This window comes from Protopterus annectens, chromosome 7.part0 (genome assembly GCF_019279795.1).
Source record: "Protopterus annectens isolate FY-2018-M chromosome 7.part0, PAN1.0, whole genome shotgun sequence".
Lineage (NCBI taxonomy): Eukaryota > Metazoa > Chordata > Ceratodontiformes > Protopteridae > Protopterus > Protopterus annectens.
Genome location: NC_056739.1, coordinates 1,023,027,461 through 1,023,308,879, shown reverse-complemented (window position 1 = coordinate 1,023,308,879; position 281,419 = coordinate 1,023,027,461). Strand labels below are relative to the sequence as shown.

Below are 281,419 nucleotides of genomic sequence, written 5' to 3'. Positions count from 1 at the left end.
TTAAAAAACCTTATCAGAAGGGGAAAAAAACCCTGAAATCATCCACATTGTAATATGCAATCTTTGCAAGTTGGTGTGTACAAAGAACTCCTTGTATTGGGACACAAGTTCCACCTGCAGAAGGAGAATGCAATGTCTCCCCTGAACAGTTCCATAAGCGTAACCCACTGCTGCCTGAACCTAAAAGACTGCTTTTAAGAATATCATTGTCCCCTCATTATTTATTTTCTGGAGCACCGTGGGGAGTAGGAGGATTGGAGGAAATGCATAATCCATTTGAAGATGAAGGCATCCCTTACCTCAGTATTTTTATAGCTGTGCAACATCTACTCATGTGGATCTGACCTGACCTGCTTAGGTGATCTACCAGTGACCTCAGGATGTGACACTGCCTATAGGATCATCTGGGAGTTCAGCACTGTGCTATTTCCAGCCAGTCATGGAAAGCCTGCACTAGGTATAGGACAGAATTCCTTTCCATTTGTTGGCATATCACATCACTTAAAACTGTCTGCCATCACTTAAATGGCACCTTTCTTCCAGATGGATTTGATGCATCTCTATCAATACCATCACCTCTTTCACATGTTATGAGCTTTTGTTTTGGCTACACACCAACAGCCCTGAACGTTAACGATTTTGAGTACACCCTCAGGCCAGGTCTAAAGCACCTGCTAATCATGGCAGATTGGGCATTTCTTATGTGAACAGTATCCTCACGTTTTATCAGGAAGTTTGGTCTACCACTCCAGTTTTTGGAATATGCAGGGTAGGACAGGAACCATCTCTTCCAGGGAATGAGCAACTTCAAATGATCTTAGCTATTTTTCATGTACTGCTTTGACTAGATTATCCAAGTAGTAGAAACCAGTTATTGCATATGCTTCATCAGGTACAAATACAAGTGGGCACTGGCCTACGGAGGTTCAATTACAGTGGAAAGATGACTTCCTTGGACCTAGATGGCATGAAATAGCCAGGTGGGAACAAATCATACAGATTACTTCATCTACTGTAGAAAGCAACTGCCATCAAAGTAGAAAAAAATTATGTTTCAAACCAAAAAGTTAAGTATGTGTACAAATCCTTCAACATTACCTTTAACAAAAATGGGGAGACCGCTTCTATGCTAATAATCTGTTGCGCTGAAGACCAGAGTGGAGACAGGGATCAGTTTCTTCTATGCTAATAATCTGTTGCACTGAAGACCAGAGTGGAGACAGGGATCAGTTTGAAGCCTTTCACTGGATATATGCAAATCACTGTTGGAATTGCCATAAGGTTCCCATACAGGAAATTATGGAAGCCCTGTGCCCTACAGAACCCTTTCTAGTTTCTTAGGAGCATGGGTGGTTATCTGGCATGTCTGTATCATATCAATGGAGAGGGAGAAATTTAGAAAGGAAACTCAATACTTCCTAACTTAAAGTGTCTCCTACCTACTCAGAATTCAATTTTTTTAACCAGAGAGTGGAATCCATGCACAGAAGGATCAAAGCTGATCAGTTTCAGTAAAGCTTGCAGAAAACTCTAAGCAGGGTGACCCACTGTTGGAGAACAGGTTGGGATAGGGCAAGTATTAATGATGCCTGAGCACTAAGCATCTGTAAGGAACCAGAGGTAGGTACCATCTCTCACTTTATGAGCCCTTTTAGCTAGAACGTCTGCCTTGGAGACCAGAGTTTGTGGACAGGCTTCCCAGACTTCCATCCAGCTAAATTCACCCTTACCACAACAATGAAAGTACAGTTGTGTACACTTACAAAAATGTAGATGTTCAAGTGCATTCACTGTTGCAGACATTACATTTGGGTAATCTGCTGGCAGGTTGCCCTCAGTCGGCCTGAATAATAAAGTCTTGGGTCCTGCGGCAGTTGCTGTCTCCTCCTCCACACGTAATTTAGAACACAAAAAAATCTACCTCCAACGGAAAGCAAATACACCAAAAAGGCTTTTGAGCATAGTAAAAGAAAGAAGAGGTATAATAAAGGAGAAATAGGGGGCTGGCGGATGGGTAACCAAGACTGCAACACAGTGAATACACTAACATCTACATTTATATGTTAAGTGTACACAACTGTACTATGTTCTTCGTGTTTCACTGTTGCATTACATTTCGGTAGAATCCCAAAGCTATGGTAGGGAGGATGGAATTATAGAGCATTAGGAGCAGCTATAAGGCCCTGCAGGACAGCAGTGGCAAAGCCTGCTCTGGATTTAGAAAAGTGAGGTAAATGGTAATGTTTGGTGAATGTATGAACTGAGCTCCAAGTAGCAGCTTCTAGAATGTCTCTGGTAGGAACCCCTCTGAGAAAAGCTGCAGAAGTAGATGCAGCCTTGGTGGAATGGGATCTGATCCTCTTGGGGACAGGTTTACCATGGTGCATGTAGCAGAAATTAATACAATGGCTTATCCATTTTGAAATAGTCTGCTTTGAAATAGCCTTTCCCTCTGCTCCTGCAGCAAATGCCACCAGTAATTGCTCAGATTTTCTTAGAGACTTTGTCCTGTTTAAGTAGAATCTTTGTTGTCTGTGTACATCCAATGAATGCACAATCTGCTCCCCCTTGTTCTGTGGATTTGGGAAAAAAGTTGGCAGATGAATGGTCTGATTAAGGGCCACACTGGATACCAACGTTAAACATAAAGGATGGATTGGTCCTGAGGGCCACCCTGTCCGGATAAAAGATAATGAAAGGCTCCACTGACATGAGAGCCTGTAGTTCTGAAATCTTTCTAGATGAAGTGACTGCTAAAAGAAAAGCGGTCTTCCAAGAGAGAAACTTTATGTCTGCAGTAGCAGCTGGTTCAAAAGGATGAAGGGTGAGTTTTTCCAGCACAAAATTGAGGTCCCATGCAGGAGTTGGTGCTCTCCTGGGAGGTCTCAAATATTTGGCCCCCCCTGAGGTACTGCTTTAGCAAGGGATGAGAAGAGAGGAGGCTCTGTGTTGTAAGGAGCCAAAATGGCAGAGGCATGGATCTTTATGGAAGAAAAAGATAGGCCTTTATGAAGCATCTCCGTTAAATATTGCAGAATCTGAGGAATATTGGGCATTGCTGTGTTTATTCCCTGTGCTTGGTTCCAGGCACAGAATATTTTCCATTTATCAGCATAAGATTTTCTAGTACTAGGCCTTCTAGCCTCCAAAATGACATCCATCACAGGTTTACGGAGATATGTGACTGGTGAAATTATTTGATTAGCCATGCTGCAAGATTCAGAGTTTGGAGCGGAGTGTGTAGAATTTGATAGGTCTGCTGAGACAGTAGATAAGGTGTCTGAGGCAGGTGCCATGGAGGTAGGTGTGACATATTGCATAGGAGAGGGTACCAGTGTTGGCGTGGCCAATCTGGAGCAATCAGAATCATTTTTGGTTTTTCCTGTCTGACTTTTAGCAAAACCTTGGAGAGCAGAGGCAGAGGGGGAAAGGCATAGACTGATAGGGTTTTCGAGCTGAAGGAGAGAGCATCCACTCTCCAAGCTTTTTTGTGATGAATTCTTGCGCAGAATTGGTCTGATAGATCTTTTTGCCTCTCCCCAAAACTATGTCTGGGCAAAAAGATCTATGTCTGGGCTCCCCCATCTTTGTCTCAACATGCTGAAGATTTGTGGATCCAGTTTCCATTCATGTGGGTCCATAAGAATTCTGCTTAGTTCGTCTGCCAGAGTATTTTGCTTTCCTGGCAAGAATTGAGCTTGTAGATTTATTTGGTAAGTCAAGGCTGTGTTCCACAAAGCCATGGATAGACTGCAAAGGGGGTAGGAGTGGGTGACCCCCTGCTTGTTTATGTACCACATAACTGTGGTGTTGTCAGTCTTTATCAGTAGTTGTGGTGCTGTCAGTCTATCAGTAGTTGTCCTGGCTGAAGAAAGTCCTTGAAGGCTGTCAGAGTATTCTGTACAGCTAGCATTTCTTTCTGGTTGATCTGTAGGTGCATTTGAATTGGGCTCCACTCGCCCTGAATGCATCTCCTTGCCAGATGGACCCCTCCAAGCATAATCTGACGTGTCTGTAGTCAGGGTTTGGGTGGCAAGGGGTGGAATGAAAGACAGTCCCTCGTTTTGGTGACAGGCCTCTGCCCACCATAGGAACTCCTGTTGCAGGCAAGGAACGATAAGAATCATGGTTTCCAGGCTGTGAATGTTGACTCCATAAGCTTTTTAGGTACCACTGAAGTTTCCTCATATGCAGTCTTGGACATGGAATTAGTAGAATGCAGGAAGCCATAAAAAGCCTGCAGAATTTGTCTTGCAGATAGCTAGGTCTTTGAGGCCACTTGTTTGAAGTATGTCATCAATTGAATTTGCATGTCTGACATGAGGTAAGCCATTTGGGCAGTTGTATTCAAGCTTGCACCCAGGAATGTAATTATTTGAGAGGATACCAATTGAGATTTCTTTTCATTGATTGTGTACCCTAGGCATATTAGAAGCATTTTTACAAACGCCAGATGTTGCAGAAGAGTGTCCTTGTTTTCTGCCTGAATTAGACAATCATCCAGATAAGGATAAATCTGAATGTTTGTCTGCAGAATGCAATTATTGGTGCCAGGCACTTTGTGAAGACCCTGGGCGCAGTAGATAAGCCAATGGGCAGTGCAGAGAACTGGTAATGCAAATAGCCTGCTTTGAAGCGGAGGTATCTTCTGCAAGATTGCCTGATTGGGATATGCAGGTAAGCCTCTTAAGTCTAGAGTAACCAACCAGGCATCCTTGCCCAGCACAGGCAGTAGCCTGTTGTAGAGTCAGCATCTTGAATTTTGGAATGTCCTGGAAAGTATTTAGAATGGATAAGTCCAGAATTGGACGCCATGATTTGTCTTTTCTGGGTACCAGGAAAAGTCTTGAATAAAAACTTTGTCCTTTTTCCTTTTCTGGTACTGGTTGAATAGCCCCCATACCCATGAGGGACATAACTTGTTTCTGGGCCTCTGCCCATTGATTTGGAGGCAGATCTGGCCATCCATTTGGAATTGACGTGTGGAAATGAAATCTGTATCCCTGGGATACTATATTTAAGACCCACTTGACCTGGGTAATTAGATGCCAATTCTGTGCATGAAGTGCTAGTCCCCCCCCCCCCCAAAGGGGCTGCCAAAAGATAAGTGCTTGGAAATGGCAGAGGAAAGTCATTGAGACCATTTGCTGTAGGGAGGGGCCTTGCTACTTCCAGATTTGGAGGTGGAGGCACCCCATTGTTTTGTTCTGTAAGTTCATTGGGACTGAAACCTGCAGCCTTTGGAATGTCTGGGTTTTGTCCTCAGCGGCTCTGTTGGGTACTGGAAAGGACCAATTCTTAGTAGGCCAGTGCCTACTGAACCCGGGTGGCTGCACTTGTAGGAAATCTTTTACAGTTTGCATAGATTTAGCTTAGTCTTCCATCTCTTTCAAAACAACTTCTGCCTTATTACCAAATAGGAAAAGTCTCAAACACAAACCAAATAAATCCAAACCCACGGCAAGCAGGACTGCAGATTCCAACCAAATATTTAGAATGCACAGCAACCAGTCCAAAGATTCACCAGTACACAAGTTTATTCCACAACAGAAAACAGTACATTAAGCGCTTTCACTCAGTCAGTACCGAGCTTCTGCTTGCCGTGGGTTTGGATTTATTACCAAATAAACTGTGCTATTGTAAAGGAGCATCCAAACATCAGGCAGATTTTGCTCCTTGAGCCAAGCATGCCTTCTTATCACAGATCCAGTTACGGCAGCCCTGCAAGAGGCCTCCAAGGAATCAAAACAACATTGCAAAGTATGTTTTCCAACTTGTTCGGCTGAATGCAATAAATCCTGTAAATCTTATTTTCCACACAGTCAGAAATCAACATCATTTTCTGTTTCAGTAAGCCCATGACATGCTGCTGATATTTAAGCATATGAAATTGACAGTTTAAAGCCCTGATAGCCAAGGTTGCAGATGTGTAAACCTTCTTACCCCATGTGTAAACCTTCTTACCCCATCTATCCAGCATCCTGGAGTCTCTATCAGAAGGGTTAGGATTTTTAGCAGTAGAAGCCTTAACACCCTTGGGACCCAGAGAAATTGTTTCAGGATCAGCAGTAAGGTTTTTAAAAAAAACTGAGTCAGGAACCCTGTAATATCGGTCTGGCTTACTAGGAGCCAGAGGCAGGGAAATCAGGAGCCATGCTGGATTCTGAGAAATCATCATCAACAATGTCAAACAGGAGGTATAGACAAAGGCCTATGCGGAAGAAGGAGGAAATCCCTAAGCCTCTTTTTGGATTCTGAAAAATCCTGACTCTCCCAATGAAAATGTTCCCGTAAAGTTTACCCAAAAGACAAATCCTCAGGAGGAGAAGCAGAAGGAATGGATTCTTCTGCATCAGAATCCTCATAAGGTGGAATAGAAAATTCCTGATCAGAAGAAATGGACACCTGATCTGAAGATTTATAATCAGTGCCTTGCCTAGGCCTCTTAGCAGGAGGGGGATGGGAAACCCTGATCAAGGTAATTAAATCCTCAGCCATTTTGATCATTTGTTCTTTAGGCATAGGGGCCTGAACACGTGGCCCATGTGGCGGTTTTTTGGAAATCAAAGTTGGTTTTGGCCTTGTTTTTGATGATGGTGTCTGTTTAATATACAAATCTTTAGGCTGAAAACACCCTCAGAAGCCGGTGCCTGCTCAGCGGCTCCAGACCCATCCAAGTGAGAGACATCCGTGGGTCCAATACTTGAAGCGTCTCGCGGCATACTGGACTCCAAATGGGTCTCGGTAGAGACCTGCGAATCAAAAATAGCAGGCATCAGGGGCTGCGAAAGCGCCTCACTGAGTACCGGCAACTGGCTTAGAAGCTTAGTCTGTTTTGGACCTCGACGGTCTGTCTCTGTCTTTTTCTTTTCGTGTTTTGTGCATTCCGGTAGCCTGATTGCTAACCGATGACATTTCTGGATAGCTAAGTCTTGAGGAAAAATAACGGGATGCAAAAATATATCGATGCTTAATAGTGCGTTGATTAAATTTAGCACAAAACTGACAGCAAGGCACATTGTGGTGAGGGCCTAGGCAAGGAATACAGTACAAATGAAAGTCCTTATGAGGTATTTGCTTCCCACAAGTAATACAATTATTAACTTTTACTGACATTGGTAAGGAGCAAGAAAAAGTTTCCCCACCGGGGTACTTGGCTTTAAAATTGAAGACTTCGGTTCCGAAACTTAAAATTTCAGGAGTCGGACGACCGGCACTTGCAAAATGCTTCTGCTTTGGGCACCACACAGTAAAAAAGACCGATAAAATGGAGTCGGCTGCATGTTTTATACCCCTGACGACCTAACATCATGGAAGAAGAGACAGCAACCAACGCAGGACCCAAGACTTTGTTATTCAGGCCGACTGAGGGCAACCTGCCAGCAGATTATCCGAATGTAATGACTGCAACAGTGAAACACAAATAAAGTAAAGTTGTGTACCTACCATAAATGTAGATATAAGAGTGTGGGTAAGTGTTTTGTAAAAGTGTGCATTGAACTCCAAGTTGCAGCCTCCAAGATGTCTTTGTTTGGTACTCCTCCGAGGAAGGCTGCTGAAGTGGCTGCTGCTCTGGTAGAATGAGGCCTAATGCCCTTGGGCACTGATTTGCCATGCTGAGAATAGCAGAAACTGATGCAATGGCCTATCCATTTAGAAATAGTCTGTTCTGAGATGGGCTTTCCTTGTGATCCTGCAGCATATGACACTAAAAGTTGCTCAGTCTTTCTGAAAGCATTAGTTCTGTCCAGGTAGAAGCCTAGCTGCCTGTGTATGCCCAAAGAATGCAGAATTTTCTCACCCTTGTTCTGTGGGTTTGGATAAAAGGTAAGCAAGTGAATGGTTTGGTTGAGGGCCACACTAGACACCACCTTAGGCATAAATGTTGGGTTTTGTCCTCAGAGAAACCCTGTCTGGATGAAAAATGCTAAGATTCCACAGCCATGAGTGCTTGTAACTCCGAGACTAGTCTTGCAGAGGTTATTGCTAGGAGCAGAGCCGTTTTCCAGGATAAGAATTTTATATCAGCTGTTGAGGCTGGCTCAAAAGGAGGCAGTGTGAGTTTTTCCAAGACATAATTGAGGTCCCATGCCGGAATTGGTGCTCTCCTTGGGGGCCTGATGTTTTTGGCCTCTCTGAGGTACTGCCTTTTTAAAGGATAAGGAAAGATAGTTGGTTCCGTATTGTAATGGGCTGAAATGGCAGAGGCATGAATCTTAATTGATGAAAAGGAAAGGCCTTTGCCCAGCATCTCAGTTGGATATTGTAAAATCTGTGGGATATTTGGTACATATGTGTCAATGCCTTGTTCCAAGCACAGAATCTCTTCCATTTTCTTCCTCCCGGCCTCCAAGATAACATCCATAACAGCTTTTGAAAAGGAGTGTTCTGAATGGCTACATTATCCGCCATGCTGCCAGATTGAAGATCTGGATTGTTTTGTTGGGTCAGCAAGTGAGAAGTGTGAGGCAATATCCATGCTGGACCTTGAGACAAGCTCTTTAGGATTGGGTACCAGTGCTGGTGTGGCCAGTCTGGTGCAATCGGTATTTTTGGCTTCTCTTGTCTGACCTTTAGGAGTACCCTGGGAAGGAGAGGCAGTGGAGGAAAGGCATATACTGTTTTTGTTTTATACTTGTTTTGTTGGGTCAGCAAGTGAGAAGTGTGAGGCAATATCCATGCTGGACCTTGAGACAAGCTCTTTAGGATTGGGTACCAGTGCTGGTGTGGCCAGTCTGGTGCAATCGGTATCATTTTTGGCTTCTCTTGTCTGACCTTTAGGAGTACCCTGGGAAGGAGAGGCAGTGGAGGAAAGGCATATACTGTTTTTGTTTTATACTGATTTTTCCAGCTGAAGGATAGGGCGTCCACTCTCCATGCTTTTTTGTGATAAATCCTTGTGCAAAATCTCTGTAATTGGCAGTTGTGAGGGGAGGCAAACAGATGTCTGGGCATCCCCATTTCCTTGTTATCATGCTGAAGACTTGTGGATCCAGTTTCCACTTGTGGGGATCCATGAGGTTTCGGCTTAGTTCATCTGCCAGAGTATTTGTTTTTCCTGGCAGGATTTGTGCTTGCAGGTGAACTTGATAAGTCAATGCTGTGTCCCATAAGGTCATTGCTGGTCTGCAGAGGGGGTAGAAATGTGTGCCTCCCTGCTTGTTTATGTACCACATGACAGTAGTATTGTCCATCTTCATCAGCTGTCCTGGATGAAGTAGATCCTTGAAAGCTGTCAGGGCATTCTGAACAGCTAGCATCTCTTTTTGATTGATGTGAAGATGCATCTGGCTTGCAGGCCATGTGCCCTGAATACATTTTCCTGCCATATGGGCCCCCCAGGCATAATCTGATGCATCCGTTGCCAGTGTCTGGCTGTGGGTAAAGTGAATGGCAGACCCTTGTGGTGACAGGCCTGTGCCCACCATCGAAACTCCTGTTGCAGGCAGGGAATGAGGGTAATTACTGTCTCCAGGCTGTGGCAATGCCGAGTCCAAACACTTTTTAGATACCATTGTAGTTTCCTCATATGCAGTCTGAAATACGGAATTAGTAGAATGCAGGATGCCATGAAGCCCAAGGCCTGCAGGATTTTCCTTGCAGATAACTGGGGTCTTTGTTGCCAACTTTTTGAAGTAAGAAGTCCGTTGCCTTTGTCTGGCGTGAGATAAGCCATCTGGTCAGTTGTATTTAAGCTTGCACTCAGGAATATTATCTCTTGAGAGGGTACTAGTTTTGATTTCTTTTCGTTTACGGTGTACCCTAGGTAAATTAGTAATCTTTTTACAAATGCCAGATGCTTTAGAAGAATGTCTTTGTTCTCTGCTTGAATAAGGCAGTCGTTCAAGTAGGGATATATTTGAATTCCTCTTTCTGCAAAATGCAATTACTGGTGCCAGGCATTTTGTGAAGACCCTGGGCGCAGTAGATAAGCCAAAGGGCAGTGCAGAGAATTGGTAGTGCATTGAGCCAGCTACGAATCTGAGGTATCTTCTGGCAAAATTGTCTGATTGGGACATGCAAGTATGCCTCTTTTAGGTCCAAAGTTACGAGCCAAGCCTTCTTGCCCAGCATGGGCAGTAGCTGCTGTAGAGTCAACATCTTGAATTTTGGAACCTCCAGAAACGTGTTTAGTATAGACAGGTCCAGTACTGGTCGCCAGGTTTTGTCCTTTCTGGGCACTAAGAAAAGTCTGGAGTAAAATCCTTGCCCCTGCTCTTGTTGTGGTACTTGTTGAATGGCCCTCATGTCCATGAGGGCTGTAATTTGCTTTTGTGCCTCTGCCCATTGTGTGGCAGGTCTGGCATACCTTTTGCCCTTGGTAGGGTGTGAAAATGGAACCTGTAGCCTTGGGACACTATATTCAATACCCATTTGTCTTGGGTAATCATTTGCCAATTTGGTGAAAAAAGTGCTAGTTTTCCCCCTAAGGGGGCTGCCAAAAGAAAAGTGCTTGGATCTGGCAGAGGAAAGTCAATGGGACTGCTTCCTGTAAGGTTGTGATTTGTCTTCTCCGCTTTTGGAGGTAGGAGCACCCCATTGTTTAGGCCTGTATGAGCCTTGGGGCTGAGATCTGCCTCTTTGTGGCCTGACACTGGAAAGGACCAATTTTTTGAAGGCCAATTCCTGCTAAATCTGGGTGGCTGTACCTGTAAGAAATCAACTGTCTGCATGGATTTCGCTTTATCCTCCATTTTCTTCAACACCTCTTCTGCTTTAGCACCAAAGTATCATGCTGTAATGGAGCATCTAATAATTTTGCTTCAACATGATCAGGCAGATTCTGTTCCTTTAACCAAGCATGCCTTCTAATAACTGAACCTGTAACAGCGGCCCTGCAAGAGGCCTCCAGTGAATCGTAACCACATTGCAAAAGTATGCTTTTCCACTTGTTCAGCTGCATGCAATAAATCCTGCATTTCCTTGTTTTCTGAACATTCAGAACTTGTCAACATTTTCTGTTTAAGCAGTGACATTAAGTATTGCTGATATTTAAGCATATGAAACGGACAATTTAAAGCCCTTACAGCCAAGGTAGCAGAAGTGTAAACTCCCCCCCTCCCCCATCTGTCCAGTGCCCTAGAATCCCTATCAGAGGGGACAGGGATTTTTTTGCAGTGGAAGCTTTGACCACTTTGGGACCCTGAGATATAGTTTCTGGGTCAGCAGTGGGGCTTTTATATAGGAATTTATGAGAAATTTGGGACCCTGTAGTATCTAAGTAGCAATAGCTGAATGAAGTAACCAACAAAAACACCACAGTTGAGCAAAAAAAACTTTATGTAAAAAACAAAGCTTTCACGTTAAACACCCTTTCTCAATGTTACAAACAGGTCTATTTTAAAAACAGTTTATATAAGAGTCCAACACAATCACATGACAAGCAGCCCAAATGTCATATGATCAAAAGCATTCTAAGCAGAATCATATATATGCACACATACAAATAAAATCTCTAAAACATGCTTACTTATATAATAATGTAACCAATTGTAAGAAACTTTTTCAAAAAATGTAACATATTGTTTTAATTTTATACGCTATATCCTAGTCAATATAGGGTTCAAAGAAGCAGCACTCTGAAGATCTGGTGGAACGTCCACTGTTAATCTAATAATCCATTCAAAACTCCCTTATTTCCAAGGTATTACCAATATCTCCACCCCTATCTGATACCTGAATACTATCAATAACCCTAAATTTAAAATTATGATTCGACCCACACACACTTGTATGTTTATATAGGGCATTATTCTCATTAGCCCTTCTTATCATAATTTTAAATATATATAAGATTCTGCTTAGAATGATATGAGACTTTTGGGCTGCTTGTCATGTGATTGTGTTGGACTAACTGTTTTTAAAATAGACCTGTTTGTAACATTGAGAAAGGGTGTTTAACCTGAAAGCTTTGTTTTTTACATAAAGGTTTTTTTGCTCAACTGTGGTGTTTTTGTTGGACCCTTAGTATCTGTCTGGCTTAGCAGGTGCAGGGGGTAAAGAGTCAGGGGACAGGCCAGACTCTGAAAATACATCTACAATGTCTAGAACAGGTGGAATAGCAAGGGGTCTGTGCTGAGGAAGTAGTAGAAAGTCTCTGAGCCTTTTCTTAGATTGTGAGTAATCTTGGCTCTCCTAGTGGAAATGCTCCCTCGTGGTATGCAGGGTTTCCCCAAAAGAATAATCCTCAGGAGGAGAGGCTTAAGGAATGGATTCTTCAGCATCAGAATCCTCATAGGGAAGAATAGAATAATCCTGTTCAGAGGAGGAATCAGAGGAAATAGAAACCTGATCAGAATGATCATATTCTGTCTCGCCTAGGCCTCTTATCAGGATGGGGATGAGAACCCCTGATCAAAGTAATTAGGTCTTCGGCCATTTTAAGCATCTGTTTTTTTAGGCATGGAAGTCTGAGTAGAAGAATGCTGTACTTGTTTCTTTGTCTTTAGAGCTGCTTTAGTCTTTGAAGCTGAAGACGGTTTAACATATAACGGTTTAACGTATAACTGTGTAGGTCTGAAGACACCCTCAGAAGCTGATGCCTGCTCAGAGGCTCCGGTCCCATGAGGGAATGATTTCCAAGTGTCCAATACCTTGAGTATCCAGAGGCCCAGTCGGCTCCCCGTGGGAGTCAGAAGCTGCCTGTGGCTCTGAGGTAGCGGGCGCCAGGGGCTGCGAAAACGCCTCACTGAGAACCGGCGACTGGCCTAACGGAGGCCTCGTCAGTTTTGGACCTCGGATGCCTATCCTTTTCCTTGTCCTTGCGTTTTATGTAAACTCCGTTCGTCGGCTGTTCTGACGGCATTATATAATTAAACCTTCGGCCAAAGTAATGAAATGCAAAGTCGAACCGATGCTTAATAGTGCGTTGGTTAAATCTAGCACAAAACTGGCAGCTAGCAACTTCGCTGTCAGGGCCTAGGCAAGGAATACAGTAAGAGTGAAAATCCTTATGAGGTATTTTCTTCCCACAAGAAATACAATTGTTAGCTTTTTCTGACATCGGTCTGGAGCAAGAAAAAAAGTTTCCCCAACGGGGTACTTCGCTTTAATGAAGACTTCGGTTCTGAAATTCAGATTTGAAAATTTCAGGAGTCGGCCGACCGGCACTTGCGAACTGCTTTTGCTTCGGGCACTGCACGGCAAGACAGACTGGAGAAAATGGCGCCGGCTGCATCTTATACCCCTGGCGCACCGTCAGGGAAGAGGCGACCGCAACAGACGCCAGACCAGGACTTTGGAATTCAGGCGGACTGTGGGTAGCCTGCCAGCAGGATAACCCAAGAGTAATGACTGCAACAGTGAAACATGATGAACATCTGAGACGTACCTCCCTGGACTACATGAAGAGACATGGAAGAGCTCTCTGATCATGTAAGCCCAGGCTGGTATGACCCTGACCCAGAGTAGCATCCTGCCCTCACTAAGAATGATACCTCAGTATAAAGAAAAAATTATCAATTTCAACAATTGGCTAAGCTTCTGGTGTCATTCAAAGGGGATCCAGTGTCTGTCAGCCTGGGACGACATGCTCGACAAGTCGCACTGCTTCACAAGAGATGGCTTGCACCTGTCATCCCTAGGCTTTCAAATACTGGCCAAGGCTCTTGCTGCCCCCATAGTGCCTTATATAGGCAAAGCTCAAAAAAGTCAAACCCACCTCCGTAAACAGCACAATTAACAGAAAACTGAGGGTTATGCTACTCAATGCCAAGAGTTTAAATCTCAAAATGTACGCGCTCAAAGCACTCCTCAGTATGGAGAATGTCGACATCTGTGCAGTAACCGAAACCTGGTTCAAGGCTCCAGAGAGCATCCCAGCACTACCGGGCTTCAACTCGTACCAAAACACAAAAGGAGGGGGTGTACCCATATTCATCAAGGATACCTACACCTCCAGGTTAGTAGTGCAGCATGATACCTCTGAGATCATCCATGTGCAACTAACATCGGGCAAATCTGCAATGCAAATTGTGGCCTGATACAAATCACCCTCCATGACCCAGGACCACCACTCCACCTTTCTGGAGACACTGGAAAACATGAAGGTCCTACCGAACACCCTGATATTAGGTGATTTCAATTACCCTACCATTAACTGGGAAAACTACTAGAGTAGAAACTCCCAGGCTCAGTGCTTCCTGGAATTCATCAACTCAAATGCCCTGGATCAGCTGGTAAACTCCCCTACCAGAGGTGAAAACATATTGGACCTGGTCATTACAAACACAGGCGACAGGTGTTCCACACCAGAGGTCAACCTGGTCACTGGTTAGATCAGACCATAAACTAAACACTTCGGATGTCCACACCCCACCACCACCCCCAACTAAGGAAACCACAGTAAAAAGCTTTTCTAAACTACACTTCACCTTACTTAAGACAGAGGAGGCAAGTTTCACAGCCCCCACGCTAAAAGAGAACTCTGCCCAAGATGCAGAAATCTTTACAAATGCACTCCGAGCACCTACAAGGATGCATGGATCATGCCATCTTGAGCAAAACCAAGACTCACTCCTCTAAGAGAAGAAAACCAGTCTAGTGGACTTCTGCTATAAACAAACCACAAGCCAAAAACACAGCGTCAATGGGGCCAGATGGTGTCCCAGGCTAAGTCTTGCACGAACTACAGAACGAACTAACCCTTCACTTAAACACGCTGTTCAACCTCAGCCTCGCCACAGGCTACGTGCCCATAGAATGGCACAGCAATGGTTATTCCACTCCACAAAGGAGGGGGTCACAACTGACCCTGGTAACTATCGCCCCATAAGCCTGACTAGCCTGGTCTGCAAGGCTACGGAGCACATCATCAGGGAACTCATTAACAAAGACATTGGGAACCTCCACACACTTGACCTGACCCAGTTCGGTTTTAAGGGCAGATCATGCCTACTAAACCTGTTTGACTTCGAGACAGTCACCAATGCCATACACAAGGGAAAGGTTGTTCACACAGCCTACCTTGACATCACCAAGACTTTCGACACCATTCCCAAACTCTGGTATTACAGAAAAACTTACCAGCCTCAACATAAACCCCTACGTCACGAGATGGGTTGCCATTTGGCTTACAGACAGAACTCAAATGGTAGTAAGAATAGCGGGCTCCAGGTTAGACTCTAAACCAGTCACAAGTGGTGTCCCGCAAGACTTGGTCCTGGGACCCCTACTGTTCGGCATATACTTCTCAGAAGTACAGACAAACACAAGAGGACTATGGCTAACCAAGTTCACCGATGACTACAAACTGGGAGCCATAATTGACTCTGGCTGACACGGACATCCTCCCAAAGGGCCTTACTGAGACGGATTACCACATAGGTGGCAGCCCCCTTAAAACAGAAGAGGTAATAAGAGATCTGGGGACCCAGGTAGACAGTAATCTCTCCTTTGACAATTGTATTGCCAAAGTAGTTAGGAAATCCTTCTATGTGGTCCATCTAATTACTAAAGGGTTCACATCTAGAAATAAAGAGGTTATAGTGCCCCTCTACTCGTCACTCATCAGACCCATCATAGAGTACAATGCCCCATTTAGGATGTACCTCACAAGACACTTCCAACAGCTGGAGAGACCACAAAAGCACCTCACCAAGAGGATTACTGGCCTCAAACATATGTCCTATGCAGCCAGACTGAAAAAAATTCCGGCTGTACTCAGTGGCATATCGCTTACTAAGAGGTGATCTCTACCTGACTTACAAAGCCATGTCCAACTCAGAATTGATGGACATGCTCCGCCACGTGCTCTAGTGAGCTAAACCTCGCCACAACAATAGAGAACATGCTGGAGGGATAGATTCCTGTCACAGAGACTCCCCATGCTTTGGAACAAAAATTACAAACTACTTTAGGCAGAGCCCCTCACCAACACTCTTCATGAGAAACCTTGATGAGTGGATGGACAACATAAAATACACCCCTGGGATCACTTCATTGGCTCTGCTTGACAGAGGATCAGTTACTTAATCAATGGGGCAGCGAAAGCCGACACACTCTGGCTAGGCTTATGAATGCCCTCAGGCAGATAGCCTACTACCTGCCTATGAACCTATAAGATGTCCTCAATGGGACAGCCATTTGAAAGCTGAAACATTGTGATCAGCTATGTATGAACTGCCCCATTTCCCTTGGCATACCAACCTCTTAAGGGGATTCCCTTACACCTTGGGAAAGACATGTTCCACAGCTGTACAAGCACCTCACCAAGGCCTACGCATTCTTTAGCCACTATGGGGTGTTTGATGTCAAAGTCACATTACCTGTATCCCTTTCTACCTTCTCAGATCACTTCTTCCTCAAAGTGGACAATTGAGGTTAAGGAAGAACTCATGAATGCCACAAGAGACTGGGTGTAGGCCTCAAGTTTCTTCTGGTCCATGTAGGTTTATATGTAATGTTGACTTCTAAATCAGAGTTTTAGGGACTAATCCCTGAAAAACGAGAATTCTTCGCTAGGTGTTCCTGACCTAAACAAAATACATAATGTATATGAAAGACTGTGTGAAATCTGTCTACCCAAAAAAAATATCTACCTCCCTCAAGCCCAGTCATAGCTTGATTTACAGTCAGAAATTGGAATGAAGGGTAGTGCACTTAAAGTTGGTCCAGATGTCAGGCTTTCCATGGCAATTTGTCTGTAGTTGGGCCTATTGCAACAGTGATGTAAAGGAAGAACCTCCTCAATTACATTTACAGACATGTGACTAAACAAATGCAAAATTGTTTCATTAAGTACTAGGATATCAACCTGTTCACACGCAAATACTAGGCTTGGTGCCCCTTTGAGACATTTAAGCCTAGCCAGTTTCCCTTTTCTGTTCTAATTAACCTATCCCATTCGGTTAGAGATTGGCCTTAGCCATCCCATACTCTATAATTATATACTACCCCTAATGAAAATAACCAGGATTATACTAAATACAATTTTAGGGAATTCATGCATAGGATTAAGCATTGAGAAGCTACCTCTGTCCATTCGTAGTATGGCGGGGGGTTAGTCCTGGTGTAAATTTTGTTTCAGTAAAAAGACATCATTCTATAATTAAATACAACAGATATTACAGCATCAACAAACACAGTTAAGAGATTTACCACACTGATTCTTTGCAAATACGTTCAAAGGAGTAAAAGCGCGTTTCTTTCAAAGTCATCACTCAATTCCTATTGTGCATTAATACTGTAAAGGACACGGGCTAACAAATACAGGAATTCAAAACTCCTCTGTTAAGTAATAATCTCCCTTTATTTCCCTTCTCAGGAGACTAAGATGTAAGAGGGCGGACAGCAGAAAATATGGAAACAGCAGTTGCTTTTTTCTTTTTGGGGGGGGGGGGTAGTTTGCATCCATGTGGAGATTTACATTAAGCAACAGGAAGATGCTTGTACAGTAAGGCATGACAGGAGGGACAGGTGCCTGAAAATTTATAGTCCAATGCACGTCCAGTCACATACACCCCTACAAAATTGCTAGTGTGCAAGAATGTGCATCTATAATCTTTAAGAGATGACCGATTTGAGATGCAGGGTCAATTAAATAGTACAGCAAGAAGCTCATATGACACATTACCTGTAAACACAACAGAACTAATGCAGCACACAAAGCTTGTGCTGTGGTAGGGTGGTTTCAGAAACAGGTTCACAAGAGAAAAAACCGTTATAAGTTTTAATGTGTGTTTTGGATTCACTGGGAAGGCATTAGGCAAATGCTGGAATGCACATCTTAGCAGGTTGGGTGTTGCTCATTTTGTGGGTGCCAACAATTAAAACAGACTACAAGTGCATGAAGAGCTGGCTGTGCCCTGTATGTCGGTTACAGTGAATACTTCACAAAAAAAACTTACATTTGGATAAAGGGTACACACAAGAGTAGCAAGCCATGCATCTGATTATGTACTCAAAGTAGGCTGGAGAAAGTGCTTACAGTATTAAAAGGGTACAAAGCTTGCCATGTTATACATCCCCACAGTGCCCATGTGTACGCAGAAGCTGCATGCTTTAACAATGGAGATTATAAGCAACATGGCCAACAATCACACGGATGCTGGTTGTGCACATCTCTCACAGAGTACAGAGCTAGCAGTACACAACTGCAACATTGCTGATCCACAGACATGTGCATAAACTGACTCAACAAGCAGCTCTTACAAATTTATGGGCAGAAGCATCATCTGTATCTCAAGTGTACCAATTTTTCAGCAGCGGCATCACTATTAACTTGTCAATAACCTGTTGGCCTTTCCAACAAAAGAAACCACCCTCACTTGCTTGCTGGGACAACTAAGAACTGACCACACTCTAGGTAAGATTGGTTTTCATGCTTAGCTGTCTGTAGCTTATATCTGGCCACAAACTACACTACGCTTTATTTTTGCAGTTCTTTACTGGGATTTGTTCTCTAGAGATGCATGATTTTGGTAAATGTCCTGCAAATGGGAACTCAATGCCAGAAAGAGATGCACTGTGCTTGCAAGCGCATATTGCCAGTCTACTAATGGTAGCAATTGTGCTTGCTGTACCATCTTAGGGGATAGCATTACTGTTCCATATTACAAAATGTGAATTGCATAACTAGTGCTGCTCACAAGGTATTGCTTGTCTCATACTTTCTGCACATTTTTAGGCAGGATTTGTGCGTTATAAACACTGCTCAGACCCAGGCTTCGTGTGCTGCTATTTCACCTGAAACTTTTTATGTTTTGTCCATGTCATTTCCAGAGTACTAGCCTTACAAAAGGTGAATCATGTCCATACAGTACTGTTCTTGTGATCATCTCTACACAAGATGGCATGCATCACAAATTCAATGTGTATATCTTTTTCTTTGAAAGAAACCTTTCTGCTGTGCAACATAGGTACAGAATTTTTCGCACCATAAATTAAGAACCTTCTTCACAACTTACAAAGTGGGAAACAGACCTTTCTCATGATTTTCTAATGAAATTTTTATTTTCCTAGTACCTCCCCCTCCCCCCATGGAAAAGGTTTCAATTCAGCCCAAAGCATTCTATACACATCCAAAACATGCTGAATTAACATAATGAATTCCACCTCCACTCTATTTGGGGAAAAAGAGGCAATGAAATTAATATAAAGAAAACTTTACTTTTAGACTACTCTACATTACACACTACTGATTCACTTAATTTCTCTAGCTTAGGTCTCGCCCTTAGTCAGAAGATTTTACTTAAGACATCTATATAACTAAAAATAAAAATGAATCAAACTAAAAAAAACTGAGAAATCTCATGAAGTTCTAGAATTTCTATTCACTAGAAAACCGTTGTGGAATATCAAAAACAATAGTTGGAAGTATCGGTTTACTGACTGTAGGCACCAGCAGCTGTGCTAAAAATAATAAAAGAAAATTACCCAACTACCCACACATCCCATCATAACTTAACTTGTAGAATGTTAGTTTCATCACAAGCCATCAACTTAACACCAGTACATTAAATAAAAAAACTGTTTAACATTTTACTGCACAAGACTAGATTAAGGTTAAATTATCCAAGTAATGGTCACAGATCACATAATATTTAGTCAAACACTGCAGAAGCCCCAGGGAAAAGTTTCCTTTGACCACTATAATGCAAGTATGACAATGCCAGCCCAGCTATCTGGAATTTTGTAAATAATCATAGGTCATTTGTGAATATTGATATAATTTCAACAGAACTGTATGTTATATACAGAGTTTCAAGAAGGTGTCCACAGTATACCCCACTGGAAAACAGAAATGTATACAAACTATACCTGTGCAAATGTATGTTTTAATAACAGAAGTTGGAAGATACAGAGTTAACTTGCAAAACCAAGTGGAAATTGTTTTAAGATTGTGCTCTCTCAGTTTCAGTGAAACAGACAATGTCTAGAGCTACAGGTTTTTCTATTGTCTTGAAACAGAAATAATGACTAGGTTGCAAATGTAAAAGTGTTTTAATTGTTTTACAACTCCAGTTCTGAACAAACATCTGAGAGATATGTACTTATCACACAGAGATAACATTTTGTTATCTGTTAGCCTGGGAACTGAAGGCAGGTGACAAAAAGTGGTGTCATCCAAGTTGACCCAGCAGTAATGTTTGACAGCAATTTAAGAACTCTCGCAGAGAAAGACTGTGAATTTTGTATCTGGTCTTGGACCTGGAATTTTCTCATCAGCACTTGCCTTGCTAATAGCAAGTAACCAGGGTGCAGTAAGCTCTCTTAGATTATAGATAGGAATATAGTAAAGATTAGTTTAGATGTTTTCTGTATTTGAGATTGTCCTGCAAGGTTTTAAAATATTTCCTGCAATTCTGAACTCTGCAGTTACTGTGTTGTTTTTGTCTTGTTCTTTTATTATTATTAAATATATTTACACCTTTTTAATTGTGGCTGGTTTGCTTAGAGATATTTAAGCTCTTAGTGTTCTTGCATATGTATTTGGTGACACTGTATAGGCCCACTCCTAAATAGCCTCAGTCTTGGTCACATTTACCATTTGGATAACAGTAACATTGCACAGTAGGATTGATCACCCTTTGTAAGGACTGCAAGTAGCTGATAGGTAGGCATTGGTGGTAGTAATAACTACCTTATAGTCTGGGCATAAGGGGGGCATAGTTAGCAAACCTGTGCCAGCCTTTCCACCCAGGGCTGGGTGTGTGTGTCAGCTACTTGGGCAGGGACACGAAACACTGGTGGACAGAGGGTGCTGGAGGTCTTGGCTTGATCACTCAGCTGCGATCTTAACCCTATAGCTGAGCCAGTGGGGAGTCTTTACTGGGGAGCTAGAGAAAGAGGGTGAAACCAGCCCCAGACTGACTGATCTGTGTGTGCTCTTAAGGGAAATTGTACTTTACTGCATGTGTACTTGTCATCCTCCCATTGTGTACATCCCTCACTGTTGCCAGTGGTGAGGATTGAGGCTCCCTGATTACTGGGCCAGTGCAGGGGAGTCACAGTAGGAATGATGCTAAGAGTACTTGTAGCTGCACTACCCTTTGTCTCTATAAATCAGTTGCTCCTGAATGTAAAATGCTGCTGCTGTCAAATTTGACATTAGACAGAAGCCCAAGTAGCTCTAATTGCAGGAAGGTCAGAGAAAACAGATTATGGCGGTCAGGCACACATGCAGGAAAGCAGAAAATGACTTAAGAAGATGACATGAGGAAACAAGATCATTCAGCACAGATGCAGAAATGCAGGAGAGAAAATTTGGGGCAGTCATGCATGACTTTTGAAGAGCATTACTGACCCAAGTGAGGTGGCAACAGTTGCAGTAACATTCCAACTCCATGTAGAAAAGAGCAAAGCAGGCTAATGAAACAAAGTGTATTCACTGTTGCAGTCATGACATTTGGGTTATCCTGCCATGGGTAGCCCTCGGCCGGCCCGAATACCAGAGACTTAGTATTTGTCTCGGTTGCAGTCACTCCAGGACGGACGTCAGGTCATCAAGTGGTATAAAATCAGGCAGCCGAGGCCATTACATCAGTTTTTCTTGCCCTGTCAGGAGCCCGCAATAGGGAGTTAGATTATGGTGGAACACCACCAGTAGAAAGTAAATACCAAAATTTCCTTATAAGGAGAGAGCCAGAGCCAGAGAGAGAGAGAGAGAGAGAGAGAGAGAGAGAGAGAGAGAGAGAGAGAGAGAGAGAGAGAGAGAGAGAGAGAGAGAGAGAGAGAGAGAGAGAGAGAGCCAGAGAGAGAGAGAGAGAGAGAGAGAGAGAGAGAGAGAGAGAGCCAGAGAGAGAGAGAGAGAGAGAGAGAGAGAGAGAGAGAGAGAGAGAGAGAGAGAGAGAGCCAGAGAGAGAGAGAGAGAGAGAGCCAGAGAGAGAGAGAGAGAGAGAGAGAGAGAGAGAGAGAGAGAGAGAGAGAGAGAGAGAGAGAGAGAGAGAGAGAGAGAGAGAGAGAGAGAGCCAGAGAGAGAGAGAGAGAGAGAGAGAGAGAGAGAGAGAGAGAGAGAGAGAGAGAGAGAGAGAGAGAGAGAGAGAGAGAGAGAGAGAGAGAGAGAGAGAGAGAGAGAGAGAGAGAGAGAGAGAGAGAGAGAGAGCCCAGAGAGAGAGAGAGAGAGAGAGAGAGAGCCAGAGAGAGAGAGAGAGAGAGAGAGAGAGAGAGAGAGAGAGAGAGAGCCAGAGAGAGAGAGAGAGAGCCAGAGAGAGAGAGAGAGAGAGAGAGAGAGAGAGAGAGAGAGAGAGAGAGAGAGAGAGAGAGAGAGAGAGAGCCAGAGAGAGAGAGAGAGAGAGAGAGAGAGAGAGAGAGAGAGAGAGCCAGAGAGAGAGAGAGAGAGAGAGCCAGAGAGAGAGAGAGAGAGAGAGAGAGAGAGAGAGAGAGAGAGAGAGAGAGAGAGAGAGAGAGAGAGCCAGAGAGAGAGAGAGAGAGAGAGAGAGAGAGAGAGAGAGAGAGAGAGAGAGAGAGGGAGAGAGAGAGAGAGAGAGAGAGAGAGAGAGAGAGAGAGAGAGAGAGAGAGAGAGAGAGAGAGAGAGAGAGAGAGAGAGAGAGAGAGAGAGAGAGAGAGCCAGAGAGAGAGAGAGAGAGAGAGAGAGAGAGAGAGAGAGAGAGAGAGAGAGAGAGAGAGAGAGAGAGAGAGAGAGAGAGAGAGAGAGAGAGAGAGAGAGAGAGAGAGAGAGAGAGAGAGAGAGAGAGAGAGAGAGAGAGAGAGAGAGCGCCAGAGAGAGAGAGAGAGAGCGCCAGAGAGAGAGAGAGAGCGCCAGAGAGAGAGAGAGAGAGAGAGAGAGAGAGAGAGAGAGCGCCAGAGAGAGAGAGAGAGAGAGAGCCAGAGAGAGAGAGAGAGAGAGAGAGAGAGAGAGAGAGAGCACCAGAGAGAGAGAGAGAGAGAGAGAGAGAGAGAGAGAGAGCCAGAGAGCCAGAGACACACACAGACACACATTTATGGTAAGTTTACACAACTGTACTATGTTCTTCGTATTCCACTGTTGCAGTCATCACATTTGGGTTGATTCCAAAAGCTGAAGAAAAAGGATGGAGGCAGTCAAGAAGACTGGGGGCTGGCTAGGATGCCTGCAAGACTGCAGTGGCAAAGCCTGTCCTGGATTTGGAGAATATAGGCAGGTGGTAATGCTTGGTGTAGGTATGAATAGATGTTCAGGCTGCAGCCTCCAGGATGTCTCTGGAGAGGACCCCTCTGAGAAAAGCTGCAGAGGTGGAGGTTGCTCTGGTGGAATGTGTCCTGCCCACCCCACCCTTTGGGAGTGGTTTCCCCGAGCTGGTTGCAGAAGAAATGGATGCAGTGTGCTATCCATTTGGAGATTGTTTGGATATGGTCTTGCCCTCTGCTCCTGCAGCGAAACTGACTAGCAACTGATCAGTTTTTCTGAAAGATTTAGTCCTGTCCAGGTAGAATCTGAGCTGTCTGTGCACATCCAGAGTCCAGAATCCTTCCCCCCTTGTTTTTTGGGTTAGGGAAAAAGGTGGGTAAATGAATGGATTGGTTGAGAGCCACACTGGACATCACTTCAGGCATGAAGGATGGGTTAGTCCTGAGGGACACCTTGTCAGCATGGAAAATGATGAAGGGCTCTACAGCCATAAGTGTTTGTAGCTCTGTTACTCTAGCTGAAGTGATGGGCCAGAAGCAAGGCCATCTTCCAAGAGAGAAATTTCAAATCTGCTGAAGCTGTAGGTTCAAGGGGGGGGGCAGGGTGAGCTTTTCCAGCACAAAGTTAAAGCTCCCAAGCTGGGGTAGGAGCTCTTCTGGGTGGCCTTAAATTGTCAGCCCCACTTAGGAATGGTTTGATGAGAGGGTGTGAGAAAAGAGGTGGCTCTGTGCTGAAATGAGCAGAGATGGCTGAGGCATGAATTTTAATAAAAGAGAAGGATATACTCCTGGTGTAGTAGGTCTGCCAGATAATCCAGGACGAGTGGTAGGGAGGGCTGTGCCATTCAGGCTCCCTTAGCCTGGATCCAAGTACAAAACCTTTTTCACTTGTCAGCATAGGATTTTCTAGTACTGGGGCATCTGGCCTCACTTACAACATCTAGCACTTGTCTGATTAGGCTGACAGCTTGAGGAGAGGTCTGGGAATAAGCCAGGCTAAGGGTCTGCAATTGGGGATGCATGAATTCTTCAATGCTCTGGGTCAGGAGTGTTGGGATCTGAGGTAGGTGCCATGGTGGCAGGGGTGACAGGCTGCACAGCAGTGGGTACCAGTGCTGGTGTGACCAGTCTGGGGCAATCAGGATTGTCCTCGATTTTTCCTCCCTTATTTCAAGAGTACTGCTCAAAATAAGTGGTAGAGGGGGAAATGCATGGACCGACAGGTTTACCCACTGGAAGAATAGAGCATCCACTTTCCAGGCCTTGCTGTGAGGTTCCCTGGTGCAGAATTTGCTGAGCTGATGATTGGAGTGAGAGGCAAAGAGGTCAACCTTCGGGGTGCTACATTTCTGGGTTACAAGGGTGAAGGTTCTGTTGTCTAGCAGGTTTCTGCTTAAGTTGTCTGCCAGAGAGTTTAGAGAGCCTGGCAGGAATTGTACAAACAGGTGTAGTTGCATGGCTGAGGCCGTGTGTGTCAAAAGGTTATGGCGAGCCTGCAGAGAGGATAAGAGCGAGTCCCTACTTGTTGATATACCACATAACTGTGGTGGTCTGTTTTGATCAGTAGAGGCCCCGGGGAGAGTTGGGGTCTGAAAGCTGTCAGGTCATACTTACAGCGAACATCTCTTTTTGGCTGATGTGCAGATGAATTTGCTTTGGGCTCCATTGGCTCTGAATGCACCTGCCATTCAGGTGAGCACCCCACTGATGCCTCTGTGGTGAGGATCTGGGTGGCGTGGGGTTGTGAGAAGGAAAGTCCCTTGTTGTGGTTGCATGCTGCTGCCCACCAAAGAAAATCTTTCCTTAGACAAGGTATCATTGGTATAAGTTTGCAGGTCTTGAGAGTGCTGACACCAAAGGCTTTTTAGGTAACACTAATTTCCTCTTATGCAGTCTGGCATATGGAATGAGTAGAATGCAAGAGGCCATGAACCCTAGAGCTTGCAGGACTTTCCTTGTGGATAACTGGGTTCTGGTGGCTAGTCGAGAGAAGTGGCCTGTCAGGTAGTCTTGTTTTTCTGGGATGCTGTGTCCAGGCTTGCTCCCAGGAATACAATTTTTTTTTGTGTGGGAACTAGTTTTGATTTCTTTTCGTTGATAGTATACCGCAGGGAGGTCAGTAGGTCCTTTACAAAAGGTCAGATGTGGTAGCAGCTTTTCCTGACTGTCCACCTGAATCAGGCAGTAGTCTTAAGTATGGGTAAATTTCAATATTTGTCGGCAAAAAGCAATGGCGGGAGCCAGACATTTTGTGAATACTCTGGGAGCAGTAGATAAGCCAAAGGTAAGTGCAGAGAACTGAAACTGCATACATCCAGCCCTGAAACGTAGGTATTTCCTGCATGATTCCCTGATTGGGATGTGTAGGTAGGCCTCTTTTAGGTCTAGGGTGGCTAACTAAGCATCCTTGGGAAGCATAGGTAGAAGGTGCTGGAGGGTGAGCATTTTGGAATTCTGGTATCACCAGAAAGGTGTTTAGAATGGATAGATCGAGGATGGGGCATCATGTGCCCTCTTTTCTGGGTACCAGGAAGAGTCTGGAGTAGAAACCTTGGCCTATCTGTTCTGCAGGAACATGCTCTATTGCCCTCATGGAGAGCAGGGAAAGGACTTGCTTTTTGACCTCTGCCCACTGGTTTGGAGGACGATCTGGGAACCCTTTTTGGGTTGGCATAGTGTGGAAATGCACTGGGTGCTTCTTTACATAAAAGGGCTGGGTTGTAAAACTGAAACTGTTCTGATGAAGTCCCTCCAGTAGGGAAGAAAGCGCTCAACCGGTGTGTGGTACAATGAAGAATTTTTGGATTTTACCAGTTGCTGTGAATGTTTTTTTCACTGGTTCCCATAGTGTGGAAATGTATCCTTGGGACACTGTTGAGGACCCAGCAGTCATTGGTAATGGTGGCCCAGTTGCTTGCGTGGAAGGAGAGTTTTCCTCCTAGGGGCATGAGCAGGTGGGCAAAGGGAGGGGGTGGAAGTGTAAAGTCATTATAAGTTCTTACCATAAGGGGGTGGCTTGGCACTCCCAACTCCATTGCTTAGATCTCTGCATTCCCTGGGGCTGTTTGGGTGGTCTGCTTCCGGGCTGAGTTGGCCTGGAGGGGGCAGGAAAGGACCAGTGCTTGGAAGGGCAATGCCTACTGAACCCCGGTGGCTGGACCTGTAAGAAGTCTTTAACTGTCTGCATAGATTTAGCTTTTTCTTCCATCTTTAAGACCTCTTCTGCCTTGGTGCCAAATAAGTTGTCTTTGTTCAAGGGTGCATCCAATAATTTGGATTTGACTTGGTCTGGCAAGGTCTGTTCCTTAAGCCAAGCATGCCTTCTTAGGACAGAACAAGTGACTGTTGCCCTGCAAGATGCTTCTAGGGCGTCAAAACCACATTGTAAGCTGTGCTCAGTTACTTGACTTGCAGAATGCATCAACTTAACTATTTTCTGCACAAAAGATTTTTGCTTGAGGAGTTCCATGGTATGTTGCGGATATTTCAGCATGTGGAACTGACAATTTAATACTCTAATAGCAAGTAGCAGGTGTATACTTTTTTACCCCATCTGTAATGCTTGTGAATCCCTATCTGAGAGGGTGGGATTCTTAGCTGAAGATGCTTTGATTCCTTTAGGTCCTTGAGAGATGACCTCGGGGTCAGCAGTAGGAGTTTTGAAAAGAAATTTGTGAGTCCGGGATTCTAATACCAGTCAGGTTTCCTGGGAGCAGGAGGGAGGGTGTCAAGAGTCAGACTGGACTTTATAAAAACATTATCCACAACATCCAAGACCGGAGGAATGGCCAGAGGTCTGTACTGTGGTAGATCTAAGAATTCCCAGAGTCTCTTTTTTGACTGAGGATTGTCCTGACATTCCCATTGGAAATGCTCCCTTAAAGTAGGGCTTCCCCAAAAGAAAAGTCCTCGTGTGGAGAGGCTGAAGGGGTTAATTTCTCTGCATCAAAATCCTCATAAGCAGAGAGGGGTTGGATATCTTCATATTCAGATGCATCAGAGTCAGACTCCTGTTCAGATAAAACTACTGGAGACAAGTCTCTTTCTTTTGGAAGGGGTAGCCTGGCTTCCCCTAATAAGCATTATAAGGTCTTCCACCATTTTAAGCATTTGGGATTGAGGCAAGGAAGCAGGTGCCTTGAGTTTGGGTCGTCGTCTTTTTTTTGTGTGTGGTTTGTACTTTGGGCCTTAGAAACTCGGCTGTTTTTGAAAGAACTGAAGACGCGAAAGTAGTCCATCTGTGTCGAGTATTGGTAGTGTGAAGTACTTCCTTGGATGCCAGTGCCTGCTCAGCAGCTCCGGATCCATCCAAGGTAGAGACATCCTCAGGATCCTTAGTCGAAGAGTCTTATGGCATACCTGACTCCAAAAGGGTCTCGGTAGCGGCCTGCGAATCCACAGAAGCAGGCATCAGGTGCTGCGAAAGCACCTCACTGAGGACCGAAGAACCGACTAGTTTAACAAAAGCGTCTTCAGCAGTTTTGGACCGGTGTGGTCTCTGTCTTTATCCTTACATTTTTTCAGAAGATCGGTAGCCGGGTGGCTTACCAAAGCCATATTGGAATTAGAGGACTGAAAGCAAAAATATCTAGCTACGATAAGGGCCCGGCAATGTATAGCTCTGGTGTTGAACAAAGCACTAAAGCAGGGGATGCCGTGGTCTGGGCCTAAACAGTTGACGCAGTAATAATGGAAGTCTCGGTGTGGTATTTGCTTTCCACAGGTGAGACAATTGTTATCTTTTTCTGACATCGGTTATAGCAAGAAAAAAGATCCCCAATGGGGTACTTAGCTTTAGAAGACTTCAACTTCAGTTCGGAAATGAAAACTCTGGTAGCGGCCGGCTGGCACTCTAGCAAAAGTACAGTTCTGTACCTACCATAAATGTAGATGTCCGATAGGCATGCATCTGCAGTCCTTACAAATGGGTTGTCCTGTCGTCAGGCAGCCCTTCGGTCGGCCGGATTCCAAAGTCTGGGTCTGGCCTCGGCTGGTGTCGCACTTCACCCGACGTCATAGCTGCAGTTCTTCGGGTATAAAGGCATCAGCCGACGCCATTTTCCTCAGTGTTTCTTGCCCCAGATGCCAGGTACCCTCTAGGAATGCTAAATTTGGATAATGCAAATGGTTCCAAATAGTAGACAGGAAACAAAAAATAAGCATGTATGTACATATATACAAACAAATACACCATAAAAGATTCCCCCAGCTAGCTACAAGATGGGCAAATACCCTAGGAGTACCACAGAGGGGAAGGAGGGTGGGTAATCCTGACTGCAGATGCATGCCTATCGGACATCTACATTTATGGTAGGTACAAAACTGTACTATGTCCTTCAAGGATGCATCTGCAGTCCTTACAAATGGGTAGAATACCATAGCCAAACTGGGGGAGGAGGAGAAATAAGATTATGGTAGTTAAGATCCCCTGCAAAACAGCAGTGGCAAAACCTGCTCGGGATCTGGAGTATAAAGGTAAATTATAATGCTTGGCAAATGTATGCACGGAGCTCCAAGTAGCAGCCTCTAAAATGTCTTTGGTAGCCACTCCTCATAGAAAAGCTGTGGTAGTGGCTGTAGCCCTTGTAGAGTGAGGTCTGATGTTTTCTGGAGTTTTCTTCCCATGGTAGGAGTAACAAAATCTAATGCAATTTCCTATCCACTTAGAGATTGTCTGTTTTGAAATTGCTTTTCCTTCCATTCCTGTTGCATATGCTACTAGTAGCTGGTCAGTTTTTCTATTGCCCTTGGTCCTGTCCAGGTAGTAGTGTAGTTGTCTATGTACATCCAAGGTATGCAACAGTCTTTCTCCCCTGTTCTGTGGGTTGGGGAAGAATGTAGGTAGATGGATAGCTTGATTTAAAGATACCCTGGAGACCACCTTTGGCATAAAAGTAGGATTTGTTCTCATGGACACTATCTTGATGGAAGATCAGGAAGGGCTGTACTGCCATTAATGCCTGTAGCTCAGATACCCTTCTTGCTGAAGTGATTGCAAGCAGGAAAGCAGTTTTCCATGATAAGTATTGTAAGTCTGCTGTTGCTGCTGGTTCAAAGGAGGAGTGTCAACTTTTCTAGCACAAAGTTCAAGTCCCATGCTGGCAATGGTGGTTTCCTAGGTGGTTTTACATTTTAATTCCTCTCAGAAACTGCCTGAGCAGAGGATGTGAGAAGACTGAGGATCCAAGTTGTATTCTGCTGAAATAGCTGATGCATGAATCTTAATGGAAGAATAGGACAGGCCTGTGGAAGAGCTCTGCCAAGTATTCCAGGATGTTGGCTATGTTTACCAGTGACACATTTTCTCCCTTTGCAGTACTCCAAATGTGATATCTTTTCCATTTTGCTGAATAATTTTTTCTTGAGGGTCTGCGAGCCTCCAAGATAATGTCTTTAACCCTTTGGGATAAATTTGGGTTATTTGGTCTTATGCAATGTTCCAGGCAGACAGCTGCAGTGTTTTCAGGTTTGGATGCAGGGTGTTGTAGTTGTTCTGTGTTAACAGTAAGGGAACTAGAGGTAGAGTCCATATTTGTTCCAGAGACATGCTCCTCAGTAATGGGTACCAATGTTGCCTTGGCCAGTCTGGAGCTATCAGGATGATCCTTGGACGGTCCTCTTTGATTTTCAATAGCACCTTGTGCATCACAGGAAGTGGTGGGAATGCATATGCTGTCAGGTTTTTCCAACTGAAAGATAGGGAGTCCACTTTCCAAGCAAGTGGGTGGTACGCCCTTGTGCAGAATTTCTTCAGTTGGTGATTGCGTGGGGATGCAAATAAGTCTATTTCTGGTAGTCCCCACTTTCTTGTAATGGTTTTAAAGATGTCCGGATGCAGCATCCATTCGTGGGCATCCGTGGTAGTTCTGCTTAGTATGTCTGCTAGAATGTTTTCTTTTCCTGGCACAAAAATTGCTTGTAACTGAATGTTGAAGCTCAGGGCCACATTCCAGAGGTCCATTGCCATCCGGCATAGAGAGTACGAATGTGTGCCTCCCTGTTTGTTGATGTACCACATAACTGTGGTGTTGTCTGTCCTTATCAACAGTTGACCTTGTCGGAGAAATGGTCTGAATTGCCAGTTTTACTGCCAGCATTTCCATTTGATTTATGTGTAGGTGCAGCTGGTCTCGAGTCCATAAGCCTTGTATGCACTTGTCCAGCATGTGCGCCCCCCAACCGAGGTCTGAGGCGTCCGTTGTGATGGTCTGGCTTGGTTGAGTGCTGTGGAAGGGCAGTCCTTTGTTTGATTGACAGGCCTGAGCCCACCATTGGAATTCTTGTTTCAGGCATGGGATTATTGGAATTTGGGTTTCTAGGCTGTGCTTGTGCTGAGACAGTACAGTTGTATACACCTACCATAAATGTAGATGTTAGAGTGTCTTTACTGTTGCAGTCATAACTGTAGGGTGCTCCTGCCGGCAGGCAGCCCGAGGTCGGCCAGAATCCCAAAGTCTGGGTCCGGCGTCGGCTGTATAGGCTAGTACCCTGACGTCAGTACGCTTTGGTACATAGCCCTCAGCCGACGCCATCTTCTCCAGCCTTTCTTGCCCCAGATGTCAGAAGTCCCCAATAAACCAAAAATTAATCCAACAAGGAAACACAAATACACCACAAAAAAGGAAAAGAGGGGATAGGAGGGAGGGAAACCCCGACTGCAACAGTGAAGACACTCGAACATCTACATTTATGGTAGGTGTACACAACTGTACTATGTTCTTCGTGTTTCACTGTTGCAGTCATAACTGTAGGGTGGAATCCCAAAGCAGTGTAAAAGGAGGAGGCTTTAGATAGAAGAAGGGGAGGCAAGAATACCCTGCAAGACAGCAGAGGCAAAGCCTGCCCTGGACTTAGAAAACAAGGGGAGATTGTAGTGCTTGGAAAAGTATGCACAGAACTCCAAGTGGCAGCTTCCAAGATATCCTTGGTAGGGACTCCTCTGAGGAAAGCTGTAGAAGTGGCAGCTGCTCTAGTAGAGTGACTTCTAATGGTACCAGGAAACTGTTTCCCATGATGAGTGTAACAAAATCTGATTCCATAAGCAATCCATTTGGAAATAGTTTGTTTAGAAATAGGTTTTCCAAGAGAACTGGAGGCAAAGGAAACAAACAATTGGTTAGACTTTCTGAAATCTTTAGTCTTGTCCAGGTAAAATCGTAACTGGCTGTGCACATCTAATGAATGCAAAATCCTTTCCCCTTTGTTTTGAGGATTTGGAAAGAAAGTAGGAAGGTGAATTGTCTGATTTAAAGCCACTTTCGAAATCACTTTAGGCATGAAAGTAGGATTGGTCCTCAAGGATACTCTGTCCTGATGGAAATGGTTCCACAGCCATGAGAGCTTGCAACTCTGAGACCCTTCTGGCAGAGGTCAATGCTAACAAAAGAACAGTCTTCCAGGATAGAAACTTAATATCTGAAGATGCAACAGGCTCAAAAGGAGGCAAAGTAAGTTTTTCTAAAACATAATTAAGATCCCAGGCAGGGACAGGAGGGGTCCTTGGAGGCAGTAATTTTTAGCCCCTCTCAAGAACTGCTTCACCAAGGGATGAGAAAAAACAGGAGGATCAGAACTGAAATGTGCAGAGATAGCAGAAGCATGAATCTTAATGGAAGAAAAGGAAAGTCCTTTAGATAAAAGTTCCGAAAGGTAAAGCAAAATAGAAGAGAGATCAGGTACCCGAGGATCAGAACCTCGGTCCTGCATCCAAATAGAAAACCTCTTCCATTTAGAGGCATAGGATTTCCTAGTGCTAGGCCGTCTAGCTTCCAAAAGAACATCCAAAACTTGTTTGGGAAGACTAGATGGAATCAAACTCCTTTGAAGAGCCAAGCTGCCAGGCAAAGGGTCTTGAGATTGGAATGTAGTAACTGACCCTGATGCTGGGACAGAAGCGAAGGGTTCAGTGGGAGAATCCAAGGAGGTCCCGAGAACAGGAGCTTTAAAGTTGGATACCAAAACTGTCGAGGCCAATCTGGAGCAATCAAGATGAGGAACCTGGGCTTGTCCTGTTTTATTTTCAGTAATACCCGAGGTAGTAGAGGAAGAGGAGGGAAGGCATATGCTGAAAGGCTTCTCCAGCTGAAGGACAGGGCATCCACTCTCCAAGCTGCTTTGTGAAAGGACCTGGTGCAAAAGCGAGACAGCTGATTGAGATGGGATGCAAACAGATCTATCTGGGGACATCCCCAAACTGCAGTAATCCTGTTGAACAAGTTGGTATCTAGCATCCATTCTTGAGGATCTGAAATGTTTCTGCTCAGGCTGTCTGCTAAGAGATTCTGTTTCCCTGGAATGAATTGAGCTTGGAGATGTAGATTCAAATTTAGAGCTGTGTCCCATAAACCCATAGCTAGTCTGCAAAGGGGGTATGAATGAGAGCCCCCCTGCTTGTTGATGTACCACATGACCGTGGTGTTGTCTGTGCGAATTAGCAGAGGGCCTGGTTGTAGAAGATTCTTGAAGGCTAGAAGGGCTTTTGACTGCCAACATTTCCTTCAGATTGATGTGCCAGTGAAGATGGTCCTTTGTCCAGGTTCCCTGCTGGCAATTGTCTAGAAAGTGTGCTCCCAAGCATAATCCGAGGCCCGTGGTTAGGATTTGAGTAGGTTGAGGAAGACTAAAGGTTTTCCTTCGCTTGAAGTGCATGCCCTGGACCACCAGAGGAACTCCTTCTGAAGGCAGGGGATCAGAGGAATCAGAATATCCAGATCGTGGTAATGCTGTGACCATACACTTTTCAGATACCATTGAAGCATTCTCATGTGAAGCCTTGCTTGGAATCAACAGAATACAGGAAGCCATGTAGCCCAGAGCCTGCAGGAATTTCCTTGCAGTGAGCTGAGATAGAGTTGCCAAGGTGTTGAAAGTAGAAGCCAGCTGAATTTGTTTTTCTGGAGTGAGGAAGGCCCTTTGTAAGGTTGTATTTAAGAGGGCTCCCAAGAATACCATTTGTTGAGAAGGGATCAAATGTGACTATGTTCACTGAGAATCCCAGTAGGAGGAGAAGACGCTGAACAAAGTCCAGATGTTGAAGCAGAAGATCTTTGCTGTCTGCCTGAATAAGGCAGTCATCCAAATAGGGGTAAATCTGGATCCCCTGAAGTCTGCAGTAAGCCACTACTGGTGCCAGGCACTTGGTGAAGACTCTGGGCGCAGTAGATAAACCAAAGGGCAGAACAGAGAATTGAAAGTGCCTCGAACCTGCCTTGAACCTGAGGAATTTCCTGCGTTCTTGTCTGATGGGAATATGTAAATAGGCTTCCTTTAAGTCCAATGTCACCATCCAGGCATCTTGAGAGAGCATTGGAATTAGCTGTTGCAGAGTAAGCATCTTGAACTTTGGAATTTCCAAAAAGGTGTTTAACACAGAAAGGTCCAGAATAGGTCTCCAAGAGTTTTGTTTTCTGGGAACCAGAAACAGTCTTGAATAAAACCCTTTTCCCATTTCCGAGAGTGGAACAGGTTCTATGGCTCTCATGGCCAGAAGGGCATCCACTTGAGTTAAGGCCTCTGACCATTGAAGTTTTGGCAGATCTGGCCAACCGTGAGTCCTTGGCAAAGTGTGAAAGTGGAATTTGTAACCTTTTAAAATCACGTCCAATACCCATCTGTCCTGAGTAATACGAGTCCAATTTCTGTAAAAAAGAGACAGTTTTCCTCCGAGAGGGCGCCCAGGTGAAGGGGTCCTGAAGCCCAACCGAGAGAGTCATTGAGTTTGCTTTCTTTGAGATTGGGATCTGTCTTCTCCCCTTCTAGGTGAAGAAGCAGTCCACTGTCTAGATCTGTAAGAGGCCTGGCCTTGACCACGACCTCTGGAGCGCCTATATCTTCCCCTTTGAGGCCTGTCAGACGCGGGAAAGGACCAATTTTTAGAGGGCCAATTCCTGGAAAATCTAGGAGGCTGAACTTGCAAGAAATCTTTTACAGTCTGCATAGACTTTGCCTTTTCCTCCATCTTTTAATAACTTCCTCAGCCTTAGATCCAAAAAGAACATCTTGTTGAACAGGGGCATCTAATAACTTAGCCTTAACCTGTTCAGGCAAACTTTGTTCATGAAGCCAGGCATGTCTCCTAATAACAGTACCAGAGGCAGCAGCCCTGCAAGAAGCATCCAAAGCATCAAAACCACAATGTAAGCTATGCTTGTTAACCTGTTCAGTAGCATGCAAAACATCCTGAAGTTCCTTATCCTCTGCACAAGCAGGAAAGGAAGCAAGCTTTTGCTTTAAAACAGACAAAAGAAATTGCTGATATTTAAACATATGAAACTGGCAATTTAAAGCCCTTACAGACAGGGTAGCAGAAGTATATACCTTTTTTCCCCACATGTCTAAAGCACGAGAATCCTTCTCGGAGGGAATAGGATTTTTAGAAGTAGCAACCTTAGCAGCCTTAGAGCCCTGAGAAATAGTTTCAGGATCCGCAGAAGGGTTTTTAAATAAAAATAAATGAGAGTCAGGAACCCTATAAAATCTATCAGGCTTAGAAGGAGCAGGAGGCATGGAATCAGGATTCAAATTAGCCTCAGAAAAAGCATCATCTACAATGTCCAAAACAGGAGGGATAGCTAAAGGCCTATGCTGAGGAAGAAGAAGAAATTCTCTAAGCCTCTTCTTGGAAGCAGAATATTCCTGTCCTTCCCAATGAAAATGTTCCCTCATCTCATGCAGGGTTTCCCCAAAAGAAAAATCCTCAGGCGGAGAGGCCGAGGGTAAAGAATCCTCAGCATCCGAAACCTCATAAGGGGGAAAGGAATAGTCCTGATCTGAGGAAGAAACAGAAGATGCAGAAGCCTGGTCAGAGGAATCCAGAATAACATCCTGTCGAGGCCTTTTCTCAGGAGGGGGGTGAGAACCCCTAATCATTGTAAGCAAATCTTCAGCCATCCTCAATAATTGCTTTTGTGTCTTGGGAGTTGATTCAGAAGCAGCTTGAGCTGGAGCTTTAGACTTAACAGGAGTCTTTGTCTTTGCCTTTGCAATTGTAATGTGAGTAGGCCTGAAAACCCCCTCAGAAGCCGGTACCTGCACAGCGGTTCCGGACCCATCTGAAGGAGCGACGTCCGAAGGTCCTGCAGCAGTTAAAATAGTGGGCCTTGATGGCTCCCCATGGGAGTCCATATCGGCCATCGGTTCAGAAGTGGCGGACGACAGGGGCTGCAAAAGCGCCTCACTGACGACAGCCGAACCGGACGCTGGCTCCAGCTGCAACGAGTCCTGTTTGGACCTCGGCCTGTCTTTGTCTTTGCGCTTCTTTTGACTCCGGTAGTGTCCGACATTCTGTAATTGAAGGCCTGCCAAAATAATTTAAAGCCCAATCGTACCTGTGCTTGATAGTACGAGAGTTGAACCTGGCACAGAACCGACAAGAAACGTCGTGGTCAGGGCCTAAGCAAGGTAGACAGTAAGAGTGGAAATCTTTATGAGGTATTTGTTTCCACACGCTATACAATTATTAACTTTTTCTGACATCGGAGGAACAAGAAAAAGATTCCCCAACGGGGTACTTAGCTTTGAGAAAAGAAGTAAGAACTTCGGACCGACAACAACCAAATACGCTGTTCGATAATCGCCAACCAACGACTTGCGAGCTGCTTTCCACCGCACGGCAAGAAAGACTGGAGAAGATGGCGTCGGCTGAGGGCTATGTACCAAAGCGTACTGACGTCAGGGTACTAGCCTATACAGCCGATGCCGGACCCAGACTTTGGGATTCTGGCCGACCTCTGGCTGCCTGCCGGCAGGAGCACCCTACAGTTATGACTGCAACAGTGAAACACGAAGAACATCATAAATTCCTTAGGTACCACTGTAACTTTCTCATATGCAGTCTGGCATGTGGAACCAATATTATGCAGGATGCCATGAAACCCAAGGCTTGCAGGACTTTTCTTGCTGTTAGCTGGTTCTGCTTTGTTAATGCCAAGAATTAGAGAGGGAGTTGCTCCTGTTTTTCTACTGTTAGGAATGCCATTTGTTTTGATGTGTCCAGCTCTGCACCCAAAAAGGTTATCCTTTGGGATGGTATCAGCCTTGACTTTTTTATATTGACTGCGTATCCCAGGGCTTGCAGTAGATAAATGACCCTTTTCAAGTCTTCTGTTAGCTTGTTTTTGTTGTCCGCTTGTAACAGGCAGTCGTCCAGGTAAGGGTAGATTTGGATTCCCTGAAGCCTGCAATGAGCAATTACTGATGCCAGGCATTTCGTGAACACTCTGAGCGCAGTAGATAAGCCAAAGGGCAATGCTGAGAATTGATAATGCTCTGATCCTGCAAGAAATCTGAGGTATCTTCTGCAATTTGGTCGTATGGGGACGTGCAGGTATGCCTCCTTGAGATCTAGAGTTACCAGCCAAGACTCCTTGCCCCACATGGGAAGAAGCTGCTGTAGGGTCAGCATTTTGAATTTTGGAACAATGAGGAATGTGTTTAAAGCGGACAGGTCGAGAATAGGTCTCCATTTGTTTTCTTTTCTTGGTACCAGGAAGAGCCTGGAGTAAAATCCCTGTCTTTGCTCCATAGATGGTACCTTTTCTACAGCTCTCATCCTTAGTAAGTGAGTTATTTGTTTTAGAGCTTCTGCCTTTTGATTTGGAGGTAGGTTTGGCATTCCTCTCTTCCTTGGTAGAGTATGGAAGTGAAACCTGTAACCTTGGTCTATTGTCTGCAAAATCCACTTGTCTCCTGTGATGTAATGCCAGTTTACTGAAAATAAGGCTAGCTTCCCGCCTAAGGGTGCTTCTAGTTGTTCCCTGGTAGGCGGTGCCAGAGCCAAGTCACTGTGATTGTCCTGTAGTAGTGGTGGTGGCTGTATCTGTGGCTGTACCTCGCTGGTTGTTAGCCTGCCACAGGCTTCCCCTGTAGGCACCTCTGGATTGACCTCTGCCTCTTGAGCGCCTATTCCTGCCTCTCTGAGCACTGGAAGTGTCTGGAAAGGACCAATTCTTGGAGGGCCAATTCCTGCTAAACCTTGGAGGTTGGACCTGTAAGAAATCTTTCACTGTCTGGACAGATTTTGCCTTCTCTTCCATCTTCTTCAGCACCTGTTGTGCAGGAGAGCCAAACAAATTGATCTTGTCCATGGGAGCATCTAGTAGCTTTGATTTGACATGGTCTGGTAAGGCCTGCTCTTTTAACCATGCATGTCTTCTGATCACTGTGCCAGTCATGGCTGATCTAAAGGAAGCCTCCAGTGCATCACAGCCGCATTTTAAGGAATGATTACTGACCTGCTGAATGTTATGTACCATTTCCTGAACAGATTTTTTGTCTAATGGTTCATCCGAGGACAGCTTTTTAGTTAACTGGTCTAACAAATTCTTGATACTGGATCATGTGGAATTGACAGTTCAAGGCCCTAGCTGAAAGATTAGCAGAAGTGTAAACTTTTTTACCCCATCTCTAAGGACCTGGATTCCCTTTCAGAGGGAGGGGTTTTGGCAGAGGTAGCTGCTACAGCCTTAGGTCCCTGGGAGATAGTTTCGGATCTGCAAAAGGAGCCTTATACAAATGATAATGTGTGTCCGGGACCCTGTAGTACCTATCGGGCTTAGCAGGGGCCGGAGGTGGTGAATCAGGAGCAGTACAAGCATCATTAAATGCATCATCCACAACAGAGAGAACTGGAGGGATGGCTAAAGGCCTATGCTGTGGTAAATGCAGAAAGGTTCTAAGCCTTTTTCTAGAGTCTGAAAAATCCTGGCCCTGCCATTGAAATTGTTCCCTCATAGCATGCAAGGTTTCCCCAAAGGAAAATTTCTCAGGCGGAGAGGCAGAAGGAATGGACTCTTCAGCATCAGAGTCTTCATAAGGGGAGAAAGGGCCCTCTGGAGGGTTTGTATTATCTGAATCATCAGAGGAGTCATCTGTAGAAACTGGCTCAGGGGGCTCTGCTCTAGGCCTCTTCTCTGGAGGTGGGTGAGAGGCCCTGTCTCGGTGAGGTTGGGATCCCTGGATCAAAGAAATGAGATCCTCTGCTAGACTAAGCATTTGTGAACTAGAGCTAGGCCTGTGAGAGGGGGTCTTAGCAGGCACAGATTTAGTAGATTTAGCTGCTTTAGCCCTGGCAAAGGCCTTAATTGACATGGTTGCAGGTGGCCTAGCAGTTCCACGTGCAGGGGTTGAAATATCCAAGGGGATAGTATCAGATAGTTCCTGGGAACCTGCAAGAGCAGGTGGGATTTCAGAAGCCGATTCCACCAGGTTGGATGAGGCCTCGGTAGGAGGTAAGTTTTCGGCTGAAGGAAGAACCGCGAGCTCGGTTTCAGCCGAAACAGAGACACTCGCTGGTTTAACCGCTTTCGCCGAAACCGCGGACCGCGAAAAGTCGGTCCTTTCCTTGCGCTTTTAGATATTTGCGTAGTCGGAGGATCAGACGGCATAATGTAAGCAAAATCGGAGCCGAAAAACTCCTCAGCAAATTCCGACCAACGTCTAAGCGTCAGTCGGTTAAAAGAAGCACAGGCTAGACAAGCTGCTACGTCGTGGTCTGGGCCTAAACAAGGTAAGCAGTAAGAGTGGAAATCTTTATGAGGTATTTGTTTCCTACAAGTTAAACAGTTATTCACTTTTTCTGACATCGGCTGAGGCAAGAAAGAGTCCCCAACGGGGTACTTAGCTTTTTAGAAGTCTTCGGTAGTAGTAGAAGTATTCGGTAGTAGTAATCTCTGGTTCTGACCGACCGGCACTTGCGAACAGCTTCTGCTTCGGGCACCACGTGGCAAGAAAGACGGAGGAAAATGGCGTCGGCTGATGCCTTTATAGCCGAAGAACTGCAGCTATGACGTCGGGTGAAGTGCGACACCAGCCGAGGCCAGACCCAGACTTTGGAATCCGGCCGACCGAAGGGCTGCCTGACGACAGGACAACCCATTTGTAAGGACTGCAGATGCATCCTTGAAGGACATCTGCTTCTGGGCAAGAAAAACTGATGTAATGGCGTCGGCTGCCTGATTTTATACTGACGACCTGACATCAGTCCTGGAGCGACAGCAACCAACCCAGAAATACTAAGCCTCTGGTATTCGGGCAGACTGAGGGCTACCCCTGGCAGGATAACCCAAATGTGATGACTGCAACAGTGAAACAAAGATCATCTGATTTGCCCAACCTGAAGTACCTTACCCTTGCATATATATTTCTAACTAAAGGAATACAGGGGTTAAGTAAAATGCCCTAAGCGGACTGCCTCAAGGCTCTAATCCCTGTAGTCTGTCTCCAACAGGTTTTTGAGGGGAGATCTATGCCTGACATGCAAGGCATTGACAGACCACATACTGATGTATGTCCTGCATATCAGCAAAACAAGCTGCACCAGAGTTACCCATTCTAAAGACTTAAACCTTGGATGTGATATAAATAGGACCTGCTGGAGAGATAGGCAAGTATCCCAGAGATTACCCAGTCTCTGGAACAGGCTCCCATCCATGTAGCGCAGAGTTCCTCCCTAACCAATTCAAGTGCAACCTGGACAACTGGATGGGGAACAGGAAAATGCATCCCTAGTTTGGAAAATTACAGTTGTGTATATTCTTACCATAAATGTAGATGTTCAAATGTATTCACTGTTGCAGTCATTACATATGGGTTATCTGTATGCAGGTAGCCCGCAGTCTGCCTGATTATCAAAGTCTTGGGTCCTGCGTCGGTTGCTGTCTCATCTTCCATGATGTCAGGTAGTCGGTGGTATAAAGCATGCAGACGACACCATTACATCAGTTTTTCTTGATCCAGATGACAGGTGCCCCCATAAATGGGAAGAAATTATATACAAGGTTACATCTCCAACAAAAAGCAAATACACCAGAAAGCTTAAGTATAGTAAACAAAAGAGAGGTATAGTCAATAGAACTCACGGGGCTGGAGGGAGGGTAACCAGGACTGCAACAGTGAATACACGCCAACATCTACATTTATGGCAGGTGTACACAACTGTACTATGTTCTTCGCATTTCACTGTTGCAGTCATTACATTTGGGTAGATTCCCAAAGCTAAAAAAGGAAGGAGGCAATTAGAGAGCATTAGGACCAGCTATTATGCCCTGCAAGACTGCAGTGGCAAAACCAGCTCTGGATTTAGAAAAAAATATCAAGTGGTAATGCTTTGTGAAAGTATGCATAGAACTCCAGGTAGCAGCTTCTAGGATGTCCCTGGTAGGAACACCTCTGAGAAAGGCTGTAGAAGCAGATGCAGCCCTGGTGGAATTGAGTCTTCTCCCCTGCGGGTAGGTCTTCCATGGTGCTTATAGCAGAAATGAATGCAATGGCCTATCCACTTAGAAATGGTTTGCTTTGAAATAGCCTTCCCCTCTGCCCCTGCAGCAAAAGCAACTAGCAGCTGTTCAGATTTCCTGAGAGGCTTAGTCCTGTCCAAGTAAAATCTAAGTTGTCTGTGCACATCTAAGGAGTGCAGTATCCATTCCCCTTTGTTCTGTGGATTAGAAAAGAAGGTTGGCAAATGAATGGACTGATTAAGGGCCACACTGGATACCACCTTGGGCATAAAGGAAGGATTGGTCCTGAGGGACACCCTGTCCGCATGAAAGATGATGAAAGGCTCCATTTCCCAGGAGGGCCTGCAATTCAGACACCCGTCTTACTGAAGTGATGGCTAGAAGAAATGCTGCTTTCCAAGAAAGGAATTTCAGCTCTGCAGTTGCAGCTGGCTCAAAGTAGAGTGAGCTTTTCCAATACAAAGTTAAGGTCCCAGGCTGGAGTAGGGGGGCTCTCCTGCGTGGTCTTAAATTTTTGGCCCCTCTGAGGAATTGTTTCAGCAGGGGGTGAGAGAAGAGGGGTGGCTCAGTATTATAATGTGCTGAAATGGCAGAGGCATGAATTTTAATAGAAGAGAAGGAAAGGCCCCTGTGAAGCATCTTTGTCAAGTATTGAAGAATATGCAGTAAACTGGGCACTAGTGAACTTTGGGAATCTACCCATCCCCTGGGTCTGGCTTCAGGAACAGAATCTTTTCTACTTTTCAGCATAGTATTTTCTAGTACTAGGCCCTCCTTGCCTCCAGGAGGACATCCAGCACTTGCTTACTGATGGATGGTATAGGAGAACTCAAGTAATTAACCAGGCTGCCAGGTTCAGGGTTTGATGCTGGGGGTGCAGAATCTGGCCCTCCTTCTGGAACAGTATGGAAGGGGTCGGAGGCAGGTGCCATGGTTCCAGTAGTGACATACTGCGCAAGAGAGGGTACCAGTGTTGGCGTGGCCAGTCTGGTGCAATGAGTATTGTCCTTGGTTTGTCCTGTTTGATCTTTAGTAGAACTTTCGAGAGGCAAGGCAGAGGGGGAAGGCATAAACTGAGAGGCTTTCCCAGGTGAAGGACAGGGCATCCACTTTCCAAGCTTGTCTGTGGGTAGTCCTTGTACAGAGTTTGTCCAATTGGTAGTTCTGAGGGGAGGTAAACAGGTCTATCTCTGGGCTCCCCCATTTGTTTCTCAAAATGTTGAATATCTTTGGTTCCAGTTTCCACTCATGTGGGCACATGAGATTTCTGCTTAGGTCATCTGCCAGTGTATTTAGCTTGCCTGGCAGGAATTGAGCTTGTTGGTGCACTTGGTAGCTCAAGGCGGTGTTCCACAGAGCCATGGCTAGTCTGCAGAGAGGGTATGAGTGGGTTCCTCCCTGCTTATGTACCACTTAACAGTGGTGTTGTCTGTCTTTACCAATAATTGTCCTGGAAAAATGTGGTCCTTCAAGGCTGTCAGAATTCTGTACAGCTAGCATTTCTTTTTGAATGATATGCAGGTGCATTTGACTCTGATTACATTTGCCCTGAATGCACTGCCGTTCCAAGTGAGCCACCCATGCATAGGCTGATCAGTCTGTTGGGGTTTGAGCGGCAGGGGGTAGAGTGAATGGCAGTCCCTTGTTGTGGTGACAGGCCTCTGCCCACCAAAGGAACTCTTGTCATTATACAAGGAATGATAGGAATCATTGATTCCAGGTCCTGAGAATGTTGACACCATAGGCTTTTTAGATATCATTGTAGTTTCCTCATATGCAGTCTTGCATATGGAATTATTAGAATGCAAGAGGCCATGAACCCCAGGGCTTGCAGTATTTTCCTTGCAGACAGCAGAGTCTTTGTGGCCAGTAGTTTGAAGTAGGCTATCAAATAAATGTGTTTCTCTGGCATGAGGTAGGCCATCTGGGAATTCGTATTCAAGCTTGCTCCCAGAGTCTTTGTAGCCAGTAGTTTGAAGTAGGCTATCAAATAAATGTGTTTCTCTGGCATGAGGTAGGCCATCTGGGAATTTGTATTCAAGCTTGCTCCCAGAAATACAATTAGTTGGCAGGGTATTAGGTGTGATTTCTTTTCGTTTATGGTGTACCCCAGTGAGGTTAACAGTTTCTTTACAAATGCCAGATGATTTAATAGTATGTCCTGGCTTTCTGCCTGAATTAGACAATCGTCCAGGTATGGGTATATCTGAATATTTCTTTGCCTGCAGAATGCAATGACTGGAGCTAGGCACTTTGGCTTATCTGCTGCACCCAGGGTATTCACAAAGGGCAGTGCAGAGAACTGATCGTGCATGCAGCCTGCTCTGAAGCGTAGGTATTTTCTGCAAGATTTCCTTATTGGGATGTGCAGGTAAGCTTCCTTTAAATCCAATGTTGCCAACCAGGCATCTTTGCCTAGCATGGGAAGCAGCTGATGAAGAGTTAGCATTTTGAATTTTGGAATTACCAAAAAGGTGCTTAGGATAGTCGGATCCAGGATAGGACACCAGGAGTCGTCTTTCCTGGGTACTAGGAAAAGTCTTGAGTAAAACCTTTTCCCCATTCCTCTTCTGGGACAGGTTGAATAGCCCTGATACCGAGAGAGAGAGAACCTGTTGTTGAACCTCTGCCCACTGATTTGGGGTTAGGTCTGGCCAACAGTTTGGGGTTGGGTAAGGTGTGGAAATGGAATCTGTATCCTTGGGAAACTGTATTTAAAACCCATTTGGCTTGGGTAATGAGTTCCCAGTTTTTTGCATGCAGGGCGATCTTTCTCCCTAAAGGAGCAGTCAGTTGAGCAGGGTTTGGAAGGTTTAAGGTTAAGTCATTGTGACAGTATACCATTGGGGGGGGGTTTCTTACTACTTCCAGCTTTGGAAGTGGGAGCCCCCCACTGCTTAGGCCTGTGAGTACCTTGACATTGAAGCCTGGGTGGTCTGTTGGTCCTGGGTTTGGACTGAAAAGGCCTGAAGAGACAGGAAAGGACCAATTCTTAGAAGGCCAATGCCTACTAAATCTGGGAAGCTGTACTTGCAGGAAATCTAACAGTTTGCAGAGATTTAGCTTTTTCCTCCATCTTTTTAAGTACTTCTTCCACTTTGTTGCCAAACAGGCAGTCTTGGGTTAAGGGAGCATCCAGTAATTGAGCTTTAACATGATTTGGCAAAGTTTGTTCCTTAAGCCAAGCATGCCTTCTAAGTACAGACCCAGTGACAGCAGCCCTGCAAGGTGCCTCTAAGGAGTCAAAACCACACTGCAAAGTATGTTTACCAATTTGTTCAGCAGAATGCATTAAATCCTATAATTCTTTATTATCAGTACGGTCAGGAATCAACATCATTTTCTGTTTAAGTAATCCAATAATATGCCGATACTTCATATGAAACTGGCAGTTTAAGGCCCTAACTGCCAAAGTAGCAGAAGTGTATACCTTCTTACTCCATCTATCCAGGGCCCTAGAATCTCCATCAGAGGGGGTAGGGTTTTGGCATTAGTAGCCTTAATGCCTTTGGGTCCCTGTGAAATTGTCTCTGGATCTGCAGTAGGATTCTTAATGAACATGAGAGTCAGGTACTCTGTAATACCAGTCAGGTTTCCTGGGAGCCAGAGGTAAAGTTTCTGGGGCCAGGATAGATTCCAAGAAGGCATCATCTACAATGTCCAGTACAGGAGGGATAGATAAAAGCCTTTGTTGAGGTAGGAGTAAGAATTCCCTAAGCCACTTTTTGGAGTCAGAGTAATCCTGGCTTTCCCAGCAGAAATGCTCCCTAAGGGTATGCAACGCTTCACCAAAAGAGAAATCTTCTGGAGGGGAAGCAGAGGGAATGGAGTCTTCTGCATCAGAATCCTCATAGGTAGATAAGGGCAAATCCTGGTCATCAAAAGAAACAAAAAATTTCAGAATCCTGATCAGAAGAATCAGGAGGAAAATCAATTCTAGGTCTCTTAGAGGGAGAAGGCTGGCTTCCCCCGATTAGAGTAACAAGGTCTTCAGTCATTCTTAACATTTTTTTTTTAGGCATAGGGGCCTGACCATGTGGTCTTGGCATCAGTTTTCTAGACGGATAGAGTTTTAGGCCTTGAAGAAGATGGCATCGGTTTTATATGCAAGTCAGTAAGCCTGAATAAACCCTCAGAAGCCGGTGCCTGCACAGTGGCTCCGGACCCATCCAAGGTAGAGACATCCGCAGGTTCCACAGTCGAAGCATCTCGCGGCATACCGGACTCCGAATGGGTCTCAGTAGAGGCCTGCGAATCTAAAGTAGCGGGTATCAGGGGCTGCAAAAGCGCCTGAGTACCGGTGAACTGGCGACTAGCTTAACGGAAGCGTCGTCTGCAGCTTTGGACCTATGCGATCTGTCTCTGTCTTTATCTTTACGTTTTTTTCGCAATGTTGGTAGTCAGATGGCTTACCGAAGCCATTTCTGGATAATTGAACAGAGTACCGAAATAGTTTGATGCGAAAATGAACTGATGACGTATAGTTCGAGGATTGAATAAGGCACAAAACAGACAGCGAGGGATGTTGTGGTCTGGGCCTAAGCAAGGAATGCAGTACAAATGAAAATCTTTGAGGTATTTGCTTTCCACAAGTAATACAATTGTTAACTTTTACTGACATCGGTTTAGAGTAAGAAAAAGGATCCCAAGGGGTACTTAGCTTTTTTGAAGACTTCGGTTCTGAAACTCGAAAATGAAAATTTCAGGAGTCTGCTGACTGGCACTTGTGAATTGCTTCTGCTAAGGGCACCGCATGGCTAGAAAGACTGATGTAATGGTGTCGGCTTCATGCTTTATACCCCTGACTACCTGATGTCCTGGAAGATGAGACAGCAACCGACGCAGGACCCAAGACTTTGATAATCAGGCCGACTGAGGGCTACCTGCAAGCAGATAACCCAAATGTAATGACTGCAACAGTGAAACATTAAGAACATCTAGGTCTCTAATGGACACAGGCAACCCGTAAATGGTTCATCTCCCAGGCCCCTAGCATGTAAAGGTTTCACCTCTCAAGCCCCTGCTTACACTTATCAAGGGTACAATAACTTGTCAGATTTGTGATCCATGACTAGGCTTATAAAAGCCCCTGTGGTCGTTAGCTTAGTAAACACCTATGAACCTATATTTCCCTGTATATTTTTCATCTTTTCATGAGAGTGAACACGAGGATTCTAAGACTGAAAAAAATAATTGGATGACATCACTATCTCAGAGCTGCGTATGCTGTTTGACTTGCGTAATACATAATGTTATGAAATCTTGTGGGCATAATAGTTAGGGCTTGATCAAGAAAATATGATGTTCAGTGTATAACGCACTGTAGTATGGTACGAGAGAGCAAGGTTGCTTTTAGTTCTATAGCAAAATGGCTAAGTGCGCATGGCATTTGTTTTCCACTTATAGCCTTTACTGCTTGAAGTGTGTGCATCAGTCTGATTTTACAGAGGTAGGTGCTGGATTAGACCAGCAGCTGACAAAGTACAACTTTGGAGTGTGTATATGAGAGATTAAGTTGAAAAAGCTGTGCTTTAATGTCAACTAATTATGACAGACTTCCAAATTTCAATGAATTTTAGTAATCCAGCTAAGAAACAAAAATTTTGTCTCAGCTCAACAAAAATCCAGTAAACATCCTAGAAATTCACCTTGCTCCTAACAAACTCTGCCTTGTCAATAAGTGATGGAGTTGAAATGCTATCAAAATAGCAAAGATTTCAAAAAGTGTATTATAATTATAACTTAAATTAAATTTTGTGTTACCATTATCTGAATTTCATCTACTGGATCACTGTTGCTTAACTGAAATGTATAATGAAACTCGAATTGTTCTCATGTTCATTAAGAATCCTACTGCAGATGACATCATCCAAAAAGAAATGTCAGGCTATCAAATAAATGTGTTTCTCTGGCATGAGGTAGGCCATCTGGGAATTTGTATTCAAGCTTGCTCCCAGGAATACAATTAGTCAGATCTTGCACTGGTCTGTCATTTTTATTCTTCTGCCTATAAAAGCCTTACCCATCTTTGCTGCACCCAAATTGCACACAGTGAAGCCATACTATTAATCAAATCAGATAGTAAATGTCATTTGTGCCATCTTTTCATCCACAGATATTACAATTCTGACATGCAGTCTAGTGACCCTGGACAAGCATGGCTCTTTTTTCAAGCACTGAAATCTTGACGAGTGGGTGGGCAATAGAAATTTCACCCTGGGGATCACTTCAGTGGCCTTGCTTGACAGGGGCACTGGGAACTAACTTTGGGCGGCATGATACCAGGTAATCTTCTTGGGCTAGGCTTATATAGGCATATATATGACCCATGTAGTAAATGCTCCTTTCCTATCTAGACTGGTTAACATACAGACTGGTTTAGCCTCCACTATTTTATTTACTGGGGAGATGGACCCTTCTTTTAAAATCACTTGTGGTCTAGGACGATTTCCTCCCCTCTCTTTAGAACCATTATCTCTGTCAAAAAGGTGCAATTATTTTGATTTACATATATAGTCAAGACTCTGGTTTAAGCTAGAGATAAAAATGTTACAGATGAAGCTACAACTACACAGATTGCTGACATCTCAGATAAAAGATGAGCCCTCTTTAAAACTACTTTAGGATTAATACTAATTAATGAGGCTTTGGCCCTAACTCAGGATATCAGGACCAAAATGGAGAAAATTTAAAAACATTAAAAGCAAGTAAGGCTACCAATGCAGAACTTCTACAAAAATTTACAAGCCATCATCATCTCTAATACTGGCAAATTCTGGATCTTTTTTTATATTAAAACATTGCATACAGGAACAAACACACAGAAATGCACAAGGGTCTGTATCAGTTCTTTTTACATACATTACTGACTCTAAACAGCCAAACAATTTGATTACTTTTGATCATAGTCGGATCACCTATTATTGTAACATCACTACTACTTGACGCATTCGGTACTAACATTTCAAAACAAAAAACTGTCCCATCCAGAACATTAAATTTCACCTGTGTTGATACAAGACAGACAGGCATTCCAAACCTGAACTTCACTGTTCTCCTCTGTGTATGCCACAAATGGACAAAAATTTGAATGACAGCTCAAATGGCTGAGTAAATCACATTTGGGTGAAGTTAAGCTTTATATTAGTGCAAGCCTGTAGGATGTGCAAGAAAATGAACTTTAGATTGAAAATGTGGTGCTTGTGAGAGCATGCAAGGTTCTGTTCTATCAAGTACTGCTTGTGTGTGAGTGATGATGGGTTAGCCTTCAGTCATGTAAGAAATATAGATTCAGTGTTATGCATATGCAGTGTCCTTTCGTCTATTAGAGGTATCGTTAGAGAAACGGTTTTTAATAATGTAATATGTAGGGTTAGGGTTAGCACACTAGTAAGTTTGCGCAAGGGGAGTAAACACATTACAATAGACAGGGTTAAGATCTTAGTTTTCTACCAATCGGACATCTCTGTAGTCTATCAGAAAGGAAAAGCCTGTAAGTTGGCAAAAAGTCAGAGGTTAAGGATGCCTAGGTAAAGGCATCATTAGCCAATGTGATCATGTCACTCTGTGGTTTGGAAAGGTAAGAACACAAACATGATGGTGAGGGACTTTGTACTATATAGGGCTTGGAGATGTGTTTGTCTGTGTACGTGCATGCCTCTCTGTAGGGATATAAATGGAGTTGTGCACGCTTGCACCTCTGCCGGAGTGGTCACTGTGGTGAAATTATGTAGCAGGTTGACTGCATGTGTGTCTGTACAAGCCTGATCAAGTGTGTGTCTTTTTCAATGGGTGTGTGTGTGTTTATGCATGGAGTGGAAGGGTGGGTACCTGGGCCAACACGATGCAAGGGTAGCCAAAGGGCACAACTGCCCAAGTGCTTTTAGCAATAACTGGTAAAAATAGAGTGAGTGAGACATTTAATTTAGCGGATGACTTCTTCCACACTGAAGCTAAAGCAGTCTCTGCATTGTGTGTTCTGTAACTGCATAAATTGACACCCTATGGTATACACAGTATGTTCCTGTGGGTATTTTTTTTTCTAAATTTTATGTACATGAAGCTTAAAGAGAGCATTTTAAACTTTCTAAAAATCACACCTTAGACACAGACCACATTGCTCATCTTTATGAATCCCACCTTATAGTTGATGCTGTGATTTATGGCAGTGCCAGGAATTTATCGAGCAAATAAATTTTAGTCATTTTACAATGTTGTTCATATTTCTCCACCTCTGAAGAAAGAAAATCAGGACAAGTCAAAAAAAAATAATGAGGGGATTAAAGCCCACAAATAGGGACACAGTTTAAATATTGCTCTTATAAACTTAGTTTCTAGAACAACATGCTTTGCATTAGCATGTATTTTCTTGAAGGATATGAAGTCTGAAACTCTAATGCCCATTACTTATTTAGTGATCCTAAATCCAATGATTTGCCAGTAATCTACAGACTTTATGAAGAACAGATGAAAAATATGGGGCAAAAATCTGGACAGTGAGAGACATGAGGTTACATTTTCTGCATTTCTAGGCATATGGTCCATGCAACCACTGATGAGTGCAGCCCAACTTTCCCACAGTACTGTAAGTGACTTGCTCAAATCACAGTCAAATCAGGCAGGGGGGAATCGTACCAAACAGCACTTGAAGCAGCTGTTAACAAGCTCAGTGCCTTAATTGTCTACACCAACTGCCAGACTTGTGAAGCTTAATATACAGTTCAGGCACTATTACAGCCATTTGTAGAATTCAATATCAGGTATTATCTGAGAGGTGTAGAATGCCAATTTCTACATTTGAGGCGCTAGTGACAGCATTTTATTTTTCAAGTAGTATTTGGTAAGTGCAACACTGATGTACAAGTTACACACTTAAGTTACTTTGAAGTTTTCTCTAGGTGGAAATGGTTTCACCCGATTGTAATTGGAGATCTTAGATGTTTCTAGATCTTTTGGAAGATTTTTATAATTAGAGGGAATAGAGTAGTACAATACTTTTGGGCGGTGACGGTGGTGCAGCGGTTAGCGTTGCTGCCTCACAGCAAGAGGTTTTCCAGTTTGATCCTCGGCTGGGGTGTGGTTTCACCTGATTGTAATTTGAGATCTTAGATGTTTCTAGATCTTTTGGAAGATTTTTATAATTAGAGGGAATAGAGTAGTACAATACTTTTGGGCGGTGACGGTGGTGCAGCGGTTAGCATTGCTGCCTCACAGCAAGAGGTTTTCCGGTTTGATCCTCGGCTGGGGTGCCTTGTGTGCGGAGTCTGCATGTCCTCCCTGTGGTCATGTGGGTTTCCTCCGGGTGCTCCGGTTTCCTCCCACATCCCAAAGACATGCTGTAGGAGGATTGGACACTCTAAATTGGCCCTAGGTGTGAATGTGTGCGTGTGTGCCTTCTGTGGAAGGTTGGGCACCGGGCTGGCAACACCGTAAAACTCCACTGCCAATCATGAGTGGACAGGTGATCCGCTGTGGTGACCCCTAACCGTGAAAAGCCGGAAGAGTACGATGCTTTTGTTTTAAGCAAACAGTGTTTCATAACCATTACTAGGAAGTTCCGACAGCTTTTCAGTTCAGAATTTATGGTCTATACTATTAACTTTTAAGTGTCAGTAATAACGGCTTTAGTCTTGATTTAGTGGAGCCACTTCAGAATATGCAAAAGTTGCACAGTGATATTTTCTAAAAGCGGGCTGTACAACTGAACAATGAACTGAGATGCCAGAGGACATCTGCTCACTGTATTGTTGAGGTTACAGGAACCAGGCTGCTGTTTAATCAAGATATCAAACATAACCAGGTGCACGGAGGAGAGAGTGGTGAAAAAAACTGTACAGGGCCACATGGAAAAAATGGAAAGTGCAAATGCAAGAAAAGCCAAGGTAGGGTATACTCCTAAAAGACCGAATATACGGATAAGAAATGAGAAGTCAAAATGACTTGCTTAATAGCACCGACAGCCAAAGTGAAATAAAAAGGGACAAATACAATGACATGAAAAGAAACACTACCACCAGGCATCATTTTTATCCAAAGCAATGCATTAACTGTCGGTGGTGGTGACAAAATTAACAGTCACATTGATTAAGAGACTAAGAAAGCAAGTGACTGGACCAGGGAAAGACCTGCCAGGCAGATACTGATGTAAAGGTCCCCAAGAGGTTTAACAAGCCTTTTCATTAAAATGATTGCAATTATTCATCCAACATTTGATGTTAAGTAATTTCAGATGACCCACATAATGACAGTATGAAAAGCACATTTTTTAAATAACTTTTCTTAAATTAATTTTCATTCCAGGTATGAGATTGAGGACTTTGCCACAGAAGCACATTTTGTTATAACATGATGGAAAACTTGGGCACATAAAAATTTACTTCAGAACAAGGCTCCTTTAAAGCACTGCCAGTGATGTACTCATTATTATTAAATTGTTTAAAACACCATAGTAAAGGGTTGCAAGCCATAGTGATATAAACAGAGTAAATTATTGTGAAGCTGTATAAAGGCAATCAAAGCCAGAGTCACAAAGTAAGCCAGGGGGTAAAACAATGCGCCATATGATTGATCCATTACATTTCTCAATAACACTGCTAGGAAAGTTGCCTGGAAGTGAACACTAATGACTGGGATTTAACCACTCTACTCCTATGAGCGACAATGAGTTTGTGACCGGTCCAGAGCACAAAAGCACTAGACCAAGGCTTACACTGCCTTCAGCTGAGAAAATTTCTCTGTAGCTCTCAGAAACATTGCGGCTTTCTAAGGCCGGAATATTTCAAGGACTTCAAACTTGTGTGTCACATGGCGCTAACATGCTTAGCCACAGGAAAATTCCACTGAAACAGCCTGGTTATAGCTGAAGAGTACAGCAACAACTGACAATTCATCAAACATTTACTAAGTACATGGGGCAACATTTGGAGAATGGAAAGCAAGTTGAGAGGGCAACAGAACAAGACTGTGTGTGTGTGTGTGTGTGTGTGTGTGTGTGTGTGTGTGTGTGTGTGTGTGTGTGTGTGTGTGTGTGTGTATATATATATATATATATATATATATATAATATACAATATACATGTGTGTGTGTGTGTGTATACACGTGTAAAGAGTTCTATATCTATATATAAAGTGTAATTAATTTCTGGCTATACTTCTGTACTACATTGACTAACACAACCACAACTAGATCATGATAAACATCGGGGAAGTAGAGCTTTACACAGACTATGTATGAACCAAGTTACACAACTGCTACTCAATAGTTTTCTGATTCAGTTTTATATGTTACAGCTTAAGCTGTGTCATAATATACATATTGTCCAAAGCCCACTTAGGTGTTTATTGCAGGATGACACTGTAAAGACATGCTTTGCTGGTAAGCTACTCCATTACACAGGAGTCTACATGCTCTGGTCTGTCACTTTTATTCTTCTACCTATAAAAGCCATCTTTGCTGCACCCAAATTGCACTCAGTGAACCCATACTATTAATCAAATCGGATAGTAAATGTCATTTGTGCCATCTTTTCATCCACAGATATTACAATTCTGACATGCAGTCTAGTGACCCTGGACAAGCATGACTCTTTTTTCAAACATTGAAATCTTGACGAGTGGGTGGGCAATAGGAATTTCACCCTGGGGATCACTTCAGTGGCCTTGCTTGACAGGGGCACTGGGAACTAACTTTGGGTGGCATGATACCAGGTAATCTTGGGCTAGGCTTATATAGGCTCCAAGGCCGTTAGCCTAGTACACACCTATGAACCTAAACCTAAGAACATTTGATCCATTAGAATGTCTACAAAGAAATTGGGATTCTGATGCTTTTGTACTTCTTAGCCAAACTGTATGGAGCCTAATGTCCAAAGAGCATGTAAATGACCATGTGTGGGATGAGGAGACTTACAGAAACGGCAATATGACAAAACATAATGCAGCCCAAGTGTTCTAACCATTGCGTGCATCTTCTACCTTCCCCGCCCCCCCCCCCAACCCGTAAAACAAAACCTTGGGAAAAGGGACAGATTAAGGAATAACAAAAATGTTGTGGTGCATCAAACATATCAAGTAATCAAAATTATACATAACATTGTCTGTGGACTTAAATTATTTCTGGTTTCCTACCTCACTTAGGGTTTCCCATGAGCTTTGATAAGTGAGACGTGTATATACAAAAACAGGAAGGGAAAATGATTCATGGTGGAGATTAGATACACGCATAGCCTCCTTCACTCGGTAATGCACAAACTTTCGTCCATTCTCAGACGACTTTAACTGCTTGTCGAGGTAGATAGATGGGTAGACAGCTGTACTGTTCTGCCACAGCCAGATTAGTTGATCGTTTCGACTTACTTCTACATCTGGACAGCGACCTGTATAATTTTCCCAGTTCTTTTTGTAGTCATGATTATAACAGTCAGGAAACAGGTAATAGCCCCACAGCTGATTAGGGCGCTGAAACTTTGCACGACGCAGTGTACGTGCCATGAACTCTTTGGCAGCCGTCTCAAATTCAAATAAGGCTTCTTGTTTTACTTTTTCTGAAGACCAGTCTGGATGCTTTAAACTGACCAATGAAATAGACTTTGTCCTGTAAATGTCTTTAGCTTCCCAGTTTCGAATCCACAAGGGACGCCACTCTTCCCAGTCAATTACTGCAAGACCATCCTCCGATTTTGGAGGAGTATATTTCTCAACATCATCCTGAAGTTTGTTAATATGTTCACTAAGGCTGCTGTTCTGAGGAAGCCCTCCATTCATAGAAACATTATTCTCATTGTAGAAAGGGTACAGTCCAAGCCTGTCTTTGTAGAACAGAGTCAGCTTCTGCTTCACAAAGCCCTCAATGGGTGATGCTTCAGCATCAAAGACCTTGAGATTCACGTCTATTTTGTAGCGAGGTTTGCAGTCTTGGGTAGGTGCATTCCATATTACCAAGAATGGTTTGTGAGTGAAAATGGGCTTAAGAGTCTGCTTTACTTGGGCACTGCAGGTATACAAGGACAGCAAGGGCAGGATGAAGGAGGTCACTGCCCAGGTCCACAGAAGCATTTCCAGAAACCAGCAATTTTCTGCACTTTGAGACACTTTTTATTGCCCCAGATCTTGAACCTGTAGGAGAGCAGAGAGACTGTTAGCTGTAAGTATACTGTAAGGGGAAAAAAAAGTTGCTGTGTAACAATCATGTACTTAGTTTCTAGTAACCACTCAACCAAATGTTGGTGTTACAACATGCTACTGTTTAAAGGAAACAGAAAATGTGTGCAGTAATCAAAACAAACAGTATCACCTGTCTGCACAGAAGAATTACAGTGCTTTTAAAGCGACTCTCCTTATGTAATGGACAATATCCCTGTTATAATTAGAAGTCCTGCCCTCAGACCTAATCCACTGCTGTAACATCCACACTGGCTAAACAGATGCCTACAGGAATCAATTTCACCTTTTATTATTTACTGCAGGGTGTTGCAACCCAGTTGTCTTGTGGCTTTTCCCGGTTAGAGGTCGCCACAGCGGAACTCCGGTCCGCTAATGATTGGCAGAATATTTTGATGAATGCAGAGTGTTGCAACCCAGTGCAGTGTGAAATTTTCAAATTCCTGTATTCAGATTACATTCTAAACCCTGTATGGCAATTGATACTTAGTTATTGCTACACACAGTACTGGTACATAGCAAGAATGTCAATATGAAGGGGTGCTGTAAAGTTCTAAGCCCCGATTGCCAACACTGAACTGTGATTAAACTTCACTTTCAAGATGGAGTGCTAATGGCGCACATTCTGGTTGCAATTACTGCACTCAGATGTTACAGTAAATGAAAATCTGGAATTAGTCATTTTTTCAACTAAATAGATACAGAAGTGTTTCTCTCTGCAACCAATACCACAAATCAAAATAGTTATCTCAAGATCACGTCCTTGATTTCAGTCATTGCTTTTTCATTCTTGCCTGTGAGAATCTTCATTTTAGAAAGAAAAATCACAGTTTTGGGGGGGGGGGGGGGGTCGCTCCAAGTTTCCTGGGTGGAGTTCTTAAGATCTATGAAACAGGATATAATAATTTCAAAAACAGGCAGCATTTTGAAATAAAGATGCTGGCATAAAGACTACATCAGGTTGGGGATGGATGGGGTGCATCTGTGCTCTGAATCACACTGCTCATCTCAATCACCTCTTTCCATTATATTCTCAGATGGGTACAGCATTCTGACATACAATGAAAGAATCACGTTCAGACTCCAATGGTGACCCATAAACAGCAAGCTGGATTGCTACTTCGCAGATGTGCTATAACAAATAATGAACATGTCTGGAGCAAGTTAGTTTCATACACAAGAGACTGCAAACAAAACCAAACTGTGTAATCATATTCACCAGGGAGAGCAGAACACCTGAAAATCTGGCAATCCAATATCTTATAAAGCCTAGGGCACAATTTCCATGTAAATTAACCATTTACAACTTATTTGCACAAACAATAAAATAGCCAACAGTTTAGTGTTATTTCTTGCAACAAGGATTGGAAAAAGCCCCTCCTCTGATATCTGCTGTAAACAGCACAGAAACACCTCACAAGTGGCTTGTGGCTTTGCAACTCTAAGGAAGATGACCTTTTACTAGAATGTATGGAAGTGGTTATATAGTCGGTCCCGAAATCACTTCACATTCCTGAATTAAAGTTATGCTCAGCTACATTTTTTTTAAAAACACGTAAAGGCCTGTCCTCATGGTGTACTTAAAGTTGCATTCTACACAAAAGCTGGAAAATTCATTCTCAGTGCAAAAAGGCATCATTTACTGCTGCAAATCTGAAGTTGAACTTGAACTGTGAATAAATGTTTATACATACAAGGGAAACACAAAGATACCCCAGGACAAAAATGTAAAATATGAAGGGTATAAACCTGTCTGGCAGAAGCGTGCAGGGAACGAAAGGGCACTAACTGAAATGAGCAGTTGGACTGCAAGTCAAAGACTGGAGTCTAGCCAGCTGATCCAGTTAAAAACAGCACAGAAACAAATGCTCACCTGATATCTGGCACACAATACACCATCAGACACTGCATATTTGTCCTTTCAGAAACATGGATGCATCGACTCACCCAAAAATGAGTCTGCAGAGCTGGCTGTTGTCCCTCACTAGCAAGAAAAGAGTTGCCAGCCTACTGATGGAGGTGTAGGACATTTACAATACCAACTATAAAAAACAGGCATCAAAAAATGGACAGAGGAAAAGTCATGAGGTTTTCAGCCTGCTTAACTTTCTTGGGAGGGGAGCACACATCCTCATCACTATCTCTGGTGAAGACAAACCTCACAGGGGCATCTGTTGTCAAGGGAGAAGGGGATGCGAGAGACATCCTCTCCACCTTGCAAATCCACACCCCTTGGGCAGTAAAGATTATTTGGCCCATCAATACTAATGAAGACACTTCTCCCACAGACAAACCTGCAGTATGCACAGAACTGGGGCTCTTAACATACAAGGAAAATGGTAGCCACATAAAGCCAGGAAAGAGTTTGCAGAAATATTTAATTTCTACGTATTACGACAAAACATGCAGCTCAGTCTCTATAGACTGTTAAAAAGAATATATATAGTCATATGCGTACAAACACCCACACTACTCTGCCCTACCAGAGCAGTCTCAAACAGGTGCATGGGGAATAGGGATAATGCAAAGACAATACAACAGTTTACATATGTAGGTACTGTAGCTGGCTCAACCAGTATCTTGTGCTGGTTCCACAAACCAGAACCCTAACCACTCAGCTCCTCAACTCAAGAGACAAGTAAAAGGCAGGTGGGCCCCAGCCATTCAGGTTCAGTTTCTGTGCTCTGTCACTGACCCTTCTCCTGCGCATTTTATTGGAAGAAAATGTTTTCTTTTAAACTGCACCAAGCAGCTGTTACAGTTTAGACCACATAAAGCACTACAGTACACAGGTTTGACCACAAATCCAATACCAGCTTTTAAGGCGGTATTGCACAACAAAGATCTGGAATGGCTGAGCACCTCTCTTCCATTGTGCCAGGGGAAGTTGCCCCTCTCAAATCTACCCAAGCTACACTACTGACATGTATGTTTTATTCCCATGAGTGTCAGAGGTTGACAATCATTTTCCCCTTTTCCTACATGGGGTCAGGGTCTCACGTCAACAGTCACCATCTGTCTCTATTCAATGCCACTTTCCTACCTTTTTCGACTTATACCCGACTGTCTCAGGTCCTCTCTCACACAATCCATCCACTTCTTTGCTGGACGCCAATATTTCCACTTGCTTTTTTTGTTTGTCCCAAATCATCACCAGATTATTCTCCGCTTTTCTGCACATGTACCCACACTACCATAATCTGTTCTCTCTGACCTTTTCTGCAATTCAACTACTTAGACTTCTGCTCTTATGTCCTCATTTCTTCTGCTGTCCCACTGTGTTCATCCTACCACCCATATCAAGCACTTCATCTCCATCAGCTCTGCCTTCAACTGCTCTGCCTTCACCATCCAGATTTCTGTACCATATGGTACTGCTGGTTGTACCACTGTTTTGTATACCTTACTTTTCAGCTTTTTTTTTTTTTTGCATTCTTCGGTCATACATTACACACCTGCCACTTTGTGCTAGTTGGCTGCAGCCCCTCCGACTCTGGTTTTGACCTCCTCATACAGACTTCTCAACCACCCCTTCCAGATGCTTGAAGCTGTTAACCTATTCCACTATTTTTTCCTTCCATCTCAATTCTCAGCTTCTTCTGAGGTCCCCCATTTGCTGCCATTACAACACTCATATCTGTACTCAGTTTTATCCCATGACCTTTCAGTTTTGCATTCAATTTCCCAATCCTTTGCTGAAGTTCATGCTCAGAGTCTGCCTGTAGTGGCACACTGGCAAACAGGTCAGAGAGGACAGAAAGTTGCTGTATGCAGCCAATGCAGTGCATCAGTATGAACAGCAGTGGGCCTCAAACCGTTACCTCCATGGCAGTGTAAAAATTAACAAGGGAGAGAAACTCAGCCATACTCCAAAGCAAAGAACGGTCCAAAACTACCTTGCAGCTTTCTCTCACATGCTCAGTTGTTGCACATTTCATTTCCAGTCTCCTTTTTGCCACCTCTAACAGTAACCGTGCATCTTCCAACCATTGCTTTAAAACTTTAGCTTGGGGAAAAAAAAAATGGTGACCAACTCCTTAAACATGCATCCTACACCTCCCATCAAGTATTTTCTTCAGATGCCTTTAGGATCTTAACGCATACACCCTACACCTCCCATCAAGTATTTTCTTCAGATGCCTTTAGGATCTTAACGCATACACCCCTCAGCCTCTGAAAACCTTTTAACTACAACCATACCTAAATCAAAAATGTGGAAGAAAATGCAGTTGTGTACACTTACCATAAATGCAGATTTTCGAGTGTATTCACTGTTGCTGTCATCACATTTGGGTTATCTGCTTGCAGTAGGCATCAGTTTGCCCGATTATCAAACTCTTGGGTCCTGCGTTGGTTGCAGTCTCATCTTCCCTGACGTCAGGTAGTCAGGGGTATAAAGCATGCAGCCGATGCCATTACATCAGTTTTTCTTGCCCCAGATGTCAGGTGCCCCCCTAATGGGAAGCAATTAAATACATATATGCAAGGTTACACCTCCAACAAAAAAGCAAATACACCAAAAAGCTTTTAAGCATAGTAAAGGAGTGTAGAGGTATAGCCAAAAGTCAGGGGGCTGAAGGGAGGGTAACCAGAACTGCAACAGTGAATACACTCGAACATCTACATTTATGGTAAGTGTACACAACTGTACTATGTTCCTTATGTTTCACTGTTGCAGTCATCACATTTGGGTAGATTCCCAAAGCTAAGAATGGGAAGAAGAATTTAGATAGCATTAGGACCAGCTATAAGGCCCTGCAAGACTGCAGTGCCATAGCCAGTTCTGGATTTAGAGAAAATTGGAAAATGGTAATGCTTTGTGAAGGTATATACAGAACTCCAGGTAGCAGCTTCTAGGACATCTCTGGCAGGGACACCCTTGAGAAAGGCTATAGAGGTAGATGCAGCCCTGGTTGAATGGGGTCTAATCCCCTGTGGGATAGGTTTTCCATGGTGCTTATAGCAGAAAAAAATGCAATGGCCTATCCATTTAGAAATAGTTTGCTTTGAAATAGCCCTCCCTTCTGCCCCTGCAGCAAATGCCACCAGCAGTTGTTCAGATTTCCTTTGAGGTTTATTCCTGTCCAAGTAAAATCCAAGTTGTCTGTGCACATCTAAAGAGTGTAGTATCCATTCCCCTTTATTCTGTGGATTAGAAAAGAAGGTTGGCAAATGAATGGATTGATTAAGAACCACACTGGATACCACCTTGGGCATGAAGGAGGGATTGGTCTTGAGGGACACCCTGTCCGCATGAAAGATGATGAAAGGCTCCACTGCCATAAGGGCCTGTAATTCAGATACCCTTCTTGCTGAAGTGATTGCTAAAGGAAAGCTGTTTTCCAAGAAAGGAATTGTAACTCTGCACTTGCAGCTGGCTCAAAAGGAGGTAGAGTGAGTTTTTCTAAAACAAAGTTAAGGTCCCAGGCTGGAGTTTGGGCTCTTCTGGGTGGTCTTAAGTTTTTAGCCCCTCTGAGAAACTACTTGAGCAGTGGGCGAGAAGAGAGGGTGGTTCAGTGTTGTAATGAGCTGAAATGGCAGAGGCATGAATTTTGATGGAGGAAAAGGAATGGCCCTTGTGAAGCATCTCAGTTAAGTATTGAAGAATCTGAGGTAAATTGGGCGCTGCTGTGGCCATCACTTGAGCTTGGTTCCAGGTACAGAACAGTTTCCACTTTTCAGCATAAGATTTTCCAGTACTAGGACTCCTGGCCTCCAAAATGAAATCCAACACTTGTTTACTGAGGGATGGTAACGGGGACATTAGGTAATTACCTAATTACCCAGGCTGCCAGGTTCAAGGTTTGAAGCTGGGGGTGCAGAATCTGGCTCCCCTGCTGTGACAGCTGGGTTGGGGTCTGAGGAAGGTGCCATGGGGCTAGCTGTGACACTGCGCAAGAGGGGGTTACCAGTGCTGGCGTGGCCAGTCTGGTGCAATCAGTATCATCCTTGGTTTGTCCCGTTTGATCTTTAGTAGCACTTTGGAGAGGAGAGGAGGAAAGGCATAAACAGATAAATTTTTCCAGCTGAAGGACAGAGCATCCACTTTCCAAGCTTGTTTGTAAGGAGTCCTTGTTCAGAATTTGTTCAACTGGTAGTGCTGGGGGGAGGCAAAACAGGTCTACATCTGGGCTCCCCCATTTGTTTATCAACATGCTGAAAGTCTTTGGTTCCAGTTTCCACTCGTGTGGGTCCATTAGATTTCTGCTTAGTTCATCTGCCAGTGTATTTAGTTTTCCTGGCAGGAATTGAGCCTGTAGATGCACTTGGTAGCTCAAGGCTGTGTTCCACAGATCCATGGCTAGTCTGCAGAAGGGGTAGGAATGGGTACCCCCCTGCTCGTTTATGTACCACATAACAGTGGTGTTGTCCATCCTTACCACTAACTGTCCTGGAAGAATGTGGTACTTGAAGGCTGTCAGAGCATTCTGTACAGCTAACATTTCTTTTTGATTGATATGCAGGTGCATTTGACTTGGGTTCCATTTGCCCGGAATGTCCCTGCCATGTGAGCCCCCCCATGCATAGTCTGAGGAGTCTGTTAGGGTTTGGGAGGCAGGGGGTAGAGTGAATTGTAGTCCTTTGTTTTGGTGGCAGGCCTCTGCCCACCAAAGGAATTCTAACCGTAGGCAAGGTATGATGGGAATCATTGCTTCTAGATCCTGAGAATGCTAACACCATAGGCTTTTTAGATACCATTGTAGTTTCCTCACATGCAGTCTTGCATATGGAATTAGTAGAATGCACGAGGCCATGAACCCCAAGGCTTGCAGTATTTGCCTTGCGGATAGCAGGGTTTTTGTGGCCACTAGTTTGAAGTACGTTGTCAAATGAATTTGTTTCTCTGGCGTGAGGAAAGCCATCTGGGAAGTTGTGTTCAAGCTTGCTCCCAGGAATATAATTTGTTGACAGGGCACCAGCTGTGATTTTTTTTTGTTTATTGTGTACCCCAGACAAGTTAGCACCTTTTGTACAAATGCCAGATGATTCAACAGTATGTCCTGGCTTTCTGCCCGAATTAGACAACCGTCCAGGTACGGGTAACATTTGAATATTTCTTTGTCTGCAAAATGCAATGACTGGAGCTAGGCACTTTGGCTTATCTACTGTGCCCAGGGTATTCACAAAGGGCAGTACAGAGAACTGACAGTGCATGCAGCCTGCTTTGAAGCATAGGTATCTTCTGCAAGATTCCCTGATTGGGATGTGCAGGTAGGCTTCCTTTAAATCCAGTGTTGCCAACAAGACATCTTTGCCTATCATGGGAAGCAACGGGTGAAGAGTTAGCATCTTAAATTCTGGAATCACCGAAAAGGTGTTTAGGATAGAAAAGTCCAGGATAGGGTGCCATGAGTGGTCTTTTCTGGTTACCAGGAAAAGTTGAGTAGAAACCTTATCCTTTTTCCTCTTATGGTACAGTCTGAATAGCCTCTAATCGTAAGAGAGAGAGTACTTGCTTTTCAGCCTCTGTCCACTGATTTGGGGGTAGATCTGGCCAACCATTTGGGGTTGGTAACGGTGTGGAAGTGAAATCTATATCCTTGGGAAACTGTTTAAAACCCATTTGTCCTGGGTAATGAGTTCCCGGTTTTTTGCTTGCAGAGCAATCTTTCCCCCTAAAGGAGCAGTCAGTTGAGAAGTGCTTGGAAGTTTTAAAGTTAAGTCATTCAGACAGCTTACCATAGGGAGGGGGGGTCTTACTACTCCCTGATTTGGAAGTGGGAGCCCCCCCACTGCTTAGTCCCGTGCATACCCTAGGACTGAAGCCTGGTTGTTCTGCTGGTTCTGGGTTTGAACTGAGAAGGCCTGGAAAAGGCAGGAAAGGACCAAATATTTGAGGGCCAATGCCTACTAAATCTTGGAGGCTGCACTTGTAAGAAATCTTTAACAGTTTGCATAGATTTAGCTTTTTCGTCCATCTTTTTAAGAACTTCTTCTGCTTTGTTGACAAACAGGCGGTCCTGATTTAAGGGAGCATCCAGCAATTTAGTTTTAACATGATCTGGCAAAGATTGTTCCTTAAGCCAAGCATGCCTTCTAAGTACAGACCCGGTGACAGCAGCCCTGCAAGATGCCTCTAGTGAAGCAAAACCACATTGCAAAGTATGTTCTCCAACCTGTTCAGCAGAATGCATTAAATCCTGCAAATCCTTATTTTCAGCACAATCAGGAATAAACATTATTTTCTGTTTAAGCAATCTAATAATATGCTGCTGATACTTTAACATATGAAACTGGCAATTTAAGGCCCTGATGGCCAAGGTTGCACAGGTGTATACCTTCTTATCCCATCTATCCAGGGCCCTGGAATCTCTATCAGAGGGGGTAGGATTTTTGGCAGTAGTAACCTTAATGCCCTTGGGTCTCTGAAATGGTCTCAGGATCCTCAGTAGGATTTTTAAAAAGAAACTTGCGAGAATCAGGAACCCTGTAATATCTACCAGGTTTTCTAGAAGCAGGAGGTAGAGAGTCGGGGGCCAAGCTAGATTCCGAAAGGGCATAATCAACAATGTCCAGAACAGGATGGATAGCTAAAGGCCAAATCTCTAAGCATCTTTTTAGAATCCGAATATTCCTGACTTTCCCAGTAAAAATGCTCCCTAAGAGTATGCAAAGTTTCACCAAAAGAAAAATCCTCTGGGGGAGAAGCAGAGGGAATAGAGTCCTCTGTATCAGAATCCTCATAGGTGGATAAGGGTAAATCCTGGTCAGAGGAGACACAAATTTCAGAACCCTGGTCAGAAGTATCATAAGCAAATTCAGTCCTAGGTCTCAGAGGGGGAAGGTTGGCTTCCCCTGATTAAAGTAATAAGATCTTCAGCCATTCTTATTGGTTTTTTTAGGCATACAGGCCTGACCATGCGGTCGGGTGGTTTCCTAGGCATGGTTCGAGTTTTAGGCCTTGAAGAAGATGGCGCCTGTTTAATATGCAAATCAGTAGGCCTGAATACACCCTCAGAAGCCAGTGCCTGCACAGCGGCTCCAGACCCATCCAAGGTAGAGACAACCGCAGGTTCCACAGTTGAAGCATCTCGCGGCATACCGGACTCCGAATGAGTCTCAGTACAGGCCTGCGAATCTGAAGTAGCGGGTATCAGGGGCTGTGAAAGCACCCAAGTACCGAACTGGTGACTAGGTTAGGAGAAGCGTTGTCAGCAGCTTTGGACCTAGGTGGCCTGTCTCTGTCTTTATCTTTGCGTTTTTTCGGGATGTCAGTAGTAGAGTGGCTTACTGAAGACATATCTGGATAATTGAACAGAGTACCAAAATATTTAGAAGCAAAAATATACAGACAACGAATAGTTCGTGGTTTAAACAAGGCCCAAAACCAACACAGAGGTACGTCGTGGTCAGGGCCTAGGCAATGAATACAGTATGAATGAAAATCTTTATGAGGTATTTGCTTTCCACAAGAAATACAATTATTGACTTTTACTGACATCGGTTTAGAGCAAGAAAAAAAAAAAAAAAAAAGTAAAAAGTTTCTAACGGGTACTTCGCTTTAGTTGAAGACTTTGGTTCTGAAACTCGAAAACAAAAATTACAGGAGTCTGCTAACCAGCACTTGTGAACTGTTTCCGCTTCAGGCACTGCACAGCAAGAAAGACGGATGTAATGGCATCAGCTGCATGCTTTATATCCCCTGACTACCTGACGTCACGGAAGATGAGACAGCAACCGACGCAGGACCCATGACTTTGATAATCAGGCCGACTGAGGGCTACTGCAAGCAGATAACCCAAATGTGATGACTGCAAGAGTGAAACATGAAGAACATCCATGCTGTACTTTAAATATTTAAGTGGCGGGGGGGGGGGGGGGGGGGGCTGACAGAGATTTTTCAGCCAAGTCCCAGGCAAAATACTGTAAACAACTGAAGAGAAGAAAAAGAAAAAAATGAAATTGTAAACAATGCAGACATTGACAACACAAGCCTTAAAAAAAAAAAAAAAATAATATACATCATTGGGTATCCGAATACAAGGTGAATACAAGGGGGTGTAACATACAACAGAATTGCAATATACATAGTAAGGCTAGGTATATATTAAAAAGCTTTAAAATATATATTATACAAGAGAGAGAGAGAGAAAGAGAAAGAGAATTAATGTAGGAGCATGAAGTGTTTTTACCAGCTTTGAAAGCCAGTGAAGCACATGGAACCATCATTCAGACAGCAGCACACCTCTCAACTTTTTAGTTTAATTCTTGACAAACCTAAATATAATTTGGGGGGTAACAACAACAAAAAAAAAATTCAAGGCTAGGGATAGCCTTCAAACATTGCTAACGGATTTAAAACATTAATAGAAAAAAATTATGCATCAATGTACATCTTCTGACCACATATGGAACTGCAATGTGGACTGTAACAGTCAATGGATTTGCCAAATTAAATTAAATTTACAAGGGACAGAGCAAGACTAAGAAGCTGCGAGGCAGCTGATAAGCATAGATGGTGGGCAAAAAGAAATGTGTTTTTCCTTTTGCCACTGTTATTTGCCTGCTGGAACTGTCCTTGGCATGTCCTACTGCAAAACACAATAGTAACAGTGCTTAGGATGTGCGGAACAGTTGCCAAATGCCCAGAGCCCTGTTATGAACAGGTTTTCAAGACCTATGCAGTACACCCAATGATGTACCTACAAGACCTATGATGTACAGACTAGTAAATGTAAACTAGCCATTTCTGGCTCACAGCTTAAAACACGTAAAAAGTCGACCTTTCCTTACTCCAAAATCCTTCTGCCACATTTCAACTCGGGCTCTAAGTCCCTCAAGTTACAATAAATTTCAGGCCCAAAGACATGACAAAACTTCACCTTGAAATTATCATCTGTGGGTACTTAAAAATCCTCTCCTGAAGCACAAAGCAAATAGACCTGCTTACCCCAACCCTCAAAGATTCTAAGGATCAGATTGCCCAGGATAATTTTTTTTAGAGGATTATACAATTGGTTATCATTACTATTACTGTATTTACCTACCCGTTCAGATAACTGTACAATCGTACTTCTGACACTATACACGGATACTTAATGGTTACCACTTGCACTATTTTCAGTATATTCCAATGCATCTACTGTTGTGAACTAGAGAGTCAGAAATTAATCCACCATAATCACTCAACAAACGTAGTTCACAAAAATATATATTAAGTTATGCATTGCTGTCACAGTGGCAATGATTTCATGTCCACAGACTAAAACGTTTTCTTCAACAGAGCCATTACTTAAAGGTAGTTTCTGGTTCAGAGTAAGGTATCAGCAAGCATAAAGACATCCAATGCCCAATTTCCTGGCAGGCAGTAAACTTGAAAGACCAAGCTGGGGGAAGGGCAGCCATACAGACTAGTCAAATGTTTGCTTGGAAACATTAATGGACCATCTTTTTTTTCCTGTAGGGGCGGTCAGCCAGAGCAGAATATACTAAAACAAGACCTGTTTTTACAAGGCATTACCTCCTGGAAAGCTAACAGTACCACAGACAGTGCTTCACTGAGGGAAAGGAGGAAAGCCATTAATGGTATGCCTTCCACCGTAGACCCACTACAAGACATACCTCCAAACATCAGATACAGTGACCCTCTCCCTGGAGACTGAACTGGCAGTCATCTTTTCCTGCTCCGAGTGTTGCACAGGATTTTGCTGGGTGTGGACAGCTTACTATTCTGCACCAATGAGTTTATTTCCGCATTTGTCAGCCCAGTAAGTGCTGAAAATTCATTTAATGAAGGCAGGGCCCATTAACTCTTCCAGTTACATAAACCTCATAAGCTTTTCCTAACTATCAAAAGAAACCAGATATCTGCTCAAATTGTTATGTTTTCGGATGAACCTGTGCAATTTATCTGCATATTAAACATTTTTCAACATTCTCCGGTGTCTTCATGAAGTATTATGCATTCATTTTTTAAACGATTGTGGCAGAGTTACTCAGTTATTTATTAACTGTTAAAAAAAAAAAAAAAAAAAACTTCGTTTTTATTACAATTTGTGTTTCTAGTTATTTGGCTTATTTCACAATTGACCTTGCCCCAGAAGAGAGCTATAGTAATGGGAAACGCTTTCCAGGAAATGCGAGTAGTTATGTGTACATTTGTGAGGATGTATTAGTTCAGTGAAAAAGTATAGTTACCGAAAGGCACTAAACAATGGCACTGAATTCAAAGGGAACTGGGAAAGTCATCTGGGAAGCTAGGCCCAAAATCCTAATTGGTGGGTGTTCAGCGATTAAGCTTATTCTTGGTGTGAATTGTTTAGGCCAATAGCCTAGGAGAACACTGCATATTTCCTGAATGGTGTTGATGCAAAGTGTCACTCAGCAAGTTGTTTACCGATTCTAGTGTGCCAGCAACTCGAGCACGGTGAAGGGATCTGTGATGGTGCATTCGGAGAAGGGAGAAGCGAACGCTGACCGAAGGGATGCACGAGAGGGAGCGAAAGCTGACCACTGACCGAAGGGATGCACGAGAGGGAGCGAAAGCTGACCAACGAAGTACACAAGAGGGAGTAAAAGAAAAGAGTTACCAGCAATGGATGTATTTCTTTCTCGGAAGATGTTTTACTTGAAGTAGAAGATAGACATTCTTTTCCGTTTCCAATAAGGCAAGTCGAATGACGAGCTTGGTCACCATCAAACAATGTGAAGAAACGGAAGACCTTAGAAGACACATACGAGTTTGAGAAAAGTTTTACGTCCAACACAGAAGGACTAACCATTAACATTTCCAGGTATGCATTGACTGAAAATGAGAAAGCGTTATTAGATAAAGGTTTATCTTTCATACCTTCAAGACATGCCGATGTCACTGATATTATAATTGACAAAGATGTTTGTAAGGAATTTGGGTTTAAAGTTAATGTTTGAGAATGATGAAAGAACTGTAGAAAATGTTTTTAGAAAACCTTCCACTTTTGTACCACAAACAAATTCAATATTAGAAGCATTTGAGAAAGCATGTGAAAGGGACCTATTAGAATATTATATGAAAGCAAATGAAAAACCTGAATTTTATAATTGAGTCATAGTGAAAATGAAGCCCTAAAAAAGTTACAGGTTAACAAGGAGATAGTTATTAGACAAGCAGACAAGGGAAGTTCTGTGGTAATATTAGATAGATGTATGTATGTGGATGAAATGAACAGTTTGCTAGGGGAAGCTGATACATATCAAGCTTTGAACAATGTGTCATTAGATAAAATAATTAAAAGGTATACATGAGATGTTATATGATTTACTTCTTTGTAATGTAATAGATAATGATTTGTATGTATATTTTTTGGTTGAAGAACCAGTAACCCCAAGTTTCAGGGGGTTACCAAAAATACACAAAAGTTTAATTAATCCCCCCTTGAGACCCATAGTCTCTGGAAAGGGATGGGCCACGGAACCATTATCTATTTATTTAGAAAACAATTTAGACCAGTAGTCAATGAAATTAAATCTATAATAAAAGATACAAAAGATTTTCTATATAGTTATGCGGATTATATTCATTCCATGAACAAGGAAGATGATATTTTGGTAACCTTAGATGTAGCTTCTCTTTTCACATGCATACCCAATCAGGTAGGTATGGAATATGTTAGGCTCCTACTAATAGAAAAGAATGTCCCCAGAGATCTCACCATGAGATACATGATGTTATTAGAGATGGTTTTGGAGAACAATGCCTTTACATATAACAAATATTTTCTACAGAAGAAAGGTGTAGCAATGGGGACACCATGTGCAAACTCCTATGCGAACTTAGTTGTGGCATACTGGGAGGGCACATATGTGTTAAGAGATGCTCCTTTTAAGGAGAACATAAAACTATACAGACGTTTTGTGGATGATGTTTTCCTTGTATGGAATGGCACAGTGGAACAACTGAATGATTTTATTTTATACATAAATGGCACGACAGATTTCTTAAGGTTTGAACATACCTTTTCATCTATTTTCATCTAACCAGAGAGAGTTTTTAGATGTACATATTAAAAAAAGAGGGTAAAGAAATAGGTACAGATCTATATAGAAAGTCTTGTTGGAGAAATAATTTATTACATCATAATAATATGCATCCAAGACACATTTACCCCAACATAGTGAAAAAGTCAATCCCCTGAGGATATCTAGGCTACTGACTGATGACAATAGATATGAACAACAAAATATGTTGAGGAATAGTTTTTTTTAGAGAGGGGCTATGATAGGATGTAAACACCATTATTTCAGAAAATATTAGATACAGGAAGGACAAAGGGAAACCCTTTTTATTCAGATATAACAGAAGTGAACAAATAAGTAAGAAAAAATCTGATAAAATAAGTAGGTTAGTCATACCATATACGAACAAAAACAGTAGAATTAAAGAAATTATAAATAATAATTGGAGAATGTTAATGGTAGATGATAGAATTAGAGAATTGGCAGGAGCTAGACCAAATGTTACCTATAAAAATATGAAGTCTCTAAAAAGACTACTTTGCTATGAAGACAATAAGAGAGTCACTACATTCACAAAGGAAGGGTACTTTTGCATGTAGACACTGCAATCAATGTAGCTATATGCTTAATGGGAATGAGTTTGTACACCCTGATAATGGAAGAAAGTTTACATTTGACAAATATTCTGACTGTAGATCTAGAGATTTGATCTACCTAGCTCAATGTCAATTGTGTGCATCATTTTATGTGGGAAAGACAAATAGGACCCTAAGAGAAAGGGTCAGAGAACATGTTTATGCCCTAAACAAAGAAAGTGAAAACAATGCTTTGGCCAAACATGTTATTACAGTAGGATCTAGACATAGTTTTAAATTCATGGCATTGGAAGTGATTTTAAAAACAGAGAGACTGGGTAACATTAGAAATTACACGGAAGAAAGAGAGAATAAATGGATAATTAGATTACAAGCCAATAGAGGACATGGCTTGAATGAGAAAAGCTCACTCAAGCCATTTTTATTAGCCAAACAATATAAATATTGAATTATCTCTAGGTTGTCATTCATGGAACATAATTTAATTATTTGTATCGCATATGCATTTTTTGACAGTTACAGATGTCTATAAGAGTTATATATATATATATATATATATATATATATATATATATATATATATATATATATATATATATATATATATATATATATATATATATATACACACACATTTTTATATGTCTATTTTAAATGAGATATCACACACACGTATATATATATATATATATATATATATATATATATATATATAGATATATATATATATATATATATATATATATATATATTTTTTTTTTTTTAGGAATTTTAAGATTTAAAGGAATATTTTTTGTATACATTCATATGATATAAATATGAATGTGTATATATGTTAAAAATGTAGTTTTATACTGTATTATAGATAGCGATATTCTATTGTAAGCATTTTTATTTATAAAATTCATAGAATGTGTATTTTATGCATTTTTATATATATTTATATTTACATCTTTATATTAGTAGAATTAATTTATTTTATTATTTGCCATTTATAAAATTGACACTATATATATATATATATATATATATATATATATATATATATATATATATATATATTTAACATAATATAAACAAATATATATATTTATATAATATTGATAATATCTTTAGAATTTTGAAACATTTGTTCACATAATATATAGACAGAAGTCTTTGTTGTATAAGGCTATAAGAGTTTCCCTTAGATGTTTAATGGTTTGCCTTTACTGGCTGGTTAGTAAGTGTATAGATGGGTATTTAAATACAGTCAGGATATGTGTTTTTTGAAGTCTGAAGAAACGTTCTTCGTAACGTGAAAGCGCTTACTGTTTTTCATTCTACAATAAAGAGTTGCCGTTAAGCCGTGGAGTGCTTTTGTTTTCTAATTCGATTCTAGTGTGTGTACATTTATTTTGCTATACTTGCAGCCAGTTGCACTGACTTAAGCCCATCTGTTTTAGTGTAGGTGATGGGGTGAGCCCCTTCCCACAAAACACAAACCATACACATCTGCATTTTTCCTTCGCTCTTTAAAGCCCATGTTTAGCAGTCTCCAATCAACACACAAACACAAGTATACATCTTAACCATGCACACAAAACACACAAAACTCACAAAAAGTGTGAGCATGCACATTCAAGCACCTGCAAAAAAACATGCTGCTGCAGCATGGTGTTTATGGCAGTTGCACAAAGGCTCCCATGCCATACTACATACACTAGCAGCTGGAATCTGCTGAATGTCTGTGTGTGATTTACTTGGCAACTGTTCTTTGGCAACTGTTCTTTGGCCCCCCTTCCAATGACTGCATGATTCTGAACCTTAAACTATAGAAATGTCAAACTCCTGAAGTCATATACCACAACTCTATACACAAATTCCACCACTAAAGAGTGCGGAAAAGAAGAATCTTCCTTCTCACTGCTACCTGCTCTCTCTGCAATATATTGCACTGTGTAATCAATGACAACACTGTGCTCTTTTTGCTATCAAATGCTGCAACCATCACGCAATTGACTGTGCTGCTGAATTGCAACATGCCACATGTGCAGTCCAAACCAGAACCTCACTACTTCACATACATTGCGGACCACAAGTACAAATCCGCTTGCTTAATCAGTATGTTAATATGGAGCAGCTGGTGTTCCCAAGACTCTCAGGACTTTGTCAGCTTGCTTCAGACTTCCATAAGCAGCAAATCACATTACCATCCAGCTTTCCTGCAAGTTAATCTCACAAGCAATGGAGACAGCAGTCTGAACAGAAATGGCCACACACATAATGGTGAAGTCCAAGCTAAAGTATTACTTGTGGAAGCCATTCATCTTTTATGGTTTTGATAACCCTGCGTTTAAAAATGCACTGGAATAATCAATGGTTCAGGGTACTGCCTTGGAATAAGACCAATATTCCAGTCTCTTTCTGAACACACCTCTGACAATTTATTTAGTCAAAACAACACCGATCTTCTACATACAGCTACAATCAGCTGTCCCAATATGTGCAGTCCACACTCCTACATGATTAAAAAGCCTGTAGGACAAACATTACAACAGGTGAATAATGCCTTCACCTGTACCCCAGTAGTGAAGCAAAAATTCAGAAAGCAAAGGTGATGCCTACCCTATTTTCATCTGCAATAATATCTTAATGACATTCTGCATGTCAATACTCATTCACATGAAGGACCGCCTCTTAAACAGTTCTGCTGCTGTACTGAGCAGCATTTCGTATTCTGCATACTTGCAGTAGGCTGCACAGTACAAAGGAATAGAGCCATAACTGGAGGGTGAGTCACTTCACTTTGACTAAGAGGCTCCTTCTGGCAGCAACCAGCCTGCGGATTACATGAGAGATCACCGCCACACTGATAGGGACTTCAGGCAGGGGTCCGGAGAAATATTCCAAGAATTAAGGGGACCCAAACCAGTATTGTACAGCAGTAAACAGAACAGACACCTACTGAAGAACACAAACCTGATGCCCATACAAAGAGACACAGTTTACAAGGGACAGCTATATTAGGCGTGCAGAAGAGACAAACCACCATAAATAATGACTAACTGGCAACAAACGCTCCTCTCTCCTTATGGGAAGAAGTTGTTCTCTCACAGGGTTATCCAATGATGTATAACTGACAGAATGAATCTTTTTTTAGCCCCAAAAGTATATGCAGACCTTTTACAGTAGGGGACAAAAATATTTTATGTCTACTAAAAATGAAGTGCACTGTTTCCAAAAGCCATAATTATCTCAATCATTACTTTAACATACCATCGTGAAGACGTGCAATTCCAACTTCAAACTGAGCATGCCTTTCTCCAGTGACACTTGTAGCCCACACACACACACACACACACACACACACACACACACACACACACACACCTTCCTGGGGTAAGCAACTTTGTACCATTCTCAGTTCTTAGATCTAAACAAATATGCATGCAAACACAAACCTACCCCTCAAGTGGGCATGAATACCTTGCTTTACTTCCCTGGCCACATCTCATCCAATGAAATAAACCTATACGGAAGTTAAAATTTCAGCTGAAATGGTGGTATATTGCTTAGCATAAATGTCTACAGCACAGCTGCATGGGAAACAAACCAGATTTCTTTGTTATGCCACAGCAGAGACCTCCAAGGCAGAAAAGCACTCTACCACAACAACACAACACTAATCACACAACTCGCCTAAACAGTGTGCCACTCAAAGCCCCCAAGGCAAAACAGCATGCCCAACACACTAGTCATAAGTGACTCGATAGCGAGACACACTGATGCCCCACTCACTAGGTTGAATAAGGAGAAAGTAACAGTTAGCTGCCTGTCAGGTGCCAAGATCCGCCAAAATGCACGCACTCAGGTGCCTCAACAGGTACAAATATGACTGTCATTGTACATATGAGTGTGAATGGCCCAAGACATACCTCCCAAGACTACATGAAGAGAGACATGGAGGAGCTCTGGGATTATGTAGCCCAAACGGGTATGACCCTAGTCCTGAGCAGCATCCTATCATCACCCAGAAAGATACCACAGTACAAGCAGAAAATGACCAATTTCAATAACTGGCTAAGTTTCTGGTGTCATTCAAAGGGGATCCAGTATCGGTCTGCCTGGGATGACATGACTGAGACCTTGATGCTTTGCCAGAGATGGCCTTCCGGATACTGGCCAAGGCTCTTGCCACCCCTAGTAGTGCCTTTTTTATGCGGTGTTCCAAAGACCAAATTACCACCGTAACAGCTACAAACAAATGCAATCAGAGGGTCAGGCTGCTCAACGCTAGAAGTTTAAATCTCAAAATGCACTCGCTCGAAGCACTCCTTAAAATAGAGAACAGACATTTGTGCTGTAACAGAGACCTGGTTCAAGGCAGCAGAAAGCATCCCTGCACTACCAGGCTATTACTCATTCCACACCCTTCCGCCTCAGAACTTGGACCTAAGCTCCAAAGGTGGTGGTGTTTCCATATTCATAAAGGATGTGCACACCTCCAGACTGGTAGTCCAACATAATGCCTCTGAGATACTTCAGGTGCAGATAACATTGGGTAAGACAGCGATTCAAGTCGTAGCCTGCTATAGGTCCCCAACCATGTCCCAAGACTCACGTTACATGTTCCCAAGCACCCTGGAGAATATTAGGGTCCAACCTAGTACTCTCATACTGGGCAACTTCAAACTACCCCTCCATTAACTGGGAAAACTACTCATGTACCAATACACCTGCCCAACACTTTCTGGAATTCATTAATTCCAATGCCTGGACCAGCTCGTTCTTACCCCCACTAGAGGTAGCAACATCTTTGACCTGGTTATTACCAACATGGGCAACCATTGCTCTACACCAATAGTCAACTCCTCCTTGGTTATATCAGACCGCAAACTACTTGCGTTGGAAATCTACATCCTTCCCCCCACCCCCACAAAGGTAACCACCATGAAAAACTTCTCCAAAGCAAACTCTGAACTCCTAAAAACAGAGGTGACCAACTTCACGGCACCCATGCAAACGCAGAATAGTTGCACGACTGCCGAATCATACACCAATGCACTGCATGAACACGTACACAAATGCATGGATCTCGCCATACCTAACAGAACCAAAACACTCTCCTCAAAAAAAAGGAAGCCAATCTGGTGGTCCCCTGCCAGAAACTCCAACTGGAGGAGGAAACTGATGCGAAATAAGGTGAAGACCCAAGACTGGAAAAACTCTGATATAGGGGTCAACAAAAGGTTGAGATCCCTCATTAAATCCTCTAAAGCTAGCTATGAAAAAAGAATTGCAGCAGATAGTAATAAAACAACCACAAGGCCTTCTACAGTTATGTAAATAATCTCCACGGCAGTACCCAGATTTGCTCTCAGCAACTACACAATGGTACCTCCTATACCGGGCCAACAGATATTGCCAATATACTGGCAGACAGATCCAGTGCCAACTTTACCCCCCCCTCCCCAAATGGACCAATCACAATACGAGTAGATTGCCAGGCACCCAGTATTACTGCTGCACAGGTTAAAACAGCACTGTCCAAGGCCTAGAATACAGTTTCTATGGGACCTGACAATATTCCCAGCTGTGTTCTACATGAACTACAGAGTGAACCGGCACCTCACCTGTGTGCCCTGTTCAATCACAACATCACCTCAGGCTTTGTCCCTACCGAATGGCGCACTGCTACAGTCATCCATCTCCACAAGGGAGGAGCAATTGCAGACCCCATGAACTATCGCCCCATTAGCCGGACGAGTCTGATACACAAAGCTATGGAATGCATTATCACTGACCTAACAAACAAGGATATAAGGAATCGCCAAACTCTGGATCCTACATAGTTTGGTTTTGTGAAGGGTAGATCATGCCTGCTCAACCTGGTCGACTTCTTTGAGTCAGTCACCAAAGCTGTGGATGAAGGCAAGGTGGTTCATACAGCCTACCTTGATCTGGCCAAGGCCTTTAATACCATTCCCCACTCAGGAATCATAGAAAAACTCACTAAACTAGGCATCAACCCCGATAATCACTAGGTGGGTTGCAAATTGGCTCACAGATAGAACCCACAGTGTGAAAGGAGCCAAATCCAAGTCAGACTGTCGACCAGTCATGAGTGGAGTCCCACAGGGTTCAGTCCTGGGTCCTCTCCTGTTTGGTATCTACTTCTCTGAAGTCCAGGCCAACATGAAAGAACTCTGGCTGACAAAGTTCGCCAACGATTGCAAGTTGAGAGCTATTATTAGCTCCCCAAGTGATGCTGACATCCTACAGTAAGGCCTCAATGAGACCAACGACTGGTGCCAGAACCATGGCCTTAAGCTTAGTGCCGAAAATGTGTAGTCATCCCCCGAAGGAAAAACCCAGTTCCCTTGAATTACCACATTGATGGTAGTACTGAACACAGAAGTTGTAATAAGAGATCTAGGAACACAGGTTGACAGCAACCTCTCTTTTGTGCACCACACTGCCACTGTGGTCAGAAAGTCCTTCTATGTTTTACATCTCATTACTAAGGGTTTTTGTATCTAGGAAGAAAGAGGTCATAGTCTTCCTCTACTCTTCTCACATTAGGCAGAGTACAATGCCCATACCTCACTAGACACCTGCAACAACTGGAGAGGCCGCAAAAGTACCTCACAAAGAGGATCCCAGGCCTTAAACACTTGTCCTACATGGACAAACTATTCTCGGTCTCATATTGCCTACTTGGAGACTATCTCTGGTAGACTTACAAAGCCATGTCGGACCCAGCTCTGTTAGAAATTCCAATCCCTTCCACACCACATGCTCCAAAGACCTCAAACCTCATTACCACAATCAACAGAACGTGCTGGAGGAACAGGTTCATAACCAACAGACTGTCCATGCTATGAACAGCCTTCCCATACATGTCAAGCAGAACACCTCACTGGCCCTCCAAGAGAAATCTTGATGAGTGGATGGGAAATAGAAAATTCACCCCGGGGATCACTCCAGTGGCTCTACTCGACAGAGGCACTAGGAACCAAGATCGGGTGGCACGATGCCAGGGTAATCCTATCAGCTAGGCTTGTAAATGCTCCAGGGCCATTAGCCTAGTACACAGCTATGAACCTATGTGCTGAATTTGCATACGGTCCGATTTTTCCCTAGTACTTAAGACTTCATCATCCGAAAGCATGGTATTTAACTGGCTGCTCTAAAATGTCCATGTACATTGTATTCATGTCTTTCCTCAAGAAAGACACGGCTAAGAGAGAGGTCCAGAATGACTTTCACAGTTGCACCCAAGTACCACAAAAGAGAAAATGGGGAAATATGTGGCAACAGTTGTGTCATATGTCGATTGCTACTTTGAAAATCTAAACAGGAGACTGGTATAAAGAGGGCAACCTGAAATTGCCAAATTACACAGGAATCCTGATAAACCCGCTTAACCAAGTCTTACAGGTTATACCATTAGTTCTGCCTGGTCTGAGAAAGGGAAAGTGAGGAAATCAAGCTATGCTGAAGGTGAAACCTGCTCATGGAATGTACTTCCACCTTTCCTCGAGCAGGCGGTATCACAGCTTGCACTGCAAAACATCTAGACTGAACAGAAGCTTCTATTCATAAGGCTGCTGAACTTGAATGCCAGGCATGACAGCGAATAATCAGATCAATATGCCACTTGCTGTACAGTATCATCTACAGTAATCATTCTGGCAAATTGCTTCAGTAACTCGTACAGTTCGCTTGATTTCTTACACAATTACTTCCTGAATGTGCAATAGTTAGGAGCGAGTCACCACGCCATACATGTGCAATATGAACATCAGAATATATCGCAATCCAGCTGAAGTGCAATATTCTAAGCAATCACAATAGGATGTCATAGTCTTTGCAATACCTACTAGTATAATATGGTCTAATGTCTTCATGTCCAATTATAGTAATTTGTTTTAATATTTTAATTACTTTATGTGCATTAGTTTTACTGTTGCTCAAACTAGGTGTTTCATTGTTATGTCTTGCGCAGGGACTAAAGCAACGTAATTTTGTTCAGTCTGCACTGCTGTGTATATCTGAACAACAATAAAGTTTACTTTGACTTTGTTTGGGATTTCATCACTATCTGTGGAAAATACTACAAAAAATAAAAACATATGACAGCAGGTGCAAATTATATGGAAATAAAAAACACATTTGCTTCAATTTTCTTCTCATAGCTCCCAATTCTATAGACTATGAAGTGCCATGTCACATTTACCTAGAAGTTTATAATCCAGCTCTTGGAAAACAATTCAGCAACTCAAATTTAGGAACAACCCTAACAGCATAGCTTCACATGATGATTCTGATCTCAGACAAATTCTTCCTTTCCCAGGACTGCACAAATGGCTATGGTCAGGCATTACCACAACATTTAAACCACATGCTAAGGTTTTGCATAGCTGAGCTGATTTCATGAAAACATGAAGCCAACAGTTGTCATAAATGTGTTGATAAGCGCTCAGTGATATATGGATAACTATTCTTACCACCGAATTCTGGAAGCCATCCCACTTCCACATAGCTTCACAAATAACCTCTAAGTACATACATGAAGCCACATTCAGCACATCAGGGAAGGGTCACCAATCACAGCTGCCCTGGAACCAAACAGCGTTTTGCAGACAAGTTTTAGCACAACTGGCACTATGCCCCCAAACATACTGAAGCTGCAATCCAATCAGTACAGCTTTTAAGATTATTATTACCCACAGACCCACCAGAAATGCAAACTATCTGTTGCACTTCTGAAAAAATTATGCTTTGGTATCTTAGTTAAACTGTTTAATGCTCACTATGACATATCCCAGATGCTGTAGACGCTCTTCCTTTTCTTCAGCCAGAATCAGGCAGTCGTCCAAGTAAGGATAGATTTGAATTCCTTGAACCCTGCAGTCCGCTACCCCTGGAGCCAGAACCTTTGTGAATACTCTGGGCAGTAGATAAGCCAAAGGGCAATGCAGAGAACTGATAATGAGAATTTCCAGCTCAAACCGCAGATACTTCCTGCAACTTAGCCTTATAGGCACATGAAGGTAAGCTTCCTTGAGATCTAAAGTTACCATCCAGTGATCTTTGCCCAGCAGAGGTAAAAGCTGCTGTAACGTCAACATCTTGAACTTGGGAATGTCCAAAAACGTGTTGAGGAGAGATAAATCCAAAATTGGTCTCCACGTGTTCCCTTCTTTGGTACTAGGAACAGGCTAGAATAAAATCCTAGGCCCCTTTCTGATACAGGGACTGGCTGAATGGCCCCATCTGGAGTAACTGAGAAACTTGCTTGTGAGCCTCTTTTCTTTGTGGAGGAGGAACGTCTGGCATGCCTTTGAAAGGGGGCATTGTATGGAAATAAAATCTGTAACCGTGGTGAATGATATCCAACACCCATTTGTCGTGAGTAATTAAATCCCAATTTTCTTTGAAAAGAGACAGTCTTCCTCCCAAAGGAGCTGCCAGGCGAGAATCTACTGGCAGCTGAAAAGACAGGTCATTGGGTCTGTTTACGAAAGGACTGACCCTGCCCTCACCAGAAGTCTGAGCAGGTGAACTCCCTGTTCTAGGCCTAAAGAACCCTGAGCCCTGCCCCTACCACGTCTAGACCTACCCCTAGACTGGGAATCATAAGCAGGATATGTCCACCCCTTAGCAGGCCAATTTCTACTAAACTTCGTGGCTGCACCTGCAAAAATCTTTAACAGTTTGCATAGACTTAGCTTTGTCCTCCATTTTCTTTAAAACTGCTTCCACAGGCGATCCAAACAACACATCAGACTGTAAAGGAGCATCCAAAATCCTTGTCTTAACATGCTCAGCTAAATTCTGATCCTTCAACCAGGCATGCCTGAAGAACAGAACTAGTAGCAGCCCCCTCGAGGAGGCCTGTACAGCATCAAAACCACATTGCAAAGAATGCTTACCCACTTGTTCAGACACATGAACCAAATCCAGCAATTCTTTACACTCAATACCTTCCGCCAAAGCATCCACCTTAGATTTTAATTGTGAAAGGAGATAATTCTGATATTTTAGCATGTGAAACTGACAATTCAATGCTCTCATGGCTAGAGTGGAAGAAGTATACACTTTCTTTCCCCACCTATCCAAAGCCCTTGCCTCTTTATCAGTGGGAACAGGATTTTTAATCACAGAAGCTTTAACACCTTTAGGCCCTTGAGAAATAGTTTCTGGGTCCGCCCTAGGACTCTTAAACAAATACTTATGAGCTTCGGGCACCCTATAATACCTATCAGGCTTAACAGGAGCAGGAGGCAAAGAGTCTGGGTTTAGGAAGCCTCTGCAAAAACATCTTCCACCACATTCAACACAGGAGGAATAGCTAAGGGCCTATGCTGGGGTAAAACAAGAATTCCCTAAGCCTTTTCCTGGAATCAGAGTAATCCTGGCCTTCCCATTTAAAGTGCTCCTCATGGAATGCAGAGTCTCTGAAAATGAGAAATCCTCAGGAGGAGAAGCTGTAGGAGTGGAATCATCCACATCAGAATCAGAATAAGTAGGATACTCCTGCAAGTCTTCCGCAGAAGACTCTGAAGCCTCTGAACACTGTTCAAAACTATCAAACTCAGGTTCCACCCTAGGCCTCTTATCAGGCGGGGCATAGAACCTCTAATCATAGTAATCAAATCTTCTGCCATTTTAAGCATATGTTTCTTAGGTACAGAACCCGAAATGCTAGGAGAAGCCCCACTGAAGCTGAACTAGGCCTACCTCTCAAAGAAGTTTTGGCAACAGAAGGAGAGGCTCTAACTACCTTGGGAAGAGAGGGAAGAACAGTTACCTGAGAAGCCCCTCAGCCTGGCCTACCTCCTGAGAAGGCACATCCTGTAACAGTAAAGTTTCTGCCTGAGACTCCATGGAAACTCCTGGCAAAACCTCTGGCTCCACTGAGCCTTCTAAAGAACCGGCGTCCGGGACTGCCGGTTCATCAACCCTAGGCTTCGCTGTTTTGTCCTTGCGCTTCTTGACGAAGCGGCCGGAGCATCCGACGGCATTTTATAATTGCAACGCTTCCCAAACACTAACCTGGCACAGTCTAACCTCCTCTTAATAGTGCGTTTGTTAAACCTAGCACAAGAGCGGCAACCAACAACGTCGTGCTCAGGCCCTAAACAAGGTATACACAAGGTATGGTAATCCCTATGAGGTATCTGTTTCCCACAAGAAATACAGTTATTCACTTTTTCTGACATCCGGTTAAATACTGAGGCAAGAAAAAACCAAAATGTTCCCCAACGGGGTACTTAGCCAACTCTGTTTCGGTCTGAAACTCCGGTCTCGGAAATATTTCAGAACGCCAACCTGCACTCGCAAAATTGCTTCTGCATCGGACCATGCGGCAAAAAAGACTGAGGATATGACGTCGGTCATGCGCATTAGTACCCTGACGTACTGACGTCAGTCTAATGCGCCCTGACCGACGTCAGCCTTATACTCTGGTATTCGGGCCGACTGGATGCGGACTATACCCAATAGTAAGGACTGCAGCAATGGGGAACGAAGAACATCAACCACAAGGCCTTCTACAGTTATGTAAATAATCTCCACGGCAGTACCCAGATTTGCTCTCAGCAACTACACAATGGTACCTCCTATACCGGGCCAACAGATATTGCCAATATACTGGCAGACAGATCCAGTGCCAACTTTACCCCCCCCTCCCCAAATGGACCAATCACAATACGAGTAGATTGCCAGGCACCCAGTATTACTGCTGCACAGGTTAAAACAGCACTGTCCAAGGCCTAGAATACAGTTTCTATGGGACCTGACAATATTCCCAGCTGTGTTCTACATGAACTACAGAGTGAACCGGCACCTCACCTGTGTGCCCTGTTCAATCACAACATCACCTCAGGCTTTGTCCCTACCGAATGGCGCACTGCTACAGTCATCCATCTCCACAAGGGAGGAGCAATTGCAGACCCCATGAACTATCGCCCTATTAGCCGGACGAGTCTGATACACAAAGCTATGGAATGCATGATCACTGACCTAACAAACAAGGATATAAGGAATCGCCAAACTCTGGATCCTACATAGTTTGGTTTTGTGAAGGGTAGATCATGCCTGCTCAACCTGGTCGACTTCTTTGAGTCAGTCACCAAAGCTGTGGATGAAGGCAAGGTGGTTCATACAGCCTACCTTGATCTGGCCAAGGCCTTTAATACCATTCCCCACTCAGGAATCATAGAAAAACTCACTAAACTAGGCATCAACCCCGATAATCACTAGGTGGGTTGCAAATTGGCTCACAGATAGAACCCACAGTGTGAAAGGAGCCAAATCCAAGTCAGACTGTCGACCAGTCATGAGTGGAGTCCCACAGGGTTCAGTCCTGGGTCCTCTCCTGTTTGGTATCTACTTCTCTGAAGTCCAGGCCAACATGAAAGAACTCTGGCTGACAAAGTTCGCCAACGATTGCAAGTTGAGAGCTATTATTAGCTCCCCAAGTGATGCTGACATCCTACAGTAAGGCCTCAATGAGACCAACGACTGGTGCCAGAACCATGGCCTTAAGCTTAGTGCCAAAAATGTGTAGTCATCCCCCGAAGGAAAAACCCAGTTCCTTGAATTACCACATTGATGGTAGTACTGAACACAGAAGTTGTAATAAGAGATCTAGGAACACAGGTTGACAGCAACCTCTCTTTTGTGCACCACACTGCCACTGTGGTCAGAAAGTCCTTCTATGTTTTACATCTCATTACTAAGGGTTTTTGTATCTAGGAAGAAAGAGGTCATAGTCTTCCTCTACTCTTCTCACATTAGGCAGAGTACAATGCCCATACCTCACTAGACACCTGCAACAACTGGAGGCATAAAAGTACCTCACAAAGAGGATCCCAGGCCTTAAACACTTGTCCTACATGGACAAACTATTCTCGGTCTCATATTGCCTACTTGGAGACTATCTCTGGTAGACTTACAAAGCCATGTCGGACCCAGCTCTGTTAGAAATTCCAATCCCTTCCACACCACATGCTCCAAAGACCTCAAACCTCATTACCACAATCAACAGAACGTGCTGGAGGAACAGGTTCATAACCAACAGACTGTCCATGCTATGAACAGCCTTCCCATACATGTCAAGCAGAACACCTCACTGGCCCTCCAAGAGAAATCTTGATGAGTGGATGGGAAATAGAAAATTCACCCCGGGGATCACTCCAGTGGCTCTACTCGACAGAGGCACTAGGAACCAAGGTCGGGTGGCACGATGCCAGGGTAATCCTATCAGCTAGGCTTGTAAATGCTCCAGGGCCATTAGCCTAGTACACAGCTATGAACCTATGTGCTGAATTTGCATACGGTCCGATTTTTCCCTAGTACTTAAGACTTCATCATCCGAAAGCATGGTATTTAACTGGCTGCTCTAAAATGTCCATGTACATTGTATTCATGTCTTTCCTCAAGAAAGACACGGCTAAGAGAGAGGTCCAGAATGACTTTCACAGTTGCACCCAAGTACCACAAAAGAGAAAATGGGGAAATATGTGGCAACAGTTGTGTCATATGTCGATTGCTACTTTGAAAATCTAAACAGGAGACTGGTATAAAGAGGGCAACCTGAAATTGCCAAATTACACAGGAATCCTGATAAACCCGCTTAACCAAGTCTTACAGGTTATACCATTAGTTCTGCCTGGTCTGAGAAAGGGAAAGTGAGGAAATCAAGCTATGCTGAAGGTGAAACCTGCTCATGGAATGTACTTCCACCTTTCCTCGAGCAGGCGGTATCACAGCTTGCACTGCAAAACATCTAGACTGAACAGAAGCTTCTATTCATAAGGCTGCTGAACTTGAATGCCAGGCATGACAGCGAATAATCAGATCAATATGCCACTTGCTGTACAGTATCATCTACAGTAATCATTCTGGCAAATTGCTTCAGTAACTCGTACAGTTCGCTTGATTTCTTACACAATTACTTCCTGAATGTGCAATAGTTAGGAGCGAGTCACCACGCCATACATGTGCAATATGAACATCAGAATATATCGCAATCCAGCTGAAGTGCAATATTCTAAGCAATCACAATAGGATGTCATAGTCTTTGCAATACCTACTAGTATAATATGGTCTAATGTCTTCATGTCCAATTAAAGTAATTAAAATATTAAAACAAATTACTATATGTGCATTAGTTTTACTGTTGCTCAAACTAGGTGTTTCATTGTTATGTCTTGCGCAGGGACTAAAGCAATGTAATTTTGTTCAGTCTGCACTGCTGTGTATATCTGAACAACAATAAAGTTTACTTTGACTTTGTTTGGGATTTCATCACTATCTGTGGAAAATACTACAAAAAATAAAAACATATGACAGCAGGTGCAAATTATATGGAAATAAAAAACACATTTGCTTCAATTTTCTTCTCATAGCTCCCAATTCTATAGACTATGAAGTGCCATGTCACATTTACCTAGAAGTTTATAATCCAGCTCTTGGAAAACAATTCAGCAACTCAAATTTAGGAACAACCCTAACAGCATAGCTTCACATGATGATTCTGATCTCAGACAAATTCTTCCTTTCCCAGGACTGCACAAATGGCTATGGTCAGGCATTACCACAACATTTAAACCACATGCTAAGGTTTTGCATAGCTGAGCTGATTTCATGAAAACATGAAGCCAACAGTTGTCATAAATGTGTTGATAAGCGCTCAGTGATATATGGATAACTATTCTTACCACCGAATTCTGGAAGCCATCCCACTTCCACATAGCTTCACAAATAACCTCTAAGTACATACATGAAGCCACATTCAGCACATCAGTGAAGGGTCACCAATCACAGCTGCCCTGGAACCAAATAGCGTTTTGCAGACAAGTTTTAGCACAACTGGCACTATGCCCCCAAACATACTGAAGCTGCAATCCAATCAGTACAGCTTTTAAGATTATTATTACCCACAGACCCACCAGAAATGCAAACTATCTGTTGCACTTCTGAAAAAAATTATGCTTTGGTATCTTAGCTCACTAAAAATACAATACTGTAATTTAGAATGTTTTTCTTTCGGCTTTTCCCGGTTAGGGGTCGCCATAGTGGAACTCCAGTCTGATAATGATTGGCAGTTGATTTTTATGGTGCCGAGGTGCCAGCCTGACACCCAACCTTCAACGAAGGCACGCCCATTCACGCAGGTCTTTCAAACACCACTCGGCCACGGGGAGGACATGCAGACTCCACACAGAAGGCGCTTCAACAGAGCATCGATCGGGAGAACCTCTTACTGTGAGGCGACAACACTACCGCTGCACCACCGCGGTTCTAATACTGTAATTTAGAATATACCTCTCAAACATAAAGTGGATCCAATCCAATAGTAAACCCACTGCATTCCTCTACAAAAACAAGACCGGTCTAGAAAATTTGCCCTATAAACAAACACTATCCATAAAACAGAGTTGGTCATTACATGGGCCAAATAAATACAAAGCTATGCCTCCTTAAATATAAGTTGTCGCCCCATGAGACTCAAATTCAAAGTCTGTCCCTCATGGTACCCTTTAACACAGACCTCATCTTACCAGAGTTCAGAGATGAAACACATCCTAAAGACCTCAAAGGAAAACCCACTCTGACATCAAATACATTTATTAAGAGATGCTTCAGACTGTGTTCATAAACTGATACAATACCTCATTCTACCATTAAATTAATTGTTTGGGGGCACTGGTTAAAGTTTTGGAATCCACTTGGGAAAAAAGTAGACTACTACTACTTCTGGCTTTGTCGGGCCCGGTTAGGGGTCGCCACAGTGGATCACTTTTCCTTTCATGATGGGCAGTGGAGTTTTTATGGTGTCGAGTTGCCAGCCCAGCGCCCAACCTTCCACAGAAGGCACACACGCACACCTAGGTGATGTTTTTAATTTAGCAAAGTTTTAATTTAGCAAAGTTATAAACTGTTAATAGGATTGCTGTTGAGTTATGTTTTAGACTCAGCTGAAGCTTTCTTACTAGAAACATTTTTTGTTATTGTATGCATGTATTACATACACCTGTATATCTTCTTTATGTAAACAGCATGTAGTGCATCTGCAATGCTTCTTTGTGCCACTGGGTTTAGTTATGGCTGCAAAGGTGTTCTAACAGCCTAATTTTTACTTATTTATTTATATTTGTTGACTGGGATACTGCGGTGGTGGTGCTGTGGTAGCATTGTCGCCTCACAGTAAGACGTCCTGTTCGATTCTCAGCTAAAGAGTCTTCTGTGTGGAGACATGCGTGAATGGGCATACCTTCGTTGAGGGTTGTGCATCAAGGCTGGCAACTCTACATAAAAATCTACTGCCAATCATTAGCAGACTGGAGTTCCGCTGTGGCGACCTCTAACCGAAAAGTTACAACATTCGTTGACTGGGAGAGTCCGACTGGACATAGGTCCGTTTTCAGTGGAGGCCCGGGGAGAAAAGCACCCCACTTTGTTACAGACATAATTACAGTTGGAGAATATAGCAGCTAAAGATTTAAAACATAGTTACAGATGTAAAACATAATACATCAGTATACAACTAGAATCTTTGCCATTTGCGAGGTACATGACAGACATTAACAATTGTTACATTAAGAAGTTCCTACTGTTTAATAAGCAGCTAGGCTTATGAGTATCCAAGCTTACTGTAATCAAGGTAGTTAGTGGGGTGGAGAGAGAGGTAGTGGGTGCTATTAGAGGAGGAGTTGCAAGGGCATAAGCCAGCATGCCAGCATGTTTTTAGGTGCGCTTTTAGTAAAGATTTGGAGTGAGTGCAAGATGGTACAGAGGTAATTGTGGGTGGGAGGGAGTTCCATAATTATGGCTATAGCACAGGAGAATAGTGCTTCTCCAGCAGAGTTATTGGCTCTAGTAACCTGTAAGTGTTTTTTGTTTTTAACTGGTTAGCAAACAAAACTTAGAAAAGAACAGGTCCTATTCCAAAGGACGTGTACATATTTAATGATGAAATTTGTCAAACATCTGCTTAACGTATATAATTAAGCAAAAGTACAATATGACCAATCATTTAACATCCGTGCTACATGTTATCAGACACATGAAATTAAATCTCATTGGGGAGGGTTAAACTCCTTCCACACTACCCTTTACTATAATTTATACCTTGTTCCACATTTTTCTGTTAAGTGTGGTTAGTCGCCAACTGCTTTGGCTGACATGCACTAGCATTTTTAGTGAGATAGTGTTGATAAATGCAGTTTTGAAAACAATTTTCAAAAACTCCAACCAAACACTGCACAAGAAGATTAGCGGTCTTTCCTTAAGACGAATGCTTACTCCACAAGATTCACTACATTACATAATGTTAAAATGCATCTGGGCAAGGGAAATAACAGACCTATAGGAATCTGGGTATTTATTGCAATGTTTTATAATAAATATTTAGACACCATAACTTCCTGCTGACAGCAGCATTTGTTTTGAAAAGCACTGCAGTACTGTTAATTTGGAGGTTGCACTGAGATTTACTTAAATGTGATGGTGTGTGCTAGGAATTAGCAAAGGGGGCCAGCCCCATTAATTTTCACACTTGTGGAGTTTTGAAATGGGTTGCTAAGGCGCACCAGCCCATTTACGGATGGCGCAATATACTCCATACATTGCAATTCGTTGAGATGAGCTTCCAAGTTAGGAAAAAATGTTCTTCCTTTGCTCACCTGCCTGCCATGAACTAAAAGCAGAGAGCTAACAAGCAGTTCTAACTTGTGCCCATCAGGTATTTACTGGATGTAGGCAATGCTGGAGCTAGTCACTGGTGACATTTTGCATGAACTTCAATTACCCAGTGCATGCCAAAATAAAAGTACCACCTTTTCTCAGGGGTGACCCAGGAGCACTGTGTGGTCAAGTAACTTGCTAAGTCATACAGAAGGTAAGTGGAGACTGAAGAAATCAAACCAAGTACTACAACAGAGACTCCCTACCAGCTCACAGCCAAAGATTTAAAGCAAATGTATTACAGTCTCAGCATTTAAGGAATGTAAAGGTTAAAGCTGAAATGGGAATCACTCTGTTTATGCAGGAATCTCATACCCATGAACTGTAGGTTTGGGAGCCTTTCTAAAGCCTTCAGCTCACACTCAGATTCTACCAATGGAGAGCCCATACAAATCACCAGCGTCAAACACAGGATGCAGAAAAACATGATCTAATGTGCAAGCTCTAAGCCTGCAGGTAAACCTATACATCATGTTCTTATAACAGACCGTGCCTCTCATGGAAAAGAAATGGTCAGAGTTCAAATCTTACTAAGACACACACTCATAGCAAAAGCCATGCAGGATTCTGTGAAATCAAACTATTTAGTTAACATTGCGTCTGTACATTAAAAGTTCTGCTAGAACGTAGGCATTACACCAAACACTAAAATTACAAAAATTGGCAAGAAATACAACAAAAACAGGATTCAACACAGCCAAATCATATAAAATTTTAGTGGATAGTTAAGTAACAGTGCATGTAATAAACTGCTCCCAGTGATGAATGAGGCATACTACGAACCTGTAAAGGAACACATTCAGAACAGATAAAAAAAGCAGGTATCCTTGCACAAAAATGCACCATCCTTTAGAATGAATAAATCAATGGAAACGCTAAAAAAATTAATATGATTAATGAGACACAAAGAACAGCCCTGACAATTATTGGGGATAGACAAAGAAAAAAATCTACAAATACTGAACATGCAAAGAGTCAGCGTGTGCAGCAATACAAACTGGGATCGTAAATATCTATCTAAACCATTCCTGCATGCATATATCTCAAGTAAACTTATTGTCAATTATAGTGAACCACTTTTCTAACCTTTATATATAAATGCATTCACATAATGAACACTAGAAATACTTCCACCATTTGACTCAAAAAGGGTCATTAACAGCACTTCTGAACAGGCAGGCATTTCCACCTCTCATTCGGAACATGGAATGAAACCCAAACAATGAAAATGAGTTGCTGTAGTGAGAATGGTAACACCTGCCCTGGTGTAGTGACATACTCAACTGTCCAGACTTGCCTCACATTTTTGGTCTGTTCCTCATAAAATTTGAGGCTTCCTGGCAAATCACCGAGGATTGAAGTCACTAAATAATGGCATACATTCGAGGTTCAAACTTCACATCCTTTGGAAAATGCATGCCAATACAAATCCTATTAGGCTAATAGGTTTCTAAATTTATAAGAGCAATATTTAAAAACCTGTCCCTATTTCTGGAAGTTTGTCCCCCCATTATTTTAGGCAATGCCCAGATTTTTTGTGCCAAGACGTTGAGAGGTATGTGTAGAGGTATATGGCAGAGCCAGAATTGATCACCAGAGTTTAATACTGGCTTCCTGATATGATCTTAACAGTTAGAATGTCAACCCTCCATCTTCCTTCTTGTTGTATCCACCCTACAAATATGTATTCTCCTTAGACTGACTATAAAAACACATCGTCCTAACCATACTTAGGTTTGTATGATTATGCTTTTCTCTGGAGGTCTTATTTGTACACTTAAGGAGTCTTTAGCTCTTTTGGGTACTTGCTAGACCAACAAAACAATTTTGAGGAAGGAAGGCAGACATGCACCATAGATTTAGGAAAGAAAACAAAAAATGTAAACCACTTGTACTCCACTAGCTAGGCGCCCTCCACTTGTACTCCACTAGCTAGGCGCCCTCCACTTGTACTCCACTAGCTAGGCGCCCTCCACTTGTACTCCACTAGCTAGGCGCCCTCCACTTGTACTCCACTAGCTAGGCGCCCTCCACTTGTACTCCACTAGCTAGGCCCTCCACTTGTACTCCACTAGCTAGGCGCCCACTTGTACTCCACTAGCTAGACGCCCTCCACTTGTACTCCACTAGCTAGACGCCCTCCACTTGTACTCCACTAGCTAGACGCCCTCCACTTGTACTCCACTAGCTAGACGCCCTCCACTTGTACTCCACTAGCTAGACGCCTCCACTTGTACTCCACTAGACGCCCTCCACTTGTACTCCACTAGCTAGACGCCCTCCACTTGTACTCCACTAGCTAGACGCCCTCCACTTGTACTCCACTAGCTAGACGCCCTCCACTTGTACTCCACTAGCTAGACGCCCTCCACTTGTACTCCACTAGCTAGACGCCCTCCACTTGTACTCCACTAGCTAGACGCCTCCACTTGTACTCCACTAGCTAGACGCCCTCCACTTGTACTCCACTAGCTAGACGCCTCCACTTGTACTCCACTAGCTAGACGCCCTCCACTTGTACTCCACTAGCTAGACGCCTCCACTTGTACTCCACTAGCTAGACGCCCTCCACTTGTACTCCACTAGCTAGACGCCCTCCACTTGTACTCCACTAGCTAGACGCCTCCACTTGTACTCCACTAGCTAGACGCCCACTTGTACTCCACTAGCTAGACGCCCTCCACTTGTACTCCACTAGCTAGACGCCCTCCACTTGTACTCCACTAGCTAGACGCCCTCCACTTGTACTCCCACTAGCTAGACGCCTCCACTTGTACTCCACTAGCTAGACGCCTCCACTTGTACTCCACTAGCTAGGCCTCCACTTGTACTCCACTAGCTAGACGCCCTCCACTTGTACTCCACTAGCTAGACGCCTCCACTTGTACTCCACTAGCTAGACGCCTCCACTTGTACTCCACTAGCTAGACGCCCTCCACTTGTACTCCACTAGCTAGACGCCTCCACTTGTACTCCACTAGCTAGACGCCCTCCACTTGTACTCCACTAGCTAGACGCCCTCCACTTGTACTCCACTAGCTAGACGCCCTCCACTTGTACTCCACTAGCTAGACGCCCTCCACTTGTACTCCACTAGACAGACGCCCTCCACTTGTACTCCACTAGACAGACGCCCTCTGACCACAGAATGTATTAACCAAGAGGCTTTTACATCTGCATCGTATTTTTTTTCTGGGGGGGGGGGGGGGTCCACAAAATCCAGAAGACTTGTCACAAAAGTAATTGAAATGATTGCAAGAACAGAATACAATTAAATCTGGAATACAGGTGCGGAAAAATGGCAATGGAAAAATATGTGCACACTATGATGCAGTATTTAAGAACCTGCCCAGAAGTGGCTGACTTGTGTCTCAAACAGAACAAGCAGCTTCATCTGGTGTACCTACAACTAGTGTTTGCCAAGAGGGTTAAAATGACTGAAAATTGGTAAAATGAATCAAATGTCCTATTAAATATTAACATCAGACATGTCTAGAAAGTGAACATGGTAAAATACTCCTACACATAATGCATCTCCAGAAAGGCAGGGTCGACTTTTGGTTAACTGGTGCCTTAGGCAAAAGGGCTACACAGCACCCAGCACCGCCCCCCCCCCCCCATACACACACCATCCAATGCCCCTATCATGGTCTACCTACACCATCCAGATTGCTTTCTTCTTACTTTTTCCTCAGTTTGCCTTGCTCTTCAGTTTTTCCTGTATTCATTCAATATGTATTTTTTTATAGTAAAGAGATGGTTCCTTTAAAAAAACAAGTAAATACTGGAAAAGCACCCCTGCTACAGAGGCACCCTAGGTGGCCACCTAGTTGGCCTTTGCCTAAGGCCGGCTATGCAGAGAGGATGAATGCAATATTATGGCAGAAAATGGGAAAATTGCAAGTTATTTTTTAGCAATAAAGCTACAGTAAACATGTCAAAAATAAATGGAATAACTCAGGGAGGTAAACTTAAGTCTTACGAATTTTAAGACCATGCATAAACTGCCAAATTATGTACAAGAAAGGCAAGATTAAGGAAGTTGTGGAGGTCTTATGATACACCAACAGGAAGAGCACCATTCTGGATCCGTCACTCAAGACAGACCTATGATTCTCCTCAAGCAAGACATTACAGAAACTGAAAAGCAAGCTGTGTAATGGAAAAGGAGGGCAGATTTTTTTTCTTTTTTTGTAAGACTCATTTACTAATGAATGAATGTTTACATGAACTTCTTTGAAAACAGATTAACGGGAAGGCTAAACCACGAAAAAGCCATGAGGCTCTCACCTGCCAATCACAGCTGTTCAAACAATAGCTTGACATGTGAAACCTGGATAGTTTTGCAAAGGCTCTGCACAGATCTGTCCCGCAAGCGTCATCACTTAAGTCAAAAATACGTTAGTTGAATGGCATTCTCAAACAATGCAGTGGACCACATCCCCCCAGAATCTTCACTAAAACTCTGAGTTGCCCTACCTCTGAATAACTTGCATTAGACTGAGTGGGGGAGCATCATACACTATTTGAAAGGCCTGATGTCCTTAAGGGGTCATTTGCATACATCCCATTTTACCTTTTAAAGGATACTGCGGTGGTGGTGCTGCGGTAGCGTTGTCGCCTCACAGTAAGACGTTGTCCTGTTCGATTCTCAGTTAAAGCGTCTTCTGTGTGGATACATGCATGAATGGGCGTACTTCATTGAAGGTTGTGCGTCAGGCCTGACAAGTCTGTATGTATAAAATCTACTGCCAATCATTAGCAGACCGGAGTTCCGCTGTGGCAACCCCTAACCGGGAAAAAAAGCCAAAAGATACAACAGGTTTTAAAGGAATCAGAGTGGAAAATCTAGCTTGGCTGGATTTTTCTTTTAGTTTTTACTGATTGTTTTATCATTTTTCCTAGGAAATATCAAGCACAGTTTTTCCTAGGAAATAAGCACAGTACTGTCTTCATTGAGACAGCTGGTTATAAAACTTCCTGTCACCTAACAAGGTGTTTCATAACACCAGTAAATAAATGCAAGACTTTTCAACCAAGCGTTAAAATACTGTACACTGATGCCTCAGTCCTTGCTTAGAAATGCACACAAGATTCTTCTCTTACTCAAGAGACTGAAAAAGTGGCTTCTGAACTCCAAAGAGAGTAGATACTTACCCCTACCAAATCATTCTTTTGACAAAAAGCTAGAGTTAATAAGGAAATGCAAGGCCTTGGAAATATGGTTTACAGCAAAAGCAAATCTTCATTATGCTGAACAGCAGCAGCAACATGTGCCCTTTAGTCTAAGGAAATATTCAAAGTAACAGCAGATGAGTAATACTTGTGTTACTTGGAAAATGACATGCGTTTTAAAATACATTTCCTGTACTTGTCATTAAAATTACACTCAACGACTCTGCTCAACTGAGAAGAAAGCCTATCAAAAAAGTAAGTATCACCCCCCCCCACCCCACCCCATGTTGGTCCCAGTGACATTCCAAGCGAAATGCACCGAACATCATTCTTTGACAATGTTTTAATGAGGTCTGCTTTTCCCAGTCTATGCATTCATTAAATTATGCAGAAATCGTCTTTATATAACAATGTTCTATGTCATGGTGTTCATGTGGTGATCCGGGTTTAGGCTTGTCCGACTGGAGACAGGAACTGCCCTGTACCCGTTCAAATGTCAGACGTAGCACATGGACAGAGTTGGTCCCAATTTTAACATTCTATCTGTTTACAGACACCTCTGACCAGATTATTATGTTGGCACTACATAATATAGGGTGGGGGGTGGTTCCACTACATAATACAGGGTGAGGGGGTTCCACTGTTTTTTCCCCTTTAAGGGTTGGGAGGGTGGCCTAATGGTTAAGGTGTTTGCCTTACAAACGCAAGGTGCAGGGTTTGAGTCTCACAAAGGATAATTGGCTAGGCTTAAAATGGCTCGCAAGAGCAGTTAGCTTAGTACAAACCTATGAACCTAAAACTTAAGATGATACCCATTTACATATTTTCACATGAAGATGCTCCAGAGATGAGACATCAATCGATCGGATTCGGTCAAGACAGCGGACATTACAATGTTCCTAACAACCTGGAATCCCATCTACTGCTCACTCCTGTTATGTTGCTTCTGAACATTCTCAAAATGACCTATTAGGTGGGATCTCAATACTCAATGGAAGCCAAACTCTTGGACTCTGAGCAAAGGCTCCAAGTAGCAATGGCAAATAAAAGAGGTTTTGGTGTCAGTAATGGATTGCAAATCCAAGTGGCTGTTGTAAGCATTGAACCTAGAACCTTTTGATTTTCAATCATCAAAAGGAGTGTGCAAACGGCTAACCCATGAACACTAGCAGTTGTACAGAAATAATCTTTACTTCACAAAAAGACAGTTAAGGGCCTTGGCACCCATTAGTAGCAATAACTTGGGTGTGGTGTGTGCCAAATCACATGGCCAAGTGTCTGGGAGATGAACTGGAGATGGTACCAAAACAAACTGCACTTCAAGAATTGCACTTTTTTTCTTTACTTTACAAAAATCACACTGATGTGCCCCCATCTGTACATTTATTTTATTTAACATTTGTTAACCGGGAAAGACAGACTTAGAACTAAGCCAATTTTCAGCAGAGGCCCGGGGTGAAAATGATCCAGATGCATGTCCTAATATGGGAGGGAACTGTAGCACCCAGAGGAAACCCACACCAACACAAGCAGGACATGCAGACTCCACACAGAAGGCAGCCCAGCAGAGAATCGAACCAATGAACCTCTTGTTGTGAGGCGACCATGCTACTGCTGCACCACTGCGCTGTTCAATAAAATGTACAGTAGAGAGAATGCAACTGCAAACACCATGGTGGTGGAGGGGGGCAGGCGAACAGCAATGGAAAAATGGGAAAGGTTAAAAAGATGACCACACTTAAGGGCTGTTCATAAATTCTTAACGAAATTTGAACTAAACTGACATTTCCAAATTTGTGGAAATGTGACAAAGCAATGTGAAACTATTTTACAAAACATTCCAGAAGTTAAACAGCTAGCCTACTTCCAAATCCCCAAAGCATAAGCTTTACTTACAAGTACTACTCTACCAAGGAGCCATTCAATAAGTAGACTGTTTATACTACAACAGTAGTCCTATGTTTAATAAAATTAGCACTTCATTGTAAATGTGCTGAAATCCATGGAGATGGCTGTACAGCATGGATTAAAATGGTGCTCTTTTTTCCTTAGTGCTGTGATCCTAAACTTAGCACTTTTAAGGTTTCTGAGGTGATAAGATGCATGGAGTTTGCACCCCTGCAAAAGCTATGGCTGGAATCCAGAAATGATTACCACAAGCAGTACACCTTGCCATCAACAGCTTTCCCATCATGGGACCCCTTTCCAGTTCAGAGACTACCCTACTGCTGCGATTTCCCACTAGCAAGAGCAATGGTGCAGTGGAAGTCCTCCTGCATGCTAATGCCAATTAGTGATGTACTCTCCCCCAGAAATGCCTGTGGTCAAAAATTTATACTGCCAAGTGATTTTTCAGATAAGTAAATTACCACAGATCAGTGGAAAAATTGAACACGGTTGAAAAGAGTGCAGTCACCCACCGATTACAATTCAAGTCGTCATGGTGCAGTAAGTTATACGGTGGTGCAGTGTGCGCATGTGTACATAGCCTAGGTGGTCAACAGTAGGGGCGTTGGGTAGGGAATCAAAAATGTGAATTTGGGTGCGAGCATGCTGACATGCATGTGGGTGAATGTGCGACTGCGAGTGCATATGAATGAACACTTGGTGTGTGCAGACATTACTGTACTACCTGTACCAACATTGCTCACTGCACTCAAAGCAGTCTTTGAATTGCATTCCTCATGGATCACAAATTGACAGGAAGGGGTTTTTCTGGATCTCAGGGTATGTGTTTTTCAGGAGGTAGTCTACTTTGCAAGATGAAGACCGTGCCAACTACCCATTTCCAGTCCAAAGTTTAGCGCCTACGCTTAAAATATTTTGTATGCGGACAAAATGGAAGCAAGGCAAACTGCAGGAAAAAGCTTTAGAAATGATGCAGAAAGTGCTTATGTATGCCCAGCAGTGACCCAAAAATTAACATTTGCTTTCCAAATGTGGCAGAAGTACTGAACTTTTAGAGGACACAGATTTTTTTTCTGACAAGATTCAAAAGTATGGCAGCAGACCAGAATGGGAGTTTTCACTTAGCTGTGGTCATGACTGCCTCCGCAGGTTGCTCTGACAGACTTCATTTATTTCAAATGGTGTAATTTGTTAAGCAGTTCTTGAAGCTTAACAATTCCTGTCACTGCTAACATATTACATACAACAGATATCTGCATAACAGCTTTGCATAACATGAGGCCATGGTGAATGGTAATGAAGCAATACACCGACCTTAATTAAGATAAATACCCACAAGAAAAATCAGCTCCAGCATGAAACAAAGCCAATCCAATAAAACGTACTGGAACAGGATACTGGACGGAAATAATTTTAATGAAAAAAGTATTGAGCGCCATCTCCACAAAAGCAAGACTTCATCAGAATATTCTGATGAAATAAACACATTCTGTAACTGAATAAATGGTGTTAAGCCCAGCATAACCGAATAAAAAGTACAGTTTTGTACCTACCATAAATGTAGATGTCTGAACTGGATAGCATCTGCAGTCATAACAAATGGGTTGTCCTGTCGTCATGCAGCCCTTCGGTCGGCCAGATTCCAAAGTCTGGGTCCGGCTTCGGCTGATGTCGCACTTCACCCGACATCATCTCTGCTGGTCTTCGGGTATAAAGGCATCAGCCGACACCATTTTCCTCAGTGTTTCTTGCCCCAGATGCCAGTTGCCCTCTTGGAAGGCTAAATTTTGGATAAATGCCAATGTTTCCAAAAAAGTAGAAGGCAAACACAAAAATAAGCATGTATGTACATATATACAAACAAATACACCATAAGAGACTCCCCAGCTAGCTATTAGGAGGGTAAATACCCTAGGAGTACCACAGAGGGGAAGGAGGGTGGGTAATCCTGACTGCAGATGCTATCCAGTTCGGACATCTACATTTATGGTAGGTACAAAACTGTACTATGTCCTTCATGGATGCATCTGCAGTCATAACAAATGGGTAGAATACCATAGCCAAACTAGGGGTGGAGGAAGAAAAATTATGGTGTAGTTAGGATCCCTTGCAGTACAGCAGTGGCAAACCCTGCTCGGGATCTAGAGTATAGAGGTAAATTATAATGCTTGGCAAATGTATGCACGGAGGTCCAAGTAGCCGCCTCAATAATGTCCTTGGTTGCCACTCCTCGTAAGAAAGCTGTGGTAGTGGCTGTAGCCCTTGTAGAATGAGGTCTTATGTTCTGTGGAATTGGTTTTCCATGGTAGGAGTAACAGAATCTTATGCAATTTCCTATCCATTTGGAGATTGTCTGTTTGGAAATTGCTTTTCCTTCCCTTCCTGTTGCATAGGCTACTAAAAGCTGGTCAGTTTTTCTGTTACTTTTGGTTCTGTCCAGGTAGTAGCGTAACTGTCTATGTACATCCAAGGTATGCAGCATTCTTTCCCCCCTGTTTTGTGGATTGGGAAATAAGGTAGGTAGGTGGATTGCCTGGTTTAAAGACACTCTGGATACCACCTTAGGCATAAATGTAGGATTAGTTCTCATGGACACCCTATCTTGATGGAAGATTAGGAAGGGTTGCACTGCCATTAAAGCCTGTAGTTCCGAAACCCTCCTTGCTGAGGTAATTGCCAGTCGGAAAGCAGTTTTCCATGACAGGTGTTGCAGATCTGCTGTTGCTGCTGGTTCAAACGGAGGGAGTGTCAACTTTTCTAGCACAAAGTTCAAGTCCCATGCTGGTAATGGTGGTTTCCTAGGAGGTTTTACATTCTTGATCCCTCTGAGGAACTGCCTGAGTAGAGGATGCGAAAAGACAGGTGGATCGAAGCTGTATTCTGCTGAAATAGCTGATGCATGTATCTTGATGGAGGAATAGGACAGGCCTGTATGTAGAAGCTCTGCCAAGTACTCCAGAATGTTAGCAATATCTATGTTCGACACATCTTTTCCTCTTTCAGTACTCCAAATGACAAACCTTTTCCATTTTCCTGCATAGTTCCTTCTTGTTGAAGGTCTGCGGGCTTCAAGGATAATGTCTTTAACCCTTTGGGAAAGGTCTGGGTTAGTTGCTGCTATGTGATGTTCCAGGCAGTCAGTTGCAAGGTTTTTAGGTTTGGATGCATGATGTTGTAGTTGTTCTGAGTTAACATCAAAGGCATCAGGGGTATTGACCACATTCTCTCCCGAGACATGCTCCTCAGCAATGGGTACCAGTGTTGTCTTGGCCAATTCGGAGCCATCAGGATTATCCTTGGGCGTTCCTCTTTGATTTTCAGTAGTACCTTGTGCATCAAGGGAAGAGGTGGAAATGCATATGCTGTCAGGCCTTTCCAGCTGAAGGATAGAGAGTCCACCTTCCATGCAAGTGGGTGGAATGTCCTTGTGCAGAATTTTTTGAGCTGGTGATTGAGTGGGGAAGCGAATAGATCTATTTGTGGCATTTCTTTGTGATGGCCTTGAAGATGTCCGGGTGTAGCATCCATTCGTGAGCATCCGAGGTGGTTCTGCTTAACATGTCTGCTAGGGTGTTCTCTTTTCCCGGCACAAATATTGCCTGTAACTGGATGTTGTAGCTGAGAGCCAGATTCCAAAGGTCCAAAGTCATTCTGCATAGGGGGTATGAATGAGTGCCTCCCTGTTTGTTGATGTACCACATGACTGTGGTGTTGTCTGTCCTTATCATCAAATGGCCTTCTTTGAGGAATGGTCTGAATTTTTGGATTGCCAGTTTTACTGCCAGCATTTCTTTTTGGTTTATGTGCAGGTGCAGCTGGTCTTGAGTCCACAATCCTTGTATGCATTTGTCCAGCATGTGCGCCCCCCATCCTAGGTCTGAGGTGTCCGTCCGTTGTGATGGTTTGGCTTGCTCGAAAGTTGTGGAAGGGTAAGCCTGGGTTTGACCGGCATGCTTGAGCCCACCATAGGAACTCCTGTTTTAGGCATGGGATTAGTGGGATTTCTGTTTCTAAGCTGTGCCTGTGCTGAGACCATAAATTCTTTAGGTACCACTGTAGCATTCTCATATGCAGTCTGGCATGTGGGACCAAGATTATGCATGATGCCATGAAGCCCAAGGCCTGCAGAACTTTTCTTGCTGTTAGTTTGTTCTGCTTTGTTAATGCCAAGAAGTAAAGAGGGAGCTCTTTTTGTTTTTCTGCAGTTAGGAATGCCATTTGTTTTACTGTGTCCAATTCCGCCCAAGAATGTTCTTGTTTGGGATGGTATCAGCCTTGACTTTTGTAAATTGACTGTGTATCCCAGGGCTTGTAGCAAGTAAATGACCCTTTGTAAATCTGTTGTCAGCTTGCTTTTGTTGTCCGCTTGTAACAGGCAGTCGTCCAGGTATGGATAAATTTGGATTCCCTGTAGTCTGCAGTGAGCGATTACTGATGCCAGGCATTTTGTGAATACTCTGGGCAGTAGATAAGCCAAAGGGCAATGCTGAGAATTGATAATGCTCTGATCCTGCAAGAAATCTGAGGTATCTTCTGCAATTTGGTCGAATGGGGACGTGCAGGTATGCCTCCTTGAGATCTAGAGTTACCAGCCAACACTCCTTGCCCAGCATGGCAAGAAGTTGCTGTAGGGTCAGCATTTTGAATTTTGGGACAATGATGTATGTGTTTAAGATGGACAGGTCGAGAATAGGTCTCCAACTTTTCTCTTTTCTTGGTACTAGGAAGAGTCTGGAGTAGAATCCTTTGCCCTGTTCTGTTATTGGTACTCTTTCCACAGCTCTCATCTTTGTTAATTCCGCTATCTGCTGTAGAGCTTCTATTTTTTGATTTGGAGGTAAGTTTGGCATTCCTCTTTTTACTGGTAAGGTGTGGAAGTGGAACCGGCAGCCTTGGTCTATGGTTTGCAAAATCCACTTGTCTTTTGTGATATAGCGCCAATTTTTCAAAAATAAGGCTAACTTTCCGCCTAATGGTGCTGCTATTTGCTCCCTGGTAGGCGGTGTCAGAGCCAAGTCACTGTGATTGTCCTGTTGCAGTGGCAGTGGTTGTGTCTGTGCCTCGGTTATTGCCTTGCCACTGTCGTCCTCTGTAGGCACCTCCTCTGGATTGATTTCTGCCTCTAGAGCGTCTATTCCTGCCCCTTTGGGATCTTGTGGAGTCAGGAAAGGACCAATTTTTAGCAGGCCAGTTCCTGCTAAACCTTGGGGGCTGAACCTGTAAGAAATCTTTAACTGTTTGTACAGATTTTGCCTTTTCTTCCATTTTCTTCATTACCTGCTGGGCAGGTGTACCAAATAGACTGGCCTTATCCATAGGAGCATCTAATAGCTTTGCTTTAACATGATCCGGTAAGACCTGTTCTTTCAACCATGCATGCCTTCTTATCACTGTGCCAGTCATGGCTGATCTAAATGAAGCCTCCAGTGCATCATAGCCACATTTTAAGGAATGGTTACTAACCTGTTGGATGTTATTCACCATTTCTAATACATATTTCTTATCTAAGGATTCATCAGAGGACAGTTTTTAGTTAACTGATCAAGCATAAACTCTTGGTATTGGATCATATGAAACTGACAGTTTAAAGCTCTAGCTGAGAGAGTAGCAGAGGTGTAAACTTTTTTCCCCCATCTCTCTAAGGACCTGGATTCCCTTTCAGAAGGAATAGGGTTTTTGCTGTGGTCGAGGCTACTGCCTTAGGCCCCTGGGATATAGTTTCGGGTCTGCAAGTGGGGCCTTGTATAGGTGGTGATGAGTGTCTGGCACCCTGTAAAATCTATCTGGTTTGGCAGGGGCTGGAGGTAAAGAATCAGGAGCAGTGCAGACATCATTAAATGCATCATCCACAACAGGCAGTACAGGAGGTATAGCTAAGGGCCTATGTTGTGGTAAGTGCAGAAAAGTCCTAAGCCTTTTTCTTGAATCTGAGAAATCTTGTCCCTGCCATTGGAATTGTTCTCTCATGGCATGTAAGGTTTCCCCAAAGGAAAATTCCTCTGGTGGAGAGGCAGCTGGAATGGATTCTTCAGCATCGGAATCTTCATAAGTAGAAAAAGGAGCCTCTGGCTGGTCTGTAATGTCTGAGTCATCCGCAGAATCATCAGAGGACACTGGCTCGGGGCTCTGCTCTAGGTCTCTTTCTGGGGCTGAGAGGCCCTGTCTGGGTGAGATTGGGATCCCCTAATTAAGGATATTAAATCTTCTGCCAGAGTAAGCATTTGTGAACTTGAAGTGGGCCTGTGTGAGGGGGGCTTAACAGGCACTGATTTAGCAGATTTGGCTGCTTTAGCCCTGGCAAAGGCCTTAATAGACATGGCTGCAGGAGGCCTAGCAGCACCACGTGCTGGGGTAAAGACATCCAAAGGGATGGTGTCTGATAAATCACTAGGAACCACAGTTGTAGGCAAAAATTCTGAGGCCGATTCAACTAAGATAGCAGGAGCCTCAGTAGTAGTCATGGATTCGGCTGAAGATTGACCAGTTTTCTGGGTTTCGGCCGAAACCGAGACACTCACGGCTTGCTTAACCGTGGTTTTGGCCGAAACCGCAGACCGCGAGTGTCGGTCTTTTTCTTTGCGTTTTTTAACAATTTGGGTAGTCGGAGGATCCGACGGCATAATGTACGCAAAATCTGAGCCGAAAAACTGTTCAGCAAACTCCGACAGACGCCTAAGCGTCGGTTGAAGGAAGCACAGGCCGAACAGGCTGCTACGTCGTGGTCTGGGCCTAAGCAAGGCAGACAGTAAGAGTGGAAATCTTTATGAGGTATTTGTTTCCCACAAGTTAAACAGTTATTGACTTTTTCTGACATCGGCTGAGGCAAGAAAGAGTCCCCAACGGGGTACTTAGCTTTTTAGAAGTCTTCGAAGTAGTATTTGGTAGTAGTAATCTCTGGATCTGACCGACCGGCACTTGCGAACAGCTTCTGCTTGGCCACGCCGCAAGAAAGACTGAGGAAAATGGCGTCGGCTGATGCCTTTATACCCGAAGACCAGCAGAGATGACGCCGGGTGAAGTGCGACATCAGCCGAAGCCGGACCCAGACTTTGGAATCCGGCCGACCGAAGGGCTGCCTGACGACAGGACAACCCATTTGTTATGACTGCAGATGCATCTATGAAGGACATCCACTTAAGTACAAAATAAAAGCAGCAGCACCACATTTTTAAAACAGTTTTCAAAATATTTATTACTACAGGTTTCTGCTCGTTTATATGGGAACCTCTTTGCATTATAAAAATAAACCCTTAATATGTAGATGAGTAACAATGGAAGGGTCTATAGAATCCTTCAGTTTACCCTTCTACTGTAACTTGCTTCTGTGCAATCACCATTATTTCACTGCTGTAGCATATTGCTGTAACATATTACTGCCCTTCTAATATTAGCTTGCAATTACTACAGTTTTTTTTCCCATTCCATGCCTTAGCAGGGTTTTGTTCTGCATTATACAATGACTAGCCATTAACACTCAAAAATGAGTATGCTGATTTGTCAGCCCAACCAGCATGGCCCATTGTAAATTGAGCATATGCAAATGGGAAAAAAAAAAAAAAGTAACTTTGCTTATTTTTTGGTAAAAAAAAAAAAATTACAAAAAAAAGGAGAGAGACTTCAAAAGAATGAGAGAGATGGGACAGAGAAACACAAGGATAAATCGGGTACATTATGCAAACCTAGAGAAACTTATCGGATTATCCTTGCACTCTGTCTCGTATATCCTGTACATCTGAAGACTCCACGTTACTTTTTTTTTTTTTTTAAATTAACAAAAAAAAACAAAAGCAATAGAGATCTTCCTTTCTCCGTTGATTGCTTTACATACCCCTTAAGAGTTGCGCCAGTAGTTAAAGACTTGGGGAGACACAGACAGTAATCTAGCCTTTGACCATCACATGTCTACAGCAGCGAGGAAATCATTGTATGTTGCACAACTTATAAACAAAGGCATGGCATCTAAGTCCAAGTCATTGTTCCACTGTACTCAGCATTCAGACCCATCATTGAAATACAATGCCCTCTATGCACCTAACCAGGCATATTCAACAAATGGAAGATACACAGAGGTCCCTCACTAAAAGACTTACAGGGGATAAGTAAAATGTCCTATGCAGACCACCTCAAGGCCCTATCCCTGTATTCTGTCTCCTACATGCTTTTGAGGGGTGATTTACACCTGACATACAGGGCTCTGTCAGACACCACTCTGATGGTTCGCCTGCATATTCATAAAACAAAGAGCACCAGAATTACCCATTCTAAAGAAACTGTGATATAAATAGGACCTGATGGAGAGACAGGTGTACATCACAGTAGCTACCCAGTCTTCAGAACAGGCTCCCCATCCATGTCAATCAGATTTCCTCCCTACACCAATTCAAGTGAAAAATGGATGGCAAACAGGAAATTCATTCCCGGTTTGGCACCTATGTCTCAGAGAGAGGCAACCTACAAAAGTGCAGTTTTGTACCTACCATAAATGTAGATGTCCTATAGATATGCAACTGCAGTCATAACATATGGGTTGTCCTGCCTCAGGCAGCCCTCGGTCGGCCGAATTCCAAAGTCTGGGTCCGGCGTCAGCTGGTGTCGCCTCCTCTCCGACGTCACAACGGCTGGAGTATAAAGGCATCGGCCGACGCCATTTTCTTCAGTGTTTCTTGCCCCAGATGTCAGGTGCCCACTTAGGAAGGCTAAATTTTGTAATGGATAAGAAATAATCCCAAGCATGCACAACAGTAATAAACAGATACACCATAGGAGATACCCCCAGCTTAAGGGAAGAGGGGTAGTGACCCAAAAGGAAGGATACAGAGGGGTAGGAGGGTGGGAAAATCCGACTGCAGTTGCATATCTATCGGACATCTACATTTATGGTAGGTACAAAACTGCACTATGTCCTTCAAGAATGCAACTGCAGTCATAACATATGGGTTGAATACCATAGCCAAGCTGGGGGTGGAAGGAACTTATGATAAGGATGGTGTAGCTATAATCCCCTGCAGGACTGCCGAAGCAAAGCCTGCAAAGCCTGCTCGGGATCTGCAGTATAATGTCAGGTGGCAGTGCTTGGTAAATGTATGCACGGAGCTCCATGTAGCAGCCTCTAAAATGTCATTTGTTGCCACTCCTCTTAGGAAAGCTGTGGAAGTGGCTATAGCTCTGGTGGAGTGTGGCCTAATATTGGCTGGCACACCTTTTCCATGAAAAGAATAGCAAAATCTGATGCAATGTCCAATCCATTTTGAAATTGTTTGTTTGGAGATTGCCTTTCCCTGTACTCCAGCAGCATAAGCTACAAACAGCTGGTCAGACTTTCTGGTGGCCTTAGTTCTGTCCAAGTAGTAACGTAGTTGTCTGTATGTCCAAAGTATGCAGTAGTTTTTTCCCCCTATTTTGAGGATTGGGGAAGAATGTAGGCAGATGAATAGCTTGATTTAGAGACACCCTGGAAATAACTTTTGGCATGAATGTAGGGTTTGTTCTTAGGGAGAGAGACTGTCTTAGGGAGAGAGACTGTCTTGATGAAAAATGAGGAAGGGGGGCACTGCCATGAGTGCCTGTATCTCCAAAACTCTTCTTGCAGAAGTGACTGCCAATAAGAAGGCCGTCTTCCATGAAAGAAATTGCATTTCTGAGGATGCTGCTGGCTCAAAGAGAGGAAGAGTTAGTTTTTCCAACACGTAGTTGAGGTCCCATGCAGGTACTGGCCGTTTTCTGGAGGTTTGATATTCTTTATTCCTCTTAAAAACTGTCTTAGCAGAGGATGCGAAAACACTGGAGGGTCACAGTTGTATTTTGCTGAGATTGCTGAGGCATGAATCTTTATTGAGGAGTATGATAGCCCAGTATGAAACAGTTCTGCCACGTATTCCAGTATCTGAGGAATACTCAGTAGTTATGTGTCCTGACCCTTTTTGGCATTCCAGATGCCGAATCTTTTCCACTTGGCTGAATAGGTTTTTCTGGTGGAAGGTCTGTGTGCTTCCAGCAAGATCTCTTGAACAGATTTGGAGAGAGAGAGTTTGGTGTTGAAGTCATGGAAGTCTCCAGGCTGTCAGATGCAAAGTTTTCAGGTCTTGATGTGCAATCCTGTAATTGTGTTGCATTAGGAGCAGGGGCCATAGGGTCAGAGGCCATGGTTTGGTCAGAGTTATGGTCAATAGCAGTGGGTACCAATGTTGCCTTGGCCAGTCTGGCACTATCAAGATGCCTGTTGGTTCTGCCTTTATTTTTAGTATCACCTTGGTCAGCAGAGGCAGAGGTGGGAATGCATACATTTTTTAGAGAATTCCAGCTGAAGGAGAGAGCATCCGTTTTCCAAGCTAGAGGGTGATGAGTCCTTGTGCAGAATTTTTCCAGGTGATTATTTAGGTGGGAAGCAAAAAGATCCATGTCCGGTATTCCCCATGTCCTTGTCAGTTGAGAGAAAATGTGAGGGTGCAACATCCATTCTTGTGGATCCATGAAGTTTCTGCTCAGATTGTCCGCCAGTACATTGTCCTTGCCTGCTACAAACTGGGATTGCAAGTGTATCTTCAGGCTCAGGGATTTCTCCCAGAGAAGCATTGTTAGTCTGCAGAGGGGATAAGAATGAGTGCCTCCCTGCTTGTTTATGTACCACATGACAGTGGTGCTGTCTGTCCTTATTAGCAAATGTCCTTCTTGTAGTGATTTTTCGAAAGTCTCGATGGCATGCATCACTGCCAACATCTCCTTTTGGTTTATGTGCAGATGCCTTTCCTTTGGTGTCCATAGACCTTGGATGCATCTGCCCTCCATGTGCGCCCCCCATCCATGGTCTGAGGCGTCTGTTGTGATCATTTGGCCTGCTTGAGGTCTGTTGAAAGACATGCCCTTGTTTAGTTGACTGGCTTGAGCCCACCATAGAAATTCCTTCTGCAGGCATGGAATAAGTGGGATTATGTCCTCTAGGCTGTTGCTGTGTTGAGACCATAAGTATAAGTTTTTTAAATACCATTGCAGCTTTATCATATGAAGTCTTGCCAAAGGTATCAGAAGAATGCAAGATGCCATGAAGCCCAGGGCCTGCAGGATTTTCCTTGCAGTCAGCTGGGTAAGCCTTGCTAGGCCTTCGAAGTACTCTGGTAAATGTTGCTGTTTTTCCTCTGTGAGGTAGGCCATTTGTGTTTCCGTGTCCAGTTTGGCTCCTAGGAATGTAATCTGTTGGGATGGTAGTAATTTTGACTTTTGAATGTTGACTGTGTATCCCAAGGCCTGCAGTAGATGCATGACATAGTCCAAATTTCCTTTTAAGGTTTGTTTGTTGTCTGCTTGTATGAGGCAGTCGTCCAAGTAGGGGGTATATTTGAATCCCCTGCTGTCTGCAGTGTGCCACTACTGATGCCAGGCATTTTGTGAACACTCTGGGCGCAGTAGACAAGCCAAACAGCAATGCTGAGAATTGATAATGCTCTGTTCCTGCAAGAAATATGAGGTATCTTCTGCAGCTTTGTCTGATTGGGACATGCAGGTATGCCTCCTTGAGGTCCAGAGTGACCAGCCAAGACCCCTTGCCCAGCATGGGAAGAAGCTGCTGCAACGTCAGCATTTTGAACTTTGGCACAATGAGGAAAGTGTTTAGATTTGACAAGTCCAGTATGGGCCTCCATTTGTTTTCTTTTCTTGGAACAAGGAACAGTCTTGAATAAAATCCCTGGCCTTGCTCCCGAGGAGGAACTCTTTCTATTGCTTTTATACTCAATAACTTGGAAATTTGAGAGAGTGCCTCTGCCCTTTGATGATGTGGCAGGTTTGGCATGCCTTGTCTTATTGGCAATGTGTGGAAGTGGAATCTGTAGCCTTTGTTTATCAAATCCAGAATCCAATTGTCTTTGGTTAAGATATGCCAGTTTTGTGAGAATAAAGCTAATTTTCCGCCCAAAGGTGCTTCTCTTTGAGCCTTTGTAGGCGGTACGAAAGTGAAGTCATTGCGATTGTCCCTGTGGTGCAGCTGAACTGTCTGCGCCACTTCTTTGATTTGGAGGTTGCCATTGGTGGCCCCTGTAAGATCCTCGGTGTTGCCCTCTACCCCTGGCTCGTCTGCTTTTTCCCCTTTGAAACTTGTCAGAGCCGGGGAAGGACCAATTCTTTGAGGGCCAGTTTCTGCTGAATCTGGGTGGCTGAACCTGAAGGAAATCCTTTACCGTCTGTACTGACTTAGCTTTTTCCTCTATGGATTTCAATACATCTTGTGCAGTCGCACCAAAAAGCTTTTGTTTCTCCAAAGGTGCATCCAGTAGCTTTACTTTAACATGGTCAGGCAAAGATTGATCCTTCAACCAAGCATGTCTACATATTACAGCCCCAGTCATAGCTGCCCTACATGAAGCTTCCAGTGCATCATAACCACACTGCAGAAAATGGTTGTTAACCTGCTGAGTACTATGTATATGATCCTTCAATGCCTTTTTATCAATAGGCTCAGAAGAGGCTACCTTTTTCTGTAAATCGTCCAGGAGAAAATCTTGGTACTGAAACATGTGAAAAAAGCAGTTAAGAGACCTCATGGCTAAGGTAGTAGAGGTGTACACTTTTACCCCATCTCTCCAGGGACCTTGCTTCTCTGTCAGCTGGCAGTGGGTTTTTGGCAGAGGAGGGAGCAACTCCCTTGGGGCCCTGTGAAATAGTTTCTAGATCCACAGAGTGGGCCTTAAAAAGGTGCTTGTGAGTGTCAGGGACCCTATAATATCTGTCTGGCTTGACAGGAGCAGGAGGAAGAGAGTTCGGGTTGGCACTGGAGTCAGAGAAAACATCATCCAAAACATCCATAACTGGAGGGATAGCCAGAGGTCTGTGCTGGGGGAGCTTGAGGAAAGTACGAAGCCTTTTCCTGGAGTCAGAGAATTCCTGACCCTGCCATTGAAAATGTTCCCTCATGGAATGCAGAACTTCCCCAAATGAGAAATCCTCTGGAGGGGAGGCAGAGGGAATAGATTCCTCAGCATCGGAGTCCTCGTAGACCTGGAAGGTTTCTTCTTGAGTATCAGAGTGCTCAGAATCCCCAGAGGCTTCATCCGAGGAGAGGTCATCCACCTGCTCAATTCTAGGCCTTTTCTCTGCAGGTGGCTGAGAACCCCTGTCCGGATGAGGCTGAGACCCCCTGATAAGGGAAATAAGATCTGCAGCCAGAGACATGATCTGCTTATCAGAGGAAGGAGCCTGGGCAGGCTTAGGATGGGCCTTGGCCTGACTTGCGGCCTTAGCACGTGCAAAGGCCTTGATGGACATGGAAACAGGAGGCCTAGCAGCCCCACGTGCAGGCGTTACCTTGTCCACCGGAATGGTGTCGGGTAGATCCAGAACTTCGGTTTCCGGAGGAAAATCAACAACTGGCACCGGAGAGGTATCCGGGACCGAAGGTCATGTTAGCGCTGTGTCGTCGGCCTGGAGCGGTAGATTTACCACTTCGGAAGGAGCCGGAGTGCTAGTAGAGGGTTTAGGAGAAACATCGGAAGTGGACACGGGCCGAGGATGTCGGTCCCGGTCCTTGCGTTTTTTAGCAGATGGGGTTGTCGGTTGTTCCGACGGCATGATATACGCAAAAGATTCACCAAAGAAGTCCTTGGCGAATTCTGCCCGGCGCCTGAGAGTGCGCTTATTAAAGCAGGCACAGGCCAAGACGTCATGGTCTGGGCCCAGGCAGGGAAGGCAGAGAGAATGAAAGTCCTTATGAGGCATTTGTTTACCACAAGACAAACAATTAACTTTTTCAATTTGTTCTGACATCGGCTGAGGCAAGAATAAATGTTCCCCAACGGGGTACTTGGCTTTTAGATGACTTCGGTACTGAAAACACAGGAGCTGACCGACCGGCACTTGCGAACTGCTTCTGCTTCGGGCACCGTGCGGCAAGAAAGACTGAAGAAAATGGCATCGGCCAATGCCTTTATACTCCAGCCGTTGTGACGTCGGAGAGGAGGCGACACCAGCCGACGCCGGACCCAGACTTTGGAATTCGGCCGACCGAGGGCTGCCCGAGGCAGGACAACCCATATGTTATGACTGCAGTTGCATTCTTGAAGGACATCTGTTCACCTCACATACACCTGCTTACACTTAATCAAGGGTATCAGAACTGAGATCTGGGATGCATGGCTGGGCTTAAAAAGGCCCTTGTGGTTGTCAGCCTAGTAAAACACCTAGTAAAACACCTCTGAACTTATGATACATTCCCCCACTTATTCAGTGCAAGTACCATAGGCATGAGCAGTAGATCAAGAAAGTCCCACAGTACCAGGGAAAAATGCTGAAGACCATCAAGGACATTACTTAAGAAAAAATGAACTAACTTGTCTTAATGTCACTGTATAATGGAATAACCTATGGCTGGGTGTCAGTAATGCTGACTTAACCATGGTTATTTTGTTTGGTCAATTAAAACCAAACATACCTGATTTTCCTTGTATTTTTCCCTGTCTTTCATACCTCTAAACTGTCAACAAACAAATAAACAAAACAAAAAAAGAAGTCCTTGTGATCAAACCACACCATCTGTGGGTAAATCCTGCATAACCCACACCCAGCCGAGGGTTATTGCAATATTGTACAATGTAGTGCAATTTAGTAGACCAATGCATCTTTACAAAAATATTCAAATCACATGCATCATTATTAGTACAGAAAGATGCTAAAAAAACAGGGGTAGAACAAATGTACAGTTTGCTGTTTTTATACTTTTGCACTGCAACGATCTGTACTTTGCTAACTGCATTCAGGGCAACTTTGCTCAACTATAAAAATCTGCTAAACTGCAGTTTTGGTCCTAAGTCACAACAATAAAGTAATCTGAGCAGCTTTTCAACAGTTCTAGGAGACCGCGTTTTCATAGCACCTCATTTTCTTGGCTACCAAGTCAGCCAGATATGTAACTTCACATTAAATGCATCACTTACATCTGTTACTGATTAACGTTTCAAATGGTCTTCCCTTTTCTCTGCAGGGTTTCTGATACTACTTGATTTCTGAAAAGGCAATTGGTTTGCAAAACAAACAAGTCCACAGAGAGTAGCTTGTTCTTTCTGTCAAGTGCAACTTTTGGTATGGGGCCAGCATCAGTCAGTAATTATGCCCTTTTTATGACCTCTTTAAAGGAAAAAGAATTGACAAATGCAGAGGTGATTACGAAGAGAGCTATAAAAAAACAAAACAAAAAAATAAAAAACAAAGTACTTCAAGAGAGATAACTACAGACAACAAAAATATTGAGTTTTTTCCATTTGCTAGAGTGATGTTAAACCCAAGTACACCAGGAAAAAAAAATGCAAGACCAGACCACAATAAGCCACGTGCAAAAAGTAGCCTCACTGGAGCATCTACGTACAGAAAAAGAAAGCAATGGTGGAAAAAAAGTGAAATTTGTAGGTAATGCAGATCAGAGTGGCAATGACAGTACAGCGTTTTGAAGCAATAAAGTGCTATAGTTTAATTCTTTAGTTGTGGGTTTGACTCCTACCATCTTTACCCGCATATACTTCTCCAGGTCAAGATATGTAATGTAACCAGACAGCACAGACAGGCTAACTGAACCTTGAAAAAGGGCAGTTAATGGGTCACAGCTTTCAGGTAAATAAAACAAATCAAAATTAACAGAAAAAAAAATTAGAAGTGTACTGGGTATTACTCTCTCTCAATTGATGAAATGTGCTCTCTGACACACAGGACAGAACGAAAATGCTAGTTTTAGCAACCCCAATGTTAATGCCTTTGTTAGATATTCTATTCTTCCCTATGAATGAGGTTAAGGGAAGCTTCAGATGTTTTATCTGCTCCCAACTCGTATAGAGAGGAATGTGCACATGCACACAATTGTTGCTGTCTTAGTGCCAAAATGCCGAAGCATCCATGAAGGTTTAGCCCTAGGTGGTGCTGTCAGCTGCAGCAAACTCCTCAGTCCCCCACCCACTGCAGCACTTCAATGCCCTTCTCTGAGCTCTGACCTCCGTTGGAGTTCCATGACAGACTCTACCAAGCACATTCCTAAACAGGATAGGCAAAGTACAGCTATGAACACTTACCATAAATGTAGATGTTCGAGTATATTCACTGCTGACATCATGGAAGAGGAGAGAGCAACCGACGCAGGACCCAAGACTTTGTTATTCAGGCAGGACCCAAGACTTTGTTATTCAGGCCAACTGAGGGCAACCTGCTAGCACATTACCCAAATGCAATGACTGAAACAGTGAAACACGAAGAAAGTACAGTTTTGTACCTACCATAAATGTAGATGTCCGAACTGGATAGCATCTGCAGTCATAACAAATGGGTTGTCCTGTCGTCAGGCAGCCCTTCGGTCGGCCGGATTCCAAAGTCTGGGTCCGGCTTCGGCTGATGTCGCACTTCACCCGACGTCATCTCTGCTGGTCTTCGGGTATAAAGGCATCAGCCGACGCCATTTTCCTCAGTGTTTCTTGCCCCAGATGCCAGTTGCCCTCTTGGAAGGCTAGATTTTGGATAAATGCCAATGTTTCCAAAAAAAGTAGAAGGCAAACACAAAAAATAAGCATGTATGTACATATATACAAACAAATACACCATAAGAGACTCCCCAGCTAGCTATTAGGAGGGTAAATACCCTAGGAGTACCACAGAGGGGAAGGAGGGTGGGTAATCTGACTGCAGATGCTATCCAGTTCGGACATCTACATTTATGGTAGGTACAAAACTGTACTATGTCCTTCATGGATGCATCTGCAGTCATAACAAATGGGTAGAATACCATAGCCAAACTAGGGGTGGAGGAAGAAAAATTATGGTGTAGTTAGGATCCCTTGCAGTACAGCAGTGGCAAACCCTGCTCGGGATCTAGAGTATAGAGGTAAATTATAATGCTTGGCAAATGTATGCACGGAGGTCCAAGTAGCCGCCTCAATAATGTCCTTGGTTGCCACTCCTTGTAAGAAAGCTGTGGTAGTGGCTGTAGCCCTTGTAGAATGAGGTCTTATGTTCTGTGGAATTGGTTTTCCATGGTAGGAGTAACAGAATCTTATGCAATTTCCTATCCATTTGGAGATTGTCTGTTTGTAAATTGCTTTTCCTTCCCTTCCTGTTGCATAGGCTACTAAAAGCTGGTCAGTTTTTCTGTTACTTTTGGTTCTGTCCAGGTAGTAGCGTAACTGTCTATGTACATCCAAGGTATGCAGCATTCTTTCCCCCCTGTTTTGTGGATTGGGAAAGAAGGTAGGTAGGTGGATTGCCTGGTTTAAAGACACTCTGGATACCACCTTAGGCATAAATGTAGGATTAGTTCTCATGGACACCCTATCTTGATGGAAGATTAGGAAGGGTTGCACTGCCATTAAAGCCTGTAGTTCAAACCCTCCTTGCTGAGGTAATTGCCAGTAGGAAAGCAGTTTTCCATGACAGGTGTTGCAGATCTGCTGTTGCTGCTGGTTCAAACGGAGGGAGTGTCAACTTTTCTAGCACAAAGTTCAAGTCCCATGCTGGTAATGGTGGTTTCCTAGGAGGTTTTACATTCTTGATCCCTCTGAGGAACTGCCTGAGTAGAGGATGCGAAAAGACAGGTGGATCGAAGCTGTATTCTGCTGAAATAGCTGATGCATGTATCTTGATGGAGGAATAAGACAGGCCTGTATGTAGAAGCTCTGCCAAGTACTCCAGAATGTTAGCAATATCTATGTTCGACACATCTTTTCCTCTTTCAGTACTCCAAATGACAAACCTTTTCCATTTTCCTGCATAGTTCCTTCTTGTTGAAGGTCTGCGGGCTTCAAGGATAATGTCTTTAACCCTTTGGGAAAGGTCTGGGTTAGTTGCTGCTATGTGATGTTCCAGGCAGTCAGTTGCAAGGCTTTTAGGTTTGGATGCATGATGTTGTAGTTGTTCTGAGTTAACATCAAAGGCATCTGGCGTATTCACCACATTCTCTCCCGAGACATGCTCCTCAGCAATGGGTACCAGTGTTGTCTTGGCCAATTCGGAGCTATCAGGATTATCCTTGGGCATTCCTCTTTGATTTTCAGTAGTACCTTGTGCATCAAGGGAAGAGGTGGAAATGCATATGCTGTCAGGCCTTTCCAGCTGAAGGATAGAGAGTCCACCTTCCATGTAAGTGGGTGGAATGTCCTTGTGCAGAATTTTTTGAGCTGGTGATTGAGTGGGGAAGCGAATAGATCTATTTGTGGCATTCCCCATTTCTTTGTGATGGCCTTGAAGAGTGTAGCATCCATTCGTGAGCATCCGAGGTGGTTCTGCTTAACATGTCTGCTAGGGTGTTCTCTTTTCCCGGCACAAATATTGCCTGTAACTGGATGTTGTAGCTGAGAGCCAGATTCCAAAGGTCCAAAGTCATTCTGCATAGGGGGTATGAATGAGTGCCTCCCTGTTTGTTGATGTACCACATGACTGTGGTGTTGTCTGTCCTTATCATCAAATGGCCTTCTTTGAGGAATGGTCTGAATTTTTGGATTGCCAGCTTTACTGCCAGCATTTCTTTTTGGTGCAGCTGGTCTTGAGTCCACAATCCTTGTATGCATTTGTCCAGCATGTGCACCCCCCATCCTAGGTCTGAGGCGTCCGTTGTGATGGTTTGGCTTGCTCGAAAGTTGTGGAAGGGTAAGCCTGGGTTTGACTGGCATGCTTGAGCCCACCATAGGAACTCCTGTTTTAGGCATGGGATTAGTGGGATTTCTGTTTCTAAACTGTGCCTGTGCGGAGACCATAAATTCTTTAGGTACCACTGTAGCGTTCTCATATGCAGTCTGGCATGTGGGACCAAGATTATGCATGATGCCATGAAGCCCAAGGCCTGCAGAACTTTTCTTGCTGTTAGTTTGTTCTGCTTTGTTAATGCCAAGAAGTAAAGAGGGAGCTCTTTTTGTTTTTCTGCAGTTAGGAATGCCATTTGTTTTACTGTGTCCAATTCCGCGCCCAAGAATGTTCTTGTTTGGGATGGTATCAGCCTTGACTTTTGTAAATTGACTGTGTATCCCAGGGCTTGTAGCAAGTAAATGACCCTTTGTAAATCTGTTGTCAGCTTGCTTTTGTTGTCCGCTTGTAACAGGCAGTCGTCCAGGTATGGATAAATTTGGATTCCCTGTAGTCTGCAGTGAGCGATTACTGATGCCAGGCATTTTGTGAATACTCTGGGCGCAGTAGATAAGCCAAAGGGCAATGCTGAGAATTGATAATGCTCTGATCCTGCAAGAAATCTGAGGTATCTTCTGCAATTTGGTCGAATGGGGATGTGCAGGTATGCCTCCTTGAGATCTAGAGTTACCAGCCAACACTCCTTGCCCAGCATGGGAAGAAGTTGCTGTAGGGTCAGCATTTTGAATTTTGGGACAATGATGTATGTGTTTAAGATGGACAGGTCGAGAATAGGTCTCCAACTTTTCTCTTTTCTTGGTACTAGGAAGAGTCTTGAGTAGAATCCTTTGCCCTGTTCTGTTATTGGTACTCTTTCCACAGCTCTCATCTTTGTTAATTCCGCTATCTGCTGTAGAGCTTCTACTTTTTTATTTGGAGGTAGGTTTGGCATTCCTCTTTTTACTGGTAAGGTGTGGAAGTGGAACCGGTAGCCTTGGTCTATGGTTTGCAAAATCCACTTGTCTTTTGTGATATAGTGCCAATTTTTCGAAAATAAGGCTAACTTTCCGCCTAATGGTGCTATTTGCTCCCTGGTAGGCGGTGTCAGAGCCAAGTCACTGTGATTGTCCTGTTGCAGTGGCAGTGGTTGTGTCTGTGCCTCGGTTATTGCCTTGCCACTGTCGTCCTCTGTAGGCACCTCCTCTGGATTGATTTCTGCCTCTAGAGCGTCTATTCCTGCCCCTTTGGGATCTTGTGGAGTCAGGAAAGGACCAATTTTTAGCAGGCCAGTTCCTGCTAAATCTTGGGGGCTGAACCTGTAAGAAATCTTTAACTGTTTGTACAGATTTTGCCTTTTCTTCCATTTTCTTCATTACCTGCTGGGCAGGTATACCAAATAGACTGGCCTTATCCATAGGAGCATCTAATAGCTTTGCTTTAACATGATCCGGTAAGACCTGTTTTCAACCATGCATGACTTCTTATCACTGTGCCAGTCATGGCTGATCTAAATGAAGCCTCCAGTGCATCATAGCCACATTTTAAGGAATGGTTACTAACCTGTTGGATGTTATTCACCATTTCTAATACATATTTCTTATCTAAGGATTCATCAGAGGACAGTTTTTTAGTTAACTGATCAAGCATAAACTCTTGGTATTGGATCATATGAAACTGACAGTTTAAAGCTCTAGCTGAGAGAGTAGCAGAGGTGTAAACTTTTTTCCCCCATCTCTCTAAGGACCTGGATTCCCTTTCAGAAGGAATAGGGTTTTTGCTGTGGTCGAGGCTACTGCCTTAGGCCCCTGGGATATAGTTTCGGGTCTGCAAGTGGGGCCTTGTATAGGTGGTGATGAGTGTCTGGCACCCTGTAAAATCTATCTGGTTTGGCAGGGGCTGGAGGTAAAGAATCAGGAGCAGTGCAGACATCATTAAATGCATCATCCACAACAGGCAGTACAGGAGGTATAGCTAAGGGCCTATGTTGTGGTAAGTGCAGAAAAGTCCTAAGCCTTTTTCTTGAATCTGAGAAATCTTGTCCCTGCCATTGGAATTGTTCTCTCATGGCATGTAAGGTTTCCCCAAAGGAAAATTCCTCTGGTGGAGAGGCAGCTGGAATGGATTCTTCAGCATCGGAATCTTCATAAGTAGAAAAAGGAGCCTCTGGCTGGTCTGTAATGTCTGAGTCATCCGCAGAATCATCAGAGGACACTGGCTCGGGGCTCTGCTCTAGGTCTCTTTTCTGGGGGCTGAGAGGCCCTGTCTGGGTGAGATTGGGATCCCCTAATTAAGGATATTAAATCTTCTGCCAGAGTAAGCATTTGTGAACTTGAAGTGGGCCTGTGTGAGGGGGGCTTAACAGGCACTGATTTAGCAGATTTGGCTGCTTTAGCCCTGGCAAAGGCCTTAATAGACATGGCTGCAGGAGGCCTAGCAGCACCACGTGCTGGGGTAAAGACATCCAAAGGGATGGTGTCTGATAAATCACTAGGAACCACAGTTGTAGGCAAAAATTCTGAGGCCGATTCAACTAAGATAGCAGGAGCCTCAGTAGTAGTCATGGATTCGGCTGAAGATTGACCAGTTTTCTCGGTTTCGGCCGAAACAGAGACACTCGCGGCTTGCTTAACCGTGGTTTCGGCCGAAACCGCAGACCGCGAGTGTCGGTCTTTTTCTTTGCGTTTAACAATTTGGGTAGTCTGAGGATCCGACGGCATAATGTACGCAAAATCTGAGCCGAAAAACTGTTCAGCAAACTCCGACCGACGCCTAAGCGTTAGTCGGTTGAAGGAAGCACAGGCCGAACAGGCTGCTACGTCGTGGTCTGGGCCTAAGCAAGGCAGACAGTAAGAGTGGAAATCTTTATGAGGTATTTGTTTCCCACAAGTTAAACAGTTATTGACTTTTTCTGACATCGGCTGAGGCAAGAAAGAGTCCCCAACGGGGTACTTAGCTTTTTAGAAGTCTTCGAAGTAGTATTCGGTAGTAGTAATCTCTGGATCTGACCGACCGGCACTTGTGAACAGCTTCTGCTTCGGGCGCCACGCGGCAAGAAAGACTGAGGAAAATGGCGTCGGCTGATGCCTTTATACCCGAAGACCAGCAGAGATGACGTCGGGTGAAGTGCGACATCAGCCGAAGCCGGACCCAGACTTTGGAATCCGGCCGACCGAAGGGCTGCCTGACGACAGGACAACCCATTTGTTATGACTGCAGATGCATCCATGAAGGACATCATCCCCCATCCTCTCCCATCACAACGCTTCAAGCTCTCCAACCAGCTAATCAAATTCAAGTCACCTGGCCATAAGTGGGGCTTAATTCATCTACATTAAACAGTGTGGTTGGTTTCCCAGCCTACAGACCCATTAGAGTACAATGCATTTTTCGGCATGCACCTCACAAAGCACATGCAGCAGCTGGAGAAATCCCAAGAGGTTCCTCACCAGGAGAATCCAGGGCCTCAGAACATCTACCCTACACTCAAATCGCCTACAGACTCCTCCAAGGTGACCTCTGTCTGGTATACAAAGCAATCTCACACCCCACCTTGATGGGACTGCTGCATATCTGCACGAGTAACCCAAACTTGTAACCTCAACCTGGTCTGTGACACCAACAGAAATTGTTAGTGGGACAGATATGTGCCCCAGAGACTCCCTCTTTTGTGGAACAGACTCCCTCTCCACGTCAAGCAGAGTACCTCAGTAACCCTTTTTAAGTATAACCTTGATAACTAGATAGGGAACAGAAAATACACCACTGGTATTCCACCAGTGTCCTTGATGGACAGTGGCATAGGGTGCTGACTTGTTGGAACACGGGCTAAATTCTCGGTTAGGCTTGTAAGCTCCTCGGGGAAAACAGCCTAGTAACTTCCTATGAACTTCATTGGAATATAAGGAATTGCTGTGGCAATTAAAGTTAAATGCTGCAAAACCCCCTGGGTTAAATGACAATATTAGTATCCACAGTGTATTGAAGATTAGAAGGGCCAGGTTATAGCATAGGATTCTTTATATATGTTTTTTTGTAGTTATATAATATTACTGTTTGGCGTACTCATTGTACAAAGAATATATAAATATTTATTAACTTCATTCATTAACTATGTATAAATTTGAAATTTTATATTTTGTTGCAGTTGCATTTAAAGGTTTATATGTACAGCAATTTGTATTTTAGAATTTTAGAAGTTTTAGAAGTTTACATACATATTTTTTTAGAATATTTATTTAGTATTTATAATATTATTTGTATAAATATAATGCAGCAATTGAATTTCAATGGTTTTCAAGTATAGTTTGTTTTTAAGATTGCATACATATTCATATACTAATCTTTTTTGTTATACCTTTAAAAATGCATCATATTTAATTGTATTTAAATTAATTTAAATTACTTTGATTTACTTTAATTAATTAATTATGTGCAGGTCAGATGACCATTTAGTACTATAAATGGGTTAGGGTTCCTCACACATGCATCGTGATAAAGCCTGGTATCAGCAAGGCGAAAGCGCTTGTTTCAATTTTGTCTGTCAGTTTTTTCGCTACTGTCACGTCTATTAAAGACTCTGTGTTGAAGAAATTTCGTGGTTGGCTGTCTCTGCTGTGGTTTACACTATTCCTATGAACTTCACACAAGATTATCCAAAAAAGTCACACCAATTCTCTGCTCCAAACAGAAAGGTTTTGCATGTAGTATTCCATAGCCACCTTCCCGAACAACTCTGTACAACACTTTAATGTACTGAAAAAATAAACATGCTCCAGTCTCCTTTTCTATTTTTGTGTATCCTTGCCTTTAACCGTAGCTTTTCTAACATAAACAAGCTTCCCAAACATTTTACTGGAGGAAATTTAACCAGACAATAGAACCAATTGGTTCCCAATTAAGGACTACAACTTCCTCCAGGTTACTCACTGCTGGCAAGTGGCCTTCACATGGTCTACAACCTGTAAGTCATCAAATGGCTCTTAACTCTGTGCTCCAAGAAAGTCTCTCCAGTCCTTACTAGAAGATCTGATATCATGTTAAAGTAATTACAAAATGCAGACTTCACCTTCTTCCCTACCCACAATATCTTTAATGCATAACTTTATAAGTCACCAGTCTAACTACTGCATATATGTCATGGAAGCATGTGATCTTTGATAAGTATTCGTTTGTTATGCATGTTATGCAGGACACAAACAATTTTAATACATTGCAGGTTATGTGGTTTAATTTATACGTCAAGATTTATAGTGATATTTGTACAGCCCATATGACTGATTCACAATCTGAGATTTTGTCAGTGTCATATGTACCTTGAATGATTTTCTGTACCCGTATTTTGTCTTCCACGTGAGTAGAGTCTGAAAAGGGTCCTTCTAGGATCAGGCCACCATCCTGGTTATGAAACTGAAAAAATATATCACAAATAGTATAATTATGCAACATACACCAGTACAAAATGTTCTTCTCTTGTGCATTTTAGCCCAAATTAAAGCACTTCAATACTTCAGCTTGCACATGCACAAAGCAAATTTCTCAAGATAAGCTTTACCTCTCAAGACATGCATTTAAATACATATCCAGTTACCTTCTTTCTCAACATTTTACTTAATGCAACATATATAAATTCTGGCACCATTACCTGAATTTAACTCCAAGCTAGTACCACTGTAAAACCATATCTATGTATGTGATGCGAAGCAACCATTTCTCCAAGCAATTACATTTTTTCACAAAAGTTTTGCTAAACATCACAATGTGGTTCACATAACACTTGGGAGGCTTAAACAATAGTGACAGTCTCAAACACCCTTTTAGATTGTTCTTTAGTAACTAGGTCCATTGAGTCTTAAATGTAACTTGAAGTTAAAGCTTTCTTGTTTAAAGTTTCAACTCTACAAGTGTGTCAAATAAACTGTTCTTAAAAGATAGCACAAATTTAAAACCCAGGTGTTAACCCTGGTAGGTAAAAACCTTACTACAGTGCATAACAAAAATGCCTTCACTGTACTGTGAAGTTTTTTTTATACAAGTGATTTTTGAACCAAGACTGGCGTTACTGGCATTATTTATGAAGTTTCTAAGATACCAAGTGTTAGTAAACCCAAGACTTCCTTACGAGTCTGCACAATTTTTGAAGTCACCAGCTGACCTAGTTACTAAAGAACATTCTACAAGTGCATTTGAGACTGTCATTACTATTTAAGCCACCCAAGTGTTACTATGTGACCCTCATCGTGTTATTTGGTGTTTTTTGGCTGCACTGTTGCACACTGGTTCCTTGTTATTTTAAGCTTTGCTAAACAGGTCAGATATGATGCCTGTATGTAAATAGAAGTTCAGAAAAATGTGCATTCCCTCAAGTTAGGAATGTGATTTAGTAACTACACCACAAACATCTGAAACAAACTACATGAAGTTCAGTATAGAAGAGACCAGTACTGATGCTAGAAATTTGGGGAGGAAGGACCGAGAGATAACCAATTAGGAAACAGGCAAATCAATCATAAAAGCAGCCCGTGGAAAAGTAACTAGTTAGAAGTTGCGATGCACATGCCTACACGTGTGCAACCACTGTTCAGCTGGCTGCACCTTTTACAGTAGCTGAAGTAAAGCTGCACTCGCTTTGAAAGTGGAATTACTGTTGCACTCCAAGGATGACAAACATGAGGCAGCAAGGCACCCCCACCACAAGGGTGCAATAGGAAATTTTAGACACTGTTGGGGGGGGGGGGGGACATAGCAGGCAAGATCTCCAGAAGGCCCCAAGACAGAAGTAGCAGCACATACTCCATTAGACTGGCATGTCATTACAGAAAAAGTTTTAATAGCAAAACCAATGTGATCAGCACTGAAAAGTTAAAGTGCTATTTATTTTTGATGACTTATTTTGAACATGCAGTACATCACATTGTAAAAGTTCTAACTTATGAAAGTATATGTCAGAATGGCATACACAAGGCATATATGCACAGATATATACTGCATACAAATAGATGAAAGGAAATTCAATCTTATTAACCTCTTAATGGGAAAAGTTAATGAATGGCATACAGAAGCAGTAAAGAGCAACTTTTTGCATACCCACAGTTTAATATGCACTGCCAGCAATTCTTGATAATAAAGAAGCCAGTTACCAATTTAATTCTGCCATGAAAAAGGACTTCTCATATACAGATGATACAAAATAATGAGACTCTGGTTTGAATTAGAGTTAATATGAGTGCGTGGTTTGTACTTGGACTACAGAAGCAACTCAAAGAAAATCAAACATTCAACATTACTATGCATTAAACACCTCAGCAACAATGAAAACTGCCAGCTATGTGCCCAAGTATGCAGTCAAGTTGTAGTCTGCTCTCTGTAGCATGCAGCAGGTATTTTATTAACTAAAACTTTATTCAAGCCCAGTAACTACCAGCTTAATGAAGGGAAAAACAAAACAAAAAAACAGTGACACTCATTAGAAAGGTCAAAATGTGTGCATAGAAGGAAATGTGACAGAAAGGGATTCACAGGGCACAGAAAAATGCCCAAGCTCAGCATGGTATAAAGTAGCTAATGCAAACAGCTATACTGATTCTGGGAAAAAGCAGAACAAAGTTGTTCACAAAGATGACTTGGTTAGGGAATGCTAACTGAAGACGACTAGTCATCAAATGGGTCAATGCACAGTTAAAAGGGGATGAATGCTCATATTTTTAAGTGGTACATCAGTAAATCTGAAAAACTGGCTATAGAAATTTTAAACAAACTGGCAAAGCATTACATATTTCATCATAAAATGGTAATAAAGTCATAGCTGATTAACACTTTTTTCATGTCAGCAACCTTCACAAAATATATGGATAGTCCAAATGTTCTAGATAGCATAAAATCCAAAACAGAGCTGTAACGAAAAAAAAAAAAAAAAATATATATATATATATATATATATATATATATATATATATATATATATATATATATATATATATATATGCCGGTGTGTCTTGTTCTCATCTACTAACCATGATTCAGCGCGTCTCTGGTTTTGTGCTTATCTATAGTTGTGCAGTCATGGATTAGCATAAGTAATGGGACTGAAGCCAGGCTACTCATTCTGCAAAACCATTTTAAGAGCCTGGACTGACCATCTAAAGTTATTAATTTTGGCCAAGTTAAATGACATTAGGGAAAACAGATGAAGCATTATATTCACTTAAACCAAACAGAGGCATTTCTAGAGAGAGAAGAAAAAGTCCTAAATGTCCCACAGAAGAGACAGCATTGATAACCAGCTGAGGTGCGGGAAGAGGCTTGGTAGGGGAATGGTTGGACTGAACAGTGGATACCAGCTTGTCCAAACTAGACAGGGGAAGGGAAGATGTTCATTGTTCTGGTCCAAATGTTATCAGGCAAGCAAAGAAGCTTGCCTGGTGTTCAACAAGGATAGACAAGGGATGTGCACTAACCAGAAATGGCGGCACACACTTTGTGCGTATGAACAAACGTGCAAGGCTAGGACACTGCAGAACCGTGAAGCAGGTGCACAGGTCAGCCATAAGCAAGTGGTACCGGGGCCTCAGTCAGAAACAAAAAAACCCTAAGGAATGCCTGAATGACAGACCACTGGCATGCTGGAGTGATTAAACTCAATATTATTCTCATTCTGCAGGGAATGAATGGGTTGAGCGTATGACAGCTGATGGTTAGCAGTAAGCAGGAAGAAAGTGTGTCGGCTGCACAAGACTTGCAGCAGTTTACCACAGGGCATTTTTACAGCATTTAAAAGCGGCAAGCGCTTCACTAAAAATTAACCTAACAAGCACTTGCCTACAAACTTAAAATTAGACTTCTACAAGCAATTTTTGACTATTAACATAAAAAGATGACTTGCAGGTACAGCTATTTAACTGGCATCTCTCCCAATTATGCAGAAAATCAAAATACTAAGCTTGCCAAACAATGCCCAAGATGCAGCGTTCTTATACTGACACTGCAGTGACACAATATTGCTTAATGATAAAACTGCAACAGATAGGGATGCAGATCACTTAAGTTGTTAGCCATTCCACTCATCTCTTAAGATGACAAATCTTATGTGGACATAGTTTCAGATGTTAATGTGGGTGGTATGCTAGTACCTTTGAAGGACAGGCCAGAATACATAATTAAGAATGTTCCTGAAATACAAAACCAAGGAGTAACCAGCTCAAAGAGCATATGGCTTCTGTGCTACATGGTCTAACTTTATGCAAGAATGAGAACTATTATTTATACTCTTCCTGAAATACTGCTCCAGGAGGGCCATCAGACTAACTGCCAAGTAATGCCTGAAACATGGGAAATCAATGCAGCCACCAGCAACTCTAGGGCACGTACATACTTCATTTAAGCTCCCAAAATGTGCATGTATCAAGCCAATCAAGACAGGAGCAACCCTGGTCAATGCCGGTCTTTTTGTTTTGTCAACTCTGACTCTTCATCAGTGGACTTTAACATGGTCACCTGTTACAGGTCTGTCCAGCTTAGGTTTTGCAGTTCCTTCTCTTAAATTTTGCACCTCCCAGCATCAGTACGTTCTTGAGTGAATTATAGCTTTGCTTTACATGACAAAAGCTATAGTTTTACTGTCAAGATTTCCTGTAAGCAGTCTAGATTTCCTTAAGTATCGGCTGATTCAATCTTCTTACAATCCACAGAATTTTATGGCACATGGCCTTACTTATAGCTCACCTCCCAACACTGAATGTTACCACTGGAAAAGCCACAGCTTTGACTAAATGTACCTTTGTTGACTATGTGATCTTTGCCCTCATCTTATCCAGATTTTCCATAAAACTTTCCTTCCAAAAGCAAGCATCTTAATTTCATGGCTGTAGTCACAGTTTGTATATAATTTTGGAACCCAAAAAAATGAAATCTGCCATGGTCCCCTTCTCCATCCATTTGTAATAAAATTAGGACCAAGGGACAGTTTGATATTGAACTAGACAATTTTTGTACTTTCACCTTTCTCAAAAAGCTCTTCAACACTTCACTTTCAGCCATTAGACTGGTATCTGCATAGCTGAGAAAGTCAATTTCTCAGCAAGTTTGGTTACAGCATTTGACTTGTCTAGTCCATCATTTAACACAATATTTATTCAATTTGTGCTCTGAACATAGGATGACACTACAGAATCCCATACTCCTTTGCAAGAATTGAACCAGTTATGCCACAAGCATATTTAACTGTTGCTTTTTGTTCTGCATACAGACTCCTCATCAGGTAAACAAAGTGATATGGACTCCACATACTCAACTTGACAGTTTATAGTGATCCACATGAACACTTCACAGTAGGCAATAAAGTAGAAATAAATATTCTTCTAGGATTACCCTTCTTTTTTCAGTAATCCAGTTAATATTGGCAATTTAATCTCTGGTGCCTCTGCCCTTTCTAAAACAAGTTTGTATAACTGGCAATTCAAGGTCTACATATTGCTCAAGTCTAACTTACAGAATATTTAGTATTATCCTGAATACGGGCAAGGGGCAAGTATTCACTAACCTGTGCTCTCTTAAGCACTGCCCTTCTTTTGGGAACAAAAATATAAAGCTGACCATCTCCAGTGCAAGGGCCACTATGCTGTGCCTTTCGGTGAGAAAGGACATGCAGGTGGTTGATGCGAGATCAAGATGTAGAGGACAGGAAGAAATGGAAACCTTATCCACAGTGGCGACCCCCAACGGAAACAGCTGCAAGAAGATTGTTTTTCTCCATTATTCCCCACCAATTCCATTCTTTGTTGCCCAACATTATAATGGGGCAATTTTGAGGGACCACAGTGGCATAAGCTAAGGGAGGACCACCAGTAAGTTCATTGAAACTTAGGTGTTTGAGAAGCACATGTTGTGGAAATGACAGCTTTAGAGACAATAAACTGACCCATCCAGGAAACAATAATGTCTTCATCTTGTTTCCTAGATGAATACAATTGTACAGCAGCTTGTATAAAGCACTGATGTAACTCAACATGGCTGTCTGTTCCATCAGTGAAGCTGAAGCTATTTATTCCATCATGTAAGTGGCTGTAACTGGCCTTGGAGAAGTTCATTTTTTTAAATCTAGTTGTTGCTGGGGGGGGGGGAAATCTTGTGTTATAGTTACTTCTAGAGAGAGACTGATTTGTGGTCGATCTCACCAGGGATGTCCACATATGGGGGGGGGGGTGCAGCAGTCCCTCATGTTGGTGAGCACAAGGTCCAGGATGTTTGAGCCCATTGTGGGTGTCAACCAGCTGGTCCAGGGCACTGGAGTTAACGAAGTCCAGGAACCTTTGAACAAGGGAGTTAGAACACAATTTACCCAGTCTATGGATAGGTAATTAAAGTTACTCAAAACCAGGGTGTTGGCTGTATCTTGATCCACTTGGCCTATTTGGAAGTACTTGAGTCAATGTCCTGATTCATGAAGGGGGTCCTATAGCTGTCAATGATCTGAAGAGGGGTCTTGGCTACAGTCAATTGCACTTGACACAGTTCAATGGAATTGTGCTGTACCATCTGGAGATGTATTTATCTTTAATGAATATTGATACACCACCTCCATTAGTTCTCACGCCTTCAGTATGTGGTCTTAACATGTGGAAAGAAATGTAACCTGGTACAGCTGGGTTGTTCTCCACATCCTTAAACCAGGTCTCAGTGACTGCACAAAAGTCAGCATCTTGAGGGTGAGGACTGCTTCCAGTAAGTGCAGTTTCTGGTTTAGACTCCTAGGGTTTAGCAGTATAACCTTGAGGTTGTTTTTAGAGGATATTTTTACATCAGGATTTTTATTCTTATGACATTGCCTAAAAAAATGGCACTATGGGGGTAGAAAAGCCTTAGCCAGTGACCAAAATTCCAGGGGTGACAGATGAAGACCATCTCTGGCAAAGCATCAAGGTCTGTCGATCATATCATCCCAGGCTGACAGATACTGGATCCCCTTTGAAGGACACCAGAAACCAAGCCAATTGTTGAAGTTAATAATTTGGTTGTACCAAGATAAAATGCTGCTTAAACATAGGGACATGCCTGCCTTAGACACAGAGCACAGTCATGTCTCTCGTCATACAGTCCAGTGAGGTAGGTCTCAAGTCGTTCACATAAACATGGACTAAGAGTCATAACAGCACCTGTTGTTCAGAGACAGGAGTGCACGCGTGATGTGGTGGATCCTGGCACCTGACAGACAGCTGAACGTGACCTCTTCCTTATCCAACCTGGTGAGAGGGACAGCTGTCTCTCTCACAAATGAGTCACCTATGACCAAGATGTTTGTTTTTGTATTACACCTTGGGGGCTTGACTATTGAGATACTGGTGTGTGGTGTATTATGTTCTCAGAGGATGTATTACGTGACACGTACTTGTGTTTGGGAGGTCTCTGATTTTTTAGGTAGGCTTCCTGCAAGTACCTCTGCATATGTAGGTTTATGTGTTGTTTGTTTGGTAGGTGCAGGCGGCGAGGTGTGCATGCCAGCAACCTGCTTAGTATCAGATGTACTGACTGGTGAGCGAGAGCACCTGGATTTTAGGTTCTTTATATAGATGCATCTCTCACATAACCCACTTCTAGTCCACACACATTCATTATCAGTGTACATGAGGCAATTTCTACATTGCTTCAGGATGCCCATATTGACCAGGCTGGCTGGAGAAACTGTGGGAAATTGTCTGTCCATAATACTAGGCAAGATGATGTGGTTAGAAAAGAGGGAGGGGACAGGAAGGACCAGGTAAAGCAAATTATAGTAGTGGACAAAAAATACAAAGGGCTAAGGTGTAGGATCTGTGTTGGTACCTCAACAGCTTCACTGAATGTATCAACTGTCAGTGAGGGACAATCATGAGAACTCACCGATGGAGCACCAACAGAGTACAAAGGAAAAATTTGCAGGCAAAAATCTTTGCATCTATAACCATCAATGGTGCCCACCGCTGTGTGGCAGTGCGAGATGTGCAAAGGTGTTGCTATGTAGCAAATGAGCACAAACTGATCTAAACAAAAATAAAAAAGCACAATACCGAGCCCTGTTCCAGCAACCTTAAAATCAGAAGAGTTCCAACTGCACACTCCTGCCACTAGGGTGCAGGGGAACCCTCTCCAACAAAAGATAGCCTTGTTTAGTGCTAAAGTTATAGAAACAGAACTATATTCAGCAGGTCTGAATCTAGTCTACGCTACAGCAAACAAAGTGCAACAATTTCAGAAAAAAACCCAGTTGAAATAATTAGCGATATAGTAAAAAATGTAGTTCAAAAGTGCAATATACAGTGAAAAATTCTACTTGCGTTTTGCAGAGATTAGCAGATGGCTTGGACCACAAAGGTTCCTTAAAGAAAATTCAGGGTCTTCAAGATCGGTCTTCTGGGACAGACAGAAATCACTGTCACTTTACTCTGTTGTACGTACTGCTCAGAGGAGACCTGTGCCTTGAATACAGAGCAATCTCTAACCCAGCTTTAATGGAAATGCTGCACATCTGCAAGTCAAATGCCACATGGGTCACTCGCTCAGAGGACCTTAACCTGGTATGTGACATCAACAGAACTTGCAGGAGACACAGATTTATCTCACAGAGGTTGTCCCACCTTTGGAACAATCTTCCTATTCATGTTAGACAAAGCCCCCTCGCTGCCCCCATACAAGCGTAATTTGGACGACTGGATGGGTAACTGGAAATCTGCCCCAGGGGTTCCACCTGTGTCCCTCGGACAGGGGCAATAGGTGCAGCTTTTAGTGTCTGTTTGAACCAGACACCCTTGGTAACATATGGGTTGAACTCTGCTAGGCATGTTAAGGGCCCTGGGCCGTTAGCCTAGTAACCTCCTATGATCAGTAAAAGACCACACAACAGTTATCTGTACTCAGAGCACACTAGCCCGAAGGCAAGTACAGCAAGAGTAGGAATGTCGCACTAAGAAATTATTGGCTGCTCTGCAAGAAGCTTCACTAGAATTTCAGAAAGCAGAAGAATTTGATAGAATTTAACAGCCTGTTGGCAATAGCCTTTTTTATATACAAGCAGAAACAGGGACAATCATCTTCCAGACTGCAGTTACAATGGCACAAAGTTACATGCCGAGAGTAGAGAAGTGTGTAACAGCTGCAGAAAACTGAACAGAATTCATGCAGTGGTGTAGTTATTAACATTGTCATGTCACAGCACTTGTTTCTTCAGACAGATTCCCAAATGGTGCATCATCTATATAGAACTTGCATGCCTCCATGTGTTTTTGTGGTCCAATGACAGGGTCTCCAGTTTCCAACCAATGCATGGGTTAAAGGACAATGTGGAAACCTGCCCCTATGGTTTAGATTTGTACAAGCTCACTTGTCCTGCGACAGACTGGCTAACCATAAAGGACTACATCTTGCATAATGCCGACTGCTTGCCAACAACTATGTTATCTTCGGATTCTGAATTAGATAAAGCAGCCATTGAAAATGGAGTGATGGGCTGTATTAGTAAGTAGTAGAGACTTCTTTCAATATGCCATTTGCAGACACACATATTTTGGCCAAGAAGCATTTAAGAGGTAAAGGCCTGCTAGACAAAAACAAAGTACAGGAAATAATGCCATGCAGGAATTGTTTTATTACCAGGAATCATTCAGCTTGATCACAAAAAAAAAAAAAAAAAAATGGTTACCGGGGCTGCAAATCAAAATAAGGAGTTTAAGCAAACTCCTTAAGATCTCAACTTAGTATCCAGGAAGAAGATGCATTACAATGAATGCTAATTTACCTGTAAGTTAAGTTGGAGAAAGTACAGTTTTGTACCTACCATAAATGTAGATGTCCGATAGATATGCAACTGCAGTCCTGACATATGGGTTGTCCTGCCTCAGGCAGCCCCTCGGTCGGCCGGATTCCAAAGTCTGCGTCCGGCGTCGGCGGATGTCGCCTCCTTCCCGACGTCAGAACGGCTGGAGTATAAAGGCATCTGCCGATGCCATCTTCAGTGTTTCTTGCCCCAGATGCCAGGTGCCCTCCAAGGAAGGCTAAATTTTGTGAATGGATATGGAAAAAATTCCAGACATGCACAACAGTAATAAACAGATACACCATAACAGATATCCCCAGCAAAAAAGGAGAGGGGGAATGGACCCAAGGAAAAAGCAGAGGGGTAGGAGGGAGGGAAAACCTGACTGCAGTTGCATATCTATCGGACATCTACATTTATGGTAGGTACAAAACTGTACTATGTCCTTCAAGAATGCAACTGCAGTCCTGACATATGGGTTGAATACCATAGCCAAGCTGGGGTGGTAGGATCTAAGCAAGGGATGGTGTAGCTAGAAGACCCTGCAGGACTGCAGAAGCAAAGCCTGCTTGGGATCTGGAGTATAAAGGCAGGTTGTAGTGTTTGGTAAATGTATGCACGGAGCTCCATGTAGCAGCCTCTAGAATGTCCTTTGTAGCCACTCCTCTTAGAAAGGCTGTGGATGTGGCTATAGCTCTGGTTGAGTGTGGCCTGATATTGGCTGGCACACCCTTTCCATGGAAGGAATAACAGAATCTGATGCAGTGTCCAATCCATTTTGAAATTGTTTGGAGACTGCCTTTCCTTGCACTCCGGCAGCATAGGCTACAAATAGTTGGTCAGACTTCCTGGTGGTCTTTGTTCTGTTCAAGTAGTAGCGTAATTGTCTGTGTATGTCTAAAGTATGCAGCAGCTTTTCCCCTTTATTTTGAAGCTTGGGAAAGAAAGTAGGCAGGTGAATTGCTTGATTTAGACACCCCCCTGGATATCACTTTTGGCATGAATGAAGGATTGGTCCTTAGAGAAACTCTGTCCTGATGAAAAATGAGAAAGGGAGGAACTGCCATGAGGGCCTGTATCTCCGAGACTCTTCTTGCTGAGGTAACTGCCAACAGGAAGACCGTTTTCCAGGAGAGAAATTGCATTTCTGAACATGCTGCTGGTTCAAAAGGAGGAAGAGTTAATTTTTCCAAGACGTAGTTGAGGTCCCATGCAGGAACTGGTGGTTTTTCTGGGAGGTTTGATATTCTTTATCCCTCTTAGAAACTGTTTTAGCAAGGGATGCGAAAACACAGGTGGGTCACAGTTGTAATTTGCTGAGATTGCTGAAGCGTGAATTTTAATGGAAGAATATATGAGAGGCCACTATGAAACATTTCTGCCAAGTATTCCAATATCTGAGGTATGCTCATCACTGATGCATCCTGGCCCTTTTTTGCCTTCCAGATGATGAATCTCTTCCACTTGGCCGAATAGGTTTTTCTGGTGAAAGGTCTGCGTGCTTCCAGCAAGATTTCTTGAACCTTTTCGGAGAGGGGGACATGGGTCAAAGTCATGGAACCCTCCAGGCTGTCAAATGTAATGTTTGCAGGTTTTGATGAACAGTCCTGTAATTGTGTTGTCAGGAGCAGAGGCCATTGGGGCAAGGGCCATGGTTTGCTGCGAGTTATGCTCAGTAGCAAGGGATACCAATGCTGCTTCGGCCAGTCTGGAGCTATTAATATTCCTTTTGGTTGCTCTGCTTTGATCTTCAGTAACACCTTGGTGAGTAATGGTAGAGGCGGGAATGCATAGATTTTTAGGGTATTCCAGCTGAAGGAGAGAGCATCCGTTCTCCAGGATGGAGGATGGTGTGTCCTTGAGCAGAACCTGTCCAGGTGGTGATTGAGATGAGAAGCAAAGAGATCCATGTCCGGTCTTCCCCATGCAGTTATTTGTGAGAAAATGTGTGGATGTAGCATCCATTCATGTGGATCCATGAAATTTCTGCTCAACCTGTCCACCAGAACATTGTCCTTGCCTGGAACAAACTGGGATTGCAAATGGATGTTCAGTTTCAGGGACTTTTCCCAAAGAGCCATTGTTAGTCTGCAGAGGGGATACGAGCGAGTGCCTCCTGGTTTGTTTATGTACCACATGACAGTGGTGTTGTCTGTCCTTATTAGCAGATGGCCTTGTTGAAGAGATTTTCCAAAGGCTTCTATTGCATGTATCACTGCCAACATCTCTTTTTGATTTATGTGCAGAGGCATTTCTGTGGGAGTCCATTTACCTTGAATGCATCTGCCCTCCATGTGTGCCCCCCATCCATGATCTGAGGTGTCCGTTGTAATGGTTTGACTTGCTTGAACTTTGTTGAAAGGCATGCCTTGGTTTAAATGGCTTGCTTGAGCCCACCACAAAAATTCCCTTTGCAGGCATGGAATGAGTGGTATTACGTCCTCTAGGTTGTGGCTGTGTTGAGACCATAAGCTTTTTAGGTACCATTGTAGCTTTCTCATGTGTAGTCTTGCCAGAGGAATCAGAAGAATGCAAGATGCCACGAAACCCAGGGCCTGCAGGATCTTCCTTGCGGTCAGCTGGGTAAGTTTTGCTAGGCTTTTGAAGTAATCTGGTAAATGCTGTTGTTTCTCCTCTGTGAGGAAAGCCATTTGTGATTGTGTGTCCAGTTTTGCTCCTAGAAAAATAATCTTTTGGGATGGCAATAGTCTTGATTTTTGAATGTTGACTGTGTATCCCAAAGCCTGTAGCAACTGAATGACATAGTCCAAGTTTTTTATCAAGGTTTGTTTGCTGTCTGCTTGTATAAGGCAGTCGTCCAGGTAAGGGTATATTTGAATCCCCTGGAGTCTGCAATGTGCAACTACTGATGCCAGGCATTTCGTGAATACTCTGGGCAGTAGATAAGCCAAACGGCAATGCTGAGAATTGATAATGCTCTGTTCCTGCAAGAAATCTGAGGTATCTTCTGCAACTGTGTCTGATTGGGACATGCAGGTATGCCTCCTTGAGGTCCAGAGTAACCAGCCAAGACCCCTTGCCTAGCATGGGAAGGAGTTGCTGTAACGTCAGCATTTTGAATTTTGGCACAATGAGAAAGGTGTTTAGAACGGACAAATCCAGTATAGGCCTCCATTGCTTTTCTTTTCTTGGAACAAGGAAGTCTTGAATAGAATCCCTGGCCTTGTTCCTGAGGAGGAACCTTTTCTATAGCTTTTATTTGTAACAGCTTTGAAATTTGTAAGAGAGCCTCTGCCCTTTGATTTTGTGGCAGGTTTGGCATGCCTTGTCTCGTTGGTAAGGTGTGGAAGTGGAACCTGTAACCTCTGTCTATTATGTCCAGAATCCATTTGTCCTTGGTTAAAATGTGCCAGTTCTTTGAGAATAAGGATAACTTTCCGCCTAGAGATGCTTCGCTTTGAGCCCTGGTAGGCGGAGTGAAAGTCAAGTCATTGTGTTTGTCCCTGTGGTGCGGGTGAACTCCCTGCGCCACTTCTCTGATTTGGTGGTTGCCATTGGCGGCCCCTGTAGGAGCCTCGGTATTGCCCTCTACCTCGAGCATGCCTGTTTTTTCCCCTTTGAAATTTGTCTGAGTCTGGAAAGGACCAGTTTTTTGAAGGCCAATTCCTGCTGAATCTGGGAGGCTGAACCTGGAGGAAATCCTTGACAGTCTGTACTGATTTTGCCTTTTCCTCAATAGACTTCAATACATCCTGTGCATTAGTACCGAAAAGCTTCGTTTTTTCCAGAGGTGCATCCAGGAGCTTGACTTTAACATGGTCTGGTAGTGGCTGTTCTTTCAACCAAGCATGTCTACGTATAACGGCCCCTGTCATGGCTGCCCTAAATGAAGCTTCCAATGCATCATAACCACACTGAAGAAAATGATTGCTAACCTGCTGAGTGTTATGAACCAAATCCTGCAATGCCTTTCTATCTATAGGCTCAGGAGAGACCAACTTTTTCTGCAAATCATCCATTAAGTAATCCTGATACTGAAACATATGAAAAAGGCAGTTGAGTGACCTCATGGCAAGGGTGGAAGAGGTATAAACTTTTTTGCCCCATCTCTCTAGGGACCTAGCTTCCCTGTCAGCGGGCAGAGGGTTTTTGGCCGAGGAAGTAGCCACTCCTTTGGGGCCCTGTGAAATAGTTTCTAGATCCACAGAGTGGGCCTTAAAGAGATGCTTATGGGTTTCAGGGACCCTGTAATATCTGTCAGGCTTGATAGGAGCAGGGGGGAGAGAATCAGGCGAAGCACTGGAGTCTGAGAATACATCATCAAGGACATCCAACACTGGAGGGATAGCTAAAGGTCTGTGTTGGGGTAGCTTAAGGAAGGTACGTAGCCTTTTCCTGGAGTCAGAAAATTCCTGACCCTGCCACTGAAAATGTTCTCTCATGGGGTGGAGAACTTCGCCAAAAGAAATGTCCTCTGGAGGGGAGGCAGAGGGAATTGAATCCTCAGCATCAGAGTCCTCATAGGCCTGGAATGATTCTTCCTGGGTATCTGAGTGCTCTGAATCCCCAGAGGCTTCATCTGAAGAGAGGGTGTCTGTCTGCTCAGTTCTAGGCCTTTTATCTGCAGGCGGCTGAGAACCCCTGATAAGAGAAATTAGATCTGCAGCAAGAGTCATGATCTGTCTATCAGAAGACGGGCCCTGAGAAGTAGATTTAGGATGGGCCTTAGCCTGGCTGGCAGCCTTGGCACGTGCAAAGGCCTTGATGGACATTGATACCGGAGGCCTAGCTGCCCCACGTGCAGGGGTAACCTTGTCCACAGGAATGGTGTCGGGTAAATCTAGAGCTTCGGTTTCCGGAGGAAAAACAACCACCGGCACTGGTGAAATCTCCGGGACCGAAGAACGTGTTAAAACGGTGTCGCCGGCCTGTGGCGGTTGAATTACCGCTTCCGAAGGAACCGATGCACTCACGGAGGGCTTAGGCGTGGTATCGGTGGATGACGCGGGCCAAGGATGTCGGTCCTGGTCATTGCGTTTTTTGGTAGATTGTGCTGTCGGTTGTTCCGACGGCATGATATAAGCGAAAGATTCGCCAAAAAAGTCTTCGGCAAATTCCACCCGGCGCCTGAGTGTGCGCTTATTAAAGCAAGTACACGTCGTGGTCTGAGCCCAGGCAAGGGAGGCAGTAGGAATGGAAGTCCTTATGAGGTATTTGTTTACCACAGGACAAACAATTATTAACCTTTTCACTTTTTTCTGACATCGGCTGAGGCAAGAAAAAATGTTCCCCAACGGGGTACTTAGCTTTTAGATGACTTTGGTATTTTGAAAACACAGGAGCTGACCGACCGGCACTTGCAAACTGCTTCTGCTTCGGGCACTGCGCGGCAAGAAAGACTGAAGAAGATGGCGTCGGCGGATGCCTTTATACTCCAGCCGTTCTGACGTCGGGGAGGAGGCGACATCAGCCGACGCCGGACCCAGACTTTGGAATCCGGCCGACCGAGGGGCTGCCTGAGGCAGGACAACCCATATGTCAGGACTGCAGTTGCATTCTTGAAGGACATCTAATTTAACAAGTGTATGAGAAGACAAAAGAGAAAGCTTCCATGGGAAGAACAGAAGATGTTGGAACCCAGTACTCAAAAGTGCAACTCAAAGGACAAAGTTATGAAAAAGTTGCAGCTGTTGCAGTTTTGAAGTGAGAGGAGGTGAAACATCCCAAAATGAAATATTACCTGAAACTGGTGCACTGCAGAATTTGCAGTTTACTGCAAAAACGCCTGCACAGGGAAACAGTATGTGCATGTTCACATAGCTGCATATAGAGATGCACTGAGGGTAGTCATTTGTGCACTTTTTATACTTAAAAGAACTGCAGCAAAATTTCCTTAGGACTACAGTGAAGATAGAACTACAAAACAGTTAAATCCTAACACAACATTTTGATATTATTCAGAGTATTACATGACACATTGGGGGAAACTTCAGTAGCTAACTAGGCTGTGCTGGAATCCATAAAAAACATCTAAAAACATTCTATTAAGAAAATCCACATTTCCATTTACCCCTGCCAGTCTTACGGAAATCAAGTGCAACTGGCACTGAACAGTATCATCAGTCATCTTCTCCTAATACTTTGGAAACCACATGGTGCATTACTTCCAAAAATAGAATTATTCCACTCAAAAAAAAAAAAGGAGAAAATTAAGAAAAATGATGTGTTGGCGTTCTTGTTAATTTCAGCTACTATTCAAACATTACATAATCAGCAGGTTATACAACTATATTTACAGAAGTTTCTAATTTCAAAGAGGGGATTCATTACTATTTCAGGTCCAAGCCCCCCTCTTACACTATGTATAGCACTTCTAATGGAATACATAAGGTTAGCTATCTAGAAAAACACAAAGTGCAGTTGTTTGCACTCCTCTGTACTCTAATGTTGGATGCTTAAACAAGTCTAACCCAGGTTTAAATCAAGATGAAACCTTTCATGACGAGTTTAGTCAAAACCAGTTTCCAGGACAAAAATGGCCCTTTCTTTAATGATCACTCTAGAACCTTATCAAATTTTGCAATGGCAAAGAATGGGTGTTGAGTAGCTAACTGTCCTACAGAACTCCAAAGCAACGGTATTCCAGAACTGAAAGTTTTTCTTGCCTACAAATTTGTAATCTAATGTCACTCTCAAAATTGAAAACAAATGTATTTCTGTCCTCACCTACTGAAAAATAGAGTAAATGACAAAGATTTGATGCAACACCTTCCCCATTGAAAACTTCCTTACACTGTTACCATGTCCATACTGAGATAAGTCTGCACTTGCATCTGAACACACTTTTTTTTGGGGGGGGGGCAATACAGAAAAGACAGCAGGGACAAATACTACCTGAAAGTCCAAGGGTTTTGGGCAGAATTCAACATTTTACACCACATGAAAGTGCTTGCTTCTGCTGTAGCCTGTGGTCACTACATCTATTCCTGACTCCGATACTGCAAGAGCTCTGCCACAAGGCCCAACCAATTAAGGGTTTCACCAAGAATACTGTCACTGGGTGACATAAGCATGTTTAACAAAGTCAAATACGTTCTTGCCCTGTGCTGGAAAGCGAATGTGACATCCCCCCACACAAAGCAGTAGTCCTTGCATGCTAAGGACCATTTACTAAGTTGTCCACTGCCCCTTCTTTTGACCAAGATTACGCCATATATGCCACTCGCTTCCTGGTTTCTACATTCAGTAAATGAAAGAAAACCTGTTCTACTGTATGCCTCCTTGCTTAGTACCAGCTATAAATTACAGCAAGACGTCAAATTCCTTATTAGACTGGATCCCGCTATCAAATACTAGTAAATTCACCACCCACAGGTACAATGGCAAACTGTCTCAGTGACCATCTCCTAATCTATTCAACCTCTCACACATCCACTTAAACAGCACATGTATAAAATAACACTGTCCAAGTTTAACACTGAAATATTAATTACTACCCCATCAACTATTAAATGGTACACCCCCCCCCAAAGATGATGCTGTAAATGAATTCAATGCATTTCTAAACATCCTATACAGTCGTGTAACCCCTTGAAGGAGAGACAAACAGTGCAACTTGGCAATCCAAAAGGAGTAAAATGCTAATGCAGGAGAGAGAAAAAAAAGTGGAAAGAATGGCAAAAATATAGACCACATCATCTCAAAAAATTCAGAGTGCTGTACAACCATACTGAACTGAGAGGAAAAACAAACTACTATCTGAATGTTATAGTACAAATAACCCTCAAGAAAAGTTCATTAAAGAAATCTTATACACTGGCCAAAAATTTAATCCTAACCCCTTCTCCTAGTAATGCCATCCATCCACACCCCCCCCCCATTTCTGCACACAGGGTCGGAGTGTCACTTGGAACAGTAATAATCATTTAGAGCCTAGGTCTAGACCGCCAGGTGGCTCGCCCTGCCACAGTAAATTATTTTACAGCGCATACACACCTCTATGGCCAATTCTGCAGGTCTTTGGAATGTGGGAGGAAACCAAAGCAGAAACCCACAGGGATACTGGGAGAATATACAGCCACCCTAGCACAGAATCAAAGCAGAGAACTTCCTGCTGTGAGGAGACAATGCTATCCATTGCACCAATAACTCACCACTTGAAACTGCAATAGAATTAAACTATAATTTAAAGGTAATATAACTTTCCTGGCCAAGGCCCCCACCCCCCCCTCAAACATCTGATCTCAACCCTGCCCAACAGCCAAGTCACATCCACTTTCACATTCAAAACTGGGCCGAAATCCTATATAAAACTACTCAAACTTAAACCATGCTCTTCAGCAGATTACCTTCTAAGCCAGTACCTAAAAATAGCAGCCAATAGCATTGGCTACCCTGTGTCAATCCGGGAATCCCACATTCCCTCTCTCTGTGGGGGAGAAAAAAAAAAATCACACGTCATCTCCTACACAAAAAAGGAAATTCAGACATCACTAATTTTAGACCTATTTCTATCTTATACCCATTTCCAAAATACTTGAAAAATGATGTATTCAAAAAAAAATGAAACCATCTCCACAAGACTACCTCCTGCCCCCCTCACAATAGCTTTCATCCCTCGCACAGTATTAACTGTGCATTTCTAACCTATATAGATTCAGTCAATAAAACTAGAGTTAAACGGCACATTAGTCTCCTCTTTATTTCTAGACTTAAAGCCTTTGATACACAAGTTTGTCACAGCACACTTCTACTTCAAATGTCCTCACTAGGTCCATCTCAGCTCACGTTTCTATTGTTTAAAAGCTACTTGTCATCCAATAGGTATCCGTCAGTAAAATGGCACACAACTTTCTCTCTATACCATCCACACCACAAGGCTCCATCTTTGGTCCCCTTCTTGTCAACATTCACACCAGCACCCTCTCCATGTCCACACAACAGGCCTGCCCAATACAATATGCAGAGAACTCCACATTTACATGATCAGACAACGTGGCACATCTGCAGAAATTCAGCAATCTTGAACAGCCACTGAAACACTTCTTTATAATTCACAGCTCGTTCTTAACCCCAAAATAAAACTCAAACCCCTCTCTTAAGAAGCAAAATTTAACATTCTCTCTCAATACAACCACTGAAGTTACTTCCCATAGCAAGTTAAGGATGATCTTAAATTCAACCTGCTTACACTAAACTGCATATATAAATACTCACCAAAAACAAGGTTGACCTATATATACAAAACTACATAAATCAAAAACACTCACCAAAAACTAGGCATGCTTTACACAGCCAAAAACTCTCTCAACCAAAACTGAAACCACCACTTGCTACTACATGCCTCATCCCCTCACTGCTTTACAGACCTCCAGTCCTTACAAACCTCCAGGTGTCGGACACAACACAAAAAACATACAACACAAAAAAACACAAAGTGAATACTACAATGAAAAGGCTCTAGAACTGCCCCATCAGCCAAGATATATACAGCTTAACACCTATAAATGTATCCAGCAGTAACCTGCTTGTCCACCAGTAAATACCATTATATACAACTATGTTCCCACTTGGTCATTACAATCCAAAGACCAAAAACTCCCTGTACACAAACCTTTTAAATATGCTGTGCATTATCTATACTCATACCACATTGCCAAGGCCTGGAACATCTTACCTGTACCCATCAGGTCAATACTCTCCACTTCTGTACTTTAAAACCATTCTAAAAGAATTCCTAGCCAAAATGTGGCTCTGTACTTGCTCAACCCAAAGATAAATTATTCCCCTAAATATGAAGTACCTATGTAAAGATTATACCGCTTTACTCCCAATTCTTCATTCACTTTTCTTTCAAATCACTTTCTCTTCCCTACCTGAATATGTTATAACCCTGTTTTTTTTTTCTCCCACTTTATAACTGCAATTCTTGTTTGTCTGATACAAGTTATATTTCTCTTAACAGGCTACAATTCTCTAAATATTAAATCATTGTCCTATAAGCTATATCTATCTTTAACCAATCTTTTCACATTATGTTTAATCATTTAAACTAAAAATGCTTTTGTATTTTTTTTTTTTTTTTTTGAGTATTGTGTATTTATTTCTCTGGAGGTTTTCATAATACTTTGGCGCTTCCCACCCAGGCCACTGCTGAAAATGTGCACTTACCCTGTCAGACTTCCCTGGTAATAGAATGTTAGTAAAATTACAGAATACAGTTTGTCCAAGTAGGCAGCAGGCATGCTCTCAACCGCTCATGTTTACAAAAGGTACAAAGATGATGACAAGATGCTTTTTCAAAGTACTGGCATGAAAATTTTAGCCAGGCAAAAAAGTTTTTGCAGCCAACACTGACAGTTTAGTTCTCTACCAAGTATTTTATAAAAGAGGAATTACTACCTCCAAGTAATTACAGATTCAGCTAGCTTACGTGGAAGGAAACAATATAAAATTATCTAAACGTGCATTTTTTTGAAAATGACAAGGCATTAAACTAGAATGTCTGCCATTACTGTTTGTAATAAATGTTTCATCATACAAATATGGAAAAATGTAGATACCCTGAAGCCTGCAATGAGTTATAACTGGAGCTAGACATCTTGTGAACATTGTTAGTGCAGCAGATAGTAAGGCAGAGAACTGATGATGTGATCCAGATACAAACAATCTTAAGAAACTTATGCAGTCTAGATGAATAGGGTTGTGATTAGCATGTTTTAAGTCTGCGTTACCATGAAACTTGGAAGAGGTGACAGGTTATAAAGTAATCAGTTTGAATTTGGATACCATCACAACAGGTTTACGAAAGATCCAGAACTGGTCTCGGCATTATCTTTGACACTAGGAACATCCCTGAATAAAAACCCTAGGGACAGCAAGTGATGAAAAACCAATGGAAATGAGTCACTGATCTGGAAGATTAGGAATGACCCTGTGGAAAGGAGGAATTTCCTCCCATTTCCTCCCACTGTCACCTGTAACTGTGAGGAGTGATGTTCAGAACCCATTGATCTGAAACAATTTATAGTGCCAAAGAGAAAAATGCAGATAAAGACATTCTGGAAGAAAAAAGGGGGGTCACAAGATCTCGAACATTCATTTAGAAGTGGACTGTCCTTGGTTTTCAGAGGTTTGTACCTTGTTTTGAACCCTCTTGCTGTTTCCCAAGCATCTGTTTACACGTATTTTGTGGAGACTACTTATTCCGCTTTTCTCCAAAGCGGAATGAAGAGTTACAAAATCCCTTGGAAAATCTGGAAAAGGAGGGCTGAGACATTTGAGATTCCCTGAATCAGCTTGCCCTTTTCATCACCTCTGCAGTAGAAGGACCAATCTCTATCCAAAGGTGAGATTAAGATCTCATTTCATCCGGGAGGTTGTGAGAATTCAGCCATACAAACTTCCTCAAAACAGTTCTACTGGCCATAGCCCTGGAAGTAGTATTAGAGAGTCACATGCAGACTGTAAACAATGAGCAATGACCAGTGCAATATAAAACATTTAAAAGCAAATTTTTCCTCACAAGAAGAAACAGTAGATAAAACATTCCTCATACCGTCACAATTAGTTCGAACTTAACATAGGAGCCCGACAAGGATTGGATTAACCAAGTGCTCAGCAGCAGTGGGATCAACTAAAGCTACATCTGCTGGGTCAGGTTTGGGCAGTGTGTAAGACTGACAACTTTTACATCTTGTATGCCTTTTTTTTTTAAGGGCAGCTGGCAGACTCTCAGATAAACAGCAGGCAGTGACACATGCATTCTGTACAGCAGACTGAACAGGAGAAATAACTTTTTCTGAGGGACCAAAAACCCTCAATGTTGTCCCAGAGTGCACAAGCATCTTCTAGCAGTAGTCTTGGGAGAAAAATCCCCCCCCCCCCCACACACACACACACAAGGGATTTATCAGAAACAGAGCAAAGTTTAGTCTGAAATCAGATATCTGGAGAAAAAAATGCTTATGTCCCTTCATCTTCCTGTTCAGATTCAGAATCTTTTAATCTTTTTTTTTTCATGAAAAGGATAAACTTTTACCAGAACCTACTTTAAAAGAAGGATAAATAACCTGACAAACCCTGACCCGCACCCAATAAACTACTCCTGCCCAAAGAAATTTAAGGAGGAGAGATACAGGCTTAGTTTTTGATTTCGTTTTGACAGGAAAATGGAGCCAATTTTGCTACTAATGGTAGCAGCAGCAGCAGCATTTCCAAGGAAAGGGCACAGCATTCTAACACAACAGGAGGCTTTCCTTGTTCCCTCCCCTAAGACTGACCTATTGCCTATTGAGGGGGACCCCAACAGCCTCATAGGACGTGGCTAACCACCGGTCCATAGCAGCTGTAGGTGCTACACCAGAGGGATCCAGAGTAAAAGATGAGTGGTCACAGGTACAGCAAATGGGCACCACAGTCACCCATCTGTGACGGAGGCAAACTGCTAGCCTTAGGTGGTGGCAAAGGCTGTTTGCTTAACCTTTTCTTTTTTCTGGCTGGAAGAAGGACCAATCATGGGACTGGTAGCTTGTTCCATGGTCAAGCTGAAATTTGTCCTTCCTGGGAAAGAGTCGAGTGTCCCTTTTTTGACAGTAAAGCACAGTAAAAAAGCACTTTATTTTACTTGTCACTGTAAAGTGTTTGAAGCACAATTTCTCCATAGATGAAATATTTTCAGTTACTTGTCACCACTTTTTAGACAGACAGGCTTAAAAGTAGGATACCATCTTGCGACAATGTGTTAAACAACGTTCTTACTTTTAAAATAACTTCCCTGAAGGGGAACATGATTAAATGGCAAAGAGATCTTACCTGTTCAGCACAGGAACAGCACAAGCAGTCAGTCCATCCCCAAAAGTCTCAGGAGCATATTCTTCTGTGGCAATAAACATTTAGAGTGCTTCATACCCAAACTAGTCTTTAATCAGCTCAGCTTGAGCTGCTTGACAGTTTGGGTGTGTGGAAGGTCTCCTGAAGTTTTAGAAGCTAGCTGGCTGTTATACACCCTTGACAGGACATAACCCACACAGTCAAGACGACTGCAGCAGTGATAAATATGATGCACATCTTGGGTTACAGGTGTACAGGTTTTGCCGACAGTTTTTGCCAGAAGCTTTGTATGCATTTTTTGCCATTACTCCTGAAGTTTGGCAGGTATATATATATATATTAAGGGAGACAGATTGGTCTGGAATGTGGGATTTTCTGACCTGGACTTGTTTAAACAGGGAGAATCCTTTTACACAGCAATGCTTCTAAATAATAGCATCATTAAAACTACTATTAAAATGCTGCATCAACCAAGTTATCACTGCAAACGGTTTAGTGTATTTTGCAAAAAAGAATGTATTCAAAATTAACTGGGGTAAAGCACTAATCACAAAAATGACCAATTTTAATCTCACCCCCATTAAAGCTGGATAATTACAGAGATGCACTGCAAGAGGTGAAGCATGCAGAATTGTACAATTGCTGAGAATTTTCTGCATGTAATCAAATGGAATGCTTAGAGATACCATGCTAAAAGTTTACAAGGCCTAAACAGCATGTCCTACATGAAATGACACAAAGCTGTCACTACACACTGTATACTACAGACTGCCAACAGCTGATCTGTGCCTGGCATACAAGCCATCCTCGACCCACTACTGATGGATATACTGCACATAAACAAAATAAAATGGCATCAGAAATACTCTCTCTAGGGTATAAACCTTTTCTGCAATAACAGAATGGTTTGGAGGGACAGATTCATCTTGCTGAGACCACCACTGCTGTGGAACTCATTCCCCATCCACATAAAACAATGTTCATCCCTGTCCATATTAAAGCACAACTTAGATCTACGGAGGAGAAAACAAATTTACCCCAGGACTGCCCCCCGTACTATTAATAGGCAGAGGTAGCCCCGAAAACCTTTACCCCATGCATGGGTCCCCTCAAGTTATCTATGGTATGATCTCAGTTAATCTCATTAGCAATAATATACAAATTAACCACAGGATGGGTAAGGCAGGCCTATAGCCAAATGAGATAAGTTATTTCGAGCGCAAAAAGGAAAATTAAATAGGCTTAAAAAAGGCTCACAAGTGCAGCAGGCCTAGTACTTATTAATTAATTGTAACATTTGTTTACTAGGAAAGTCTGTCCAACTGGGAAGAACCCATTGTCAGAGGCCCGGGGGGGGGGGGGGGTCCAGATGCAGGTCTTTGGAATGTGGGAGGAAACCCTTGCAAATGCAGGGAGGACATGCAGACACCGCATAGAAGGCACCTCAGCAGAGAACGAACCTAAGAACATCTTGCTGTGAGGAGATACCAACTACTGTACCATATACCTATAAATTCATAGATAACACAAACAAATGTACATACATGTACAGAGACAGGGTAGTAGGTTTACAAAAAGTACAGTTGTGTACACTTACCATAAATGTAGATGTTAGTGTTGTTCACTGTTGCAGTCATCACATTTGGGTTATCTGCTTGCAGTAGCTCTCAGTCGGCCCGATTATCAAAGTCTTGGATCCTGCTTCGGTTGCTGTCTCACCTTCCATGACAGGTAGTCAGCAGTATAAAACATGCAGCCGACACCATTTTATCCGTTTTTCTTGTCCCCAGATGTCAGGTGCCCCCATAATGGAAAGCAACTGTATACAAGGTTACACCTCCAACAAAAAGCAAATACACCAGAAAGCTTTAAGCATAGTAAACAAGAATAGAGATAGACAACAGACATCAGGGGGCTGGAGGGAGGGTAACCAGGACTGCAACACTGAATACACTCGAACAGCTACATTTACAGTAAGTGTACACAACTGTACTATGTTCTTAGTGTTTCACTATTGTAGTCATCACATTTGGATAGGTTCCCAAATCTAAGGATGGTAGGAGGAAATTAGATAGCATTAGGACCAGCTATAAGGCCCTGTAAGACTGCAGTGGCAAAGCCAACTCTGGATTTAGAAAAAATTGGCAATTGGTAATGCTTGGTGAAAGTATGTACAGAACTCCAGGTAGCAGCTTCTAGGATGTCCCTGGTAGGGACACCTCTAAGAAAGGCTGTAGAGGTAGATGCAGCCCTGGTTGAATGTGGTCTTATCCCCTGTGGGATAGGTTTCCCATGGTGCTTATAGCAAAAATGAATGCAATGGCCTATCCATTTAGAAATTGTTTGATTTGAAATGGCCTTCCCCTCTGCCCCTGCAGCAAATGCCACCAGCAACTGTTCAGCTTTCCTGAGAGGTTTAGCCCTGTCCAAGTAAAATCTAACTTGTCTGTGCACATCTAAGGAGTGCAGTATACGTTCCCACTTAGTTCTGTGGATTACCAAAGAAGGTGGGCAAATGAATTAAGAGCCACACTGGATACTACCTTGGGCATGAAAGAGGGATTGGTCCTGAAGGAAACCCTGTCCGCATGAAAGATGATAAAAGGCTCCATTGCCATAAGGGCCTGTAATTCAGACACCCTTCTGGCTGAAGTGATGGCTAAAAGGAAGGCTGTTTTCCAAGAAAGGAATTTCAACTCTGCACTTGCAGCTGGCTCAAAAGGAGGTAGAGCGAGTTTTTTTTTTCAATACAAAGTTAAGGCCCCAGGCTGGGGTTGGGCTCTACTGGGTAGTCTTAAGTTTCTGGCTCCTCTGAGGAACTGCTTGAGCAGTGGATGAGAGAAGAGGGGTGGTTTTGTGTTGTAATGAGCTGAAATGGCTGAGGCATGAATTTTGATGAACGAAAATGAAAGGCCCTTGTGAAGCATCAGTTAAGTATTGAAGAAATCGGAGGTAAACTGGGCCTTGCTGTGCCCATCCCCTGAGTTTGGTTCCAGGAACAGAATCTTTCCCATTTTCAGCATAAGATTTTCTAGTACTAGGCCTCCTTGCCTCCAAAACAACATCAGACACTTGTTTACTGAAGGATGATAAACAGAGAAATTAGGTAATTAGCCAGGCTGCCAGGTTCAGGGTTTGAAGCTGAGGGTGCAGAATCTGACCCTCCTGCTGGGACAGCAGGGTAGGAGACTGAGGCAGGTGCCATGGTGCCAGCAGTGACACACTGCGCAAGAGGGAGTACCAGTGTTGGCGTGGCCAGTCTGGTGCAACCAGTATGCTCCTTGGTTTGTCCTGTTTGATCTTTAGTAGTACCTTGGAGAGGAGAGGCAGAGGAGGAAAGGCATAAACTGATAGGTTTTTCCAGGTGAAGGAGAGGGCATCCATTTTCCAAGCTTGTTTGCGAGGAGTCTTTGTGCAGAATTTGTCCAATTGGTAGTTCTGGGGTGGAGGCAAACAGGTCTATATCTGGGCTCCCCCATTTGTTTATCAGCATGTTGAATGTCTTTGGTTCCAGTTTCCACTCGTGTGGGTCCATGAGATTTTTGCTTAGTTCGTCTGCCAGTGTATTTAGCTTTCCTGGCAGGAATTAAGCCTGTAGGTATACTTGGTAGCTTATGGCTGTGTTCCACTCAGCCATGGCTAGTCTGCAGAGAGGGTATGAGTGGGTTCCCCCCTGCTTTTTATGTACCACATAACAGTGGTGTTGTCAGTCTTCACCATTAATTGTCCTGGAAGAATGTGGTCCTTGAAGGCTGTCACAGCATTCTGTACAGCTAACATTTCTTTTTGACTGATATGCAGGTGCGTTTGACTTGGGTTCCATTTGCCCTGAATGCACATCCCTGCCAAGTGAGCCTCCCATGCATAGTCTGATGTGTCTGTTAGGAACTGTATGCAAGGTATACTAGGAATCATTGCTTCTAGATCCTGAGAATGTTGACACCATAGGCTTTTTCGATACCACTGTAGTTTCCTCATATGCAATCTTGCATACGGAATTAGGAGAATGCAGGAGGCCATAAACCCAAAGGCTTGCAGTATTAGTCTTGCAGATAGCAGGGTCTTTAGTTTGAAGTAAGCTGTCAAATGAACTTGTTTCTCTGGCGTGAGGAAATCCATCTGGGAAGTTGTGTTCAAGCTTGCTACCAGGAATACAATTTGTCGGCAGGGTACCAGATGTGACTTCATTTATGGTGTACCCCAGAGAAGTTAGCAACTTCTGTACAAATGCCAGATGATTCAAAAGTATGTCCTGGCTTTCTGTCTGAATTAGACAATCATCCAGGTAGGGGTATATATGAATATTTCTTTGCCTGCAAAATGCAATCACTGGAGCTAGACACTTTGTGAATACCATGGGCGCATTAGATAAGCCAAAAGGCAGTGCAGAGAACTGATAGTGCAGAGAACTGATAGTGCCTGCTTTGAAGTGTAGGTGAAGTGTAGGCATCTTCTGCAAGATTCCCTGACTGGGATGTGCAGGTAGGCTTCCTTTAAATCCAGTGTTGCCAACCTGGCATCCTTGGCTAGCCTAGGAAGAAACTGGTGAAGAGCTAGCATCTTGAATTTTGGGATCACCAAAAAAGTGTTTAAGAGAGATCCGGGATAGGACGCCAGGAGTTGCCTTTCCTGGGCACCAGGAAAAGTCTCTAGTAGAAACCTTGTCCCCTTTCCTCTTCTGGACAGTTTGAACAGCCCTTATACTTGAGAGAGAGAGAACTTACTTTTGAGCCTCTGCCCATTGATTTGGGGGTAGATCTGGCCAACTGTTTGGGGTTGGTAAAGTGTGGAAGTGGAATCTGAGAAACTATATTTAAAACCCATTTGTCCTGGGTAATGAGTTTCCAGTTTTTTGCCTGCAGAGCAATCTTTCCCCCTAAAGGAGCAGTCCGTTGAGAAGGCTTGGAAGTTTTAAAATTAAGTCATTGAGACAGTTTACCACAGGGTGGAGTCTTACTACTCCCCGCTTTGGAAGTAGGGGCCCCCCACTGCTTAGCCCTGTTTGTACCTTGGGATTGAAGCCAGGGCACTCTGCTGGTTCTGGATTTGGACTGAAGGCCTGGAAGAGGCAGGAAAGGACCAATTCTTAGAGGGCCAATGCCTACTGAATCTTGGAGGCTGTACTTGCAGGAAATCTTTAACAGTTTGCATAGATTTAGCTTTTTCCTCCATCTTTTAAAGCACTTCTGCTTTGTTGCCAAACAGGTGGTCCTGGTTTAAAGGGAGCATCCAGCAATTTAGCTTTAACATGATCTGGCAACGACTGCTCCTTAAGCCAAGCATGCCTTTTAAGTACAGACCCAGTAACAGCAGCCCTGCAAGATGCCTCTAGTGAATCAAAACCACATTGCAAAGTATCTTTTCCAATTTGTTCAGCAGAATGCATTAAATCCTGTAAATCTTTATTTTCAGCTTAATCAGGAATCATTTTCTGTTTAAGCAATCCAATAATACGCTGCTGATACTTTAACATATGAAACTTGCAGCCTTGGCCATTAGGGCCTTAAACTGCCAAAGTGTATACTTTCTTACCCCATCTAACCGGTGCCCTGAATCTCTATCAGAGGGGTTAGGATTATTGGCAGTAGTAGCCTTAATGCCCTTGGGTCCCTGTGAAATCATCTCAGGATCCGTAGTAGGATTTTTAAAGAGGAACTTGTGAGTCAGGAACCCTGTAATATCTATCTGGTTTTCTGGGAGCAGGAGAGGAGTCAGGGGCCAAGCTAGATTCCGAAAAGGCATCATCAACAATGTTCAGTATAGGGGGGATAGCTAAAGGCCTGTGCTGGGGCAGGAGTAAGAAATCCCTAAGCCTCTTTTTAGAATCAGAGTAATCCTGGCTTTCCCAGCAGAAATGCTCCTAACAGTATGCAAGGTTTCACCAAAAGAGAAACCCTCTGGAGGGGAAGCAGGAGGAATACAGTCCTCTGCATCAGAATCCTCATAGGTAGATAAGGGTAAATCCTGGTCATCAGAGGAAACAGAAATTCCAGAATCCTGATCACAAGAATCATAAGCAAATTCAGTCCTAGGTCTCTTTAGAAGGTTTGCTTCCCCTGATTAAAATAATAAAGGTCTTCAGCCATTCTTATCATTTTTAGGCATACAGGCCTGACCATGCGGTCTGGGCGTTGATTTTCTAGGCATGGATCGAGTTTTAGGCCTTAAAGAAGAAAGATGACATCTGTTTAATATGCAAGTCAGTAGACCTGAATACACCCTCAGAAGCCGGTGCCTGCACAGTGGCTCCGGAAGCATCCAACGTACAGACATCCGCAGGTTCCACAGTTGAAGCATCTCGTGGCATACTGGAATCTGAATGCGTCTCAGTAGAGGTGTACGAATCTGAAGTAGCGGGTATCGGGGGCTGCGAAAGTGCCTCACTGAGTACTGGCAAAATGGTGACTAGCTTAGGAGAAGCGTCGTCGGCAGCTTTGGACCTAGGCGGCCTTGTCTTTATCTTTGCGTTTTTTTCAGAATGTCAGTAGTCGAGTGGCTTACCGAAGCCATATAGTACAGTTGTGTACACTTACCATAAATGTAGATGTTTGAGTGTATTAACTGTTGCAGTCATTACATTTGGGTAGAATCCCAAAGCTATGGATGGGAGGATGGAACTAAATAGCATTATGAGCGGCTATAAGGCCCTGCAGAACTGCAGTTGCCATTAGGAGCAGCTAAAAGGCCCTGCAGAACTGCAGTGGCAAAGCCTGCCCTGGATTTGGAGAAGAGAAGCAAATGATAACACTTTGTGAAGGTGTGAACAGAACTCCAAGTGGCAGCCTCTAGAAGGTCTTTGGTTGGAACCCCTCTGAGAAATGCTGCTGAGGTAGAGGTAGCCCTGGTGGAATATGACCCAAGCCACTTGGGCACAGGTTTACCATGGTGCAAGTAGTAGAAACGAATGCAGTGGCTTATCCACTTAGAAATAGTCTGCTTTAAAATAGCCATCCCCTCTGACCCTGCAGCAAATGCGACCAGTAGTTGCTCAGACTTTGAGATTTGGTCCGGTTTAAGTAGAATCTTAGTTGTCTGTGTAAGTCCAATGAATGCAGAATCTGCTCCCCCTTGTTCTGCGGATTTGGGTAAAATGTTGGCAGGTGAATTGTTTGATTAAGAGCCACACTGGATACCACCTTAGGCATAAAAGGATTGGTAATGAGGGACACCCTGTCCGGGTAAAATGTAACAAGCTCCACTGCCATCAGAGCCTGTAGACCTGAAACCCTTCTTGCTGAAGTGACTGCCAAGAGAAAAGCTGTTTTCCAAGACAGAAATTTTATATCTGCAGTAGCTGCTGGTTCAAAAGGAGGCAGGGTGAGTTTTGCCAGCACAAAATTGAGGTCCAATGCAGGAGTTGGTGATCTTCTGGGAGGCCTTAAATTTTTAGCCCCCCTAAGATACTGTTTAAGCAGAGGATGAGAAAAGAGGGGAGGCTCTGTGTTGTAATGAGCTGAGATGGCAGAGGCATGGATTTTTACTGAAGAAAAAGATAGGCCCTTGTCAAGCATCTCAGTCAAATATTGTAAAATCTGAGGAATATTGGGCTTTGCAGTGTCTGTTCCTTGTGCGTGGTTCCAAGCACAGAAACTTCCATTTATCAGCATAACATTTTCTAGTACTGGGCCTTCTGGCTTCCAAAATAACACCCATCACAGATTTACTGAGAGGTGGTGTTTGAATAATTAAATGATCAGCCATGCTGCAAGATTCAAAGTTTGGAGCAGAGTGTGCAGAATTTGATTGTTCTGCCGAGACAGTAGAGGAGGTATTTGAGGCAAGTACCAAGGAGGAAGTGGAGACGTATTCCTTAGAATTGGGTGCCAGTGCTGGCGAGGCCTGTCCGGAGCAACTATGATCATTTTTGGTTTTTCCTGTCTGACTTTTAGTAAGACCTTGGAGAGAAGAGGCAGAGGGGAAAAAGCATAGACATAGATTTTTCCAACTGAAGGATAGGACATCCACTTTCCATGCTTTGTGGATCCAGGTTCCATTCGTGCGGGTCCATAAGATTTCTGCTTAGTCCGTCAGAGTATTTTGCTTTCCTGGCAGGAATTGAGCTTGAATGTATTTTAATGTATTTGGCAAGTCAAAGCGGTGTTCCACAATGTCATGGCTAGTCTGCAAAGGGGGTAGGAATGTGTACATAAGTACCACATAACCGTGGTGTTGTCCGTCTTTATATTAGTAGTTGTCCTGGATGAAGCAAGTCATTGAAGGCTGTCGAGCATTCTGAACAGTTGGAATCTCTTTCTTGTTGATATGCAGATGCATTTGTTTTGGGCTCCATTTGCCCTGAATGCATCTCCCCGCCAGATGGGTCCCCCCAAGCATAATCTGATGCATCTGTAGTTAGGGTTTGGGTGGCAGGGGATAGAGTGAATGACAGCCCTTTGTTTTGATGACATGTCTCTGCCCAAAGAAACTCCTGTTGTTGACAGAGAATGACAGTAATCATTGTTTCCAGACTGTGACAATGTTGACTCCATAAACTTTTTAGGTACCACTGAAGTTTCCTCATTTGCAGTCTCGCATATGGAATTAGTAGAATGCAGGATGCCATGAACCCCAAAGCCTGCAGAATTTGTCTTGCAGATAACTGGGTTTTTGTTGCCATTTGTTTTGAAGTATGTTGTCAGTTGCCTTTGTCTGCGTTAAGGTAAGCCATCTGGGCAGTTGTATTCAAGCTTGCACCAAGGAATGTAATTATTTGAGAGGGTACCAGTTGGGATTTCTTTTTGTTTATTGTGTACCCTAGGCATTTTAGAAGCCTTTTTACAAATGCCAGATGAAGAGTGTCCTTGTCCTCTGCTTGAATTAGACAGTCGCCCAGATAAGGATAAATGTGTATGCTTCTTTGTTTGCAGAATGCAATTACTGGTGCCAGGCACTTTGTAAAGACCCTGGGCGCAGTAGACAAGCCAAAGGGCAGTACAGAGAATTGGTAATGCAAAAAACCTGCCTTGAAGTGGAGGTATCTTCTGCACGATTCCCTTATCGGGATATGCAGGTATGCCTCTTAAAGTCTAGAGTCACTAACCAAACATTCCTGCCCAGCATAGGCAGTAGCTGTTGAATTTTGGAATGTCGAAGAACGTGCTCAAAATTGATAAGTCCAGTATTGGACGCCAGGCATTGTGTTTTCTACATACCAGAAAAGTATTGAATAAAAACCTTGTCCTTTTTCCTTTTCTTGTACTGGTTGAATAGCCCCCATATCCACGAGGGACATAACTTGCCTCTGCCCACTGATTTTGTGGCATATCTAGCCATCCGTTTGGAATTGGCAAAGTACGGAAATTAAATATGTACCCCTGGGATACTATGTTTTAATACCCACTTGTCCTAGGTAATTAACTGTCAATTTTGTGCATGAAGTGCTAGTTTTCCCCACAAGGGGGCTGCCAAAAGGTAAGTGCTTGGTGAAGGTAAAGGAAAGTCATGGAGACCGCTTACTGTAGGGCTGCGCTTCGTTTCCTCCAGATTTGGAGGTGGAGGCACCCCATTACTTTGACCTGTAAGAACCCTGTGATTGGTATCTGGAACTTTTTGAGCATCTGGATTTGCCTTGAGTGGCTCTGCAGGATACAGGAAAGGACCAATTTTTAGTAGGTCAGTGCCTAATGAATCTGGGTGACTGCACTTGCAAGAAATCTTTTACAGTTTGCATAGATTTAGCTTTGTTTTCCATTTTCTTTAAAAACCTCATCTGCCTTATTACCAGAGTATCATGCTGCAAAGGGGAATCCAACAATTTAGCTTTAACATTATCAGGCAGATTTTGCTCCTTGAGCCAGGCATGCCTTCTAATCACAGATCCAGTAACTGCGGCCCTGCAAGAGGCCTCCAAGGAATCAAAACCACATTGCAAAGTATGCTTTCCAACTTGTTCTGCTGAATGCAATAATTCCTCTAACTATCTTCCACACAATCAGAAATAATAATTTTCTGTTTCAGTTAAGCCCATAACATGATGTTGATATTTAAGCATATGAAACTGGCAGTTAAGGCCCTGATTGCCAAGGGTGCAGATGTATAAACCTTCTTTCCCCATCTATCCAGTGCCCTGGAATCTCTATCAGAGAGGGTAGGATTTTTGGCTGTAGAGGCCTTTACACCCTTGTGAAATAGTCTCAGGATCAGCAGCAGGATTTTTGAATAGAAATGTGTGGGAGTCAAGAACCCTGTAATACCTGTCTGGCTTACTAGGAGCCAGAGGTAGGGAATCAGGAGCCATGCTTGATTCCAAAAACATATAGTCTAATACAGGAGGTATTGTCAAAGGCCTATGCTGAGCAAGAAGGAAATCCCTAAGCCTCTTTTTTGATTCGGAGAAGTCCTGACTCTCCCAATGAAAATGTTCCCTAAAAGTATGCAAAGTCTCTCCAAAAGAGTAATCCTCAGGAGGAGATGCAGATGGGATAGATTCCTCTGCATCAGAATCCTCATAGGGTGGAATACAAAATTTCTGATCAGAAGAAATGGAAACCTGATCTGAAGATTCATAATCAGTGCCTTGCCTAGGCCTCTTAGCAAGGGGGGGGGGGGTTGGGAACCCCTGATCAAGGTAATCAAGTCCTCAGCCATTTTGATAACCTGTTTTTTAGGCACAGGGGCCTGAGCACGTGGCTCATGGGTTTTTTTTTTTTTTTTTTTTTTTTTTTTAGACACAGAAGATGTTTTTGAGGCTGGTGTCAGTTTAATGTAGAAATGTTGAGGCCTGAAAACACCCTGCCTGCTCAGCGGCTCCAGACCCATTCAAGGGAGAGACATCCGCGGGTTCAATACTCTTGAGAATCTCACGGCATACCAGACTCCGAATGGATCTCGGTAGAGGCCTGTGACTCAAAAGTAGCAGGTATCAGGGGCTGCGAAAGCGCCTCACTGAGGTCTGTCTTTTTCTTTGCGTTTATTGTGAATTCCGGTAGTCTGATTGCTAACCATTTCAGGATAATTAAATCTTGATCCAAAATATTTAGATGCAAAAATATACAGACACTTAGTGCGTTGGTTAAATCTAGCACAAAAACCAACAAGCAAGGCAAAGAATACAGTACAAATGAAAATCCTTATGAGGTATTTGTTTCCCACAAGTAATGCAATTATTAACTTTTACTGACATCGGTAAGGAGCAAGAAAAAGATTTTCTAACGGGGTACTTGGCTTTAGTTTGAAGACTTCGGATCTGAAACTAGAATGCGAAAATTTCAGGAGTCAGCCGACAGGCATTTACGAACTGCTTCTGCTTTGGGCACCGAAAGACTGAATAAAATGGCATCGGCTGCATGTTTTATACCAGACAACCTGACGTCATGGAAGAGGAGACAGCAACAGACGCAGGACCCAAGACATTGTTATTCAGGCCGACTAAGGGCAACCTGCCAGCAGATTACCCAAATGTAATGACTGCAAAAGTGAAACACGAAGATCATCAGGGTAATTGAACAGAGTACCAAAATATTTAGAAGCATAAATATACAGACGACTAATAGTTCATTGTTTAAATAAGGCACAAAACTGACAGCGAGGTACTTAGTGGTCAGGGCCTAGGGAAGGACTACAGTAGGAATGAAAATCTTTGAGCTATTTGCTTTCCAAAAGAAATACAATTATTAACTTTACTGACATCGGTTTAGAGCAAGAAAATGTTTCTCCAATGGGGTACTTAGTTTTAGTTTAAGACTTCGGTTCTGAAACTCGAAAACGAAAATTTCAGGAGTCTGCCGACCAGCACTTGAACTGCTTCAGGCACTGCACAAGAAGAAAGACTGGTAAAATGGCATCTGCTGCATGTTTTATACCCCTGACGTCATGGAAGATGAGAAAGCAACCGATGCAGGACCCAAGACTAAAATCAGGCCGGGACTACTGCAAGCAGATAATTCAAATGTGGAACACTAAGAGCATCTTGCTGTAATACACAAATTAATACATCTGTTAACTTACTATACAGACCTAGAGTCTGAAGTACTTTAGCAGTGCTTTACTATGCCAAGCGTTTTAAGTATGGAGGGGGTTAAACAAAGGGAATAGCCATATTAGCAAGTGGGCGTTTATGGCTTGATTAGGTTATGTGATTTGACATTACACTGGCACTGAGCTGCATTTTCAGCTCAGAATGGAATTTTGAGCAGGATAGGTCTAAGTGGTATGCACTCCAAGATTTTGGGATCAAAAACTAAGAAGCAATAATTTGTTCATTGGAGTTAAGCTCGACAAGTCTATTGAAGGTACAAAATGTCCAAGATTTCTACGGTGGTATGTTGGGTAGTCTTGTGTTAGCATGAAAGCGAAGAGACAGCAAATTTGGTTTCGTAATAAACTGAATAACTGATGCTATATATTTGACAGGAAGCCATTTTTGTACTGTTTTGCAAAGATGCTACTTAAAATGTGTGTGATGAGTCTGCATATTTTATTAGATAGTTTGTCATATGCTAAAGGCTGCATTTTCCTTGGAACAGTAAATTATCCTTTACTAGCAATTTTGGAAGATTTTGGGAGAAAGGGGAGCTTTATTATAACCCGCAAAAAAGTAGTAGGTTTAACATTTAACATTTCTTTCTTGTATTGTCTACGGTTAGGAAGAATCTGAATAAAGGTTCTTTCCAGAGTCCCCTGTATTTAAATTAGTGTTTCTGATCGAGGCATTTGGTCCGTGAGGTAGCTTTACATAGTTTTATTTGCCCAAAAGAGCAGGTCTTTTTTTATTTCAATTTTTCTTTAAATACAGTGAACAGTCCAGTACAAGATTAAAATAAACATATCAATGTAGTTACAATGAATTGAAAAACAAAATGCAGAAAAGCTACAAGGTATATGAGATGACTGACTTTCATAATATAGAAAGGCACATTAAAAAAAATAAATAAGACATTCTTTTAATTGCAATAGGCATTAACGAGAGGAGAGCATGCCTTATAACATTGAATATGGCTTAGATATCAGACATATTATCTAACAACTGGTCATTAATAATGATAATATAACATTAAACATGGTTACTTTGACAAGAGAGAAAGTGTAATCATATACCAGAGCCCAGGTAACTATTTACATTATTTAAACTGGGTTGTCACTCATGCAGGTTGTCATGGAAAAGTTTATAAGTTGATAATTTTACATGTGGTAGTAGTAGGTACTAATGCTTAAATACTAGAGGACACCGATAAACCAAATGGATATAGCATAATCCTCTTGCAAAGAGATTGATAGTAGCCTTTATATGGAGCTGTGTAGGAAAATCACTATTTAATGGGGAATAGGAAAGAAACATAAAAGTGCACTAGTTAGTGAGAATCTAGCTAAGAACCTCCAAGTCTTTTCCAGTATTTCTGGAAATAGGTTAACTTCTTGTGGCTTTGGCTTACTGTTCTTAGTTTATTTGCTAGAACTTATTTGATAGCTATAGATTTACTCTGCCCAAGAAGTCTTGGATCTGTCAAGCCAGTTGAGGGCAATATAGGATTTCAGTGTTTCACACAGTGTTACAATAATATGTTTAGATTCAAATGTATATGAGCTGGGGAAAATGTTTAATACTGCCATTTCCCATCAGAGGGTGGATGGATTTCATATAATCTGTTTTCTCTAGTTTTGCTCATAAAGAGCACCATAATTTGTATATGGTTTGTACAAGACCAGAATATGTGAAGAGTGTCTGCTACTGAGTTAGAGCAAGTAGGACAGAAAGGTGATGTACTGGGATTTATTTTGCTCAGAAAGAGTGGTGTGTGATGGGTGTTGTTAATCATAAATTGAGTACAGATTAATTTTTAAAAGGAGTTAGTTTTTTTTTCAATAGTTAATTATTGACTCTCCCAATAGTTGGAATGTAGGATTACTTCTTTGAATTTAAAGTACTTTATCTATAGGCTTTTGATAACATTAGGCTTTTGATAACATTTTACTCCTCATTAAAAGAGAAGTGATTTGTTGATACGGATAGAAGTCTTGTGAAGTTACATTAATTTCTGATGTCAAGTTACTAGAGATAATATGTTTAATAATTGTACCTTTTTTTTTTACTTGCTGCTACGGAGTCTACAATAGAACTCAATGGCAGATCTTTGATTTGATAAAAATCCCAGACTGAACACTTCTATTAAGTCTGATAATGGGGTTCATATGGATTGGTTGAGCCATAATTAAAGAGGTCAAGTATAAGGAGGTTATGAGCTTTTGGAAACAAACCATATTATTGATTAAAACAGGATGCATTTTGAAGTCTTAGAGTTTTGTTATTGAGAAAAGGTATAGCCTTTGGGTTTATATTGAAGAGCTGAGGTGATGGTAATAGATTTTGAGCCAAAGTGGGTGCCATGATGTATCAGAAACTTCATAGTTAGCTAATTGTATAATATGACTGGCATTAATAACAAGTTAATATGTCAAAGTTAGGAAGGCTCAGACCACCTTTCTCCTTGGGCAGAGTTACTCTGTGCCAGATAAATTTGCCCAATGTTGTCATCCTAGAAAAAAAAAAAAACACTATTTGGAATGTTTTGATTGATGGCATAAAAATGATACAGAATTTTAGGGAGGATATTCATTTTTATGACTGCAGTCTTGGAGAGAAGGGAAAGGTTTAGGTTTTTCCATCCTTCTAGATCTTCTGTAACGTTTGACCATACTTTATAAAGATTTTTTTTTATTATTTCCTGATGGGTAAAGGCGACACCCAGGTATTTAAGTGAATAATCTTATTTTTTGTTTCTGGAATGAAAAACTCCTAGTGTCCTAGAAGGTTTAATGGAAATAATTTTGATTTACTTGGATTTATGGCATAGTTTGATATTGCAAAATATATGTCAACGGAGCTTAATATCTTTTCCAAGTCTGTGGAGGGAAATTCAAAGTAGATGTTCTGCAAACGCTGTGTACTTAATTTGGACTTTGGAAATGTACACAGAGTGGTGGAATTTTTTTTGGCTTAATTTCAGGAGGGCGGCCTCTAAATAAAGGTTAAACAGATAAGGAGAAAGCAGACATCCCTGTCTTGTGCCATTAACTATTGTAATAGGGTTTGATGTTTTTCTTGTTTATGTATAATGTAGTAGCAGCCTTGTTATATAGAACTCTGGTCATAGCAATAAATTCTTCAGGAAGAACAAATGGTTTCAAAATCTTGAAAAGGATATTTAGGTCGACTCTGCCAAAGGCCTTTTGTGCATCAGAAAGTGCGTATTTGGGGGATTTGTCTGTCATGCTTGTTATTGCTTCTATTGTTAATGTATTGTCCCAAACTTGCCTATTACTCGTGAATCCTACCTGTTCAGGAGCTATAATATAAGGGAGCATTTTATTAAGTCTGTGTGCCAGTACTGACAGAATTTTTATATCAAGGTTAATTAGTGCAATTGGGCGATAATCATTGGGGTTATTTTCATTCACATTAGGCTTTGGTATAAGTATAGTCTTAGAATTATTTATATACAAATCAGTAATGCCGAATTTTATTATATGATTATATACAGAGTAAGAGTGGAGCCAATTGTTTCTTGAAGGATTTGTAGAATTCCACTGAATATCCATCGGGGCCTGGAGCTTTCCTCGATTTCAATTTATTGACAGCTAGTAATATTTTGTCAACAGTTATTGATGCCTTAAGTGTATTTATCAATGTTATTTATAATGGCAATTGTAATTCATCTAAGAAGTTATCAGTGGATGCTTCCTCAGCATGTTTTTGGGGGCCATAGACCTCCTGATATATTTCTTTAAAAACTTGAATGGATTTCCCTGTCAGAGATGAAGGACCTATTGTTATGATTAATTTGTTTTATTCTAGAGGGTGAAGGTTTAATGTTGATTAATCTGGTCAGATTTTTAGAAGGGGTTTGGGCCCGTTCAGCATACCTATAGAGAAGTCAGAGTTTAAGAGAAAATTGGTTTAATTGGATTTCACACAGTTGGTTTTGTACATCTGTACTGTTGTCGACAGACTAGACCAGACAGGAGTCCCCAAGGACTATGATGTTTGCAGGTGACATTGCGATCTGTAGTGAGAGTAGGGAACAGGTGGAGGAGACCCTGAAGAGATGGAGATGTGCTCTAGAGAGAAGAGGGATGAAAGTCAGCAGGACTAAGACAGAATATATGTGTGTGAATTAGAGTGAGGATAGAGGAATGGTGAGGATGCAGGGAGTACAGGAGGTGAAGGTGGATGAGTTTAAGTACTTGGGATCAACAGTTGAGAGTAATGGTGAGTGTGGAAGAGAGGTGGAGAGAATACAAGCAGGATGGAGTGGGTGGAGAAGAGTGTCAGGAGTGATTTGTGACAGACTAATACCAGTAAGAGTTGACAGACTAATACCAGTATGAGTGAAAGGGAAGGTCTACAAGAGGGTAACGAGACCAGCTAGGTTATATGGGTGGAGACCGTGACATTGAAAAAAAGGCAGGAGTCAGAGCTTGACGTGGCAGAGTTGAAGATGTTAAGATTTGCACTTGGTGTGACAAGGATGGACAGGATTAGGAATAAGTATATTAGAGGGTCAGCCCAAGTTGGAAGGTTTGGAGACAAAGCCAGAGAGGCAAAATTACATTGGTTTGGACATGTGCTGAGGAGAGATGCAGAGTATATCGAGAAAAAGATGCTAAGGATGAAGCTGCCAAGGAAGAGAGGAAGGCCTAAGATAAGGTTTATGAAAGTGGTGAGAGGACATGCAGGTGGTTGGTGTGACAGAGCAAGATGCAGAGGACAGGAAAAAATGGAAACAGTTGATCTGCTGTGGTAACCCCTAGCAGGAGGGGCCAGAAGAAGAAGATGCAGTTGTAAGGATAACATCTGTTTTGCTAAAACTGGGTTGTATTTGGTTTGTAGATCTAGCGCAAGGCTTTTTAGTTTGAATTCTAAAGTAGCTAATTGTGACTTGGCTTGTTTGAGTAAGGATGCTTTTTGAATTAATATTCCTCTAAGTGTTGCCTTGGACACGGCCCATTAGATGTTAAAGGGAATGTTTGATTTTTCCAAGTTGTTGTTAGTCTAAAATTCCTATAAGTCTTGGTAGAGTTGTTTTTAAGAAGGTTCGGATTCAGAGTGCAGTTTGATGCAAATTGGTCTCTTATGTTTGACTTTACCTCACTTATTTTTAGATTAATTTTGGCATGGTCAGAAAGGGTTCTCGGGTCGTAATAGTTTATTGCATATTTTGAGAAACTTGAAGAAAAAAAGTCTATCCTAGACCACGATTTATGTGATGCTGAGAAAAATGTAAACTTACTGATTGCAGAGTCATTTCTATATAGCTCAAAGGGATCACATATATCAAAATCATCCATTAATTCAGTTATAAGCTTAGAAAGGCCAATAGATGGTTTACCTTGTTCGCTCTATCTAGTTCAGGTCTGATAGTCATATTCCAATCCCCACCTAATAAGTATAGATTTGGGAATTTTTCTAAAATTTTGTAAATTTCGTATATGAAAAAAAAAAAAAAAAAAGTCTGGTACAAGCACGGACCGTATACATTTAAGACTAAAATTTCTTTACTGAAACATGTTAGGTAATGCCACCTACCATTAGGATCACAGTCACTTGACATTATGGTGCCTTTGAAAGAATTTTTGACAATTACTGCTACCCCTTTAGAGACAGTAGAATAACCTGCGGCTATTAGTTTTATCCATTTCTTTTTTAAATCCTTCTCCCATTGAACTTTATTCATATGGGTCTCTTGGATAAGTGTCATATTGGCCTTTGATTTGTAAATTAAATGTAGAATTAGGTTCTTATTATTTTGCAGTCCATTAAAATTCCAAGATTCCAATGATATCATTACTCTAACCATTTTTGAAACCGTAGAAATTTGGTTCCTCAAACTATGCTTAATTTTGAACCCCCCAAAAAACAAATTATTACTCTTCTCACCAACCCGAAAATCCTCTCCACTGAATTTCTGTCTCACATCAAATAATGGCACAAACATATCACTCGATCCAACTACCAAACTCCTCGGAGTTGAAACAAACAAACAATCTGACCTTTGACGCACATCAGCAATACTATAAAAATTAGTTAACAGAAAACTAGGCTCCCTCTAGAGAATTAAACCATTCCTTACTCCACTTGCCAGAACCTCCATTGCTCAGACCCATCTTATCTCCACTCTCCTGTATGCCTCTCCCATCTACACTTCAGTGTCCAAAGCTAACCTCAGCAAACTGTCTGCTGCCTACAACAATATTGCCAGATTTGCCACTAACTCTACTTTTAGAACACATCACTGCCAAAACTTAAGGCAACTACGATGGCTCCAACTACAAAACCAAATTCTAATTCACCAGCTCTCCTTAGCCCACAAAGTACTTTACAAACCCACAAACACTCCCATTCTCACTTCACTTCTCACTCCTTACTGCAATCTTAAAAGCCTTCGTTCCTCTGATAAACTACTTATATCGACTAGTAAAAACCCAATAACTCGGCTGGCAAAACCTTGTTCTCAAACAGTAGGAAAAACCTGGAACACTCTTCCTCGCTTCAAATCCCAACTCAGAAACACACCTCAAAGCCCACTGGCTCTGCCCCTGTAGCAACCCTGACTAGTCTACCTTTGATATCTAGGTACTCTCAACTTTTCTGCTGTAAATAACTAGCTTTCCTTGTGCATCTAGGTACTCACAAATTTTCTTCTTTTTTTAGCTTTAAGAAACTCTTAAAATACACTTTCTCAACTTCTGCTTTTTACTTAAAATCTAACTATTTTTGACATATATATTATAACCATGTTTAATGTTTTACCTGTTATTACAGATGCTTGCATGTGGAGCTTTTCTCCCCGGGCCTCTGCTGAAAATGGACATATATCCAGTTGGACTAGCCCGGTCAACAAATGTAAAATAAATAAATAGTTGACATAACGAGTGAAGGGGAAATTGGACATTGTAGAGGATTGTAAATGGCATTCTGGTATATGTTGTGACAATTCTTAATGGACGATAGTTGACATAACGAGTGAAGGGGAAATTGGACATTGTAGAGGATTGTAAATGGCATTCTGGTATATGTTGTGACAATTCTTAATGGACGATAGATGTGGCAGTAAGATGCAAGTGACAACCCCCCCCCCCGTGCATATCCACACATCTGAAAGAGGTGTAGGAATCAGATTTACAAACCTATTATATAAAATTCTACTAATATTCTAAGATGCATCAGATACTCAGCACAAAAATAAACTTCATATCCTGCATTAACGTTTTATGGATATGTCCTAAATTATGTTTTTTTTTTTTTTTTTAAACTAATGATTAATTAAGACACTTTTTGTTATGACCAAATACTGCTAGGTGGGGTTCCAACCTAAATTCACTATAAGAAGAGTATTATTTTTTCCGTTAAAAAGAGATTTGTAATTATAAGTACTTGCCTTTACCTCTTGGATTGGATATTAGAGTATACAGTAATTACTAATTAGTGTGAGCTTTGGGAACCAAAAGGATTTTGATAAAAATACTTTGCTAATGTTGGGGTTATTTGAAATTCGTACGTCTCTGTGAAGTTTTGTATATAGGAGGAGAACCATATACTCAAGAGATGAAGCAACAGAATAAGTGCATTACAAGTGAGCTAAATGCCAGATCACATATATACAACTCTTAAATTACAGTTACAACATATCACTACACACAAATCCTTAAATCAGAACATATACCATATGGAGGTAAGTTGTCCTAGTGACATCCAGGTAACCCCAGATAATGGAATCAAATTAGATTACACTGAAAAAAAGAACTGTGCAAACTGGATGCAAACAAAGCGCAGGGAGGAGACGGAATAAGTAACAATGATTTGAGAACACTTGAGCAAGAACTTACACTGCCATTACATTTATTATTCACTAGGTCATATAAATATGGGAAGATTCCTCAAGACTTAAGACATGCATTTATTAAACCTGTCTTTAAGGGAAAGGGAAGTAGGACAAACACGGAATCATACCCTCAAGTCTACTTTCATGTTGTGGAAACAATGGCAAAGGTAATACTAGATAAGTTATTGTCAAAAGTGGATAGGTTGGGACTTGAAACCATATATCAGCATGCATCTGTTGAAAATAGATCTATTACCACTTGTAACATTATGTTCTATAACAATATAACAACAGCTATGAATGACAAATTGTGCTGTGATTTATATAGGATTTAACTTCAGCATTTGACAGGGTCATGGGACAAAACACTGGTCAATAAATTAGTACAACTAGGTATTGATGTACTGTTGATAAGATGGATAGCTGCATGGCTTACAAATAGGACATGGCAAGTATCACACACCAACTGGACAGGTGAAATCCTGTTACAGTCATGGTGTCCCACAGGGCTCTGTACTAGGCCCTTACTTGTTTAGATTGCATCTTTCAGACCTTACTTTTTCATCTGAGGTGTTCTACAGTCTATATGCGGCCGACCTGAAATTGGGTAAACTGATTACAAGCATTACGGATAAGGCATGTCTGCAAAATAATTGGACTAAATTGACCATTTGGGCACAGGAGAATAATAAGTTAAATACATCAAAAACTAAGCGTATGAGATTTGGGAGACAAACTGAAAGGTGAATATTTAATACAGCACACCGTGATTGAAACTGTAGACTCATTTAAGGATCTGGGTATATGGGTAGATTTAGCTATGAGTTTTTCTAATCATATCAACCAATTGACTAATGATAGTTGTATAAAAAGATTTATAGTGTCTAGGAAATCAAACATAATGAAGTCATTGTGTGTTACATTAGACCCAAACTCTATTATGGAATAACAATATGGAAACCCTACAGGAAAACAAGCACGAATAAACTGGAAAAAGTACAGCGGAAATATAAAAAGGGCATCCATAGATGTGACAATCTAAGTTATTATGAAAGACTAAAATATCTGAACTTGTACAGTGTCTTACAGATATTTAAGAGATCTTATTCAGGTATACAAGCCATTTAGGGACAACTACCTCTAGTTTGAGGTTATCAAAAAGTACTAGAGAATCATCAGATAACCTATGTAGAAGATTCTATAGGAATGAGAAGTGCACTAATTGGTTCTCTGACAGAGTAGCTGATGCTTGGAACAGACTACCCAATTACATTAAAGCAAGTATTAGTTTAGATATTTTTAAGAACAGCCTGGACATTTACTATGGGAACAAGTGTTTTGGCATAATGGCAAGCTAGAAGGGCTTTAATGCCCGTGCGAAACATTTATGTACATCAATGTTCTTAGGTGCATAAATACCAATACAATCCAGTAGTTTAACTGCGTGGCCATCTTATTATAAAATATAAATTCTTGCCCAACATATCTTGTCAAATTATCTGGAGTTAAAGCATTTATAAACTCCTGACAGCAATTTTACTGTATCTTGGTTTCATAGAGAAATGCTTTTAATATTTGGTTAAACATGACATTTGTTTTAGGAGTGTATGTATTACTGTTCTAATGGCTTGGACCCAAAATAGAACTACTATTATAATGCTTTACATCAGTTGCGCAACAACCAGGCACAACAACTAAATTTAATCTAGTAATGGAAACACATCTGCATGCCTCTTGTATCTGGTTGCTTTGATGTTTCATAATGTATCCCCTCTCACTCACTCTTTCACTCTTTCACTACTATACTCTGCCGAATAGGTGCAGAACTCTCGTCGCAAATTATTTTGTAAAACAGCGATTTAAGCGTTTCAGGTCCCTCCATAAATCTTTACACGCTAACTGGCTACAGTTTATATCGGATTTAGATACATTTTTCCTTTTTCCCCCTCTTTCTCTTCCCTTCTCATTCCTCTTTTTTCATTTTAAGATCACACTGTGCTTCTGGGCAGAACGCATTTCCATCAAACATCTCCTGAAACTAAATAGGTGTTGTTAATAAGTTATGATTAGTGAGGATAGAGAAAACCTTTACACCAAAGGTGGGACAGACAATTACATCACAAAGTGGGTGGTGATCTGCAAAGAGAACTTTGGTCTGAGGCAAGAAGGTTAAATTATAACGATGAAAACTTCCTGTGCGTTCTATTAACTTCCTAAGCATAGACGTTGGCCATGGGTATGCAAGTTAGCTCATTATCAGTGCAACCTCGAAGTATCGATACCTGTTACAGACAACTTCAGTAAACATGCCTCATGGGGTAAACTGCAGTGGTTATTTGAAAGAATTGAAAGTTTAAAACACTTAATATCAAGAGATGTCCAGGTGGCTCTGACTATCATACACATTATCATATTTTTGATTGGAGTGAGTGGGAACCTCATTACCATCACAGTCACACAGGTGCTACAAAAGAATGGCTACCTTCAGAAAGTGGTAATGGACCATATGATCAGCCTGGCTTGCTCAGATTTATCAGTCCTTTTGGTGGGAATGCCTGCACAATTGTATAGTTCAGCATGGAAGCCTTTCACATCAGGCACCTTAAACAGTGCCTGCAAAATTTACTCATTCCTTTTTGAAGCATGTAGCTATGCAACAATTTTTAATGTCATGTTAAGCTTTGAGAGCTACACAGCAATCGGTCATCCTTTTCATTACAAGTCACTTACCAGGACTTGAACCATCGTATTAAATTTGTTTAGTATGGTTTGCCTCCTTGTTCATGGGCCTTCCTCAGATTTTTGCTAGTGGGATTGTTCATCCACTGGAAGGCAGAATCCAACCAGTTGTCTCAGATGTTTGACTGAAAACATTACAATCTGCACTAATTTGGCAGACCAAGTGGTTTACCAGGCTAGTATCTATGGGGCTTTTATCATTAAACTCTTCATTCTGGTGTCTGTGGTGTTCATGTGTCAGAAAATGAGAACTTTGGCTGCTATGCAAAGAGGGACTGTACCGGTCACAAGGGGGATAGAGAAAGGGAAAAATGTCCAATTCCTCTCCAAAAGGGAGAAAGCAACAGCCAATGATTCATGGAAGCAAACCATTATAGTTTTAGTTAAGGAGACGTGCTAATTTTTCTGACTTACTCTGAAGTGGTTGGAGTAGTTGGGAGGTGTATGCATTTCCTCTTCTCATTCATTGTTCAGTGTAAAGAAAGTCCTGTAATTTCATTGGTGGAAGGGGCTCACTGGACATATGCAGTCTAAAACACACCTGAGTTAGTTGTAAGCATTAACTTTTTTGTTTACATCTCCTATTTCATGAGCAATATTGCCGTTTAGGAAATTGGGCAGTATGCATGAAAATGCCATGCATTAATGCAGCACTTCAACGGAAAGTGTAAATAATGTCAGTTCTCCATCTATACAAGTACAGCAGAGTGACATTACTCCCAGATCACCCTAAAAACACCCATGTGTGCCTAGTGGGAGCCACAGACATACCTCTCAGCCCAAGAATACTGGATAATGACCAAAATAATGGGGGATAAAGGCCCAAAAACATTTAAATATTGCTCCTGTAAACTTAGAAAGTTGTTAGAATAACAGGTTTAGAGTTATGTATTTTTTGAAGGAAATGGGAGTCTGAAATTCAAATGTATATGATTTAGTTACAGTGTTCCTCAGGGACTTGTAAAAGAAAGACCACTTTTAGTTCCAAAAATTAAAATACAAGTCTTTTGCTGGTTCCGGCTGTATGTTGTTATATAAAGAGCTGATCAGTTTGGATGGATGAAATAATGAAACAATGCTAGTTTGTTACATTTTTGAAATCTTTGTAGAACTCATATTTACATACCGAATAATTGAAGTTAGTTACATACAATCTGGATGTTGTAGGATCTGCGTGTATATGTTGGGACTCAAGTGCTTGTTGCATCAGCTAACTTTGCCCTTATGTTTTTAGCCCGGAAGTTACTTGTAAGGTCAGAAGGCATTTGTTGACTGCATGTTGCGCTTCCTCATTATGGAAAATGGAATTCTGAGACAGCAATAATAAAAACCCAAAGAACAAGGTAGATAAGCTGGATTATTGGCTTTAGATCTCCATTGTTTCAGGATCTGTGTGCACTTTTTGTATAGAGCAAACATCGTTGGGCTCTTTGTACATTAACTCATGCAAGAATCGTCCGGTAACTCTGAATGCTTTAGGAAAGGCCGATTTAGCTGCTTGGATGGTTTTTACTGAGTAGTTGATACTGTTATGTTGGAAGCATAGAGTCGCCGGGTACTTCATTTGGAATTTAATGTCAGATTAGAAGGTAGTTGCAAAAGGGAGAGAGGACATGTCTTGACTGTTTTATTGGTAGTGTAAGTCTTGAGCGACTATTTTGTTTCCATTCCAAATGATGATTTTCTTTATTTGCAAACAGACTGGGCATGTGAGGCATTCAGGACTCTGGAGTATGCTGGTCTAGGAGTGTTGGATATTTAAGACTTCCTTAGCACCCTGTGGATTCTCTCTATTGCAACTGACTGATAAGACAAGATCAAAAATTTATCTTGTAATACTGGTGAGTTGTGATTGATCGTACTTTTCTGGAATGCGTCCGATTAAGATAGTTACGTTTCATTCTCGCTTCAAGGTCTATTTTCTGTTGCAAGTCCTTGATGAAGTGTCATTTAAAGAAACAGCTTTTTGCAACTCCTGTATTTTTTATTTCATTATTTTTGCCTCATTTTACTCCATTCTAGTCATGATTTGATCAAAGTTATTTCCGAATTATGTTAATTTTGTGGAGAAAGCTTGAATGTCCGACTGAAGAGGAAGTAGAGCGGCTTTGAACTCTTCCATAGTAAATGGCTGGTCAGACTTGGTTTTTTGGATTTGCTTATGAGCTTCAGATTGTGATTTAGTGCTATGTCTCTTTGTAGAGATCTCCTTTTCCGGAGAGTTGATTAGCGATAACCTGGTCTTACTGGATTGTGATTCCATTTGTTCCATATAGCTTTTGACTGTTTGCTTGTCTGGGTTGTTTTCTTAAGGCTGGTAGGCCCAAGCACATGTATCCAGAGTCACCACTGCTACAGAAGAGAGTGTTCTGGCTTAATCTTGCTTCGAGACCATAAAATAAGCCACAAGTAGGTGAAAGTATATTTTCCCTTATATTATATTTGTTTGTTGTAAGATTTGATGCAGTGGTATTGAGTGATTTGGTTAGATTAGAAATTATTTTTGAGAGCAGGTTGAAGAAGGGCTTCCTATTTGGCGGCCATCTTAGACAAAAAACAGAAGAGAAGGGCTTTAATATCTTGCAATTTTAGTAGTGACAACCCAATGTTTACTCATTCATTAAATTGCTTAATGAGTTGTTTCAAATGGAGCCTTTTTAAATAGAGATCAAGTTAGATAAAAAGTTAGAACACAAGAGAAAATGACTTGCACTGAAGCACACACACATTGCAAAAATCAAATCCAATAGCTTTGGATAGTTCCAGAATGCCAATGCTAACAGGCATGGCAAATAACTGAAGGGTAAAGCTAACTGAAGCAAGCAAATTGGGTTAACTCAAAATTCTTTGGTGAAGGTTCAAGCAGTGCTCCACTATGATGTGGAATTTCATTCCTGGGTTAAAACGTCTAAACATTACAACCAGATGACAGTTGCGTGTGTGTGGTGCAATACAGCCAATTTTGGTAGCAGGAAAGGACAGTAGTGTATTACAGCAAAGTAATAAACATGGACAGTACTAAGCAAGACAAAATGTACATTAGATCAATAATGGAAAAGAAAGTCAGCTGAAGGCATTTTTCATAGCTTCATGCATATTATATGGACCAAGTGAATGACTTTAGTCAGAGTCGCTAGCGGCATACATGGAGACGGCACACTTGACACTTTTGGCCATGACAGTGAATGGGGGAGGGGTAACAGCAACAAAAGGATACAAGCTTATTTAAAAAAAAGCTTTCAATATGGTCACGGTTTTAGATTTTAAAATCTCCACAAATACTCGGAAAGAATTACAAAGTGATTTTTACTTTTTTGGTTGAGGAAAGTTGCAAAATGTGGAAAGGAAAGTTTAAAAAAAAAAAAAGTATGGTTGCCCCACTTTGCCAATTTAGGGAAAGAGCAAATCAGAAAACATCAGATTAATGAGAGCATCAGGACAGGATCCAAAAAAATACTTCCTTACAACAGTTGCCCTTTAAAAGGAGATGCAGTAATGCTCAGTGCAAGGAGAAAAGTAAAAAAAAATATTGGGAATTTATTACTGAAGCGTCTGAAGCTTAGCGAATTAGAAGAGAAAAGAAAATTGAGAAAGGCTGAACAAAGGCTGAACAAAGGCAGCTCAAACTTCAAGTGATAAAAGTCTAGCGATACTGCTGACAGCTTTGACGTTAAGGGGAGATTAGTTTCATTCTGGTTTGAGAAGGTGGAAGCAAGCAAAATATCCACATGTTTTAAGTATAGCAAAGCGTGACTGTTGAGATTTGTTTGAAGTTGATATCAGTCTAAAGGTAGACTGCTTACTGAAAAAAACCACCACCACCAGAAGAAAACTAGTTAAAATCTTTGTGACCTAGGCAAACTTACTTCTTCTTCTTTCGGCTTTTCGCAGTTAGGGGTTGCCACAGTGGATCACCTGTCCGCTCATGATTGGCAGTGAAGTTTTATGGTGTTGAGTTGCCAGCCCGGCACCCAACCTTCCACAGAAGGCACACACACGCACACATGCCTAGGGCCAATTTAGTGTGTCCAATCCACCTACAGCATGTCTTTGGGATGTGGGAGGAAACCGGAGCACCTCAAGGAAATCCACGCGACCACAGGGAGGACATACAGACACCGAACAGATGGCACCCCAGCTGAGGATCGAACCAGAGAACCTCTTGCTGTGAGGCGCCAATGCTAACCACTGAACCACCGCAGCTGACATAGGCAAACCTTACACTTGTATAAAATAATCAAACCAAATTAACGTACACATTTACAGCCATTATTCATCACATAATATCCTACAATCTAAACATTACATAAAATTAAAATTACTCAATAGCTGCCTGCTCTTAAATCAGATTCCTCTTCCATTTTTTTTAAAACACGTCTTCGCCCCTTTTGCCACAGTTTTGCCAGATCAACTCTTTCTGCTGGTAGGTTTGAATCTTTACTCATAAGGATCTTTGTGTGTACGCTCCAAATATGGCCATGAGAAAGCATCAGTGTGCCCTTTCAATTTACAATGCCGGATGTAGAATACTAGTCCAGTTGCTTATTTGTGCCCCCATAAAATTCAGATGGTTCCTTTTAAAAATTTCTCTGGTACAGCAGAAAATCTCAATTCTAACATTTTTTGAAACATATCTTCTGGAGCAGGCTCATATTCAGACAGCCTTTTCTTAATTCAGACCTCCGATTTTTGCAGTTATTAGCTAAACTGAACATCTTTTTAAATCTTCTTTTATTTTTTTCCAGCCTTTTATTGGAGTTGATATACACCTTCAGTGTTGAGTTTAACTAGCTCTGAGCACATTTGATTTTTTCCTCTAGATTACTGGAAGCCAAGTCTTGCACCAAAATATGGAGTTTGAAGTTCTTCTTGCGCAACAGCTGCAGGATTCTTCCCAGACAGTGTGCTCTTCACCTTTCTAGCTGTATTTTCCTTAAGGATCCGTTTCTTCTTTGAAGGCATCCAGGCAGTCCACGTACTAGTCAGTAACTGAATTTTACTCAAGCTGACATTTCAGGCTGCTGTTTCTTAGTTTCGGCTTTTGCACTAGGAGAGCTGAAGTTAAGCTGCTGATCAGGGTGTAAGCCATCTTGACAGTCTCTCGTTCCTTCTTATGTCAAGAGAAAAGCCTGCTTATCTGCAGAGCAGCCTATCTTTATAAAACAGTAAATACCTTTGCTGTCATTGAGAACACACTTTTCCCCCAGCTGTTCCCCCAGCTGCTAATGTAGACTATCCAGTCAACAATACAAAGCACGTGTCACACACTAAATGGCTGATGTTAAAACACTGTCACAGGCTACTTGGTCTACTAAGGTCAGTAAAATTTCCCAACCTAGAGACTCTAACAAGTTAATTTTTCTCCAAGCCCTGAAAAAGCACTGCCTTGGTCTGCTTCACACTTTCAGGAAGTGTTAGTATTGATTGCGTTCAATTCTTCAAAGAAAGGCAAACATGGGGAAGGGAAAAAAAAGAGGCTCAAGATATCACATCAGAACCAGGATAGGTGCCTTTTGCATGCTTCATTGTTTTTACCTAGTGCTCTGGCTTCTGTCCACATCCCCAAAAGCTTGCAACAAGTGAAATGGTGAACTTCCAAGCTGCCTGTATGCGCATGAACAGTATACGAATACAAGTGGGTGTGGGAGTGTCTTACAATGAAACAGCACCTCATTTAGGCTTTGCTTCTCAGGAGCCTAGCACCAACTACAGTACTGAAACAGACCTCTGGTTTCCCTGTAATCTTGAACTGGATAAAGCAAGTACTGGAGATCAATAAATGCACCCACTATACACCAAATAAAACTTGCATTTCAAACATGAGTAAAGGCACAGGTCTAAAGGCACAGGTCACACTGTTTTATTGAAAAAGTATTGCAACTTCTGAGGTCCAAGACGCTGGTTTGATATAAACTACTTCATTTGATTTGTATCCTTACTCACTTGTTCTTCGTTCTTTAAGTAATGTTTGCATATCAGCTGCAAAGTTGTACATGCATCACATGAAGTGTGTTAACCATCCACTACCATTTTAGTAATGCGCCATTTCCCCAAACCTTTATCTTCGAATGACATACTCGCACTCAAACTGGACACAAATATTTCTCTCACCCTTCAATATTACACGTATTAAAATATGCTCAGCAATTCTTATATACAGTGGTACCATTTCTGCTGCCCTCTCCTGACACACTCCAACCTTGTAAGGAATGCCATTTCCTCCTGGATAAAAACTGCTTCTGCACACTGCCAAAGATCACACCACCATTTTAACACTATTTTTGGTTACACATCTACTGCAACATGCCATCTTTCTGCACTCTGATGAAATTGCCTCTCTCCTCCCATTCTTTCCTCCACAAGGACTCCCTTCACGTCCTCTAACCCATCTATTATGGCTTCTGGTGTGGGTTTTCACCACCGTTTGCCCTTCTATTAAATGCAGTCATACTACTGCCCGATGGCAATAGTCTCGGGTGGTGTATTGGTGGTTAGACTCTCCTTTGAGGCCTCATCCCTTTTTGTGGGATGGTCCATAACTTCCCATCTTTTTACTGTTTGTGCCTCATGTACATTTTTTTTTTTTTTTTACTTTTAGACCATCCAATACCACCTACTTTTAATTTTTTAAAGCTTATTCAAGTTTTTGCATCCAGGCAAGGAGCCAAACACTTTTTTTTTTTTTGCTTTGCAGAGAATCTGGACTGAAGAATGTTGTTGTGACCTTCTGCTTTTCCCAGTTAGGGGTCGCCACAGCAGAACTCTGGTCCGCTAATAACTGGCAGTTGATTTTTACGTACCGAGTTGACAGCCCGGATGCACAACCTTCCAACGAAGGTACGCCCATTCATGCATGTCTCCACACAGAAGACGCTCAGAGTCGACCCAGACAGCGTCTTACTGTGAGGCGACAACGCTACCGCAGCACCACCACTGCGGATAGAATCTGGACTGAAGAATAATGTTGGTAATTCAGAGACCAGAAAGGCATCAGACTATCCTCTCAACTAAAATTAAAATGACATCTTTGAAGTTACCCTGCTCTCTCTCTCTTCCCTCACTCAACTACAGGAATACTGCTATTGACTCTACCCTGGGACTTTTAACTTCTCGCCATCCTTTGACTGAAAAAAGGTCAGTTAGATGTACTATCAGTTCCAGGTTATGAACAACCCCCAAGATGGATGCAACTTGGAAGTGAACAAAGCAGTAGAGATAATGGTGTGGACTTCTGTAGAAGGGCTTTACATTCTATAACTTTTTTTTTCCTTTTTAAGATTGCACTTTGTAGACGCCCAATCTGCAGTCAGTTCTGCTTTAACTTGTATAGTTCTCCAAACATCTTACTCTGCATTTCTTTATTACTTCCCAGAATGTTGTGGTTCTCCATTTCAACTGGCACTTTGGTTTCACATGACAAGTTGTTTCAGCGTTCAATCTCTTTATGCCTATCTCAGTACCCCAGCTTCATAGCCATACTTTGCCATTCGACACACCTTGAAGGCAATTGTGCCAAGACGTCAAAGAATACACTTTTTTTTTATATCTATTGCCTTCTGTGGTCACTGGCATTGTGGTTGAGATACTTTGCCATTTTGTTGGATTCAGCCACTGGCACCCCTCACTTTCATTTGGCTCTACTTTACAATGTTTACTTTGATGTATGCCGCTTGCTGGATGGTTTAGATCACACCTATTTCACAGCACTCAAAACTGATAAATTATGCTGCCACTGATTGGCTTCTTTGCAGCAGCAGAATATTAAGAACATTTGCACAGTTATGGAACGGACATATTAACAGCATCAATGGCTTAAATGTTGCAGGTTGAGGAAAAGCAGAAAACAGCCAGTATCGCCATCCCTTTCCCTTGTTCCTTATGGTCTTTCGTTAGTACCTACATCAAATCACAAGTCTTGCTTTCAGTACATGTTTTACTTGTACAGAATGCAGAGAGCCATCAATTGCTGTAAGTGTAACACTGCAGTCCTGCCAGCAGCTTTCTGGGGGTATCCTCCAGGACCCCCGCTATTAAATCATACTCGCTCACTATACAATCCCAGCTGCTGCTCCAAGCATCCAGTGACAACATAAGAATGTTCCACCACTATGTCCTCTGGGAATGTGTAACAGAAGTGTAACAGGGGGTTGGATGACACTTTAAAGCATCAGCAGTTTTTTCACCTCTTGCAGCATATGATTGTTTCACATTTCCAACAGTTCAGTGCACAAATTACAAGTAAATGTTGGTTCTACATCCAGCAGCGAAAGAATCAAGCATAGTTACAGTGGGTTAAAAAAAGTGTACACACCCCTGTTAAAATGCCAGGTTTTTGAGATAAAAGGAGAGACCACAATAAATCATTTCAAAACTTTTACCACCTTTAAATGTGACCTATAACCTGTACAATTCAATTGAAAATTGAATCTGTTAGGGGAAAAATATAAAAAGATAAAAAACATACAATAAGCTGGCTGCATAAGTATGCACACGCTTAAACTAATACTTTGTCAAAGCAGCTTTTGATTTAATTACAGCATTCAGTCTTCTTGGGTAGGAGTCTATCAGCATGGCACATTAAATTGGCAATATTTGCCCACTCTTCCTTGCAAAAGTGCTCCAAATCTGTCAGATTATGAGGGCATCTCTTGTGCACAACCCTCTTCAGGCCACCCCAAAGATTTTCTATTGGATTTAGGTCTGGGCTCTGGCTGGGCCATTCTAAAACCTTAATTTTCTTCTGGTGAAGCCATTCTTTTGTTGATTTGGATGTATGCTTGGGGTCACTGTAGTGTTGAAAAGGTGAAATTTTTCTTTTCAACAGATGCCTGAAGGTTTTGGGCCAAAAGCGACTGGTATTTGGAACTGCTCATAAAATTCCCTCCACCTTGACTGAAGCCCCAGTTCCAGAAGAAAAGCAACCCCAAAGCATGATACAACCAACCCCCATGCTTCACCCTGGAGATGGTGTTCTTTTGGCGATGCAAAGTATTTTTGCGCCACACATACCTTTTGGAATTCTGGCCAAAAAGTTTAACCTTGATCTCAGACCATAACACATTTTCGCACATGCTTTTGGGAGACTTCATGTATTGTTTTGCAAATTTTAGCCGGGTCTGAAGTTTTTCCTCTGTAAAAAAGGCTTCCGTGTTGCAACCCTACCCCTACAGTCCAGACATATGCAGAATACAAGAGATTGTAGTCGCATGTAGTACACATCTACTACTTGCCAGAAATTCCTGCAGCTCCCTCAGTGTTGCTGTAGGTCTCTTGGCAGCCTCCCTGACCAGTTTTAGTCTCATCTTTTCATCAATTTTGAAGGGACGTCCAGTTCTTTGCAATGTCACTGTTGTCCCATATTTTCTCACTTTCTGATGCCTATCTTCAATGTGTTCCATGGTATATCCAATGCTGTGCAAATTTCTTTTGTACCCTTCTCCTGATGGATACCCTTCAACAATGAGATCCCTTTGATCCTTTGTAAGCTCTCTGCGAACAATGGCTTTTGCTGTAATAGGCAACTGAGTAAATGTCAGGAAAATCTTACTAGGACAGCTGAACTTTAGAGTTAAGAGTCTCTTATTGATGGCAGGTGTGTACCCAAGAAGACTGAATGCTGTAATTAAATCAAAAGGTGCTTTGACAAAGTATTCGTTTAAGGGTGTGCACACTTATGCAACTAGCGTATTGTACTTTTTTTTTTTTTTATATATTTTTTCCCCCAACAGATTAAGATGTAAAATTCAATTGGAAAAACAAACTATTCACATTAAAGGTGGGAAACGTTTTGAAATGACTGTTGTCTCTTTTATATCACAAAAACCTGGCATTTTAAACAAGGGTGTGTACACTTATATCCACTGTATCTCCATGGAAAACATAGTTCTCCCTCTCTCAGATACAGATTTGGTTGTCTTGATGAAAATATATTATCCGGGTCTATTTCAGTAATTTGCTAGCACTATATTTATCAGGCGTACCCCACAGTGTTCCACTAGTATTGCACCCCATTTTCAGAGAAGTAAGGTAGTATTTTTTTTTTTTTTTTTTTTTTTACACAAGGAAATTTGGTCTAGGAAATGGGAATAATTCTTTGCTCTTGTATTTATCGAGGAAAAAAAAAAGTGAGTGACGACATCTCATTAATTTAAGACATTTAGAAAGAATTTAGTGTTCCATATAACAATTCAGACACAAGAATGAGAAAGTGACCGAGAAATATTAACAGCTCTACTTCTGTAGACTAAATGGCTTACGTCTTCTATATGTAAATGAATTTTGCACATTTATACTGATTGAAGTGTTTGTGTGCTTGTGACACTGAATAAGCTTTTGATTTTTGCACTGCCAAAAAATGTAAAGGCTCATCTTTCCAAGAAGTGCTATGGAATCTAACGACCATCTGTGCTATCGCCAGATTAGGAAGATGGGACAGTAATTTAGCAACCTAGTCGAGGGAGGGCACCTCAGGAGTGCAGTAATGCACAGTAATTCTAGGTAACTGGTGTTCGTGTGCACTGGCAGTCTAACCTTTCATGCATTAAATGACAAAGTGCAACCTCTAAGCTACTGCCACATTATCCCCATTTGCCTCTTACTTTGTGAAGAAAAATACTAAGTCCATCTTTACCATGAGCTCACAGAGGAATACCCCTCCTACTACAAAAAAGCGACAGAAAGATTAAAATCAAGCTACTCACATGACTACGACAGACATGGGTTATAATGATAAAGTTACACAAAGTGAGAAGTATGCAGGGTCATGCAAGGATAGCTATGTATCCACCAAAACCATAATGTGCTACGGCTATATAACACTTGTGTATCCCCAACCAGAAAGTGCTAGAGGTATTAATACAGACTTCTACAGCCTTATTCAGCAGAGTACGAAAGCACAACTTTTATAATATGTGCAGAAGTGCCAGGCAGACAAAGTGGAGGGAAAAAGTGTGAGATGCTTAGTTATGCATATACATTCTAAATAAACTCAGTTAATTACAGTCAATAAATATGTCCGCAAGAAATCCTGTCAGAAGAAAAAAAAATTAAAATACATCAATATACTTACTTTTCTCGGTCCCAGGTGTAGTGCTAAACAAAATGTCCTTGAAGGCTACCCTTTGGCACTGGTACCAGAGGTGGCCGTCCCTGTTCTTTCTACATCCGCACTGTAATGTCCAGTGCTGAGCTCTTCACTGACCAACACTCCGTAGCAACTTGTACATTAGAGCTGCAGTGAACTACAACCAACACAAAGGAGGACATTCAGGAAAGGACAGGGACATGTAATGTCCAGTGCCTGTATGAATGCTGCAATTCAGGAATCAAATAAGAAATTCAGGTCTCAAGTTCAGTTTTTCTTTTCGTCAGAGCTGCTTGAAACTAACAGCCTTGCTATGCAGGAATCCAAACGTCTATTAAAAAGTGATTTACGATTAAGGAGTTATACTGCCAGGAGCCATTAAGTGCTAGCACTGGGTGATTAAGGTACACAAAGATAATTGCCCTTACCATAATGAAGAATACATCACTGCAGTGTTACTCTTATGGTTTGTCCTGCCGAACAGCATTATAATGTTAGCACAATGTGTCTACTGTAGACCATTTCAGATTACAAATCTAATTTCTTCTGAAATGTTAACTGGACTTAAACAGCCAGATGCCCAGATATCTGCGAGGGGGGGGGACACTAGGGAAGAGTGGACAATACAGATGCCATAGTAAAGTCAGAAGAATAGTAAAACAAAGTAAGCCCTTCATGACAGATGGGCACAACTCAAAAGATTATAGCAGTCTCTACCCCAGTATGACTCAAGTTACAGCAGGCAGTTGTGAAGCATGACAGAGAGGATAACTTACCAGGAGATGCCACACACAGTGCATCACTCAAGAACTCCACATATCACTGTTTATTCAGTAAGAGCAGGAAGTAACAGAACACTCCCCCGACCCTTCCCTGACACACAAACAGTGCAGGAAATAAGAAAAAAAGAACAAAAAGCAAATCAAATGCTGCAGAATGTTTGGAAACTGGCATGAAAGAACATCCTCAGGAAACTCATTCCCCTTGCGTCACTCAGTGCTCTGCCAAGATGAGCAGTAAATTACAATTAAAGTTAAATAAATACATGTAACTGTAGTTCAGCTGACAGGACCTATTAACTCACTGAAAGAGTAACGGCACAAAAAAAGTCAAATTCCACTTGAAAGACCCGCATGTCTAGTCTCCAATCTGTGCCACTGTGCCAGTCATTAGACACAGCATTCAGCTCACAACTTTTATAATGCTACAGCATCGCTTCTTAATGTCAACTTTAGGTAAACTTCCATCAGTGCACAGCTTTAGCATAAAGAGATACCAATCTGTAGGGACTTTCCAAGAAGCTTCTGTAACAAAACTAAGACATGCAAAATTTCAACTTACCAGAAGCGGAGAAGCGGACAGATTCAACTTTAACATCTGAAACATATGGTGTGCTGTTCTAATAAATTATTAGAAACCTCCAATACTACATAGTCAGATGCCAGGTGTCACCATCAAAAATAATAACCCTCAGGATCAAAGAGGTGCAAGAAGGGCTGGGGCCAGAACAAAAAAAGCAGCAGGAAACCACTAGAACGTATTGCTTCTGGAGGCATCTACTATAAAGAAGGTCAAATACAAATTATCAGCATAAGATCAACATAGTCAACAGCAAACTTAAGCAATTAAACTGGATACGTGTGTGTATTTTTTCCTACACAACATTTACTTTTGCAGAGATCTTAGTAACACAACACTGTATTTTCGAGTCTCAGGTGGTTTTCATAGTGACTAAAGGTAATTTGGCTAGTGCACCAAACAAATGTTAATGTTTCTGTTTTGAACTAAAGCACCTCAGAAGTCCCCCCCCCAATATCAGGTACAATGGGAACCGTCTACATCTACCACTGCTACATCAACTTAAGGAGGACCTAGACTTGGTATCTTAAAAGTGTGGTGCCTCCATAATGCAGGACCACCACTATACATACAAACATCTCAAGCACAGGCATTAATGCCCTTCTAGCTTGCAAATATACCAAAACACTTGTCCCCATAAGTATCTAGGCTGTTCTTCAAAATATCTAAACTAGTACTTGCATTAAAGTAATTTGGTAGTCTGTTCCATGCATCAGCTATTCTGTCAGAGAACCAGTCAGTACACTTCTCATTCCTATAAATTCTACATGGGTTGTCTGATTATTCTCTACTACGTTTTGTTAACACCAAACATTCCTGGAGGTTAGTGGTCACTAAATGCCCTACATACTTGAATAAAATCTCCTTCTAGATATCTGTAAGAGAGAGTTTGTACAAGTTCAGATATTTTAGTCTTTCATAATAATTTCAATCTTCACATCCATGGATACCCTTGGTATATTTCCGTTGTACTCTTTCCAGTTTACTCCTGCTTGCTTTCTTATTGTTATTCCATACTCAAGTTTGGGTCCAATGTAACTAAACAATGACTTCACAATTTTTGATTTCCTAGACTTTATAAATCTTTTCATACAACTTATAGTTCTATTATTAACCAAATGGTTGATAGGACTAGAAAGACTCCTAGCTGAACCTACCCATATACCCAGGTCCTTAAAGAGTCTACAGTTTCAATCACTGTATGCTGTATTAAATATTCACCTTTCAAATTTAGGTCTACCAAATCGCATATGCTTATTTTTTGATGCACTTATCAGCATATTCTTCTGTGTCCAAATGGTCAATTTAGTCAAGTTATTTTGCAGACATGCCTTATCTGCAACACATGTAATCGGTTTACCCAATTTTAGGTCGCATGCACATAGACTACAAAACACCTCAGATGAAAAAGTTAGGTCTGAACGATACAATTTAAGCAAATAAGGGCCTAGGACCGAGCCCTGTGGGACACCCTGACTATAACCAAGGATTTCACTTATCCAGTTGCTGTATACTTGCCATGCCCTATTTGTAAGCCATGCCCTATTTGTAAGCCATGCAGCTAACCATCTTATCAAGAGTACATCAATATCTAATTGCACTTATTTATTGATCAGTGTTGTGTATGAACCTGCCAAATGCTGAAGTCTGTATAAATTACACCACAGCACATTTTTTCATTCATAGCTACTATATTGTTACAGAACATCATGTTACACCACTGTGCTGCACTATGTCAGTATTAGAGAATTAATCTAAATTATCACTTTGTGGGGGATAGAACCTGGGCCTTCAGATCTCTGCATCAAAAGGTTAGGGTGTCATACACATGTGCATGTATTTCAAGGGTATCATGTATTCAATCCATCAAGCTAATACACAATTTACATATAGCGGTTGGCATTGTCGCTTCACAGCAAGGGGTTCTCCCGTTCGATTCTTGGCTGGAGTGCCTTCCGTGTGGAGTCTGCACATCCTCCCCATGGTCAAGGGACGTATAAAGACATGCAGGTAGGTGTGTGCGTGAATGTTGTGTGCCTTCCTTAAGGTTGGGCGTCAGGCTGGCAACTCGGCACCGTAAAATCCACTGCCAATCATTAGCAGACCAGAGCTCTGCTGTGGTGACCCCTAACCGGGAAAAGCCAAAAGACATTTATTTCTATACAGAATATTATCAGATGCACAAATGATATTCTTTATATATTGTTACAGAAGCACACTAGCATCGTTACAGAAGCACACGAGCATAGATAAGTGCACATCATAAGAATCGTTGCTCCAGGATTGATACTTCCCCTCCAAAGGAATAAGCCATAGGCAGACACCTCTAAAATCAAATCATAGGGAAGCCGTTTGTAAGCAAATTGTGCATTTCTCACAGTCACCTTTAACATTTACCGGAGTCTGTCACCAACTTTGACCTAGTCACTCAACAACCTACCCAAGAAGATCCTGTTCAAATTAAGGAAATTTTTTCTAGTCAAAAAGTGCAAGTGACACATTCTTTTTGAAAAATACTGTTAAAAAAAAAAAAAAAAAAAAATTCTCATCCCTTAAAAATCAGGGATTTGAAACTCCCCAAAACAGGTAATTATAAAACAGGCGGCCATTACTATTCACGTTGACTACTTGTGATTAAACCACACCAACTATGGGTACATCCTGGGATACCCACACCCAGTCGCAGTTTAATCATAATGCCTATATTCACTCATTTAATGAATTTAGGAACTGTGTTACCCACTCCCAAAACCCCAAATTATATACAATTATAAAGCAGAATAGCAACAGGGTATTTGATAAATCTGGGTAAAAGACTCATGCTGCAGGCATTCCGAGTGTCATAGCTATTAACACAACCACATGGCACAGTACCCTCTGATCGGTTAAACTCATGAATTCACACTAGTTAGTTTCAGATGCACCTGCTAGAATCGGTCTAGCTTAAACACAAACAGCTGGCAAGCTAAACTGCCATGTTTATACACAGTAATATAAAGCTCTAACCAGCGAATGGCTGCTTTTGATCTGCTGCCTCTGTTTCCAAATAAAGGTACACATGCTGTGAAGCACATGGATACAAATACCGGAACTTTGGAATACCTCCACAACAAGACATTTTTGAACCCCCCTTAAAAAATGTTAAAACTACAAAAAAAACTATGCAGAACAAAAACTATGCAGAACATTAAAAAATTTATTTTTCTCAAAAAGGCAACAACCTTTCCCAAAAAAACACGTTTTACAATAAACCAAGCTGGCAGCAGCTTAGAAATGAGTAGTAATTTCAAAGAAATCATTAATGTTTGAGAAGACAGCAGCGAGTAGATGCTTTACAGCAAGAAAGCTCAACTGCCTACTTTCCCTTTCCATTCTCCCTGCAGTGAAAACAGGGGGCATAATGTCATAACCTCTGGGACTTTGCCAGTCTAAGACTTTAGAGGTGCACTCCAGTGGGGGTTAGGTCACAGCTTACCAATATTTCAGAAGCACTTGAGAGTTCAACAGTGAGAAAAAAATAATAATTCTGGATAGATGAGCAAAAGAACTGGTTCCAGAACAAAAAAAAAAAAAAAAAAAAAAAAAAAAAGTCACTTTAAACATTCTTCCCAGTCCCAAAAGTGTCAATGCAGACTCATTCCAAACAAGTTCAAGATGCCGATTCTGCAGAAATTCACACTTTCTCCTACAGTCAAGCAGAATAAACTGCATTCTCCTTCCCACAGGACATGTTACAAATATTTTTGTTTCTCAGTCGTGCAATGAAAACTTAACACCAAAGAATTCCTGAGCATACTAAAGTCTCATGTTCTCTTCCATCCTAATGGCTTCTTTTGGAAGGCCCCACATAATCTAGTAGTATGCAAGGAGTTCGACCGTTGCCTTTGTTCTTGAATGACTAGGAGTTAAAACAGACCCCGCAGCAATTAACACACAAGACAAACATTTCCATCATCCTGCCAAGCCAGAAAATTAAACCAAGGTTCCACAAATTATATTTCAGGAGCCTAGTTTCAAGAGCTATGACAGCAATGGACTTTGTCACCATCCCAGGGGAAGTAGCACCTAAATTAAGAGATGCCATCTGTGTCTGGTCCTGAAATCTACCTATACAGTTCTTCAGCAAGAGCCTCTGCAAATAGCAATAGACAATGTTACAGTGATATGGCACATAACGAGCTAAGAGGCACTCAAATTGTGCAGGCTCACAATGATTGCAATCTCTTAATTGAGGAATGGGCAGTTGAGTCAAATGCAGTCCTGCAAGGAAATTACATACTACACAAGCCAGTGAAGAGCAGCAAAATTAATATTAATATCTCATGAATGGTTGGACACATCTGTGTTCCTTGACAAAGTATAGTAGTAAGGCTTTATGGACATCTGTCTGCACACAGACAGCTCTCAGTGCTTTCCATCATATTGGCTTAAATCAGTAGTGATAATACCTCACTTTTGGTTGAGGGGTCTTCTACATGTATTCATTCCAAAATTTTTTTTTTTTTTTTTTGTCTTTTTAAGTATCAATTCTAATTGCTCTCCTCCAGCAAAGACAACCATGGCTCATTCTTCTAACTTAATTTCAATAAAAGAGCCCCCTCTCCTAGACACAGACTTGGATTTACATTTCATTTTAGAGAGGAAACCTAGTTTCTTTCTGACTAACCTATTATGTATTCATTCCAAAATTTTTTTTTTCTTTTTGTCTTTTTAAGTATCAATTCTAATTGCTCTCCTCCAGCAGACAACCATGGTTCATTCTTCTAACTTAATTTCAATAAAAGAGCCCCCTCTCCTAGACACAGACTTGGATTTACATTTCATTTTAGAGAGGAAACCTAGTTTCTTTCTGACTAACCTATTATGTATTCATTCCAAAATTTTTTTTTTTTTTTTTTGTCTTTTTAAGTATCAATTCTAATTGCTCTCCTCCAGCAGACAACCATGGTTCATTCTTCTAACTTAATTTCAATAAAAGAGCCCCCTCTCCTAGACACAGACTTGGATTTACATTTCATTTTAGAGAGGAAACCTAGTTTCTTTCTGACTAACCTATTCAAGTGATTCAAAAGGGAAAACTTTTGAATTGTACAGATGTATACAAGAGTTTCAAAGTACAGTTATACATAGGACAAACTTCATTTGGACTATACAACTTCAGATTTCTTTATTTAACATTTGTTTACCTGGAAAGTCCAACTGGGTCAGGAACCCATTTTCAGCAGAGGCCCCAGGAGAAAAGCTCAACAATACACAAAAGTTAAGACAATTTAGATGAACACGATAAAAAACAAAGTATTAAAGTACATATTAATAACTGAATATGAAATAAGTACAGAGAGGCAAGTGCAATAATAAATACAAAATAAGTACAAAGAGATAGATAAATAATAATAAAACATGTACTAAACTAAAGTGAAGTACAGCAGTAGATTGCAAACATACATACATACACAGGTAGGAGTAAGGTAAAGAATGAGGATCAGAACATTAGATGCAATTAGATGTTTAGAAGCATGGGAACGTTAAGGGTGTAGAGGAAAGTCCATTAGTCCAATATGCTAGGGGTTAGTAGATGAAATTCCTGTTTTAGGGATAGAAAGGAAAGTACATACAAAAATAAATTTTATGTGCAGAAGGCAGCTGTGCTAAGCTTAGGTGTTGTGCAAGTTTGAGCCAATTTAGTTCTTTCAAAGCTAGGCAGTGGAGGGAATGGTATGGGGCTAACCTGTGGTGAATTTGGCGATTTTCTGCTAGCAGGATTGGAAATTTGGCGATTTTATGGTAGCAGAATTGGTGCTCGTTTTTAAGAGAAGACTGTAAATTGGTGTACAAGGGAACTGTATATGAGGGAGGGAAGCAAAAAGGTGTTGGTGAGGGTTTTTTGATGGAGCTAGTTTGTCTGTAGAGTGTTCCTAGTTTGATTTTTTTTTTTTTTTTAAATGCTATTGCAGATGTGATGTTTTGAAAGTTAATTTGTTGTCTATGGTTGCACCTAGAAGCTTAGATGTGGAAACTGTTTCAATTTTTGTGTTGCCGTGAGAATATTTTAATGTCAGATGAGATCTGCTTTGAAAAGCAGGAGTTTTTTTAAGATTTAAAAAACTAGTTGGTCTTCTCTCAACCATGTCTCTATTGGGGTGAAGGTGGCTTGGTTGAGTTGCTGGAGTTTTATGTTACTGTAGGAGAAAATTATGGTAGTGTCATGTGAGTATTGGATAATGGAGCTATGGTGTGTTGAGTTATGAAGGCTGTTGGTGAAAACATTGAAAAGTAAGGGTCCAGGTACCCCAGTTAGTTTTGTTTGATATTGGGATAATTTATTTTGCCATTTGATGCACTGCTGGTGGTTGGATAAGTAGCTTGCAAACCACTGGAGGGATGGTGGGGTGCAGCCTATAATGGCTAGTTGATGAAGTTTGTTGTGGGACACAAATGCCTTTGATAGGTCTAGCAGTACGATAGGTCTAGCAGTAAGAAAGAAGTGATAGAGTCAATGGATTTGGAGACAGTGTTCATGAAAGAGATTATGGCAGTGGTGGTGCTGTGCGATTGGCAAAAACCATGTTGGATAGGGGTAATTAGTTTGTTTTGGATGAGTTGGTAAAACAATTGCTTACATATGCATTTTTCCAGGAGTTTGGTAGATAGTTCAACGGAATTGCCCCCCTTTATGTAAAGGGGTGATGAGACTTTTTCCAGAGGTTGGGGGGACAATGGACTCTGCTACAGCAATTTATAAGGATACTGACAGGATATGCTATGGCTTCTGCAGCAAGTTTTACATATTCAGGGGGGAGGTTGTCAGAGGAGAGGGAGCATGGATTTAGTTTTTGAGAGAGAGGTAGGGACAGGTTTAAGATAAAAAGGGGATAGAAGATGTAGTACTGGTTTGTTGGGAATGCAAAGGTTTTTTTTTGTTTCTGCAGGAGTCATGATAAGGGTAGAGGGGGATCAGAGATGGGGCTTGAGGTAATTGTGGATGTGGGATTTGTTAACAGTTTGCTGATGTTTATAAAAAAAGTGAGAGTTTAACAGGTCGGCTATCTGAGGGAGTTTTAGAGATGCGTTTCCAAAATTGTTGTTTTTGTGGTTTGCCAATTGATTGAAAAGTGTTTTTTTTTTTTTTTTATACAAGTTCACTAGTTTTTTTTGCTTCATTTCGTAGCGGTTTGATTAAGTTGGCATCAAATTTGTTATTGTGCCATTCATTCCATTCTCACTATCTTGTAGAAGTAGTTTGGTATTTTTGCTAGCCAGGGAGCATGGATAGTCTTTATTCTTTTGGTGCAGAGGGGGGCTAGGCTGTCAAGGGTTTTTAGAAATATACTGAAGTGATGGGGCGTGGCCAAGGATGAACACAGGATAGCAGCAGATTTCTACAGCTCCACCAATTTCATTACACTGACAGGAATTACTTAAAAAATTAATTTTTGAAGTAATTTTCTTTCTAAATATGTTTGTTTTATATAGTTCTTGAACTATATCTAAAAAAGAAAGGAAATCTTAACAATATTCCTGTCGGAAATCACTTTGGAAATTTTCCTGTCAGTTTATCAGTCTGAAATGAGTTCCAGTAAGACAAATTCTCAAGACTCCAGCATCAAGAAAGAACTTCAGTCTCTGATAATTATAATCCAGCAACTTACTGCTAAGATGGATAAAATGGATACTAAAATAGACACCTTCATAGAAAAACTACAAAACAAATAGACTTGTTACATATAGACCTGCAACAACAGAAGATCCAGATGACAGGCATAGAAGAAGCTGTGAATGACATGGAAAATAGAATACAAGAAGAGGAAATCAACATTGAGTTTCTGCTGAAACAAAATACACATTTACAAACAAAGCTGGATGACCTGGAAAATAGATCTAGGCGCAATATCATTAGGATTTTTGGACTGCCAGAAAATATTGAAGGTAACAATATTACTTCTTTTTTAACAACATGGCTCCCTAAAACTTTAGACTTACCAGAAGCATTCTCTTTTGGTATCAAAGAGCACATAGATCTATACCTAATACTAACTAACAAAAACTATCCTAGATCAGTTATAGTTAGATTTTTATCATCTTTTGATAAAGAGATGGTTCTTAAATCTGCTTGGGCTAAAGCTCCTGTTAAGATTAATGAGACAACTGTGTGTTTTGACAATGACTATTCTTCCATGGTAATAGCTAAAAGAAAAGTTTTTCTGCCACTAATAAGGGAGCTTAAAAAAGCACAGTTTAAAACATACCTTCTGTTTCCTGCCAAGCTTAAAATCTTCCTTCCTGATGGTCCTAAAATTTTCGATGACTTAGACTCTGCTTTACTGTTTATCAAAAAATAAGATTTTGGATAAAATAGAAGAAATGGAATGGGCTAGTCCTTCATTAAAGAGACTGGCAACTGAAACTTCGTGGAAGACTTAAGAGAAGAAGAAGAGACTAAAAAACAAATGATTTGTTCTAGGGTTTTTTTTCTCTCATCATTTTATTTCATTATTAATCTTTTTAAATATAGTTCCTGCATTTCCAAGAAGCAACAAATATTTTGAAAAAAGATTTAATCAAAGTTATTCTCTGTGTGCAAAGAAATGTTTTGTTTCATAACTAGTCAAAATATCTGGAGATTTAATGGCAAGTTGTGATTCAACTTGTTTCTCTTTCTGAAAAGGAGAAGTAAGGTTAGTAATTGGATACATTTTTTTTCTTTATCTTTTTATTTTTTCTTCTCCTTTTCTTCTTTTCTTTGTTTAAACAATGACATTCTATTTAGATTATGTAGTGGGTGAAGGGTGGGGGAAGGCAGGGAGAGAAGAGTAATGAAAATATGATTAATAGAATAATAACATATTTATTCCTTGTAAAAAGTTATATGTTCTTCAAATGCTATTCCTAATTATATTTTCTTGTTTACACTGCTTATGCTTGTTTGTAAATAATCTGTCATGCTTTAATAATAATTAGAACTAAATAGTAAATGTTTTATTTTTAACTCTATTAATATAAACAGTAAGTAATATTTCATTGTATATACTTCTTATAGCTTTCTCTTACATTTTTTTTTATTTCTGCCTTACACCCTTTTACTTTCTACTCTCTTTCTTTTCTTTATTAATATATAGAAATGCTTTTGATCATACAGACACAGTAAATAATAAGATTTGCATAAAAATTGAGTTGGGACAAAAATATTGAGTTTTATTACTTATTAATAATTTTGGGCTTAATTTCACTTGCATAGAGGCTGTAATAACCTGTAAAATACATTGTGAAGGTTTTGTCATGTTTAGATGCATTTACACTGCTAAATGAATGTTTGTAAAATGTTAAGAGAGACAATCTGGGATGTGGGCTGTCTCATGCACAGTGTCCATGAGCTACTTCAAAAGCTTCAACTCTCAGAATTCTCACAGAGAAGCTGAAAGCAGCTAGTCTCACCTTTGACCTAGATATCACACCGACATCACAGATTCAGCAATGACACTCTAGGAAATAGAAATGATACAAATACGACTATGTGAAGGAAAATGAACTCTTTAACATCTAAATGTGAGTTACTTTATATAATTACTTAAATATCTATGTTATAATTCATAAAATATGTCAGTTATAATGAGTTTAAATGATACAGTTTCTTGTAGTAAGTAAATGTCTTATTTTAGAAGGCATAGAAAATGAAACATCTATTCAAGTGTTTTTGAAAATCTACTTAACAGCAGCTTAATAATCTGCGTTAAAAAAGTACAGTTTTGTACCTACCATAAATGTAGATGTTCGAGGATCCACATTGCTGCAGTCATAACCTGTGGGTAGTCCGTTGTCCTCGGTCGGCCCGAATACCAAAGGGTTAGGCTGGCGTCGGTCATGAAGGCCCGGAGCTGACGTCAGTACGTAGGAGTACTTAAGCGCATGACCGACGCCATATTTTCAGTCTTTCTTGCCCCAGATGTCAGAAGGCCTTAAAAAGAAAAGGCCAGAGCCATAAAGGAGAGAAATAACAATTATCCCCAAGTAATAACAACAACCACAACCCCAAACCAAAGCGGGGAAGGAGGGAGGGAAAATAGGACTGCAGCAATGTGGATCCTCGAACATCTACATTTATGGTAGGTACAAAACTGTACTATGTTCTTCATCTCACATTGCTGCAGTCATAACCTGTGGGTAGAATCCCAAAGCAAAGGAAAAGGGAGGCTGGCAAACTAAAAGGCATTAGGGGCTGCTAACATGCCCTGTAAGACTGCAGTGGCAAACCCAGCCCTGGACTTGGTGAAAAGAGGGAGATGATAATGCTTAGTAAAAGTATGAACTGAACTCCAAGTAGCTGCTTCCAAAATGTCCTTAGTAGCTACACCTCAAAAAGCAGTAGAAGTGGCCGTAGCCCTAGTGGAATGAGGTCTAATCCCAGCAGGAACATTCTTCCCATGATGAGAATAACAAAAAGCAATGCAATTACCAATCCACTTTGAAATAGTCTGCTTTGAAACAGCTTTCCCTTGTGAACCCAAAGCAAAAGTAACAAATAACTGTTGAGTGTCTGAACTCCTTAGTTCTGCTCAAATAATAACGTAACTGCCTGTGTATCCAAAGAATGCAAGATTTTTTCCCCCTTACTTTGGGGATCAGCATAAAAGGTAGGCAAATGGATAGACTGGTTCAAGGCCACATTAGAAATCACTTTTGGCATGAAAGTAGGGTTAGTACGCAAAAAAACTCTATCCTTATGGAATATTAGAAAGGGTTCAACTGCCATGAGAGCCTGCAATTCAGATACCCTTCTGGCAGAAGTAATGGCCAACAAAAAAAGCAGTCTTCCAAGAAAAAACTTCAATTCAGACGTAGCTGCAGGTTCAAAAGGAGGCAAAGTAAGCTTCTCCAACACAAAATTGAGATCCCAGGAAGGAGTAGGAGCTCTACGTGGGGGTCTTATATTTTTTGCCCCTCTAAGAAATTGCTTAAACAAACAAAGGGTGAGAAAATAAAGGAGGGTCACAATCATAGTGAGCAGAAATGGCTGCAGCATGCACCTTCACAGAGGAGAACGACAAACCCTTGTCCAGTAATTCAGTAAGGTACTGCAGTGTACAACTCAAATTAGGTACAGAGACATCAAAATCCTTTGTTGTGCTCCAAAGAAAAAATCTCTCATTTATCACCATAAACTTTTCTAGTGCTAGGCCGCCTAGCTTCCAAAATGACATACAAAACCTGCTGGGGAAGCTGAGAACCCACAGGCTCTAAAACAGAATACGCCAGGCCGTTAGATGCAGGGACTGCACCCTGACATTGAGCAAATGACTGCTTGACTGGGACAACAAATGAGGAAGCTGTGGTAAAGGCCAAGGAGGCTCCTGAATTAAACTCCTCAGCAGAGGATACCAGTGCTGACGTGGCCAATCTGGTGCTATTAAAATCATGCAAGGCTTGTCCCTCCTGACTTTCAAGAGTACCTTGGTAAGGAGAGGCAGAGGAGGAAAAGTATAGACGTGAAGGTTGTTCCAACTGAAAGATAGAGCGTCCACTTTCCAAGCTTTTGGGTGAAACATCCTTGTGCAAAATTTTGGTAGTTGGAAATTTAGAGGAGAAGCGAACAGATCTAGGTCTGGAGTTCCCCAAGCCACTGTCAACTGTTGAAATACCTGAGGATCCAATTTCCACTCGTGGAGATCCACAATTTGTCTGCTCAATACATCTGCTAGGGAGTTCTGTGCTCCTGGCAGAAACCGTGCTTGAAGAGTGATGTGCAACCCCAGAGCAGTCTCCCACAATATCATAGCTTGTCTGCAAAGAGGGTAAGAATGGGTCCCCCCCTGTTTGTTGATGTACCACATGACTGTAGTGTTGTCTGTTTGAATCAACACCTGTCCTGGTTGAAGTAGGCCCTTGAAAGCCATCAGGGCAAACTGGACTGCTAACATCTCCTTCATGTTGATATGCAAATGCTGTAATTTGGGAGGCCACGTGTCTTGAATCCATTTCCCATTGAAGTGTGCTCCCCAAGCCAGGTCTGAGGCATCCGTCGTTAAGATCTGACTCGCCTCTGGTCGGGTCACAGAGAGTCCCTTGTTTAGGTGACATTCCTGTGCCCACCACAAGAATTCCTTCTGGATGCATGGTATCGGAATGACAGTGTCCAAATCGTGGCAGTGTTGAGTCCATACCATTGTAGCTTCCTCATATGCAGTTTGGCATTGGGAAGTACCAGAATGCAAGATGCCATGAACCCCAAGGCTTGAAGGACTGTCCTTGCAGTCAGCCTGGACTGTACTGATAATTGCTGAAAGTAGAGATGAAGAGTTCTTTGTTTGTCCGGGGTCAGAAAAGCCATCTGAGAGGCTGTATTCAGTCTCACACCCAGAAAGCACATGTCCTGAGAGGGTACTAGACTGGACTTTGTTTCGTTCACAGAATACCCTAGGCACCTTAAAACTGCCATCACATACTGTAGCTGTTGAAGTAACTTGTTTTTGTCATGAGCAAGAATCAAGCAGTCATCCAGATAAGGATAAATTTGTATTCCCCTCAGTCTTAAGTAAGCTATTACAGGAGCCAGAACCTTTGGTTTATCTACTGCGCCCAGGGTGTTCACAAAGGGCAATGCAGAGAACTGATAATGAGAAGTACCAGCCCGAAAACGCAGGAATCTCCTGCAGCTGGGCCTGATAGGAATAGGCTTCTTTGAGATCCAGAGTTACCATCCAGTGCTCTTTTCCTAGCAGAGGCAGAAGTTGTTGTAAAGTTAACATCTTGAACTTTGGAATGTCTAGGTATGTATTGAGAATGGACAAATCCAGAATTGGCCTCCAAGTGTTTCCTTTCTTTGGCACAAGGAATAGACGAGAATAAAACCGTAGGCCTTCTTCTGACGAAGGTACCACCTGGATTGCCCCCATCCGTAAAAGCAAAGAAATTTGATCCTGAGCCTCCATCCTTTGCTGAGGAGGTACATCTGGCATGCCTTTGAAAAGGGGAAAAGTGTGAAAATAAAACTTGTAGCCTTGATTTATTATGTCCAACACCCATTTGTCCTGGGTGACCAAATGCCAATTTTGATTGAAAAGTGCCAACTTTCCTCCTAGAGGAGCTGCCAGAAGAGAAGGGTCCGGCAGCTGAAGATACAGGTCATTGGGTCTGTTTACGAAAAGGCTGACCCCTGCTCTCACCAGAAGATTGTGCAGGAGAACTCCAAGTCCTAGGTCTGAAAGAACCCTGAGCGTGAGTCCTGCCCCTACCACGTCGAGACCTGCCCTTAGACTGAAAATCCGAAGAAGGGTAAGACCATTCTCTTGCAGGCCAATTCCTGCTAAACTTAGGGGGCTGCACTTGCAAAAATTCCTTAACTGTCTGCATAGACTTAGCTTTGTCTTCCATCTTTTTCAAAACTGACTCCAAAACTGACTCCACAGGGAAACCAAAAAGAACTTCAGATTGAAGGGGAGCATCCAAAATCCGAGCTTTAACATGCTCTGACAAATTTTGATCCTTAAGCCAGGCATGTCTACGAATAACTGAACCAGTAGCAGCCACCCTAGAAGAAGCCTGAAGGGCATCGAAGCCACACTGCAAGGAATGTTTACCAACTTGATCTGAAGCATGAACCAAGTCCTGCAATTCCTTACACTCTATACCCTCAGCTAAAGCATCTACCTTAGCTTTCAATTGAATTGACCTAACAGAAAGTTCTGATACTTCAGCATATGGAATTGGCAATTTAAAACCCTCATAGCTAACGTAGAAGAGGTGTACACTTTTTTACCCCACCTATCCAACGCTCTAGAATCTTTATCCAAAGGTACTGGATTCTTAACCACAGAAGCCCCGACACCCTTAGGCCCTTGAATAATAGTTTCCGGATCAGCTCTAGGACTCTTGTACAAATATTTATGTGCCTCTGGAACTCTAATACCAGTCTGGCTTGACAGGAGCAGGGGGTAAAGAATCAGGATTAAGGGAAGCTTCAGAAAAAACATCCTGAACAACATCTAAAACAGGGGGAATAGCCAAAGGTCTATGCTGTGGCAAAAACAAAAATTCTCTAAGCCTCTTACGAGAATCTGAAAAATCCTGACCTTCCCACTTGAAATGCTCCCTCATGGAATGCAAGGTTTCAGAAAATGAAAAATCCTCTGGAGGTGAAGCAGAAGGACAGGAATCCTCTGCATCCGAATCAGAATAGGGAGGAAAATCCTGAATATCTTCAGCTGAAGACTCAGAGTAATCTGAGGAATGCTCCATTCCCTCTAAATCTGCCTCCACCCTAGGCCTCTTCACTGGAGGGGGCATAGAACCCCTGATCAAAGTAATCAAATCCTCTGCCATTTTCAACATATGTTTTTTAGGAACAGAACCCGAAGAACCAGAGCTGTGTCCCGTACCAGAAACACCCGGTCTAGCCCTAGCAGGGCCTTTAGTGACTGAAGTAGAAGGCCTAATAACCTTTTGTAAGGATGGAACCACAGAAACTTGAGAGGCACCCTCGGCCTGACCTAACTCCTGAGAGGCCAACTCCTGTAAAAGTAAGTGTTCCCCCTGGGATTCAGCCGAGACCTCGGCTGGATCCACAGATTCAACCGTAGATTCCATAGAACCGGCGTCCGTAACGGACAACTCATCCGGTTTAGACCTTAAAGATTTATCTTTTCGCTTTTTAGCGGTAGTCGGAGGATCTGACGGCATGTTGTAGTTACACCGCTTACCGAAAACAAGCCTAGCACAGTCTAATCTGCGTTTAATGGTGCGCTTATTAAATCTAGCGCAAAAGCGACACCCGACTACGTCGTGCTCAGGCCCTAAGCAAGGAATACAGAGAGAATGATAGTCCCTATGAGGTATCAGTTTCCCACAAGAAATACAATTATTAACTTTTTCTGACATCCGGATTAACCGAGGCAAGAAAAGACAAAAATTTTCCCCAACGGGGTACTTAGCCCAACTTGGTCTTCGGTCTGAAACTCGAAAACTGAAAATTTCAGAACGCCGAACGGCACTTGCAAACGCTGCTTCTGACCACGCGGCAAGAAAAACTGAGAATATGGCGTCGGTCATGCGCTTAACTACTCCTACGTAGTTACGTCAGCTCCGGGCACCCATGACGGACGCCAGCCTAACCCTTTGGTATTCGGGTCGACCGAGGACAGCGGACTACCCACAGGTTATGACTGCAGCAATGTGAGACGAAGAACATCTTATGTTCCCAAACATATGCATTACTATAACTCATTTAATTCATCTGATTGACAAGCATAAATAATTTTATAACTCTATACTAGAAGAAATTGTCATGTGTATATATATATATATATATATATATATATATATATATATATATATATATATATGTATGTATAAGTGTTTCTGAGAATCTGCATAACTATGCAGTATGATTTATAACAATTTCTATGAATATAATACTTTATTCTATTGACAATAATGAGTTTGATCAAATGCTCATATACAAGCAATTAAAGGTTTTTTTTGGAAGCTGTTAATTGCATTTACATGACAGAAAATAGATGCATCTTAATGTATGTAATGTCTGAATCATATTAGCCAAAGTTTTTGATTTAAATGAATGTTAGAAACTATTTTTCTCTCCTCTTGATTTCTAACATCAAGATTATTTGAATGCTATTTGAATACAAGTGTTTTATATTACATGGATGTATATAGTAGTATGAACAGTTTTTTTTTTTTTTTTAAAAAGGTTTATTTTAGTTTATATGATGCTGTTTTACCAAATGTGTAGTCTTGTCTTGCTAAACTGAAAACTGTTAACCTCAGTTAAATATAACTAGTATTAAATTGATAAGGTGGTAGCTGAGGTACTGCTGCTTAGGGTAGGGGGTTAACTTGAGTGGTAAATACTACTCTAAGTTGGAGTTTATAACTCCAGGCTGGATGCAAGGTTTAATCCTTACATTATTTTCACTTGTTCATTGTTATTTGTATATAGTTTTGACATCCACAATATATTTTGTACATTCATTGTCACTACAAACAAAATTGAATCCTATACGAAATCCCATAAGAGATTCAATAAATACAGCTATATTTAAAGGGACACCTAAAGGAGGAGATATAACATTACTTATCTTGTTATTTGTTATTTTGATCATAAGATTCTTAAGTTTTAAAAATGCCAAATGACATCTTTAAAAGGAATTTCTTTAAACATTAATGGATTGAATAATCCATGTAAAAGGGCAAGCCTAATAAGATACATTAATTTACATAAGGCCAACTTAGTCTTCCTGCAAGAAACCCATCTCTTGAAAAAAGATATGGATAAACTAGCCACAAACAAATATACAGTATTGGTTAGTTCAGAGCACACTCAGAAAAAAAAGAGGAGTGGCTATTTTATGGAATAAAAATATGCCCATTCCTAAAACCATTAAGTCTTACCAGGACGACAAAGGAATGTTTTGTATGGTTACAATACAAATTAATGGGAAGACTTGCACTTTAATTAATGTATATTGGATACCTGGAATTGGTATTAATACAGTGAAACATCATCTTGATAAGATCATATCATTCTCTATAGGAGACATTATTTTAGCTGGTGACTTTAATTGTATACTACATGAAAGTGATACTACCACTATAGGGAAAAGAAGAATTACATCTAATGCAAAACATTTAAATGATTTTGCTAATTCTTATCATTTGAATGATATTAATAATCAGATAGATTCAAAGTCATTACCATACACCTTTTTTCTAATAGATACAAAACTTATTCAAAAAAATAGATAGGGTCTTTATTTCTAACCAGATGGTAACAGATTTAATTAATTCCAAAATCATTTCATGTCCTATATCTGATCATAATTCAATTGTTTTTGAATTCACGATAAAAAATACTCATAATGTTCAGATCAAAAGGATACCAGCATACTTAACTCAACTAAAAGACTATAAAGAATATATACTTTCAGAAGTAAAACATTTTTTAGACAAATAATACTCCTGAAGTCTCCATTGTTTATGTTTGGGATGCCTTAAAATCATATCTATATGGACAAAGTATCAGATGGTATAATAATAAAAGGAAATCTTGGGATAAGGAATTGTTAGATATTCAAAGTAAATTAGACTCTTATAAACATAATAATAAAGAAAATATTATGGACAAGAAAGTTATTGAAGAAATAAACAAACTAAATGAGAAATACAAAGAAATTTTAACTCAAAGTTAAAATAACTTTAGAGAAATACAAGTTTTTGTCTTAGTCAATAAGCCCCAAATACTTACATAGACTTAAAAATAAAACAAAAAGGTTGAATAAACAAAACCATATCATAGAAATATTTTCTCTAAGGAAAAAGAAGAATGTTTCTAGTATACCAGAAATACTAGATGAATTTAGAAATCACTTTCACAAAATTAATCATAATAACATTAACATGGAACCCAAAGATAAAATAAAGGAGTTTATAACCACAAACATGAATAAAAAGCTTAATAAACAACAGATTAAACTATTGGACAAGAGTATTTCATATACAGGAGTTATTACACAAATAAATAAGCTTAAATCAAACAAAGCACTGGGTAATGATGGTATTATACCAGAGATATATAAAATCCTTTCTAAAAGTACATATTCATTAATAGATAAGGTTTTTATTTTGGCCCAATCTGAGTTAATAACCCCCCCCCCCATCTTGGCAATATACATTTATTTTGCCAATTTTGAAACCTAATAAAGATCCAACTAGATGTTCTTCATATCGGCCCATCTCATTACTTAATGTTGATTATAAAATGTTTATGAGTATCTTTGCTGATAGATTGAAGACAATCATTCCCGGCATTATAGATATAGATCAGACAGGCTTCATTGTAAATAGAAATACTTTTGATAATATAAGAACTTGAACATTAATAGATTTTGCAAATAGGAAAAAGAAAGATTTAACACTTATTAGTCTTGATATAAGTTCAGCATTTGATTCAGTAAGTTGGGACTATCTGTTTACCTTAATGAAGTGCACAAACTTCTCAGATGCATTTGTAAATTTAATTGAGCATTTATACAAAGGAACGTTGGCTTATATTAAGGTAGGAACATACGTTTCACAGAAAATACCCATTCTTAAAGGTACAAAACAAGGATGTCCACTTTCTCCACTATTATTCACTTTAGTAATGGAGCCTTGGGCTAATTTGATCAGAAACAGTACTGACAGAGGGTTTTGAAATAGATGAAAATACAACATCCAAAATTCAACTTTTTGCAGATGATGTTCTAATTACATCAGCAGGATCTAATTCTTCTATGCAGTCTCTATTTGATAAAATGATGAATTTTAATATTCAATGAAGAAAAAAACTAAAATACTACCTATATATACACGAAAAAATATTCTCATTAGTGATTTTACTAAATATGTACCCAATTCAGGTCAGATTACTTATTTAGGTATAATACTATCTAAAGATATTAAATCTATTATATATAATAATTATAATACCCGTTTTCTTAATATACAAAATCTTTTTAATACCTGGAATAATATGTTTTTTACTATGGAAGAGAGACTTACAATTATTAAAATGATAATATTCCCCAAGATTTTATACTTAATACAATCAATAATACTTCCACCTACAAAAATAATTATCAAGAAACTGAATACACTAATGTTAAAATTTCCTATGGGCACCTAATAGACCTAGGATTGCATTAAAGAAACATACTAATAGCTGGTCTCAAGGGGGTATTTCTTTTCCACACTTTAAATTTATATACTATCTCTTCTATTGTAAAAGTTATTACTTTATTAATAGATCAGTCATATGTCACAAAATGGAAAGATTATTGGGAGCCAATTAGTATGCACTTCATGAAAATCTCCTTAACACAAAAATATGATTGTAAATAACTCCATGTTATGGTTACTAAAGGAATTTTGTACTTCACCTATTACACCTAAACATATGGTTTGTTACCCATTAAATATTATTATTAGTTATCGTAACTTTATATTCATGCACCCTAAGTATAGGGAATGGAATTTTATTGTATTCCCTATAATGTATACTCAGGGTATGCTTTTGTCATCTACTTCTGAAGGAACGCATTTTAACTATAGATAATGATCTAAAGTACTGGTATCAGTTGATATCTGATAATACAGTTAAAAATCTAGATTTCTTAAAACAAGAATTTGATCTAAGAGAAACTTGCTGGTTAGAGGTTCAGACCTTTAGACAACATCTCATTAATAAAATAGATCTAATGTCTATAACAGTTAAAGAATCTATTCCAGCACTGATTGATTACTTGATATTAAATTTACAACATAAAGTTTCTGATGAAGGTAAACTTTCATACATACATAAAATTATCAGACAAGAAACTTTTTACAGTGTAGATTCATACTGGAATTATTTCACTTCTATTAATGGGGACCCACCAAATCAACAAGATAAACAATATATATTGGAATCTGCTTATAGAACTACGTCTTCCATTGTCTGGAGACTTTATACATGGAATTTTTTACATAGCTCTTTTTATACACCTTTGATGAATAAAATAAATAATAAAGATAATTTATGTAAGAGATGTAATGTAGAAATTAATGCTGACTGGGCTCATATGTTTTATGACTGTATAAAATTGAAAGAATACTGGAAGTCAATTAATGAATTTTTGCAGGCTCTTTTTACAGATAATTTCATTATTTCTAAATCTCTTATATTATTCAACACACCTGTACCTCAAAGTGTTAAAAAGGTTAAGCTTCCCTTGTTATGGTCTATTCTAGCAGTGGCTAGGAAAATAACAACTAGAAATTGGATTTCAGATACACCTCCTTCGTTCAATGAATTTAAAAATGTTATGAATATTGTGTGCCATATGGAAATAAACACGATTAGGACAAGAACAAATATAAAAACATATTATATTGTATGGGATAATTTACAAAATTTGTTAAAAAAATTTTAATTTCAATAACATGGTATTTTAGTTTAATTAATTGATCTGATTGTAGTGGATGTCTTTGTAAATACTTTAGTTTTGTTGAATATTATAATAATACCTATTTTTAATTACTTGTATAAAATTGTTATGATATTTCTCTTATATGTTAAAACAATAAACCTGTTTTGAAAAAAAAAAAAAAAAAAAAAAAGAGAAATATACTGAAGTATTCAAGGGTGTCTTCTAGTGGTGGTGAAATGGGTTCCAGTTAATGTCTTTTAGGATTTTGTTAAACTTTTGGTAGTCAATGTTTCCAATATTTCTGGAAGTTTTGTATGTGTGGGTTCTTGTAGTTTGTGGTGTGGATCTATATACGAATATGGGTAGATGGTCACTAAGAGCACTGGGTAGAGAGTGTGGAGAGTAGAGTATTGTCTGGATTAGAAACAAGTATTCAGTCCAGAGTTGCACCTAGGGTATTGGTGGCACTGGTAATGAGCTGGGTATAACCAGAGATTTATGCCATTAGTAGGGGAGTCAATCAGATCTTGTCAGTTGATATCTCTCAGAGCTATATAGTCTCATTACTGATGTCTTCAGATATCCAAGATTGGAAATCTTCCATAGTTTGGTTGTTTTGCCCAGGAGGTATATATATATATATATATATATATATATATATATATATATATATATATATATATATATATATATATGACAAATAATGCATAGTTTTGCTAATTTGTAGGGTTCTGAACAGAATTTCAGCATTGCTAAAAGTTGGTACTACTTCAGGGAAAGGTGAGAGATTGTGATGAAGTTGGGACAGATTAAAGCAACTCCACCACCTTTTCTGTTGGTTCTGTCTTTTCTGAGTATATTATAGCCTGGAGGCGTTATATCACAGATACTGGGTTTTTAGCCAGGTTTTGGCTATTACTAGGATATCTGGGGTTTATTGGCTTAACCAAGCATGAAATTCTATGGTTTTGTTAAAGATACTACATGTGTTTAGTGTTGCTAGAAAAATATTTTGTATTTAGGCTTTTAGCAGAGGAACCTGTAGTTGGGGGCCCTGGGTTAGGGTGATGTCCCCACACAGATGCAAAGCGCATTGCTTGGAGAGATGATGTTTGAGGTATTGGGTATATTTATTGTTGCGGACTACTATGTACAAGGTAGGTTTACTAGTGATTGTATCTGGAAGTTTTGAGAGATACAAAAGGAGACATTGAATTAGACTGGCTGATATGTTACTAAAGCTTTTTGTGGCGTTGTCATTATGTACAGGAAGAGTAGAGTGTAATTGTTGCAGGGAATGGTTTGGGGAGGTGACACAGATTAGGAGACTTGTATATTAAACTAGAAGCGGGTTAGGGAGACGGTAGCACAATTTTAGAGAGAGACATGATGTATTTTTGAGTTCTAGAAGGCAGGGGTAGTGGAATGGGCGGAGTGCAGATTGTGAAGCTTTAAGGTGGAGCTTGTGTAGTAATGTTTGGGGTTGTGGTGTTGATTTGGATGTTTTTTAGGCAGGAGTGTTTATAACTGGTCAACAGGCTATAGGGGGGTGGAGTAATTGTGGGTTTTAATCTAGGGGAAAGCAGGAGTGGTTGGAAATGGGAGCAAAGTAAGCCTGAGCGAAGCAAGTTGAGCAGGGCCCAGAGGTAAGCACAGTCCTGAAACTCTGTAAAAACAGAAAAAGGCTTTGTACAGTTAAAAGTAAGAGAGAGTAAGGAGAGAGCAGAGCTGTATGTTGAGCGATTTTTGTTGCAACCAATTAAATCAGGGTGTAGGGCTTTAAATAGTACGCTGGCAGTATGGATAGGAAAAGACGAAGCTTGCCCGATAGTGGAGGAGAGAAAAAAAAATTGTTAGCAATTATGTTTAGCACATGAAAGAGATGGAGGTATTTTAGAAAGGACAGAAAAAAAAAAACAAACTGTTGATTTCCAAATTAACATTCATTCTAGCACAGCAGTACAAATATAATGCTATAAAACTTAAGATTTAAAATTTTGCTAAAGGTTAACAAATATACTTAGAAATAAAAAAACAGTTAATAGAGATGGGCAAACAGGGTGAAATCTAACATTCCTCTGAACATACAGCCACAGCTAGATAGCCAGCTGTTGCAGTGAGCATTATTTACTAAATGAAAGCATAACTGAAATCTATGACAAGAAAAAAAGAAGTCACTAAGAGTAGGTAAAAACAGTAAGCAAACAATTGCATTAACCAATGGATAAAGCACACAGCAAGATAGCTTACTTTACTCCATAGTAACAGCTAAATCTACTGTAGTTGAAACGGGTATTAAGTGTACAGTGCAGCATTTACATTTAATGAGAGAGATAGCTGATCGCAAACAGCTTAGAAGAAAGTCTACCTACACTATTTTCTGCTACAGTGACTAGAGCAGAACATTAATCTTGGCAAGTTAGGGCTCACTATCGGATTGTCATCTGCCACTACAACCTTCAGTAGTTTATTTGCAATGCTATTACATGGTCATCTTATCCAGACTTTTTGAAAGTATTAGAAACTGACAGCCTAATCCACACAAACCAGATACTTAAAGTACTCACTAGGCTACTGATCCAGGAGGATCTTTAGAAACTTAGCCACACATTCCCATGAAGTTTTTAGCCCTCAGAATAAGTGCAAATAACTCAAATGAGTAGAACACTTGCACTTCTTAAAGAATGTGACAACCACTCATCAAAAGCCTGCAAGAAAACTGCATTTTATTACTTCAAAAGCATGTACATAATCCTGCATCTGATTTCAGTAATGGTTACAGTATACTTGTGCAATAACTCACCATAGCAGTAAGATGTACAAATTTTTATTTTATTTAAATTTGTTGACCGGGAGTGTCCGACTGGACGTAGGTCCATTTTCAGCAGAGGCCCGGGGAGAAAAGCTCAACAGGTAAAATACAGTAGTTACATAGCGATTAACAATTTAACATAGCAATTACTTACAACATATTTACAGATGAAGAACATAGTACATCACAGATTCTAGTTGTCTACTGAAGTACATAACAGACATTAACAAATGTTACAATGAGAAGTTCCTGCTGTATAATAAGTACTAGGCTTATGAGCATCTCAGCTTGCTATAATCAAGGTAGTTAATGGAGTGGAAAGAAAGGTAGTGGTTGGAGGAGGTGGATGATATTAGAGTGGGAGTTGCAAGGACATAACCAGCATGTTTTTAGGTGCGCTTTTAGTAAAGTTTTGAAGTGGGTGCATGATGGTATGGAGGTAATTGTGGGTGGGAGTGAGTTCCATAATTTGGCTATGGCGCAAGAGAATAGTGCTTCACCAGCAGAGTTATTGGCTTTAGTGATCTGCAAGTGATTTTTGTTGCTGGATCTTAGTGGTCTGGTGGTGCAATAGGGCTGGAGTAGATTCTGGAGGGATGGGACATTTAGTGGATGGTTTACTAGTTTGTGGGTTGAGTGAGAGTTGATACCACTGAAGGAGGTGAGGGAGTTCAAGCCAGCCCAGTTCAGCAAGTGTGAGACAGTGGTGACTACGGTAGGATGCCCCTGTGGCGAATTTGGCGATTTTGTTGTAGCAGGTCTCTAGCTTGTTTAGATCACATTGCCTTAGGTTGGTATAATATTGGAGAGGCATAAAGTAGGGTGGTAATAAGGTGGGAATTTGCTATTGAAATCTTTGCTGCTTTGGTGAGAAATTGCTTATTTCTGTATAACGCTCCTAGTTTTTTGTGGACTATTTTTATGGTCATGGATATGTAAATGTCAAATTTTAGTTTATTGTTTATTTCCACTCCTAGCAATTTGGTGTGTTCAGTTGGGTATATAGTGGTGTTCTTTTGCTGTGATGTTGAAGTGGGTATATAGTGGTGTTCTTTTGCTGTGATGTTGAAGTGAGTTGTTTTGAGTACGTTTGGTGGGTTGGAAGAGGAGTAGTTTTGTTTGGGTTGAGTATTAATTGGGCATCGGATAACCATATTTCAACAGAGGAAAAGGCTTCCTGTGCCCAGTTTTGGTTGGGACTGGGCTGAGTAGATGATGGTAGAGTCATCTGCGTATTGTAAGAGTGCGCCATGTTTGGTGGCAGAGGCTAGATTATTGGTGTAAACAGAGAAGAGTAAGGGGTCCAAGGATGGATCCTTGGGGGAACCCCTATGGAGACAGGTAGTTGGGGAGATATGTCATTTTGCCATACAACGGATTGTTGGCGGTCAGACAGGTAACTCTGAAACCGGTTGGTGACCGATTGTGAGAAGGATAGGTTATGGAGGACAGAGATAAGTTGCGTGTGTGGGACCATGTCAAATGCTTTAGATAGGTCTAGGAAAGTAGCAGAGGAGAGATAGCCATTGTTTTTTTGCTGAAGGATAGTGTTAGTAAAGAAGAGTAAGGCAGTGGTGGTGCTATTGTTTTGTCGGAAACCATGCCGAGTACTGGAAAGGAGGTTGTTAGTAGGGAAGTAGTCTTGAGACCTGAGAGAGAGTGTATGCATCTCTCTAGTATTTTGGAGAGTGGTGGAGAATAGCTATGGGGCAGTAATTGGTTAGTTCTGCAGAGGGTCCGCCTTTGTGGAGGTGAATTATATGCGATACTTTCCACAGTGTGGGAACGTAACTTTGACAGAGATCAGTTAATCAAGATGGATATTGGGTAGGCCAGAGCATCAGCTGCAATTTGTAGGTATTCACTTGGGAGGTTGTCTGCTGCTAATTTGGTGGGTTTAAGTTTAGTTAAGAGTTTTATGTTGGAGGTAGGTACAGGAGAAAAAGAGAAGGCAGTGGGGAGATTACTAGTTGAATGTGTGGGTTGGACAGGAGGGGGGTTGTGATAGTATGGTTTGGGTGAAGTGTGTGTTGAATGGAGGTAGCAATATTTTCAGAGGAGTGATGGATGTTAGGAGGAGGGGTACTGACTTTACCTGGGTGGAGGATGGAGTTTATGGAGGACCAGAATTGTTTGGGGCTGTGTTGTGAGGAGTCTAGGGCAGACTGGTAGTATTGGAATTTGTCCTGTTTTATTAGCTTTTTGACTATTGCCTAGGTTCTAGGAATTTCTGTCTAGCTGAGGGAGTTTTAGTTTTGCGCCAGTGCTCCCAGTCTTTATCCCCGTTTTTCCATGGTTTTCTGTAGCCATGGGGTGGGTTGTGCTTTGGTTCTGGAAAATCTTATGGGGGCATGGTAATTAAGGATGTTCAGGAAGGTAGTATTAAAACTGCGTCATCTAGACCGAGGTACTTTAGAGGATGCCAGTTACATTCTTGGAGGGATGAGATGAATGTGAGTGGGTTCAAAATCAAATCATTGGGAAGCCGTTTTGTAAGCAAATTGTGCATTTCTCAGTCACCTTTAACATTTACTGGAGTCTGTCAACTTTTTTGACCTAGTCAACCTACCCAAGAAGATCCTGTTCAAAATTAAAGACATTAAGTCAAAAAGTTCAAGTGACACATTCTTTGAAAACTACTGTTCTTGTAGCAAAAAAAAAAAAAAAAAGAAATCTCATCCCTTAAAAATCAGGGATTTGAAAAACTCCCCAAAACAGGTAATTATAAAATAGGCGGCCATTACTATTCACGCTGACTACTAGTTGGTGTGGTTTAATCACAACACAATGGGTACATCCTGGGATACCCACACCCAGTCGCAGTTTAATCATAATGCCTATACTCACTCATTTAGTTTTTTACGCATTTGACGGTAGATGACCGGTTTAGCTTGGTATAGGTATTTTTTTTGAGTAGGAATGTTGGGGAGTGATCACTGAGGCTGATAAGCAGCCTGTTGTATATGACTGGGGGCTCTTACTGACTAGTATCCAATCCAGGGTAGTGTGCTTGCTGGAGTTTTTATTTATCCTGATTGGTGAATGGACTAGTTGGGTGAAGCCATGAAGATGTACATGATGGGTTGGATTGTTGCCAGAACAGAACAGGATTGCCAGTCAATATTGAAATTACCCAAGATGATAGTTTCTTGTGGGAGATGGTGGATAAACCAGCTGAGGAGGTTTTCTAGTGGAGGGATGTTTTGGTCAGGTGGGAAGTAGCATCCAATTATGTTGATTGTTTTGTTTAATTTTCAGGTTGGTATATATTATTTATTCATTGCCTATTTGTGGAGCTGATGATTTTAAGATCTGGATGTTTAGATGCTGTTTAAATATTATAGCTACACCACCTCCTTTTTTGTTTAGCCGGTCTACTCTTAGTATGCCGTAACCTGTAGGGAGTATTTGCTCACTGGTAATGGTGAGGTTTTAGCCAGGTTTCTGTCAGGATGACTATATCTGGGGAGTACAAGTCTATGGTGGCATGGAGTTCATGGACTTTGTTGGATATACTTCTAATATTTAGGCTTAGTAGAAGGAAGTCACTTTGCTTTCTATTGGCTGTAATATGGGAGAAGTTGTGGTTTTTAGTCTGATTATGAGGATTGGGGTTAGAGATGGTAGGGCCAGGGTTGGGGTGTACGTTTCCACTTAGGGCTAGTTTTGATATGCATGAGATTATTAGTTCTCAGTTTTTGAATGGGTTTGTTTATAAGGGAAACTTTATGATTGTGCTCTGTGGGTAATGGGTATGGTGGGAGGGTTACTATGTTAAGCTGTAGGGATGCTTTATGTCTGGAGTAATAGTTGGTAGAATATGTGTGGGGGTGCATAGGGATGGTTTTTGAGCTGGTGGGAGGGGAGCAGAGTGTGGGTGAGACATGAGTGGCGGTGTGAGTAGTAGTTGAGTGGGGGAATGATGGAGCTTTGGTAGGATGTAAGATATGCAAGGTAGGATGTAAGATATGAAAGGAGAGTGCATACAGTGAGCATAGGAAAGGTATGCTTGTACATATTAGTTGAGGAGGTGTGATAGTGGGAAGATGGAGGCGGTAGTGTTGGGTTAGTGCTGTAGTTGGCTATTGGAAAGATGGGAGGGGTTTGAGTGCAATAAAGGTGGGACCACTGGGGGCAGGAGAGAATAGGGGGCAGGGTGGGGAGCGAAGCGGGTAGAGACCCTGTTAGTTGCTCGTATGAGGGGGCTGGAAACAAACTCACAAAGCAAAGACAAGTATGTGTTAAGAAACTATCACAATTGACCAAGGACTGCTCTGAAACTAAGTCATTTCTTAAATTTCTCAGGTGGAAAAACAGGATAACCTTTATCAGTAGGCTACTGTTGTCATAGTTTAAAATTAAACCACAGTATTTATCAGTTATGGATACTATTTGCTAACAGAAGGGAATAAGAGAAAGTGGAAGGTGTGTGTGTGGTGGGGGGCTGCTTACAAGCCAAAGCAGAGTGCTCTCCAGGGGAAAAATGAATATTGGCTCTAACAGGTAGACACATACTCAAAGTTAACTGTAGCTGTTTGCAGACAGTTCAGACCTGGACTGCGCTTTTCTTACAAGAATGTTAAAGGTGGTACCGCAGTTGAATACTTAAGCGTGGTGTTAGGTTGGAGAGACACTGAGCCTTCATGGGGCCTGTAGCAGAGTGGATTGTAGATTGTAGTTTTAAATAGGATTACTATTGTAAAAGTCCTTCCCATTCAGTCCCCTCATTCTTGGTCAGTACTGGATCTGGCAAGCTTTACAAACTTCTGCATTTTGGCTACACTGGGACTACTACCTTTTGTAAATAGTGATAATCATAACAAAAATGGCATCTCTAATCTACTGAAAATCAACTTACTGACGTGAGAATATGCAAGGAAGTACATATTTTTGCTCACGTAGTGTTTTCTGCTTTTAATGCAATCACATATGGGTCATTTTGCACAAGAAAACTTTGCAGTACACCTTAACAATGATCTTTTAGCACATCACCCATCAAGTAGTATCTGCTGGTACAGTCAATTTTTCCCTGACAGCAGTGTGTAAAAGGCTAAAATATGTACTAGGAGACAACATAATGCTAAAATGTTTCCACAGCATAGAAGAATCAGCATAAGGATGGGAAGTGAATGTTTAATACTGGCTCATGCATAACTAAAGGAGGGGCCTGACCCATGGTCCTAATGATTCTTAACAGAGGATAGGTAGACATTACATGCATAAGGCACCCTATGGTCAGAGCAGCACAGCACATATACATGAAGGATCGACCAGGACAACGGACTGCTGAAGAGATTAGACTGCATTAAAAAAAAAAAAAAAAAAAAAAAAGCTTAAAACCTGTAGAAGTTCAGCTCCAGACTCCTTGAGGGACATGCATGACTTAAGACAGACAAAAGCTCCATTTACAGCTCTCTCCAGAAAAGATTTCAAAAATGTTTTTAAATGTTGTTTGCAACTATTGAACCCACCTCCAAACACAAGGGAGTACTCAGCTTGCACAGCACATGAAATACCACTAGCGTTCTGGGTACCAAAGGGTTCACATGGGTGTTACAATTACTGAAAGCACGCTAGGTAATAGTTAGATGTTGTTAATATAAAAGTTATGGGCAACAAAGGTGATGAGGACAACTATTACAAGATTCTTAACAGTACAGGGCTAGTGTGCTCATGCAGACATGTGGGGATGGTCACATGCTCCCAACCAAATATTCACACTAAACGTACCTTGAAGTGTGAACTAAGCAATGCAACACATCTGACGTTTTCCGAGAAAGCAGTAGTTTTTTTTTTTGAAAGAGACAAACAAATGACAGGAAGATCTGCATCATTTGAAGATGAAGTGAAGGAATAAAAGGTTCCCCATTCACAACGTTAGAAGTACAATGTTCACTAAAACAGTCAGAGGTACCATAAAACATATTTTGTTAGTATTCAGCACATTAGTCCTTCGTGTGAATAGGACCATCAGAATGTAATCCCTTAAATTCAAATCCTTCAAAACATTCAGTAAAAAACACACCACACATGACCCTAAACCACCAATACCCTTAATTAAATGGGCTTGCGTTCACAATTCCACACAACTGGCTCCAATGAAGGCTGTCCCTTCCACAAAATCCTCTCTTCAGAGGATTAATTACGTAAATACTTCAACCAGGCCTTAGTAGATATCCAAAAATAAATATAAAGTTTATTAGCTCACATGAACAAACACGATAAAATAAAAAAAACATAGCAAGATTAAGCGCCCTCATCTCCCATTCGGGAGACTTCATCAGAATCACTTAGTAAGGGGTTCATGTTCTTTTATACACAGTTTGTAAAAGTACCACACTTTTATTGGCCAACACCATAATTACCAACATAATTAACTATTTAAAATGCTGGCGTTTCCTATGACATCCATTCTATGTAGTATCAAATTAATATGTAGCATTCAATTAACTAATATGCATAAATGCAACCCTCGCTATATATGATTATGTGCATGAGATACAAAATCCAAATATAGGGTAGAAATGTAATAAAATGTAATATATTAATAAAATGTAGTGCCCTGTACCAAAACGTCAGTAACAATATTTATACATAAATGTATGCAATCACATATAAAGAAAATATATAAAAAGTTTCTAAATTTATAGCATAATATACAAATACATGTGTAAAAATAAAAATATATAAATATTAGTATTAAATAAATATATAAAAATATATTTATATAATCCTTGGGTATAGTAAAAAAAAAAAAATAGTTGATATACAACAAATAATGAATTTGTATAACCCTGTGTGTATTGTCCACACTACCATCTCAAGTATTTTTCCTTTTGGGATTGGATGCTATTATTTTTGAGAGCAGGGGTGATAGAAATATGGTAATTCAACCCAGGACTGTTACAGTCTCGGTTGCCAGATAATTTCCCTAAATTCTAAACGGGTCTCCCAATCACCCCCCTCTCTCATCATGTTTGACTTCCTCCAATACCCAAAAAGAATAATCCGCCATCTTGCATGTTAGGGAATGCCTATACAGGGCATTTTTCTCATTTCTCCTGTTGATTATCATACAAATGTTCATATATCCATAGCCTCAAATTCCACTCTGTCTTTCCTATATGGTATGCCCAGCACACTGTACAATATGCTAGGTACACCACCCCTTTGGTGTAGCAGCTGGTGTACTTTTTACTATAAATCTTGAAAGAAATACTAGGAATATCTAAATTCTTCATACCAGCTATAAAAGGGCATTGGGAGCATCTACCACACTTGAAAGTGCCAAGTTTTTGACATGCCCCTTCCAATTTGTTTCCCTTTTTCTTTTCAAGTATATTCTTCAAATTGTTATTTCTCTTAAAACTGTAGCTCACTGGTTTCTGGAAACATTCCACCTTGGTAGGCATCCTGCTAAACATATTCCAAGTGTTGTTAATGCATTTCTTTATCCAACCTATATCAGCATGGTGTGTTAGTGTCAAGTATGGTAATGGTGGAATAATTTATGTCATGTCCCAATTAAGGTTTTTTACCACAGTGTATATCCCCACTGGTCAACAGGGGTAAGTATGGTAATGGTGGAATAATTTATGTCATGTCCCAATTAAGGTTTTTTACCACAGTGTATAGCCCCACTAGTCAACAGGGGCAAGTACTTACTTTCCCATCCTTTTATAATATTATTTTTGATGAGGTTAATGAGATAGTCTATGTACATATTCAATTTTTTTTTATGAGGTCTGTTTTATCGGAGGTCACTCTCGCAACCCTAACCATTTGCCCTTTAACAATATTGCATTTAAATGTGTAGGGATGGTCACTATCATTGTTTTTCTAACTCGTACCTACACTATCTTTTCTATATATACACTCGACCTAAATCCTCTATTAGAGTAGTCTTTAAAAACATCCAGGTAGTGGGTTTCATCAATACCAACCTCATGTGTAAACCAGAAAAACCCAGTTGTTTGGTTTAGATACTCCACAAACTGTGGAATAAGTTCTTGGGCTCCCTGCCATAAAATAACTATATCTTCCAAAAATCTATAATAACCAATGATGTACTTGTAAAAGGAAGAATGAAGTAAGTGTTGTTTTTCCCAGTGTAACATTATAATATTTTCATAGATGGGGGCACAGGACCACATGGCAACCCCATGCAATTGGTGATAAAACACACCCTGAAAATAAATATAATTGTACTTCAATACCATTTCCATATTTTCTAGGACTAACCTAAACTCATCCGTGGTCAAGAACCCAAATTCCACCAACATCTCTTCAAACCACCTCAACCCCGTAGAGTGGGACATCACTGAAAATAAGCCTTTTACATCTATAGTTAAAAGGCGATAGTCTTGGTATTAACTAGTTCCCATTTTATTGAGGAAATCCCATGAATCAATGAGAATATGGGGATATAGGGAATAAAACCTTTTTGAGTTTAGTGTCCACATAAATAGCAAGTGGTTGCGTATTAGAATCCTGTGACATAACTATGGGTCTTAGGGGTAGGGTTTCATTCCCCTTATGTATTTTGGGGATCCCAAAAATAGCCAGAATAACCGGTTTAGGTACCCTGAGAAACTGACATAACTATCAAACCTTGTAACCAATTGTCTTCTAGGGTGATAGCAATCTTCCTGTAAGAAATACTGAGTTCATTTCTGGATACCACCACGTACAGGTTATCCAAGTTCAATATATACATTTTAGCCGTGTAATTCCATTGTTCCATTAAAACCACCCCACTCCCTTTGTCTGGTTTCATAACTCGTATTTTCTCTTTAACACTCGGGTCCTTAAGTAGTTTCCTTTCTTAAACAGTTGAATTGGAACAACCATCTTCATTTTTTTCCATAACCACTCCTAATCAAACTTGTAATACACATTTCAAAGTTTTGCAAATCTTTTTCTAGGGGCGGATTAAACGTACTGTCAGAGTATCTCTAATTTGGTTTACCCTACCCTTAAATATAAAATCCAAATTTAGTTTCCTAATAAAAAAAGTTTCATATCCAAAATAATATCCTCTTTTCTTGGTTCTTTTACCGGAAGAAAAGTAAAACCTTTTGAAAAAAGGAAAAACTTTCATTGATAAATCTGTGTATATTAACATTCTTTTGTCTATAAAATTATGGTCCTCCCTGGGTTGTTCTCCCTAAATCGAACCAACATTGCCATTGGTATAAAAAATTTCAAAAACTCATCCCTAGTGTTATTAGTACTACTATAGTCATAAATCGCCATCCTGTAGGATAGAAAACCCTATGGTGTCCATTACGTTCTGTAGCTGGGATTCACAATGGTGTGGATGGTGGTTTCCAGACACTTCCGCATAGGAGGGTTGTTGTATTAAGTTCTTTATTCTCTCGGACCTCCTGGGCCTAAAGGGCTACCCATCCTATTTTTCTGTTCCATCATACTCCTGACAGTGAATTGCATTCTCAGTGGATTTCCCCTCCCCACCATGCGTTCCTCAACCCAAGGTCCATGATTAAAACTCCCATTATTTCTAAACATAAAATCTCTTATTCCCCCCACCCCCATTAAAATTAGTACGACTATCACAAACGTAGGCTTTACCCTGCAGGTCTCTTTCCAGCTTATGAACCTTCCTTTTGTGATTCTTGTACATTAAATTGTCCACACCTTGCAGTACCCTATAATAATCTTTTTTGAATTCAAGTTCACCATCAGGAATATGAGTGAACAAAAAATAGGGTGGGTAGCCCTTTTAGGGGTGGAAGGGCCTAGGAGGTCAGAAAGAATAAAGAACTTAATACAACAACCCTCATATGCGAAGTGACCAGGAACCACCATCCACACCATTATGTGAATCCCAGGTACAAAACATAATGGACACCATAGGGTTTCCTATCCTACAAGATGGCGATTATGACAATAGTAGTACTAACAACACTAGGGATTAGTCTGAAAGGTTTTTTTTTTTTATACCAATGGCAATGTTGGTTCGATTAGGGAGAACAACCCAGGGAGGACCATAATAATATACAAAAGAATTTTAATATATACGATTACACTGATTTATCAATGAAAGTTATTTTTCCCTTTTTTCAAAAGGTTTTACTTTTCTTCTGGTAAAAGAACCAAGAATAGAGGACATTATTTTGTATATGAAACTTATTATAGGTTATTAGGAAACTAAATTTGGATTTTATATTTAAGGGTAGGGTAAACCAAATTAGAGATACTCTTGACAAAAGTACATTTAATCTGCCCCTACAACAAGATTTGCAAGACTTTGAAATGTGTATTACAAGTTTGATTAGGAGTGGTTATGGAAAAAAATGAAGATGGTTGTTCCAATTTAACTGTTGAAGGAAACTACTTAAGGACCAGAGTGTTAGAGAAAATACGAGTTATGAAACAAAGGGAGTGGGGTGGTTTTAATGGAACAATGGGATTACACAGCTAAAATGTATATATAGAACTTGGATAACATGTACGTGGTGGTATCCAGAACTGAACTCAGTATTTCTTATAGGAAGATTGGTATCACACTAGAAGACCATTACAAGGTTTGATAGAGTTGCATCAATTTCTCAGGGTACCCAAATCTGTTATTCTGGCTATTTTTGGGATCCCCAAAAATACATATGGATAAACCTACCCCCAAGACCCATAGTTATGTCACAGGATTCTAAGACGCAACCACTTGCTATTTATGTGGACACTAAACACAAAAAGGTTTTATTCCTTATATCACCATATTCTCATTGATTCATGGGATTTCCTCAATAAAATGGGAACTAGTGAATACCAAGACAATATCACCTTTTTAACTATTGTTTTCAGTGATATCCCACTCTACGGGGTTGAGGTGGTTTGAAGAGATGTTGGTGGAATTTGGGTTCTTGACCACGGATAAGTTTAGATTAGTCCTAGAAAAATATGGAAACTGTATTGAAGTACAATTATATTTATTTTCAGGGTGAGTTTTATCACCAATTGCATGGGGTTGCAATGGGGTCCTGTGCCCCCATCTATGTAAATATTATAATGTTACACTGGAAAAACAACATTCTTCCTTTTACAAGTACATCCTTGGTTATTACAGATTTTTGGATGATATATTTACTTTATGGCAGGGAGCCCAAGAACTTATTCCACAATTTGTGGAGTATCTGAACCAAACGACTGGGTTTTTACGGTTTACACATAAGGTTGGTATTGATGAAACCCACTACCTGGATGTTAAGCTAAATACTACTCTAATAAGAGGATTTAGGTCAAGTATATATAGAAAAACAATGATAGTGACCATCCTTACACATTTAAATGAGATATTGTTAAAGGGCAAATGGTTAGTGTTGCGAGAATGACCGCACATAAATAAAGACCTCATAAAAGAGATTGAATATGTATATATAGTTTATTTAGTGAAAGGGGGTATCCGGACTATCTCATTAACCTCATCAAAATAATAATATAAAAGGATGGGTAAGTAAGTACTTACCCCTGTTGACTAGTGGGGATATACACAATGGTAAAAAAACCTTGATTGGGACAGAACAAATTATTCCACCATTACCATACTTGACTAACACACCATACTCATATAAGTTGGATAAAGAAATGTTTTAACACTTTGAATATGTTTAGTAGGATGCCTACCAAGGTGGAAGGTTTCCAGAAACCACCGAGATACACAAGAAGTAACAATTTGAAGAATATACTAGAAGAAAAAAAAAAAAAAAGAACCAAATTGGAAGGGGCATGTCAAAAACTTGGCACTTTCAAGTGTGGTAGATGTAATGTCCTTTTATAGCTGGTATGATGGATTTAGATATTCCTAGTATATCTTTCAAGATGTATAGTAAAAAGTGCACCAGCTGCTACACCAAAGGGGTGGTGTACCTAGCATATGGTAAAGCATATCGGGCATACTATGTAGGAAAAACAGAGTGGAATTGAGGCTATGGATATATGAACATTTGTATGATATAAACAGGAGAAATGAGGAAAAATGCCCCGTATAGGCATTCCCTAACGTGCAAGATGGCAGATTATAAATTTTGGGTATTGGAGGAAGTCCAACATGATGCGAGAGGGGGGGATTGCAATACCAGTTTAGAATTTAGGGAAATGATCTGGCAACGGAGACTAGATGCGTGTAACAATCCTGGGTTGAATGACCATACTTCTCTCACCCCTGCTCTCAAAATAATAGCATCCAATCCCACAAGGAAAAATACTCGAGATGGTAGTGTGGACAACACACACATACAGGGTAATACTAATTCATTATCTGTTGTATATCGCCTATTTTTTTTTTTTTTACCAAACCCAAGGATTCCATACATTTATTTAATACTAATATTTATTTTTACACATACATTTGTATATTATACTATTCGGCTTTTCCCGATTAGGGGTCGCCACAGTGGATCTACTGTCCGCTCAAGATTGGCAGTAAAGTTTTACTGTGTCGAGTTGCCAGCCTGGCACCCAACCTTCCGCAGAAGGTACACACACAGGGCCAATTTATAGCGTTCTATCCACCTACAGCATGTCTTTGGAAGGAAACTGGAGCACCCGGAGGAAACCCACGTGACCACAGGGAGGACATGCAGACTCAGCACTGAAGGCACCCCAGCAGAGAATTGAACCAGAGAACCTCTTGCTGTGAGGCGGCAATGCTAACCACTGCAGCCGCCCACATTTGTATATTATACTATAAATTAAAAAAAAAAAAATTATATACAAAGTTATACATTTTTTGTGTGTGTGACTGCATACATTTATGTACAAATATTGGTATAAAATATTGTTACTGACCTTTTGGTACAGGGCACTACATTATTACATTTTATCATTACATTTCTACCCAATAATGTTGCATTTATGCATTAGTTAATTGAATGCTACATATTAATTTGATACTACATAGAATGGATGTCATAGGAAACACCAGCATTTTAATAGTTAAATGTTAGTAATTACGGTGTTGGCCAATGAAATTGTGGTACTTTTTACAATGTATTAAAGAACATGAAACCCTTACTGTGTGATTCTGACGGAAGTCTCCTGAATGGGAGATGAAAGCGCTTAATCTTGCTATGCTTTTTTTATTTTTTATCGTGTTTATGTTAGTGTGAGCTAATAAACTTTATTTTTGGGATATCTACTAAGGCCAGAGTTATTTACGTAATTAATCCTCTGAAGAGAGGATTTTGTGGAAGGGACAGCCTTCATTGGAAGCAGTTGTGTGGATTTGTGTTTTTGACCGTTTGGTGCTTTGCTTTTTGGGATTACTTGTGTTCACAATGCCTTAAAGCACCACATACCACCTAACCTTGAGTAATATGCATACATACTCAATCCCCCATAATGTTAAGCTAAAAACATTATAAAATTGTATGTTCACAGTGTGAATACTGTACTTCTCAAAATAACAAATGAACTAACAAAGGAGGAAACAGATTATCCCGTTTGATTTGTATCAGACAACACACAAAATTATTCCATTTCAGTCGTCACATCAAAAAGCTGCAAGTACACGAATTTGGATAAATCCCTTCTTTAGCCCTGCTGGACAGTGTCACGTGGGACTGAGATTCTAGCAAACAGTACGGACATCAATGTTCCACTATACATATTACTGCTAAAAGGCAGGTTGGGTTGCTGTCTCTCACAAAATGACAGACAACTGCTTTAGGTTTACTAACATTTGCTGGACTGCTTCTTAAGCGACAATTTCACTGAACAAATTAATTTACCCTTTTATCTAATGAACGTGTGTACTACATGTTGGCAATTTTAATCGATTTTTTTTAAGCGGTTTCAGGACAATCTTACTGTGGTGTGCATACGACAATGAATGTAAACTGCACGATGCAATATGACATTAGAGAATGGGCCATATTTCAACACATTTAAGGAATGAGATTTGCAGGTTTCCTCTCCATAATGCAAGGCATCTATGGGTTAACCAGTAACTTAATTGTTCAACTCATTAGGTTGCTATGCATATTATGATTTTCTTATTTTTTTTTTTAAAGCTGATGCCCAACTTGGCAACAGACATTTTCAGAAGAAAAACACCCAAATAAAGGTTGCATATGTATATAAAAGGTGTCGAGTCTGTAGTTAAGAGACATACATTAGGGCATTACAGTTAACTTTCAGCAAGTACATTTTTTCCCAAAGGAATGCATAAGCATATACTTCAGTAGTTCTAATAAAAAATCAAGATAATGCAAATAGTCTGCGACTGCGTCAAAGAATGTACAACACGCCGACAGTTAAATATTCAAAAGGTGCTCAGAAAGGACCAATGTACTGGAGTGAATGAATTCAGAAAACATATGTACACTGCATAAAAATAAAGAAACAAGGCACAGTAACAGCCCATTGTCCATTCATGTAGTTATACTTGTATCCTAGCTTACCTTTATTGGATCATTACATTTTTAAGTGTTAAAATACAGTAGTGTATACCAGTCTGACAAGTGTTTTCACCTGGCATTCCTGATCATTAAGGCTGATGACATTTTCCATTCAACAGCTTTTAATCAGCGTCAATAACAATAAGGAGAGTAACAAAAAAGTTAAAGAAAGCAACAAGTTTTGTACAGGAACAAAATAACGTCTCTAGCATTATTTAATGACAGGTCATAATGCCCTGAGACATAAGCCCTGGTAAGATAATTTAGTAATTAAAATATAGGTTCCCGTCGTGCTGATGGCTAAATAAAGACTTCCTTACATGTGGTATACAAAAGCCAAAACAGGACTTCTCCAGACCTATGCTTGGCTTTCAGGATCTGCAGCTGACATGAGCAAGATTAAAGTTCCAAACATAGGGTAACCACTGACATTCATGGAAAGCCTTATAGATTTAGGAAATGTCTGCATATGGAAAAAAAAGAAACTTATCCATGTAGACTGAAACCATGCAAGTCTCCTCTGGTTTTCATTTAGTGAAGCACACACACCTAAAACTGCCCAGGTGTTTGCTTCATATTTTTGATCTCTCATACAAACTGTGGTTTTCTGACAAATTACTTGAGGATAGACCAAGAATGAAAAACTTGTTTCAAACTTGAAATCTTTCAGAAAATGCAAAGGAAAACCTATTCTACCAGCTATCCAAGTTTATCAGAACAATAATCTGCCCCATTTTTTTTTCCATTTTGTCCTAGTCTTCAAGAATGTGTGCTTTGTCCAGAAGTCTTGTGCTAAGAGGCAGAGAGGTCTGACTGTACTTCGAGGAATTCTTACATTTCTGTAAATTACTAAGTCAATACTACAAAAATCATTTATTTAATATACGCTAATTTCATGGCCACACAACAGTGTGGTGGGGAGAAACATGCTGCAGCAACACACAGTGATCTGCCACAGACTACGATACCACTGTGCTCAACTAAACTCAAATTCACATTCATTAAAACGTGACCAAAACATTAAAATAAAATGGTGAACTGCACATCAGTGTCACCAGAACCAATGACATTACCCTTCAGTTTAAAAATAAGTTCACTCGATGCCCCACAATTTAGTGTGTTCTATAAACAAGGAGAAATATCAAAAACACAGTAACAAAGATGCCTTGAGTAATTAGAGAATACTCCACATGAAAAAAATGTTAGGAACAAAACCAGTTAGTTAAATGACTACAAGCATTTACAAATTGGCCCAAAATGAGACATTAGAATACATTTTTCTGCCAAAGTACTGGGTGCTCTGGGTTCTGCTTGCATGGCTTAGTAGTTATTGTCACTCTGAAATCACTAGCTGTGGTCATTGCTATGACCAAGGCTAACTTTGGCCTTCTTTAGGTCCATAGGTGTGTACTAGGCCAATTGCCCTGGAGCCTTTACAAGCCTAGCCCAGAGGATTACCCTGGCATGGTGCCACCTGACCTTGGTTCCTGTTTGACATGTATGGGAAGTCTATTCCACAGCATGGGCAGTCTCTGTGTTACGAGTCTGTCCCTCCAGCACGTTCTGTTGATTGTAGTAATGAGGTTGAGGTCTCTGGAGTATGTGGTGCGGAGGGATTGGGATTTCTTTAGATGTAACATTTCTAACAGACCTGGGTCAGACATGGCTTTGTAAGTCAAGCAGAGATCACTTTCTTCAATTACAGTGCATGGCTTTTCACACTTTCTTCAACTAATGATGATCATGTGTGCTTAACTTATAAATTTCAGTAATTCTTTGTGATGTCTAATGATTTTCATCTACTTGCATACCGCATTACCGCTCAACCTCACAGGGCAGGAAATCTGGACAATGAATGCCACAAATGGTCGGGAGGAAGGCCCAAAAACAGGGAAACACTAAAAAAAAAAAAAATCTGCTCTTACAAACTTAGAAAGTTGATAGGACAGGTTTTGCATTAGCATGAATATTCTGAAGGATATTAAGTCTGAAAATCAAATGTCTGCCATCACTTCCGACCTCAGTACCCACTGTTCTGCCAGAAAATTAGTTTTATGAGAAAATGGACCAAAAATGGAGTAAAACATCTGGACATTGAGAAAATCCTGGAGATCTGAGGAGCTATGGCATACTATAATATTTACAGTTTCCAAGCAGTAACCCTTGCCGCATCATGCATTTCAGTAAGCAGGCCCCCAACAGCCATCAATTGATATTAAACTCTTTCTAGCTCTATTCCGATGAACTTAAAGGTGACATATACACAATTAAATATTTTGTGAGGCATTTCGCAAGTGCTCCACTCAAATTGAATTTATAAACCTTTCATTTTAAAATTAACATTTTTAACCATTCCTGCATCAACTTTCATCCCCACGTGAAAGTTCCAGAAGTTCCGTTTTCTGAGAAGACACCATGTTAACGGCAATTATGGATTTGGGATACTACTCTCTGATGTTCTATCAACTTTTTAATGTTACTTTATCCACCTAAGGATACTGCATGAGCCATAACACTGCAAACACATGTGAAGTTAATCTTTCTCCCTTCTATTACCTCCAAGATTTTTGTAGTTTTATTGTTATGGTCAGCACTTGAAAACTACCCACCCTGTGACTTATCTCAGACTAATATAACATTTTCTCAATTAGGCAGCACTTAAAAAAAAAAAAAAACCTTCCTTTGTTTTCGTAATGATTAATGAACTGATCGATTTGTTCTGAGACATAGCCACTGAGTCCACAGGGGCTTGCCGCCTCATTCTAGGGAAAGTGTAATAAGCCCACACCCCTGACAGGGTGAGAGTATTAGGACTTAAAACTCCTTGGGTAAGGAATGAATTATCAGGGCCGAGACTGGGCCCAATCCTTACTAGGAGTACAGCTCTACAGCCCACTCACTCCCTGGTACTGACATCAGCCCATCCATCCACTATGGTCTAGTAAGCTGGTAGGCAGAGTCTCAGTCTGCTATTATACCCCATTGCAGTTCTCTGGAGCCCTACCACATGGTTCCTACCATGGTAAAGCATGCACACTTCTACATGAACAGTGCATGCTCAGCACCCCTCTCCACACCAGTTACAACTCTTGGTGCTCCTTCCAAGTGTCACCAAAAGGGTTAAACTAGAACCACTTCCCTCCATCCAAGACAGGTGAGCTGCCGTAACTGCTGACTGCCATCATGCACAGGCTGCTCCTCCACTGCCAAAAATTTGTGGCCAAAGCAAAGGCTTCACCCTCTGCACCATAACAGCAGGCATATTTAGGTACCAGATTCTTAACTTTACAGCACCTACCAAACGGCAGGGAAAGAGCAAGTTAAATTTGCGGCAAAGTACATGCCTTTTCTTTCATTACTGGTAAAGTGCTGGATAGCCCTGGTACTTCCACTAAAACATCTAGGATTAGATGTTCTTGGAACTCAAAAGTGGCATTAAAATGACAATACTACTGCTCATACTACAAGAAGACTGCATCGTGGACTTGGATAAAACTCTGCATTTATCTGTGTTCTCTAAATGTAAAAAGTAAATGCATGCATTTTCTGAATCTTTACCTCCTGGAAGCAACTGCTGTTTCTAGTGGTATAGAATTTTTTTTGCCAACATGCTGACTGAAACCAGATCTGCAAAGGTCCCAGTCGTCTAATATGGGACACAAGCAAAGTGAAAGCCAAGAAAGAACAAACAAGGATAAGATACTGTTGTGTCCATCTTGCTGTTGGGCTCTAGTTAAATCGACCCACATATTTCCCAATCTTCTGGAAAATACTGAAATTCCTCTTCTTAAATCTCTACTTCGCCATCCGCTGCAAGAGCGCATGCTAGGAATCCACCAACCTCTCAATAAAGGGAATTTTCCCTAAGCTAGTCTTGAACCCCCCCCCCCCAACCACCACCACCACAATTCTTCTGTTGAAGGAGGAGACAGCACACAGAGTTAGGAGATTATTCATACACAGTACACTGCCTGTTTAACATGTATAAAATGAACACCTCTATCTACATGCTCTTTTCAAAACCTATGGAAATTAGGCAATTTCTTTACCTCAACTGAAATCCCTAATTCTTCCCCAGTTGATAAATACAGGTTTAAATCCAGCCTTCACTGTGTCCAAAGTACTTGACAAGGCTATGCTCATTCACATCAGAAAAATAGGCTACTTTGCCCAAAGTAATAGTTTTCAAAAAAGGGAAGAGAACCAACTACTGCTTATCCTGCTTTCTCTGAACATTTACTTCAACATGAACAAGTCTGAAAATAAAGTTTACTTTCCAAGGTCCACAATAAAGACAGCAAAATCCATTGAAGTCTCAGGGGGAAAACAAAACAAAAGACAATAGTAGACTTGATCCTGAATCTAGAAAATGAAGCAGTCCTAAGACAGAGGAGCAGAAGGAACAGGACTGTAGGAAGTATAACAAAACACTTCAAACAGCTGTGGTCAAAACCCTGTAACCTAAACATTTAAAGCAATTCAAGTTGAGATGCAGAAGTACAGAACATGTACGCCTTGAAATAACAGCAGAGTCTTGCCAAAGAATTAGGTTCCCACTACAACTTACACAGCACCATGGTTGAAAATCAAAATGAAAAGTTACTCAAGCTCACATGACCTATGTATATCAAGTGCTCAACAGAACAGATACTCCTGAAATGATGACAGCAAGACATGAAGGCACTAGAGACCAGATCTCTACAACAGGTTGTCAGTTAAAGATGACAGATTTCATCTCTCAAACTCCAATCTGTGACCCTTATTCACAACAGGATGTGGAAGACCTTAGAATGGCATAAAAGGCCAATCTTTGGCTGACTAAGTACAGGATACTGACCAAATATCTAAATAGGCTTGGCAAACTCTAGGAACAACTAACTTCAAAAGGAGTACAGTCAGCATAGCTAAACCTGAACAGGGCTTGATATATTTGTTAACAGCGTAAGAAATTACAACTGTTGCTGGCATATTGTATGCATTATATCTGACATTTAACAGTATTGCCAATGTTTTGATGGATTATGATATTGGATCAAATTACATATTGGCTGCCGCTTATGAAGTTACAGACAAGTGACAAGAACACTTTGTGGGACCCCACAATTAAGATATGTCAGAGGAGAATACAAAAGACTACCCCTTCATTGTAGCCTCAGACTCAAGAAATGTACCAGACACTCCCCAAGTAGGTCTTCAGGTGCTCCAAAATTAGAGGACAATCAAATCAACAGCAGCAGAGACATCAAGCAGGACAAATGTACTCTGATCTCAAATTATTCAGGTTTATAAACTAGTCCCAAATCACTCTACAAAACTATGGTAACCTCGGAATCCATGAATCTTGAGAATGGAGCAACCTACTTAATGTGCCATTTACTCAATATTCCCAATCAAACAGAAAATTAGAGGTCCATCTCTCTCCAGGACATCTGGATCCACAAAATTCTAGAGGATCAGTTTGATCAAAGTCTTTACTAGGATAAAAAGATCACTCCAGACAATACATTAGCTTAGCTGGTACTGGGACATCCCAAAAATTGGGGATTGCAAACTTGGAAGCAACTACACGAACCAAACAAAAATCAAATTCATCTAAAGTTCAGTCTGGTGGATTATAGTCGTGGACAAAATCATATCCATCCTATGTTGCCAGGTTAGCTTGCCACTCACTGGAATCCACCTCATCTGCAAAGAATAAACTAACCAGCTTACAGCTGTGCATTTAAAAACCTGCCAGCTTTCACAAGTGGTCACTAGGCATGAGATTCAGTAGACTACAGAGGTGCTTAACCAAATTTCCTAGATGTACCAGAACAATGTCTGGTTAAGGGAACTGCTCAAAGTAGGCAAAGATACGCTGAGGGACTCAAATAAAATTAACTACAAGAAGCAACTCATAGCCTTAATCCCCTGCATCAACTGCCAGATGGGCTGGACTGCAAAGTATCAACCCTTCGAAAAGACACAGCTTAAAGTATGACAATTTGTGAGCTGCTATTCTACAGTAGTGCATCAATGTCCTTTCCTAAGGAAAGTCAAAATGGTACCTGTACACCTCCAAAAGCAAATACACTGACTCCAATCCTTATAAACGTATCTGTGTCGAACACTAGCTAATAGCAGCTACAATACAGCCAAAATTTATTACAGATAAACATCTCCATTTACATCTCTTGCATCTTCAGCAAAATGTTTCAGTTTACCCCTCCTCAATATCTCTTGTGCACATCCCATGTCTTTTCAATCAGGGAACCCAAATGTTATAACCATTTATTTCCCTTGCAACATTAGAAAGCCTTTAGCCTTGCTACATGCTTACCCCCTAACTCTAGATTTAAATGTACCCTAAAACATACACACCGTGCAAAAATATAATCATGTACTACAGAAGCACTATTTTCAGTAAAGGTAAACCATAGCATTTCTCACATTTTAATTTGTTAAAAATTGACTGAATACGACACACACACATACATGGTGTAAGCTGCACTTAAGGTAAGAGATAAACTTTTTCATCAACTAGGAAGCAAGACCATAGCTGAAAGTATACCCTTCATGGTTCAATTCACCTATCTGACAGGCATATTCCAACCAAGGGCCATTAGAAATAAAGGTGGGTTCAAACCGCTACATTAAGTGCGACTTCAGTGGGGGTTTCGGTTTCATCCCGTTGATAACATGCTTTCTGCTACTGCTGTAGCCATTCCAGGGGTAGCCCATAGTATGGTTTGTAATAACATAATAACATGACACACACAGCAACGGCATCCTTTAAAAGCCCAGTGCAGGTGCAACAAGCTACAAGAGATGAATTATTCTAGGGAGAGGGTCTACCTATGACAGTCAATTATGTTTAATAAACCACTTCTGTCTCAAGACAAATAGGACCCCTGGACTCCCCTCAACAGGGCAAAACAATGATAAACAGTTATCTTGCTACAGGACAATAAAATATGCTTATTTGTTAAAAAGGCATCCTGAAACATATATAATGTCTAACTGCTGCTACTTAAGAAGGAAAAAAAAACTTAGGGAAGACAAGTTAATTTTCCAACAGTCTCCCAATGATTCTCTGTAGAACATTACTATCTAAGAAAATGACATTTTATTCATTGAAATTTCCTTACCAAGAAGGTCTAATTGTGCAATAAAAGACTGATCTGAAGTAGTTAACTTCATTTGATCAGCAACCTGTGGGTATCGGATCCGATCTGGACCAGCAGCTTTTTCCAAGCTAGAGATCCGAGCTCCAAGCTCCTCTCTTACCCATAATACCCCACTACTTCCCCTCAGTCCTCAGATCTCGTTTGCCACGGCTTCTAGAAGCACGTGTGACAAGCTCCTGGCGATTTTTATAGTTTTTGAAGAGGATTTTTCTCTGTGCGTGTGTTAATCGACTCTAGCTAAATTAGTTTAATTGGGTTTAAGTAGTCGGTTAGACTTAGCATTTTCCCTTCCCCTTACGTGCGTGTGTGAGGGTGTGCGTTTTTGAGTTTAGTCATGGCCGAAAGACTCAAGGCCATTTTTTCCAAATGCTCCGAGTGTGGCCATAAGCAGTCCCCAGACGATGGCCACACTCAGTGCATTCTTTGCCTGGGGGTTGAGCATCTATCAGGCTGCCAGATTTGGGCCACCTTTAACCCCCGAGCTTTGAGGGACAGAAGGACCAAGTTAATTTTAGTGGGCCTTTTGCCCACAGATTCTACTACTTCTGCCTCTCTCAGTGGCGCCAGCTGCGGCTGTTCAGCCAACAGTTCCTACTCCCCTGGCCAGGACTCAAACTCCCACTGTGTCCCAGGGAGAGAGGTACCCTAGAAAGAAAGAAGGGGGAGAGAGAGGCATAGGAGCCATAAGCGGTGGGCTGATTCTGCCCTTTCGGCCCTGCCGGCTAAGCAGCTCTGTTCTCCATTTAAGGTCTCCAGTTCTTCCCCCTCTTCCCCCTCTCGGCTCCATTCCCCATGTTTCTCTCCGGAGCCACAGGAGGAGCCCCAGCCACCTTCAAGGTAGTCAAGGCGGCCTTTCCGGCCAGCCTCGGCTGCTTCTAGATAAACAAAAAGCTTTTCTGCCGCAGACATGGACCGGATGATGCGTCGCTTCCTCCAGGCCCAGATGCAGACAGGAGTGCTCCTGCCCCCCCCCCTCTGGGGGGGGCTCAGCCCCCTTCTTTGTCCCCATTGCTCCTTTTCCGATCTGCTATCAGGTTTCGGAGCAGTCAGATCCGGGTAGCTTTGGAGCCGGGGAGTCGGCGCCGATAGTAATCGCTTCAACGCCAGCCTTACCCTTGTATCGGGTCCATTTTCGGATCCAAGCTCCCGGGACCATGAGCAGAGCTTCGGATCCGGAGGGGTGAGTGGGTCTTCGGCTCCGATGTGTTCGGAGCACACTTTTCGGGTCCGATCACTTCAGCGCCAATCCACAGGTCGGAGCCGAGGGGGCTGCTCTCAGATCCCAGGGAGAGCAGTTCGCCTTAGACGTGGTGGAGAGGGTCCTCTCGAGGGATTAGAGGCCCCAGGCTCGTGCTACAGATCCACCCACCATTCCCTTGCAGATGGGCCTGTCTTCCATCATCCGGCCCCAGCGACAGCCTGCGTTTACATCCCAGACGATTCCTGTAGAGGAACAAGACCCGGTTGGTGAGCCCTCCTCTGACAGCCCCCTCGAGAAGGTTCCCCACAAACGAAAGTGTAAAAGGAGGCACTTGGGACTCCCGAGTCCATCACGAACACACTGACTTGGAGGAAGGGGAGGGTTCCCCCAGGTCACCCCCAGACATTATGGAGATGCTATGCATTAGAGGGGTTGGTCAGCCCAAAAACTTTCCTTGGATGAGTGTTTCTGGAGGCGTTTGACACAGGCCAGTCTACCTCTTGGGTGTCCCCTCCGGCCGACCCCTTGTCTTCCATAAGGACAGAGAGTATCCCTCAGGACTAATCCCTCCTTTTTACCTAAAGTGGCTGCCGAGGCTAACATCAACCAATCCATTAATCTGCCCGTTTTCTTCCCCAACTACCAGAACAAAGGTGAGTACAGACTCCATTCATTAGATGTGCATAGACAATTGCTCTTTTACTTGCACAGAACAACTGCCTCTCGCAAGTCAGAGCGGCTCTGTTTCCTTTGCCGAGCCATCATTGGGTAAGCCAGTAACGAAGGTGACTGGCTAGGTGGATATCTCACTGCATTTTGCTTGTGTACAAAATTTCTGGTCGGCCTGAGCCCGTGGGGGTTCGTGTTCACTCTACCTGTTCTATGGCTACCTCTGATGCCTTTTGGTCATGGGTTCCCTTGGATGACATTTGTTCTGCGACTACTTGGGCTTCATCTCATAACTATTTCCCATTATAAAATTAGATCAGATGTCCAGAAAGAGGGCAGCCTTTGGTTCTGCAGTGCTCCGGAATATTCTTTTTTGAGGGCCTCCCAAGTGTTTGGTAGCTGGGGACTCTGTCCCACAGGTTGCTGATCAAATGAAGTTAACTACTTCAGATAAAGAAGTTATGTACTCACCATAACATTCCGTCTGAGTAGGTAATTTGTCAGCAACTGACCCCCCTCCTTCCCCCTAACCTAGAGTTAGTTACCTAAATGATCGAATGATTCACCCTTGGTATGCATCAGGTTAGGATGTGCAGGTTTTTGTTTATCTTGCTGTTGTCTACTATTTGGGAAAACTCGATCCGAGGACTGGATGGAGGTAGCGGGGTATTATGGGTAAGGGGGAGGAGCTTGGAGCTCAGATCTCTAGCTTGGAAAAAGCTGCCAGCTCGGATCAGATACCCACAGGTTGCTGACAAATGAAGTTACCTAGTCAGATGGAACATTATGGCGAGTACTTCTTTTTTTAGTGAAGACCTGGGAAAAAAAGCTGTACAAACCTATCCAGTGAAAGAAACTTAGGTTATAACAGACAGCGAGAACAAATATTTGTGAAGTATGGCAATTACACATTCAACATGGGATGGAGGGAAATATAAAACGTAATTAACAGTTGCAACAGTAAACAAAATTAAAACTAAAAATAAAATGCATTCATGAAAAATAGGGTGGCAATGCAATAACATAAGGAGGTAATGTGGAAAAAAAAAAAAAAAAAGCTGCAGCAATGTTATCAAAGCAATATAAAGCGATAAAAGTATATCCAGTATAAACAGATTATCTTAAGTGGTCACATAAGAAGTTAGATAAAGCAATACCAGCATATATACTTGGTGGGATGGAATGAAAGTGTACATAAGTGTAATGAGAAATCCACTACAATAAGGGCAGCAAACAATAAGGCATAAGGAAAAGAAGGGATTAAACAGTTGTAACAATACAAATATGACAAAATCTAGAAGCGATACAATATTGGCTAGATGTGTACACAAGTAGTAGTTATCAAAAGAAGAGGGTATCTGAGCAGTTAGGGTTAACAGACTGTGGCAGAGTGGGAATAAATAAAGAGATTGAGATTTAATGCTGACAGAGATCCAAAGTTTTTGAAAGGTGTTAAGATCCAGAGGACTGTGTGTAAATGAAGGTCAGAGGGGACTGAATTGTTAATCTACATGTTCAAAGTTACAGAAAAAGAGGTACAGGATTCACATTAAACAGTCAAGGAAAAAGCATAATTCTAGAATTACTGAAGAATGGAGAAACTGTAGTTTGAATGAAGAAGTGGTAATATCACTAAACACAACAATGGTTCTCAACCAACCATCCAGAAGTTAGGGTCAAGACAAAAATTAAGGGTCCAAAATAAGAGACATCTTTTCTTAAAATTTTATAACTGACATAAAAAAAGGCCGTCAGAAAGAGAACTGATCAGAATGTACTTTTTGAAATAAGAAACACTGATTGATTACTGTAATCAAACACTTTTTTGGCAAATGGTTGGATTTTAGAAGGGATCAAAGCAAACTGAGCAGCACAAAAAAAAAAATAAAGTGACAGCTGAAACATATGGCACAGATGGCCAAGAAATGTCCCAGTTAAGTGACTAGCTTAGGATCTCATGATATGCAAGTATTGCATAACAGAAACGAAAGATTACAAAATGAAGCTTATTACCATCTCATTCTTAATTTTCTCTAACAAAAAAGACAAAATGGTCAAACAGATTTTAACAAGTCACAGTGCAATACACTCAAAAACATTGAAGGTTCAAAAGTCTGAAACAAATATCGAACCTCTGAACCTTGAAAAGAAAAAGATTCAGAGGGACAAGCCCCCCCCCACACCCCCCCCCCCCCAAAAAAAAAAATATATAATACACACTTCCACTTCAAGAATGCACAGCCTTGGGGGGAAAAAAGTCAAACTCCTGATCTTCCAAAAAATGAAAGCCAGCAAAATGCCCCGTTTCCATGTTATGAATGTTTGACAATTGAACATTAGATGTTTTTTTCCTTCAACCAAATTAATAATATCCATCACAGTATACCTCGCTGCATACATTTTTAGTGAGGACAGCATTCTGAAATTAGAAGTAGTTCATTTGTCAGTTCAGTAAGGCTATCAATTGATGACAAGCATCACTATCTTATCCTAGGTTAAATTCCATGAGTTACTATTTGTCTTCTGCAGGAGTTTTTAACTATGCAGTGCTCCCAGGTTGCACCTGAAAAAAACAACATGTTCATCCTTTCATTTCTACTGCCACTATGGTGAAGCTTTGTCTTTCAACTGAAATGAAATTTAAAACCATCTCTGGCATTACAAAGAGCACAAGACACCAATGCAGTAAGAATCATCCCAAGAGGGTAACAAATGTACAACTAAACAGCATCACGATTAAATTTGTCAACTGGCCAAATCCTCCCAACTGGCAAAAATTAGGCAGGCAGCTGGTTACACAGATCAAACAAGGCAGTCCATTTTTTTTTAATTTTTTAACTTATTAGTCTATTACAAACCAATAGAATTAAGCAAAGCAATATTCCAGTAAATGATGCAGTGCGTTACAAGGTGCATATGCAAGCATCTTAGGTTTTCAGTTTAACGCAGTAGTATAACCGCTACACTCACATGATTGACGTTTTCTGTAGCTACAGATGTCAGAATTTTAGCCTCAATCCAAAGCAGCACTGGGACAGTAATGGGCAGTAGCAGTGAGACTGACTTATTAAAAGGTCAAATTGGCACCTTTTCTTCCTGGGCAAATAAACGAATTAAGTTTCAGCCTCCAAGTTAAAGCAAAGCTTGTTACAAACTTCACTGTCTGGACTGGTAGTAAGTAAACAAATACATTAGCACAATGAAATGCTTTTAATCACACATTACACCAGACAATTTCTCTGTAATTAATGATATTTGGTGCTGCATATCAAAGATTTACAGTAATTAATTCCCAAAGTCTCCCAGTTGGAAACTGAAGCAGTGTGTTAAATCACAAGATGACAATAATTAAATGCCAATACAAAAAAGCACAGAAATTGCTGCATAGCATAAAGGTTTTAAATGCATAGTTATAAACCAACAATTTACAACTTAAATGCAATAAATTCTGGGCATCTACAACAGTGGCAATTCCTCCAAATATTTTCCCAATATCTACAAAAGAAGCAGCCCCCCCCCCACCGAGTGTCAGTACAAGCTCCATGCATCCCATAATCTGCAATGTAATAGCTATAAATCACCATCATTACCAATCACAAACCGATGCACTAACAGCTCCCCAAAATGTTTGCAGCAGCAGGAGTCACAATTATCCTTAGAGGTGAGAACACATATACCTCATCCACTCCAAACATCAACCCCACCTGTCCTAAAATGTCTGCACTAATGGCAATACAATTTGACATGTGACCTACAGGGAGAGCCTCAACATTCCCAAACATATCTAGTGAGAGCCTCAACATTCCCAGATATCTCTAGTGAGAGCCTCAACATTCCCAAATATCTCTAGTGAGAACCTCAACATTCCCAAATATCTCTAGTGGCAGCAACATACACATCACTTAGCTCTCCATTATAAAACATCTGCAGTAGTAGCTACAATCCCCAACAGCCAACCTCTGCTCAGACATCGGTACCATTTCAAAAATCTACAAACCTAGCAGTCACCACCTATTCCAAACATTTTAGCTACCAGAAAATCAATTATACAAAACATCTGCACTAGTACCATTCAATACATTGTGTATTCATCTCACAAGACATACATTAGAAGCCGTCCCCAACCGCCGAAACACCTGCGCCACCAATAGTACCCCACCTACCACAAATTAGCAGCAACCTATACCAGTCTCAAAGAGACATTTTGGGACGTTCTAACATATGAGCGTGTGTTAAACTAATAAAATTCCCCTGTAATTTTTCTCAATGTGTACTGATGACCATCACTGTGGAACCTTAACTATAGGCTGTAGCTGAAAATGGGCCATCCACAGTGGACTATTTTGGTTATAACATCATTATCAGAAATACTTACTAGTAAAATTCTACATACCATTGTAAACATCATAACCAGTAGCAGTCATTAACCATTTCAAATATTGGCAGTTGCAGCATCTGCCATTCAAACCAAACATCTAAGCTAACAGCAGTCATCATTCCACATCACTTGTATTAAAAGTACTGTCCACTTAGGTGTATTAAACTTCCAGTCTGTATTTGCACCCTGTACCCTCCCAACATCTGGTGTAAAAGCACCCCCCCCTTCCAACATCTAGGTTAGTTAGATTTTTGATTTTTTTTTTTTTAAAGATCTCAGCAAGACAGGAAGAAACAAGATTAAGTAAGTACTTCCAACCAACAAACTGTATGACAAAAGACTACTAAAGGCAGGAGAATGGCAAAAGGTTGCAAAATATCCCAACACTCTGTAGGGGAACAAATCATGATGGTGATCAGGGTTAATTAAATATGCGCCCCCCCACCACCACCACCACCACCACCACCACCACCACCACCACACAATTCTCTTCATGAAAAGTGTTTCGAGCAAAACTCTTGTCAAGTGGAGGGCATAGCTCTGAACAGCTTACCTCCAGAATCAGTGACAACTCTACGGGCAAATCTACAAATAATTTTTGTGTTCCTGATTGGTGAGAAATTGACAGAATAATAAACTCGCACCTCGCACCTTCATGGGTGTATACCTAACTACTGTCATTATCCAGTAAGCGTAGCCCACCACCTTTACTCCTAAAGTTATAGTTTTAACAGGGTTATTACTTTTCATGAAAAGCATTTTTTTTCAGAAATCAGGGACAGTTGAGAGGCACAGCTATAGATCAGTTTCAAAGCTTTATCCTACAAGAACTGAATGACAAGGATACTGAAAAAATAGCAAATTAACATGAACAACATGCAGGAAGTTGTCTACAGCTTAAGGCAGGTACAAAGCTGAAGGAAACAAAGACAAACGAAATGCGAGAGAGGAAATTGAGCAATATCTAGTCAATTCATCTAGAGTTACCACCTGTCCCACTTTGCGAGAACAGTCCCTCTTTGGGCAGTTGTATCCTGCAAACAATTTGTAAAAATAGCAAGTGTCCTGAGATTTTAGGACAAGATTATTTTCTATATTTTATGTAATAGTTGCAAAAAAGTTATTATGTATATGAACCACTTAAATGTTATAAGAAACAGAATAAGCAACTAAAATGCTACAAGAACAATCTTTTATTTAGGCATCAACGTGAAGTTCTGTCCTTTGTACTGGCCGTGGGTAAGTTTCAGCCTACAAAATCTGACGTTTGTACCAAAAAAAATGTCCCACTTTGGACATTTGAAAAGGTGGGAACCCTAAATTCATCTGTTCACACAATCAGCGTTTAACGGTGAAGTTTAATATCAGCCCGTTGAAAACAGGGAGAAAGTATATAATAAAGAAGTGCAGCTTCTTAGCAACACAAAGATATGCTTTTTTTTCAGGACCTAAAACTTCACACATCAAAGCTTCTTTCCTTTACCGGCTCCAACGATATGGTCAGAATTTCAGACACTAACTTGTTTTAAGAGGGATACTTTGCTTCCAATACAGTAAAACAAAACACGGAACGTAACCAAAACATAAATAACTCTAAAACTCACCATACAGTTTCCAATGTGCTTTAAGCAATCCGTCATGCCTAGAAGACTTCACTGAAACAAACTTACTCCACTCTTAGTATCTCTTCACACCCTCCTCCCTACTCACTGAGGGTGGTACACGCAGTCCTTCCAAATCCATGCACGCTAAGTAAATCGGGGAGAGTGGGATCAGAATTAGATACTTTATACCTGAAGTACTCAGGAGCTGCCCAACCTGTACAGAACTAATTTATTTTAATATTGGTGTTCACTCTCAAAACGACTTTACTACTTATGAGATGCATGCGTTTTGTTTGGATGGCAGTAAATAGCAAGTAGTTTCCCCCTATTTTTTATACAGCAGTTGGTATGAACTACAACATCACCATTGCATCAATCTGTGCCTTTTATTGGCAAGCTGAAATTTCGGAAAGGAGGAGGAGATTGTTAGGATTTGCAGCCGAGCTGAAAAAGTAGATAAATAACACGCAAAACTCCAGCATTCGTAGACAGATTTTTTTTGTCATAAAGTATACAGTTTGTGTACTTCTTTCTCCCAAAAAGGACAACCCTAACAGCTTTATTGCATAGTAGGATACGGTTTGCAAATATTTTTATTTCATCTTTTATCGCGCTGCAAAGGACCATGGTATTCAGAAAGCGGTAGTAGCTCATAGAGGAGCCATGGTACACCAGGTTTGCTCTCGAGGCTGAACTACGTCTGCAGTATTGGGACAAGTGTAAGTTCTCGTAGTCGCTTAACAGAATAGATCAAAAGTAGAAAGCTAATTACGACACCTTGGTCTACCTATCGCAAAAATAACAGAACATGGCAAAGGAATGGATGAGCGGGGGTGGGCAACCATTATTTTTCTAGTCTACCCGGCAATTGAGTTATGTAGACAGACGCAAAATACGAACTTTATAAACAAAATGGTACTAAATAAATCGCACACAAAATTACGTAATCATTAAATTAAAAACCTACAAAAACGAAATGATTTGCAGTTGTCATGAAAAAGAGGAAAGGAGCGATAGAGTAAAAAGGCTTTGCGAGGGAGGAAAGAAAGCGGAGTGGAGAAGTCAGCGTTGTTAAGAAAGGAAAGACGGGAAAAAATAAAATGTAATATCTGGAGAGAAATACGATGCATGGTATGACCTAGGTTATAACTATCGAACAATAATAAGTATAGTAGTATTTTGTTACGTATTTGTTCTGACCCTGGTCAAAAGCTGGAAAATGGTGAGTGTCTTATTGGTAGGCAGGGATTTTCAAAAGCTTGGTTTCTGGGCGAAGGTTTGATAAGAGCACTGCAGTTTATTAGGAGGACAAAGAAGGGTCACAGTGGAAGAAAGAAGACATCCAGGGCAGTAGTTATGTTCTGACTAGGAGTCAACCTGCTAGGATGGAGAAGAATTCTTGCTTTTGCAGTTTGATCAGAGCCAAAATAGTAGTAGTGCAGTTTTACAGGCACCCATTTTGCCTTTCCAACAGCACACTACTATTCTCATTTAGGGGAAGAGGATTATAACTATTTGGTTGCGAATGGTTGACTGCATTTTCTTGGAAGCAGCAGAAATTAATAGTAGCTTAGGCCATATTCTACATGGACTTGTAGAAAGCTCTTTATGATGCTGTTTTCCTTTTGCAGAGTAGTAGTCAGAAAATGTTTTGCTCAGAGAACTCCGGATCCCACCCAGTTTGGGTTTGTGAAAGGCAGATCATGCCTCCTGAACCTGATCGACTTCTTTGAGGCAGTCACCAAAGCTGTAGATGAGGGTAAGGCGGTTCACGCAGCCTATCTTGACCTCGCCAAGGCTTTCAACACCATCCCCCATTCTGGAATTATAGCTAAACTCACTAAACTAGGTATAAATCCCTATGTCACAAGATGGGTTGCCAACTGGCTCACTGATAGAACCCACACTGTAAAAGTTGCAGACTACAAATCTGACCTCAAAGCAGTAACAAGTGGAGTACCACTGGGTTCCGTCCTGGGACCTCTCCTGTTTGGTAGGCCTCTGACTAACAAAGTTCGCAGATAACTGCAAACTAGGAGCCATAGTCAAGTCCCAAAATGATGTGGACATCCTACAGAAGGGCCTTGCTGAGACAGATGCCTGGTGTCAGAGCCATGGCCTCAAGCTCAATGCCAAAAAGTGTAGTGTCATCCCCTTTAGTAAAAACTCTGTACCCATGAACTACCACATAGGCAGCAATCTACTTAACACCGAATGTGTGATAAGAGACCTTGGGACCCAGGTGGACAGTAGTCTCTCCTTTGATAGTCACATCGCCACAGTAGTCAGGAAGTCCTTCTACGTGGCACACCTCATCATAAAAGGGTTCTCATCCAGGAAAAAAAAGAGGTAATTGTTCCCCTCTACTTGACACTCATTAGACCCATTATAGAGTACAACACCCCTTTTGGAATGTACGTCACAAGACATCTGCAGCAGCTGGAAAGGCCACAGAAGTACCTCACAAAGAGGATTACTGGCTTCAAACAAATGCTGTACACTGACCACCTCAAAAAACCCCAGCTTTACTCCGTAGCATATCACCTACTCCGAGGTGAGCTCTGCATAACATATAAAGCTATGTCAAACCCAGAGTTGTTGGACATGTTACACCTAAAGAAATCCCAATCCCTCCAAGCTACATGCTCTAGGGACCTAAACCTTGTCCCCACAATAAACAGGACATGCTGGAGGGATAGATTCCTGTCCCAGAGATTTCTCATACTCTGGAACAGGCTACCCATCTATGTCAAGCAAAGTTCTTCATTAGCACTCTTCAAGAAAAATCTTGATGAGTGGATGGGAAATAGGAAATACACCCTAGGGATCACTTCTGTGTCTCTGCTCGACAGTGACACAGGAAAATAACTTTCTGGGATGGCGTAAGCCAGAGAACCTTGCTGGCTAGGCTTACGTAGGCCCTTGGGCCAATAGCCTAGTACCTACCTATGAACCTAAGTATCAGTTTGACTTTGGTTATGTTATTGTGATGCTAAATGTATATCTGGGGGTCATGTCAAATGACATGTTAAGGGAAGTGATCAGGTCAAGTGGGGTTAAAATTATGAAGAAGTTGTCAGTTTGGGGCAAGAGATTTTATTTGGTGGCAAAAATCATGTTTTTTTTTTCAGGATGAGAAGGTGGTGGTACATTCAGAGCCAGCATTTGGTCAACTGGTGCCCTAGGCAGAATATCTCCACAGTGCCCTTCCCCCAGCACCACCAGGTGCCCCCATCCTGGTCTACTTACACCATCCAGATTACTGGAAAAGCACCCCTACTAGAGTGGCGCCCTAGGCAGCCGCCTAGTTGGCCTATGCCTAAGGCCAGCTATGGGTAGATTTCCTGAAGCTGAATGGAGAAAGAGGGCTGAGATAACTTTGTAATTACTTCTTCATAGTGGAGGAAGAAGATCAGCTCTGAAAATTGCCTTGTCATTAGCATATGTGATCTGGGGATGGTCACACAGAAGTTTGTTTATAAGAAAAGAGTAAGGGAGATGTAATACAGTCACCTACTCCTCGTATAGGATGGCAGTAGGAGTGGTGCTTGGTTGTATTTTGATTTTGAAAGTTCTGTGATAAAGGAAGATTCAAATCACCCAAAGGCATTGGTATTAATTTGTCTAGCATTTAAAAAAGTTTAAGAGGATACTGGGGTCTAGCATTTAAAAAAGTTTAAGTGGATACTGGGGTCTGCAAGGTCAAAGACTTCTTTGTTAGAGGTATAAAAGTAGCACCTGCTAGTTTTCCTTTGTCTATGAACATCACCTGTGAGGCTGTGATCATATTGTTGCAACTAGAACAAAAGCCATGCTGCGTAACGGATACGTATTTTTGATAAAGCTGGTCAATTGCAAGCAAGCTGATTTTTTAAGAAGCTTATAAGCATGGGAAGTATAAAGATAGACCAGAAATGTAGTGATACCAAAGGCTGGTGAATATTTGGAAATGGGAAAAGTTTGCTTGTTTCTAGGCCCAAGAAATAATGTTTTTACATAGAATAAAAATGCCAAGCAGTAACAGGACCCGGAACTTTAAATGAAAACATAAACATTGGTAGTGTCCTGAAATTAAGAATGGCCTGCCTTTAACACCAAACTAGTTAGGATTATTACATGTTAAGGGGTTTGGATTTACAACATGAACTGGATTACTGTTATATGTTATTTATTTATTTTTACTTGACTAAAAGTGTCTTGGTGGAATTTTATGTATGCATTAATTTTAGAAAAGGAGTATTCTAATAATGGTTACGACAATATTAATAAGGTAGAGATTTTCAATTTTGTAAGATTTAATCTGTAATATTATGTTTTCAGATAAATGTATTGTAGTAGGTTTAAGTTTTTTTTATTTTTTAATGACACTGGGTGGTTTAGCTTAATTAGAATGAGTCATGAGGGTCAGGTGACCGTTCGATTCATTATTTAATCCTTGTTAATTTAACACAAAATAATTTTGACTGTGAAGAAGCTCGGTAGTGACAGAGTGAAAGCACTTTTTTATTAACTGCTTATTGGTTTTAGTCAATTAAAGGCTGTTTTATCAACAACTGTTTTTGTCAGTTCCGGGTCCTGTTACTGCTTGCCATTTTTATTCTTTGTATTTGTTCATCTTCTATTTTTTGGGTTCGGTACGTCCATGGCAGAAGGAACGGAACAGACTGATTTTTTTTGGAGACACCCATGCTTCTCAGAGATTACTCTGAGGATGCCCCTGTAACTCGGGGCAAGTTTAAACAAATGATGATACTTTTAACTCAACTTACTAACACTATCAAAGAGCGTAATGTGGAGACTACTTCGGGGTTGCCTGGTAACCAACTACAGTTTCCAAATCAAAGAAGGAAGCATGTCATTTCCTCCATGTTGAACGTAACCAGCAATACGCAGAACGAACTTCCTGGTTACATGTTACAGAGTAATGGCGTACTTCAAGCACTGCCGCCAAAAACGAGTGTTGTACAGAGAAATAAAGCGGACAACAGCAATAGTGATTTCAATTTTGGTGCTTGGGCTGGACAGCAATTTTATTTTAAACAAGGTACTGTAAATCCAAGCTTTAATGAAAACATTGAGAGCAATTTTAATAGTCTAAGAGACAAGTAGTATGCACTTAAAAGTAATCAACTTGAGACAGATTATCTCAAGAAATGCGTGCAAGTGAAGCGTGTACCTAAAAGTCTCCGGCTTTACAAGTTTCCCAACAACGCTCAACCAGGGACTGCATTTTATGATAAACTATGTGACATTTTTGATAAAGCTGGTTTAGATATGTTAAAATTGATGATTGCTGAGTATGAGACAAAAGCCGAAATTTTATTGAAAGAACTTAATGTTTTAAATGAAAATGTTAATAATGATAATAATTTTGCCAGTGTTAAGTTAAACTATGACAATGTTTTCCACGAAGTGGATCAATATTGCAACAAAATTTTGATTAGAAAAGTTAAGAAATTAGAAAGGGACCTTAATGAATACAGGGAGGGGGACAGCTTACCCGATCCCCAGGAGGGGGGGATGGAAGAACAATGTGAATACAGCATCCGCATGTAGAATAGATGAAACCTATAATAATGGTAATTACCCTAGATTGGGACATGAACCTCTCAGAAGAAGTGAGAGAATTACAGAGAAAGAAAGAAAACACTCCCTTCAGGATTTTCAGCACCCCCCCCCCCGTCAAAGGGGGGAGGGGATTGAGATACCAGCAGCAGGGTTGGAACAATTTCCAGAAATAGACCCTATGTTAACTCCAATTTTCAATACAGAGTTACATAAAGCTTCTAACAAACAAATTGTATTCAGAAAGGGTAATTTTACCATTTTTAACTTTACAGAGATAACACCTACTCAGGAATATTTTGATTTATTCACTAGGGGATTTCATTATGTCCCCTCCCGCCCTTTTAATTCCACCAACACACTGATAGATTTAAAATTATTTATTAGACAGCTGAATCTTTATTTTTTAAAGGACAAACCCACATGTTAACTAGGGCTAGCACATTTAACCCACCCACTCACCCCTCCCTTAAGGTTTTTGAGGAACTGGTGGAAAAGGACATTAGAAATATTGAGTATGACAAGCTCAGCAAGTACCCCACCAACTTGGATTTGAGAGAGATACAACTAATCGATTACTTGCAACAGGAAGGGTGTAGGGTCATGAAACCAGGCAAAGGAGGGGGAGTAGTGTTGATGTACAAGGTGGACTACGATTCCTATTTGCATAACATGTTGCAGGACACAGACCAGTATGAATTCGTTTCCAGAAATGAAATTAATATTGCACATTCTAAACTTAGTTTTCTCCTGCATGACCATTTACTGCAAGGGGTGATTAATGAACGTTTATATATTTTTTTGTACGTTGATAAACCAAGAATCCCGGTTATTTTTGGTATCCCCAAGACCCACAAAGGCCTTGATCCTATTAGATTTAGGCCAATTGTTTCAGGAGCAGGAAGCATCACTGAACCTCTTGCAAAATTTGTTGATTTCAGTTTGAAAAAATACCTAACTTCCATTGTCCATATTTGTAAAGACTCCTGGGACTTTTTAAGAGGGATAGATCAACAGATGTTCAACCCCAATCTTCTTATGGTCACAATAGATATTGTTGAGCTTTTTCCAAGTATCCCTCACCAAACAGGGCTGGAATGGTTTAGAGAAATTTTGGTAGAAGAATCTGCTCTTGATAAGATTATCAATCTGGTTATGGAATTTATGGAAATTGTTCTTGAAAACAATTTCATTCATTTTAATGGTGAATTTTATCGCCAAAGGAAAGGGGTAGCAATGGGGGACCCGTGTGCTTTACTATATGCTAACATTGTGTTGCACCACTGGGAGAAGAATAATATTTTGACAAGTCAATGGTCTGAACACATAGTACACTAGAGGAGATTCTGCCTGTTGTGGAAGGATACTGAGGAAAATTTAAATGAATTTTTAAATTTCATCAATACCAGTACAGACTTTTTGAGCTTCACTCACAAAACTGACCAGAATGAGCTACATTATTTAGATGTGACCTAAAACTACAGTAATCAAAGTTTTCAATCTAAATTATTTAAGAAGGCCACATTTTTTAACTCCTACCTCCACTATGATAGTGGGCACCCCTTTTATTAGAAAAAGGGTATAGTTAAAGGGCAGTTTATTCGAGTTTCTAGAATGTCCAGCACCCTTGAAAACTTTATGAATGACGTGCACACCCTTAAGGCACTATTTTCAGAAAAGGGTTCTCCTACATCTTTGATTGAAAGTATGAGCCAGGAGGTATTGAAAAATAGGGAAACAAAATATTTCCCCTTATTAGGAGTTTCACCCATTACCCTGGACCATGATGTACGAGCACAACAGATAGATGTGAAAAGTAATTGTATTCATACTTTTTCAGCTAATTCCTATAAGGTGGAGCATATTATATCTACATACTGGCCTATACTTACTTTAAACCATGAAATAAAACAGTTTGTCTTTGAATACCCTCATTTCGTAAGGAAAAGAGATGCTAACTTGAAAGAATTGTTTGAGAGGAAATGAGAGTTTGGACTTACAGTAGGTAAAGCAAGATCAAGTACCCATAAATGTGGTAGTTGCAAACAGTGTAGTGCTAATGATCAACCAGGATACAATTTACATCCCCTCCAGGAAATTTAAATTTAACTCCAATAAATATTTTAACTCTGGAGCAAAGGGAGTAGTTTATTTAGGGCTATGCACGCACTGTTGCAGTTTCTATGTGGGGAAAACGGAAAGACCTTTGAGAAGAAGGGTTTATGAACATCTTTATGATGTTTTTAAAGGCAACAAAAACAACGCCTTTTTTAAACATTCACAAGTTTGTAGCAAGATGGAGTTAAAATTCATTGTTTTAGAGCAAGTTACACCTGATATAAGGGGAGGTAACTGGGAGGCTAGATTACAATATCGCGAACTATACTGGCAGCTCAAGTTAGATGCAGGTAAACCACCCGGTTTAAATGAAAACATAAACATTGGTAGTGTCCTGAAATTAAGAATGGCCCGCCTTTAACACCAAACTAGTTAGGATTATTACATGTTAAGGGGTTTGGATTTACAACACGAACTGGATTACTGTTATATGTTATATTTTATTTATTTTTAATTGACTAAAAGTGTCTTGGTGGAATTTTATGTATGCATTAATTTTAGAAAAGGAGTATTCTAATGATTACGGCAATATTAATAAGGTAGAGATTTTCAATTTTGTAAGATTTAATCTGTAATATTATGTTTTCAGATAAATGTATTGTAGTAGGCTTAAGTTTTTTTTTTTATTTTTTAATGACAAGGGGTGGTTTAGTTTAATTAGAATGAGTCATGAGGGTCAGGTGACCGTTCGATTCATTATTTAATCCTTGATAATTTAACACAAAATAATTTTGACTGTGAAGAAGCTCGATAGTGACCGAGTGAAAGTGCTTGTTTTATTAACTGTTTATTGGTTTTAGTCAATTAAAGGCTGTTTTATCAACAACTGTTTTTGTCAGTAGGTTCTGGGTCCTGTTACTGCTTGGCATTTTTATTCTTGGTATTTGTTCATCTTCTATTTAAAGTTTTTACATAGTCAGAGATAATAGATTTAGTATGAAGGACTGGATAACAATCCCATTACAGAATGAGGACCCAAGGTAGGAGCCAGTTTATGCAATAATCAGGAAATGAATCGGAAGCTTTCAGCAGCACTCCTTTTTTTGTTGTTGTGATGAAGTAAAAGGGAGTGTTATTATTTACTAGAATCCAGAGTTGCTTTAGCACTTGAAGAGAGAGTTTCTTGGTTTTATAGTCAGATTTTTTTTTTGTTAAATTACAATCGTCAAGAACTTGTCTTTGGTTCCAGGGTAGGGATCTCTTCCATTTTATCCAGACTGAGTCCCTGGTTTTAAACAGAACTTTGATTTCTTTAGTTATCTGGACTTTGGTGTTAGATTCATAGAGTCGTGAGATGATTAAGAACATTTTCCTCTTAAAGGCAATGTATTGCAGTTTACCTGTGAGAGGGAATACGGTTAGTATTTTATAGGCTAGCAGACTGGTCATTTTGTTCTGCCAAGTTCTAGCTCGAGTGAGAAAAAGTTTTGGTGATTTGGTTCAAAAGGCAGTGTGTATAGGTGGAATCCTTACAAGAAATTAAAAAGGAACCACAGGTGATCATTTAGTGAATTATTAAGTAGAATTTTAATGAGGGAAAATGTTTTGATTAAGCTAGTAGAAATTAAATCAAGAATGCAGTAGTAATTTGTTCAAAATCAGGTCTGGTAGAATTTATATTTTTTGAATAAGATCGTGAATTAAGAGAAAAACAATGAACATTTATTTGAAATGGAACTAGATGGTTATTCTTAAAGTCACCAAGAATAAGTTGCTATAAGGTTGGAAGACTTGAAGTAGTTCCAGATTAGATGTTTAAGGGATGTTGGGGGGGAGTAAAGCAGATGTTAAGCTACTACAACATGGACAGAAGGGGTGTTATTTTAAGAAATGCATACTAGAAACTAGTTAGGGTCATGATCTCCAAGAGTTTTGGAAAAGGTAAAGAGTATTTCGGTAGGAACGAATATAGTAAATAATCAAACCAGTCGGAACTGAGTAATGCAGCTATTAAATAAGATTAAACAGTATTATATTTGCATGAACAGATGAACTTAAAAAAGACTTGTATATAGTAATGTGCAGGGAAATAATTATTTTGAGAGGAATCTTTAAAAAAAATGCAGCAGGAATAAAAAACAAGTTTTAAAGAGTTCAAAGTTTATTTATTTATTGGGAGAGGAGTTTTGGCTGAGTGGAAAATGGTGGGTGGAAATGCATGTGATTTATATAGTTCAAAGAGCACCAAATTAAAAACTGGTAAAATGTAAAGGAAACCCAGAAGCAGAATAAACCAAACTCTCACTTTATTTATGTACAATAATTAAGAGCTGTTGTCCTGGTAAATGGACTTCATCTGAATGAAGCAAATCAAAGACAATTGTGCTTTTATAACAAGAGAATCCCTCTTATGAAAGAAATCTATTATTGGTTTCAAAACGCAACTTCAAAAAAAAAAAAAAAAAACAGTTAAAACATCTTTAAAAAGACCTATATAAAAGACCGGTAGGATTACAAAAAAGCTTGCATCTGGTAGCTAGTAAACACTGTAGCAAAAACTATGAGTAAAGACATTTTGCTAATATGACATATTAAAAAATAAATAAATAAAAGGAAAGGCGTTGCTAGGATGCCAAGCAGCTACCAGCACAAAACTTTTGCTCTGCCTCTTTTTACTTTTTCTGACATTAATTTTTTTGTTTTAGTGTCAATAATTATGAGTATAATTATATCTTTTTACTTCTACAACAGTCCAGTACTAATTTTAAGAAAAAATACAGAGTTTCTGGGATTATTTTTAATTTTATTCCTGTCAGAAGTTCTTCAGGTAGAAACAGTCATGAGTCACTCTAAAGCTTATCTTCGGGACAATGCAAAGAAGAAAGAATTACAAACAATTATCACAAGTATTCAAGACCTTTCTCTTAAAATGGACAGTTTGGAAAATAAAATAGACAACATGAAGCAAGATAGTAAGAAACAACTGGATTTACTCAATGAAATCAATTCAAAACTTTCAGATGAAATCTCAGCAAAAAATAAGTTAATGACTGATGAAAGACTGACTGAAAATGAAAGTCAAATTGAATTTCTATTAAAACACACTACTTCTGAAAAAAGTGGAGCATTTAGAAAGTTGAAGGTCATGCAGCGTAAAACTACGAGCCTTAACCTGAAAATGGACTCACTGGAGGTCCTCCTTGCGCTGGAAAATGCTGATGTCTGTGCGGTCACAGAAACTTGGTTCAGGGCTGTGAGAACACCCCTGCCTTTCCAGGCTATACCTCATTTCACACATTCCAACCCCAAAATGAGGTTGAGAAGACTAAGGGAGGTGGTGTCTCTATCTTCATTAAGGACAGGCACACCTCCAGACTGGTTTGCCAGCATGACGCACTTGAACTACTTAAGGTACAACTGACAGTTGGCAAGACACCCATCCAGGTATAGCAAGCTATAGACCCCCCCTCCATGACTCGGGACACCCACTCCTCTTACCTGGATCTACTTGACTCCATCAAGGTACCCCCTAATACCCTGATCATTGGTGACTTCAACTACCCCACCATAGACTGGGTGAACTATTCTTGGACTAATGCACTCTCTCAATGGTTACTCGACTTCATCAGTTCTAACACATTAGATCAGCTCATCTCATCACCCACAAGGGGAGATAACATTCTGGACTTGGTGAGATCAGATCATTGGACTGTTTCATTCTAAGTACCCCCCCCCAACCATAATCAAGCTAAAAAAACTACTCAGAAGCTGACAACAGCCTCCTAAGGGAGGGTATCTGTGGCTTCACACCACCACCCACCCTCAGGGGATGCAGACAACTATGCTGAACAGTACGCCAATACAGTATATAAGCATCTGTACAACTGCATGGACTCAGCCATACCCAACAGAACTAAAACCTGCTCCTCAAGGAAGCACAAACCTGTTTGGTGGACATACTCTATCAATAGGCTTTACAACAAAAGGAAAAAACTGTTGTCCAAGGGTAAAAGGGAACAAATTCCAAATTGGAAAAACTTCCATGGGACTTGATGGTATCCCAGGATATATTCTGCACCATCTCCAGCAAGAACTGGCTTCGCCATTGAGCACCCTGTTCAACAACAGCCTAAGTACTGGCTTCATTCCAGCAGAATGGAGAACTGCCATTGTCATCCCCTTGCACAAAGGTGGCGGCACTACTGACCATGGAAACTATCGCCTCATTAGCTTGACAAGTCTGACCTGTCACTAGTGGAGTTCCCAGGGATCTGTCCTGGGACCCCTACTGTTTTGCATCTGTTTCTCAGATGTCCAGATAAAGACTAAAGGCCTGTGGCTGACCAAGTTTGTGGACGAGTTTAAGTTGGGTGCTGTCATTGATTCTCCAAATGATGTTAACATACTGCAAGTGGGTCTCACAGAAACTAATGACTGGTGCCAAAGTCATGGCCTGAAGCTAAATGCAAAAAAAATGTATCCTCATACCTGTGACACCCCTGCACTGGCCCAGTAATCAAGGAGCCTCAATCCTCACCACTAGCACCAGTGAGGGACGTACACATTGGAAGGATGACAAGTGCACACACAGTAAAGTACAATTTTCATTAAGAGAACACAGAGATCACAGTCAGTCTGAGGCTGGTTTCTCCCTCTTTCTCCAGATCCCCAATAAGACTCCCCACTGGCACAGCTATAGGGTTAAGATCTCATCTGAGTGGTCAAGCCAAAACCTCCAGCACCCTGTCTGTCCAACCAGTGCTTCATATCCCTGCCTAAGTAGCTGAGACACACTTTGAGATTTGATTTATATACAAACACACACACACTCCTGTGAAAGTCTAGCACAGGTTTACTAGCAATGCTCCCTTCTTCCCAGACTAAAAGGTAGTTATCACTGCCACCAACCAGTTCTTTATCAGCTACTATAAAGCCCTTACAAAGGGTGACCAATTCTACTGTGTAATGTTACTATTATCCAAATGGTAAGTGTGTCCAAGACTTTTAAGGCTATTGGAGTGGCCTGTACAGTGTCATCAAATACAGATGCAAATACTCTAAGAGCTTAAATATCTCTAAACAAACCAGCCACAATTAAAATGCTTAAATATATTTAATAATAAATAATAAAAGCACAAGACAATACTCAACTCAATGACAACAGAGTTCAGAATCACAGGAAATATTTTAAAACAGCATTGCAGGACAGGCTCACATAAATACAGAAAACATCTAAACTAATCTTCACTATATTCCTAACTATCGCTAAAAGAAACCATGTTCTAAATAACTTACTTACAGAGCAAGGCAAATACAGATAAGAAGTGCTGAATGGATGTTTTCAAGTCCAAAGACAAGATACAAAATGCACAGTCTCTGAGTGGGTTTCCAAATTAATATCAAAACAGCTGGATGGCATAACTCTGTCACCTCTGCCTTCAGTTCCCAGGCTAACAGATGCCAACAGGAGTTAACATTTCTCTCTGAAAAATACTTCTCTCAGAATTTTGCCTAGAACTGGAAGTTGTAAAACAATTAAACACATTTACATTTGAAACCTGTAATTATTTCTGTTTCCAGACAATGGAAGGAACTTCTAGCTGTAGACATCATGTCTTCTTGTTGTATTAACTAATTTTATAACACATCGTGAAACTCTTCACTTATTTTTTCAGAGTTTGCAAGTTAACTGTTCTTTTCCAGTAGGACACACTGTGGTTACATTCTTGAAGCTCAGTACATAACATACAGTTCAACACACACTTCTGCACCAATAGTTTAATAGCTATATAACATATACCCCCAGATTTACGAAAGCTTGTACAGAGTGCAAAAAGAGTGTAGGAGCTCACTCCGGCAATATGTCTGCCGTGCAATCCAGGAACAGCCTGCAGGGGCATGCACGAGAGCTGCTAAAGCTACTCTTGCACAGACAGTGTCATGGTATGCAAATTACCTCATTTGCTGGTGAAAGCCATGCAAATGAGGTAAATTTGCGATCCAGGAAACACTAACCTGTCCATGGAAGATTAGTGTTGGCTGCAGAAATGTACTCCGATGGTAACGGACTACATTTCTGCAAATAGCTAAACGGAGCTATGACAGCTCCAAATAAAGGATGCATACAGTTGAGGAAGCATGCCAAAAGCCAAATATAAGGCCATTGGCATTTTAAAATGTTTAAAAATATAACAATTTAACTTTTTTTTTCCCCGATCTCCGATGATTAAGCATAGAGCAGCACCGCACAAACGTGTGGCGCTTATAAAAAGAAGAAAATAATTTAAAAATAGGCATTTTCACTAAAAAGCTTATACTGCCATGCAGGTGAATGGCAGGCTGAAGACAACATGGCCACTGACTAGTGGTTGCTAAGGTGGGGAAGCTCAGTGTGAGAGATGTAACCATGCATTACTAGGCAATCCTATGCAAATGATAAGGATAGTGAATCCCAATTTTCCCCAGCATATGAGGCATGTCCCAAGAGTGTAAGAGTAGGAGTAGGTGAGTAGAAGAGTAGAATATAGGTGACATCATGATGGGGTGTGTCAGACAGGCTGTAAGCTAATTGGAGCACAGTGGCTTCTGTTTGCCCTGAGTTGCTCAGGATTGCAAGAGGCGTGCCTACAGTTGTCCTATTTGAAAACCTCAAACCCAAGGTGCACACTGTTAAAAGATAGGAAACTCATCGCAAACATGCACACAGCGTGTGTGCGCATTTGCGCTTGGCTGTGCGGTGCTTCCCCCGGGCAGAAACAGGCAAAAGGAAGGAAAAGTAGTAGTAGGAAGTTAACCAAGGAGAACTAGCAGAGCTCCAGGTGAAATATATCAGAATCAGCCAATTACACAGGCAGCAGACTAGCCCAGCCCAGCCCAGCACTTTAAACTCTGCAAACACCATTCCCCTCCTGTTTTTTCTCAAGAACTCTGCAACACTGCCGTATACAAAGAGGGAAAGCTTAAAAAGCTTAAGTCAGACAAAATGTTAGGAGCTGCTCTTGCTATCATAAATCAACATGTACAAGGTGCTGAGGGTGGTGATTTGAATGCTGCTGAGCAACCCACAGTGAGGAGACGGAGAAGAGTGTACAGACCCAGGGTAACCTACCAGGGGCTGCATGAGCTGGAGACAGTGGAGCGCTATAGGGTGGACAGAGACCTCCTACAGCAAATTGTTGAGCTGTGCTGGCCACGCCTCACACACAGAACCAACAGAGGGGAACCCATCCCAGTGGATACCAAGGTATGTGTTGGCCTAAGAATACTAGCTACAGGTACCTTCCAAAGACCAACTGGTGATATGGGGATTTCACAGGCATCAGCATCCAGGGTACTTTACCAGTTCCTGGATGCCATGTCAGCACATGTCGGTGACCATGTATATTACCCCAATTCCCATTAGGCATTGGCCAGCAATATGCGTCTTTTCCACCAAATAGCAGAATACCCTGAGGTAGTGGGTGCAATAGACTGCATGCACATATGCATCAAAGCACCACATGGTGAGTGGGGTAGGGTCTACATCAACTGCCAGGTTGTGTGCGATGCCCAGGGCATAATAATGAATGTGTGTACTGGCTGCCCTGGAAGCTATCACGATTCCCACATCTGGCATCTGATGCAGCTGTACCAGAGATTTGCCAATGGGGACATCCCTGATGGTCACCTATTGGGGGATGCTGGATACGCACTAGAGCCATGGCTGATGACACCCACCAGAAATGCACACACACCTGAACAAGAACTCCATAATGAGGCACACGCCCAAACAAGAAACATAATTGAGCGTGTGTTTGGGATGCTCAAGTCACGGTTCCAGTGCCTGGACACATCTGGTGGAGCCTTGCAGTGCTCACCAACTACATGTACCCAAGTTGTTATGGTATGTGCCATGCTACACAATATGATCCTGCAGAAACAGTTGCAGCAGGAAAAGCATGGGGCAGGGCCAAATAGCCCCCCACCATTGCCAAAGCCTGCACAGGCACAGCGTGACTCTGAGGAGGAACAACCTGAGCCTGCCCCAGTAGGCAGAAGGAGGCGTGCCCAGTATGCTCTGGCCTTGGCAAAGAAGCAACACATAGCACATACACTGACTCAGTAGGAACCCTGGAAATAACACCTCTCTGACTCGCACATACAGTAAAAGGGATGCCTAACTTGACACTACCTGTTTTCAAACATGTATAAGGAGTGTATTATGTGCATCCGACATAGGCAGCCCTGCAGCATCACCTGAGGCATGAGTGCTCTATTTTAAGCAATATAAAACACTGCTAAGCACATTTTACCAGTATTGAGCATATTTAAATATAATTGTGCATAGCTGTGCATGGCGCTAACCAGCGTAACGTCGGGCAGCATTGGGCAAACTCGGGCAAAGTTGAGCAAAGTTGGGTAAACACGCTCATACCTGTTCCCTAACTAGTCAGGTCTGCCCAGCAGGAAAATAAAAAGCAGTGGCAGGGCTCGATCTCAGGATACTGTGCACTATAGTCACAGTACTGAACCACTAAGCCATGACAGCATTTCACTGGCACAGACACAATTTAAGTCACTTACACATACCAGTTGGGGGGGGGTCACATACCTAATAATCACAGCCAGCAGGACAAATGTAGACAAACACAAACAAATGCTGTATCATGCCCTCTGAAGAGGCATATGGGTAACCACCCCCCAGGTGTATGCAGACAGATAACAGCAGGCCAGGCAATGTGATGTGGGTTGGGTAGGCTGTGAAGTCACCAACTAATATATGTGTAATTGGAAGCTAAGGTCTGTAGTACAGTGGTATGCCTCAAGCCAGTATGATAGGCAACAGTACAGACTGAAATGGAGTACCTGACATAGCAGTGCAGGCTTAGCAAATGTGTATGTGTCAGGTGTACCCCTCATCCTATGTACACCCACAGTAACAATCAGGTGTCCCCCCAGGTAGAAATGTACAAATAATAGCTGTCCCCCGTATGTAGAAATGTTGATAAGTCTATGCAAATTGACTCATGGAAGCCCTGCAGGCACAGCGTGCTTCCTGTCGATGTACAACACAAAGGTGAGCCCTGAAGTAAAACCCAACTTGATTTTTCACACACATATAGTATATATGCCCATAGTGGGCATGCTCACACACACAAATTTTGCAAATGTCAGTCAACAACATACTGAAAGGTCATACTGGGCATGCTCACACACTTAAGCCATGTCTGAGTACAGCAGTGGGCCACACATATCTGGCAGTTGCAGTTCTTACTCCAGACACATGTCACTATTCAATCCTGCCTTGCGGGCACAGTGATATGAAAACATACCCATATAATATATTGGACCCCTGTCATAATCAAACTATGTAATACAAGTCCTTAAGTTGTTCAAAGAAAGTTAAAATACAAAGAAGATCAATAAATCTCCGATTAATATCATCATGAAACAATGAGCACTCCTAACATTATCCAAGCCAAGCTCTGCCAAAAATATTGCCAAAGATTCCATAGAGAACCATGAAGCTTTCTTTAGCTATGTCATAAATATCAATGTAAACTCGTATATGTTCTGAGTTAGTGCAAAGTGTAGGCGAATACATGTACACGACTAACATTGCCAACATCTTGTCAGACAGGATCATACATATTTACCCCCTCTCACTGACAAAAGGGCCCATTACCATACCTGGAGATTGCGAAAACCCAGAAATCACATATACAATGGTTAAACAGCTCTATCCAAACCTAAAAACATGGCCTCTATGGGATGACTTAGTGTCCATGGCTGTGTCATATGTGAACTCCAAAACAAACAGACCCTGCACCTGAACAGTCTGTTGAGACTCACCCTCTGTACAGGATATGAAACTGTTGAATGGGTTACAGCAATCTTTGGCACACTCCACAAGTGTTGGTGCACAACAGACCATGGGAACTATTGTCTTATAAGCCTGATCTACAAGGCCATGGAGTCCATCATTATGGAACTCCTAAACAGAGCTATTGGGAGCCTACAAACACCCAACCCTACCCATTTTTGTTTGGTCAGAGGCAGATCATGGTCCCTAAACCTGCTAAACAGTTTGCAAGGCAGTTACCCAGGACATACATAAATGAAATGAGCTCCACACAGCCTACATAGACCTTGAAAAGACCTTTTCCAACATCCCACACACATGTCATATCCACAAAATCAACAACCTGTGCATAAACACGTATGTCATCTGATGGATTGCCAACTGGGCACAGATAGATCCCACAAGGTAAAAATTGTGGTTTCCCTGTTGGACTGTAAGCTGGTAACCACTGCTGTCCCCCATGGCTCAGTCCTGGGACTCCTCCTGTCTGGTGTATACTATTCAGAAATACAGTCAAATACACAAGGGCTATGGTTATCAAAGTTTGTGGATGACTGCAAAAAGGTTGTCATAATCGATGTTTGGGACAACAGAGACATCCTTAAAAAGGGTCTCAATCAGACAGATGTGGTGTCAAATTAATGGCCTTGAGCTAGAGTCATACAAATACCACATAGGTGCCAACACCCTAAATATGGAAGTAATAATAAGGGATCTATGGACACATGGATAGTCGTCTCTGCTTTCAGAAACACATTCACAAAGTGGTTAGAAAATCATGCTATGTATTCCCACAAATTGCCAAAGTCTTTGCATGTAGGTCAAAGGAAGTTCCATCTACTCATCAGTCATCAGACCCATCAGAGAGTACCACAACACACTTGCAATGAATCTGACGAGGCACCTTCAGCAGCTGGAAAGACCACTGAAGTACCTCAACAAGAGGATTACTGGCCTCAAACATTTGCCCCATGCAACAAGACTGAAGTAACTCAATGTGTACTCTGTTGCATACCGTCTACTCAGGCAATCCCTACCCAACAGACAGGTCCATGTCCAATGCATAACTGATGTACATGCTCTATCTGAAGTAAACCCAAGCTGACTGTGCCACATGCTCTAGGGATATAATCATCACAACAATAAAAAGAACATGTTGGAGGGATGCATTACTAACTCACAAACTTCCCTTGCTTTGGAACAGGCTCCCAACCTACATTAAGCTGAGTCCCTTACTGACACTCTTCCAGAGGAGCCTTGATGAGTGTATGTGAAACTGAACTGTCACACCATGGGTCACTTCATCAGCTCTACTTCACAGAAGCATAAGGAACTAACCCCAGGTGTGGTGATAGCTGCACACTCTGGCCATATTAATATATGCCTTCAGGCAGATAGCCTATTACATACCTATGTACCTATATATGTAGGGCGAACGCAGTATAATAAGACAAAGATGGATGGGCAGAGATGTGTGTAAGAGGGTGACCATGACAGGGAGCCATCCAGGACTGTCCCACCCAGCACACATCCCAGTGGCACAAAAAACATCAGGTGCACATCTCACCCACTGTACATAATAGCCACCAGTATCTGTAAGCATTACAGTGTATGTAGTGCATGTGCCTGCTGTACAACATGACTGTACAATGAAGTACACATCTACTATCTGTAGACATGTACCAGTCACATAGGTTCATAGGTATGTAGTAGACTATCTTCATAAAGGCATATATTAGCCTAGGCAAGTTGTGCAGCTTTCACCACCCCATTGGTTAGTCTCCTAAGCCCTAGTTCTATTAGTTAGTACCCTAAGCCCCTTTCTAGTGGGGCTGCAGATGTGATCCCTGGCATGAATTGTCTGTTTCCCATCCACTCATCAAGGTTCCTATTGAAGAGTGTCAGTGAGGGGCTCTGTCTGATATACATTGGGAATCTGTTCCACAGTAAGGCAAGTCTGTGGGATGGTACTCTATCCCACCAGCATGTTGTATTCATTGTTGTGATGACGTTCATATCCCTGGAGTGTGTAGTGCGACTCAGTTTTGTTTTCCTTAGGTGGAGCATGTTCAACAGTTATGTTAGACAGAGTTTTCCTCTGTGTAGGCGGTACGCAACAGAGAACAGATTTAGTTTTTCCAGTTGTGTTGCATAGCACAACTGTTTGAGGCCAGTAATCCTCTTGGTGAGGTACCTCTGTGGTCTCTCCAGCTGCTGGTTATGCCTATTCGAGTACATCCAAAATGGTGCATTGTACTCTATGATGGGTCTGATGACTTAAGAGTAGAGGGCCACCACTACCTCTTTTGATCCTGATGCAAACCCTTTGTTGATTATGTGGGCTACATAGGATTTACTAATCACTTTGGCAACATGGTTGTCAAAGGAAAGATGACTATCTACTTGTGTCTCCAGATCCCTTATTACCTTGTCAGTTTTTAGGGGGATAACACCTATGTGGTAGTTTGTGGGTACTTTGTTTTCCCCAAAGGGGATTACTGTGCATTCTTTCACATTGAGCTTGAGGCCATGATTCTGACACCACATATCTGTCTTATAGAGTCCCTTCTGGAGAATATTTATGTCATCTGGGGAATCTATTATGGCACACACTTTACAGTTCCCAGCAAACTAAGTCAACCACAACCCTCCTGTGTTGGCATGTACTTCTGAGAAGTATATACCAAACAGGAGGGGCCCCAGGACTGAACCCTGGGGGACACCAGTTGTTACCAGTTTAGAGTCTGACATGTAGTCAGCAACTCTTAATTTGTGGGATCTATCTGTGAGCCAGTTTGCAATCCATCTTGTGATGTATGGATTTATGCCCAGGTTGGTGAGTTCATCTATGATACCTGACTGGGGAATGGTGTCAAAGGCTTTAGCGAGGTATAGGTAGGCTGTGTGGAGCTCCATTCAATCATCTGTAGCCTGGGTAACTGTCTCAAAGAAATCCACCCAGTTCAGGAGGCATGGTCTGCATTTGACGAAGCCAAACTTGGGTGTGCTCAACTGTGTGAAGGTTCCCAAAGTCTTTATTGTTGACTTCCATTATGATTGGCTCCATTGCCTTGCAGATCAGACTCGTCAGGCTCATAGAGCGGGAATGCCAAGGGTCTGTTGTGGCCCTACCCCTGTGGAGTGGGAAGAACGTTGCTGTGCCGCATTCTATGGGTACATATCCTGTATAGAGGATGTAGGTATCCTTGATGAATATGGATACATCCCCGCCCTGTGTGCTATGATCCAGGTTCTGATGCTGGAAGGTATGGAATGAGTAGTATCCTGGTAGTGCTGGTGTGCTATCTGGAGCCTTGAACTAGGTTTCTGTTACTGCACAGATATCAATATTCTCAATACTGAGAAGTGCCTGGAGTGTGTGCATTTGGAGGCTGAGACTTCTGGTAATGAGTAGCATTTAGCTCACTTTGTGGTTATTTGTGTTGGTTATGGGGTTTGGTTTGTCCTGAGTGACCGGTGTTCCACACCTGAAGTCAACACCTCATTGGTCCGATTCAACCATAAGCTAATTACCTTAGATATCCACATGCTGCCCCCACCCCCCAGTAAGGAAACCATGGTAAAAAATTTCTCCATAGCCAACTTCATGCTTCTTAAGACAGAAGTGGTGAACTTCATGTCAACCATGCAGATGGACAATGCAGTTACGACTACTGAATCCTACACAATTGCACTTTATAAGCACTTACATGAGTGCATGGATCGTGCTATCCCAAACAGAACCAAGATGCTATCCTCCAAAAAAAGGAAGCCAATCTGGTGGTCCCCTGCCATAAACAAACTGTACAAAAGAGAGTAAAATCCCATGAGTGTAGGAGCTCCCTGGTCAGCTTCAGTAAGAAGTTGCGACCCCTGATAAAATCCTCCAAAGCTAGTTACGAAAACAAAATTGCCACTGATTATAAAGACAACCACAAAGCATTCTATAGCTATGTTAATAATTTCAATGGCAACACTCAGATCTGCTCTAAATTACAGCACAATGACACTAAATATACAGACCCAACTGATATTGCCAATATCCTGGCAGATAGGTTCAGTGCTAACTTTACCCCCCTCTCACCCATTAAAGAGCCCATCTCTATACTGGAAGAATGCAAAGTTCCTGTAATCATGGCTGCACAGGTAAAAACCACACTCTCCAAAGCCAGGAACACAGCATCCATGGAACCAGACAACATCCCAGGCTGCGTTCTACACGAACTACAGAATGAATTGGCACCCCACCTAAGTACCATGGACAATCATAGCTTCACCTCAGGCTTTGTGCCTGCTGAATAGCGCACAGCGACGGTTATCACACTGCACAAGGGGGATCCACCACGGACCCCGGGAACTACCACCCCAGTAGCCTGATGAGCCTGGTCTGCAAGGCCATGGAACGTATCATCATGGAACTTATAAACAAAGACATTGGTAATCTCCATACTCTGGACCCCACCCAGTTCGGGTTTGTAAAAGGCAGATCATGTCTCCTAAACCTGATAGACTTCTTTGAAGCAGCCACCAAAGCCATAGACAAGGGTAAGGTGGCTCACACAGCCTATCTTAATCTTGCCAAGGCTTTCAACACCATCCCTCACTCTAGAATTATAGATAAACTCACTATCCTAGGTATAAATCCCTATGTCACAAGATGAGTTGCCAACTGGCTCACTGACAGAACCTACACTGTGAAAGTAGCAGACTCCAAATCCGACTTCAGACCAGTGACAAGTGGAGTACCACAGGGTTCAGTCCTGGGTCCTCTCCTGTTAGGTATCTATTTCTCTGAAGTACAGGCTAACACAGAAAGTCTTTGGCTAATGAAGTTCGCAGATGACTGCAAACTAGGAGCCATAATCGAAACTCCTAACGATGTGGACATCATACAAAAGGGCCTCACTGAGACAGATACCTGGTGTCAAAGCCATGGCCTCAAGCTCAATGCCAAGAAGTGCATTGTCATCCCCTTTGGTAAAAACTCTGTACCCATGAACTACAACATAGGCGGTAGTATACTTAACACTGAAAGTGTGATGAGACCTTGGGACACAGGTGGACAGTACTCTCTCCTTTGAATCACATCGCTACAGTAGTCAGGAAATCCTTCTACATGGCACACCTCATCTCAAAAGGTTTCTCATCCAGAAAAAAAGTGGTCATTGTTCCCCTCTACTCATCACTCATTAGACCCATTATAGAATACAATGCCCCTTTTGGTATGTACCTCACAAGACATCTACAACCACTGGAAAGGCCGCAGAAATACCTCACAAAGAGGATTACCGGCCCCAAGCAGATGCCGTACACAAACCATGTCAAAAAAATCCAGCTTTACTCCGTCGCATATCGCCTACTCAGAGGTGATCTCTGCCGAACATACAAAGCTATGTCAAACCCAGAGCTGTTGGACATGCTCCACTTAAAGCATCCCAATCCTTCTGAGCTACACGCTCTAGGGACCTAAACCTTGTCACCACAATAAACAGAATATGCCGGAGGGATAGATTCATGTCCCAGAGACTTCCCATACTCCGGAATAAACTACCTATATATATCAAACAAAGCTCCTCATTAGCCCTCTTCAAGAAAATTCTTGATGATTGGATGGGAAATAGGAAATTTACCCCGGGAATCACCTCTGTGGCTCTGCTCGACAGTGACACAGGAAAATAATTTTCTTGGGTGGCAAAAGCCAGGGTACCTTTTTAGGCTGGGCTTGTATAGTTCCCAGGGCCGATAGCCTAGTACTGACCTATGAACCTTTGAGCCTTGCCTAAAAAAGGTAATATGGGGACAGCAAGTGCCTTGGCCAGTATTCAGAAGCGTAGGAGTGACAGGTGCAAACCATATCTAGCGAAGCAACGAGGCATGTCTATCATGTTATCCCAGGCAGACAGAGACTGGATACCCTTTGAATGACACCAGAAGTTCAGCCAAATGTTGAAGTTTATCATCTTTCTGTTATATTGCAGTATCATGTAGGTGAAGGTAAGATGCTACTCAAGGTCAGGGTCATACCAGCCTGGGCTACATGATCATACAGCTACTATATATCTCTTGTCATGTTGTCCTGGGAGGTATGTCTCAGATCATTCACACTGACATGTACAAAGACTGCATCATATATGTACCTGTTCTGGAATGATCTAAGTGCTTGTGTTATGTTGCGGATCATAGTAATGACAGACAACTGACAGTAACCTCCCCCTTGTCCAGCCTAGTGAGTGGAACATCTGTGTGCCTGACTATGGAGTCGCCTATTACTAGTGTGTTGGGTATGTTGTTTTGCCTTAGGGCCTGTTGTGAGGCACACTGTTTTGGTGTATTATGTGTTTTTTGGCTTGTGCTTGCTTGTCTGCTTAGGAGGACACACTCTTTTTCAGATTAATATTTGTATTCTCCAAGTATGGTAATGTATATTTATGTGTGTGTTTTGCTGGTGCTTATATTGTGGGTCTATGTGAGACTGTTGGTTTTGTGCTTCTACTCCTCTTGACTGTATTGTCCACTATTGGGTTGACAGAGCTTAGCCACCGGTTTGACCCTGTGTGTGCCAGCATGTGGTGCATCAACCCATATATGATATGGTCATGGCCTATGCATAAAATAAACTCACACTACACCTAGTATGATAAGCCTGCTGAGGTTAGCAAATGTGAAAAAAACCTTTGGGCAAACTGTCAGCGAGTGATGTCTGTATTGCATCCTGTAACTCCATATTGCTTGCTGAAGTGTAAAGAAGTTCTTAGTTTGGATTAAGAACCCCACACTTGCCAACTGTGTATGTGTGTGTCTGTCTCTCCCTGGGGAGAGAGCAACATTTTTGGAAACTACTCGCACCCCTTAAAAGTGATATACTCATCTTTGTCAAGTCTGATGATGTCACCATCCTACAAATACACCTGTGGGAAGGTGCAATCCCAGTAATGTGTATAGTGTGTTGTGTAAATGCGTACTGCTGTAGTATCATAATGTAGTTAGGTAGGGGTTTGAATCCTGTACTTGCCAACTGTGTGTGTGTGTCTCCCTGTGGAGAGAGCAACCTTTTTGGAGACTACTCACACCCCCTTAAAAGTGCTCATTTTTGTCAAGTCTGATGATGTCATCATCCTACAAATATACCTGTGGGAAGGTGAAATCCCAGTAGTGTGTATAGTGCATTGTGTAAATGTGTACTGCTGTAGTATCATAATGTAGTTAGGTGGGGGTTTGAATCCTGTACTTGCCAACTGTGTGTGTGTGTGTCTCTCCCTGGGGAGGGTGCAACCATTTTGGAGACTACTCTCACCCCTTAAAAGTGATATACTCATCTTTGTCAAGCCTGATGATGTCACCATCCTACAAGTATAACTGTGGGAAGGTGAAATCCCAGTAATGTGTATAGCGTGTCGTGTAAATGCGTACTGCTGTCGTATCATAATGTAGTTAAATAGGGGTTTGAATCCTGCACTTGCCAACGGTGTGCGTTTGTCTCCCTGGGGAGGGAGCAACCTTTTTGTAGACTACTCACACCCCTTAAAAGTGATATACTCATCTTTGTCAAGAAAAAATGTTCAGACCCACCACAGACAGAAATGCCGATTCCACAAGTGCTGAGTGATGCAAGGCAATTAGTCCAAGTTGAAAAAGCCACAATTGTATTCCACCAAAAAAACACACGAAAAAAGTAGGTTAAGCGCTTTCAATCAGTCAATACCGAGCTTCCTCAGAACAAACAATCATTTCAGTAACCACTTTAAATAGTAACAATTCATCACATGTCTCATCTTGTCAACCAATAAAAAATAATAAAACACTTAAACTTGATTACATAATTCATGATGTTAAAAATACATACATTAAAAACAATCCCCTCACCCCTATCTGCAAATTAATACATCCTGTATTAGTTCATCAAAATGCAGTCAGTTGTTAAACCACCTTTCTAAGGGTATATAAACCTAATTAATAATTTATTTGTAACATAAACTAAAATGAAAAGAAAAACATAGCCACAAAACTATCTAATGGCAGCCTATAAACCCACCAAGTAATTATTATTATTCTAGTTTATAAATGGGCAGCCCTTAATTTTAAGACACTTCTGATGCTTATGTTGTCATTTAAGCCTGGGGCTCTCCCTGCATCTAACATAAGCTGCCAAAGCAGCTCTTTGTACTCCAGTCTGGATTCCCAGTTACCCCCACAAGGATCCGGGGTCAGCTGTTCCAAAACTAAAAATTTAACTTTCATGTTGTCACAAAACTGGGAATGCTTGTAAAAAGCATTAGTGTCCTTACCTTTAGAGACTTCATACATATGTTCATACACCCTTTTTCTTAACTGCCTCTCCGTTTTACCGACATAAGAACTATTACAGGTCATGCAAATTCCCAAATAAACAACCCCTTTAGTCCCACAATTAAAATATTTGGTAGATTTATGTTTATATTTTCTTGAAGGGATAAAAACTGTTCCTTGATTGATCATAAAACTACATAGTTGGCAAGCACCGCATTTGTATTTACCAAGTTTAGATCTATCCATAGTTAATTTTGTAACAGCCCTCCTTTCCAGTAGTTCCTTCAAATTCACGTCCCTCTTCCTAACAAAATGTGGGTTCATGGGGATGAATTCTTTGATTTCATTATTAAGGGTCAGTATTGGCCAATGTTTTAAAATAATTTCTTCAACCTTATTAGATGTAGATGAAAAGGTATGAATAAAATTACTTTTAAAATCCCCTGTAATTGTTAATGTATTGACCATGTTCATTTTTCCGGTCCCTAACAGAGGAAACAATTTTGAATTCCTGTTTGTAATAACTTCCGCCGCCATCCTTTCAATGAGGTTCCTTGGATACCCTTTTTCTTCAAATAATCCACTCATAAATTTAACCTCATCCAAAAAAGACTTCCGTAAGACTAAACATCCTAGAAGGCCTAATCATTTGGCCTTTCACTATACCCTTTTTTTGAAAAAATAGATGGCCACTGTTAAAATGTAATGTTCAACAACAAAAGAGTCTCACCACAATAGCATAAAATCAACACTCATTTAATCCACTGCAGTTAAAAGTAAGTGCTTTCACATTGCCAGAACGCTTCTTCAGACTTTAATGACAAAGTTGAATGTTTTATATAGTCACATGAACTACACCTATCAATGAAACCTATTAATCAATTAAAGAATTCAAGGCATAGCATACTTAAGAAATACTCATAACAAAGCTACAAAGATATGTATAAAAACCAATACATATAGATAAGAAACACATAATATGTATAAAAAATATATATATACATATATATGAAAATATACATGTATAAATATATATAGGTATAATATACAATGTGTAAAAATTCTCAGAACAACATATAGATACCAGCAGCAATGAATACCTTTAAAGCAGAAAAATGGAGAAATATAAGAAATTTTCTTTATAGCTATAAAGTTTTCAGTATAGCTATAAAACTTTTTAACGTGTATAGGGGTGAGCGGATAAGAATGGTTTGAGTGTGACTCTTTCATTCAAGCCGTGCCCTTTATAGCTTTGTAATCTTATTATCCATTTATTCTCTCTTTCCTCTGTGTAATTCTTGATGTTACCCAATCTATTTGACTTCTTAATCAACTCAAGTATGATAAATCTAAACTTATGTAATGTGCCTTTCTGTAGTATATGGCAGGCTAAAGCATTTTTCTCATTGTCCTTGTTGATGGCATAGACATGCTCCCTGACATGTTCTCTTAAACTTCTGTTAGTTTTGCCTACATAAAAGCATAAACATGTCTGACATGAAGCAACATAAATCACATCTCGCGACTTACAGTCAGCATAAAAATTGAGGTGATAAACTTGATTTGTGTCAGGATGTTTTAAACTATTGTCGCCAGACATAAAAATGCACTGGTTGCAATTCCTGCAAGGAAAAGTTCCTTGTCTATCTGATGTAATCAAATCTCTATTGTTATTTTCATAACATAATAGCCTTTTTAATGACTTAGTATTTTTGTATGAGAAACTAGGTTTTTCTCCTACTAACTGAGTTACTTTCTCATCCATTGTTAAAATATTCCAGTTCCTATTTATTATTCCCTTAATCCTTGAAGTTTGATTAGAATAATGAATAGTAAGTCTCTTATATGCTTGATCTTTAGTGTTGTTTTTCTCTACCTCTTCACCATTTCTAATATGTGTATAGAGGTATGGTCTACCTTTACTCTTCCTAGTCAGCTCATTAGCCTGAAATACTCTTTGTGTTTCATGTGTGTTGTACCCTCTTGTTATAAGATTGTTAACCAGCATCTCTTGTTTAGAGCTGAATGCCTCTTCATCGGTGGTAAGGCGGGATATCCTTAAGCTTTGTCCTGTTACAATATTGGAAAAAAATATGTTGAGGATGCATGCTGGTACAATGTAAAATGTTGTTTCTCCAGCAATCCTTCCTATATATCTCAGAATGTATATCTCTCCTACTTTTCTGAATCAGAACATCAAGAAATTAAATTTTAAAGCTGGAACTTTTACATTCATAACATAAAAAATCAGTTGTTCCATTGATATATTGGATAAAGTCAGTAAATTCATCTTCACCACCCGCCCAAACAAGGAAGACATCATCTACAAAATGTTTATAAAATTTTATCTTTGTTTTATAATTGTCATTACCTATTACATACATGTTTTCCCAATAAGCTAATACAAGATTAGCATAGGAGTTTGCACATGGGGTTCTCATGGCAACCCCTTTTGTCTGTAGATAATATCTTTCTTTGTATAGAAAAGCATTGTTAGTAAGAATCAATTCCAAAAGTGCCAAAATTCTCATAATCAGATGCCTGGGTACTTCCTTCTCAATTAAAAAGAGTCTCAAAAAATCCATACCAGATGTATTGGGAATACATGTGAACAATGAGACTACATCTAAAGTTACCAATAAATCAGTGTTGCTATTAGTATCTGACATGGTTATATAATTACCATAGCACTCTAAAAAATCTTTGGTGTCCCTCAATATAGTTGTAGTTTTATTTACGATCAATTTTAGCTGTTTTCCAACATATATAGATGCCGGTTCCAATAACCAACCTATCCCTGAGACAATAGGTCTCAAGGGGGGATTTTTGAAGTTCTTATGTATTTAAGGCAGACCCCTGAATACAGGTATAGTAGGTTGATCTACCAGTAAAAACTTATATAGATCAGCATCAATAATAGAACATAAAAGCATGTCATAGAGTTCAGCATGTACATTCCTGATCAAATCATTGAGTCTCATGGCATTCAATACACAATAAGTTTCAACATCTTGTAGCATAGTAACTATTTTCTGATCATAAACTATTGCATCTAATATCACTACTGCGCCCCCTTTATCTGCTTGTCTAATGACTATTTCAGAGTTCTCTTGTAGTTTGCTAATGCTCTGAAACTCGTCATATGTGAGGTTGTAGAATAACGGTTTATTGTTAGAGCTATAGAGCTCAAATAAATCCCTTTCACAAGTCTTTTCAAAGGCTTCCAGAACCGGGTGGCCTTGTGGTACAAACGTTGAAGGTTTAACAAAGACACTACTATTTGCAGTACCAGTATTACCAAAAATCAAACTTAGACCAACTTGTCTAACAAAAAACTTTATATCTAAAATAAAATCAGTTATGTCAACTGTCTTTGAAGGTATGAATGATAAACCACGATTTAATAAAGACCTCTCATAATCAGTTAGAACATAGCTAGAGATGTTCACTACTAGCTCCTCAGTATCGGTTTCAGTACCTTTCTTTTGTAGTCGTTGTTGTCCTCGATTTTCCTCTTTCTTACTGCACCCTGCGGTGACCAGCTCATATGAGAAAGTTTCCGTATCGGTAAAGGGAGGGAAAAAGAAGCATTACTGTCTATAAATTCAAATCGCATATTTTTGGCGTCAAGATCTCTCACTACATTGTCTGTAGCAGGCGTCTCCTTTTTCGAATTTTCAACCCCCATTGTTGTTTGAGCGATGTTGTCAACAAATAAAGCATTAGAATTAACTTGTGCTGTCGCACATATCAGCGTGTCCTCTAAGGGTACGTCCTGAAACACAGTGTCGGCTGAATGTGATCTTGCAGTTACTTCCTCCACTTCCGAATTAATGGATGGTCTTAGCTTAGCGTTTGGAGCTGACGTAGTCGCTGTAGGTCTATCCTGAGTCACAATTTCAGTTGGATGATGTTTAAAAGTGGAGACATCTTTGTTTTGTGAAGCAATCGGTTTTAATGCATTTGATTTATCATGGTTGTTCCACAGTATCTCTTGGCCAAGAAAAGACCTGGCCCCTTTGAAAATCGATAAGATCTCTCTCAAGTTTTTTCTTTTTGTCCAGTAGTGATTTGTTATCCAATATATGTAACCGTGTAGTTATATCCGTTAAAAGTTGGTCATATTCAGTCACATTTATTAAACCAATCAAGTCATTTTCTATAGATGTAACTTCTTGTGTGAGCTGTTGCTCGATCTCTTTATATTGTTCAATCAGTAATTTAATATAGGCAAAGCTTGTATCTAAATTAAATTTCTGCCACTTAACCAGTAGTTCCGGATATGTGGTGCCAAAGGTAGGCATCTTTAGCACCCTTAACCCACGAGGTATTACCTTAAAGGATAGACTAGCATCCATATGGTGTTGCTGCCATTGGGTGTTTCTCAATTTATGCATGGTATTTTCCAACTTACGAGTTAATTGAATAACTTCAATATTTTTTTGCATATCAGAAGTACAATAACCATCTTTGGTTAGCTCATTTCTAGTATATTTCAACAAAGGATTGACCAGCATCTCTATGACTCCTTTAATACCAGTATTTCGATTAGAGTCATTCATATTTTTCTCAGCCATGTCCCAGAGCCACAAAGATAAAAATAACTGAATAAAAACTGCTGGTACGATGTAAAATGTTGTTTCTCCAGCAATCCTTCCTATATATCTCAGAATGTATATCTCTCCTACTTTTCTGAATCAGAACATCAAGAAATTCAATTTTAAAGCTAGAACTTTTACATTCAAAATGTGTCTCATCTATATGTATTGTTTTTTATACATATCTTTGTAGCTTTGTTATGAGTATTTCTTAAGTATGCTATGCCTTGAATTCTTTAATTGGTTAATAGGTTTTATTGATAGGTGTAGTTCATGTGACTATATAAAACATTCAACTTTGTATAGCAGTCATTAAAGTCTGAAGAAGCGTTCTGGCAAAGTGAAAGCGCTTACTTTTAACTGCAGTGGATTAAATGAGTGTTGATTTTATGCTATCGTGGTGACCCTCTTTTGTTGTTGAACATTATACTTCTGTGGATCTCAAGAGGTTCTTTACCCAGTGCTGCTTTGTTCTGTTTTTATTTTTATACTGTTAAAATGTAGATCTGAGTTTGAAAATGTTGTTTTTCTAAAGTCTGATAATGTCACCATCCTACAAATATACCTGTGGGAAAGTGAAATCCCAGTAATGTGTATAGCGCGTCGTGTAAATGCATACTGCTGTAGTATCATAATGTAGTTAGGTAGGAGTTTGAATCCTGCACTTACTAACTGTGTGTTTGTGTTCCAAATGTGTGACACAGTTGGTCAATGTGGAGTGGGTTTTGATTTTTCTAGTGTATGACATATCACAATGACAACTGTATGTGCATAACCCATGTAAGGTAGCTGTGGGGCAAAGCCATATACATACATACCTGTGACCTCAATTATTTCATAGGTGGGTACTCTGCTTTCTCCATGAAAGCATCTGTTATCTTTGCCAGAGCGTGCTGGCACTTTCCAGACCTTAGGTAACTTCTGTATGCTTGTGACAAGCTTAGCCACTGCAGTGATCCCTGGGCTACGTCTTCTGTTTCACATCCACTCATCATGGTTTCTGTTGAAGAGTGTGAGTAAGGGTTTATGCTTGAGGTATATTTGAATCCTGTTCCAAAGCAAGCAAAGTCTGGCAAAGATGACTAATCATTATAGGTGTGCAACAACCTCTGTGGATCTGCATGCAAACCCTTTATTGCTTATGTGCTCCACAGAGGGATTTCCAAAACCCTTTGGTAATGTGATTATCAAAGGAGAGATGACTAAACACATGGCTCTATGTATACATTAGTACCTGTGCCACATTTTGGGGGCTACTACCTATGTGGTACTCTGGGGATACTTTGTTTTCTAAAAGTGGATACCTATGCTTTCTTTGGCTTATAGCTTTACAGCATGATTTTGACACCAGGTATCTGTCTCTATGATACCATGTTGGAGGATGTGTGTGTCATCTGGAGAATAAAGTATAGCCCACAGTATGCATTTTCATCATACGTGGGCAGACATATCCCTACTGTGTTTGCTTGTACCTACGAAAGCTATATGCCAAACAGGAGTGGTCACAGGACTGAGTGCAGGTGAATACCACTTGTTACTGGCATAGAATTGTACATGGAGGCTGCAAATGTTACTGTGTGACCTGCATCTGTGCGTCAGTTGTCAATCCATCATCTAACAGTTGTTTTTGGTCAGTCTGTTGAGGTTATGTATAATACCAGAATGTGGGATGGGTATGAATTGCTGGTGAGCTATAGCTTGGATGTGTGGACCTCCCCTCCTTCACCTATAGCCTTGTTAACTGGCTTGAAGTCTACTAGGTGTAGGAGCCATGTTCTGGCCTTTAGAGAACCTAAGTGGGTATGGTGCAGTGTTTGCAGGTTCATAATGTCTCTGTTAATGAGTTCCATAATGTTGTGCTCCATAGCCTTCCAGATAACATTTGTCTGGCTTATAGGGTAAGAGTTTCCAGGATCTGTTGTAGCTCTACCCTTAATCAATTTATGTTAACATTTGCACTGGGTGTGACGAGGGTGGACAGGATTAGGAATAAGTATATTAGCGGGTCAGCCCAGGTTTGAAGGTTAGTAGACCAGGCCAGATAGGCAGGATTATGTTGGTTTGTACATGTGCTGAGGAGGGATGCAGACTATATTGTGAAATAGATGCTAAGGATGAAGCCGCCAGGTAACAGGAAAAGAGGAATGCCTAAGATGAGGTTTATGGCTGTGGTGAGAGAGGATATGCAGGTGGATGGTATGACAGTGCAAGATGCAGAGGGCAGGAAGAAATGGAAACAGATGATCTACCGTGGTGACCCCTAATGGGAGCATCCGAAAGGAGAAGAAGTTGTCGTTGCAGACTGTGGACTGTGAACACCATTACCGTGCGTCATTCCACAAGTATGTAACCTGTATAGAGGCTACATCTGAACAGAGTGTTTAAGTGAGTGGTGACTTCATGTCAGCTTGTGTATGACACAGCCAGGGACACTGTCCAGTACCATTGCCACTGTGGTTTGGACTTTGGTAAAGAGATGTTTTAACAAGAGTGTCTGTGAATCATCAGGTTTTACATTCTTCAGGTCTGGAAATGTGGCCCTTGTATAACGACAGGGTAGTGAAATCCGCATTCAAACTGTCTGACAAAAAATTGGTAATGTCAGTCAGATAAGTGTACTTTGTGACCATTTACATTAACTGTGACCCGATCTGTGATTTCCACTGTAGATTATAAACAACACTAAAGAAAGCTTTAATGTTGTCCTTAGAATCCTTGCCATTTTGTATTTTGAAGCTTGCCTTGTATGTTTAATGAGGGCTTGTATTTTCCCAATGATACTGACCAGAGAGGTTATCCCTTCTTGGTATGTAACTCTTTTTTTGGTACAACTTCACACCTTCTATTATATATTTAGTTTATGGCAGGGGTCCATGAGACTAATGCACTTTTACTGTATAAGTGAGAATTTCTTGTGTTTGTGATATTACGGTCCATGCAACCCTGTAGGTGAACAGTGTGCATTACTAAAGGATTATGCAGCTGGGACAGTGTTAACCTTAGTAATGCAAACCAATGACAGATAGCAACAACTGCATCACCCACAGCACAGTGTCAACCCATGTCATAAACACACATGCGTACTCAAGTTCCAAAATGTGTGTAGGACAATGCATACTGGCCACCAATAGAAACTATGGAGTGTTAACACTGGCCAATACAGGGCACGTCACCCTGCCCATGTGTCCAATATGCATGTACATGCAGACAGTGCACCTCCACCATGTTCACAAATGGACACCTGCATACCTGTGTTGCACACACCCCACACTTACTGTCCACTGTATAACGCATACTGACACAACTACACACATCAGCCAAATGGCACATGGACAAACAAAACACAATTGGAATAAACACTGGTGAAAACAATACAACATTGCTAATTACAGCTTTAATGCATCATTCCTGCTCAGCTACACCTTCAAGGCTATCATTACACTTTACTGCTGACAACATGTTACACATCCAACCATTGCTATACTTTATTAAAGTTATCCTGTGCATCAGCACCATGTTAGCCTGTTCTTTCATCAGTGTTACTGATGACATGAGGTGACACAGGTTTCATCATATGCACAGGGTGTGTTGTTGGTTTGCCAGAGGCCTACACTGAGCCATACAATCGACGTGTGTGTGTGAGAGCCATGAGTACTGTTATGGGCCAATGTTGATGTCATGTGTGTGGGTATGTGTTTGCCCTAGGTTTCTGGTTTATGTGCGTGTGTGTCTGCATGCACACAGTTCCTCCATGTGGCTGCCATATACGGGGATTTGTGAGACAGCTACAGACTGTACCTGGCAGGCTTTACAGATCACCGCCTCTGGCCACGGATACGGAACTTGTGCCTGGCAGGGGTGCTACAGACAGTATCGGGTACTAATCCAGACTGTGTACTATCCGAAGAGGTTGACAAATGTCCACTGGATCCAGGCCCCTCCTAGGACTGTCGAGAGCCACATGCACGTGGTCTGCTAGGACAGTCTATGGACAGCCCCCCAACATTGCTGGGGCTGGTACTGGCACTATGGGAGCGGCTGTGACTTGCTGGACATCCACAGTGGCCTCCAGCTGGTGATGTTGCTGGCATATGTCCATGTCCATGTCTCAACCATCCCACACTGTCCTGACATATGGACATGACATTGTGGAGGACATCCAATGTCTCACCCCAACGTCTATCAATGACCTCAGTGTAGTTACGCATGGCACCTGCTAGGTCACTGATACTGTCATTTACAGAGGTGTAATGAGCCCTCTGTGCCCTTAGCCACTGTCTGGTGTACTGCTCCATTCATGTCTTTGCCTCCATGACAGCCTGGAACATGCGTGTGGTAGAAAGAGGTGTGGCATGTCTGCCAGGGGCATGATGACCAGCAGTTAACGAGAACCCCTGGGCATCTGCCTATGTGGTACCGTTCCAGACATCTGGCTATGGCTGCTGTGTCCTGATACATGTGCCATAGATACCACACTGTCCTGGCCAGTGCCAACTGTACACTGTCCCTCAGCTAAGGGTAATGGTGATGATGGATGTACAGGCAGTATGACTGTGCACGGATGGGGTGGAGACTTGTGTACTGTCAATTGGTGGCTCAACAACAGACCCTGACAAACCTGCCTGTGCCTCAACACACCTATCCTCATGATCACTGTCTCAGTGACATCAGGTTCCCTGCTGTACTGAACCAGCCCCACCTCACCACCTGTGAGAGGAAAACAGGAAACACACTTTAAGACCTGAACATGACTTCAGACCACATGCACACGTGCGCACATGCACGCATGCACACACACAAAACTACACTCCTCCCGAAAGCAGACACACACAACACCAGCAATCACTGAACATACACAATAGGAGGTGATGGTGGGGTACAGTATCACAAGCAAAACAGTCATATCACACATGTCAGCATGCAGGACGTGTTGCTCAACAGCATGCAGTGCAAGTGTAGTCAGTCCTTGTTACCAACAGTATATATGGTTTTGATGCATGTGTTTTGTTATTAGGTGATGGCCCTCCCCCTGGAACACAATGCATACATGGACACAACATTGCTGTGCAGGTATTCATAATCTGCTGTGTGTCAGATAGGTATCCAATGCTGATTACAGCCTCTGTGTCTTTAGCAAATAATTGTGGACACATTGTTAATACATGCATGATGAGTATTCACAGAACATCATCAGTGGTGCATGGATAATTGATGGAATACCATTCGGCCACATACCCAATGTACGGTACTTATGGTGAGTGTAGATCATATTGTGGACATGCCAGTCTCATCTGTGACATGGCATGCTAAACACAACTGCATATTTAAACACTACACATACCCAATATGTGTCATATGACCTAGCCACTCAATAGCATCACAAGACATATATGTGTCAGTTGTGCAAATGGTGATTGGTATGCATACTGTTTAGAGGTGCAAATGTGTGCACACACATATCATTATGGTGTGTAGCAATGACAGCTGTGTGTAGTACTGTGGTTACAATAACTGGATGGAGTATAGTACCATAGGCCATCATCGTGAAGCATCAGGTGGTCACTCAAGGCTACAAATGTTTCACAAACCAGCACAAATCATGCTGTGCCAGAACTGTACTACCTTGGCTAAATTCACCATTTCACAACCAGTTGTTACATGAGTTTGTAAGGAGGCCAATAAGGAGCATTCCCTGAGATGAATGTGTAGTGTGTTGCAGAGTGTTTAAATGCCCCAGGATAGGCCTCTACCCTTCAGGTATATTATGTGTAATGTGTGGATGAGATTTTGGATACTGGAGTGTGTCTTTACAGAGGGTTTGGGAATCCTTTATCTGTAGCATGTTAAAATGCTCTGTGTATGTTATGTGCATGTTGAGTATCAACTGTACCTATCCAATGATCACTACAGTCTAGCCACATGTGTTTGAGATGGTCTGGGTATTGCATGTGTTTGAGGCAGCTGATTATATTAGTGAGATGTGCGTGCTCTTACACCAAATATGCACAGCATGCATTATGGGTAGGTGTGTTACATGTGTACATGGCCTACATCTTAACTATGACATACACTTTTTATTTACAATAATAAATGTAGAACACCCTCACCAGCATCTGTCTGCTGCCTTGATGTCACCCCAGAGGTACCTACATAGAGATGAGACAGTTTGTCAGTGGTCAAACTGTGGCATTGCTACTGTGTGTTTGCAATCTTACAGTACAGTACAACAACAGTTTACATTCACAGGGCTACAGATTATGTTCCAAATGATCAGTATTGCACAATAGGCACCACATCTTTGAACGACACACTCCACATCTCACATATGCATGATCTACCAATACAGATAACAGTAGTCTACAGATATGCCTTGTTACCTGCATGCTCCATGTGTGCTTGCTGGGTGGCTCCAACCTCCATCATGATGTATGTCTGCTGCTGTTGTTGTTGGGCAGTTGCCACCAGGCTCATGAGCAGCTCCTCCACTCTGGTGAGGGGGATGTTAACACCACCCCCTGTTGCAAGCTGTTCTCTATGTGCATCAGCGGCACGCTGACGGACATGTCTGAGAAGATCACTGCAGTGGTGATGTACCTGCTCATATGTGTGGTTATGCAGGCGTACCTCATTGACCCTGCGGACAAGATCTTGCCACATTGCAGTACACTCCTGCTGGTCCTGGCTGGTTTGTGAAAACATTAGACGATAGTGCTGAATCATACTGGTAGTGATGATATCATCTTCATCCCTACTGTAACTTGGGTTCCTGTGGTGGGCCATGATCCCTGGAAGACATAAATACAGAAATATGTCTGAGCAAGTCATATGGCACATTTAACATTATACAGTACAGATATCACTGAACTGCCATATATAGCAACCTATAAGCTAACCAAGAGTGAAACACTGTAACTGCCACTTATCACTGCTCACCCCACAACTGCTTGAAAGTGCCTTGCTCACTCTCTATCTAATGAACCATGTTATGTACAGCAACAAAATAAAATCACTATATAACACTATACAAGAGTACCTGGCACACTGTATGCAACACAATGCACCACCTAGCCACAGCAGATATACATCAAGCTGATGTGTAAAGAAATATATCATCCATCACAATTAGTGTAAGGTCCAGTAAATGTATTACTATTATACCACACAACTTGTTAATGCCAAACCCGTGGCCAAAATATGTGCACAATTGGGAATATAGGTCACATACTGCTGTAGTACACTAAGAATGTTGCTAGATATGCAGTTATATGTATTACCACACATATGTCAAAGGACATGTTACAGACATACCCACACACACATCAGACATAATTACAGGACACAAAGGTATGACAACCCAGATAAGCTTTCAGTGTGTACTATACAGTACTGTGTGTCAGTACTTACACAACCTTAATCTTGAGAAATGTAATCTGTGATGAATACAGGGACCACACAAAACAGTGGATGCAAGCAATGTGGACATACACCATAAAACAAAAAGAAATCACGACCAGCCGAGTACTTCCGAAGCATTTTAATAAATATTCCACACACTAAGCGCTTTCACCATCCTTACATGGCTTCTTCAGAGTGAGTGGTAACAAATCAACAAATCCTTTTATATACACATTAATTGTTCAATTATCCAATTTACAAATTTAAAAGCACAGTCATCTTAAAATGACATATACAAAACGCATACAAACCTAAGCCACAGATGTAAAAATGAATATATAAAAATACATATAAAGAACTATGCTGATGTAATATTTAGTATTGTTGTGTGCCCTTAAAATGACTAAATAATGTTTGCCCTTTGTCTCAAAATCGGTCTTAGGGAAATAAAGACATTCAATCCAGGTGGCATTGAAGCATTCAACATAATCTGCCATTTATAGAGTAATAATTCCACTTTCAATTTTTCATCCCCCCTCTTTCATTAAACAGCACCCTATCAATGACAAAAAATAGAAATTTCTTAAAATGAGTGCACACAGTACTATGTGTATATAGAGCATTGTGAGAATCATGATTCTTAACAGCCCTAAGATGTTCACCTATCCAGTCTTTTAATCTTCAAATAGTCTTACCAACGTAGAATGCACTACAATTGGTGCATGTGGCTAAATAAACCACCTTTTGTGTGTTACAATTCACTCTACCTGGACATGAGATAGTCCTGTTATATCCCTGTACACAAACATAAGGTCCATCATTGATGTATCTACACACCCTGCAGGTCCCACATCTATTCATTTTTGATATTGTATTTTTGGGAATATGGTGTTCTAAAAATTCTTTGATATTTCTTCCCCTTGAATAAAAAATTCTGGGGACACAGCCTAAAAGTTTTTTGAGTTCACAGTTAAAACAGACATTCCATGCTGTATGTACTACTTCCTCAATCCCTTTTATCTGATTGTTATATGTTAAAACTAAAACTCTTGAATCATAGGAGTTTTTTTGTTTTGATATTCCCAAATTTTCTTTATTGTTTACCCTGAGTATAGGGGGAAACACTGTATTCCTCTTACTCAGTACCTCTTTACGTGTTCTGGTTAACAATTTATGGGGATAGCCTCTTTCCAAAAACATCCCAACCAGTGTGTACAATTCTTCTTCCAAAACTTTGTTGTCACTTGTAAGTCTGGACAACCTTACCATTTGCCCCTTCACTATACCGCTGCGTTGATGTATAGGATGACAACCTTGGTAATGTAGTAAAGAATTACTATATGTATCTTTCCTATATATTTTACTTTCAACACCATCCACAATTTTTGTTAAGGTTATGTCCAAAAAATCTATTTTTTCATTGTTCCATTTACTAGTAAATCTAAAAAATGTAGTTGTACCATTAAGATGGGCGGCCACGGTGGTGCAGTGGTTAGCATTGTCACCTCTAAGCAAAAGGTTCTCCAGTTCAATCCTCGGCTGGGGTGCCTTCTGTGCAGAGTCTGCAAGTCCTCCCTGTGGTCGCGTGGGTTTCTTCCAGGTGCTCCGGTTTCCTCCCATATCCCAAAGACATGCTGCAGGTGGATTGGACACTCTAAATTGGACCTAGGTGTGAGTGTGCTTGTGTGTGTGCCTTCTGTGGAAGGTTGGGTGCCGGGCTGGCAACTCGACACTGTAAAAACTCCACTGCCAATCATGAGCGGACAGGTGATCCGCTGTGGTGACCCCTAACCGGGAAAAGCCGAAAGAAGAAGTTGTTGTACCATTAAGATATTCCACAAAGGACATGGCTTCCTCTTCACTTCCTTTCCACAAAATCAGAACATCATCAAGAAATCGATTATATAATACTATTCTGTCTTTATATATAGAATTCAAGACGTATTCTTCCTCCCAATGGAACAAAACCAAGTTGGCAAAAATGGGTGCACATTTTGCCCCCATTGCCACACCTGAAATTTGATGGAAAATCTCCCCTTCAAAAATCAAGTAATTATTTTTGAGTACTATTTCCATACAGGATACTACAAAATTCACCTTGTCATTGCTCAAACATTTACTCTTAACTAAACTTTCAGTAAAATAATTTATGCCTTCTAAATGAGGTATAACCGTAAACAAGTTTGTTACATCAATAGTTAGAAAAGACCAATCAATGTCTCCATTTTGAAAATTACTGAGCCTCTGCAGACAATGCCAAGAATCTTTTAAAATATGTTGAGCGCCAGCCACAACCCGCTGTGTATATTTGTCAACATAAGCTGCCAAAGGCTCAGTTTTAGAGCCTTTAGATGACACTATAGTTCTAAAAGGTGAATCATACAAATCTTTATGTATTTTTGGGATTCCAAACACAACTTCTACTTAAATTGTCTTCTTGGTGGACATTATGATTCATTTTTATACCATTCAACATCCCCCCAATAGACATGTCCACTAAGAAGACAATTTAAGTAGAAGTGAAAGGGATGCCTTATTAGAATTGGCAAACAGTAGAGAATTAAGAATCATGAAACCAGATAAGGGTGGGGGGGGCGTTATAATGTCTAGATTTGATTGTTGTTGTTGTATCTTTCGGCTTTTCCCGGTTAGGGGTCGCCACAGCAGAACTCTGGCCCGCTAATGATTGGCAGTAGATTTTTATGTACCGAATTGCCAGCCCTGATGCGCAACCTTCAACGAAGGTACACCCATTCATGCATGTCTCCACACAGAAGATGCTTTAGCTGAGAATCGAACAGGACAACGTCTTACTGTGAGGCGACAACGCTACCGCAGCACCACCACCGCAGTAATGTCTAGATTTGATTACATAGCTAAAATGCATGACATTTTGAATGACCCCACAGCTTATCTTCGTGTTTCTCAAATGACGTAAATATAGCCTACCATAGGGTAGATTTGTTTTTGTTGGATGCACTATATCAGGGAGCAATAAATGGTGAAGAATATAATTATTTAAAGGTTGATTACCCAGTCACTCCCGTTGTGTTTGGAATCTCAAAAATACATAAAGATTTGTATGATCCACCTTTTAGAGCTATAGTGTCATCTAAAGGCTCTAAAACTGAGCCTTTGGCAACTTATGTTGACAAGTATGAAAAATATATCGCCAACAACACAATCCACCAGTAAATATTGTATCCAGAAAACGAAAGAAGTATCCAAAGCGGAAAAAGTTTTATTAGGCAAAACAAACACCAAAAAATAAACGCTCTTTTAGAACTATTGCGTTTTCGTCCAACATAAACCAGGACTTCATCAGATTCTTCAAGTTTTCTTTTATTCACTTGAGAAAAACTGCTTCCCCAAGGCAACATCAACTCAACACTGATATAAACCCCATTCTTATGGGAGCAAGAGAAAGCTTATGCTGGAAACACTCACACTTAGAGCTGAATGTGTTCCATACTGACAAAGCTTCTTTGAATAGAGCACAACAAACAGCAGTCCTCTTTTTTTCTCTCCAAACCAAAAAAAAAAAAAAAAAAAAAAGGAGGGGAAAAAAAAGAGGACTGCTGTTTGTTGTGCTCTATTCAAAGAAGCTTTGTCAGTATGGAACACATTCAACTCTAAGTGTGAGTGTTTCCAGCATAAGCTTTCTCTTGCTCCCAGAAGAATGGGGTTTATACCAGTGTTGAGTTGATGTTGCCTTGGGGAAGCGGTTTTTCTCAAGTGAATAAAAGACAACTTGAAGAATCTGATGAAGTCCTGGTTTATGTTGGACGAAAACGCAATAATTCTAAAAGAGCGTTTATTTTTTGGTGTTTGTTTTGCCTAATAAAACTTTTTCCGCTTTGGATACTTCTTTCGTTTTCTGGATACAATATTAACTTATGTTGACAAGTATACATAGCGGGTTGTGGCTGGCGCTCAACATATATTTTAAAAGATTCTTGGCATTGTCTGCAGAGGCTCAGTAATTTTCAAAATGGAGACATTGATTGGTCTTTTCTAACTATTGATGTAACAAACTTGTTTACGATTATACCTCATTTAGAAGGCATAAATTATTTTACTGAAAGTTTAGTTAAGAGTAAATGTTTGAGCAATGACAATGTGAATTTTATAGTATCCTGTATGGAAATAGTACTCAAAAATAATTACTTGATTTTTGAAGGGGAGATTTTCCATCAAATTTCAGGTGTGGCAATGGGGGCAAAATATGCCCCCATTTTTGCCAACTTGGTTTTGCTTCACTGGAAGGAAGAATATGTCTTGAATTCTATATATAAAGACAAAATAGTATTATATAATCAATTTCTTGATGATGTTCTGATTTTGTGGAAAGGTAGTGAAGAGGAAGCCATGTCCTTTGTGGAATATCTTAATGGTACAACTACATTTTTTTAATTTACTAGTAAATGGAATAATGAAAAAATAGATTTTTTTGGACATAACCTTAACAAAAATTGTGGATGGTGTTGAAAGTAAAATATATAGGAAAGATACATATAGTAATTCTTTACTACATTGCCAAAGTTGTCATCCTATACATCAACGCAGGGATATAATGAAGGGGCAAATGGTAAGGTTGTCCAGACTTACAATTGACAACAAAGTTTTGGAAGAATTGTACACATTGGTTGGGATGTTTTTGGAAAGAGGCTATCCCCTTAAATTGTTAACCAGAACACATAAAGAGGTACTGAGTAAGAGGAATACAGTGTTTCCCCCTATACTCAGGGTAAACAATATAGAAAATTTGAGACTATCAAAACAAAAAAACTCCTATGATTCAAGAGTTTTAGTTTTAACATATAACAATCAGATAAAAGGGATTGATGAAGTAGTACATACAGCATGGGATGTCTGTTTTAACTGGGAACTCAAAAAAACTTTTAGACTGTGTCCCCATAATTGTTTATTCAAGGGGAAGAAATATCAAATAATTTTTAGAACAACATATTCCCAAAAATACAATATCTAAAATGAATAGATGTGAGACCTGCAGGGTTTGTAGATACATCAATGATGGACATTATGTTTGTGTACAGAGATATAACAGGACTATCTCATGTCCAGGTAGAGTGAATTGTAACACACAAAAGGTGGTTTATTTAGCCGCGTGCACCAATTGTAGTGCATACTACATTGGTAAGACTATTCAAAGATTAAAAGACCAGATAGTTGAACATCTTAGGGTTATTAAGAATCATGATTCTCACAATACTCTATGTACACACAGTACTGTGTGCACTAATTTTACGAAATTTCTCTTTTTTTGTCATTGATAAGGTGCTGTTTAACGAAAGAGGGGGGATGAAAAATTGAAGGTGGAATTATTAGAATATAAATGGCAGATTATATTGAATGCTTCAATGCCACCTGGATTGAATGACTTTATTTCCCTAAGACCGATTTTGAGACAAAGGGCAAACATTAGCCATTTTAAGGGCACACAACAATACTAAATATTACATCAGCATAGTTCTTTGTATGTATTTTTATACATTCATTTTTTTACATTTGTGGGTTGGGTTTGTATATGTTTTGTATATGTCATTTTAAGAAGAATGTGTTTTTAAATTTGTAAATTGGATAATTGAACAATTAATGTGTATATAAAAGGGTTTGTTGATTTGTTACCACTCACTCTGAAGAAGCCATGTAGGGATGGTGAAAGTGCTTAGTGTGTGAAATATTTATTAAAACGCTTCGGAAGTACTCGGCTGGTCATGGTTTCTTTTTGTTTTATCAGTTTGATATCCATTGGGTATTAGTTGGTGTCTTTGTGATACACCATACTTTGCTGTACAGGCCCAGAGCTTCAATTAGTACTGCAGTACACACAGGATTTGCATTCAACATTGCTTCCAATCAGTAATCATAGATGTAGTGCTTTAGCCTCCAATGACACACCCTAGTTAAAACCAAGGGACTTAATCACACTGTATGCAATAGCACTTGTTCTGCCTAGCAACAGAATGTACAGCTTTTGCTAGAATCAAAGGAAGGACTCATAATACCATAACATAAACAGTTTCCCACTAAGCTATAGCACAGATACATATCTTTGATGTATTCACAAACATATTGACCATCACAGCCAGTCAACAGTACAGCGATTCTATTGCAACAAGTAGATGTAGGTCTGTATGAGTATATATAAATAAATATATATATATAATATGTATAATATATATATATATATATATATATATATATATATATATATATATATGTGTGTGTGTGTGTATGCATGTGTGTATACATATACACATCCATTTGTCTACATATATAGGCACATATACATTTCACCTTTCATAGTGAGAATATCCATTATACAAAGGATGTAAGGTGTACAGTAATGTAATAAAATCACACAGTATTGGGATAAATGCATTGAAGGTGTTCACAGCCCAGGTAGCTTTAGCAGGCCTTACTGGCTTCAACATTGCAAACTGAACGAACCACCCACAGTATTTAACCACCACATGTCGTATACCAGCACTGTATGCTGCCTTGTTTGTCACACACTAAAACCTACATACAAATATGTGCATACTAACCTTCACCAATATATATATATATATATATATATATCTCCCCCTTCACAAACAGTTTTAATATGTCCCCTGCTCTATGTACATATACAGATGTGAATATATATGGCACATATATATTTCTACGTATGTGTGTGGCATACACACATATGGTCCGCACTGTTGCAAGTCCCTGGACCTCACAGCTGAACTGTTGGGCTTGCTGCAACACAAACAGGTGTCACATATGAACACAGACTAACATTAGAGGGGTATATATGGCAACAGATGCTAGATAAGCATACTAGACTGCTACAGCAGTTGCCAGTGCTAAGCTACACTTTAATATAACCATCACGCATGTGTTGTTCTGTCACACCCATGTTTATATAATGTCAGCGGTAATCCCCCCAACAGCCATTGGCCACACTACTGTACAGAACACAGATAATATGGATCAGATCTTTGACATTTAATGCTGAGCTACACATTTCACAGGTATGTCCCACTGCCCACAAGTACACTCAGTATTGTCCATAGCAGTAGTTAAGCAGAACATCTGTGCAGAAAAAGTACTGTTGCCACATATGAATGTTTCACATTATGTAGACTATTCTTCAATAACATCTACTACATGCCAAATAAATACATATGTGTCACATACCTTTCCTTTGTATAATTTGGTAATATTTATTTTTCCTTTTCTCTCTCTCTCTCTGTCAGTCTCTGCAATAGAGTGATTGAGTTTGTTGGCAGAGATTGCAGCCTGTTTTTGTAGGAATTTGCACATGAGCATGTGATGGCCTCTGCACCAATTAGTGCCCGCCATTTGCTAATTGCATGCAGCCTGCTGTGTAGTAATTGCAGTAATGACTGTCATAGCAACCCAGCACTATAAATTGCTAACTGCATGTAGGCGTGGCCCTTTCAGCTTTCCAAGATGGAGATCATCCTTGTTTGGTGTGGACATCATTGTTTAAGACAGAAGGTTGGTATAGTTCTTATATCAGAAGCCAGGGGTCTAGCCAGAGATTTACATTTTGTACTCAGACCTAATGTTGCTGCTTCTAGTACCCACTTGTCCATGTAGAAATGTACTCACCCCTCAAAATGCTACCTCACAATACATGGAAAGATGTACTTTCTTTTCAGCTGTTACAATTAACTGCCATACAAAACTAGTTATAGAGATGTATTCCTTTGGCACAAGAATTGTTTGTGAACTGCTATACTGTGAATATTCATTTACTCAGTTCTAAACAGTTTGTGCTTTTTTAGTGTTGACATTAGCATGAGCTGCTCAGAAAACTGGACACATTTCAGTACAGTGAGTATGCTTACCTACATCCTTGGTAGACCCTGTACACACAGGTATATTCTACATTTGAGTAGGGTTGCAGAAGTATAGAGAGCATAAGTAGTATTATGTGGATTTTGTCTTGCTGGACTTACAGGGTTGCTGTGTACATGTTAGTTTATCAAGGCATGTAGTCTGTCTGCGTAACTCCCAACTGTGGACCTATCCTCATGATAGCCAGAGAATAGCCTGTTATTTTTTGTCTGTGCACTACACAGGTCTTTTCAGCAATAGAGCAATGGCATTCTTACAGTTGGTTGCTACCAGTACATGACTACATCCATTTGTATTTCAATGTTGTATTCCTACATAAGGGTATGCTTCCAAAACTCCTTCCAAAGCTATTTGCACAGTGTGTAACAGCAGAAAGGCTAATATGCCTCTGTGTCTGCCTCTGCCAGACCTCTCATCCAATCAGGTACATATTTGAACAGAATCAGGGAAAAGTCAAGAAAAAGTCAGGGACAATCAGGGACACCTTTAAAATATTAGTGCCATTAAGTTGAAACATTGAGAGAATCAGAGCATATGAATTAATACACCTTTTCTGAAGTAAAAGAAGTGTCTAACTATTAATTATTGTCATTATTCATTAAGTGTAATTCACCACCTTTCTGCCCAAAATCAGTAGTTTTAGGAGGGATTCAGAGGGACAGAGCTAAAATTTGGGTCAAAATCAGGGACGTCCCTGAAATTAGGGACAGTTGAGAGGTATGGCCTCTGCCCTAAACAGATAAGCCAGTGTTTGTCCTGCTGTGATACTGTGTGGGGTTGTAAAGTGATGGTGTAACATTATATCCTGCTAGAATGGCTGCTTCTCTTATCACAGTGATGTAATGTAATCCCACAACAACTGTTGGTCAACATCCACAGAACAAGTTGTGTGGTATGGTATTCCTAATTTTCCTTTACATTCACTCATTCTGATGCATGATATAGTTATTTAAGCACCAACTCGATGTATATCTACCGTGGCTTAGTGGTACTTCATGTTGTGTAGTGTGTGCAAGATCCGGGGTTCGAGAATTACAGAGGTGTTTTATTTTGTTCCTGAGCAGGACAAGGGCCCTCACATACAGAGTGACTTAGGCACTTTTAAGCAGTTGTAAGTGGGTTTGTGCAGGTTTGCACAATGCTGCGCATTGCTTAGCCAAGTGCAAACCAGCGCAAACCCGCTAACTACTACTTAATAGTGCTTACTCCCACTCACTCCACGCTAATTTCTTTGAAAGAAAAGAAAAATGGGGAGATAGGAAAGTGGTGAAAAAGGGGCACAAAGAGGGAAAGACAGTATGGAAAATAGCTCGGTATGTGCAGGACGGGTGTAGGGAAGGTCCATAGCTGCCCATTTCTTCAACAGCAACAGCTGTGCATATGCAGTAAATTTGGAGGTAGACATGAACCCTTCAACCCCTGAGGGAGAGGTGAGGACAACAAAGTATGTTGTAATGCCAGTTAAATAACATTTCATGTTTCCAGTGGACATGTGTGCAAAATGGGCAGTTATGTATGGGGTGTAATTTTTTTTTTATTTAGCAGATTGCCCCTTTTTTTTCAGGTGAGAGTGGAATGTGGGGTAGGGGAAGTAGGTATATTTGGGGAGGTAGGTTGGGAAGGTAAACAGACAAGACAAACAAGACGCATACAGGGACAGTATATGACACATATGGTGGGTGAACACCTTTGACTGGGAGGGATGTTTGGAAATTGCAAGCCCATGAGCCCCCCAGAGGGAAACAGTGGGACTGAGGTCCCCACCCATGGAAAGTCACCACAGCACCTTCACGGCCCAGAAGGTGGCTGTGCTGGGGGCTGTGTAGGAGGGGCAGGCTGATCTGTGAGTTGCGCCACTTGGGCCTCAACCTGGCGTTAGAGCTTCTAAAACAGAACGTTCAATCTCTCTATGCACCACAGCCCGGACCCTACAAAGGGTGATAAGTGCCTCTACGCCCACGCTTGCAAGGGGGGCTGAGCCACATCTCCTGCAGCACTTCCACCCAAAGGTGGCACAGGGCCAACAGAGGGGGAGGTCCCAGGCTGGGCACTGGGTCTGCTGGTGCCAAGTGCCATGGCCAGCTGAGGTGGGACAGATAGGTCTGCTGAGACTGGCCTTCCCATATGAACTATGTTATGGAGAGTTTAATAAAGATATGGGTTAGTAACAGTCAACAGCATTGCCAATTAGTTATAGCAGCATGCAGAAATATTCCCATTAACCCAACACACCAGATTTTCAACAGTTGAAAATCAAGCATGACACATGCATATATGGAACAATAGTGGACATTCCAACAGCATGCAGGTTGAATTTATGGCAACAGGCCACCAATATTGTGGTATTTTAACTGGGCACATGCATAGAAATAAATGCAAATATTTATAAAACAATAGGACATATGTCCCAAAAAATGTTTTGAGATTAGACATACCGATTGGGGTGTGGAATTGCATTTTTTATGCACATACAGTAGGGTGGAAAAAGATAGCTCAATTAACAACTTATATATCCTTCATGTTTTCACTATATCCCTATTAACTGCAGTTATATGTCCCTTACATGTATTATTACACTACCCAATGTCCTTATATTGTGCAATTGGATTTTGCTAGATCATTATATACATGAGCTGTATCTTACATACAAACTGTCCAAGATGCAGATGTTACTGCAACATATTTTGAGAGTTGCTCACACACACTACTGCTAAGATGGTACACTGACAGCTCTACCTTCATATAATTATCTAGATATGTTCAGGTGAAAGTATCAGTTATATGTTAACAGCTCCCTGCATTTCTGGCAGCACACTGACATTTCTGGGGAACACAATAGGAAGCTACTCATGTGCCAGATTAACCTGTACATGCTGGCCATGAACCAACAGTTGAGGGCTGTACATATTGCATACAAGCTACTGGCACTCCCTTCATCCACGTTATATGGGCCTACCCAAGTGTGGGTTGACACTGCTTAATTCAACACTACTGTTTGTAGAATGCAACAGTACAACATATCAAAGAAAATTACACAGACGCACTCCATGAGTCATACATTTATTAAAGGACACCTTTATTTATTGGGTTAAAAGACTTTTTGAAGGCTCTCTCATTTATTTTATGTAACAGTACATGCAGAATAATTACTAACCTGCCTCATAACACAGCCTTTGCAGCCTATCTTCATGGACTTGCAGGTTCATAGCCTAGTCACCTGCAGCTGTGAAGTAAATGCAGTGATATTGAAACATACCTATCCATAATATAGACAAGCATAGCAATTCTTAACTACTTAATAAAATGGTTACTTACTCAGTACTGGGGCATTAGGCATTAGATGGAATTCCTGGATCCACCGGTCCAGTTCATCCCCTCTATGTTGCTTCAGGTCAAAATAATGGTGCCTGACCCACTCACCAGTCCGAGGAACACCAGTGGCACTGGTGAGAACGCGGACAAGACTGTTCCAGGCCTCCATTTTATATTGGGTACCTTGGTACTTGGCCCCGCAGGAGTCTTTTCTCATGTTTGTGGACGAGGAGCCAAACCATAATTTTGGACTCCTGGATACCCCAGCGTTGCACTCTAAATCGAGTGCCTTCACCAACACCAGCCATGCTGACAGCAGAAGGAAGCTACATCCAGTTATAGCAAGTATTCCTGCCTGTGGAGCTTAAATATGCCTCATTTCCTGCACTTATTTGTGATTGGGCAGTTTTGGAAAAACTCAGCTGTAGGCATGCTTGCTTAGCTGATGTTGGCAATGTTTAAAATTCCTTTGATAGATATGTGTCTGTTGAAAGTGCATGTTTGTGAAATGCTGTCATGGCTTAGTGGTTAAGTACTGTGACTGTAGTGCACAGTATCCTGAGTTCGAGCCCTGTCACTGCTTTTTGTTTTCCTGCTGGGCAGACCTGACTGGTTAAGGAACAGTAAAGCAGGTGTGAGCATGTTTACCTGACTTTGCTCTACTTTGCCTTACTTTGCCCAGTGTTGCTCAACGTTGCGCTAGTTAGCACGGTGCACAGCTACGTGCAAAGATGTTGTGCTGGTTAGTGCGGTGCGCAGCTATGCGCAATTGTATTTAAATATGCTCAATACTGGTAAAATGTGCTTAGCAGTGCTTTATATTGCTTAAAATAGGGTACTCATGCCTCAGAATGCATAACCATTTCACCTTCATATATATATATATATATATATATATATATATATATATATATATATATATATATATATATATATATATATATATATATATATATATATATATATATAATTTGTTCACTACTAAATTTAACATTTCAATGCTTTTTACAAAACTTATACAAAAAAAATGTCAGGAAATATTTTTGTATACAGATTTCCCACAGGAAATGGAACATGCAGTTGTGGGACTCGAACCGGGAATGCCTCCTCTTTGTGCGAAAGCTCTAACCACTACACTATTGCTATGTTGCTTAATTTGCATATATTTTTCTTATTATCCTCTTCTGGTGTCTAAGCTGCTAACTGTAGCTGAGCAATGGGCAAACCCGTGCAACTATGGGCAGCTATATCTGAAGAAAAAAAAATATTTTTATTTTTAATTTTATAAGTTGTTTAACATATGGGGGGGTGTAGTGTTACATTGTACACATGTGAGCAGACTCGCTCATGTAACTGGAAGTTGCAGTATTTCTTAATTGCAGGGGTGTGGATTTTTGGACTGCTCGTCAGTCTGACGTCCCCTACACTCGTCCACACTCCATGTAAGCTTTAGAGTTCAGGCAGTGTGCCCTCATTAATATGCATGGCACGCTGCCATCATACTCTTACACTGGCGCTTCCGTGTAAGACTAATCTAGTCTTACACTGAAGATTAGTAAATCCAGGGGATAGTTTTCCTACATTTGTAAGACAAGCATATGAATCATATTAATATTCACAACTGACATAGAATTATTTACAAAATTCAAGCTAGCTGGGCTAGCAGCCTCACAGTTCTCCATCCTGAAAACTCAAGCTAGTTTTTTAACTGACCCTTGAGAAACATTGCTTGAGGGGGTTGAGCCTATTCTGGAGATACCTTACCCCATTACCTGTCTTAAGAGCCCATCTGGGTTGGCATTGCTATCCCTACCGCAGTGGTCATATGATATGCTTGCAACCCTAGGCTCCACCTTAGTAACTTGGCATTTTGCTGGCTGGCATGAGGTAGCCATGTTAAGGGATTGTGGTCTGTAACTACAGTCAATTTCCTTCCATACAGGTAAGGCTGAAGTGATTGCAGTTCCCACACTATGGCTAGACATTCCTTTTCTACAACTGCATAACATTCCTCGGATTGGAACCTACAACTAAAATAAACTACTGGGTGCTCTTCTCCCTCTGAAGAAATCTGGCTAAGTACAGCCCTCAATCCATGTTTTTGAAGCATCCACCTGCACAACAAATTCTTTGCTGTAATTTGAACTGGCTATCACAGAGGGTCCTCCTAAAGCTCCTTTAAGCTTTTGGAATGCCTGCTCACACGCTGGGATCCACACTACCTTATCTGGCTTGTTTATCCTTGTCAGGACTGTGAGGGGAGCAGCTATGGTACTATAACTGGGGATGAACTTTCTGTATTACTCTGCTGTCTCTAAATATGCCCTCACCTGCTTTTTGGTAACAGGGGCAAGCCAGGCTTGAATGGCTTCCACTATGGCAAGTTCTGGCCTAATCTTACCACTCCACACTCTGTCCCAGGTAGGAGACCTCTGCCATACCCCCTCCTCCTGACTTTTGCTGGGCTTAATGGTCAACCCTGCCCTCTGTAGTCTGCCCAGCACCTCCCTGACATGCTTAAGGTGCTTTTGCCAGGAATGGTTGTAGATGGCAATGTCATGTAGGTAAGCAAGGCAAAATCTCCTGCTAGGATACGATCTACCATCCTCTGGAAAGTTGCTGGGTCATTTTTCAACCCAAAGGGCATCTTTGTGAACTCATACAAGCCAAAAGGAGTCACAAAGGCTGACCTCTCTCTAGCACTGGGAGTTAAGGGCACCTGCTAGTAACCCTTGGTAAGATCAATAGAGGTAAGATACTTCGCCTCACCCAGCTGCTCTAGGGCTTCATCTGTCCTGGGCATGGGGGAAGCATCTGACTGTGTGTGACCATGTAATTTCCTGTAGTCCACACAGAGCCTGGTGCTGCCATCCTTTAGTACCAGCACCACTGGGGAGGCCCAGGGACTGCTGGACTCCTGAATTACCCCTAGTTCCAACATTTCCTATATTTCCTCCCCTAGTTCCAACATTTCCTATATTTCCTCCTTCAGAATCTGTTTGACTCTTTCAGTCACCCTATAAGGGGCCTGCTTAATAGGGCTTTAGGGTCCTGTATCCACATGGTGCTGCATCAGGTGGGTGCACCCTGGTTTCCCAGTGAACATGTCCCCAAAGTCCTGTAACACTGCTTGGATTTCTCGAACCTAGGTAGGGGATAGCTGCTGGGACATTGCTACCCCTTCCACTGAGGTGTCAGTCTGAGCTTCACTAAGGAGATCAGTCACCAGATCCCCCCTCAGACTTGCTCCTGTTATCCACTGCAGATAGCACAAGGGCCTCCCTATCATGGTATGGTTTCATTATGTTAACATGGTACAATTTGTGCCCCTGCCTCCTGCCTAGAGTTCTACCATGTAGTTAACATCACTGACCTTCTTTACCACCTTCTAGGGTCCCTCCCAAGCTGTCTGCAGCTTGTTGTGTCTGACAGGAATGAGAACCATTACATGCTACCCTATAGCATACTTTCTAGCTTGGCAAAAACACAACCCTTATTGATTACCACATCAAGGCAACCCCCCCTAAGCACACAACCTGTGGTGAGAGACCTGAGCACTCAGGTTGATAGCTACTGCACATTTGATCATCATGTAGTGGCAGTGCTCAGAAAAGCCTTTTATTTGGTTCATCTCATATGTAAAGGGATTGCATCCAGAAAAAAGGAGGTTATTACCTCTTTATACTCCTCCCTCATTAGACCAATAATTGAGTATAATTCCCCATTTGAGTGTACCTCTTCAAACATCTGCACCAACTAGAAAGGCCACTGAAATACCTCACAAAGAGAATCCATGGCATTCAACACCTGTCCTATGCTGACAGCTTCCAATCACTATCACTCTACTCAGTATCATACACATTGCTCAAGGGTGATCTGTGTCTTGCCTACAAGGCAGTCTCGGAACCCGCCCTACTAGAGATGCTGCATATCCTTAAGTCTAACTCCTCATGCACTACCCTCTCACAAGGCCTGAATCTAATATGCACCATCAACAAAACCTGCTGGAAAGACAGGTTTGTCTCCCAAAGGTTGCCCTGTCTCTGGAAAAGACTTCCCATACACATCAAACAGAGCACTTCGCTAACCCTCTTCAAGCACAACCTTGATAAGTGGATGGAAAACCACAAATTTGTACCAGGGGTTCCACCTGTATCCCTCATTGACTGGGGTGACAAGTGCTGACTGAGGTTTCTTTTGGGGGATATACTCTTTGCTAGGCTTGGAAGTGCCCCAGGGCCATTAGCCTAGTAACCTCCTATGATGCTATGATCCAGAAGAAATCATATCAGAATATATAGAGTGCCAGAAAAGATGGAAGGTAATAATATGGTTGAGTTTCTAAATGACTGGTTACCTAAAACATTAAATGTGCCTGTCACTATCCTTTGGAATAGAGAGAGCCCATAAGTCTTTGTCAGACGTTTCATCAGTACATAACTCATCTGCTACAAGAGCCATAATTGTTAAATTTATGTCTACAGAAGATAAAGACTTGGTCTTGAGAACTGCTTGATCGAGTACTCCAATTAAAATAAATAGGAAAAGCATACGATTTTCTCCAAAAGGAAAGCTTGCATCCATCTAATTAAAAACTTGAAGCCTGACATCAAGGCTCAAATTATCTTTCCTGCTATAATCAAAATCTTTCTTCCCGAAGGTCAAATAATTTTTAACACTCTTGAAGAAGCTTTGGACTTTGCACAGAAAAATAAACTATTCAATAAACATGAAGAAATTGATTGTTTTTGTCTAGCCTGAAAAGACAAGCAACTAAAAATGTTTGGACTACTAAAGACAAGAACATTAAAAAGTTCAAAGAAATGTAACCAACTTTTATCACTTATTATTTATGGTGTTATACTGAATACTTTGTGTTATTCTTGTGAGGAAAAGTATATCCATAAGGTAATACCTTTTACTTATGTAAACACGAACATTCTCATATTTGATGCATTGCAGTGTTATATATAGCATATAAGTAACATTCTAATTGTATATGTTTAGTGTAGATGAGTTGAGCTTAATCTTCATAGTTAGTAGTGTAGTTTTTTGGGAATGGGTTTTTCTGTACTTTGCTTTCTTATTTATCTTTTTCCTGTTTTCATACCTTTATTTCCTTCATACATTTTTCTCTCTCATTCTTTATTTTTTCTTTTCTTTCTTTCTCTTGTTCTTTTTCTTTATTATTTTTATTTATTTTATACATTAGTATTGAAAATGATAGACTTTGGTTTATAAGTGATGGGAGCAGGATTTAGATGGTGTGATATGTTGGGTTTCCGTTAAATGTCTGTTTTCTTTGTTTTTATTGTTAATCATTTCATACGTTTTCTTTTTTAATCTTCATTCTCCCTAAGCAGTCGCCAGCTTCCAACAGCATTTAATGTTTAAACAAGTCTACGTTCCCGCTAGAACACATCAACATACTTGTTTCGATTATAAAAAGAACCGTGATTGATTTCTTAATGAACGTGCTGGATTTATGCTCATTGGACCCTTGAAATGGAGTGGATAAGAAAAAGACACTGAAAATATCAAAAGTAGTATCTGTAAAAAATAAAGCTCTCAAATATATTTTTGGTGTGAGATATCTCTAAATATCAGATTTATATGCATTGTCTGATTTGTTTACCTGCATTAATGCTCTTTTTTGTCTTAATACATTGTTGTTAATATTTTTGAGAGCTGTATTGATGGAAAGTTTTTTTTGTTTGTTTTATAACAGTTCTGTTTAGCAGTGTCAATTTTGTTAGTAATATACATAAATATGTAAACAAATAATGGGAAGAAAATATAAAGTGGTATATCAGGGTGCAGACTTTATAATAATATGTCTAGCACTGTCAATTTAATTAATATATATAAATAAGTAGGTAAGTGAATACTTGCAAGAAAAATATAAATGGATATATCAAGGTACAGACCCCAATGGAGAATAATGTTAATCAATTGGCCATTTAAGAAGTAATGCAGATATTTACATGGAAGTGTAATAGCAACATATGATTGTAGGAATACATTGTCAAGGGCTTCAAAATATGCTTGACCACTTACCTAGAATACTAGCATATTCATGTTATAGTTGATACAGTAATTACTCCCAGCCATTTCTGTCAACTGGCCAGATTTTTGACTCATGTTTTTGGTTTGTTTCTCATGGAATTGTAGTTTTCTGGCAAGTCAGTGGCAAATCATTGGGGGCTGAGGTCAGAGAATGATGACAGATGTTTGATTTTCGGACTTTGTGTCCTTCAGGGAATTCATGCTAATTCCAGGCCTGCTGTTCTATTGACTTTCTGGGTTTATGGGAGCAATATTTTGAGGGTGTC

General features: G+C 41.2%; 1 protein-coding gene and 1 pseudogene across 2 annotated transcripts; one reads left to right on the top strand and one right to left on the bottom strand.

Annotated features, from left to right (window-relative positions):
* Positions 1-52,374: 52,374 nt before the first annotated feature.
* LOC122806829 (hyaluronidase-2-like) lies at positions 52,375-226,445 on the bottom strand. Of its 2 annotated transcripts, none has more exons than XM_044077570.1 (3): positions 226,137-226,445; positions 116,681-116,774; positions 52,375-53,394 (listed from the first exon to the last, which is right to left on the bottom strand). In XM_044077570.1, exon 3 carries the CDS (start codon positions 53,332-53,334, stop codon positions 52,390-52,392), a length of 945 nt encoding a protein of 314 aa, XP_043933505.1. In that variant the 5' UTR covers positions 53,335-53,394; positions 116,681-116,774; positions 226,137-226,445; the 3' UTR covers positions 52,375-52,389. The 2 variants fall into 2 exon arrangements, with proteins under 2 accessions (XP_043933505.1, XP_043933506.1); XM_044077571.1 differs by lacking the exon at positions 226,137-226,445 and adding an exon at positions 172,564-172,726.
* On the top strand, positions 158,601-161,895 carry LOC122806125 (annotated as a pseudogene).
* Positions 226,446-281,419: the final 54,974 nt, after the last annotated feature.

Bases quoted from the DNA above. Each gene is read 5' to 3' on its own strand.
- LOC122806829 (XM_044077570.1), bottom strand. From the start codon at position 53,334: ATGCTTCTGTGGACCTGGGCAGTGACCTCCTTCATCCTGCCCTTGCTG.